We start from the raw sequence: 243,793 nt of genomic DNA, 5'->3' as shown, positions 1-243,793 counted from the left end.
CACTAACAATGCTTCCTGTGTAAACAATGCTTCCTGTGTAAACAATGCTTCCTGTGTAAACAATGCTCCAATGTTACCTGGGGCCAAAGTCATAAGCATTCTCAGAGTTTTCTTGAGAATACTCTTAACTTGCTAAGAAAATTCTAAGCTAAGAGTAACACTTAGGAGTGTAGTAGAATAGCTCTGACAGTAAATAGTTAAAACGTCTTTCTTTGCTTGAAAATGTCTGAGGTGAGAGACTGCGTTGCCGAGCGGAAGCCATTTTGTAGAGTTAACAAATTCTGAAGTAGACTTAGTAGAGTCTTCTTTGCGGACTCCTAACTCTTGCTCACTCTAAGAGTCATCTTAAGTATAAAGAGGCTTTATAACTAGGTCTTTAATTTCAATTACAATATCTGTATATCAACCTCCAGGGACAACTGAAATCATATATGAGTGTATGATAGATGGTGAAATCATGTCATGAAGTTTGAAGGCCACATACTGATGTACAAAAGGTAATTTATAGCATGTGTGTCTGTCAACTGCTTACTTCAGACATACACAGACCAAGGAATTGCAATGCTAATTATGTAATGATTGAAGCCTCTACTCTAGTGGCAGTATACTCTGACAGTTGTTGATACTATTCTGCTGTTGAACATTCATAGTCACATATACACACATGCTCCAACATCCACTTACCTAGTCTTTGAATGGCACTCAGATGTGATACTTCATAGTCACATATACACGCATGCTCAAACATCCACTCACCTAGTCTTTGAATGACACTCAGATGTGATACACACAAGAGAGAGAATCTATGGATGTCAACTTCTTCATTATGACGACACAATGTTATATACTTACCCCTTCATGAGTAAGCATATACTCTGAAACATTGCGTTTCTCATAATAATGAAGTTAGCATATACTCTGAAACATTGCGTTTCTCATAATAATGAAGTTAGCATATACTCTGAAACATTGCGTTTCTCATAATAATGAAGTTAGCATATACTCTGAAACATTGTGTTTCTCAAAATAATGAAGTTAGCATATACTCCAAAACTTTGTTTCTCATAATAATGAAATTAGCATGTACTCCAAATCTTTGTGTTTCTCATAATAATGAAGGTAGGATATACTCCGAAATATTGTGTTTCTCATAATAATGAAGTTAGCATATTCTCCAAAACTTTGTGTTTCTCATAATAATGAAGGTAGGATATACTCCAAAACATTGTTTTTTCTCATAATGATGAAGTTAGCATATACTCCAAAACATTGTTTCTCATAATAATGAAGTTAGCATATATTCCAAAACTTTGTGTTTCTCATAAAAACATTCTCAAATACTCTCTCCCTTATCCTCTTACCTGTTGGTGTCAATCTACAAATAATAACAACACACATTCTATAAACAACTAGAGACATGCCGTACTTGTTTTATTCACACAACACATAGTTTTGGTCATTAATACTGGCTGTACAGTGTGTGCCCTAACCATACACCTGGGGTATCACAGGCTGTACAGTGTGTGCCCTAACCATACACCTGGGGTATCACTGGCTGTACAGTGTCTGCCCTAACCATACACCTGGGGTATCACAGACTGTACAGTATGTGCCCTAACCATACACCTGGGGTATCACAGGCTGTACAGTGTGTGCCCTAACCATACACCTGGGGTATCACAGACTGTACAGTGTGTGCACTAACCATACACCTGGGGTATCACTGGCTGTACAGTGTGTGCCCTAACCATACACCTGGGGTATCACTAGCTGTACAGTGTGTGCCCTAACCATACACCTGGGGTATCACTAGCTGTACAGTGTGTGCCCTAACCATACACCTGGGGTATCACAGGCTATACAGTGTGTGCCCTAACCATACACCTGGGGTATCACTAGCTGTACAGTGTGTGCCCTAACCATACACCTGGGGTATCACTAGCTATACAGTGTGTGCCCTAACCATACACCTGGGGTATCACTAGCTGTACAGTGTGTGCCCTAACCATACACCTGGGGTATCACAGGCTATACAGTGTGTGCCCTAACCATACACCTGGGGTATCACTGGCTATACAGTGTGTGCCCTAACCATACACCTGGGGTATCACAGGCTGTACAGTGTGTGCCCTAACCATACACCTGGGGTATCACTAGCTGTACAGTGTGTGCCCTAACCATACACCTGGGGTATCACTAGCTGTACAGTGTGTGCCCTAACCATACACCTGGGGTATCACTAGCTGTACAGTGTGTGCCCTAACCATACACCTGGGGTATCACTAGCTATACAGTGTGTGCCCTAACCATACACCTGGGGTATCACTAGCTGTACAGTGTGTGCCCTAACCATACACCTGGGGTATCACAGGCTATACAGTGTGTGCCCTAACCATACACCTGGGGTATCACTGGCTATACAGTGTGTGCCCTAACCATACACCTGGGGTATCACAGGCTGTACAGTGTGTGCCCTAACCATACACCTGGGGTATCACTAGCTGTACAGTGTGTGCCCTAACCATACACCTGGGGTATCACTGGCTGTACAGTGTGTGCCCTAACCATACACCTGGGGTATCACTGGCTGTACAGTGTGTGCCCTAACCATACACCTGGGGTATCACTAGCTATACAGTGTGTGCCCTAACCATACACCTGGGGTATCACAGGCTGTACAGTGTGTGCCCTAACCATACACCTGGGGTATCACTAGCTGTACAGTGTGTGCCCTAACCATACACCTGGGGTATCACTGGCTATACAGTGTGTGCCCTAACCATACACCTGGGGTATCACTAGCTATACAGTGTGGAATAATGATGTCTTAACAGAAACTATAGGCAAAGTTTCTGACAGAAAATGAATTCTGTTAAACATCAAATGGCTACACACACATCAATGCTTAAATATCCACAGTTATGGATGACATACATCAGTGAAAAATGAAAAGATAATCCTGAATTCATCCACTATTTAAGTAAAATGTTTCATATACAACAAGAATATTGTGTCCATATTGTACAGACATGACCCTTTCATATGTACATATCATCAGCTGTGTCATGGAGAATGCCAGTGTACCAAATATATTAAATATATTTTGGTGACATGGATTTTTGAGCTGCATACTAAAATGTATAAAAAGTGATCTACTAATTACAATGCTATTCAACTGTAACAACTTATATGAAATCATGAACAGTCTATATTAACAACAATAAATTACGTATAGCTGTCAATTTCATGCTAATATGTACAGGTATGCATGATAAAAGCAGTTAACATCTTGATAAAATGGAAAGTAACAAAACTGGATTTGATTCATTTTGGGTATAAAATCAGAAAGATAAAATGCTGCTGCAATTAAAGGGAACCAATAAATATAAATGCTGAGTTCTAAGCTTTCATGTAAAATGTATATAAAATAATATTTACAATTCTCAGAATTAATACAATGCAAACCTCTCAAGCAATGGAGGGATACAAGTGTAGCTTTGGGAATATGTCTGCCCCTTATATCATCGCCACTTGAAATAGAATAATGCCATGTAGCAATTATTAATGAAGGTTGGCAATCAGGTGACTGACTGGAGTTACAACTAGCAGTGTGTGCATCTTGAACTATGTCAGTGCTTTAATACAATATCTGCTATTTTTTGCTAAAGGTAGCCGCTTGCAGTCTGTCTGTCTGTTTGTTTGCTTGTTGTTTAACGCCACACTCAGCAATATTCCAGCTATATGACGGCGATCTGTAAATAATCGAGTGTGGACCAGACAATCCAGTGATTGACATCATGAGCATCGATCCATGCAACTGGGATCGATGACATGCATCAACCAAGTCAGCGAGCCTGACCACCTGATCCTGTTAGTTGCCTATATTTCTTGAAAAGTGCACTTTGCAATTTTTGCTATCACTTGAATATGAACTGTCAATGCAAGCCTAGTTTTTCTGCTGAAACAGATTCCCCTTGGTGTAAAGGGCAAAATAGTCATGGAAAGTATATGAATGGGCCACTGAAAAACAGTGATGACACCAGGTGTTCGCGAAAAAGGGAAAGCATGTCCTGCCCTACCGGTATCACCACCATTCACACAATTTGCATAAAAACGCCAGTATTTATTGCCTGATGCCACACTGCAGTACTCCTGCCATGGGACGTCAGCCTGTAAACAAACCCCCAAACCAGACAATCAAGTGATCAATGAACCAGAAAATCCCGTGACACGAGACTACCATTACTGATGTTGTTGAAACAAATAAAAACTATAGGTTAATTTTTAATTACGCCAGGTGTTCAGAGATTTTGCTGCTAATAAGTAAAGAAAAACGTTAAGAAATATATTCATCTTGCAATGAAGTGGGGCACAGTTTTAAAGTCTCGTCCCAAACATGTCTTTTGTAGTTGAGTCAGCATAGATACATGTTACTGATGATGAAACTCCGGGACTTCAGTCCACCGGCAGAAACATCGCCCCAGTTCAAGTAAATATAAACTGCAATATTCCTTATCAGAGGAATGGCTTGTTTGCACTTTTTAAGTACATGCACTTATGCAGTTTTCTTTGTAAATTAAAAATTGCGATATTTTTTGTGATTCTATTTCAAATGGCGAGGACTATAGAATCCTAAATCCCGGCATGGCAATGTCAGCAGTATTCCAGGCCTGGTATGAGATGTACATGTAGAGCCCTGCTTGTACAGCAGTCATCACTTGGACTCCAGGTACTTGTGACAGTCCCGGGAGTTGGTGCCCCGCCTCTTCTGTGTCTGTGGGTTGCCCTTCTCTGGGTGCTTCAAGGCATGGAATCTCCATGCTTGGGCAAAACTGTCAACCTGCAACATCAACGCCAACACATTCAAATTCCGCGCACTTATTTTGAGGTAATTCGGCTACTCCTAAGCTTCCAGTTCTCCCTGCTTTTGTTGTATCATAGCCTACTCAACTGTCATAAGTCATAAAGTTCTAGGAAATAAGGTAATACTTCTGTTTCACTCAAGTTGTCATAAGGTTCAAAATGTGTAAAGTCAAAGGAATTTTCGAATCCTATTCACATGAGAACGACCCGCGAAGATTTGGGGTGGAATAGGTATTCACCAAACCATGCTTGCCGTTAAGGCGTAAGAGGCAACTGTTTGTCATAAGAGTCAACTAACGGGATCGGGTGGTCAGGCTCACTGACTTGGTTGATGCATGTCATCATATCCCATTTGAGTAGATCGATGCTCATGATGTTAATCACTGGATGGTCTGGTCCAGACTTGATTATTTACAGGCCGAGGTCATATAGCTGGAATATTGCTGAGTGCGGCGTTATACAACAAACAAAACAAACATTTGAGCAAACAATCAGATGAGCCTGCACAACCATGACATACCACCTGCTGAGTATGGGCCTCAAACGAGGCTGCTGTAAAACTACATGTACATGTGATGGAAAGTAGCTCGTACCCACCTCTTTATAAAATAGTGGAAAGTGTAAGTAAGGTAGCAGTGTTGCAATTGTCAGTATTATTCACTGGGGTCTATTGTTGAGATCCTAATTGATTTGGGCAGGTGCTACTGAGGAGGCCGAGATTTTACGACTCTTCTGTCACATGTCAACATGTCAGCACCATCCTCATCACAGACTGCTGCTACAAGGGACACAACTCTGAGGTTAGACTATTGATACAGCTGATAGTTGTCTTGGTTTGTTTCCTGAGTTACAGTTGGCACCATGGAGTCATGTCCCATATAAGGTGTGTCTTCGAGTGGAGTGAGTGAGTGAGTTAGGTTAAGGCCACTTTGAACAGTATTTTAGTCCTATCACAGTGTCAGCTTCATGTGTCAGAACACCCAAAGTTATTAGACATTTGCCACTTTGATGAAACCCCGGAGCACAGATATGATGCTGACAAACCTAGAAACAAAATCTGAGCGAACCTGGCTCTGAACCCACATTCCTAGGAGTCTTGCATTCCTATTTATATAAGGGACGCAAGTCTGCTTTAGTCATTTAGCCACCAAGTATGTCTCAGGAGTTTATGCGACATCATGATTTCATTGAACTAAAAATTATGAAAGAATATTTTCACCTATGTTTAGTGGGAATAGTGCATTGTTAATAGGAATGAATAAACAAAGGGATGAACTATGACATCAAAATTAGGTTATCTCAGAGAATCAAAGATCTTTGAAGAACAATGGGTGTTATAAAACATCACTCAATTACAACCATAGTATAAAGGGTCATGTTTGGTTGTTTTAACGCCGCAGTCAAAAATAATCCAAGTATAAGATGACAGCCTTTAAATAATGACAACCAGATAATCCAATCAACATTACTGTGAGAAACACGCCGTGCCACTGGGGTACGATAACACGTCATCACCCTCACCCAACTGATGCCCACTGGATGAGAGCCTGTAGCTATACTCTAGTGCCAAGCTGAGTGTTTAGATTATGCTGTGTGTGTCCTACTCACCGGGATGAATCCATCCTTCTTGTTCTCTGTCTCCAAGGTAGAGAGTTCCTCAGGAGACAGTAGAGGTAGTCGGATATACTTCACAGCGGCACCGCCGATATCAGCTACTGTTTTCCCCATTACAACCTGAGACAGACACACAGAAATGTGTTGATGATGCAGGAATGTATGGATTGATGGTTAAAACAAGATCGTTGTAATCTCTCAACTATATCTTAGAAAGCACATCATAGTAAGATATTTCGAAATTTTAAGAATTGGAAATTGCATTATAGAAGTGGATTCATTATTGAATTTTATAGTTTTAATAATATATATTATATATTCTGAGATTTGTTTATAACAAAGTAGCTTCAGAAAAGCAACAGAGTACCAGTAGATTTGCTTATCAGATTTTTGGTTTGTAGACACCTGGTAGATATTTCACAGGTGTTATCTGGGGATTGAACTGTGAATTTATTCCAATCATACATATCAGAAATATGATTATCTGTAAAGCTGTAAATGTTTTCTGACATGTGTCTTAAAAAAAGTCATACCATGTTCCAATGACAAAAGAAAACACTTCGGTTAGTGATATATTTTGATATTTTTCTATTTAACAGTTTCAATGCTCAAATTAATCACTGGCAGAAAGAAACTTACCGAGTTGACCGTTGCCCACTCCTTGACCGCTCTGTACAAGTCCATCTCGTCCATCTGGAGCTGGCTGCTGCACAACACGGCCGACATCGCCTCCTCCCCCATCTCTTGGAACCCCTTCGACTTGAACACATTCTGAAACATACAGACATTTCCTTAAACATCACAAGTTCATGAAGAACAAGCATGAAATACTCGGATCCCCTGCCAATATGACCGGTTGTGAGCAAGGCAAGAAAGGTTGTATGGTTTTCAAGATCTGCTATGGAAACGAGCACTACCACCATTTTTAGTCTATCACAGTTGTTGCCATGGAAACTAGAAATTTTTTTTTAAAAAAAACCCCAACTTTCAAAAGGCACCAGTTCACCACTAGACCTATCTATGTACCAAGTTTGGCTAAGATATCTCTCAAGAATTTTTAGTTCTGCTCCAGAAACGAAACGTGATGGACAGACAGCACCCATTCCTATATCCCCTTTCCACTGAGTGGCAGGGGATAGTTTAACTCCAATCTCTAGTGTTTATTTTACACACGTTAGCTTGCAGTAGCTGACACTGCATGTGAACCAAGTTCAAACCACAAAACACAGAGAAGATGTAACAATAAACATGCCCCCGCCAACTCCTGTGTTTTGTGATTCTGATACAGCCATGTTGGCCCAGTCTGGTCAAGGTCCACAGTAAGTGATGACTGAACGGCTGAGGAGAGTTTCCCCAACACATGTACAGTTAGTTTTACTACCTAGAATTGCCACCTGTCAACAGTTACTCTCTTTAATGACAAGATCACCCTAGGCTTATGGTCATTTTCCAGAAAAATACCAAGAAAAGTAAAACTGCCTTTGTCACACAATTAGATCCAAATCTGATCTTTATTTAAATGTGGCCTTCACCATTAAGTCCCTGGACTGGGTACTCATGCACTCAGTAATGATGAATGTGTTGCCAACACCGTGTGTATGAATGTCATGTGATTACTTCTGCTTACACCTGTATTCTGCTCTATGAACTCTACAGTCTTGTTCTTGAGGTCATCTTGACCGTAGGTGACCGCAGCCTGCAACACGTCACACGCATTGCCCACGGTCAGGTTTTCTATCAAATACTGGGAGCACAGCTGAAACACAAACACACACAAATATATATGCCAGCATTGAAGACATGCCATTGTAGACATACCATTAAATATATATCATTGTAGATGTCATTAAGTATATATCATTGTAGATATACCACTGTACAAGAATGAAGATATGCCATTGAAGACATGCTATTTCACCTTTATATAAACATTTATGAATATCTTTAAATCAGAAAAGCATACAACTTTTTGGATAACAACTTCTGGTTTATTGCATATAGCAATGCTTTGATGTAGATTTTTACACCGTTATCAAGTTGGAGAGACAACCAAGTGATGAGAGGTATATATGCATGACATGTTGTGATAAGCAGCAGTGAGTGAGTGAGTGAGTTGGGTTTAACACCGCTTTTAACAGTATTCCAGTTATATCATGGCGTGTCAGCTTAATGTGGGAGGAATGTCCGAAGTGATGCAGGTCTCAGACACTCACCACTTCGGTGAAACCCACGAGCACGGGTATGGTGCTGACAAACCTAGAAACATAATCGGGGCGAACCGGGATTCGAACCCACAATCATAGGTTTCTGGCGTGCCCAAGGGACGCAACTCTGCACAGCAAATCTCGGCGCCTTAGACGACTGGGCCACCCGTGCTCCCCAATAAGCAGCAGATTAACATTGACAACAACAGGTGATAAATAACAAGTAGCATACAGATGTACTGTAAGAGTAACAATTAGCACACAGGTAATGAAGCACACAGGTAATGAAGCACACAGGTAATGAAGCACACGGGTAATGAAGCACACGGGTAATGAAGCACACGGGTAATGAAGCACACGGGTAATGAAGCGCACTGATCTTTCAGTCAGTGTGTAGCACCACTTTTAGCAATACTCCAGCCACATCACAGTGGAGGAACCAACAAGGTCCTTCAAACACTGGGGAATCAACGCAGGTCACTGGTGTGATCCAAACCTTTAACCACTCGGCCACCCCTCTTATGGAAGGTCTTATGGAAGGTCAGAAACTAAATCCGTCTTTGGTTACACACAGACAAAGAAAGTGCTACTACCAAACTAATTTACCTTCTTGAGATCATCAAGGCCATATTCCAGAGCAGTGGCCAGGACATCTATTGCCTGAAGAAAATAACCTTGATTAGAGACTGGTACAGCAGATTACACTGACATGGCGCTACAGGTGTTTGTCCTCCCTGCAAACTCATGACTGTGACAGATGCTTAGGGACGAGGATGAGGACTGAATTCCGAAGTAGAATCTTGAAATATACTACTCAAAAGAAGTTAAAGAACACCTGATTTTTCCATATGGCTATAATTAATCTGTCATGGCCATTGGGTGTTCTTTAACTTCTTTTGAGTAGTATATATTTCCATGACAGTTTTTGTGGTTAGCAATGTACGTGTTAGTTTGAGGTACCATGATGTTTTGAATTACAAACATAATGCAAACTAGAATGAAAGCAATACATGTTACAACCACAGCTGGACATCAGACGTACTTAAGACAGAGTGTTTGGTGACTCACATTTTTGGATGATAGGTGGACACAGTTGGTGTAAACGAATTCCAGCAATGTCAGGAATATGTCTGGAGACATGTCTGACAGCACAAACGGAACATCTTTGTCAGCACCAGAGTTCTTTGTATTTTGGTTCTGTTCAGCAAACATGGCCTTGAACACAGCACAGCGGGAGGACAAAATACATCGATGTGCATACACTGTCTTTCTGTTCGGCCCCAGTAGAAACTTTAAATCACTGCAATAGAATAGACAAGAAAATTCTCATTTGTCAGAGGACAGTTGTTTTCTCATGGCAATATTCCGCCCATTGCACAGTAAGTACACAAGAACGGTCTAGTTCTCATCACCAAAACATGGACATCTTAAAAATATATCGAGATAATTTCAATGTGATGTCTTTAGAAATGCTAGCTATATATGATTAGGATATAGATTAGGCAAAGATGACAATCATGTTCTTACATCTGGGATGAGTAACTCGGGTCGGGTGGGTACTGAGTAGCATCAGGATACCCACTGGACTACCTGAACCCGTGGTTAGTCACGTGATTTATTACTTGCCTGTGAAGAGATCACCGGTTTAATATACATACATCTGTATTACACAATAATACCAAAATGTGTGCTTATGTACTCTCGGATCTAAGCTCTGAACATCCTTTGGCTTATTCAATGACATTGTGTCAGGAGATGGTAGATCACTGAGAGGAGCTTATGCACACTTGATGACCCCAGCAACCTTGTTGCTAGGCTGACGTCAAATGGCATTGTTTTGCAGATGGATCTTGCAACAAAATTCTACAAATTATGTCATCGGGTACTGTGATGTGATTGTGAACCTTGTGGTGCAAGGCCCCGTTCCACAGGGCGATCGTACTGCAGAGCAACGACAGTCATTGGTCTAAATTAAAGTATGTGAGTTGCGATAACCTTAACGCTACGATAATTTTGTGGAAAGGACGCCTGAATTCTAAAGGTGGACCGTTGTATGGTATTAACTTCATACGTTTCAACTTGTTTGAAGTATTATTCAGTTAAACTTAATTGGATTATGTCATGGGTCGTGTAGGTGTCAGCCTATTCACACTCAACAGTATAATTCTAAAAACTTTATAAGTTGCAAGTAATAAATAAAATGCTAAACTCGCTCCTGTGTAAAACCAATTTTAAAAAAACTTGTGAATAGTTGTGGCATCTGATAGGGCTGCCGGGTACCCGCTGTAGGTCTCAAGAGATAGGTTCATAATGTCCGATTGGAAATAGTTTGACTGTAGCCCTGGACAAAATGTATTTAGACAGACGTATAAAACGATCTAGTCATGCATACACTGAAGTTGACTGAAGTTTTATCTGTATTCAAACATATAAAAGTCTGGGTTCCTAGTCAGAAAGAAATGCGAACATTAGTGACTTGTAATATATCCATATAGTTTAAGATTATTTTTGTCATCAAACAATATATCACATGACCAACCGCGGGTCCGGGTAGTTCTGTGGGTACCCGAGTCCTTCTCAGTACCCACCCAACCCGAGTACCCGAGTTACCCGTCCCAGTCCTAGTATCTGACTCACTTTCGCTCGTCAGATACCAGAACTATTCACTCATTTCATAAAATTGGTATTGCACAGGAGCTTGTTTAGTAATCTATATATAATATTTAGTGACAAAAATCCACTGTACCTCCACGTTCACCCTAAAGGTCACATTTCTTCCTGACTATCCACGCAGCCAGGGTAGTAAATTTGGACTTGTCCCAGCCCATTTACTGCTAGTCCCAGGACACAAATAGTTACAGGCCTGCTGGACCCGTGGATACCCATACAGATATCTTGATCCCAGGGGTTGGGGTGTGTGAAGGGGAGTGCCCCCACCCCCACTCCCGTGCCTTTTTAGTGTAATGTACAGTATACATATGTATTGATATCTTAAGTGATATTCATATCTGTCATTCTATTGATTAACAAACTGTACAAGCAATAATCTTATGAGTTTTCATTATTGCTTTCATGATTGCAATATATGAATCTGTGATATGTTTAATTTATATGAAGACAAGATTCAATATACTATATAAGGGAAGTTATAGAAGGCAGAGGGAAGTTATAGAAGGCAGAGGGAAGTTATAGAAGGCAAAGGGAAGTTATAGAAGGCAAAGGGAAGTTATAGAAGGCAGAGGGAAGTTATAGAATGCAGAGGGAAAAAAATAATCCGAAAACCTGCAGTTGCCTCGAAATCAACAAGCAGACGCACTAAGCGTTACGGTCCAGTATTTATAATTTATTACTCAAAATATCCATTAATCAATGTATGGGTCAATAAATCAATAAAGGGCCACTCTAGAATAGAGTATAACATTATGGTAGTTGCATAATTAAGTTGTAAGAATACACGGCATAACGTTATGTACATGTATGACGTTGCAGCTATTTGGTAAACATCGTGTTGACAAGCTCACCTGTGTTCTTTAGAATTGATCAACTTTTTCATCTGCACCGCAAACTCTGTCACATCTCCTTTCATACATCTCTCGCTGGATGCCATTGTTCCTCGACTCAAACTATGTTTTTAAATGACCTGTTGTCGGTTCAAAATCAGCGGACTGGCTTAGTTTATGTTGTTGTCAAGCACGCACTTCTACTTATTAGTACTTTTCACCAGACGATAATAAGATAAGATACTAACCGTTAAACGAACACAAAGACGGTCAGTCGAATTATGATTTTTCACCATAACCTTACGTTTTCAGCATGGTTAGGCCTTGTGATGAAAAACATATGAGCTGCATTGGTCCCAGACAATTTGGAGAAAATGGCCGCATTTATAGTGAAAATGGACACTATTTTGAAGAAAATTGCCCCATGTTTGAGAGAAAATGATGCCGAAAATGGCCCCAGACAAAGTTTAGTTATTATTAGTTTACTTATTTAGTTATTTGAAACAATTGTTACATTAGACACTTGTGTCATACTTGACATAATTTATGATTATTTTGTTTGTTTTTCAAGTATCATCATCATCATCATCATCATCATCATCATCATCATCAGTAGTAGTAGAAGCCAGAGAGGTCGGAGAAGTGAGGTTTAGTGATGGCATCAAATTGCAACGAGCCTGACCACAGCTAAAATCAAACTGACTGTTTCTTACAACATGTGTCAGAAGACAGGGAAATCGGCCTCCTTGATCCCTTGTCTCGTGTCAGAACGGATTCGCAGAGTATGCGGAGACCCGGAGTTACCGTCACTCAGTACGCGGAGTTCACACAGCAGGGAGGGGGCTTTCCATGCTACTGACTGGGTGCAGTGCCATCCATGGACCACGACGTTGGGAAGAGTTGGAGACGGACTTGGAAACCACGTGACATTGTGACATTCCAGAATATCCTATCAATAAGTAAACTAAATGTCTAAACAATAAATAAGCTAAGGGTCTGACCATTAGATATTCTGGATGGGGGTGGAGTGGTGGGGTGGAGGGGGCTGCGGGGGCTGCGGGGCTGGGGGTTGGGGAACTGGGGGCTGGGGGCTGGGCGTTTGGGGCTAATCGAAAAACATAAATTGTCTACAAAAATACTCGAAAAAATAATTATGCCCCAGGCTGTCGAATAAAATGCTGGTATCTTGTGTCCAGATTAGATATCTTACAGCTACAAAACCAGACAGTATTTATTGAAAAATAAGAGCCTGAAAAACACTTTGCAACAATTTAATTATTGTGGCAGGCATTTTTTTCTCAACAATGTGAAATGTAAGTATTTTTTTCGAGCAGGTTTGGGGACAATTTACCTTTTTCGATATTGATTTTAGTGGAATATTATGACTTGCCAGATGATATTATTGACTTATTATGTTCTTAATGTTTACTTGCCTGCTGTCACTGCCGGGTAGAGGCTGTTTTGCTATATATTATAAAAAAAATTCGGATGAAGGAGAAAATGGCCCCAGACAATTTGGGGGAAATGCCCCAAGTTTAACTGAAAATGGTCCCAAATTTTGGAGTAAATGGATCGACATTTTGGAGAAAATGGACCCAAATAATGGGTAAACCATCCCAACGCAAATCTACAAATCTGTAGTGACTTAGGGAATAAAATCTTTTTGAGCAGCTGTACTAGCTACTTGATATCATATTGATACTCATGTTGCGTTTTATATATAAAAAGTATGATTATAATCTTGTTTTATTAGTCAACTGACTCAAGCTTTTATATAGCTATTCATCCTTAAAATTATCACTGTGTGTATACCGTTTTAATACAAAATCATTAAACTGTCGGACACTGTCTTGGGCGAAGACAATGTAATATTTTACGAATGCTTCTATAAATAAGTGCCTATGTTGTTCGAATAACGTTTGTGACACATATACATATGTATGTTAAAAAAAGTACAATTGAAGGGCAGCTAACTCTAATTTATTGTGAATGATTGTAAACAGTGTGATGAAAGCTAAACGTTGTTGACAATCTCAATTCGCATGGTGTTATTACCCATTACAGAAAACACCAGGCCACTTGAATAGGGAATAAGGAAGGATTAGCAAAATATGCGACAACTGTCATAGCGCTATGAAACCCAGCACACCTTTCACAAGAAGCGAAAGTTACAGTTAGACTAATATGAATTCATGATTTATGAATAAACGGAATTATTTTACCAATATTGGAATTTTCATATGGTTGAATGTCTTAGGTTTTCGATTGATTAACTTAACAAGATATGGATGCAGTTTCTGATGATATGCCCTTTTAGTGTGCACACCAGAGATAAAGTGAGCTAGGTAGTACAAGAAATGTCTGAACGTGCAGAAGACGATAGTGGTCATGAGCTTGACCTGCCCTTGTCAGCCAACATACATGATGTCAGGGTGTCTCACTTTCTCCTCCATCTCAAGTGTGATCTTGAATCTAGAAGGTTGACAGGTGACATCACTCTATTTTATCACCATGAGAACAGTAAACTAGACTGTGAGACTGTATCACAAACTGATACCAAACCAAACCCTGTGGAAACAACCTGTAAAAGCCATTCCAAAGTCCACCAAGCAAACACTGATCCAAGTACATCCACTGTACACGATCCTGCACTGAATGATTTGTGTGAGCATGAACGTAGAGAGAGTGAAGATTTCTCAAAGACAGGGAACATGAATATATATAATGATGATTCTGTCATTGTTCCAGCTACATCAAGCATACAAAGTGGAAATGCATTAGCTCGATGCTCCGATCAAGAGGTACTTCAATCCTTTTCTATTCCAGATAAAACAGAAACTCAAAATTCACTACATATTCCCAATCCTTGCCAGGATGCAGTCAGGATGATATTAGATGCTTATGACCTTGATGTGAGCTGTGCTGAGGAGCTGATACTGTCACCTGATCTGGAAAGAAAGCTGTCCTTTGCCAAACGAGGAGATGTAGAAAGTGCATCCGGTGTTTATATGCAGTGTTACATGCACTGTCAAACCAACCCCCTCCAGGTCTCTGTCTGTAAACACAGCATCAGACTCGGGGGAGGAGGGGGGAAGGGTGAGGATGTTCAGTCTCCGACTGGGTCTGGTGAGAGCAGGCTCCACCAGGTTCATGGTGAGGTTTTTGAAGGTGATGATGATAAAAGTGAATCACAGACTATAGCCGGAGATGCTGACATGAAGTCGGGGTCACTAGATTCTGGTGGAGAGGGTGTGGCCCCTGGGGGTGTGAGTTGTAGAAAGACTTGCAGTGAATACAGAGATAAACAGGATGCTGCACGTCACACGTGTGTCCAGGGTGAAGGTGAGATACACACAGACACACAACGTAGCAGGGAAGGTGTGACGAGAGCTGTAAGGATACAGTACAGCACAGTGGGAGGGCCGTCACTCAAGTGGACTCTGGATCAAGATGGAAAGTAGGCAGTGCAGTCTGGGTAACTGGGTGTCAGTAGGCTTGCCTTTAGCCATGGGTGTAAAATGTTTGCATATATTAACCACATTATGTTATTCTTATATCCTTCAACTTGCTGCCTTGTGTTCAAGGCTGTCTTTGAGTTGTCATGACTCAAATCAAATCGTTCCCATATGGTCCTAGGGGTGACTGAAAAGTTCTGATCCTATGACTGTGTTATGGAGTTGGTTGGAACAGTACACCTTTAGTGAGTTTTCCATGATGTTTATCCTTAATATTGGCCATTAATGGTCTGACCTTTGGGGAGGTAGTCCACCAGTAGGATGTCCAGATTACCAAAGCCAATACATCCTTCGAAGTTAGGCCCAGAGTGTTACAGTCACCCCTCGTATCCTGGAGTTGGGGGACCTGAGAATACGGGACTACAGAACCATGACAGCTGCTGTAAACACATCAACTGTTTTATTTTATTGACAAGATATTTGGTTAAGAAACACATGATGTGTTTGACGCAAACTTTCTTTCCTTTCTCTTTCACACATGTTCAATGATATTCAGACACTAATGTTTATCAACATTGTTCAAGGGAGCCCCAAAACAAACAGTCTGAATCTGTTATAAAGAAACCCATTTCTCAACTTTTTCTTTTGGCCTGGGTGAATATCTGATCCAAATGATAGAAAATGATTCCTTAAACTATATTTCTCAATCTTTTTTCTATTTCTTTAATATGATCAAGTTTGAATATATGCATCTTACACGCAGTCAAAATAGAACAGATTTCTATGGGTCCTGTTTAACATAGCAAGCTAAAGTACAGTTACATGTCCTGACTGTTTCCAGGGAGTGTGTGTTCACTGTTGGTCACTGGCTCAACAACCGCTCCTGGTTCCCCAGTCAGGATGCTCCGGTCGCCATGGCCACCTGGCAGGCTTGGGTCACTGTTCAGGAGAGGCTGACGGTACTGATGACTGGAGACAAGTCCTGTACACCGTCAGTGTCCCAGGGTGAGTCCTGTACCCCTCAGTGTCCCAGGGTGAGTCCTGTACCAAATCAGTGTCCCAGGGCGAGTCCTGTCCCCAATCAGTGTCCCAGGGCGAGTCCTGTACCCCATCAGTGTCCAAGAGTAAGTCCTGTACCCCCTCAGTGTCCCAGGGTGAGTCCTGTCCCCAATCAGTGTCCCAGGGTGAGTCCTGTCCCCAATCAGTGTCCCAGGGCGAGTCCTGTACCCCATCAGTGTCCAAGAGTGAGTCCTGCACCCCACCAGTTTCCCAGGGTAAGTCCTGTATCCCATCAGTGTCAAAGGGTGAGTCCTGTACCCCTCAGTGTCCCAGGGTAAGTCCTGTATCCCATCAGTGTTCAAGGGAGAGTCCTGTACCCAATCAGGGTGAGTCCTGTACAGCATCAGTGTCCCAGGGTAGGTCCTATACATCATCAGTGTCCTAGGGTAAGTCCTATACACCATCAGTGTCCCATGGAAAGTTCTGTACCCCATCAGTGTACCAGGGTGAGTCCTGTACACCATCAGGGTAAGTCCTGTACACCATCAGGGTAAGTCCCGTACACCATCAGTGTCCAAGGGTGAGTCCTGTACACCATCAGTGTCCCAGGTTGAGTCCTGTACACCATCAGTGTCCCAGGGGGAGTTCCATACACAATCAGGGTGAGTCCTGTACACCATCATTGTCCCAGAGTGAGTACTGTACACCATCAGTGTCCCAGGGTGAGTACTGTACACATCAGTGTCCCAGGGTGAGTCCTTTCCCCCATCAGTGTCCCAGGGAGAGTCCCATACACCATCAGTGTCCCAGGGTGAGTCCTTTCCCCCATCAGTGTCCCAGGGTGAGTCCTGTACACCATCAGTGTCCCAGGGTGAGTCCCGTACACCATCAGTGTCCCAGGGTGAGTCCTGAACACCATCAATGTCCCAGGGTGAGTCCTGTACAGCATCAGTGTCCCAGGGTGAGTCCTGTACCAAATCAGTGTCCCAGGGCGAGTCCTGTCCCCAATCAGTGTCCCAGGGCGAGTCCTGTACCCCATCAGTGTCCAAGAGTAAGTCCTGTACCCCATCAGTGTCCCAGGGTGAGTCCTGTACAGCATCAGTGTCCCAGGGTAAGTACTGTACACCATCAGTATCCCAGGGTGAGTTTTGTACATATCAGTGTCCCAGGGTGAGTCCTGTACACCGTCAGTTACATGGTGAGTTCAATATACTATCAGTGTGGTGAGTTCCCAGTTGTAAACATGCTTATAACTTGCCATTTGTGTGCTACTGTCATGTATTTTGTCACCATGTTGACTCTAGTTACAAAGCAACAATTTCTCATTCTCTAATGTTACATTGTAATGCATGGTAACATTCCACCTTAGCATGCTTTCTGCACACATTTTCCAAGAATACATTTGTGTATTGGCAACTGGGACTACTTTCTGGAACGTTGAGTTGAATGTGACCAGTATATGAACTGTCAAGTTTGTTGAATATCACATGTCAATATGCAAAAGAGAGTAAAGATAAGATCATTGATGTGGTTGTCATGGTGATGTTTTAGGATGGAAGACCTACTATTACTACAGTACAATGCCAATGCCCACCTCCACACTAGCTATAGCAGTCGGGACGTGGACACAGGTGGATGTCGTGCTGGAGCCAGATACTCCCAAGTCAAAGTACTGACACTTTAACCTGGCAGGAGAGTTCGCTCTTGTCTTCTGTGTCTTCCCTGCCTTGAGAGCTCCCTGTTGTCTCCTGTGTCTTCCCTGCCCTGAAAGACTCCTTTTGTCTCCTATGTCTTCCCTGCCCTGAGAGCCTCCTGTTGTCTTCTGTGTCTTCCCTGCCCTGAGAGACTCCTCTTGTCTCCTATGTCTTCCCTGCCCTGAGTGTTCCCTGTTGTCTCCTGTGTCTTCCCTGCCCTGAGAGCCTCCTGTTGTCTTCTGTGTCTTCCCTGCCCTGAGAGACTCCTTTTGTCTCCTATGTCTTCCCTGCCCTGAGTGTTCCCTGTTGTCTCCTGTGTCTTCCCTGCCCTGAGAGCCTCCTGTTGTCTTCTGTTGTCTTCCCTGCCCTTAGAGCCTCCTGTTGTCTTCTGTGTCTTCCCTGCCCTGAGAGACTCCTTTTGTCTCCTATGTCTTCCCTGCCCTGAGAGCCTCCTGTTGTCTTCTGTGTCTTCCCTGCCCTGAGAGACTCCTCTTGTCTCCTATGTCTTCCCTGCCCTGAGTGTTCCCTGTTGTCTCGTGTGTCTTCCCTGCCCCAAGAGCCCCCTGCTGTCTTCTGTGTCTTCCCTGCCCTGAGTGTTCCCTGTTGTCTTCTGTGTCTTCCCTTCCCCAAGAGCTCCCTGCTGTCTTCTGTGTCTTCCCTGCCCTGAGTGTTCTCTGTTGTCTCCTGTGTCTTCCCTGCCCTGACTGTTTCCTGTTGTCTTCTGTGTCTTCCCTGCCCTGAGAGACTCCTTTTGTCTCCTATGTCTTCCCTGCCCTGAGAGCTCCCTGCTGTCTTCTGTGTCTTTCCTGCCCTGAGAGCTCCCTGTTGTCTTCTGTGTCTTCCCTGCCCTGAGAGCCACCTGCTGTCTTCTGTTGTCTTCCCTGCCCTGAGAGCTCCCTGTTGTCTACTGTTGTCTTCCCTGCCCTGAGAGCCACCTGCTGTCTTCTGTGTCTTCCCTGCCCTGAGAGCTCCCTTTTGTCTTCTGTTGTCTTCCCTGCCCTGAGAGCTCCCTGTTGTCTTCTGTGTCTTCCCTGCCCTGAGAGCCACCTTCTGTCTTCTGTGTCTTCCCTGCCATGAGAGCTCCCTTTTGTCTTCTGTTGTCTTCCCTGCCCTGAGAGCTCCCTGTTGTCTTCTGTGTCTGCCCTGCCCTGAGAGCCACCTGCTGTCTTCTGTGTCTTCCCTGCCCTGAGAGCTCCCTGTTGTCTTCTGTGTCTTCCCTGCCCTTAGAGCCTCCTGTTGTCTTCTGTGTCTTCCCTGCCTTGAGAGCCTCCTGTTGTCTTCTGTGTCTTCCCTGCCCTGAGAGACTCCTTTTGTCTCTTATGTCTTCCCTGCCCGGAGTGTTCCCTGTTGTTTTCTGTGTCTTCCCTGCCCTGAGAGCTCCCTGTTGTCTTCTGTGTCTTCCCAGCCCTGAGCGACTTCTGTTGTCTTCCCTGCCCTGAGAGCTCCCTGTTGTCTTCTGTGTCTTCCCAGCCCTGAGCGACTTCTGTTGTCTTCCCTGCCCTGAGAGCTCCCTGTTGTCTTCTGTGTATTCCCAGCCCTGAGAGACTTCTGTTGTCTTCCCTGCCCTGAGAGCTCCCTGTTGTCTTCTGTGTCTTCCCTGTCCTGAGAGACTTCTGTTGTCTTCCCTGCCCTGAGAGCTCCCTGTTGTCTTCTGTGTCTTCCCTGCCCTGAGAGACTTCTGTTGTCTTCCCTGCCCTGAGAGCTCCCTGTTGTCTTCTATGTCTTTCCAGCCCTGAGAGACTTCTGTTGTCTTCCCTGCCCTGAGAGCCTCCTGTTGTCTTCTGTGTCTTCCCTGCCTGCCCTGAGAGGTCCCTTTTGTCTTCTGTGTCTTCCCTGCCCAGAATGTTCCCTGTTGTCTCCTATGTCTTCCCTGCCCTGAGAGACTCCTTTTGTCTCCTATGTCTTCCCTGCCTGGAGTGTTCCCTGTTGTCTTCTGTGTTTTCCCTGCCCTGAGAGCTCCCTGTTGTCTTCTGTGTATTCCCTGCCCTGAGAGCTCCCTGTTGTCTTCTGTGTCTTCCCTGCCCTGAGAGCACCCTGTTGTCTTCTGTGTCTTCCCTGCCCTGAGAGCTCCCTGTTGTCTTCTGTGTCTTCCCTGCCCTGAGAGACTCCTTTTGTCTCCTATGTCTTCCCTGCCCTGAGAGACTCCTTTTGTCTCCTATGTCTTCCCAGCTCAGAGAGGCTCCTTTTGTCTCCTATGTCTTCCCAGCCCGGAGAGACTCCTTTTGTCTCCTATGTCTTCCCAGCCCGGAGAGACTCCTTTTGTCTCCTATGTCTTCCCAGCCCGGAGAGACTTCTTTTGTCTCCTATGTCTTCCCAGCCCGGAGAGACTCCTTTTGTCTCCTATGTCTTCCCAGCCCGGAGAGTTCCCTGTTGTCTTCATGGTCTTCTATGGCTGTGGTGTTTAAGACTTTTTTTAATTCATCATATTCTACATTTGTAATTTTCTTAATATTATAATGTAATTCAAATTTCTTGTCCTGTTTATCTGTCACAAACAATGAAGTTTTAACCAGCACAGGATTTTAATTGTTTTGGAAAAGAAAACAACTGCCATCAGTTTGGTATTTGAATGTTATAATTTACTTGTTTCAGGTGATTGTAAAACTGTCAAGGAAAAAATGTTGACAGAAAAATGACAATGTATGAGAAACAACGCCTGTGTAGACCTTTTGGCCCAACTATCATTGTTGCAGTCATCATATAAATATCATTACAGAAATAATTAGAAAGCATCCATTTACATCACAAAAATTTACATAAAATTATATCCTTCTAGCAATGTGTTCTGCTCTTCTCCAGCCAGCTACCATGTTCCAGTCATGGCTCAGCATGTATCGTGAACTACGCCCCGGGGCCGGCTGTACCGTGCCGTGTGTTTGTCTCTGAGTGCCTGGCCCCCCTTGTTCAGCGGGAGCTGGCGGTGTACCTCCCTCAGTGCCTGGGAGAAGTGTACTCCATTCTCGGCCCCCACCCCTTCCAGAGGCTCGACATCCTCATTGTCCCCTGTTGTTTTGACAGTCTTGGCATGGCCAGGTAGGTTTCATCTTTCATGTTATAGTAGGTAGAATTAGTCTTCAACAACCAATGCTTGTGTTAACAGGCAAATAATGGGATTTAGTGGTCAGACTCGCTGACTTGGTTGATGCATATCATCGCATCCCAATTGCGATGCTTATGATGTCAATCACTGGATTGCCTGGTCCAGACAGCCATCATATAGCTGGAATATTGCTGAGTGTGGCGCTAAACAACAAACAAATAAACAAACGGTAAAGAGTTGGATATAGGTTCTTAGAGAAATCCTTCATACAATAGGGGAATCTGTAATCATTGAAAGTCTGGTATCGAAACTATGACAACAGATAACTTCAGATTTAAATATAATCATCATATATACTCTACATTGTAAAACAAACAAACAAACAAACAAACAAACAAACAAAGTACAGGAACCAGTGGTCTGAGACACAGAAACCACCAGGATGTGCTGATCCTGGGTTTGAATCCCAAATATACATGACTGTGATCTGTCAATACCATTCCTGTGTGTATGGGTTTCACCAAAGTGGTAACTTGCATCATTTTTGAGTTTCATTTAGCTGTGATAAAGACCGTGACTCTCTCTCTCTCGAAGCGTTGTCGGAAACCACATTGCCTAGGCAGCTGAAATTGTGGTACAATGTGTTTTGGTGCAATAGGACTCAGACATGTTTATTCCAGTAATTTAAAAAAAAAATTTCAAGAAAAAGTATTTATTTGAATCTTGAAAGTCTTTAAGAATCGGTTTCTCAGAAACCACAAAATTGAGGAAGTCAAAACATTTTTTGAAACTTTTGAAAGTTACGTTTTATATAAAATTGGAAAGAAAAAACAAAATAAAAAGTTAATCACAGTTATTGATCTGAAACATCAAATAGTATGGGCCATATTGGTTATAAGAAGTTCTGTTTTTTTCACTCTTCACGTCTACTTCACTCATGGCCACGGACGTAAATAGGGAACATCTCTGTACTTGCTCACCCACATATTGTGGTACTTTTTATGAATGCTGCTACTGTAAGAATGTTTTTGAGGAGAACATCAAACAGACAACATTACACAGCTAATTGAAAAATAAATCCTTTTGACCCTTATAACCTCCACCCTCTCTTTCACTGATGCTGGGGATTTCTCTGAAGGTAACACAGAGCTGATTGGAAGTAGGCCTGTAACATAGAGCTGATTGGAAGTAGGCCTGTAACATAGAGCTGACTGGAAGTAGGCCTGTAACATAGAGCTGATTGGAAGTAGGCCTGTAACATAGAGCTGATTGGAAGTAGGCCTGGTTGGCCTGTAACATAGAGCTGATTGGAAGTAGGCCTGTAACATAGAGCTGACTGGAAGTAGGCCTGTAACATAGAGCTGATTGGAAGTAGGCCTGTAACATAGAGCTGATTGGAAGTAGGCCTGTAACATAGAGCTGATTGGAAGTAGGCCTGTAACATAGAGCTGATTGGAAGTAGACCTTTAACACAGAGCTGATTGGAAGTAGGCCTGTAACATAGAGCTTATTGGAAGTAGGCCTGGTGGGCCTGTAACATATAGCTTATTGGAAGTAGGCCTGGTAGGCCTGTAACATAGAGCTGATTGGAAGTAGGCCTGGTAGGCCTGTAACATACAACTGAATGGAAGTAGGCCTGGTGGGCCTGTAACATATAGCTTATCGGAAGTAGGCCTGGTAGACCTGTAACATAGAGCTGATTGGAAGTAGGCCTGGTAGACCTGTAACATAGAGCTGAATGGAAGTAGGCCTGGTAGGCCAGTAACATAGAGCTGATTCGAAGTAGACCTGTAACATAGAGCTGATTGGAAGTAGGCCTGTAACATAGAGCTGATTGGAAGTAGGCCTGTAACATAGAGCTGATTCGAAGTAGGCCTGGTAGGTGACTGTGTCCTGTGCTTCAGAAACCATGTTGTGCCTGTTTGGGATATTTACTTTCATTATCAATATGCAGATGAATCCATAGAGAATCATGTGGTAAGAGGGATGACTAACAGGATCGGAAGGTCAGGCTCACTGACGTGGTTGATGCATGTCTTTGTATCCCAATTGCATGGATCGATGCTCATGATGTCAATCACTTGATTGACTTGTGCAGACTTCACATTATTTACTAACTGCCTTCATGTAGCTGGAATATTGTTGTGTGCGGCGTTAAACAACAAGCAAACAAACATACATAATTTCAACCGAGTGTCTTTTTATATAATTTATGTCAACACCTATAGGTCAATGTTTAAAATACCTTGGCTTCCTGCAGAGTTTTGTACAACATTCAGTGTTGATATATTTGTTATCAAAGAAGTAAGGTGGGGTACTATATATCAATAGTCTGCCATGCATCGTGATGCAATGACATTGTGGGGATATCTCCAAGGAGATATCACTTCATCTCACACAAGCAATTTCTCCTGGAGAAGCCAGTTTGGGATGATAAATTTGATTACATTCTTTCTAACATCCCTTCAAAATTATAGTCTTGATTCAAGATAAGTGCCATGCCGCTGATTCTTTTGTTTTAAAGTGTTTGGAGTTGTTTTTATAATCTAACTAATACGTAACTTTCGATGTGATATATTATTCCCCACCGCGAAGTGGAAGGGGGATATAGGAATGGAGGCTGTCTGTCTGTCCTTTTGTCTGCCCATCACGTTTCGTTTCCGGAGCAGAACTAAAAAAAACATGTGACATATTTAATCAAACTAGGCACATAGACAGGTCTAGTGGTGAACTGGTGCCTTTTGATAGTTTGGGATTTTCCCAAAAAACTATTTTTCGAGTTTCCATGGCAACGACTTTGACTAAGACTGATGATATTGGTATTGGCGGAGGATATGAGTATTTCATTCTTGTCAATGTTGGTTTCCAGTCCCAGCCTGTTGGCGCTGTCCCAGTCCGCACTGGTGGGAGACAACTCCATGTGTGTCCGCGTGGCCCACGAGATCTGCCACTCCTGGTTCGGCCTACTGATTGGTCCACAAGACTGGACGGAGGAGTGGCTGACAGAGGGCTTCTGTACATATCTGGAGGACATCGTCCATGCCAGGGTCTGCCAGGTACCCGACTCTTTGTCAGATACCTCATTTGTCAGATACCCCATTTGTCAGATACCCCATTTGTCAGATACCCCATTTGTTAGATACCCTAATTGTTAGATACCCCATTTGTCAGATACCCCATTTGTCAGATACCCCATTTGTCAGATACCCTAATTGTTAGATACCCCATTTGTCAGATACCCTAATTGTTAGATACCCCATTTGTTAGATGCCCTAATTGTTAGATACCCCATTTGTCAGATACCACAGTTGTCAGATACCCCATTTGTCAGATACCCCATTTGTCAGATACCCCATTTGTCAGATACCCTAATTGTTAGATACCCCATTTGTTAGATACCCTAATTGTTAGATACCCCATTTGTCAGATACCCTAATTGTTAGATACCCCATTTGTTAGATGCCCTAATTGTTAGATACCCCATTTGTCAGATACCACAGTTGTCAGATACCCCATTTGTCAGATACCACATTTGTTAGATACCCCATTTGTTAGATATCCTAATTGTTAGATACCCTAATTGTTAGATATCCTAATTGTTAGATACCCCATTTGTTAGATATCCTAATTGTTAGATACCCTAATTGTTAGATATCCTAATTGTTAGATACCCCATTTGTTAGATATCCTAATTGTTAGATACCCTAATTGTTAGATACCCTAATTGTTAGATACCCCATTTGTTAGATACCCTAATTGTTAGATACCCCATTTGTTAGATGCCCTAATTGTTAGATACCCCATTTGTCAGATACCACAGTTGTCAGATACCTCATTTGTCAGATACCCTAATTGTTAGATACCCCATTTGTCAGATACCCCATTTGTCAGATACCCCATTTGTCAGATACCCCATTTGTCAGATACCCTAATTGTTAGATACCCTAATTGTCAGATACCTCATTTGTCAGATACCCCATTTGTCAGATACCCCATTTGTCAGATACCCTAATTGTTAGATACCCTAATTGTCAGATACCTCATTTGTCAGATACCCCATTTGTCAGATACCCCATTTGTCAGATACCCTAATTGTTAGATACCCCATTTGTCAGATACCCCATTTGTCAGATACCCCATTTGTTAGATACCCCATTTGTCAGATACCCCATTTGTCAGATACCCTAATTGTCAGATACCTCATTTGTCAGATACCCCATTTGTCAGATACCCCATTTGTCAGATACCCCATTTGTCAGATACCCTAATTGTCAGATACCTCATTTGTCAGATACCCCATTTGTCAGATACCTCATTTGTCAGATACCTCATTTGTCAGATACCCCATTTGTCAGATACCCCATTTGTCAGATACCCCATTTGTCAGATACCCTAATTGTTAGATACCCTAATTGTCAGATACCTCATTTGTCAGATACCCCATTTGTCAGATACCCCATTTGTCAGATACCCTAATTGTTAGATACCCCATTTGTCAGATACCCCATTTGTTAGATACCCCATTTGTCAGATACCCCATTTGTTAGATACCCTAATTGTTAGATACCCCATTTGTTAGATACCCTAATTGTTAGATACCCTAATTGTTAGATACCCCATTTGTCAGATACCCCATTTGTCAGATACCCCATTTGTCAGATACCCTAATTGTTAGATACCCCAGTTGTCAGATACCCCATTTGTCAGATACCCCATTTGTTAGATACCCCAGTTGTCAGATACCCTAATTGTCAGATACCTCATTTGTCAGATACCCCATTTGTCAGATACCTCATTTGTCAGATACCCCATTTGTCAGATACCCCATTTGTCAGATACCCCATTTGTCAGATACCCTAATTGTTAGATACCCTAATTGTCAGATACCTCATTTGTCAGATACCCCAGTTGTCAGATACCCCAGTTGTCAGATACCCCAGCTGTCAGGTACCCGGTTGTCAGATACCCCATTTGTTAGATACCCCAGTTGTCAGATACCCCAGTTGTCAGATACCCCAGTTGTCAGATACCCCAGTTGTCAGATACCCCAGTTGTCAGACACTCCAGTTGTCAGATACCCCAGCTGTCAGGTACCCGGTTGTCAGATACCCCATTTGTTAGATACCCCAGTTGTCAGATACCCCAGTTGTCAGATACCCCAGTTGTCAGATACCCCAGTTGTCAGATACCCCAGTTGTCAGACACTCCAGTTGTCAGATACCCCAGCTGTCAGGTACCCGGTTGTCAGATACCCCATTTGTTAGATACCCTAATTGTTAGATACCCCATTTGTCAGATACCCAATTTGTCAGATACCTTATTTGTCAGAAACCTTATTTCTCAGATACCCCATTTGTTAGATACCCTAATTGTTAGATACCCCAGTTGTCAGATACCCAATTTGTCAGATACCTTATTTGTCAGAAACCTTATTTCTCAGATACCCCATTTGTTAGATACCCTAATTGTCAGATACCCCAGTTGTCAGATACCCAATTTGTCAGATACCCCATTTGTCTCATTTGAAGGTAGAAGGTAAGGGTAAAATAATTGATCTACTTGGATACAATAGGTTTATATATTGTTTCATTTTATACCTGTATATATTCAACAGATGAATCATTTGATCATGGAAACAAGGTAAATTTGTAAATTCTCAATTCAGCTGCAAGAATATTGAGTTTTCTCAGTTTACATGTGTACATATTGTCAGAGATATCTGAATTTGTCACAAACATATCAGGTTTGCAGATAGTTGACTTTGTCACATTGCAGAGAGATGGACACTTTCAACATCACCTCTACAGCAGGAATAAGATTGGTTGATTCTACCCATCATCACAAATTGAGTTTATGAATTAATTTGTTTTGCCATAATTATTATTACCTATGTTAATTAACATTTATAAAAATATACCCAGAAGCAAAGTTTGCACGATATCAATGTATGAAAAATGTGATGAAAACAAGAAATCAACTTCAAATGTCATTACCACAAAAATCTTAATTAAGCATTAATGTCAGAATTAGTTCTACTGTAAGTGTCAGTCTGGTTGTTTAAAGTTTGCTGATTTAGAGATTGATTATACATGTATACTCAAAACCAAAGGGTACACCAAAGTGAATACTTCACAAATTAAATAATATATATATTTCTAAAGTGTTTTGTCTTATATAAAGTAAAAACATGTTTAAAGTAAAATGAACTTTGAACAATCAACATCCAAAATAAGAAGCAGAATCAACAAGCAGAAAACGTGTTTTCATGATTTGATATATCCTACTGATAGTGTTGAAACATACTGAACCGCAACAGAAACATGACCATGGATAGATATATGAGAAACCTTATTTGTCCAAACACTGTAAACATACTTTGAGACATATTAAAAATATGAAACTTGGCAAAACTGATCATCAAGGTTGAAATTAAAGTGTCAAATGTTCTTAAAGTGAAACACAACACTAGTCTCTGAGAAAATGGCATCACAAATCAGTATCTCGTGTGCTCGCCATGTGCATTGATAACTGCCATGCAAAATGGAATGGATGAGGCGGTTGATGAAGGCCATAGGCACTTGAGCCCACACTCTGAGGAATGCCTGACGCAGTTCAGCTGCAGTTGTTGGCCTTGGTCGGACGTCATTCAGCCGTCTTGGAATCTCGTCCCACAGGTGCTCAGTGGGATTTAAATCGGGACTGAAGGCAGGCCACTGCATGGTTCTGATGCCATTCTACTGGAGGAAGTCTCTTGTTGCACTCGCAGTGTGGGCATGGGCGTTATCATGCTGATACTCGTGGTTGCGTTGACGTGCCAAATGAGGTATGACGTGTGGTCTCAAGACTTGATCAATGTACCGAGCTGCTGTGACACCTTTGCCTCTCCCTGGACCGATGTTCTGGAAGACCACAGGGCTGACCCTCTAAGCAAGACCAGTTCCACCCCACACCATGATGCTCGGACCACCCCACCAGTCTCTCTCAACAACACAAGCATCCGAATTATGTTCCCCTTGGCGTCGCCAGACTCTCTCTCTGCCATCTGCTGTTGAGATACAGTAACGGCTCTCATCTGAGAAGAGGACTCTTCTCCACTGCTGGTGCTGTGTTGTCCACTGAAGACGTTCCCTGCGATGACATGGTGTCAGAATGGGTCCTCAGTGTGGCCTGTGACAGTGGAGATGTCTGCTCGTCAATCGTAGACGCATGGTGACCGCATTCACGTGTCACTGGTGTGTCCCCATGGTCTGTCGAGCAGTTTCCGCAGCAGTAACAAAGTGATCTTGAAGATGCTGTCGCACAATCTGACGATCCTGATGTCGGATGGTGACCCTTGGTCTACTACTACGTGGTCGGTCATCTGTAGTGCTGGTCGTCTGGTACCATTGCTTGAGCGTGTATATGGTCCTTACGTGGACTTGAAATGCATTGGCTACTTCCCGGGCTGTTTGTCCAGCTTGCAATCGTCCAAGTGCTTCGTGTCGCTGAATTCTTGTCAATCTTGGCATGCGGTAGCAATTCAATAACAAAATGAATGTTATCCGATCTGGGTGGATTTTTATAGGGCAAGAAATGGGGAAACGCATTTGCATTTCAATTTGCGCGGAACTCACGTGCATCAGGTTACCATGGCCGTTGCCGTGATGCGTTTGGGCAATCGGTTTTATTGTCATCTGCTTTGTTTTTTTATCCTCAAATTTCATTTTTTCCAGACAAGGTAATGTTCAATTTTAGAAACTTTGACAAAATTACCCAGATATTTAAATGACAACTTTTCATGCAATGTTACTTGGGGTGCAGTTCAGTATAGAAGTGAAATTTGTTTTCACAAAAACAAGATAATAGCATTTTTACTCAGTGACAGTTTGTCATTTTCTGTAGAATGACCCGATTATGAGATTATGTGTTCACAGAAATTAGGTCGACTCAAGTAATCGGTTCCAAAGTGCTCAATGATGTACCTGGGTGTAGTAATATGTAGTAACATGATGAAAATCTTTCCTATTATGTTGTAAGTCTTGTATGCTCATGAGGTGTCTGACAAATGGGGTATGATCGGGACTAGTCCATTTTACAACAAACTTTCTGATCAAATAATGTGGCCTTGTAACAAATGTGTCAGTAATTAGTACTGATTTAATTCATCTCACTCTGATAGACAGGAATGCCGGTCAGTCATAAGCTCAGCTGATGATGTAGCTGATGATGTAGCTGCTGATGTACTGATGATGTAGCTGATGATGTAGCTGATGATGTAGCTGCTGATGTAGCTGCTGATGTAGCTGCTGATGTACTGATGATGTAGCTGCTGATGTAGCTGCTGATGTAGCTGCTGATGTAGCTGCTGATGTAGCTGCTGATGTACTGATGATGTAGCTGCTGATGTAGCTGCTGATGTTGGTGTGTCTTCTTCCTACAGTGGGATGAAGGTGAGATGGGGGATCGACTGGAACTACGAGCGTTGCTGAAACAGAAGACCCTGCTGGCAGAGGTTGAGAACACAGAGCAGGACCTCCAGATGCTCCGGTAAGAGTCCCCTGAGATTGGTTGGAGTGAGTGAGAGCATGTGATGGAGGGAGGGAGAGGATACTAAAATTGGTCTTCACACATTGTTACCATGTGGGGAATAGCAGCTTGAGGAGCCACCAGGTACCCAGCATCCCCCTGGTTAATGTGTTCATTTGGCCCTGTCTTCTCAGCTGCTGCATCTTACTGAGTTATGTCTTTTTATTCGATGTGCCTGAATTATAAAATCTTCAGTTTAAATCTCAGATGCATATGTTTTTTTATTTTTTATAAAACTGCTGGGTTACTATGTATTAAAGTTATGTCTATGTCTAACACCTCTGTAACTGAACCACCCAAAACCAAGCTGACACACTCTGATATAACTGAAATACCCCACACCAAGCCTGACACACTGTGATATAACTGAAATACCCCACACCAAGCTGACACGCTGTGATATAACTGAAATACCCCACACCAAGCTGACACACTCTGATATAACTGAAATACTCCTACACCAAGCTGACACACTATGATATAACTGAAATACCCCACACCAAGCTGACACACTCTGATATAACTGAAATACTCCTACACCAAGCTGACACACTATGATATAACTGAAATACCCCACACCAAGCTGACACACTCTGATATAACTGAAATACTCCTACACCAAGCTGACACACTATGATATAACTGAAATACCCCTCACCAAGCTGACACTCTATGATATAACTGAAATACCCCACACCAAGCTGACACGCTGTGATATAACTGAAATACTCCACACCAAGCTGACACGCTGTGATATAACTGAAATACTCCACACCAAGCTGACACACTATGATATAACTGAAATACCCCACACCAAGCTGACACGCTGTGATATAACTGAAATACTCCACACCAAGCTGACACACTATGATATAACTGAAATACTCCCACACCAAGCTGACACGCTGTGATATAACTGAAATACTCCACACCAAGCTGACACACTATGATATAACTGAAATACCCCACACCAAGCTGACACACTGTGATATAACTGAAATACCCCACACCAAGCTGACACACTATTATATAACTGAAATACTCCCACACCAAGCTGACACACTGTGATATAACTGAAGTACTCCTACACCACGCTGACACACTATGATATAACTGAAATACCCCACACCAAGCTGACACACTATTATATAACTGAAATACTCCCACACCAAGCTGACACACTATGATATAACTGAAATACCCCACACCAAGCTGACACACTATTATATAACTGAAATACTCCCACACCAAGCTGACACACTGTGATATAACTGAAATACCCCACACCACGCTGACACACTATTATATAACTGAAATACTCCCACACCAAGCTGACACACTGTGATATAACTGAAGTACTCCTACACCACGCTGACACACTGTGATATAACTGAAGTACTCCCACACCAAGCTGACACACTGTGATATAACTGAAGTACTCCTACACCAAGCTGACACACTGTGATATAACTGAAGTACTCCCACACCACGCTGACACACTGTGATATAACTGAAGTACTCCTACACCACGCTGACACACTGTGATATAACTGAAATACTCCCACACCAAGCTGACACACTGTGATATAACTGAAGTACTCCTACACCACGCTGACACACTGTGATATAACTGAAGTACTCCTACACCACGCTGACACGCTATGATATAACTGAAGTACTCCCAAATACCAATTAGATGACAAAGTAGTAAAATCCTTCATTAATCCATTTGTATTTGTATTCCACATTTATCTGCCTAAGTCCCACTTACAGTACACTATGCATACATAACGCATGCTGTATTGTCTTTGCATAAAAATTTGAATCTGAAATAATCTGAAAAAAATCCAGTAATCAATAACTTTTCTGTTCAGCCCATAACTGGCGCTAATCGTGAAGATAAAAAAACTGTTGTTTCAAGGCAAATGTTTGATAAATTGGTGCAGGCAGCTGCCTTCTTTTTGTTTTTTCGCCAATAGAGCAATGCACAAAAAGAAGAAAAAATTGGTCTGTCTTAAAGCAGAACTGAAGTGCTTTTGTGTGTTTATTTTAGTGCTTGTGACCCGAGAGTGAGTCTTAGTTTTAGAATATGCTCAGACACGACTGTGATAGAATATATTGTATATATCCAGCCTTTTCTGTGATAGAATATGTTGAATATACATAGACTTTTCTGTGAGAATATATTGAATATAATCCCAACTCTTCATGCAGAGAAGTGAGATATTTGAGATCTGATTTTAATGAGATTCATCATTGCATTCATGGCAGACCAAACAAAGGGGAACAACTCCTCCCAGCCAGTGAGGGGGTTCAGTATGTGAAGAATGGGATGAACCCAGAAAAGGCCTTCACGCAGGTGCATTACCTCAAGGTGAGTGGGCATTTTATGATGCTTTAGACAATAAAGTTTAGGATTCAGTATGAAGCTAGTGTTCAGGATTCAGTATAGAGCTTGTCTTTAAGATTCAGTGTGGACCTAGTGTTTGGGATTTGGTATAGAGCTTGTCTTTAGGATTCAGTGTGGAGCTAGTGTTTGGGATTTGGTATAGAGCTTGTCTTTAGGATTCAGTATGAAGCTAGTGTTCAGGATTCAGTGAGGAGCTAGTGTTCATGATTCAGTATAGAGCTTGTCTTTAAGATTCAGTGTGGAGCTAGTGTTCATGATTCAGTATAGAGCTTGTCTTTAAGATTCAGTGTGGACCTAGTGTTTGGGATTCAGTATAGAGCTTGTCTTTAAGATTCAGTGTGGACCTAGTGTTCAGGATTCAGTATAGAGCTTGTCTTTAAGATTCAGTGTGGACCTAGTGTTTGGGATTCAGTATAGAGCTTGTCTTTAAGATTCAGTGTGGACCTAGTGTTCAGGATTCAGTATAGAGCTTGTCTTTAAGATTCAGTGTGGACCTAGTGTTTGGGATTCAGTATAGAGCTTGTCTTTAAGATTCAGTGTGGACCTAGTGTTTGGGATTCAGTATAGAGTATATGGAGTTAGTGTTTGGGATTTGGTATATAGCTGGTGTGTAGGAATAATGATTGAGTTAATTGTTAAGATTCCGTACAAACTTAGTGTAGCATTTTGAGGAAGAACTGGAGTCGTGTGAGAAAGCACAGGGGTGTATGGACTATTCATTCAATACTTAGAGGCCTGTGGTGTATTCACTGCATCACAGAGTGTGGATGTTGAAGTGATAGTTACATATATACAAATACACAGAAGAACTGCTAAGTGTTTAACAACCCTAAGGAAGAGTGTTAAGTTTCATAGCATGGTACCATATTTTCTTGAGTATAGTGCGCACCCATGTATAATGCGCACCCCCCTCTAGCGGTTTCAGTATTTTGAAAAAAAATAAATTGAATATCAAGCGCAGAAAAAAATTACACTGTAGATCTACCCCTTCAGCGAATTCCGGTAAACAAACGGGTGATAAGAAACTTGGTCAGTACAAATTCGAAATTTGAGATAAAAAATCACCAGACATGTTAATTTACCGTCTAAATTGTATTTTTTGTTCTGCTAGGTATTGTTTTACATCCAGGGATTAAGATTACCTTGTGTATTTTCTCGTAAACTAAGCCAGAAACAGCAATCAGCTGTACACACGTTTTCTTGGAATCTACCGGTAATTCGGTCAAGACACACCCAATGATATAACTTTACAGGATTTTAATGATCGGCAATAATTATATCTGAAACTATTTTTTTATCAGGAATAATATATTCCAATATCTTGTTAATTTAGTTGCAGCTTTTACTAAACATATTTAAAATAATTATAACCCTAAGCAAAGCAGCTGATCGCTATTGCCGGTTATTATTTTTCACATGGAACCAGTCTGACCAGTCAACACCAGGGCTCCCGCGCAAGTGATCGCGAGAACAATGTGTTAACAAAGAATCCTCAAACTACAACAAATATGACCTTTAACGAATCAAAGTATGGCATTTATGATATATGTATCCATTCTCTGTCAACTAAAGTTTGTTTCAAGGCGTCAATAGTGGTAATCTGACTGTGGTTGCTGTTAATAACAGTGAGTTGTGCGATCTCCTGATCGCTTCACACACGATTTCTCCGAAATTAATTAAAACAATATTAAAAGGAATTTTGAATAAAATTTAATGAAATAAGTTACAAACATAAGTCCAGATATACAAAGAACACTTTTAATAGCCAGACAGTGTAATTACATGATTAATTTGCGTACTTCAGTATGGATTTGTTGACATGATATTTCCGGTGTTACATGCTCGCGGTAATGTCTTTCCATGGGGGAAAAAACATCAAAACTCATTATTTTGTGTATAATGCGCACCCCCTTCTACATAGCTATGTTTTTTGCAAAAAAAGTGTGCACTATACATAGGAAAATACGGTAAACATACATAGACATAGTATTTTCCGAAGTTGACATACATTTTAACATTTACTGATCAATGATGATTGTAGAACGGTCACACAAGTAAGAGGTGAAATTCATCTTCACCTTCATTTAGATGACACAGTTGACAGATTCTACTCTTTTGGGATTCCATTGGCATGATCCGATTATTTTAACTGATGGGAACAGCATCTAAGTTTGTAAAGCGCAATACAGAATGATCAATTTTTTAACTTATCCTGCATTACTCCGTAGTGCATTTACTGCTGCCTTTGACAGAGAGACGAACTGGGTGAGATCCAGCTGCTGAAGAAAGTTGTCCCAACCAGCTCAGGAGGCAGCGCCCTCTCACAGTCGGCACGTGACCCGGAAGTCATGACGTCACACCAAAACACATAACTGCTTTGTCAGCCACACGGAACGGACGTATCTGTATCTGTATTAAAAGCTTTATATGATCCTTACTTTGTGTTGTTTACTACGACAAAAGTCTGCTGTTTTGTTTATCGTATATGGTTTGTTACCTTTGGTTTCATCCTATTGATAATTGGTAACGTTTCTCGCTCGTTTGTGGCTCTCGTCACGGTATTCTACGAGTGTATTGTTGTTTCCCACCATTTTGGTTTTTCCCGCCCTTTTGTGATTCACCACGTGTCCACGTATTTTCGGGTTTTGCGTTCTGAATTCGCTCTTTGGTTGGGGTTTTACACTAAATTAAAATGTTTGTATTTAGTGTGTTAACAGTGTTATTGTTTGCTCTTCTAAACTTTTTGTGACTGAAAAAGTTGTTTTGAGTTACATTATGCTTCATGTTGTGTGTTTGCACATCATTATGCTTTTGCTTAAATTCCAGTATGCCTCGCTGCTCTAACTGCCGCATGAATAAATCTGGACGGGGCCCCCACCCCTCCTGCCTGGACTGTACAACCCCATGTACCCTCACAGAGCAGTGCAGATATTGCAGTCCCCTGTCTCCAGCTTCCTTCACCGCCTATCTACGAGTGTCCCGAAAACGCTCAACGTAGAGTCTACCTCCCACGGCATGACAAACGACCATTCACAGTCTCCTCCACTACCCTTACCGTCACCTGCATCGACCTCATTGTCTTCGGCGTCACCCATAACGGGTTCACCATCACCTCCGCTACCTACGGTGACAACCTTGACTACCCCGATGCCTCTGGCGCCTCCGACCACCCTGACCTACTTATGGACATGTACTCCCCTCTTTGTTTATGGATCCAACTTGGATGCAAGCCTGGATGTAGTCCTTGTTTACGCAAGCAGACGGTGCCTCCTGCGACGCTGGTGCCACTGACAGCCACGACTACAGACACTCCGATTCCTGCGGCCCCGTCTACTTTGGGTGCTCATCGGTCTCGATTGTCGTATACCTCATTGTCTCCGACTACCTCTCGACACTCTTCCAAGTCCTCTTGATCCTGTCGTCGTTCTCGAAGTCGCACACCCATACATAGACGTCAGCGTCGTTCATCATGCTCGGCTTCATTGGAGGGATCATTTCGACCCGATTATGATCCTCCATCACCCGAGATTGACACACACTTGGGCCCATCACAGGGAGCTGATTGGCTAGCGGACTGTTTGGCCTCCATAGCTCCCTCCCCAAGCCCCGATGTCAACAAAAACTCTACGATTTGGTCTAACCCGACTTTGCTACCACCCGACCCAATGCTGACAGACCTTGTTTTGGCGTTGGACGAGGACTTCACAAGGTTGTTCCTCACGCTGTCGTTCAAGGCTCCTTGCTATTGGCATGATGATTTCCCTGTCCATTCCCTTGATGTGGCTAACGATGCGCACATCCTAGACGAGGACCTACATCAAAGTCCGCCACCATCCGTATGCCGGACTCCCGACTCACCTTTGTGGAAACTGCAGCATTCGTTAAAACCACCGTCTACACTTGCCTCCTCTGCCAGAGCCACTGAGCAAGATCTCTCGGAATCCAATCCTGATAGGATCGACCACCTACGGACTGTTATGAACTTTCAACTTCGCCAGGTCAACCATTTGTGAAATCTTCAGAGAGCAGCTCTGACAGAAATCTGTGCTACGCGATGTTTAGGTTATTTGACACTCACGGAATGGGATTTCGAGTTAGAGCGTTCCTTATTACGCCAACCTTGGTCGGGTCCTACCCTTTTAATGGTACCACATGCACACTACACACGCTCGGGTCTCCAGCTTTGTGAGGGACGAAATGGCTCTAAGAGCCGTGGAGCATGTCACGCACACGTCAGCGGCCATGTCCTCCAAAGGCAACTACAAACCTTGCCACTCCTCTCTCAAGGATGCCTCCAAACATACCTCGCCCTTTCATGGTCAGAAAGGGCGTGGTCGTGGTAAATCCCGTGGCACCTACCAGCCCCGACGTGATCGTCGCCCCGGCAAGGGTGTCGATTCCAACTCCAAGCGTTGACCAGCGGGACCTCTACGACTGGGACCTCCCACCCCCAGCCATTCCGGTCACCAACACACCTGTGTGGCCGGTTTTGGACAAACTGGTCTATACTCGAGGACCCGTTCGTCATAAACATCCTCCACTCCGACGGCAGCTGCGTATTTCGTGGTGTGGTGCCTGAGGAATCAGTGTACTCTCCACACCACTTGGCACCTGACACTGATTTTGGTCGCGCCTTGGTGGCCGGCCAGAAGTTGGTTTGTCGACCTCCGAAACATCACCAGAGACAACCCCCTGGAACTTCCGGCGTGGCCCAACCTTCTGCTCGGTTTTGTCTGTATGCCTGACAAGCATCAGGATCCAATGACAGCGTGACTGCAGTTCCTGGCTGAGTTTCTTCTGTACTTGTGCAGCACACGTCAAGGCTCTACCATCCCACATACTTGATCACCATCAACTCCATTCTTGCCATCCTGGACGACCGGAGAAGGACAAAAATTCCCAAACTTCAGGCCTTGCTGTGCTCATTTCGTCTCGAAGACCACAAAGCCAAGTTCAGACCACCTGCATGGATCTGAATGTGGTCTTAAAGGCTCTATCGGGAGGATCCCTTCGAACCACTCCACTCGTCTTCCTTTTACGACCTAACGAGGAAGACAGTGTTGTTCTACTGGCCCTGGCTACTGCCGCCCGGGTTAGTGAGCTCCACGTCCTGGATGTCTCTCGTGTCTGGTTCGAACACGGGAAGCATGGCGCAGTTCATCTTGGGCTGTGCTGGGACTTCATCGTAAAGAATCAACTCCCAGGACAGCCTGATAGATCATTCACCATCCCTTCCCTTTCATCGATTGTGGGTGTTGACGATGAGGAGGAACTTTTATTATGCCCAGTTAGGGCACTGAAGGTTTTCCTACGACGATCTAAAGCCTGACACAAGTCCCCTGGTGGTAGCCAAACAGGTCACCAAACCCCAACACCACTGATTCTCTGTTACCCGGAGCAGGGCCCGTCGACCTCTCTGGTGTTCATCACCCCAGATTTGAGGGCTCTACTGCGTTCCGCATTCGCTCTTAGGTCAGTTCTAGTTTTTGGCTTCCCCGCCTCATTCTATTTCTGTCACATATTTCTGGTTCCTTCCTTTGCATCGACTCTCGTTTCCTTTGACAGGAATGGTCGGTGATGTACCGGTCATCTCTTGTATGCGGTGCAGGTTCATAAGACCTTGACAAGGGTTTCTTATGGCTCACATCTGAAGGTATGCCCACCGGCCGTGCCGTCTGATAAAGATGCAATACGGAGTAATGCAGGATAAGTTAAAAAATTTAGTGAAATCTAAATATTTTTTACATTTGTATACTTATCCAGCATTACAAAGTCTAAGTTCCCCCCTCCGCTGCCTCCCCACGATGTTTCAGATGTTATGTTTAAAGCAGTTATGTGTTTTGACGTGACGTCATGACTTCCGGGTCATGTGCCAACTGTGTGGATGAGCTGCTTCCTGGACAGATGGAAACAACTTTCTTCAGCAGCTGGATCTCACACAGTTCGTCTCTCTGTCAAAGACAGCAGTAAATGAGTAATGCAGGATAAGTATACAAATGTAAAAAGTATTTAGATTTGACTAAATATTGATTTCAGACGGATAGGTTTCAAGATGTTTGTTCTGATGTTAAGGAGAATCACATTTCCTATTAAAGATATGAACGTGAACATTCATAAGAACAGAGTGGTAACGATTTGCAGTATAGAAAAATATACCTTCATCAATGGATGCATTAATGTGTCTTTGTGTTATTAATGAAAACATCGTAATATTTATACTGGGAGAACTGTTTGCATGGGGATTTATCAGTCTGTTTGTAGAATATTGTGAGAAACTGAAGAAATCAGCAGCCCAATCTCCTGACTTCAGGGCTTCTGTGTGTTGTTATTGTAAGGTTTGTTCCAGTTTGTCCTCGTCCATGAAGTCTCCCTGAGTGGTTTATTCTCCCTGCAGTCTTTTATTGTACGATAAACAACAACAACCACGTGTCGTTTATTTCTTATATGAGATATAAACATTATGTACACTTCATCTTTATGGATGATGATAAAATGTGCAAGCTTTAACAAATATTTACCCGTATTTAAATAATGACGACGCCCTGATAGAATCCGACCTCGGCATTGTCAGACAAGTCCATTTTATGCACAGGTGATATTTCCTGCATGTTCTCACAATCCTCATGTCGATTACTGGCGCCTTTTCTCCCAATACCGATTGTCATATCACTCATGCTTTTGGATGTGATCATTTGGCTTTTGCATTTATCTGCGTTGCCCAGCTCTGTCTATGACGAACAACTCACTAGACACTCCCCTCTCAAAAATAATGTCGTCCAATATATGATGTCATAAAGTTGCGAGCACATGTTCGAAACTCTGGAAATGATGCCTTGATAGAACGATGTTTTGTCATGGTATAAACCACTTCATTCTGAATTGTTCCTTGCAATTTATTGCACAGCTTTCTTAAATTATTGTTCATGAAAGTGGCCTTTTTCATGTCTTTAGAGATAACCTACTGTATGAATGAAGGCAATTTTTGTTTCCTTTTGTGTGTTATTTGATGATTAAAATGCCCCTCTTACACATCCAAGGATTATTGTCACTCAGCAACATTTTCTGTGTTGTCGGATTTCCTCATATTGTAAAATCAAAAACATCGGAGCATATGGATTCGACATAGTTTTACTTCCATGGTGTTATTGACCAATGGAGTTTGAGAAGCAAACATTGGCTGCGACTGGTAATATGTGCGGAGATCACTGCCACCACCAGCATAATGCTGGGACTGTCTGCCGGTCCAGGATTCGTCAGCTTCTCATCACGAGTCTTGTTTGTCTGCAAAGTGTTTCAATCTTTGTCGAATGAGATCTTTAACTTGTAAAATAAAACTGATTGAATTAATCTCTCAGCATCCAGTCAGAAAATGCTGAAGGCAAAATACATGAAAATACATAAAAATACATAAAATAAAATTAAAATGAAATTAATGCCTCCTGCATCGTATTGCTACATTTCCTTAAAACACCAAACATACTCCATCAGCCAACAGTAGGATGATCTGTAAGCTGAACACTGGTGACCCAGACAGAAGGACTGACATGTCCTGGAGGGACTCATCCCATTTGTACTATAGCATTCCTATTGCAAGTGTGGTTCAAATTATTAATTGTTATTTTAGATAATGCCTCTATGTGCTTCAAATGACTAAAGTTTCAATGTTTAATAGTGGTCATGTAAAAATGATCTGATAGATCATCATTTGATTAATTGGAATTATAATGTTTAATCTTTTTCTCAATTTCATTTATCATGAATGATAGAATGACATACTTTGTATGAATGAGTTATGTCTTCAGTACCATTATGTGCACTTATATTGATCATCGTGTATTATTAGCCGAAATTGTCAATGAATAATTTATTAGAGCAGTGTGAAAGAAAGAACACAATTTGAGCTCACAAACGTAATTATTATCACTATTGTCACACAGGTAATAGGTCATTAAAATTACTATTGCCACACTTTTAAGAGGTCATAAAAAGTACTATTGACACACTTGTAATATGTCATTAAAATTACTATTGTCACACAGGTAATGCGTCATTAAAATTACTATTGCCACACAGGTAATATGTTATTAGAATTACTATTGCCACACAGGTAATAGGTCATTAAAATTACTATTGCCACCCAGGTAATAGGAAATTAATGTTACTATTGTTACACAGGTAGGTCATTATATTTACTATTGCAACAGAGATAATAGGAAATTAATGTTACTATTGCCACACTTGTAAAAGGTCATTAAAATTACTATTGCCACACAGGTAATAGGTCATTAAAATTACTACTGTCACACAGGTAATAGGAAATTAATGTTTCTATTGCCACACTTGTAATAGGTCATTAAAATTAATATTGTCACACAGGTAATAGGTAATTAAAATTACAATATCCACACAGGTAATAGGTCATTAAAATTACAATATCCACACAGTTAATAGGAAATGAATGTTACTATTGCCACACTTGTCATAGGTCATTAAAATTACTGTTGTCATACTTGTAATAGGTCATTAAAATTACTATTGTCACAGAGGTAATAGGTCATTGAAATTACTATTGTCACACAGGTAATAGGTCATTAAAATTACTATTGTCACAGAGGTAATAGGTCATTAAAATTACTATTGCCACACAGGTAATAGGTCATTAAAATTACTATTGCCACACAGGTAATAGGTCATTAAAATTACTATTGCCACACAGGTAATAGGAAATTAAAGTTACTATTGCCTCACTTGTAAAAGGTCATTAACATTACTACTTTCGCACAAGTAATAGGTCATAAAATTTCCTATTGCCACACAGGTAATAGGTCACTAATGTCACTATTATCACACAGGTAATAGGTCATTAAAATTACAATTGCCACACTTGTAATATGTCATTAAAATTACTATTGTCACACAGGTAATGCGTAATTAAAATTACTATTGCCACACAGGTAATATGTTATTAGAATTACTATTGCCACACAGGTAATAGGTCATTAAAATTACTATTGCCACACAGGTAATAGGATATTAATGTTACTATTGCCACACTTGTAAAAGGTCATTAAAATTACTATTGTCACACTTGTAATAGGTAATTAATGTTACTATTCTCACACACGTAATAGGCCATTAATATCATATTTGTCCAATATAATAATAATAGATCCTTAGTTTTTCTATTGTCATGTTTGTAATAGGTCATTAATGTTACAATTGTCACACTTGTAAGAGAACATTAATAATTAGGAGATAAACATACTGTGTTTTCAATGTAGAGCTAGGTTACCTGTAGATTTAACCCCGCTAAATTGAATTTGGAACCGAACGCGCAGCTTGAGGTTTCAAATGTTAAATTTAGTGCGGCCTTTAGTCGCCTTTTACTACAAGCATAGTCGCCATTTGCAGCAAGCATAGTTGCCTGTTACGGCAAGCATGGGTTGCTGAAGGCCTATTCCACCCCGCATCTTCACGTGTCCTCTTGCTAAGAAGCATTTGCCTTCTTATAGATTGGGATGAGACTGGAGCAAATCAACTGTCACCCAAAGTGTATTTTAGACCGGAATAGAAATGTAACAAATGTTATATTTGGGATAACACTTTCGTAGTAAATACAAATTCTGGTACTTTTTGGGGTTGAGTCCCATACAGGATTCGAACCCACTTTCAGAGTATTAGTCACCTAATTGCCAACACACAAAGTCAGCGATCTAACCCACTCAGCCACTGAAGCTTCCACAATAATGAAAGTCTGACAACTGGTCATCCAGATTATGTACTTTGTGTATGGATGGGACTCGACCCAAAAAAGTACTAGTATAATGTTTTAGAAAACTCTGAATGGAGAAACTGAGTATTCATGATGTTTATTTTACAGAATTTCTAATATAGAGAAACTCACAGTTGTCCAATTCCCTGAAATCCGTAAAACATCTTGACGGAATGCGGATAAACAAAGGCCTTTCTCACTGGAAAGCATGGTACTCGCTCCATACCCCAAGGGAGCTAAACAACACTCACCACTAATGAGAAGAAACAATAAAGCGCTATTAAAATATCTTATTACCATATCTGACTGACAACCGTTACAACTAGAATTGGTACTAAACTAAAAAAGTGTTATCCCAAATAGAACATTTGTTACATTTGACCATTTTCTAAATGGCTCTGTGAGTTCATAGATGGATGTCAGAATGTGAGGCTGTGGCATGCAATCTACTATTTGATTAGTTTTAAAATGATTCCAACTCCAGTTTGTGTAATCACTATCAGTATTTAGCATTGCTATCAGTGCAAAGAGAAATAGCCCTGAGGGTGGACCGTTCACATGAGACTGCTTTCATCCCAGATATCAGGGCATTTAAACCAAGTTCTTGTTATTCTTTGACAGTAGATGCAACATGATATTAGATCGTTCAAAACAGATATCACAAAGTTTTGAGAAATTAAAATATTTAAAAAAAAATATAATAATTTGGTATTATGTCTTTTATACAAAATAACTAGTTTGGCAAATCCTCACCATAAAAATGTTATATGTGTCGGATAAAGCACATCTAAGTTTTTTTGATGATATTTAAAACATTCGCAGTATAAAACTGATTGGCGTCAGCCCTGAGGTTAATCCCAAGGTTAAGGGTTTTAAATATCATAAAAACCCTAGGGGACGTGTTTTATCTAACTTATAAACCAGAAAAAACAACTTAAAACAACATTTTACAACATATTTTTATGTTTCAAACATACTTTCCATGAACCTTAGGAAACATGTGTAAAATATCTGTTGCTGGCGTATGGTACTTGAAAAAGACATTCTTAAAAGCATCATGATTTATCAGCACCCCTGTAGCCTACTGGTACACTCACGGGGCTACAGATACGAAGGTTCCCTGTTCGCCCAGGAATATAAAGAAAACTTTTGTCGTTTGATTTTACTTTTCATTACATTGTGTTCAAATGCAAACTATATTTCTGGCAAGAAACATTCATATGGTTCAATCTAAACGGAACTTGTATTAATAAAATCCCTGGGATATTATATGAAATAATGGCGATGTTATATGAAATCCCAGTGATATTATATGAAATAATGGGAATGTTATATGAAATCCCCGGGATATTATATGAAATAATGGGGATTTTAAATGAAATACCCGGGATATTATATGAAATAATGGGGATGTTATATGAAATTCCCTGGATATTATATGAAATAATGGGGATGTTATATGAAATCCCTGGGATATTATATGAAATAATGGGGATGTTATATGAAATACCCGGGATATTATATGAAATAAAAATGGGGATTTTAAATGAAATACCCGGGATATTATATGAAATAATGGGGATGTTATATGAAATCCCCGGGTTAGTACAACATGCCAGTTTGTGAGATTTAACCCTACAGGACAACAATAGAAAGACATCACTGGAGGTTTAGGAGACAGAACAGAGGTGCCGTCAGTGCTGGTTGTATTCTGGCTTACATGTTCTTGACTTTCAACTCAATAAGTATAGGCTGCTGGTTATTAAGTAATTAGAGCTAAAAGCTTAAACTCTGGTTGATTGACTTCCACCAAAGGTCAGCTCACCAGGAACCCATTAAGACTGGCTATTATTATCAATAAGATTTATGATAGGAATCAAATTTTAAATAATTCAGCTCCACGATATAAGACCATCTATGTGCATTTCGTCTATCATCAATTATTAAAAAAGATTGGGTTGATCTACGAACAAATGGAACTTTGATATTTTGGAATGATTAATGTCTGCCATTGCTGTGTTTCAGTGGAGATGAGGGAATAACTCGCCCTTCTTATAAAGTCATTTCTTCACTCAAATTTAATTTTCATTCTTTTATTAGTATTCATTAAAGATCAAAGGTATTGAATTGAAGCTAGCAGATCCACAGTAGTGAATTGACATGAGTTCACCTGTACACAAGATAGGCAGCAATGTTTTTAAGGATGCGCTGAATCACAGTTTCATGAAGGTTGTTTGAAAACCACTTTCTTGATCTACTAAACTGGGCGGCAAAAGAAAGTATAGGTCGTGTTCCATGAATAAGAAGAAGAGGTTTTGTTGTGAATTATAATATAATCTAGGGAGGGGTAACAAGTGATTGATCAACCACAGTTTGAATGAAATGCAATCACAGGTTATGTAAGCTCAAGGTAAACAAGACCGCCTCCATGGTCTAGTGGTAGAGCGTCTGCCCGGAGAGCGGAAGGTCCAGGGTTCAATCCCCGGCCGCGTCATACCAAAAGACGTTAAAAGATGGTACTTGTTGTTACCCTGTCTGGTACTCGGCATTAAGGGGCTAAAACAAGGACTGGTCGGCTCGGAGTCAGTATACTGTGTCTGAGTGGAGTATTCATGTTAAACTGCGGCATGGTATCTCAGTGGGCTAGCACTATAAATCGGCGTCAGTCCAGACTAGTACAAGCAGCCACACACACACGTGCATGTGGCTATATAAGTGCAATAATCTCAGACGCAACGTTAAACCCATTTTCACCTCACATCACCTCAAGGTAAACAATGGTGGGGTAAGAAATTTCATTTTCAAAAGTTGTCTGAAATGTCAGCAGAATATTGTCAGATACACTACAAGTCCATTGTCGACACAGTTGCCTTCAATAGCGTGTATGACCTCCAGCTGCCTCAATGCATGCAGTGATATGGCGCCTCATCGATGACGTCAGTCTTCTGATGACGTGGACTGGAATCCATTGCCACTCGTCTCTCAGGGCCTGCTGCAATTTTTGTCTGTTGATGGGAGGCGGATGGCGTGCTCTAATCTGTCTGTCAAGATGGTCCCACAGATGTTCAATAGGATTCATATCGGGTGAGTGGGCAGGCCAGGGCAAAACGTCAACGTTCTGCTGGTTTAGAAAGTTCCGACTAACTCTTGCAGTATGGGGCCTGTCATTGTCGTGTTGAAAGGATGTCCCCTGCTGTTGGTTTTGTATGAATGGAAGCACAACTGGCTGCAACATTTGGTCTCTGTACTGCACAGCGTTCAGGTTTCCCTGTATAATCACCAAATCAGTCTTCTGATCTCCACAAATACCGCCCCACACCATGACACCTCCCCTGCCGAATGGATGGACCTCTCAAATACACGCCGGAGCCAAACTTTCCCCTCTGCGTCAATAAACTAATTCTCATTTCGAAACAAGTTTAACCGACTTTCATCAGTAAACAGCACTCAACGCCAATTTCTCACTTGCCAGCGTCAAACCTGCCTTGCCCATCGCAGTCTCAGGCGTCGATGTTGAGCAGTCAGTACCATTGCTCAGAAAGGACGATACACTCGGATTCCAGCAGCAAGAAGTTGTCGTAGTACTGTTGCTGCCATCGCCATTGTCGTCGATGTTATGAATCTGTTTCACAGGTGAATGAGCTGTATCTCACCGTCTTCCAGTGGTGCTGTCACTCGGGGTCGTCTGTTCTAGGCCTGTCCTATGTCCTACCTGCCTGCCTGTACCGTTGAATCAGCCTGGCTACTGTCAATGGTGTGCAACCAAACCTTCTGGCAATTTGGACCTGTGTTGCCCCCATTTCGGCCATACCGATGGCTCTCTCTCTCTGCTTCTGTGACAGTCATGGCATTTCTTTTGTGTGCTTTCATAACGTGTGGTTATACCCTGCAGACGAACACATTTATACAACTAACATGCATGTGCAGTTTATGCCATAGGCGGGAAATCTGTTTCACCATGTTTTTTTCACCGCACGAGCGCTGTTAAATGTGGCACGTTCGGGTGAGGTGTTTTTTGGTACCTGTTCCTGGGCAGTCATATTCCCAATACCCACTTTCCACTAGTTATCACTGTTTTTAGGAAAATTATAAATTGCCTACCTACACTTTTTTTTGCCCCTTAATTTATATCAAATGTTAGGATGTGTATTAATCTTCCATCTAGTGAATTTCCCTTCTTTCATATACCATATGTTGGTGGGCTGTTCTCATCTGATGTGTCTACCCACTGATATGTATCTGTCCGTAAAGCTGGGTCTGTGTGTCCTCCTGAATCATGTGTGTTCTCCTGAATCATGTGTGTCCTCCTGAATCATGTGTGTCCTCCAGAATCATGTGTGTCTTCCTGAATCATCCGTGTCCTCCTGTATCATGTGTGTCCTCCTGAATCATCCATGTCCTCCTGAATCATCCGTGTCCTCCTGAATCATGTGTGTCCTCCTGAATCATCCATGTCCTCCTGAATCATCTGTGTCCTCCTGAATCATCTGTCCTCCTGAATCATGTGTGTCCTCATGAATCATGCGTGTCCTCCTGAATCATCCGTGTCCTCCTGAATCATCCGTGTCCTCCTGAATCAATCATCCGTGTCCTCCTGAATCATGTGTGTCCTCCTGAATCATCTGTGTCTTCCTGAATCATCTGTGTCCTCCTGAATCACCCGTGTCCTCCTGAATCATTTGTGTCTTCCTGAGTCATCCGTGTCCTCCTGAATCATCTGTGTCCTCCTGAATCATCTGTGTCCTCCTGAATCATCTGTGTCTTCCTGAATCATCTGTGTCCTCCTGAATCATCCATGTCCTCCTGAATCATGTGTGTTCTCCTGAATCATGTGTGTCTTCCTGAATCATCTGTGTCCTCCTGTATCATGTGTGTCCTCCTGAATCATCTGTGTCCTCCTGAATCATCTGTGTCTTTCTGAATCATCTGTGTCCTCCTGCATCATCCATGTCCTCCTGAATCATCTGTGTCCTCCTGAATCATCTGTGTCCTCCTGAATCATATGTGTCCTCATGAATCATGCGTGTCCTCCTGAATCATCCGTGTCCTCCTGAATCATCCGTGTCCTCCTGAATCATGTGTGTCCTCCTGAATCATCTGTGTCTTCCTGAATCATCTGTGTCCTCCTGAATCACCCGTGTCCTCCTGAATCATTTGTGTCTTCCTGAGTCATCCGTGTCCTCCTGAATCATCTGTGTCCTCCTGAATCATCTGTGTCCTCCTGAATCATCTGTGTCTTCCTGAATCATCTGTGTCCTCCTGAATCATCCATGTCCTCCTGAATCATGTGTGTTCTCCTGAATCATGTGTGTCTTCCTGAATCATCTGTGTCCTCCTGTATCATGTGTGTCCTCCTGAATCATCTGTGTCCTCCTGAATCATCTGTGTCTTTCTGAATCATCTGTGTCCTCCTGCATCATCCATGTCCTCCTGAATCATCTGTGTCCTCCTGAATCATGTGTGTTCTCCTGAATCATGTGTGTCCTCCCGAATCATGTGTGTTCTCCTGAATCATCCGTGTCCTCCTGAAACGTGTGGCCTCCTGAATCATGTGTGTCCTCCTGAATCATCTGTGACCATGCTTTCTTGTCAGCTCAGTGGCGGTGGCTGCTCTTTATAAACCTACTGCCACTTTTGTCTGTTGTATCTTAGGTATCTTCCTATCTCGTAATAACCTTTTAGGAGGTTTCACTGTTTCCCAGTAAGAACTAATCATTGGTATATGGCTTTACTTTCTCATGGTAAGACCTGGTATGAGTTATAATTTTTCCAAATAAGACCTGATGGTTTGAGTCGTAGATGAAAATTGTACTTCAAACGTTCCAATGTTTTAAAATCAAGGATAATTAATGAAAGTTTTCATAATGGATGATGGGAATCGAACCTGCAACCTCACATATCCTGTTTAGTTTTGTAGCCCACTGTTTTCCCACTGAGCCACCGGGGCAGGTGATGAAAAGATGTTCACTTTTTACATGTCATGAATCCTGTCGGTCCATGCTGCACATGTTTTTTCTCTCACACGCTTTGATTGAATTCCTTTTATACCGCGACACACTGTATTGTTTCACTATAAGGTGTCTTGATGTTTTCTTTTTTTTATGGTATTTCTTGCATTTCGACGGTTCATAAGTGAGCTCACTCCTCGATCTTATATTGCGGATACCTATATGATTGCCAAGGTCTTACTACCTCGACCAGGAGGAGTGCTTTATCCTTCACATATGTCCCTCACTCTTTGTTCCAGGGATTCTTCCTGTTGCGGCACCTGCAGAACAAAGTTGGCCTCACAGAGTTCCTGCTCTTTCTCCGCCATTACGTGGATCGGTTCCACGCCCAGCTTGTCACATCACAGGTCAGCTAAAACACACCTCCCCTCAAGACAACACACACATTGCCTCTAGTCTACACACACCTCCCCTCCAGACATCACACGCCTCCCCTCTAGTCAACACCCACATTGCTTCTAGTCTACACACACATTGCCTCTGGTCAACACACACATTGCCTCTAGTCTACACACACCTCCCCTCCAGACATCACACGCCTCCCCTCTAGTCAACACCCACATTGCTTCTAGTCTACACACACATTGCCTCTGGTCAACAAACACATTGCCTCTAGTCTACACACACATTGCCTGTAGATAACACACACATTGCCTCTAGATAACACACACATTGTCTCTAGATAACACACACATTGCCTTTAGATAACACACACATTGCCTCTAGATAACACACACATTGCCTCTAGATAACACACACATTGCCTTTAGATAACACACACATTGCCTTTAGATAACACACACATTGCCTCCAACCTACATACGCATAGCCTCTAGCCAACACACTTCGGCTCTAGACACATATGTATGCACACACACACACACACACACACACACACACACACACACACACACACACACACACACACACACACACACACACACACACACACACACACACACACACACACACACACAGAGCTATGATATTTCTCATTGGCTGTTGGTAGTATTGTCAGGCTATATTTGCACCATCTTCATCGCTCCAGGAAGAGGCCAGTGATGGACTGAATCATCTGGAGATGCTTGTGCATTGCCATCTCGTACATGACCTCCTTTTTTTGACCGTCACTTGATTAACTTTCCCTCTAGAAGGGACCTTTTTTTTTTGACCACTTGTGTGTTTTCACATCAACACCTATCACAAGTAAAGATGAAATGTTGACAGATTATGTTCAAACAAGCTTTATCAATCATGTTCTAGATCATATGCTTTGTCATAATATCTTTATTTTGACTGTTTGCATATTGCATTTCAAAACTTTTTATTTTCTATATTGAAAAAATTATCAAGATTGAAATGCAGAATTAATCTTCTAAACAAACAGATGTCCAGAATTGATGACAAACCTAACCCCTTGGGGTCTCCATATCTGGTCATATTTGGCTTCTGTCTGGAAGGTCAAGGACCATCAACCATGATGAGGTCCTTGGTGTCCATCTCTGTTCACTGGAGACAAATTTCAATCAGCGATGATGAATTATGTATACCTAGCTCTATCAATATCTGTACCATTTCACTCCTACCAAAGGCCAAAGTCACTGTCATTCACTCACAAAATGCTAACAATGTAGATCATAAGGTATTGGCCCTATGAGGATTTTGTCCCAGCAGACGATGCTTTATGACAAGACTTTATGGATCGTTTAGTCCAGCTTGGTGACTTGTATGATAGATCGTGGTAAACAATGTTTTGCTTGTTTATGTTTCTATAAAGTCCTCCAAAATTAGGCAACGTCTACTTACAGACTACTGTTTCCTGATTGGCTGATAACAGAATGGGCAGGTCTTGCATTGCGTTATTGTACTTTTTAATGTCACTGATTTACAAATGTACATGTGTGAACAAATTTTGGAGTGTGAATGATTAATAAGCAGTCTATGCAGATTTACAAAAGATTTTACGTTAATACCTTCATATTACACAAAAAGTATTGAAGTCAGTTCTTAAATATGTGTCAGTTATTGTTGCCCGAAATAGTGAAAGACGCTTGGGGGAGGTTCTCGTTCACTTTTACATGTCACTACTGAGAAAAATAACTGAAACAGACATAAAATGTTAAAAAAGTTCCTTACAATATAAATAGTTTCCTAGTGTTTCTTCCATCACAGAACCTGATGTCAGAATTGTAATGTCAGTCACTTGACAACCAGGAGTTCCCTTCCCAGGAGAATGATTACACACCCACACATGTTAGTAGAAAGAAGTGTAGACAGTACATCTTTGGTTAAGACAAAGAAACAGCGTTGTGATGCACATGCATACTTTGAACAGTTCTAAAGTGAGTGAGTAGTGTTTAATGCCACTGTCAGCACATTAACAACCCTGGTGTCATGTAACACATCAGCATGACATTTGCCTCATGGATTATAACGCTCAGTCCTGTTATTCAGGTTAAGTCAGGTGTTGTATTAACCTTGAGCTGTGTTGCAGTCTCAGTATTACAGAGCCACCCACTTGGGAATTGCCAGCTTGATGGGCAAACGCTTGACCCTGTGAGCCACCCACTTGGGAATTGCCAGCTTGATGGGCAAACGCTTGACCCTGTGAGCCACCTACTTGGGAATCACCAGCTTGATGGGCAAATGCTTGACCCTGTGAGCCACCCACTTGGGAATCACCAGCTTGATAGACAAACCCTAGACCCTGTGAGTCACCCATTTGAGAAATCATCAGCTTGATGAGCAAACGCTTGACCCTGTGAGCCACCCACTTGGGAATTACCAGCTTGATGAGCAAACGCTTGACCCTGTGAGCCACCCACTTGGGAATTGCCAGCTTGTTGAGCAAACACTTGACCCTGTGAGCCACCCACTTGGGAAATGCCAGCTTGATTAGCAAACGCTTTAAAACAGGTGAGCCACCCACTTGGAAATCTCCAGCTTGATGAGCAAACGCTTGACCCTGTGAGCCACCCACTTGGGAATCACCAGCTTGATGAGCAAACGCTTGACCCTGTGAGCCACCCACTTTGGAATCACCTACTTGATGGGCAAACGCTTGACCCTGTGAGCCACCCACTTGGGAATTGCCAGCTTGATGAGCAAACGCTTGACCCTGTGAGCCACCCACTAGGGAATCACCAGCTTGATGGACAAACACTTGACCCTGTGAGCCACCCACTTGGGAATCACCAGCTTGATGGACAAACACTTGACCCTGTGAGTCACCCACTTGGGAATCACCAGCTTGATGGACAAACACTTGACCCTGTGAGTCACCCACTTGGGAATCACCAGCTTGATGGACAAACACTTGACCCTGTGAGTCACCCACTTGGGAATCACCAGCTTGATGGACAAACACTTGACCCTGTGAGTCACCCACTTGGGAATCACCAGCTTGATGGACAAACACTTGACCCTGTGAGCCACCCACTTGGGAATAACCAGCTTGATGGACAAACACTTGACCCTGTGAGCCACCCACTTGGGAATAACCAGCTTGATGGACAAACACTTGACCCTGTGAGCCACCCACTTGGGAATCAGCAGCTTGATGGACAAACGCTTGACCCTGTGAGCCACCCAGTTGGGAATCACCAGCTTGATGAGCAAACGCTTGACCCTGTGAGCCACCCAGTTGGGAATCACCAGCTTGATGAGCAAACGCTTGACCCTGTGAGCCACCCACTTGGGAATAAAGGAGACATTGCTGCAGTTTCAGCTTCAACAGATTTATCAGCTTCATTTTATCAATTTTTTTCAGTTACAAATTTGGTTTATGTGGGCAATAAATACAGACATCGTCAGAGCAGCATTTCTTTCGGTGTTGTTTTTGTTCATCCTCCAAGCCATCGTTTCATCCTTCTGGCTGCAATTTACAAAATAAATTTGATTAATCTTTCTTCCAACCCTGACACATATTCATCAACCCTGAAAAACCTCAGCCAAGACATACGCCTGTCACCCATTTGAAATAAAGCCATTAGCTGCTGTGCCCTGTGATCTGTGTGAGTAAAATTTGCAAATCTCTGTAGGTAGGTTTTTTTAAACCTTTTTTTTCTATGGATAAAATGAAACAATTAAAAAAATGCTGTTTTGACATTGCTTTATCACTGGGTGTGAGAACTTCCAGCTATAACTGGTTTGCATAGAGGTCATCTGTCCCCGTGAGTATCCTTCAATTACAGCTTCAGTCACCTTCAAATTACGAACATATTGTCTCGACTGGCATGTTTGGTTTTGGAATCTTTAGAGAAAGAAGTATGAGGGGCATACAATAAGTTTTGCAACTTCAAAATAAGACCAAGTCACAGAATATCTTTTGCACTTTTATTTTTCAATATAATTTTCATTCACCTCAAAACACTTATTCCATTTGTCCTTCAAGCTTTTAATACCACTTTTATGGAAATCCGCAGATTGGTCCTCTAACCACGCCTCTGTGGCAGCCTTTATGTCCTCGTCATCCTGGAAGCGTCTTCCATGAAGGGCAGATTTCATTGGCCGGAACAGGAAATAGTCACTGGGAGCTAAGTCGGGGCTGTACAGTTAAATCACTACCCTACAGCCCAGACCTTTTCTCCCAATATGAATTGTCATATCTCCCCAGCTTTTGGATGCGATCTTTCGGCCATTTCATTTATCTGTGTTGTCCAGCTACATCTATGGAGAACGACTCACTAGACACTCCCTTCTCAATATACCAATATACAATGTCATCAGGTTGCATGAAAATGTTCAAATCTCCAGAAATGACATCATGATAGAACAATGTTTTATTGTGAAATAAACCACACTTCTTTCTTTATTATTGTTCTTTGAGATTTATTCTGTTGCTATCGTATATTTGAAAATAAACTTTTGTCTCCAGGTGTGTCAATTGTAAAAGCTCACCACTACCAGACATGCTAGACTTTCATTCCAAGAAAATAACCAACAAATGTCCTGATCACTGTGAAGTCATTGGTCACTAAATCTATTGTTGGATGAAACTGTCTGTGATGTCATGAACCATGGTCGATGTCACATGACTATTGGCCACTCTGCAAACAACGAAAAGAACAATTGGTGTGAACCAGCAAACTGTCTCTGTCAGAAATACTGAAAATAACTTCACACACAGTGCCTCAGTGGGGTGTTAGCATGTCCATTCTCTGGATTATACCAAATATAGACTGGTACATTCTGTTGGCTGTTGGCCCTTGTGTCCACTGAAAATGTGGTGTACCGTTTGACCTGAATGCATAATTTGACCCTGTATACTGTACATCATGAAAGTAATACAAAAAATGCAGTGTTCCGTGCTCATACAGTAAACTACAGTTATAACTAACTCAAAGGGACTACTAATTTTAGTTCGTTATAACCGTAATTCGTTATAAGCATATGTGCAGCATACCGGTAATAACAGCATATAGTCGGGACTAAAAAGTTAGTTCGTTATATCCGTTAGTTCGTTATAAGCGTAGTTTACTGTATTAATAAAGTGACTTATTTTGATATGGACGATTTTGATTTTATTGTCACTTCAGGTTTACTGCAGGTTGGCGTCAATGACATACAGAACAAAGCTCCTGATACACATCTTATGCTTTTTACCAAGTTCAGTGTCAAGTGTGGTCAGTTTGTTAACACTGGTTGATCAAGCAATTATGAAGGTGGCCTTTGACAGTGTCTTTGTTTTCGATAACCTTGTAATGTAACAGAAGTCATGATGAATACATAACACTGCTCATATATGTTCAAGGGATTGCAAAAACTCTGATACCCGTGAGATCCGGGCTAGATAAGTTTTCAGCAAGCCACGTCATGCATGTACTATTAGGTGACTAACGGGATGGCGGCTCAGGCTCACTGACTTGGTTAATGCATGTCATCGTATTCTTAATGCATCAATCATGAAGTCAATCACTGGATGGTCTTTTCCAAACTTGATTATATAACAGACCGCCTAACAAACAAATCCAACACTTGTGAAAGTGTTTTAAAAAAAATTTCAACATAATCTCCCTGCTTTTCAATACACTTCTCATCTCGATAGTATAGTGAAGCTTTTCAATTCCAGTCAGGAAGAAGTTTTCTGAAGCCACCCTGAAAAAAACCATTTGTGGCAGCTTTGAGGTCATTGTTGTCATCTTAGCGTTTTCCATAAAGGTGTTCTTTCAGTTTAGGAAACAGGTGGAAATCACTTGGTGCCAGATCTGGCGAGTATGGAGGGTGGGGAAGCTATTCGAACCCTCATTGTCGCACAGCAGCCTTTGCAAGTCGAGAGGTGTGAGAAGAGGCATTGTCATGAAGTGATAGAACTCCAGCAGTCAGCAATCCTTGCAGCTTTTCTTTGATAGGCGATGAAGCAAATCAGCATAGTAGTCACCGGTAATCGTCTTGACTTTCCAAGTCATCAACAAGGATCACACCCTTTGCATCCCAGAATACAGTGGCCATAACCTTCTTCACTGATCTTGAAGACTTTAGTTTCTTTGGTGCTGGAGCAGTGGAATGGTGCCATTCCATGGATTGGCGTTTTGATCATAGTGGTAGACCCATGTTTCATCACTCTTACTGATGTCTTTTTGAATTTGACGAAATCCTCCTGATTGGGTCTAACTTTTCTCTGGCAATGTCAGTTCTTTTTACTTAAGATCAGAATTGGCACCCAATGAGCAGATATCTTATTCATCTGTAAATATTCATGAATAATAGTTTCAATGGATCGATGGCTTAGACCTGTGTCTTCCTCAAGTTCACCAATGGTAATTCATCTGACAGTATAAGTTTTTTCCATCTCCTTGATTGAATCTTCATTGATGGAAGTTGAGGGTAACATCCAGACCTAGGGTCATCATCAAGGCTTGGTCTCCAGGCTTTAAACATAGCTGCCAAAGGTTTAATAGTGGAATAACTAGGGCATTTATCCCCATACACTTGTGACATGTGGACATGAATTTCTTGGGGAGTTACTTTTCTCTAAAGTCAAAAGCTTGAAGACTGCTCGGGAATTGTTCTTTTCCATTTCTGTGTCCATTTGGACCCCTATCACATTCAACTGGCTGTAACTAATATACAAACGTCCTCAAAAGACCAAATACACTTGCAATGAACTACTGACAATGTTTAACATTGACTAGTTCACTGTGTTATGGCCCATAGTTGAAAGTTAGTCAGGCTTAGAACTTATTGACCAGCCCTCAAAGCTGGAATATTGCTGAGTGCGGCATTAAACAACCAAAAAGTAAAACGTTACCTCATGTAACAGTTGGAATCTGTACAGTCTTCATCAGTGACCTGACCCATCTCATTTGAATATGTTTTGTTTGTTTAGCAGGAGAAGGTAAGTTGGTGAAGAAAACAAATAAAGCTGCAGTCATAAAACCTGAAGGGTCGACGTGAATTTGGTGACGCATTAATTTCACTGTGCTTACAAATCAACATATTACTTTAATGTTTCTTATTGACTTATGAACAGCAAACTCTCTACACTTGATATAATACAAAATTAACAAATCGTTTTTAGTTTCAACAAAATCAGTAAATGTGCTATCGTGTAACTGGATTTCTGGTCCATCACTTGATTGTCTGGTTTGTCTAAAGGCTGCTGTCACATGGCAGGAGTACTGCTGTGCAGCATCAGAAAAAAACACTACTTGTTTGTGCAAATTGTGTGAGTGGCGGGTGCTACCGGTAGAGAAGGTCATGCTTACCATATTCGCAATAACCTGGCGTTATCACTGATTTTCAGTTATTCATTCATATGTTTTTGTCTTTTATGTCCAGTGGAATATGTTTCGACGGATAATAGAAACTGGTTATTCTTGGGCATTGATATTCTACTTTGACATTTTATTCTTAAAGCAAGCCTAATGTTGTAATTGGATCACAAAAAATAAACACTGATGGATTATGAAAGTGAAATATTATCCAATTCTTTCAATGTTTTTCAATAAAATAAAAACAGTATGATATTTGAGTAGTAGTAATGTGGTAATATCTGGTATTTTCTTGTGGAGACTTTATCTGAGACCAGGTGATTTCAAACCCACCACGGTCATTGGTCAAATATAGAGGACATTATATGAGTGTTCATGTCGTATCAGGGGCGGTCGGGTAGCCTAGTGGTTAAAAGCGTTCGCTCGTCACGCCGAAGACCCGGGTTCGATTCCCGACATGGGTACAATGTGTGAAGCCCATTTCTGGTGTCCCCCGCCGTGATATTGCTGGAATATTGCTAAAAGCAGTCAGTCAGTCAAGTCGTATCATGTTCACGCCACGAGTGTCTAAATACCAGAATTTAGGCCCAAGTTTCGTAAACATGGTATGACATGAACACAAATATAATGTTCTATTTATTACCAGAGAAGATGTCTACGAACAGAGATAAATTTTAGTGTTGATAAGGAAAGCAAGTCGCAACAGCAGCGGAACCACAATTTGTCGAATGGCGTCAACAATCTTCAGCTATGACGTTGTTTCTAGTGTGACGTCATTCTGACCTCACGTCACAATCAGATTCAAATGACGTCAACAATGCCATCCGGATGACGGATACAATACACTGTCGTCTCGTGACGTGATATGACCCTAATGCACATACGATTTTTAGGAACCCCGATATGTTTGCCCTCGTAGGTAATAAATAGACATATCTAGCAGAACCCATTAGTGTCGTCGAGCTTGTGTTGGCAATGAAACAACTTGATGGGCAAGGTGCAAAAGAAATCTGGCCAATCATATTACATGTTTATCAACTGAAACAGTATTATCACTTGCCTTATGAAATGAAAGCGTATTGCTTCCCTCCTAGTTGTCTAACAAGCCCTAATGATGCGTGTACAATGAATCACATCATTCTCCTTTGATGTCCTGACCTGCGAGCCTGGAATAATACAGTTGAAGAGATAAGGAAAGGTAACATTAAATGATGCACATCATATAGCTCATCATCATTGAGATTTTGGATTTCATGAATCAATTTGGTTTCAGGCCAAATCAGAAATTATTCTACATTATAATCATCAGTTTCTAATTCCCAGTGGATGGTGGCATCCGATTAATCAAAGCAACTGATGAATGGATCATGTAAAAGCTGTAAATGTAGCTGATACCCATGGGAATTTAAAGACAATTACAATTTAATACTGTTCTGTGTATCAGGTCGTAATGGCTATTTGAACTGGGGTGTAGCCTCACTGTTCCTTCAAACTAGAGTGAGGCCTCACTGTGCCTTCTAACTAGAGCATATCTTTGCAGTGCCTTCTAACTAGAGCGTAACCTCAATGTGCCTTCTAACCAGAGCGTAACCTCACTGTGCCTTCTAACTAGAGTGTAGCCTCACTGTGCCTTCTAACTAGAGTGTAGCCTCACTGTGCCTTCTAACTAGAGTGTAGCCTCACTGTGCCTTCTAACTAGAGTGTAGCCTCCCTGTGCCTTCTAACTAGAGTGTAGCCTCACTGTGCCTTCTAACTAGAGTGTAGCCTCACTGTGTGTGCCTTCTAACCAGAGCGTAGCCTCATTGTGCCTTCAAACTAGAGTGTAGCCTCACTGTGCCTTCTAACTAGAGTGTAGCCGTATACTTACAAATGTCCACTGCATTTATGTCAAAGGTCAAGGTCAAATTTGAGGTAATTCTCAGGAGAAAGTGTATAGCTATTTCTCTTGAATATAGCGCACAGATTATTGAAATTTAAGAATATCCTTCAAAGGACCTATTCCACATGGCTCCGGGAAATTCTTTTGGCACATGTCATGAAAAGGCCAAAGGTCAAAATCGCAAGAAAGAAAACTCACAAGAGGGATTAATGAATATACACTGATGGAATAAAATAAAAGATCACATAGATGGTGTAGATATAAGATTTTAATACAACACTCGATCAAATGAAAGCTACATGGTAAATAATGACTTATTGTCAGTTCTTCAGTTTGACGTGTGACCACCACGAGCTCTCACAACAGCCTGACAACGTCTTGGCATACTCCGAATTAATGCCCGGATTGTAGCCCTTGGAACATTATGCCACTCTTGTCTTAAACAGTCAAACATCTCGTCCAGATTATGAGGTTGATTAATGCGATCTCGCACCTGATGACCAAGAAAGTCCCATAAATGTTCTAGCAGGTTAACCTCTGGACTTTTAGCTGGCCATGGAAGCTAGGCAACCTGGTTCTGCCTAAAAAAATGCCACGAGCAGTATGTGGCCTGGCATTGTCCTGCTGAAACTCGAACAACCGCCCAACTCTGTTAGCGAACGGAAGCACCACTGGGCGTAACACTTCGTCACGGTAACGAACACCAGTTATACGACCATCCACACAAGTCAAATCTGTTCGGTTGTCGTAGGTGATTCCACACCAGACAATCACTGATCCACCTCCGTATCTGTCATGCTGTTTGACAGTGCATGCTTGGTATCTTTCATTACGTCGTCTCCAAACACGTCTCTGACGATCTTGACGAGCTGTAGTTTTCTTTGGTCGCCCACGCCCATGTCTCATGACAACATCGCCGGTCTGCCTGTAGAGGTTCCACAGTCGTGAGAGGACACTGATGGACTTCTGAAAGTGTCTTGCAACTTCTCGCAGTGACTGGCCTGACCTCACCATCCCGATTGCCTGCCATTTCTCCTTCAAACACATGTACTGTCTTGGCATGTTTCACGCAGTTGATGTAAATGAGATCGGTCGTACAGTAGAAGACTTTATACCCCATTGTGCCATGAAAAACTACTGAAACACGTGCACTGCATGTCTTCCTACAGGTGATAGCCTGCGTTTTGGACATGTTGACTATGTACTTCCGAAAAACGGCCACAAAAAAATAACAACATTCAGACTCACTGACCAAACACACTATGCGATCCCTTATTTATTTCCATCAGTATATCATTTAACTTGGTATATACATTCCATAAGATTAAGTCCCACTTTTAAATAGGTCAAAGGTCAAGGTCAGTATTCATTTTTTTTGTAAGACATGGTTACAATATTATCACTTTTTGGGGGTAACTTCCTGTTTGTATCTAATGTTGGTGCTATGTCTTTCTAAAGTCAAGGCCATCTTTGAGGTTATTTTGAAACATGTATTGGCTCTGCTTTCATTTTTGCAGGAATCTGCAAACGCCTCCAGTTAGTTATCATTTAAGATGATTCATATATCTTTTTGTAGTGATAAACAAAACATTGAACACACCCAAGACTGTGATAAACTGTCGGTAACCAGAGACCATGTTATAGATAATAATAATCTATTATATGGTCTCTGTGGTAACCAAACACGAATTAACTTTAGGTGTTTATTTTCTTAGTTTGGTTGACAATGTAACACATAGTTTTAATATTTTTGTACAAAATTATCTCAAGCGTCATTGAGTCTAGATATTAAATGTCACATGGATGAATTTGAGAATCAGATCCTTGTTTTTGAGGTAAGTGGTCCACATACAGTAACTGCTCTGTGACGAGCTCTTGAATTAAGAGTTAGATTTCAGTTCCATAAGGTGTAATGGGTAGTTCTTGAATTGGGGTTTGATTTCAATGTTTAATTGTTAACCCTTTTGGTATTACTGGGAAGCTGTACTCATGTTGGTATGAGTTACGTATGGACACCGGACTCCACTACACATTCCCCTCAGCTCGGAAATAGTTAGCTGGTAGCTCCACACATGATTGTGTATGGTCAACTTCAACTCCTAAACATTTCAGTGACAGAGGAACAAGTATGGCATCACAAAAATGCTGACTACTGAAGAAAAAACACCACAATGTTTTCTTATTTTGTTGCTTGATTAAGTAGAAAAATATGAATAATTGTAAAAAAATATTGAACAATTTCAATCATGAATGTTCTGAGTTCGGGTTGTGGCAATTTTTCATCTTACATCAATCCATTAAATATCACATTATGGACATCTGTCATCAAAGTATTATGGTATTTTATAAAAATGTCCCCAAGGAATTCTTATCTGAATGTACAAGGATTCCTGATCTGTAGATAGCTATGAATGTAGCACTGTCATTCAGCTTGCGCCTGGTTTATTCATGTGATGGAGATATGAGTACGAGTCCCCCAGGGCTTGGATGTTTTGTTTTAACATGGCTGCCACTGCTGTCATGTAGAACTGTCATATTGTCTCTTAAAGCAATATTACCCTGTGTCAATGTGAAGCAACCATGTGATGCATTCAGAATTTCATATCATATCAAGTGACTTGCTTGATCACGGTGTTAGAACCTACATCGAAACGTCACTCCTAACTGTAATAAAGAAGTTGTTCATCCATATATCTTATCCTTACTTAGTTCTGTAAGGGTAAACTCTGCAATGGTATTTTCTCACGGAGCAATGATTAATTGAAGAGAAGATTAATTAGGGTTAATCGTGGTGCGTTGAAGTGTCACACTATTCCATGTGATGATTTGTTTGGAGTAATGATACTTGTTAGGCAGGATGGTGAGAGTGTTCTGGTGTAGTGTTAACCACATCAATTGCTCGTGTTGCAGGTGCTTGGTTTTACTTGTGTAGGAGACTCTCGTGCATGGTCGGAGGTGTCTTCATAACTTACAGCACGATGGTGATTTGGAAACACATGATGATGGACTCCTTGTGATGAATGGCGTAGATGGAAGGGGAGTAACTCTGGGAGTGTGGGTCGAAGTCACCTTTTAGCCTCTATGATAGATGAACTGACAACAAAACTCAGGATAGAATTCCGAAGTGTGCACCATCCCATACCACCACACAGTTCCAGTTATATGGGCGGGGAAAGCGAAGTGGATGTTACGTCATAATCATACAGTTATAGAACATGTGATTCCCGCCCCGCTAGCCGTAGATTAGACGACCGGAATTACTCTACAATGATAACTATTGTTAGATATTTGGAGAGGGTCATGAAAAAATATGTACAATGACGGGGGAGGGTCATCCAAAAATGTGACAAGCATGAGGGGAGAGTCATTATGTTATGGACATTAGTGCATCAATCCCTCTGACCTACCCACCCCTGTAATAAGTGACTGGTCCCTATAAGCTAAGCTATGTTTAAATGACCTGGTTTTAAAAAAAGATATTCAAAAACTGTATGCTGGACTGTGAGAACACTTCAAGAGTCAATCCTGCGTGATGCACATGAACTGTTTTCCCTGATCCTTGAACCTGCAAGGGGTGTAACTGACTCTAAAAAATCCAGTTTCCATTATTGCCGAACTAGGCTTGAATTTTATCTCCAATGATTGCCACTAGTGACTAGAACAAGTTATGTCACCTCTATGACCAATCAAATTCCACCTCTCTTATCACTTGCATTTACTTCAAACAAAATGGTGCACCCAGTCAAAATGAACTGATCGATAATCATGATATTTATTGTAATAAAACAGGTCTTACCTTGCCAAATGCATCAAATCAGTTGAGCACTTCATTAAAAACATGAAAAGATTTGGAGAATATCTGTTGACGCCCAGTTGACAGAACACATGCTCTGCAAATTCAGTGATCGTCCAAAATCTGCTCTAAAGTTTAAACACCAGATGTCGATTTTGTTACGAGCTTTTCATTGGACTATACACAGACTTGTTTTTCCAGCCAAAATGTAACTCCATAAAAACAGCCTTGTATAGCAAGGGTGGAAAATGGACTTTTATAGTCAGTTAACTCCCTTGCCTTACTAAGATGCGTTATCAAATGCATGTCCCGGGGCTAGTATACAAAAGAAGTAGGCCCAACTCAAGCATATCTATCTATCAAGTTATATGACTTGCTCATGTTGATGTCCTATGATGAGCCCTGATCTAGAAAAGTGTTATTGTGTATCTGTTTCTTTGTATGAACAAAAAAGCTACCAATTCACACACATATTCAATGCAGAGAATGACATACTGAATAAAACCCAAATATTCTCATTAATTTATGAACAAGTGTCAGGCTTGATGTTAGCCAATTTTGGATTGGGATTCCACAGTCACTATTACATAAGAACTGCAATGCTCTTCATGACTGTGTAGCCCCGTGAAGATCCTGGGTAGAATAGGTCTTCAACAACCAATGCATGCTGTAAAAGGCGACCATGCTTGTCGTAAGAGGTGACTAACGGGATCTGGTGGTCAGGCTTGCTGACTTGGTTGATGCATGTCATCGTGTCCCAATTGCTTGGATCAATGCTCATGATGTCAATCACTGGATTGTCTGGTCCAGACTCGATTATTTACAGACCGCCATCATATCTCTGGAATATTGCTGAGTTCGACGTTAAACAACAAACATGATTGAGTACATAATAAAATGCCAGAGAATATCAAGTCTCAGTTATCCATCGAAATAGATTTTTAACTTTGCCATGAACAAATTTCCCCTTTTGTGTTGGTCAGTAATATGTTAACTAGATAATGATGTGTTTTTTCTTTGTTAAATTTTACTTTATCCTAAATTTGTCTGTTTATGAAAAGTTCTTAGAAGGAGTTTTTACTGTTTTTGTTACAAAGAAGAGACAAGAATTACAGATATCAACATGCTATTGTTCTCCTGGAATAGACGAGGAAGCTAAACCTGACCAGGATTGTGTAAGGGGAGAGAGTAAGGGGGGATCAGTCTCAAGTATTGAAATTATTGCTTCCATTTATGTTTGCTGTTTTTATGAAAATGACATTTAGTTTGAATGTTTGAATGCTTGTCGCTAAAAGAAACAGCTGGGATTATAGTATGTGAGCTACATCCACATAATCATTTACAGGCCAACAGAAGTTTGATTTCTTTTAGTATCCAGTCTTTTTCCTGTCTTAGGTATTGATATCTGTTTGTTTAGTTATGTAGATTGTAAAGATTGTCCAGCTGACATTATAAAGACATGTTATTGTGGGGCTTGTGTGCAACTAGACAGCAGCACTATCTCTAATTCAAGTCAGACAACTGATTACAAGTCCTTGTAACTTTGGTTATCCACATTGATCAAAAAGGTGTTTGTGTTCTGTAACCCGATGGTGAGACTTGTTCAGTAACCTGATGGTGAGACTTGTTCTGTAACCTGATGGTGAAACTTGTTCAGTAACCCGATGGTGAGACTTGTTCTGTAACCTGATGGTGAGACTTGTTCAGTAACCTGATGGTGAGATGTATTCAAAAACCCGATGGTGAGATGTATTCAATAACCCGATGGTGAGACTTGTTCAGTATCCTGATGGTGAGAATTGTTCTGTGACCTGATGGTGAGACTTGTTCAGTAACCTGATGGTGAGACTTGTTCAGTAACCCGATGGTGAGATGTATTCAATAACCAGATGGTGAGATGTATTCAATAACCCAATGGTGAGATGTATTCAGTAACCCGATGGTGAGATGTATTCAGTAACCCGATGGTGAGACGTGTTCAGTAACCCGATGGTGAGACGTGTTCAGTAACCTGATGGTGAGACATGTTCAATAACCCGATAGTGAGACGTGTTCAGTAACCCGATGATGACTCGTGTTCAGGAACCCTTTGGTGAGACATGTTCAGTAACCTGATGGTGAGACTTGTCCCATAACAGGTGAAGCCAGTAGTATAAACAAATGAATTATGACTTATTGGAGACTTTGATGAGTTGATAGTACGCAGGGGGAATGTAATAGCCTTGATCATGGTTGATTGATTGATGGAGTCTTTTGATGCTGAAGGCTTCTCATAATTTTCTGATTTCAAAGTCTTGTAAGTTGAATGTAACATGATGTACCATGGCTCAGTATGAGACTCCAATCCATGAAGAACTGAACAAACTCAAATATCAAGTCAGACGACTGGTCAGAATGTTCTGGTGTCAAAAGTTAACGACAGTGTATCAGATTTGATCAACTTTGGATGAAGACCTTAATCAGTGTGGTGAGGTTTAATGAGTGAGGCCCCATTCACTGAGTTGCCCCGAGACATGCTGCATGGAACATGAGACAGGAACTGTGGAGTTAATCATTTTCACTCCTTATGTGATGATTTATGTGATTGTTTACATGAGACTCTGGGTCTCTTCAAAGTTTGGGGAAATAAAGCAAAGTCAAGCCTAAGAATTCAGGGAAACTCAAGGTCAGGGAAATCAGTGAGGCTCACCAATGTTCCAGCTATTTGACAGGAGCTTGTGAAAGATCCAGTGTAGACCAGATAATCCAGTGATTGATATTATGAGCAGCGGTCCATACTGTAGGGATATGATGACATGCTATATACATGTACATCGTTTAAGACTCTTTTAAAGTCAACTTTGAATTTCAATAGTGGCACACAATAAAATGTTGGTTTTTTTTGCAATTACCCCGGTGCATTTCAAAATTACCATCACAATGTAAAATATTACCTTTTCCAACACCGCTACCACGGCCACGACATCATGAATTCCTAGACACCGTAGGCACGTCAAAATCTATCACTTTGCACAATGTCTGAAAATCTGTATTTATATTATACGTTTGAATATTTGCTACTACCACCAAGATGTGCACCCAGGGATGCTCCACTTCGGCTCGGGCCCCAAGCTTCTACACTCACTTCCTTGGTGCATGGAAGGTAACACTGTTCCAACTTTGAAAGTATTGAAATATGGATCTGGGCCCCGTTCCTCTAAGCGATCTTAGCACTGATCGTAAGGTGATTGTAAGTCCCATACTTCAGCATAGGCTTACGATCATCGTAGCACTAAGGTGATCGTAAGTCCAATACTTTTGCACAGGCTTACGATCATCGTAGCACTAAGGTGATCGTAAGTCCCATACTTTAACATAGGCTTACGATCATAGTAGCGCTAAGATCGTTTTGTGGAGCAGGCCCCTGATCTTTCTTCCCGGAATCAAAATTTGCTTATTATGAAGTATAATCTCGACTGGTCTTACGTGTGTTCAGCTACTCTCCCTGATTGTGTAAAGCGACACCAATCGGAGGATTGAAGAATCAGAAGGATAACATAAAGAATATACAATTTGAAACGCAGCCAAACTGACGTGTGTTTTTGTTGTTGATTAATGCATGTGTTACTTGAAAGGGTGAAGCTATCTGTCAACATCCTGTTATGCACCTGTAGACACTACATCGTATCACTTCACAGAATTCAGGGAAGTGAACAGGTGATCACAAACTTGCTCAATAAAACTCTGAAATTTGAGATAAATTATCACTAGATTTACCATTTAAATTGTATTTTCTGTTCTGCTAGGTACTGTTTCATGTGCAGAAATATAGCTTATGTTATTGTGTGTATGTTCTTGTAAACTAAGCAGGAAATAGCAATCAGCTGTACACACATTTTCTTGCAATCTACCGGCAAGCTGGTTAAAAAATACCCAATAATAAAACTTCAAATTTTTTTGATGCAGTGAATGTATCTGAAACTATTATTTTTTATCAGAAATAATATTCCGTTGCAGTTTTTACTATATATATTTAAAATAATAATAACCATAAGTAAAACGCTTTGGAGCAACTGATTGCTATTGATGGATATTTTAGAATCATATATATAACATAACAATGAGCAATCAATGAACGTTTTACCGGCTAATCCTTTGTACAAAGTATGTAGTTTTTACATTGGCACTTCATGCCCAGATATGGGTGCATTCTGTCTGCTTTAGTTAGCCTACATATCTAAATACTTACTTTTGACATATCCGCTGTGCAAGATTTCAGTGATAAATAAGTGAAACTATTACTGGTTAATCCTTTGATCGATGTTTTTTGCAACTCTACTGATCATTTCTATCTTGCTGCGGGGGTGGTCGGGTAGCCTAGTGGTTAAAGCGTTTGCTTGTCACGCTGAAGAACCGGGTTCAAATCCCGACATGGGTACAATGTGTGAAGCCCATTTCTGGTGTCACCCGCTGTGATACTGCTGGAATATTGCTAAAAGCGTTGTAAAACCATACTCACTCACTCACTCTCTTGCTGCGCTGTCACACCCATATTACATAACATGTAATACATTCACCACATCAGACCGGGATATATAACCCTGTCTTAGATTAAATAATGACCCCAGACACAAGAATTGACAAATGGGAACCACTGATTGCTATGCATGTATATCCTTGACACTCTGAGGCAGGGGTGAACGTTATTGAGTTATTTTGCATAGTCTTTGTTAGGTAATCTGAGTGGTGCTACCACTAATTATAATATACCTGTAATAAAGTCATTAATGAGCATCCAGTGAATGACGACAAATACACAGGTGGAGGTTTTACCATGAAACATGGATGACAAGAAAGGAGTAGTAATTATTGAATTACATGCAATTTACTTGAAAAATAAGGGTTGTGGCCGTTTTCAGTATATGAACTGAATTTCATTCTTGCAAAAGTATTACGTACAATATTTGCTGCATACTAAACTACATTATTGTACATACACATTTACACATGTAGACAAATTGGCAAGGTGAAAGGTTATAGTTAGCGTCATCCCATCAAATGGGAGGTTTCAAGGGGATTCCCCCCTGCTGTCAACGAGGTCCTCCAAATGCCCCCTTGGTTGTCCAAAGCCCAGTTTGTTGGGCTGCTGATGCTAATTGGGATCTGGTGACTATGCAGGCTTAATGACTGAGAGTTAGAGTTTTGACTTTCCCTTTCATGTGGAAGTTATGAATGTGTTTGCATTCATTTTGTATTTAAAACAAACTTTATTAAATTGTAAATTGATTATTTAAATAATGTGATGAGCTTAACTTTCATATTTATAAACAGTATGGTAGGACTTTTTAAATAGTGTTTTGAAATTATAAGACAAGGTTTATGACAATGAAATATCATGAAGAGTTGTATAAAGTTGAAAAGTTGTCCATATGTAAGATTAACATACCCGTCTGTCACTGTAAAATGAAACCTGCTTAATTTATGTAGATGGGCCTGTGATTTTCATACAGAATAAAGATACATATTTATTTATATATTTATGTGTCATCATATGCAAATATCCCATATGCTCATGATGTCAATCACTGGATTGTCTAGTCCAGACTCAAATATTTAAAGACCACTATAGCTGGAATATTGCTGATTGTGGTGTTAAAGAAACATCTCTGAAATTACTAGGAGCATCACATCTGTTTGGCCTTGGCAAAGAAATTCAAAATGGCTGTCAATTCAACTTCCCTTTTGTGAATGAGAAGCCTTCATGTCGGACACTTCTCTACATAATGTAGAGGTATTCTGGGACCCTATACCCAGTGAAGTAAGATTTTCATTTTGAAAACTCTCAAAATAGTTTCATGTGCCAGCAGATGAAAATAGTGAACAGATATTCAATTAGGCAATTATTTTTATGGTTATCTATATATTATCTGGTTTGGTGTATATAAATTTAAGGCATTAATTCTTGTTGGAACAATCTAGTATCAGTGCTGTATCACCCAAAGAAGGTGAGCTTCTGTACCTGTCATACTCTCCTTGCGTTTCATTCAAAACAATATTACATCTGCAGCATCCAGTACACACACATGTAGAGAGTTGACACAGAAAACTATATACTAGGTCCCAAGGGACACACAAATATACTGATTGTACCTACAGTGCATCAAGAGCAGTTGTGGGTGTCTGTCATTTCATCCATCGATCATGACCACTGTCCATGTTTCATTCAGCGCTCTCAAGTAATTATCTAAATGTACAGTACACTACACCATATATTCCATTACTTTACAGGACCCTCATATTGCCTGCAAGGACCCTTAAAATTGATAAGTGGGGTCCTCTCGACCCCTATTTTTGTAAGTCTTATCTTCTGGCGTGACCAGTAGGGCAGGACATGCTTTCTCTCTCTTTGAACACCTGGTGTCATCACTGATTTTCAACGATTCATTTATATAATTTTAACTGCTAGTTTGCCTCTTATGCCCAATGAAATCAATCTCGTTGGATAATTGAGACTGGATATTTTTTGGTGTTGATGTTTCATATTCAACCTGTGACTTTCAACTATTTATATTTTCTCAATACAATAATGTCTTTTTTTCAGGACTTCTTGCAGTTCTTCCTCGAGGAATTCCCCCATCTCAGGTAAGTGTTCCTGGTTTTGGGGTTGGAATAGAGGGCCTGTGAGGGTTGGTGGTGCTGCTCCTTACTCCTGCATGGAAGCAGTACCTGGACAATTAAACAATACCACAATGTCATCATTCTGTACTGGGAACACCAGAGGTACACGCAGCTCTCAACAAGCTGCAGCCACAAGGAACTTGCATGTAGTTACGGTGGTTGTTGTGCAGTCATTTAGAATTCATTCAACATTTTTTACAAAGATTAGGATAGTGTTATAAAAAAACTTGCATTCAAAGGCTTGTGAATCTATGTCAGTATCATTAACAGAAATCCCTTGTAGCAGTTGGGTACTGTGTATGTACATTCACTGTTTGTGTTTATAAACAACATTTATGCATATTAAAGGGGCACTGATCTAAAGCAATCACTTCAAACCTGGATTTAGATTGAATAAGTACCCCAGACACAAGAAATGTCAAATGGGAACCTTTATCAGGTAATCCGATTGGTGCTACCACTAATTATACCTGTAATAAATTCATTAACTGAGCATCAAGTGAATGAGGACAAATACACAAGTGTAGGGTTATACCAGAAAACATGGATGACAACAAGGGAGTAGTAATCGTATTGTCCACGCAGGGATACGTTTTGTTTATTATTAAAGTATAACCATCAGGGGTATTTAGAAAAAACGACACCCTATGAGCTTCCGCTGTACTTTTTATCTGTTTTTTTTTTAGGCTGAAGAAATTAATTAACATGCGCCCTTTGTTGAAATCTTCGTAGATCATGGGTAACCAAACAGTGTTCAAAAATGCGTAAAACAAATATTACCTCCAAGTTTTTTTAGCTGTCCTTGCAGACGGTAGCCCAGTCTCTTGTCATGCTCATTTGTGTTGGCGAGCAAATCAACTCACGGAAGCTAGTGAACCCCAGCGGCCAGTGTCAGACAGCTGAGAAGAAGCCGGAGATTAGTGCCCATTTAAAAATAGGAGAACTCTCTTTGATAATAACAGTTGGAAGATGATGTGATATTGCTTGTTGTAATTGACTCTGTATATTATGTACACTGGGAAACATGGAACATGAGGACCATTATATTATTGCCCTTATTTCATGGATTTTGAAATTAAAATATCTACCTAAGTTTTATTAGAATAACTCTTGGGATAACACTTTCTGAGTAAACTACAGATTTTAGTACTTTTGGGGGGGCTTGAGTCTCATCCGGGATTTGTACTCACACTGCCAGGCACCTAATCGAGTGAGGCACCTAATCGAGTGAGGCACCTAATCGCCAGCACACAAAGTCAGCGATCTAACCCACTCAGCCACCAAGGCTTCTACAAAAATGAAAGTACTGGTAGTCTAGATCACATACTTTGTGTACCCCTCTGACAAGTGTGAAATTGGTATGGCTCAAATGGCCCAAAGCAATGAATACACAATGCCATTTAGAAAGTGGTCAAATGTAACAAATGTTATATTTAGGATAACACTTTCTAAGTAAAATACAGATTCAAGTACTTTTGTGGGGTTGAGTCCCATCCTGGATTCGAACCCACACTGCCAGAGTGTACAAAAAGATTCTGTTTTTCACTAAGTGATATCCCAATTATATAATTGTTACTGCCGAGGATGTACATGGTCCGATGTCCGATAGCGACTAAAGATACACTGCAATACAGTGAGGGACCAACAGCATTGTGCGTTTGAGATGAAGAGTGGATAGATTCACCTCCTCCCTCCTAGGATGTAGATGGGCAACAGGGACGTCTATTCACACGGGGATATTTAGAATAAGAGCCTCCTTTAAGCAGTTTTGGAAATGTCAGACTTTGAAATATTGTTCTGTTAATTATCGTACACGTTCATGTCAACAACTGGTCTTTTGTCATATTTTTACACATGTCAGTTTTTGACATACGAAAAAGATTACAAAAATATGGCTTGTATGTGAATGAAATATTTTGATTAATAATGGCATGTGTTATGAAAATGATGGAGTGAGAGCAATAACAATGGATATCATGTTATCTTTAATAAACTCCATTAGTTGATTGATTCTGTAGGTCAGGTACAGTAGGCTGCTGACCTACAGCTCAGGTTCTTGGATTCCACTTGTGAAGGAGAATTCTCATTTATATTTTTCACTTATGATATTGCAAGTATATTGTAAGTGTGACATTTTCCAAATACTTAACATTTATATGAACATGTCTTCTCCATAGGTGTCAGCGGCACGGGTGGCCCAGTCATCTAAGGCGCCGCGATTCGCTGTGCAGAGTTGGTCCCTTAGGCACGCCAGAAACCTATGATTGTGGGTTCGAATCCTGGTTCGCCCCGATTATGTTTCTAGGTTTGTCAGCACCATACCCGTGCTCGTGGGTTTCACTGAAGTGGTAAACATCTAAGACATGCATCACTTCGGGCTTTCCTCCCACATTAAGCTGACACGAAGTGATATAACTGGAATGCTGTTAAAAGCGGCGTTAAACCAGACTCACTCACTCACTCCATAGGTGTCCGACTGGCCGACTTCTCCATGGCTGTCTATGGCCGACTTCTCCATAGGTTTCTATGGCCAACTTCTCCATGGCTGTCCATGGTCGTCTTCTCCATGGCTGTCTGTGGCCGACTTCTCCATAGGTGTCAATAGAGGTGAAATAGGGTTTAACCTTGCATTCAAGATTATTGCACTTATGTTAGTCTGGACTAATGCCAGATTGATTGTGCTAGCCAACTGAGATACCACACCTTAGTTTTAAATGGATACTCTACTCAGACACAGTATAATGATTCCAAGTCCTTGTTTTATCCCCAAGCAGGGTAACAACAAGTACCATCCTTTAATGTCTTTTGGTATGGCATGATGGGGGGGATTGACCACCGGCCTTCTATCTCAAGCAGACACTCTATTCAGTAGACCCTATTTCAGAGGGTCTTTTTATTCCTTATTTTGACTTGTACCATATGTTCCCATGTATTTTCAGGTGGACAATTGACTTGCCTCTGCATGTGTTTGTGATGGGTGCCAGGTTAGGCAGTTTGAAAACACCTGGTGTCATCACTATTTGATAGTGATTCATAATGTTCATGATTCATGCCACAGTTGTAATGGTACAATTGACTCTGCAGAGATTTCTATTGGAAATGGTTTTGTCCCGTTATTTGTACACGCTTTAACAAGTCAGTGCCAGTAATTGCTCCACAGTGACTACACACTGGGTTACAAAGGCTTCATTCAGAGCAGATGGAAGCCCTTGTCCAGAGACATCAAATGTCGATCATCATAACGGTTGACCTTAATTATTTCTACCAACAAATTTGGTTATTTCTATTCTTTGCCGTGCATTTTGGTCATTTTATGAATGGAAGCCATGAATGAAACCACGATTTAAATCAGTACATGCTATTTTTTGCTGCATTTTGAAACATTTGTCAATTACCATATTTTCTTGAGTGTAGTGCGCACCCAAGTATAATGAGCACCCCCCTCTAGCGGATTCAGTATTTTGGAAAAAAAAGAATTCCAAATATCTTGCGCAGAAGAAATTACGCTCTACCCCTTCAGCTTATTCGGGTAAACAAACATGTGATAAGAAACTTGGTCAGTACAAATTTGAAATTTGAGATAGAAAATCACCAGATATGGTAATGTCTTTGTGTTGGGGTAAAAACCAATCAAAACTCATTATGGCGTGTATAATGCATACCCCCTTCTACACAGCTGTGTTTTTTAAAAAAAAAGTGAGCACTATACTCAGGAAAATATGGTATCCTGATGAGGTATTTGACAGCTTTGATGGACGTATGACCTCCTGTCCTGTCCAATAATGGGAAGTTCACCAGGGTTGTGTAGAGACAGCAACCTGGTACAAGCTGTTGTGCTTGTGTAGAGACAGCAACCTGGTACAAACTGTTGTGCTTTTGTAGAGACAGCAACCTGGTACAAACTGTTGTGCTTTTGTAGAGACAGCAACCTGGTACAAACTGTTGTGCTTGTGTAGAGACAGCAACCTGGTACAAGCTGTTGTGCTTGTGTAGAGACAGCAACCTGGTACAAGCTGTTGTGCTTGTGTAGAGACAGCAACCTGGTACAAACTGTTGTGCTTGTGTAGAGACAGCAACCTGGTACAAACTGTTGTGCTTGTGTAGAGACAGCAACCTGGTACAAGCTGTTGTGAATGTGTAGAGACAGCAACCTGGTACAAACTGTTGTGCTTGTGTAGAGACAGCAACCTGGTACAAGCTGTTGTGCTTGTGTAGAGACAGCAACATGGTACAAGCTGTTGTGAATGTGTAGAGACAGCAACCTGGTACAAACTGTTGTGCTTGTGTAGAGACAGCAATCTGGTACAAACTGTTGTGCTTGTGTAGAGACAGCAACCTGGTACAAACTGTTGTGCTTGTGTAGAGACAGCAACCTGGTACAAAGTGTTGTGCTTGTGTAGAGACAGCAACCTGGTACAAACTGTTGTGCTTGTGTAGAGACAGCATCCTGGTACAAACTGTTGTGAATGTGTAGAGACAGCAACCTGGTACAAACTGTTGTGCTTGTGTAGAGACAGCAACCTGGTACAAGCTGTTGTGCTTGTGTAGAGACAGCAACCTGGTACAAACTGTTGTGAATGTGTAGAGACAGCAACCTGGTACAAACTGTTGTGCTTGTGTAGAGACAGCAACCTGGTACAAACTGTTGTGCTTGTGTAGAGACAGCAACCTGGTACAAACTGTTGTGCTTGTGTAGAGACAGCAACCTGGTACAAGCTGTTGTGTTTGTGTAGAGACAGCAACCTGGTACAAACTGTTGTGCTTGTGTAGAGACAGCAACCTGGTACAAACTGTTGTGCTTGTGTAGAGACAGCAACCTGGTACAAACTGTTGTGCTCTTGTCACAACATACCAGCATGTATTTCTTAGAATGTCATGTTTTAAACAATTACCCAATTTTTCAAGATCTATATAATGAACATTTAGACTGCACTTTTAACTTTTCTGAAGTTCATGGATTTTGTGAACAGTACTTTAACAGTGACTTAATATGTTACAGATTTGCTTCTTTAAGTTACACTCTTTCTAATGAGTCTATGATTAGTTTTGTTTTGACAAAGTTAAAAATGTGCTGTGATTGAAATCCTGCTTGTGTGATTGTCCAGCAATAGGCCAATAATAGTCCAGCAATTATCCAACATTAGTCCAGCAATTGTCCAGCAATAGTCCAGCAATATGCAGCAATAGTACAGCAATAGTCTAGCAATATGATAGTCCAGAAAAGGTCCAGCTATAGTCCATCAATAGTCCAGTAGTATGCCAGCAACATGCAGCAATAGTCCATCAATAGTCCACTATTAGTCCACCAATAGTCCAGTAACAGTTCAGCATTTGTCCAGCAATTTGATAGTCCAGAAATAGTCCACCTATAGTCCAGCAAAAGTCCAACAATAATCCATTAATATGCCAGCAATATGCAATAGTCCAGCAAAAGTCCAGCAATAGTCAATCACTAGTCTAGCAATATTTCATTCCAGCAACACTAGTCCAGCTATAGTCCCGCAATAGTCCAGCAATAGTCCAGCAATAGTCCAGCAATAGTCCAGCTATAGTCCAGCAATAGTCCAGCTATAGTCCAGCAATAGTCCAGCTATAGTCCAGCTATAGTCCAGCGATATCCCAGCACTAGTCCAGCTATAGTCCAGCTATAGTCCCGCAATAGTCCAGCTATAGTCCAGCTATAGTCCAGCAATAGTCCAGCAATAGTCCAGCACTAATCCAGCTATAGTCCAGCTATAGTCCAGCAATAGTCCAGCAATACCCCAACACTAGTCCAGCTATAGTCCAGCTATAGTCCAGCACTAGTCCAGCAATACCCCAGCACTAGTCCAATAGTCCAGCAATAGTCCAGCAAAATGATGATCCCTCAATAGTCCAGCAATATCCCAGCAATAGTCCAGCAATATCCCAGCAATATCCCAGCACTAGTCCAGCTATAGTCCAGCAATAGTCCAGCAATAGTCCAGCAATAGTCCAGCAAAATGATGATCCAGCAATAGTCCAGCAATAGTCCAGCAAAATGATGATCCAGCAATAGTCCAGCAATAGTCCAGCACTAGTCCAATTATAGTCCAGCACTAGTCCAGCTATAGTCCAGCAATAGTCCAGCACTAGTCCAGCAATAGTCCAGCAATAGTCCAGCAATTGTCCAGCAATAGTCCAGCAATATGCAGCAATAGTACAGCAATAGTCTAGCAATATGATAGTCCAGAAAAGGTCCAGCTATAGTCCATCAATAGTCCAGTAGTATGCCAGCAACATGCAGCAATAGTCCATCAATAGTCCACTATTAGTCCACCAATAGTCCAGTAACAGTTCAGCATTTGTCCAGCAATTTGATAGTCCAGAAATAGTCCACCTATAGTCCAGCAAAAGTCCAACAATAATCCATTAATATGCCAGCAATATGCAATAGTCCAGCAAAAGTCCAGCAATAGTCAATCACTAGTCTAGCAATATTTCATTCCAGCAACACTAGTCCAGCTATAGTCCCGCAATAGTCCAGCAATAGTCCAGCAATAGTCCAGCAATAGTCCAGCTATAGTCCAGCAATAGTCCAGCTATAGTCCAGCAATAGTCCAGCTATAGTCCAGCTATAGTCCAGCGATATCCCAGCACTAGTCCAGCTATAGTCCAGCTATAGTCCCGCAATAGTCCAGCTATAGTCCAGCTATAGTCCAGCAATAGTCCAGCAATAGTCCAGCACTAATCCAGCTATAGTCCAGCTATAGTCCAGCAATAGTCCAGCAATACCCCAACACTAGTCCAGCTATAGTCCAGCTATAGTCCAGCACTAGTCCAGCAATACCCCAGCACTAGTCCAATAGTCCAGCAATAGTCCAGCAAAATGATGATCCCTCAATAGTCCAGCAATATCCCAGCAATAGTCCAGCAATATCCCAGCAATATCCCAGCACTAGTCCAGCTATAGTCCAGCAATAGTCCAGCAATAGTCCAGCAAAATGATGATCCAGCAATAGTCCAGCAATAGTCCAGCAAAATGATGATCCAGCAATAGTCCAGCAATAGTCCAGCACTAGTCCAGCTATAGTCCAGCACTAGTCCAGCTATAGTCCAGCAATAGTCCAGCACTAGTCCAGCAATAGTCCAGCAATAGTCCAGCAACAGTCCAGCAATAGTCCAGCAATATTGCAATGAGGGAAACCAGAATTGGGATTCACACATTTTATTGTACCTTTGTGGGGTATTTATGGCAGACAGTCCTACAGTGTGATGATGAGTGCTTTTACCATTAGACTATTCCTCTTCATCAAGATAAGAATATGGTTTTAGAATTGAATGAATCATGGGGTAGGCTAAATATTAAAAACAACCTCCCCTTGATTGATAAGTAATGAATTATCTGTTGGTAATAATGAAGAGTGGAAAAAAATTACCAATTTTCAAATGTATAACACCGCTGTGAATGAGAGCTTGAGATGTGAACTGATTGTTTGGAATTGAAATCCCTCATCTCACGATGAGAGCCAGGATGTCTGGATGTTTTGGCGTCTACAAGTCAGCCCTTCCTGGTGACGTACAGCAGCTTCCAATATCAAACCATGGAGCTCGAAATGATGTTACAGAGATTCAAAATAGTTTGTTTTTCAATTTGCTCACATTTCAAAGGTTAAAAACCGATGAGACATGCAATGACGGTATGTTTGAGAAGAGGTCTTATTACATATAGATAACTTGATTCTGGAACTTTTAGATATATTCTTAATAATCATTTCTCTGTTGCTTTGTATGGTGTTTATCATCCCTGTTACTTCGGCAGTCTGAAACGTCATGTACACAGTCCTTTAAAACAGATCAGATTCCGTTAAACTATGTTAAATTTTGAAACTATGTTTATAAAAGAATTTCATATTGTTATGAGGTGATTTGCAAATTGAAATGCTGTAGTTAACCCAGAAATTGGTTTGTATATATCTCAATCGTGAAATCAGCAAATGACCAAACAAGATCAATGAATAATCAATAAATTATCTTGAAAGACAAGATTTGGGATTACAATATAAAAAAGCTAATGCATTGGATCAAATATGTGGCGATAAATAACAGGCCTGATAATTAATGAGAGTGGACTCACAAATGTTCAGAATATTGTCCAAGTACAGCCAGAGGTCTAGAAACTTTCCTTTCCCAAATGTCTCGAATGATCAAGTCTGCAATGTTTGTAAACAACAACAAGGGGCAGATAACTCCAACTTCAACTCCCTGCTGCTGGCAGCACTCAACATTTTACTGGCACTTCAATCATTTGCTGCCACTGAGTGAGTGAGTATGGTTTTTTTGCCGCTTTTAGCAATATTCCAGCAATATCACAGCGGGGGACACCGGAAATGAGCTTCACACATTGTATGCTGCCACTGATAATTACTACAAACAAATTTTCAATGCTCTACTGCCACATAACAGAATATTGTGTCATTTGTCATGTACCCCTGTATATAACACACAACCCCTTTAGGAGTTCTGTTTAGAAACTATTTGAGTTCAGTGTACAGTAGAAAGTATCATTGTTTCACTAAGGAGAATCCTTGGCTGGAGATTCTACACTTAGGCAAAAAGTCAGCAGTAAATATTGACGGGCCGCCCGGCATGGTTATATACAACTCTGTATTTGAAATTTTATTGGAATTGTTTTAGACAACCTGAAATAACAATAAATGTATAAAGATCATCAACTATTAATTAGGAAGAAATACCTCATATCATTGCTCCAGTGATCTTGAACGTGATTAGAAAAAAACAAAATATGGAAGTATTATGGTACTGGAAATAAGATATGCTGACATTTCTATATTAGTTTCTACTTTACAAATATGTTTTAAATATTAATGATAGCGCAGTGCTCTGGGACGTCATCAGTTAGTTTCTGTTGATGAATCATTGTAAAAAATCACATTTCTGAGATCGACCAATCGGCTGTTATGACGAGAAAACACTCTAAAGTCACCCTAGTTGACGTCAGCTGATGCAAACAAAATACTGACTTCAAATCGTCAATAACATGAAATTAGAGACCCAAACATGGAGGATATCTGTGTTTGTACAATGCAATATGCTTTTTCAAATTAATCTGCTTATTTAGAGATGTGATGTGGATGGTTGATTGTCTGAGCTATGTAATGTTCAAACATTGTAATATGGAATAGCCTCAATGAGACTGACAAATGGCCTTGGTTGTCAGAAGCCTTGATGTGGTAACTCTACATACCTTTAGCTGTTTTACTGAAGTTTTTGAGATAATGCTTTTGCAAGTTACTGTATTTGGCAGTGAGGTTCACACCCAGGCTGCTCTTGGCCTAGATTCAAGTGAAATATTGTCATAGTGTGATAGCAAGTGATTAGCGGTATAGCCCTCTGGGACATTTGCAGCAGAATGAAATATTATGGAGATTGTAAAGAAATTATATTTTTTCTTTAGTGAAGTAGCTGATGTTTTGCAGAAAAATTGCTTTTCTTTGCAGGCCATCAAACTACTGAGAGATGTGTGTGTGTGTGTTTTTCTGTCCGTTTCTGTGTCTGTGAGTGTGAGTGTGTGTGAGTGTGAGTGTGTGTGTGTGAGAGAGAGAGAGTGTGTGTGTGTGTGTGAGTGTGTGTGTGTGTGTGTGTGTGTGTGTGTGTGTGTGTGTGTGTGTGTGTGTGTGTGTGTGTGTGTGTGTGTGTGTGTGTGTGTGTGTGTGTGTGTGTGTGAGAGAGTGTGTGAGTGTGTGTTTGTGTCTGTGTCTGTGTCTGTGAGTGTGAGTGTGTGTGTGTGTGTGTGTGTGTGTGTGTGTCAGGTGTCCGGGGAAGAATATCTTCACAGTAACCCATTCTTGTGTTCTAGGAGAATTCTAGAGCAAAGAAATTCCCAGTACCTCATGCTTGTCTCCCAGTGGGAATTCCACGACGTCATCTAGTTGCGAGCACATGAATGAGAATCTCCAGAAATGACGTCATGCTTCGTTCTTCATTGTTCTTTGCCATTTGTTGTGTATCTATATTATTTTATTCTATACACTTCCAGCATGCAGCATTTATCAACCGATCGGACAGACCTCAGTGGACAATTGGTTCCTGTTTCCGAGAACAAAGGCATCCCATGTTATCTCCCAGTGTATCAGTGTTTATTAGTACTCAACAACTCATGAGAGGACCTGATGATGTTTCCTGAGGGGGAAAATAGGTCCATCAATATTTAATGACTGTACTGTTATAACCTGATTGCCTGAATAGCACAAATGAGTGCATCTGTCCTTACAATGACAGTGCACCATATTCCCTTCTCTGCATACACTGATGTCAAGTGCGGGTTACAAACTTCCCTGAAACTACTAGGAGTATCACATCTGTTCTTACAATGACAGTGCACCATATTCCCTTCTCTGAATACACTGATGTCAAGTGCGGGGTACAAACTTCCCTGAAACTACTAGGAGTATCACATCTGTCCTTACAATGACAGTGCACCATATTCCCTTCACTGCATACACTGATGTCAAGTGCGGGTTACAAACTTCCCTGAAACTACTAGGAGTATCACATCTGTTCTTACAATGACAGTGCACCATATTCCCTTCTCTGAATACACTGATGTCAAGTGCTGGGTACAAACTTCCCTGAAACTACTAGGAGTATCACATCTGTCCTTACAATGACAGTGCACCATATTCCCTTCTCTGCATACACTGATGTCAAGTGCAGGGTACAAACTTCCCTGAAACTACTAGGAGTATCACATCTGTCCTTACAATGACAGTGCACCATATTCCCTTCTCTGAATACACTGATGTCAAGTGCGGGGTACAAACTTCCCTGAAACTACTAGGAGTATCACATCTATGTGTCCTTGGCAAAAAATTTGAAACAGCTGTCAATTCAACTTTTGTGAATGATAAGGCTTCATGTCAGACAGACCGCCTCCGTGGTCCAGTGGTAGAGCATCCGCCTGGAGAGCGGAAGGTCAGAGGTTCGATCCCCGGCTGCGTTATACCAAGAAAAGTTAAAGGATGGTACTTGCAGTTACCCTGTCTGGTGCTCGGTATTAAGGGGCTAAAACAAGGACTGGTCAGCCTGGAGTATACTATTTTTGAGTGGAGTATTCATGTTAAACTGAGGCATGATATCTCAGTGGGCTAGCGCTATAAATCCGCATCAGTCCAGACTAGTACAAGCAGCCACACACACACACATGCATGCATGTTGCTATATAAGTGCAATTAGCATGGATGTGATGTTAAACCCCATTTCACCTCACCTCCACCCCCACCTGGCTACTTCTTGTTTCTAGGTTTAAAGAATATTCAAATAATTCAAATAACAATGTAATTCAGCACTTGTGTTGTGTATGCTGTTTTTCCATGAGATAATGACATGTGTATGCCGAGATGATGTGATGGGTATTATGTTGGGAGTCTCAACCATGGTGACCAAATTGTGTCGAATATGAGAATCAATCCTCTCGAGGCCGCTCATCTTGCCGCTCAGCTTGTTTGTTCCTGCCTGTGACACTGTTTCTTCATTAGATGATTGCACATTCCAGTGCAAAAATGGCACTGACCTTTATCAGGATTATGAAATATGATGTTGATGGATGTGTTATAAAATGAGCAAATATAGGTTTGAGGGATATTTGATATTAATATCCAGTACAAAAAAGTGTGTAGTACCTGGTGATAACTTCACTGTGGACATGGCATTAGATCAAAGACAATGGAGAAATCGTCCTGTTTCATGTAAAACAGTATGTCCAAGTCCTCATGGAGCACTGCTGGAGTAAAAGTGGTGTTGAGTATTTGTTTTATTCAATGTTTTTGCAGCAAGTAAATGTTCTATCCTTTCAAGTTTATGTAGCTTAGGATTAAATAATTTATCATCCAAAACTGGTTTTCATTGGAAATCTCCTTCGGAGATATCACTAAAATGCAACTGCAATTTCAATGCTTTGAGGACCATTGTGACGTCATCACTAATCTCTCTGCCACTGAAGCTGGTTTGCTGCCCCTCGACACTCACTGGTCATTATTGTTACCAACTGAAGAAAGTGGCAGAATGATGTTGGATGATACATAGAATCTCTCTCTCAGGCCTTTGATAACAAATGTGTCAACACAAAAGTTTAAGATTACATGGCAGGCCTTAGAGTTAATCAACTGTGTTGATTGTAAGATGTTCCATGTACCCCTCCCATGTAGATCCTGTCTTCATGCTTGTTGTAAAACATGAACAGAATGGGTATTGGATGTCTGTTATGGCTGGTGTGGAAGGTTCGTACTTTCAAAGTTAACCAACTGTGTTGATATATATATACGATGTTCTATGTACCCTTCCTATGAACATTCTGTCTTTATGCTTTTGTAAAACATGAACAGAATGGGTATTGGCATTTTTCCGAGGCAAGGGAGTTACGTGACTTTTAAAGTCCTGTTGCCGAACTAGGCTGGAATTTCCAGGCTCGATTGTAGCGCCACCAGTGGTTATTACAAGTATTGTCCCTTCTAAGACTCTCCTATGGACCAATTCCACCTCTTGTATCACTTGCATTTGCTTCAAACAAAATGGTGGCGTCCAGTCAATACGATCTGATCAATAATCAAGATCTCTATTGTGATAAAACGAGTCTTACTTCGCAAAGTGCAAATCACATGAGCACCTTGATTAAAAACATGGCAAGATTTAGAAAATATCTGTTGACAACGAGTTGGCGTTGCACATGCTTTGCAAATCCTGCAATTGACCGAAATATGCATGACAGTTCAGAGCCGGATTTTGATTTCATTGCATGAATTTGATTGGACTGTGCATAGTCCAGCCAAATGTAACTCCATAATACCAACCTAGTTCGCAAGCGTGAAAACTGGACTTTTAAAGTCTGTTAACACTCTTGCCTGGGGAAGATGGGGTATTGAATGTCTGTAATGGTTGCAGTGTAAGGTCAGTACTTGTGTAGCGGCCATAATAGTCCTGTGATGGGATTCGAACCACGGACCTTCTGATCAGAGGTCGGAGACCTTGTCTACATGACCAAAGAAGTTAACCCCGTCAGCAAGCTGAAAAGGTAAGAATGTCATCTGTAGGATGACTGCACGCCCTGCTACATACTCCCCCAACAGAAGCCACGTCCCGGGCCGCATAGAAGGGTACTGCGACTTATTTCGCTCGAATCTAATATAAACGTGCTCAGCCTCACGTTGGGCATCAATGTAGCAGCCCTAAAATTTCTGAGTCCCGTGATGGGATTCGAACCAGGGACCTTCTGACCAGAGGTCGGACACCTTGTCTACATGACCAAAGAGGTTAACCCCGTCAGCAAGCTGACAAGGTAAGGATGTCATCTGTGGGATGACTGCATGCCCTGCTACACTTGGACAGTGACCGCTGCTCAAGACAATCTCTCTGATTGAGTGTTGTTATGCATCTGGGGCAACAATGTCTGTGACACCTCCTGTTTCATTTCTCACAATATTCATCTTGGGTTTGTCTGGTCCAGACTGGAATGCACCCTGGCTCCCGACATGTACCTAAGCTACCACAGCTCAAAGACCCGATCTCAGTAAAATCAGATCTTAGTGCTTGATGAACAAAAATCTGAAGACATCTTATTACTGATTACGTCAGAACGACCTTGAAAAGGTCAACATGGTGTATTCTGAGTTACGATTACGTTACGATTCTGTCAAAATCATTGTCTGTGTCTCAAATCAATGGTTCAAACATAGTCAATGCAAGAGACTTTCTGTAGCCCATGGGAAGTACTGTCATATAATTTGAGCCATCTGTTAGAATTCCAGAATTATTTTGTTCAGTTTTCATATTTTGAATCAAGAACTTTGTCAAAATTATTTCACAGCGTAGTCTGGAATGGAAGTAGCCAGCATGAAACTTGTGCCGTAAAGCTCGAGAAAGCTGCTTTCTGATTGGCTAATGTTGATTTCTTGTTCCTTCATGTGCCAGAGAATCTGTGAGTCATGGGTTTAAATCCCAGATTCTCTCCAAATATGACCAGTGTGGTAGCATGTTGTTGGTGTCAATGTAGGGTTAAATGTCTACAATGTAGTAAGAGGTTAACTTCACGAATAAAGAATGCCTTGTTAAAGAGGCATTAAGCCTCACTCACTCTCTCACTTTAAGAATTTAAATGATATGCATGTTCTATTAATCATCAATGTTTTTTCTTTCTTCAAAGCAGTTGTATTTGTTGTTGCGTGCTGTACTGAAAGTCATCATAAAACATACTGTCAACGCAAATTTAGAGTTTGGAGATGAGAAATGGATTTCAGATCACATGTTAAAACAGGATTGACAGACTTGAAGGCCAACCTTTCCCTCCTTGACTAAGAGGGATAAGACAGGCTATATCTGTTGTAGATGCTGTAAAAGACCCCCGAAAAATAATTCAAATTGAGTTGAGAGTTGCCAGGCTGAACCGGCTTGGGCTGATGAAGTTCTTGTTGTGGTTAGTGCACAGGTACAGTGGATGCATTGCCCTCTTTCTGGAGTGATGGGATCATGATTGTATTACTACACCATCACTCTGCTTTCTGCCTGATTACTCCCAGTCACAGTGATGTTGTTACGCCAGGTATTTCAGTACCGCCTCCAGCAGGAATTACTAGGGCAAGAACAGTTTTACTCAACAAACTAGTTTGCATATGTCCTTATTTTCCAGAATGGCAACATGGGGTGTTATAAATCTCAATAATGCCCTACGCTGTGAGTATGTATATTGCTTAATGTCGACCATCACCGCGTGGCAATCTTCTGTCTGTTTTGTTGCAGGGATGTGAAATGATAGGTCATTGCGGCTTACTCTGATGTTACACGTCCGACTCCATCTTTATTATCATTATCATCCATTTTTGTCATGAAAAGTTATGGTGAGGGGAAGTGAAATTGGGTTGAACTTCAAGTCCAAGCTTATTGCACTTATATAGCGACGTGCCTGTGTGTGTGTGTGTGTGTGTGTGTGTGTGTGTGTGTGTGTGTGTGTGTGTGTGTGTGTGTGTGTGTTTGTGTTTGTGTGTGTGTATGGGTTTTTTGTTTTGTGTGTGTGTTTGTGTGTGTGTGTGCCGATGAGCTCACTGAGATACCATGCCGCAGTTTAACATGAATACCCCATTCAGGCACAGTATACTGACTCCGAGACGACCAGTCCTTGTTTTAGTCCCTTATTATTGCCGAGCGCCAGAAAGGGTAATAACAAGTACCATCTTTTAAAGTCTTTTGGTATGATGAGGCGGGGATGGAACCCCAGACTTTCCGCTCTCCGGGGGGACGCTCTACCACTAGACCATAGAGAGGGTCCATGAATAGTTAAAGGGTGTCAGATTAAAGTCATATGCAGAGGCAGGATGACTGGAAAAATATTGGGTTTAATGTCAGGGTCCAAGATTATTGCACTTATATAGCATTAGTCACACCAGGGAATTCCCTTTCTGCACATGAAATTTCTGTGCTAACTGGCAATTCTTCTTGATGAAGTAAGTATATTGTACCAATCTGAAGATGTAATTTCTATTAGAGCCAATTGCATATGAGAAAAACAATGATACCAAGAGGTCATTTATATCTCAAATCATTCCAGCAATAGTTGTTGCCACTTGGGTAAAAATATAATAGATGTTGCCACTTGGGTAATAATATAATAGATGTTGCCACTTGGGTAATTATATAATAGATGTTGCCACATGGGTAATAATGTAATAGCTGTTGCCACTTGGGTAAAAATGTAATAGTTGTTGCCACTTGGGTAATAATCTAATAGATGTTGCCACTTGGGTAATTATATAATAGATGTTGCCACATGGGTAATAATGTAATAGTTTTTTCCACTTGGGTAATAATATAATAGCTGTTGCCCCTGGGTAATAATATAATAGATGTTGCCTCTTGGGTAATAATGTATAGTTGTTGCCACTTGGGTAATAAAATAATAGATGTTGCCACTTGGGTAATAATGTAATAGCTGTTGCCACATGGGTAATAATATAATAGATGTTGCCACTTGGGTAATTATATAATAGCTGTTGCCACTTGGGTAATAATGTAATAGCTGTTGCCACTTGGGTAATAATGTAATAGTTGTTGCCACTTGGGTAATAATATAATAGATGTTGCCACTTGGGTAATTATATAATAGATGTTGCCACATGGGTAATAATGTGATAGCTGTTGCCACTTAGGTAATAATGTAATAGTTGTTGCCACTTGGGTAATATTATAATAGATGTTGCCACTTGGGTAATTATATAATAGATGTTGCCACATGGGTAATAATGTAATAGTTGTTGCCACTTGGGTAATAATATAATAGCTGTTGCCCCTAGGTAATAATATAATAGATGTTGCCTCTTGGGTAATAATGTATAGTTGTTGCCACTTTGGTAATAATATAATAGATGTTGCCACTTGGGTAATAATGTAATAGCTGTTGCCACTTGGGTAATAATATAATAGATGTTGCTACTTGGGTAATTATGTAATAGATGTTGCCACTTGGGTAATAATGTAATAGTTGTTGCCACTTGGGTAATAATGTAATAGCTGTTGCCCCTGGGTAATAATATAATAGATGTTGCCTCTTGGGTAATAATGTATAGTTGTTGCCACTTTGGTAATAATATAATAGATGTTGCCACTTGGGTAATAATGTAATAGCTGTTGCCACATGGGTAATAATATAATAGATGTTGCCACTTGGGTAATTATATAATAGATGTTGCCACATGGGTAATAATGTAATAGCTGTTGCCACATGGGTAATAATGTAATAGTTGTTGCCACTTGGGTAATAATATAATAGCTGTTGCCCCGGGTAATAATGTAATAGCTGTTGCCACTTGGGTAATAATGTAATAGTTGTTGCCACTTGGGTAATAATGTAATAGTTGTTGCCACTTGGGTAATAATATAATAGCTGTTGCCACTTGGGTAATAATATGATAGTTGTTGCCACTTGGGTAATAATATAATAGTTGTTGCCCCTTGGGTAATAATATAACAGATGTTGCCACATGGGTAATAATGTAATAGCTGTTGCCACTTGGGTAATAATGTAATAGTTGTTGCCACTTGGGTAATAATGTATAGTTACAGATTATATTTAGATTTTTCTCTGACAAGACATCAGTATTACTACTACTTCTATTACTACTGATGCTGTTTCTACCACTACTCATAGCTATGTCCTCTGAAGAATCCAAGTTGGAATAGGTCTACAGCAACCCATGCTTGTCATAAGAACGACTAACAGGATTGGGTGGTCAGGCTTGCTGGCTTGGTTGATACATGTCATAGCTATCATCCCACTTGAATAGATCAATGTTCATGATTTACTACTACATTTACTACTACTACTACTACATCTCATACTACATCTACTACTACTACTACATCTCATACTACATCTACTACTACTACTACTACTACATCTCATACTACATCTACTACTACTACTACTACTACTACTACTACATCTACTACTACTACTACTACTACTACATCTACTACTACTACTACTACTTCTACATCTACTACTACTACTACATCTACTACTACTACTACTACATCTACAACTACTACTACATCTACTACTACTACATCTACTACTACATCTACTACTACTACATCTACTACTACTACTACATCTACTACTACTACTACTACTACTACTACTACTACATCTACTACTACTACATCTACTACTACTACTACATCTACTACTACTACTACTACTACTACATCTACTACTACTACATCTAATAAATCTACTACGACTACTACTACTACATCCCCTACTACATATACTACTACTACATCTACTACTACTACTACTACTACTACTACTACTACTACTACATCTACTACTACTACTACTACTACATCTACTACTACATCTCCTACTACTACTACTACTACTACTACTACTACTACTACTGCCACTAATATCACTATTACTACCACTACTACGACCATCACTCCTACTGCAACTATTACTATCCATTCTGTGCACGGCCAGCCTTAGAGTCGGTGGCACAGAATGCTAACACAAGGAATCAAATACCCTTTCAATCCAACAGCTGTGACTCGGCATTATTTTGATTGAAAATACGGCGTTGCTATTACTATCTCAGGAGAATACTAATGCCCCTAGAACTAATGTAGATTTGTTTCATTGACAAAAAGCTTGGCTAATTTTAGCACATGCAATGTTAGGATAAATATTTTGAAAATAATAGTGTTAATGTGATGAGTGTGCATTGTATCTCATTACTTAACTGTAATACCTACTAAAACGATAATATCCGCCAACCTTACATGGAAAAACTTTCACCAGATAATCGTCCATTGATTATTTGTCACTCTGGTGTAGGCAATAGACACGAAAGCCTTGGATACATTTGCTCTTTAATAAAAATATCCATCACTTCTATAGTGGAATCATGACTGTGCGTAAATCAGCATAGGAGCTGACTAATCTAAATAATCTGAATGCTGCTTTGGGCTTAATGTGTGTGGTGACCCCCACATCACACCAGCATACTCTCTGGATGTATTGCTTCCCTCCAGTCTCGGACCAGACTTGTCTCCACATATTGGAACAACAGGCAAGGATGAAAGGATATAATTTTCTTTTGCTATTTGTATGGCTACTGTATGGAGTTTGGTATCAATATGGAAAGCAATGTGATTGTGAATCTATGGTTGAGATGAGTTGAGTCTATGATTGTTTGAATATATTTGTGATGAACTTCAGATGGATCCTTTGTGGCGGCTGGTATGCCATCTGCGTTACTTTTGCTTGTCCTTTTAACGTTTTGTTCTTGTCAATTATCTGTTCCTGATTATGAGAGTGAATGTTGTTTAATGCCATAGTCAGCTGCAGTAACGTCGGTGTCATTGGTTCAATCCCCAGCTCGATGGCATACCTAAAGACATTAAAATGGTGGTCCTTGCTGTGTCCCTGCCTAATTTTAGGTTCCTTCAGCAAAATGTGGAGATGCCGGCGAACAGTTTCCATGTTAGAACTACAGTCCCAGTATGCTAGCACTATAAGGGGTGGTCGGGGAGCCTAGTGGTTAAAGCGTTCGCTTGTCACGCCGAAGACCCGGGTTCGATTCCCTACATGGGTTAACAATGTGTGAAGCCCATTTCTGGTGTGCCCCGTCATGATTTTGCGGGACCATTGCTAAAAGCGGCGTAAAACCATTTTCACTCACTCACTCGCTCGCTAGCACTATAAAAAGGAATTAGTCAGGACCAGTACCAGCAGTCATACACACAATGTACCTGCAACCAGGGTTTGTGGGTGCCCCCATTAGGGTCTATTCCTCACATCACGTTGGGCTTTCCTCCCACATCATCATTCAAGGGATGAAATCAATGACGTACTGACTGTTTAAAACAGCATTGAACCAAGCTCATTTTGGTCAGTTTTTTTACACGCTTGGTTGTCGGGGGAACTATTTATCACTGGAATCACCACAAGCTTCCTGAATCTTTATTTCAAACTTATGATTGTCATGCAATTGAAATATTTGCGATTAAATCAATATGCTTCTTCAAGTAAATGAGTGAATAGGGTTTGAATAGTACTGTATTCAACATAATAAGCGTCCCCCTCTAATAAGTGCCCACGGTGATATTTGGTAATATACTGGCTAGTGAACAATCCCAATTAGCACCCCTTCCGATTTATCAATATACACAAGATTTATTTATTCGCGTATAATATGCATTTATGTGTTATATGCACCCTTAATTATGGGCAATTAAATTCTGGAAAAAATATATCTGTCGTATATAAACATTTCAGGCTGTCATCATAAACCAGGAAATTTATCTTTCAACTCTGTTTTTTCACCAAAATAATATTCTAATAAGAGCCCTATATTACTAATTTTGAGAGCACCCTGGGCACTTATTACGTCGAATACGGTATTTCAGTAACTCCAAAGATGGAAACCTTTGGAGAAAACCACGAACCCTGATATGCTGCTGACAAACTAACAATCATAATAAGGGAAATCTGCATTTAGATCCCATCGCCATAGGATTCTGGCATGCTCAGACAAATACATCATTTAAGAAATGATGATACAAAAAAGTGCATTCATTCAGTGTATATTAGCCAACTTCAAACCAATAGTGATGGAAAACTAGTCTATATATAAGCAGCCTGTGTTATACATGCAGTGTACAGTTTCTGCTGTATGGGAAAATATTATGTTCCTTTGAAGCTGGCCAATTATGCAGTCATCCTAAAAAAACTTGCAAACAACATGAACACATTGCAAACAACATGAAGACATTGCAAACAACATGAAGACATTGCAAACAACATGAACACATTGCAAACAACATGAACACATTGCAAACAACATGATCACATTGCAAACAACGTGAACGCATTGCAAACATCATGAACACATTGCAAACAACATGAACACATTGCAAACAACATGATCACATTGCAAACAACATGAACACATTGCAAACAACATGAACACATTGCAAACAACATGATCACATTGCAAACAACATGAACACATTGCAAACAACATGAACTCATTGCAAACAACATGAACACATTGCAAACAACATGAACACATTGCAAACAACATGATCACATTGCATTAAAATGAACACATTGAAACCATTTTGCAGAAACTCCTTCCTAAATTAAAATGAACACATTGAAACCATTTTGCAGAAACTCCTTCCTAAATTACATAATTATAAATAAAAAAGGTAACTTACTGAAAATATAAGTTTACTGGAAGTCATAGGCGTAGGAGATGAGACATGTATAATTCTTCATTTGCAGTACAAATCAAGGAAAAAATACTAACATCTGTCATTTCCAACTTTCAGATGGCACATAGTGTCCAGTTGGAAAATCTTGACACCATAGTTTAAATCTGAACACTGAATCTTTCTCACTTAAGGACAAAACTATAATTTCTCCCTGAAGGTGAGCTCCTGTACCTAGGAACTTTGGTTATGATACTTGCAACATTGTCCCAACACTGTCAAGACAACACTAATATTTAAAAGTGTGTGCATTAGTTTAATCAGCTTTTATGACAGGTTGGATTCTATTTTAATTTGACTTCCATCAATATTATTTCTACTTGATTAGTGAACTTTTATAGATACTTAAGTAAACAATGACTGTCACCTTGTTATGGGTTTTTTATGCTTGCTGGACATCAAAGCGTTGCAAATCGTGTGAAAGCACACCCACATGTGTTGATAAAACAGGCAGATAATCATAACAGTAATTAAGCAAATCTAATAAAAATGGCTTTGTCAATTAGGTTTTTCACTTAAGCTTAACATTATTCTATTGCATGAGCTTCTGTTTGGAGAATGGAGATTGTGACACACAAAAAAGAATGTCAAGCCCATACCATTACTGACTCATTTTAACTCATTTCAGATTATTGGCAGAGTGTTTCCTATGAAGCTGGTTCCAAATTTCCCATGCATGCTTCTCTCCTTGTGTTGTTGTTGTTGTTGCGGGTGGTGTTGGTGTTGGTGTTGTTGTTGCGGATGGTGTTGGTGTTGGTGTTGTTGTGGGTGGTGTTGTTTGTGTTGGTGTTGGTGTTGGTGTTGGTGTTGGTGTTGTGGGTGATGTTGGTGTTGGTGGTGGTGTTGTTGTTGGTGGTGTTGGTGTTGGTGTTGTTGGTGGTGTTGGTGTTGGTGTTGTGGGTGGTGTTGTGGGTGGGGTTGGTGTTGGTGTTGGTGGTGTTGGTGGTGTTGGTGTTGGTGTTGTGGGTGGTGTTGGTGTTGGTGGTGTTGGTGGTGTTGGTGTTGGTGTTGGTGGTGTTGGTGTTGTGGGTGGTGTTGGTGTTGGTGTTGTGGGTGGTGGTGTGGGTGGTGTTGGTGTTGGTGTTGGTGTTGTTGGTGGTGTTGGTGTTGGTGTTGTGGGTGGTGTTGTGGGTGGGGTTGGTGTTGGTGTTGGTGGTGTTGGTGGTGTTGGTGTTGGTGTTGTGGGTGGTGTTGGTGTTGGTGGTGTTGGTGGTGTTGGTGTTGGTGTTGGTGGTGTTGGTGTTGTGGGTGGTGTTGGTGTTGGTGGTGTTGGTGTTGGTGTTGGTGGTGTTGGTGTTGGTGGTGGTGTTGTTGTTGGTGGTGGTGTTGTTGTTGGTGTTGGTGTTGGTGGTGGTGTTGTTGTTGGTGGTGGTGTTGTTGTTGGTGTTGGTGTTGGTGTTGGTGTTGGTGTTGATGGTGTTGGTGTTGGTGGTGTTGGTGTTGTGGGTGGTGTTGGTGTTGGTGGTGTTGGTGTTGGTGTTGGTGTTGGTGTTGGTGTTGGTGTTGGTGTTGTGGGTGGTGTTGGTGTTGGTGGTGTTGGTGTTGGTGGTGGTGTTGTTGTTGGTGGTGGTGTTGTTGTTGTGGGTGGTGTTGGTGTTGGTGTTGGTGTTGATGGTGTTGGTGTTGGTGGTGTTGGTGTTGGTGGTGTTGGTGTTGGTGTTGGTGTTGGTGGTGGTGTTGTTGTTGTGGGTGGTGTTGGTGTTGGTGTTGTTGTTGTTGTTGGTGTTGGTGCTGTTGTGGGTGGTGTTGGTGTTGGTGTTGGTGTTGGTGTTGGTGAAAATACACTGGTCCCCAGGTGCTAAGTCTGGAACTTGATTGTGTCCTGGTGGTGGAGGTATAGATTAAAACATGTCCAGCTCAGTGATTTGTTTAGTGATTTCTGGTCAGAATATATCAGGGTGAAATAGTCACTGGATAATTCTGGTGTCTAACAAATCCATCCAAATGCTTGTCTCCTGGCTGTGCTAGGTTCAGAGTGAAATAGCTTTTCTGTGATGGTCTACGTCTCCAGTTCCCCATGCTTGTCTCTTGATGGCAGAGGCGTAGGATGAAACATCCTGTATGACAGTCCCTGGTTAGGGGACAAGTGACATGCCTAGTGTCATGTCAAGTGTCAGGCCTAGTGTCATGTTTAGTGTGATAACTAGTATCTAGACACTAGGTATGACACTAGACATGATACAACTACACTAGACATGGCACTAGGTATGACATTAGGTATGATACTAGGCATGACACTAGGTATAATACTAGGTATGATAATAGGCATGATACTAGGTATGATACTAGGTATGATAATAGGCATGATATTAGGTATGATACTAGGCATGACACTAGGTATGACATAAGACATGATACAAGACACTACACAAGACATGGCACTAGGTATGACATTAGGTATGATACTAGGTATGATAATAGGCATGATACTAGGTATAATACTAGGCATGACACTAGGCATGATATTAGGTATGATACTAGGCATGACACTAGGTATGACATAAGACATGATACAAGACACTACACAAGACATGGCACTAGGCATGACACTAGGTATGACACTAGACATGACACACATGACACAAGACATGACACTAGACATGACATACATGACACAAGACATGGCACTAGGCATGACACTAGACATGGCACTAGACATGGCACTAGGTATGATACTAGGCATGACACAAGACATGACACTAGAAATGACACTAGGTATGACACTAGACATGACTCTAGGTAATGCACTAGGCATGACACTAGGTATGACACTTAACATGACATACATGACCCTAGACATGGCACTAGGTATGACACTAGGCATGACACTAGGTATAACACTAGACATGACATACATGACACTAGACACAGCACTAGGTATGACACTAGGCATGGCACTAGGTATGACATAAGACATGATACAAGACACTACACTAGACATGGCACTAGGCATGACACTAGGTATGACACTAGACATGACATACATGATGCAAAACATGACACTAGGCACGACACTAGATATGACACTAGGCATGGCACTAGATATGATACAAGGCATGACACAAGACATGACACTAGGTAATGCACTAGGCATGACACTAGGTATGACACTTGACATAATGTACATGACCCTAGACATGGCACGAGGTATGACAATAGGCACTGCCTAGTATCAGACCCAGTGTTATGTCTAGTGCCATACCTAGTGTCATGTATGTCATCTCTAGTGTCATACCTATTGTCATGCTTAGTGTCGTACCTAGTGTCATGTCTTGTGTCATACCCAGTGTCATGTCTTGTGTCATGTCTAGTGTCACGACTAGTATCATACCTAGTGTCATGTCTTGTGTCATACCTAGTGTCATGCCTAGTATCATACCTAGTGTCATCTCTAGTGTCATACCTAGTGTCATGCCTAGTATCATACCTAGTGTCATGTCTTGTGTCATACCCAGTGTCATGTCTTGTGTCATGTCTAGTGTCACGACTAGTATCATACCTAGTGTCATGTCTTGTGTCATACCTAGTGTCATGCCTAGTATCATACCTAGTGTCATGTCTTGTGTCATACCTAGTATCATACCTAGTGTCATGTCTTGTGTCATGTCTTGTGTCATACCTAGTGTGATGTCTAGTGTCATGTCTTGTGTCATGCCTAGTATCATACCTAGTGTCATGCCTAGTATCATACCTAGTGTCATGTCTTGTGTCATACCTAGTATCATACCTAGTGTCATGTCTTGTGTCATGTCTTGTGTCATGTCTAGTGTCATGCCTAGTATCATACCTAGTGTCATGTCTTGTGTCATACCTAGTGTCATGTCTTGTGTCATACCTAGTGTCATGTCTAGTGTCATACCAAGTGTTATATCTTGTAATTCTCCTTTGTGATATCAAGCTGACTCGGGTTCAGTTCAAAATATTAATGTCACATATGAATCAGAGGATGGGGTTTTATAGGCCTGCTATTTTGTGTAGTTGTTTTTCTCAGTGTAGATAATAAATACAAGCCCTAACGACCATGTGTAATCAGAAAATGAACAACATCTCCATTGTAGGTCAATGAACTTAGTGGCAAAGCAGCTTGATATGCAGTTTAAGTCAAATCTCTGTCACACCACAAGCTACATGTATAAATCACTGCATAACTAGGATTCGATGGCAAAAGCCATTAAGAGTCACCAGTAATACTTCCGGTCTTGTAGCCACATTAAGTTAATTACCAGATTTCATTTAATGATTTCAAGAAAGGTGGGAGGCATCTAGGTACATCAACTGATGAGGGATGTGATTCACATTAAGATATTTGGTAGGATGATGTATGTCATCAAATTGGAAGGGATTATCTTTGCTTCTAGGACTTCAGGACAATAAAATGATGGGACCCAGGAACTTGCTATTTAGGTTGACGAGATTAGAATCTAATAATTAATTTGTTATTGCTTTAAAAATGTAAATACTGACAAATTATTCACATTTTGTGTTTTAAGGGGGGTGCATGTCCTAATACCTCATGGATGTTCACTGATGTTGAATGAAGAAAGACAGCTCCCTCTTCATGTACTGATTTGTTCCAGTCGTTCAATGTCACTCACTCACTAAATACTCACTTACGACCTATGAAGACCCGGGGTAGAATAGGTCTTTGCAACCTGTGCTTGCCCAAAGAGCAAACTATGCTTGTCATAAGAGCGAGTAACGGGATTGGGTGGTCAGGTTCGTTGACTTGGTTGATACATGTCATCGTATGCCAATTTTGTGAATCGATGCTTATGATGTCAATCACTGGATTGTCTGGTCCAGACTTGATTATTTACACAGTGCCGTCATATAGCTGGAATATTGATGAGTGCGATGTTTAACAACAAACAAACACTTGCCCTGTAGAATTATGTCTTTTCCTGGCTGTATGGAAGTAATTTCTACCTTGCACCGCCCCACTGTGCAGTCTAACAGTATATTAAGTAACCCTCTACTTATTGTGACAATTCCCGAATCAAAACTCTAGTTTTCATCTCCACTGTCTTGCTGTCACCGGTGCCTGACAACCTGAGGGACACCTTGTGTAGGTGGTTGGCTCTCGGTGTATGCTTGTTTCTTCCATTATCACTGCAGCACTTGCCTGTCAGACACCTGCAGACATGTCAAGGTGTTTACTATTGGTGTGTCAGACACCTGCAGACATGTCAAGGTGTTTACTATTGGTGTGTCAGACACCTGCAGACATGTCAAGGTGTTTACTATTGGTGTGTCAGACACCTGCAGACATGTCAAGGTGTTTACTATTGGTGTGTCAGACACCTGCAGACATGTCAAGGTGTTTACTATTGGTGTGTCAGACACCTCATGTCAAGGTGTTTACTATTGGTGTGTCAGACACCTGCAGACATGTCAAGGTGTTTACTATTGGTGTGTCAGACACCTGCAGACATGTCAAGGTGTTTACTGTTGGTGTGTCAGACACCTGCAGACATGTCAAGGTGTTTACTATTGGTGTGTCAGACGCCTGCAGACATGTCAAGGTGTTTACTATTGGTGTGTCAGACACCTGCAGACATGTCAAGGTGTTTACTATTGGTGTGTCAGACACCTGCAGACATGTCAAGGTGTTTACTATTGGTGTGTCAGACACCTGCAGACATGTCAAGGTGTTTACTATTGGTGTGTCAGACGCCTGCAGACATGTCAAGGTGTTTACTATTGGTGTGTCAGACACCTCATGTCAAGGTGTTTACTATTGGTGTGTCAGACACCTGCAGACATGTCAAGGTGTTTACTATTGGTGTGTCAGACACCTCATGTCAAGGTGTTTACTATTGGTGTGTCAGACACCTGCAGACATGTCAAGGTGTTTACTATTGGTGTGTCAGACACCTGCAGACATGTCAAGGTGTTTACTATTGGTGTGTCAGACGCCTGCAGACATGTCAAGGTGTTTACTATTGGTGTGTCAGACGCCTGCAGACATGTCAAGGTGTTTACTATTGGTGTGTCAGACACCTCATGTCAAGGTGTTTACTATTGGTGTGTCAGACACCTGCAGACATGTCAAGGTGTTTACTATTGGTGTGTCAGACACCTCATGTCAAGGTGTTTACTATTGGTGTGTCAGACGCCTGCAGACATGTCAAGGTGTTTACTATTGGTGTGTCAGACACCTGCAGACATGTCAAGGTGTTTACTATTGGTGTGTCAGACACCTCATGTCAAGGTGTTTACTATTGGTGTGTCAGACACCTGCAGACATGTCAAGGTGTTTACTATTGGTGTGTCAGACGCCTGCAAACATGTCAAGGTGTTTACTATTGGTGTGTCAGACGCCTGCAGACATGTCAAGGTGTTTACTATTGGTGTGTCAGACACCTGCAGACATGTCAAGGTGTTTACTATTGGTGTGTCAGACACCTGCAGACATGTCAAGGTGTTTACTATTGGTGTGTCAGACGCCTGCAGACATGTCAAGGTGTTTACTATTGGTGTGTCAGACACCTGCAGACATGTCAAGGTGTTTACTATTGGTGTGTCAGACGCCTGCAGACATGTCAAGGTGTTTACTATTGGTGTGTCAGACACCTACAGACATGTCAAGGTGTTTACTATTGGTGTGTCAGACACCTGCAGACATGTCAAGGTGTTTACTATTGGTGTGTCAGACACCTGCAGACATGTCAAGGTGTTTACTATTGGTGTGTCAGACACCTGCAGACATGTCAAGGTGTTTACTATTGGTGTGTCAGACGCCTGCAGACATGTCAAGGTGTTTACTATTGGTGTGTCAGACGCCTGCAGACATGTCAAGGTGTTTACTATTGGTGTGTCAGACGCCTGCAGACATGTCAAGGTGTTTACTATTGGTGTGTCAGACGCCTGCAGACATGTCAAGGTGTTTACTATTGGTGTGTCAGACACCTGCAGACATGTCAAGGTGTTTACTATTGGTGTGTCAGACACCTGCAGACATGTCAAGGTGTTTACTATTGGTGTGTCAGACACCTGCAGACATGTCAAGGTGTTTACTATTGGTATTGGGATTCTAGGGTCAGAAACATGCACAAAGAATCTGTACTTGTAGAAATTGACCAACATAGATCAACATTGCCTTGACTCCTAGCTTATCTTCCCATCAGTCAGTTCCTTGACTCCTAGCTCATCTTCCCATCAGTCAGTTCCTTGACTCCTAGGTCATCTTCCCATCAGTCAGTTCCTTGACTCCTAGCTCATCTTCCCATCAGTCCGTTCCTTGACTCCTAGCTCATCTTCCCATCAGTCAGTTCCTTGACTCCTAGCTCATCTTCCCATCAGTCAGTTCCTTGACTCCTAGCTTATCTTCCCATCAGTCAGTTCCCTGACTCCTAGCTCATCTTCCCATCAGTCAGTTCCTTGACTCCTAGCTCATCTTCCCATCAGTCAGTTCCTTGACTCCTAGCTTATCTTCCCATCAGTCAGTTCCTTGACTCCTAGCTCATCTTCCCATCAGTCAGTTCCCTGACTCCTAGCTTATCTTCCCTTTAGTCATTGCCTTGAAGCCTTAGCTCATCCTGACTTCTTTTGAGTAATAATGTTGTATATTTAGGTGATCTGCCACCTTTAGTCTTCCAGCCTTTGGATGTGTGTTGATTGCTTCCACTAATCGGGCTGGAGTATTGCTGACTGCAGTATTAACCAACAGCAAATAAACAAGAAACTGATTAATAAGGAGGTGTTTACCTAAACTCCGGGTGTTAGATTGTGATGGCAATACTCCAATTTGTCCTTACATTCTTTGTTAGATTTCCTGTTTACAGAGAGTGGAAAATGTCCTCAGTGTCATTTATATCGTAATTCTGAGCATCTATTTGTTCATTTTAGCTTCGACTTACGACCATAAGAGACATCTCATCAGTATGGTCTGCCTTGGAATCGTGGCTTGTGTTAATCTTGTGGCGAATTTTGTTATCTAAAAATAGTACAAGTGTAATCAAAGATTTGTATGTTTATGTATAGACGCATGCGACCGGCTGAGTGTGAGGAATTTAGTCTCATTGATGAACAGCACTTTTCATTAACCTGAGCGGCTGATTGGACAGTAAAGTTCTTCAGTAATCCCTGGGTCTAAATTATATTACTCTTTCCTCCTTCAAGCCTGGAATGGGAGGATTCAGAGAAATATTGTGTAATTTAACATATCAAGGCTTGGGTCCCTGTGCTGGAGCCGACATGGAATGTGTCACATGATGCTGGCTTATGGCCGGCTCCCACGGGACAGTGGGGACCGGAATGAAGCTTTTCACAAAAATGAAATATGAATGAAAATAGATGCCGTAGCAGGTCTTTCATATCAGAATCAATAGTGATTAAGGAGTTGTTTCACAAGCCTGTCTGAGGAATTAGGGGTGAATGCTGAGGAATGTGGAAGTGTTTTCTCCAAGAGTTGGGAACCCATTTGAAACGATCGGGCTTAGACTGGCTGTTCCATGTCCGTTAACAGCACATTACCCGGTAACTGCTTCTCCACAGAACAGCAGATTCACTGTCTGTTAACAGCAGATTAATTTGTCTTTTAACATCAGGTTAGCTGCTGGTCTGTTAACACCTGGTTAACTTTTTAACTTTAGTCTGCTGTTAACAGACTAATAGGTTACAGTCTGCAGTTAGTGGACATGTAGCTAGTCTGCTGTTAGTGGACCAGTAGTAAGTCTGCTGTCAGTAGACCAGTAGTTAGTCTGCTGTTGTGGACCAGTAATTAGTCTGCTGTTGTGGACCAGTAGTTAGTGTGCTGTCAGTGGACCAGTAGTCTGCTGTCAGTGGACTAGTAGTTAGTCTGCTGTCAGTGGACCAGTACCATAATTTCTTGAGTATAGTGCGCACCCCTCTCTAGCAGATTCAGTAAATAAAAAAAAAAATAATTCGAATATTATTTGCAGAAAAAAATTATGCCGTACCCCTTCAGCGAATTCCGGTAAATGAATGGGTGATAAGAAACTTGGTCAGTACAAATTTAAAATGCGAGCTAAAAAATCACCAGACATGTTGATTTACCGTTTAAATTGTATTTTTTGTTCTGCTCGGCATTGTTTAACATCCAGGGATTAAGATTACCTTGTGTATTTTCTCGTAAACTAAGCCGGACACAGCAATGAGCTGTACACACTTTTTCTTGGAATCTACCGGTGATTCAGTCAAAACTTACCCAATGATATAACTTTAAAGGATTTTGATGCAAGGATCGTGAAAAATTGTATCTGAAACTATTTTTTTGTCCGGAATAATATATTCCAATATTATGTTATTTTAGTTGCAGTTTTTACTAAATATATTTAAAATGATAATAACCCTAAGCGTAGCACTTCATTGCAGGTGATCGCTATTCCCGGTTATTTTTTTTCACGTGGAACAATTTGACCAGTCACTGTTGAGACTCCCTCACACGTGATTGCGAGGAGTACATGTTGACGTAGAATCGTCAAACTACAATAAATATGACGTTTAACGAGTCAAAGTACAGCATTTATGACATATGTATACATTCTCTGTCAACTAAAGTTCGTTTCAAGACGTCAATAGCGGTAATCTGACTGTGGTTGCTATTAATAACGGTGAGTTATACGATATTCCGATTGCTTCACACATGATTTCGACGAAATTAATTAAAACAATATTAAAAGGAATTTTAGATAAAATTAATGAACTAAGTTACAAACATAAGTCCAGATAAGTCCAGAGATACAAAGAACACTTTTTATAGCCAGATGGTGTCATTACATGATTAACTTGCATATTTCAGTACGGATTTGTTGACATGGCATTTCAGTTTTTATGTGCTCATGGTAAGGTCTTTGCGTTGGGGAAAAAACATCAAGATTCATTATGGCGTGTATAATGTGCACCCCCTTCTACACAGTTGTGTTTTGGAAAAAAAGTGGACACTATACTCAAGAAAATATGGTAGTTAGTCTGCTGCTTGTGGACCAGTAGTTAGTCTGCGGTATTATCAAACATGCTTAATAACTAGTTGGTATTGTGCAGTTGACAGATATTTGTTATGATTATAGAAAGGCTTTTTTAACTTTTATTTGCAGTTCATGGCATGCCGAGAATATCTTTAGTATAACGACAAGATTATACTATACAACAAGGATGTAATCTGGACTAGAACTGTAATATGTAGGGTTATATGATTTGGTCTGATATATGTCATAAGAACAATCCCAGTTATAGCATTATATGCTTCTGTTCCAGGACTGAGGGTCTGAGTGAATTGCAGCTGACAGCAGAGTGGCTGGACTGTCCACACCTCCCCCAGGTAGGTGTCCCCAGTACCCACCCTCCCTCCCAGGTAGGTGCCACCAGTACCCACCCTCCCTCCCAGGTAGGTGCCCCCAGTACCCACCCTCCCTCCCAGGTAAGTGTCACCAGTACCCACCCTCCCTCCCTGGTAGGTGCCACCAGTACCCACCCTCCCTCCCAGGTAGGTGCCACCAGTACCCACCCTCCCTCCCTGGTAAGTGCCACCAGTACCCACCCTCCCTCCCTGGTAAGTGTCACCAGTACCCACCCTCCCTCCCAGGTAAGTGTCACCAGTACCCACCCTCCCTCCCTGGTAGGTGCCACCAGTACCCACCCTCCCTCCCAGGTAGGTGCCCCAAGTACCAACCCTCCCTCCCAGGTAGGTGCCCCCAGTACCAACCCTCCCTCCCAGGTAAGTGTCACCAGTACCCACCCTCCCTCCCAGGTAAGTGTCACCAGTACCCACCCTCCCTCCCAGGTAGGTGCCACCAGTACCCACCCTCCCTCCCAGGTAGGTGCCCCCAGTACCCACCCTCCCTCCCAGGTAGGTGTCACCAGTACCAACCCTCCCTCCCAGGTAGGTGCCACCAGTACCCACCCTCCCTCCCAGGTAGGTGCCCCCAGTACCAACCCTCCCTCCCAGGTAGGTGCCACCAGTACCCACCCTCCCTCCCAGGTAGGTGCCCCCAGTACCAACCCTCCCTCCCAGGTAAGTGCCACCAGTACCCACCCTCCCTCCCAGGTAGGTGCCACCAGTTTCCACTCTCCACCTCCAGGTAGGTGCCCTCAGTACCCTACCACCACCCCAAGGTAGGTGCCCCCAGTACCCACCCACAACCTCCAGGTAGGTGCCCCCAGTACCCACCTATCGCCTCCAGGTAGGTGCCCCAAGTACCCCCCCACCCCCCACCCCCAGGTAGGAGCCCCCAGTACGCACCCACCACCCCCAGGTAGGTGCCCCAAGTACCCATCCATCACCCCCAGGAAGGTGCCCCCAGTACCCACCCTCCACCCCCAGGTAGGTGCCCCCAGTACGCACCCACCACCCCCAGGTAGGTGCCCCCAGTACCCACCCATCACCCCCAGGTAGGTGCCCCCAGTACCCACCCATCACCCCCAGGTAGCTGCCCCCAGTACCCACCCATCACCCCCAGGTAGCTGCCCCCAGTACCCACCCATCGCCTCCAGGAAGGTGCCCCCAGTACCCAACCATCACCCCCAGGTAGCTGCCCCCAGTACCCACCCATCACCCCCAGGTAGGTGCCCCAGTACCACACATCACCCCCAGGTAGGTGCCCCCAGTACCCACCCATCGCCTCCAGGAAGGTGCCCCCAGTACCCACCCATCGCCTCCAGGAAGGTGCCCCCAGTACCCACCCATCACCCCCAGGTAGGTGCCCCTACTACCCATGTGTACCTTCACATAGTTACTCCCAGGCACACATATCCCCCACGTATCCCTCACATATCCCTCATATACCCCTCACATTCCCCTGACATTCCCCCCACATACCCCTCACATACCCCACCCCACCCCCCACCCCCTCACATATATCCCCCACATACCCCCCCACATACCCCTCACATTCCCCCCACATTCCCCCACCCCACCCTTCACATATATCCCTCACATATCCCTCACATACCCCCCACATACCCCCCACATACCCCTCACATATCCCTCACATACCCCTCACATTCCCCCCAAGAACCCCTCACATACCCCCCTCCCCCTAACATAACCCCCCCATATCCCTCACATATCCCTCACATACCCCTCACATACCCCTCACATATCCCTCACATACCCCACACATACCCCACACATACCCCTCACATACCCCCCACATACCCTTCACATATCCCTCACATACCCCTCACCTACCCCTCACATACCCCCCACATACCCCCCACCTACCCCCCACATATCCCTCACATACATTTAGAGTCTGTAACTCCCTTGCCTCAGGAAGATGATTGCTGTGTGTGTACTGTCACTGATTTGCCTGCTCCTGACTCAAGTATCAGTGGAAAGTAATTTGCTGGAAAGTTGTTGACTGGCATTAAACAACACTCTGTCATATAAATTCATATAAAATTGAGATCTTATACCAACAAATAGTCTCATATTCCCAATCTAATCATGTTGTTTGTGCAATTATGTATATGTTAAATATTCACTCAGTTTAAGGTTGTAGCTGAGTGTTGCCTGGAGGTGATTGGTTGGATTCTGCCATGATGTAGGATAAATCTGAGTGTAATAGCGCAAGGTGATCCTCTGCACAGTCCCCCTCCAGCAGGATCGGGGAACACTGTACACTGGAGCACGATAATCATGTACAATAGACTACTCAAAACAAGTTAAACAACACCCCATTCTTACCATGCCAGGAAAACTATAGTAACATGAAAGCATTGTGTGCTCTTTAACCTATTTTGAGCAGTATATATGTATTCACTTGTCGTTGTCCATTCCTTTATTGTCAAACACAGCAGATGAAGTAGGTTTTCTATTCAGCAAAAATGTCTAGTTTACATCATGAAAGTTATTCTCTCACTGAAGAGGAGCATTAATGCATTGTTTGACTTGTTCAATTAGTTTTACAAAGGATTTTCATTTTGAAAAAAACATTTTATTCCTACTTGATGATATATCCAACTTTCTGGTGTAATTTGCATTTTGAAGTTTCCAGATGGCTCTGGTTAATGCTCGTAGACTCCGACAGACATGTGACATTGAGATATTCAGGGGAGAATATAAGTTGTCCGTACTTCATAACCTCCATAACAATAGAAAATAGAGCTTGCATTTACTGACTAAAAGTGTCCATGAGCACTGAATGTCTTCACAACTGACCATCTCAATATGATTTTTTCAGAATTTGTTCTATGAATTTCCTGACTGCAACTAAGTAGAGCTTGTTTTGAAAATGTTATAGTGTCCTCCACAACAACCCAACTCTTTCCACTTTTCCACAACTGGTAGTTGTTTTTATATTTGTCTGTTTGTTTGCACTCACCAATATACCCGCCGTATGACGGCGGTCTGTAAATAATCGAGTCAGGACCAGACAGTCCAGTGATTGACATCATGAGCATCGATCCACGCAATTGGGACCGATGACATGCATTAACCAAGTCAGCGAGCCTGACCACTCCCGTTAGTCGTCTCTTACGACAAGCATACTCGCCTTTTACGGCAAGCATGGGTTGCTGAAGACCTATTCTATCCCGGATCTTCACGGGTAGTTGTGTATGGGGTTGTTCTCATCAGTCAAGTAAGGTTAACATTTTGAAAAATGGCTGTTGTTCAGGTTTCTATGTTGTAAAAGATCAATGTGATAAATATTTTCTGACATGGGTTTACTACACATTTAAGAGATTTCATATTTGAAACTGTTTGTCCGTTCTTCAGTCTGTCCATATTTCATTTCCAGGGCATAACTTGAAACCTGAAAGATTTTTTACCCAAACTTGGTACGTGTGTTAACCAGAGGCTGAAGTGGGGCATTTAGCTATTGTCGGGGCCAGAGGTGAATGATGATGTGCTGGCTATGTCAATAGTGGAACTGAAAGTTCTTTTGTATCTTGGAGTGGTTTGGGGTAATATCTTTGACATCAAGGTAACTTCCTCTCTTTCATTTTGGTGGTCGGGTAGCCTAGTGGTTAAAGCGTTCGCTCATCACGCCGAAGACCCAGTTTCGATTCCTGACATGGATGCAATATGTGAAGCCTATTTCTGGAGTACACCGATTGCTGGAATATTGCTAAAAGCAGCGTAAAACTAACTAACTCTCTCACTCTTTCATCTGAGGTATGGGCTTTTTTGGTGCCTCTAGACTGAGACCCTGTGATTCCTCAGCTTCCTGGCCTTATTTATCATGAGCATCATCCAAACACTGCAGTGGTGTTCCTCCTACGTTCCACTGACCAGCTCCCTGCCCTATAGCTAGTGGATAGTGTGTCTGCCTGAAAAGTGGGAGGTCAGTGGTTCCATCAATAACCGACCATGTCCTACTAGGAGACATTAAAAGATTGTAATTCTTGTTTACCTGCCTGGTGCTCGGCGTTAAGGGGCTAAAACAAGGACTGGTCAACTCAGAGTCAGTATACTGTGTCTGAGTGGATGTCCATGTTAAACTGTGGCATGGTGTCTCAGTGGGCTATCACTACAAAACTGGCATTAGTCCGGACTAGTACAAGCAGACAGACACACGTGTGCATGCATATCACAGTATAAGTGCAATAATCTTGAATGCGATGTTAGACCTCTTTTCACCTCACTTCACTACATATGTCCTACTGTTTTAAAAGAGTATGATCTGCAATATACAGTAAGTGATTTAGTTTTCTCTCAGAAAGTGAGTGAGTGAGTGAGTGAGTATGGTTTTACGCCGCTTTTGGCAATATTCCAGCAATATCATGGTGGGGGACACCAGAAATGGGCTTCACACATTGTACCCGTTTCAGGAATTAAACCTGGGTCTTCGGCGTGACCAGCGAATGCTTTAACCACTAGGCTACCCGACCGCACCCTCTCAGGACGAGGTGTATGATCTCTGCTGATGCTACTAAAGCAACTGTACCTGATGGTGGAAACAAATTAATCAAAATGATCCCCAGTAGCTTATCCCATGTGTTATTGAACTATTTAATTTTTCTATTCGAAATGCAATATTTCCTAACATGTGGAAAGAAGCAAATGTGACACCAGTTTACAAAAAAGCGATATTGATAGTTGTCCCAACTGCAGACCAGTTGCTTTAACTTAAGGCGAAGACATTCGAGAAGTGTGTCTTCAAGTATGTCTTTATTTTTCTTGGAGATAATGATATTTTGTCAAAATTACTGTCAGGTTTTCTACCTTGAGATTCCACCAATCTCAACTCACGTACTTCTACAGTGTGATAGTTCCTGCTCTCAGTAATGATAAGGAAGTAGGGGCAGTGTTCTGTGACATAAGCAAGGCATTTAATAAGGTATGGCGCAAGGGATTGTTATCTAAATCAAAAGCAGTCAGCATGAATGGAAACTTATTGAAATAAATCGAAAACTATTTATCCAAAAGACTACACAGAGTAGTAGTTAATGGACAGGCATCAAGTGTACCTCAGCAATCTGTCATGGGCCCTCTGCTCTTTCGTATTTATATAAATGACATTGTTGGTAGCATGCAATCCTATATACGACTGTCTGCTGAGGATACTCCACTTGATGTAGTGGTCAAAGATCTCGATTACAAGCAGGAGACTTAATGGCAAAGATCTCGACTACAAGCAGGAGACTTAATGGCAAAGATCTCGATTACAAGCAGGAGACTTAATGGCAAACATCTCGACTACAAGCAGGAGACGTAATGGCAAAGATCTCAACTACAAGCAGGAGACTTAATGGCAAAGATCTCGACTACAAGCAGGAGACTTAATGGCCAAGATCTCGACTACAAGCAGAAGACTTAATGGCAAAGATCTCGACTACAAGCAGAAGACTTAATGGCAATCTCCACCGAATCGCAGAACGGGTGATAAATGGCAAGTTTAGTTTAATCCAGAGAAGAGTGAAACTATTCAGTTTTCATGCAAGCGTCCACCTGGTCACAGAGAACCTTTGCCCATGAAAGGAAAGATTATTAATCAGGTAGTATCAGATAAGCATTTAGGAGTTGTATTACAAGAAGACGCTCAATGGCATGAACATATTAGTTGTGTTGTTAAGAAAGCTAGTCCTATGATTGATTGCTTGAGGAAATATAAATACCACTTGACCCAGAAAGCGCTATTTATATTTAATTTTACCTGTCCTCGACGACAACTCTAATATATGGGATAACTGTACGTCACAACAGGAGTTACTCTCAGAGAAGCTTCACATGGTGCAACATATTGCCGTGATATTGCTGGAATATTGCTAAAAGCAGTGTAAAACCATACTCACTCACTCACTCACTCACTCACTCACTCACTCACTCACTCACTCACTCACTCACTCACTCACTCACTCACTCGGGCAATTACTTGGGCAACTCATGTTCAATATTTACTAGACATTTATGGATTTGGTTATGTGTGGTACGAACAGAATATTGGTGATGTTAAGTGTTTCTTGCTGCTGTTTAGACAACGTTTGTTGAATTGTAACAAACAGAGTATACAGATGAATATTTATGAGTCTTGTAAATTAAGGTATTATTCAAGATATTATTGGATATGGAATATTATGTTACATCTTTCAGAAAATGAGACCATAGACATATGCTGTGCCTATTGAGATAAAGTGAATTGCTTATACAGAGTAATCTGGGCAGAAGAGAGGATATTGTTTATTCACAACGATGTTGTCGGCTATGAAACAATGGTTGTATTGAGGACGAAGTCCACTTTTTGTTTGTCTGCCCGTATTACGCATAGTTAAGACAAAAGTATATTCCTGTAAGATTCTATAACAATCCATGTATTAATACTTTTAGCAATCTCTTAAATAACCAAAATGACTGTATACTCAGAAATGTAGCTAAGTATGTGAAGGAAGCTCAGTTATTATGTACAAAGACCTAATATTGTACCCTTAGCATTCTTTTCAATGTAAATTGCCTCAGTTGTGTGTTACTATATATAACTGAAATGTACATGGGCCTATCGCCTCCCATACTTGAATAAACATGAATATATATATATATATGCATACTTTCAAATCATTTAAAGCTCTTTCTTCGATTCCAACTTTTACTATAAGCCCATCCTAACAAAATAATCTTGAATCTCTAAAAATATACTCGTTTTAAGTCTATGTTGATTTGTTCTGTGTGATTACTTTAGATGAGAAGTACCCTGGTTTTAGAGTACACTTATGTTACACAATGACCCGGGTGTCTTTAACACATCTCAGATGAGAGACTTTATGTCAACAGCAGTGCCAAGAATAATGTCTGCTCCAAACATTTTCAAATAACAACATTTCATGGCATGACAATGTGCCCGACCAAAACGAGCAGCAGGGCATATATATATAACTTCTAGCATTATAGATTTCACTTGTGTTGACTAACATAGGTACTGGTGCGCTACAAAAAGGCATACCCAACATCTTCAAATGTGATGAAAACGTTCTCGTAGAATAAATCTTTAATACTATTGTTTCCTGAGGTACTTGCGTTTATATCCGTCTGCTCCACCCTCTCCTCCAGCATCTCAAGTGGCCGGTCTCTCATCCCGTGATGGCCTGTTTGATGTATATTTGTCTTACTTTCAGGGTGTATCTCTGTTTAAAGCCAGCTCAGAAAACCATCTATACAGTGCAGTGACGACACAGGTTGGTCAATAATTGTTCTAATTTTGCTACAAAATGGCTTGTGTAATGTGCTCTTGTTTGTTAAAGTAGAGCGATAAACATGGAAGACAAATGAAAGTTATTGTTCAAAACTTCAGTGGATGCCGAAGATGTTTGAAAGGATGGTTGTTTCACTGTGTATTTTTTCAGCGCCATGAGTTGTTGCATGAAGATGGGAAGACAGGCAAAGGGTCTCAGCAGCAAGCAGCTAATTCTTAATGGGAATACTTGTGTAGTTTTCATTAGCATTGTTTTGCCAATTAATCATGGCTCAGCATGGTCAGAAAACACCAGCTGAAATGATCAGTTTAATCATTTTGTTGTGCCAAGCTTTTTTTCCAGTTAATGAGTTAGTTTTAATGCCACTTTGAACAGTACTCAAGTGATAGCATGGCTTGCAGCTTAGTGGGAGGAAAGCCTAGCTGCCCTGGTGGACCAGGTCAAAGATGTTTAGCATCGGATTTGTAGAATGTCAACCTGTTTACAAAAAGTATTTGCACAAAGTACCAGTGCAGTGACCTTTGATGATTAATCCACTTAACTGTTGTTTAAACAGAACTAAACTAAGGGTTCATCTAATGAGCGATGTGTTAAGTAATGTTACTCATATTCATAAGTGACGAATTGGCACTATGCTCTTGATCCAAATACGTGCGTGAGTTCCCCAGCTTGAGTGATGTTTGTGGTTCAGTCTAGTGCAGCATTTGTGGCTGGTTCAGTCTTGTGCAGCATTTGTGGCTGGTTCAGTCTTGTGCAGCATTTGTGGCTGGTTCATTCTAGTGCAGCATTTATGGCTGGTTCAGTCTTGTGCAGCATTTGTGGCTGGTTCAGTCCTGTGCAGCATTTGTGACTGGTTCAGTCTTGTGCAGCATTTGTCCCTGGTTCAGCCTTGTGCAGCATTTGTCCCTGGTTCAGTCTTGTGCAGCATTTGTGGCTGGTTCAGTCATGTGCAGCATTTGTGGCTGGTTCAGTCTTGTGCAGCATTTGTCCCTGGATCAGCCTTGTGCAGCATTTGTGGCTGGTTCAGTCATTTGCAGCATTTGTGGCTGGTTCAGTCTTGTGCAGCATTTGTCCCTGGTTCAGTCTTGTGCAGCATTTGTGGCTGGTTCAGTCATTTGCAGCATTTGTGGCTGGTTCAGTCTTGTGCAGCATTTGTGGCTGGTTCAGTCTAGTGCAGTATTTATGGCTGGTTCAGTCTTGTGCAGCATTTGTGGCTGGTTCAGTCATTTGCAGCATTTGTGGCTGGTTCAGTCTTGTGCAGCATTTGTGACTGGTTCAGTCTTGTGCAGCATTTGTGGCTGGTTCAGTCTAGTGCAGCATTTGTGGCTGGTTCAGTCTTGTGCAGCATTTGTGACTGGTTCAGTCTTGTGCAGCATTTGTGGCTGGTTCAGTCTAGTGCAGCATTTGTGGCTGGTTCAGTCCTGTGCAGCATTTGTCCCTGGTTCAGTCTTGTGCAACACTTGTGGCTGGTTCAGTCATGTGCAGCACTTGACCCTGGAATTATGCAATGCAGACCTATTCTAACCCAGATCTTCAATGGTCGATGGTATTTCTGCTTATTTCCTGCTTGTTTCTGGGAAATATGAAACAAGTAGCTTGTCTACAATTTCAATCTTAGTAGTACAGATAGTTGCTATACACATTCTTTCATCCTATATATATTGTCTCTTACAAAATTCTTTTATCTCTCTAATTGACTTAAAATATCCCTTAACTTCATATAAGCTCTTTAAATGGTTTGTGTGTGTGTGTGTGTTGATCAGAAAGCTGCTTGGAAATAACACCGCAATCTTAAATTCATACCATCTCATGTTTCACACTACATATCATATGAGATATCAGATGTTCAAAGGAGGATAAGGTTGTAAGTATTGGCAGCCTTAATGTCTTCTTACGTAGATTGAATCTGTTATGAAAAAATCAAAGCAATATTACTGCGTAGATTGTGAGAAATCTATTTAAGTTTTTGTCATTTAGAGTCTGATGAAAGCTTTTGTTTTGACTCTGATTGTTGGTGTTTCAGGTGGCTCTGGTGCAGTCTCACTGTCTCAAGATAGGTCGCCGCCACAGGAACAACAAGAAGCAGAAAGTGGCCAACATGGAACTTACACTGCAGGAGGTTGGTGTGCATTATGGAAAGGGTTTGGTAAAGATAACAGACAGACAGATAGACAAACAGACATGCACAGACATACATGTGCACACTTACATAAGTACAGACAGACATGCACAGACAGACTACAGACATTCATATTCACAGACGGGGAGACATATGCACAGACATACAAACATATGCACAGACAGATACAGACATACATATGCACAGACATACATATGCATACACAGACAGACAGATAAGCACAGACAGACATACATATGCACAGAGAGACAGACAGACATACATACATATGCATACACAGACGGACACAGACAGACAGACAAACTTGTGGTCTTTGGTACACTGAATCAGTGTTCTTGTTTGTAGAGATGATCTTTCATTGTCCTGCATTCCTAGTCATGTAGGGGGCACGGGTGGCCTAGTCGTCTAAGGCGCCGCGATTCGCTGTGCAGAGTTGCGTCCCTTGGGCACGCCAGAAACCTATGATTGTGGGTTCGAATCCCGATTCGCCCCGATTATGTTTCTAGGTTTGTCAGCACCATACCCATGCTCGTGGGTTTCACCGAAGTGGTAAACGTCTTAGACCTGCATCACTTCGGGCTTTCCCCCCACATTAAGCTGACATGCCGTGATATGACTGGAATACTGTTAAAAGCGGCGTTAAACCCAACTCACTCACTCACTCACTCCTAGTCATGTGCCTACTCCCAGTTTCAAACATTTCATCAATTCCCCATTTCTATGATTGTCAGCGTTGGAAGGGCAAGGGGTGGACTTGTCTTGTCTTGTCTTTCACTGAATGTGTCTGGGGAGGTATCATGCAGCAGCAGAGTCCACTCAGGACCACACTTGGCTCTCTTGACTCCCACGTGCTATTAGAGTGAGTGAGTTGGGTTTAACAATCTTTGAACAGTATTTCAGTTATATCACGGCATGTCAGCTTAATGTGGGAGGAAATCCCGAGAAGATGCAGGTCTTAAGACATTTTTCATCTTGGTAAAAACCCACGAGCATGGGTATGGTGCTGACAAACCTAGAAACATAATCGGGGCGAACCGGAATTCGAACCCACAATCATAGGTTTCTGGGGTGCCCGAGCGATGCAACTGTGCACAGCAAATTGCAGCGACTTAGACGACTGGGCCACCCGTGCCCCCAAGTAAAATAAGAGTTACTTGCCATGTTCTTCATCTTCGTTTTACTGCGGTAGTAGTATTGATTGGGTTGATATTGAAATATTTGTTTTGACGTTTTCTTATTGTCACCATGTTGTCGCTATTGATCAAAATATTGAGGCTGAAATTTGAAGCTGTTGAAATGAATGCAGTGTTATATAACTAGGTGAGTTGCAGGGCTTTGTATTTGCCTCAGTTATCCCTGTGGGGATGGATGTTACTTAGTTCCCTGTCACACATGCAGCTCGAGCAACAGAAACATCTGTATTTGGCTTGGTGTTGGAAATAGTTTCAGTTGGCACTATATTTTCATCATGTGATGTCGCTTTAATGTTGTGTTCTAAATGTGTGTTTCAAGCATGCCACAGTGGATAGAGATTATTTAAAAGCAAAACAAATTTACTGTATTATTTACATTGAGAGTATGAATAAATCAACAACAGTTATGTTTTATGTGTAATATGATGAATTCTGCCATGGACCCACAGGTGCTGAGGATGGCCTGAATCCTGCCCCACTCACAGACTACTGTGTATGTAGCCTATGTTAGGACACTGTCCACTCACAGACTACAGTGTTGGAAGCCTATGTTAGGACACTGTCCACTCACAGACTACAGTGTATGTAGCCTATGTTAGGGCACTGTCCACTCACAGACCACAGTGTTGGAAGCCTATGTTAGGACACTGTCCACTCACAGACTACAGTGTTGGAAGCCTATGTTAGGACACTGTCCACTCACAGACTACAGTGTATGTAGCCTATGTTAGGGCACTGTCCACTCACAGACCACAGTGTTGGAAGCCTATGTTAGGACACTGTCCACTCACAGACTACAGTGTTGGAAGCCTATGTTAGGACACTGTCCACTCACAGACCACAGTGTTGGAAGCCTATGTTAGGACACTGTCCACTCACAGACTACAGTGTTGGAAGCCTATGTTAGGACACTGTCCACTCACAGACCACAGTGTTGGAAGCCTATGTTAGGACACTGTCCACTCACAGACTACAGTGTTGGAAGCCTATGTTAGGACACTGTCCACTCACAGACTACAGTGTATGTAGCCTATGTTAGGGCACTGTCCACTCACAGACCACAGTGTTGGAAGCCTATGTTAGGACACTGTCCACTCACAGACTACAGTGTTGGAAGCCTATGTTAGGACACTGTCCACTCACAGACTACAGTGTTGGGGTATTGTTAGGACACTGTCCACTCACAGACTACAGTGTTGGAAGCCTATGTTAGGACACTGTCCACTCACAGACTACAGTGTTGGAAGCCTATGTTAGGGTACTGTCCACTCACAGACCACAGTGTTGGAAGCCTATGTTAGGACACTGTCCACTCACAGACTACAGTGTTGGAAGCCTATGTTAGGACACTGTCCACTCACAGACTACAGTGTTGGAAGCCTATGTTAGGACACTGTCCACTCACAGACTACAGTGTTGGAAGCCTATGTTAGGACACTGTCCACTCACAGACCACAGTGTTGGAAGCCTATGTTAGGGCACTGTCCACTCACAGACTACAGTGTTGGAAGCCTATGTTAGGACACTGTCCACTCACAGACCACAGTGTTGGAAGCCTATGTTAGGACACTGTCCACTCACAGACCACAGTGTTGGAAGCCTATGTTAGGGCACTGTCCACTCACAGACTACAGTGTTGGAAGCCTATGTTAGGACACTGTCCACTCACAGACCACAGTGTTGGAAGCCTATGTTAGGACACTGTCCACTCACAGACCACAGTGTTGGAAGCCTATGTTAGGACACTGTCCACTCACAGACTACAGTGTTGGAAGCCTATGTTAGGGCACTGTTGCACTGTCTGCCAATAAACCATCATTACTTTGAACTCATACAAAGGCTCTGGTAGTTGATTCTACCTGATGACAGCCTGTGATGTCGTGTTTCATTCTGTAAGTGTAAACAGTTCTCGGGGGACAAAGTGAATTACGCTACCAGTTAATCACCATTGTATAGAGTTTTACAGCCCCCTTGACAGCACATATAGTAGTTATAGTCGCACGTCACCTGATATTAGTGTGCTTTTTTATTGGTTCATTAAGGCTCTGGAGCAATAGACACGACAGTGATGCTCAACATTCAGGTATAGAACCGATGGGGATGATGATTGTGTTGTTCATACACAAGTTATGACTAATAATAATCCAATAAAGTCATGCTTCAAGAATTTGTAGAATTTCATGTGGGTTAATGTTCCGGCATGGAATAAGCTGAAGTGTTCTTACATTGTCCACCGAGGGTGTTCAATTTGTAGTTAACATGTGAGGATTGATGTCTGCATGTTCATTAAGTTGCCATGGCAGAATAAGTGAAAAGGTAGGAGGGACAGGTACTGGATATACTTGGGACCACAAGGACTCTTTTTAGAGAAAATTATTTTTCCAGTCCTTGCTTCAAAACAAATGTATCACTGTAACCTGGAGCCAAATAATGTTTATTTATAAAACAATTTTAGTTACAAAAGAATTTGTCAAGCAAATGGTTTTATTCTTTTTGTAATATCTGAGGTCAAAATTCTTTCGTTTCCAGTATTTTCTGAAACAAATTATTTTTTCAATAAGATGCTAGAACCCACGATGATATAAAACAGAATTAGTCTATTAGATGGTTAATCTCCTCAACTGTGATAAAGTCAGTTTAATGAACATTTGGATATGGCAGACCGTAACAACAGCCCTATCTTGAATCATCCTTACTGCGATCATAATACACTTTGTCAGGATTGTGATGGATGTCTTTAAGTCGTTGTACTTTGCTCAACATTTAGATGTAACCATTGTCCTTTTAAGGAGTTATATTCCATCTTCAAAGGTAATTCCTGGAGACCCAAAATGTGCCGTAAAATTGAGCTGTAGTCCTATTTGTTAATCCCCATTTTTGTGTACATCGGCTGTCTGCCATCCTGAACGAGATGTGCAAGTATGCCACTGATGAATTACTGTTTATGTTTATATTTATAACTTACTAAATGTCAGGTGACCTTGGCTATATAAGCCTTGGTCCAGAGAGATTGAAAGGAGGGAGAGAAAGAAAGGTCTTACCCTTAGCCTAGCTAGGGTTAGGCTGGGTGCACTGGGGCACCTAGACAACAACCACTACCACCATGTGCTGACACATAGTGTCTTTTGTATGTATATATATCTACATGTATAAAGTAAAACTGTATATACTGCAAGCCATCGTCTCCAAGTTGTCACTTCCTACAGGAACCATACGTCGGCCCCTTGCGTATACGAGTATGCAAATTATAAATTAATCAACGTTGGACCGACACGCGTTGTTAGAATAATGACATCAGTTAGAGTATGACTCCAAATAGCAGATTGTGTGCCATCGAGCTTCTTCCTGTAAAAGTCCAGTTTCCACCCTTGCCGACCGAGGCTTGAAGTTCTGGTATCGATCGTAGTGCCACCAGATACTGTTACAAGTTATGTCCCTTCTATGTCCTACCTATTGACCAATCAGGTTCCATCTCTAAAATTACTTGCATTTGCTTCAAACATAATGGTGACACCCAGTCAAGACGATCTGATTGATAATCAAAATCTACATTGTAATAAAACGGGTCTTACTTCGCAAAGTGTATGAAATAATGAGCACCTTGGTTAAAAACATGAAAAGATTGGGAAAATATCTGTTGACTTCGAGTTGCTTGTACACATGTTTTGCAAATCCTGCAACTGACAGAAATCTGCACAGCAGTTTACAAACTGGATGTTGATTTCATTATTTGATTTTGATTGGAATATGCATAATAACAACAACAACAATAATATTAATAATAATAATAATGATAAATGCATTTACATAGCACAACATTCCCTGTGCATTAGTGCTCTGTGTTCTGCAAATGAAACTTAGAGTCAGTGAGAACAAGTGGGTCTTGATGGTTTTCTTGAAGCAGGAGAGTGATGAGGAAGTCTTTATGGAGAGAGGGAGTTCATTCCACTTGAAGCTTGCTGTGTAAGCAAAGGATCACATGCCAAATAGTGATGTCTTCACGGGTGGCACTGATAGAAGGAGCTGGTTTTGGGACTGCAGAAAGCGCACATTTTTGTAAGGTGGAATCAGTTCTGTCAAGTAGGCTAGCTGGGGCTAGATGGTTGACACATTTGTTGGCAAAGAGAAGAAGTTTGTAGTCAAGTTGTGCAGGTATCGGCAACCAGTGTAGGCTCTCTAGAATCGGGGTTATGTGTTCAAATTTGCGGGTTCTTGTGACGATTCTTGCAGTGGCATTCTGTAATAGTTGAAGTCGGTTTATTTGTTGTTGACTGATTTTAGAGAGAAGGCTATTGCTTTTGTCAATCTGGGACATAACAAGGGACAGGGCCAGAGTTGATGCAGCAGATTGACTAAGATAGTTTCGTAATTTACCAATGTTGCTGAGATAACGGTTAGCTGTCCTGATTATGTTTGGTCTGTCATCTGGAGATGTCTGTCAAACCATTTTCCAAGGTTCTTCACTTTCTGGCTTGGTGTTACCTTTGCATCTCCAAATGTTATGTCACAATCTAGAGCTTGAAGTTGAGCATAGACTTGTTAGTCCTGCCAAAATATAATTCCATCATTTGGCAAGGGTGGAAGGACTTTGACAGTCAGTGAACTCCTTTGCCTGGTCAAGATGGCCATCGAGGGGCACTACACAACTCTTCCAGTGGGTGAAGACCTTATGAAGGAGGACACCTACATCAGATTGTATAATGACAATATTGTCCACTGAATTGTAACAATGATAAGTTCAAAACTTGTAGAAACAAGTGGCATGAATGCAAAATAATACAAAAAATGTGACCTGTTTTGGTCAATTTTAAGCCTGCTTCTCTGATGTATTTGTCAAATTTGCTATTTTCAAACATTAATACTGTTCATCTGTGCAAGGTCATACCTTCATCTTTGGACCTTTAGGATGAAAATGAATTTGATTTTAGATGAAATTGTAATTGTAAAGTAATTTTGGTTACTGACAATAGTTTTTGTTTAGCATTTTTTATATTTTGCCACCTTATGAAAAGATTTTGGCAGCAAACTATTGCTACATTCAACAAGATTATGTTCTGGCATTGATTAGCTCAGATTTGGAGTGAAATGTCGTCAGTCTGAGTACATTGTTTACCCAAGAGGTTAACATAGTGACTAGCCAGATATAACAAATCAAGATTCTTAAAGTTTGTGGTATATGGAGATATTTCTTCCCGTATATTATCTGCAGCTAGGAAATATCAATAGAGACCAATAATTTGATTTTAGGCCAGACTTCTGATTGTATTACACACCTTTGTGACTTTAAGTCTGATGGTTACTGGCTAGTGACCACGTATTGCCGAGGATCAATTATTGGCAACTCTCCGTTATAGCTTGCACGTGATCACATCTCATTTTACCTTTGATCGATTTCATTAGAAGTGGGAAATATTTATCCAAAAATGATGAACAAAACAGACTCTTTTCTGGGAATATTTAAAAAAAAATAACCCCATAATTACTTTGCTCTAATACAACTTAAGAAAATGCAGGCGGGCAGTGTCACGTGACTGATTCACACGAAAATATAAATCAAACACCACGATGATGAGTTCTGTCATTGCTTTCTATCTGTCTGTCACTTCTTGCCCAAAATACAATTGTGAAACCTATTTGAGCTATGTATCCAAAAATGCATAACCTGTATATATCGCAAAATCCATAGTACATAGTGTTAGGGATAAGCATGTGTAAATCGAATTTGGTGAATATTGGTTTATGTCTTTGCTGACGACATATTGATAATAGCATTTCTTATTCATTTTGATGAATGAGTGAGATACCCGAGATACTACTTTTTTTATTTGTATAACTAAAGCGGTACACGTGATCACATGTCACCTGCTGTATAGATGATGGAGATAACTGGTACAGTAAGTCCACAGGAAAGTATTTCCACTGTTTTGATTTCCTATCATGGCATTATAACCAAAATCAACTGAATCTTATTCCAAGGACAGAAATCTGCGCATTTGCTCATAGTTTCACAAAAATTAAAGTTATTGGTTCAGTCAGCTTTGTACACGGAATATGCATAAGCACCAGGTGTCATCGCTTTTGCCTTTTACCCGCAATGGAATCTCTGTTTGGGCAGATAATCAAGACTTTTCTCTGGTGTTGATATTTTATACCATATATGACCGCGGAAAAGCCGACCCAGTAGATAAGCCGAGGTGTTAATTTGACCATTGAAATACGAAAGACAATGATATGACCCGCAGATAAGCTGAATCAGGAATTGAAAGACAAAAAACACTGCGAAGTCGGACTGCAAGACATGTGCCGGTACTCGCATATATGATGAAAAACGTTGTAATTATATTGAAAAAGTCATTATTATTTCTAATAAAGATTTAACAAACCAGTCATCCACTTTCATAATGTGGGAAGCTGTTTCTCGTGGTTTTTTTTAATCTCATAATGATCGTTATATGTTGCCATCAACAACCAAGCGCCATTTTGTAATCTATCGGACCGTCATTTAGGCGATGTTTCAGACAGATCACGATCTGAAAAATACTATCATGAAAGTGTATCCCGTGGATAAGCCAACCCCTTTCTGCAGAATCTTTTTTCTGGTCCTCAAAATTCGGCTTATACACGGTCATATATGGTATTTCAAAGAATGGTTTATATGTAGTTAACATCTTTGATACTTCATCTTCAGAAAAGGTATTTCTGGAAACAACACAATTAAATATCATCAATAGAAGGTAAAGAGCTCTAAATCATTTCTATATCTCTTTTAAATGAAATAGTGGCCATTACCAATGTCAATATACGAATGTCAGTTTGATGTGTAGCAGGTCATTTGATGCCAGAAACCCACGAATGGCAATATATGAATGTCAGTTTGATGTGCAGGAGGTCATTTGATGCCAGATAGCCATGAATGTCAATATATGAATGTCAGTATGATCTGTAAAAGGTCATTTGATGCCAGATACCCATGAATGTCAATATATGAATGTCAGTATGATGTGCAAAAGGTCATTTGATGCCAGATACCCATGAATGTCAATATATGAATGTCAGTATGATGTGTAAAAGGTCATTTGATGCCAGATACCCATGAATGTCACGAAAAGAATCCATTAATGAAGGAGGACAAAATAATGGCTCATGCTGAGTTAAGATATATGTTTGTGTGATGTATTCTGTTGAATGTTCAAGGAGAAAGGCTTTTATTCTCATTTGAATTGTCCTAGGGTAAGGGTAATATGTTGTGTTGAATGTTCATGGAGCTATGGTGACATGTTCTGTTGAATGTTCATAGAACTATGATGACATGTTGTGTTGAATGTTCATAGAGCTATGGTGACATGTTCTGTTGAATGTTCATAGAACTATGGTGACATGTTCTGTTGAATGTTCATAGAGCTATGGTGACATGTTTTTTTGAATGTTCAAAGAGCAAGGGTGACATATTCTATTGAATGTTCAGAGGGTAAGGGTAATATGTTCCTTTGAAATGAAGGGTTGTGAATGAATTATGTGAGGTATTAACTACAGTTGGAATGAAGGTTTATATGTAGACAAGAACAAAGAACACAAGAAAAAAACGATTATCAAGATATTCCCTATGGAATCAACCTTTGATTTTTCAATGTGAGAGTTTTTGTTTCAGCTTGACCCTGACCAGCTGGTGCTGTTCCTAGAGGACCTGCTGCAGCTGCGCCTCATACAAGGAAGTGTCCTTGACCTTGTGCATAAGACATACCAGCTGCCATCAGCTAATCCAGATGTAGGTACAGATGACTAACATGTTTGTCCACACTAAATTCTATAGAGATTACTAGACTTGCCGTAAAAGCCGACTATGCTTGTCGTAAGAGGCAACTAAGGGGATTGGGTGGTCAGGCTCGCTGACTTAGTTGATTCACGCCATCGATCCCAATTGCATGCTCATGATATTGATCACTGGATTGTCTGGTCCAGACTCGATTATTTACAGACCGCTGTAATATAGCTGGAATAAACCAAACCAAAAACTAGACAAGTGTCTGTCTGGTACCATTTGTCTTAAGAGTTGTTTCAAAACTGATGAGCGAAACCTTTCATTTTTTGTGTAAATGTTTTGATAAATGGTTTTTGACAAACTAAATATGAATTATAGCCCACACAGGGCCTATCTGGTAGAACATGTACCCCTTGGTTGTTGTGAGAGTGGACAGAAACATTGTCCACAGTGCTCCAGCATGTTTACCATCCTAAAACACACGCCCATGATAGGCACTGTATGTTTTACAGTACACTGATAACTGAACAGTAGTAGTGTTGCCTGTACAGGCAGTTAGGATTGAACTTGGATATTACTAGGTGGGAAAACGGCCACTCTAGGACTACCATTGGTACACTGATAACTGAATAGTACTAGTGTTGCCTGTACAGGCAGTTAGGATTGAACTTGGATATTACTAGGTGAGAAAACGGCCACTCTAGGACTACCATTGGTACACTGATAACTGAACAGTAACTAGTGTTGCCTGTACAGGCAGTTAGGATTGAACTTGGATATTACTAGGTGGGAAAACGGCCACTCTAGGACTACCATTGGTACACTGATAACTGAACAGTACTAGTGTTGCCTGTACAGGCAGTTAGGATTGAACTTGGATATTACTAGGTGAGAAAACGGCCACTCTAGGACTACCATTGGTACACTGATAACTGAACAGTACTAGTGTTGCCTGTACAGGCAGTTAGGATTGAACTTGGATATTACTAGGTGGGAAAACGGCCACTCTAGGACTACCATTGGTACACTGATAACTGAATAGTACTAGTGTTGCCTGTACAGGCAGTTAGGATTGAACTTGGATATTACTAGGTGAGAAAACGGCCACTCTAGGACTACCATTGGTACACTGATAACTGAACAGTACTAGTGTTGCCTGTATAGGCAGTTAGGATTGAACTTGGATATTACTAGGTGGGAAAACGGCCACTCTAGGACTACCATTGGTACACTGATAACTGAACAGTACTAGTGTTGCCTGTACAGGCAGTTAGGATTGAACTTGGATATTACTAGGTGGGAAAACGGCCACTCTAGGACTACCATTGGTACACTGATAACTGAATAGTACTAGTGTTGCCTGTACAGGCAGTTAGGATTGAACTTGGATATTACTAGGTGGGAAAACGGCCACTCTAGGACTACCATTGGTACACTGATAACTGAACAGTACTAGTGTTGCCTGTACAGGCAGTTAGGTTTGAACTTGGATATTACTAGGGGAGAAAACGGCCTCTCTAGGACTACCATTGGTCCACTGATAGAAAACAACAATAGGGGAAAAGAAAACAAGATGGCTGTGCTGTTTTCGATGCAGATTCCTGATATCACGTAAACTAGATACAGTGAAATGATGTTTTGCACTATGTTGCTGATCAGCTCGGTCATCTTCAAAAGGATAAAGTTGTCATGTCAACAATTTTTAAACACTCCCATTTAATATCGACCCTTTATTTCTGCCCAGTGTATTAGGTTACCCTGATCTGGTGACACAATGATCACTGGAAGAACGATCCACATGCTGGTATCTTGAGAGTCGGAGATATTGTTGATATGGAGAATATGATATGATGTCTTGCACTAGAGAGCTATTTCCCTTGAAGGAGATTGTTTTTTATTTTCTCATTGCAGTGGTTATGTTGATGGAGTTTAACATAAAACAACCATCCTTGAATGCTAAAACACTCATGATGAAGCATCAAGCTGATTCATCGGGGAGTAGTTATATTATTGCAGAGAATGGATGTTTTCGCATTGTTGAGTTATTCATTCTGTTGCTCGCAAGGGAAATGTAATATACAATGATTTTGATTTCTCTTTGGTTGCTAGATTCTGCAAATAAAAAACGAAGTTGAACCTTTGTTGGTTACTCCTTTTGTATCAGTTGTTACGCATTTTCCGGCAACACAAAATTTGTGACATGACAGCTCTCTCAAGAGTATTCTGATCCATTCATCCCTTATAACCACTGCAAACTGAAAATGATTAATGTGAGTACCGGTATACAACTGTTGAGGTGGGTGGAAGGGTCAGATGGAGATGTTGCCTCACCAAAGGCCTGGGTTCTTGTCTCCAAGTGATTACAATTTGTGAAGCCAAATCCAATGATACTGTGCAATATTAGCGTGTCATGTCCCTCTGCAGGTGCGTCACCGATGGTGTGAGCTGGTCATTAAACACAGACACAAATCTGGATATGGCGATGTCAAAACATTCCTGCTGAATGATCAGGTATTCTCAAAATTCATCTCAGCTTCATGAGGACCGCCTCTGTGGTCAAGAGGTAGTGCGTCAACCCGGAGAGTGGAAGGTCTTGGGTTCGATCCCCGATTGCATCATACCAAAAGACTTTTAAAGATGGTACTTGTTGTTACCCTGCCTGCATTAAAGGGCTAAAACAAGGACTGGTCGGCTCGGAGTCTGTATACTGTGTATGAGTGAGGTATTCATGTTAAACTGCAGCAATGCATGTCAGTGTGCTAGCACTAAAATTGGCACCAGTCCAGACTAGTACAAGCAGACACACACGTACATGCACGTCGCCATATAAGTGCAATAATCTTGGAAGCAATGTTTAACCCCATTTCACCTCACCACCAGCTTGATAAAAAGTTAAGATCAGGAAGATCTGTAAAATGCTGTGGAGAAAGAGGAATAATCTGTTACTGGTCATTTTCTTGCTCTTTTTAATCAAAGATGATTCTGTAGATGAGATAAGTGTTACCCATCATTTGATTTGATTTGGGGGCACCAGTCATCTGAGGCACAGCTATTCATTGCGCAGAGTTGCATTCCTTGGGCACGCTGGAAATCTTTGATTGTGGGTTCGAATCCCGCCTTGCCCCAATTATATTTCGAGGTTTTTTGGCATAATGCCCATGCTCGTCGGTTTCACCGAAGCGGTGACTATCTGAAACCTGCATCACTTGGGGCTTTCCTCCCACATTAAGCTGACACGCCATGATAAAACTAGAATGATATTCAAAATCATGACAAACCAGACTCACTCACTCATATAATTTGATTTATTCTGCTGATATTTCTAGAATTATAGAATCTGTTTCAGCATATTATCAGGACTGATTATTGTCTGGCGTTGATGTTATGACTTGATTTGCGAGCTGTTGAAAGAAATTAAACTAGTTGTCCCCCTAGGACAAAACCCCTTATTTGACAACTGGGTCAAAAGTCCCTACATGAGCTAACAGCTATTATTTTGGCATTTATATAAGTAAATGTCTTACTAACAACATTTAATAATTGTTGTAAAAAAAACACCCTAAGGTTTAACTGACTTATAAAATCAGCCATTGGAGAAGGAAGCCTCAGAGTATTAATTAAGAAAACATCTTTACATCAGATGGGAGTGAAGCCATAGGAAGGCCCTAGGTATTCTCAGAACAACACTGAGTGTGACTTACATCTTCTGTTTCTTTACTAATGAAGCTTACAGGGGCTTTTGTCCTAGCGGGTTGAGGGCTATGTCCCAGACGTCTCTTGTCCAAGGGGGTTTTGTCCATGAGGGCTTCTGTCCATACACCTCTTTAACAGGCTGTGTTTTGTTTTACTTCCAGGCCATGGGTGTATATTTGTATGGGGAAATGATGCTGTCGACATGCAAGAAGCTAAAGGAACTGGCTTGCCATTGTTTTAACCTGGTGGGACAAGACATGCCTGAAGGTGCAAACAAGACTGTCCATGCCATGCTGTATGGTACCTGAATAGATACATGCAGACTACATTCCGTGTTCGTTCTGATTACTGTACATCATGTAATTAATGCATCATGACAATAATATGAGCATGATTACCAAAACAAACATGTGTTACTTAGTTAATGCGAGACATCCTACTTCCGATTTTAATTCTAACAGGATAACACTACTATAAGCATAATAAAGTACATAAAAAACGCGACGCTACTAGGGGGAACACTTCCGTCATCTGACATCTCACAAGCTGATGTTTTCCATGAATCAGCACACTATACTCCAGAGCTTCACATGGACTTTTAAGTAAGTACTTATGCAGACAGAGACAGGATCAACTCATTTGTGTCGGCGCATTTGTTCTGTTGCATGTCAATAGAGCCATGGTGACATGTTCTGTTGCATGTTAATAGAGCCATGGTGACATGTTCTGTTGCATGTCAATAGAGCCATGGTGACATGTTCCGTTGCATGTCAATAGAGCCATGGTGACATGTTCCGTTGCATGTCAATAGAGCCGTGGTGACATGTTCATAGAGCTAATTATTCCAGCTTCATGATGGCAGTCTGTAAATATTCGAGTCTGGACCAGACAATCCAGTGATTGACATCATGAGCATCGATCAATGCAATTGGGACATGATGACGGGCATCAACCAAATCAGCGAGCCTGACCACCCAATCCTGTTAGTCGCCTCTTATGACATGCATAATCGATTTTTACGGCACGCATGGGTTGCTGAAGACCAATGTCTCGGGCCTGTAGGAGAATAGGACTTACTGTAAAAAACATTTGCTCATCAGGATATTGTTTATGTTTGCTACTATACAATGGTAATTTATATGGAACGCTTTCAAACAGGGGGCACGGGTGGCCCAGTTTGTCTAAGGCGCCGCGATTCGCTGTGCAGAGTTGCATCCCTTGGGCGCGCCAAAAACCTATTATTGTAGGTTCGAATCCTGGTTCGCCCCGATTATGTTTCTAGGTTTGTCAGCACCATACCCGTGCTCGTGGGTTTCACCGAAGTGGTAAATGTCTGAGACCTGCATCACTTCGGGCTTTCCTCCCACATTAAGCTCACACGCCGTAATATAACTGGGATACTGTTAAAAGCTGCGTTAAACCCAACTCACTCACTCACTCACTCACTTTCAAACATCAGTCCATCTGAATCACAGGAATCAGTCAGCTATGGATCCATAAATCAAGCAATACATTGTTGTCACCATTCAGTGCTGCATATCCCGTGGGAGTGTGGACAGAGTGAGGACATGAAGCATGTTTGTTGTTCAACTGTCGATCAACTAAAATGAGGATGGAGTGATGACACCACATGGTCTGGCTGATGGTCAGTCATCGTACCGCGACCAACCCAGTCCTGAGTTTTTACAGGCAGACGCTGGACCATTCCTGACTGCAGCGAAAAAACATACCCTCACCCTTACAACATCACGATTGCGCTTTGCAGACAAAGACAACAGAGTGATCCACATAACACAGCTGTGCCCATTGGTCCCCATTGTGATACCGAACGTCGCAGGTTTTCGACTGCTCCTTTAATGGAGTTAGCACTGTTCAGGATCAAGACTTTTTGACTATGTGGACGAAGGTAGCTGTTCAGGATCAAGACTTTTTGACTATGTGGACGAAGGTAGCTGTTCAAGATCAAGACTGTGACTATGTGGACGAAGGTAGCTGTTCAAGGTCAAGACTTTGCAACTATGTGGACGAAGATAGCTGTTCAAGATCAAGATTTTGCGACTATGTGGACGTAGATAGCTGTTTGGGATCAAGACTTTGTAACTATGTGGATGAAGATAGCTGTTCAAGATCAAGACTGTGACTATGTGGACGAAGGTAGCTGTTCAAGATCAAGACTGTGACTATGTGGACGAAGGTAGCTGTTCAAGATCAAGACTGTGACTATGTGGACGAAGGTAGCTGTTCAAGATCAAGACTGTGACTATGTGGACGAAGGTAGCTGTTCAAGATCAAGACTTTGCAACTATGTGGACGAAGATAGCTGTTCAAGATCAAGATTTTGCGACTATGTGGACGTAGATAGCTGTTTAAGATCAAGACTGTGACTATGTGGACGAAGGTAGCTGTTTAAGATCAAGACTGTGACTATGTGGACAAAGGTAGCTGTTCAAGATCAAGACTTTGTAACTATGTGGATGAAGATAGCTGTTCAAGATCAAGACTGTGACTATGTGGACGAAGGTAGCTGTTTAAGATCAAGACTGAGACTATGTGGACGAAGGTAGCTGTTCAAGATCAAGACTTTGTAACTATGTGGATGAAGGTAGCTGTTCAAGATCAAGACTGTGACTATGTGGACGAAGGTAGCTGTTCAAGATCAAGACTTTGCCACCTTATGGAGAAGGTAGATGTTCAAGATCAAGACTTTGTGACCTTATGGAAGAAGGTAGCTGTACTCTTAACTCTACCGAAATGTACTACAACATATAAATTCACAAGTAATTCCTGTCATTACTGATACAACAGCTTCTGAGTGCAGACAAATTATATTTAACATAAAGATACATAAAGAATAATATCTAACACATCCAGATAAAAATACTGCTCAAAAGCGCTAAGGCTAATGCTCCTTTGAAGGGGATGGTGTTTCCAGCCATGTGAGTTCATGTCTTCAGGGACCCCTGCGTCCTTGATTCCAGCTCCTTCCCTAGGTCCATAACCTAGGCTCGACTGACCAGCGCTTCCGGTGGATTAGCCACTTTCCTGTCCGGGGTCCGGGTCTCGTCAATCAAGAAACCCGGTAGGACCATCTCGCCACTGCTGTCCCCAGCGTCCCACAGCCAGTGCGTCCAAACTGACAAGTGTATCGTGCAGCAAGCCATCGCGAACCACCACCCAGAACTCATTTCCGACCCATCGATAGCATGCCGCGGTTCTGATAACGACTACGGTTCGTCTTTGCCATGGAATCTATCTTCTATAGACTATCTGCTATATGCTGAACTGGAGCAGATCATGTTCATTATTTCAACCGACACGTCGGACACCCATACGCGCTCTATTTAATTACTCGTCAGTATCTTCCATCATCTGCATTCTGCGTATGTCAGTCATGTTCCAAATTGACGCATGATATCTGTGCAATTACGGAAATAATGTATTGCTGGTTGAGCATCAGAATCTTTGAGTTATCGTATACGTAGGGAGGTGTTAAAATGACTGATTATCATTGAAACAGGACACTTAAGGGGCACTGATCTAACGCGATTCCCCGGGACTGGTTGTTGCCGTTGTTATTGTTTTTTCCCATTGAGTACCCGGATGTATAGCAGAAATCTAGACTAATTCGCGACCTCTGCTGCTCCATTCGTAAGCGCATTAGTCACTTTTATGGGTAGTAATAAGGGCGTATGGTCACATTGATCATACAAAATGAAATACAGTTTTCGAGATAAGAAGGAAATGTAGGTATCTTTGTGGGTAGCATCGGTAATGGTGACGAAGTTTTGATAAGTCACTTGCTTGGTAATTTTGCGATTTTCGTTTACACTATTTTGACTTGCAATACAAAGTAAATATTTCACCTGAGCATTGCTTTTTTTTATGGTGTGTATATTTTTGTACTGTCAAATGTGTAACAAATTTATTAAACGTCTAAATATTCAGTTATTTTACAAAGTGACTGAAAAACATTTCCATTTGTATTATTATGATAACGAATTCCAAACATTTTGATACCAAGAGACTGAAAATGTTACGTTCAAAAGTACATTTATATGTTGTTTGGCTTCTAATCTTACATAATAATCTGTTGTGATGTTTGTAGGCCCTTTTGATCGTCTTAATCAATCTGGACAGATTTTTTAGTCAAAATGACTGAAATATTTACACATTTTATAAATTGTCTGAGAGAATCACATTTTACAAATTGACGGTAATATATACACGCTTACAAAGGAAAAGACCTGTGAAAACAACGTCTATCAAGAACAAGAATGAATCGGTTCAAATGAAGGAAAACAAAATGCAAATATCATAATTACAACCTACTCAATTGATATGTATAAATTTTAGGCAGCTTCCTTGTTCGAGGAATGTATCTGTGAATATCTACACAAAGGAACAATATCCCACTCGTCTGCAGCTGTACAAAGAAACTTATTAGATGTCACGTGTCTCTGTAACAATCAAATATTTTAAAAGATATATATCATTTCGGGATATTATCACCCGTGTTCCTTTTCTCAACTGATCACTTGGATTGTTTCAGGTGTTTCACATAGGTGTCAAGTCTCAATGGTCGGCTTAGAAAGCCCACGTGACAACTATTTTCATAACGTCCACGGTTCCTAAAAAATCCATTGAGTGATAGATAACAATGATCAATCAATCAACGTATTATCAGTTAACACTTTGAACAAAGTATGTTGTTTTTACACCGGCACTTCACGCCATGATATGAGTGTATTCCCTTTGGTTTAGTAAACCTAGACATGTAAACACTCACTCTTGACATATCCACTGTGCAAGATAACAGTGATTAATCAATCAACGTATTTTCTGTTAATCCTTTGATGACTAGGAACGACCCGTTGATTTACAAAAAAAGTAAATCAACTGATCATTCATCTCTTGCTGGGCTGCCACGTGCATATTACATAACACACATTTCACCTCACTTCAAACCTGGATTTAGATTGAATAATTACCCTAGACACAATAAATGCCAAAAGGGAACCTTTGTCAGGTAATCTAAGTGGTGCTACCACTAATTGTACCTGTAATAAATTCATTAACTGAGCATCAAGTGAATGACGACAACTACACAAGTGTAGGGTTATACGAGAAAACGTGGATGACAACAAGGGAGTAGTAATCGTAATATCGACGCAAGCCGAAATCCGAAAATGCTTTCACTGCATGGATACTTTTTTTAGTATTAAACTATAACCATCTGGGGTATTTCCAAATGACGACATCCGATGAGCTCCGCTGTTCTTTTTGTCTGTTTGTTTAGGCTGAAGAAATTAATTAACATGCGCCCTTTGTCGAAATCTTTAAAGATCACAGTTAACCAATCAGTTTTTATGCAAAAATGCGTAAAACAAATATTGCCTCCAGCCTCCAAGTTTATTTAGCTGTCCTTGCAGACGGTAGCCCAGTCTCTGGTCACGCTCATTTGCGTTGCGTATCATCCGGGTACTCACGGGAAAAAAAACAATAACAAAGGCAACAACCAGTCTGGGGAATTGCGTTAGATCAGTGCCCCTTTTTAATGCACGCGGGCCACCATGTACACTAACACTTAGTCTCTGAAACTCTGTCATTTTGATAGAAAGAAATTACTCCTTTAATTTGAAAAGGAGCTAGACTTGATTCATTAAGGGCTTTTGCACTACAGAAAGGGTTGAGTGGAAGGGAAAGTAATATGGTCTAGGGACTGTGAGACAGTCTAGCCACCAGGTTGTTCGGTCAGTTCAGAACTATCCCCAATGAGGGAGCTGCATTTCCTTCTGCACAGCTTCACCTGCATATTTTCAAGGTTATTTAGTCCGATTATCTTGTCTCGTCTCCATATGTGTGGGCGGTCAAATTCAAAGATTTACATTGAACACTTCGGCATGCATTAATCGTATAGACAGCGGAACAAGCCGATCAAACTCGGAATGTTTGTACAAATCGCAGCGCCACCTGGCGTTCTTTATTGTCAACGTCGCACTTCAGCAGTTAAGTGTCCTTTGTTCCTTCTTTATGGGGCCGTCACACCATGACGTTCTGGTCAGCGTTCTATGACGTTTGAGGAAACGTTGGTAGTCGCCCATGGTCGCTGGGATGGCGCCAGAAGAGTGTTGTGTGAACGCTAGTGAACGTCGGTGATCGCCGGGAATCGGCGGAGAACGCTGGTCCGGAAAAAAAGTTTTGAACATGCACAAAAGTTCTCACTGAGACCAGCTTTCTTCAACGTTTAATTTTAAACGCTGAAGAACGTTTAAGAACGTTCGTGGAACGTTTTACTAACGTTCACCGAGCGTTGCACGCGTTCGGCTAACGTTAGTCAGTCGTTACTCTAGTGTTACTTGGTTGTTACTAATCGTTTGCTTTGCATTGAACGACTCACTGGCGACCTGTCAACGACCGTTGAACGGTCCCCTAGCGCACTGTAAAAATAACACGCAAACAAGACGCTATTCTGTCGTTATTCACACGTTAGTCACACGCTCATCACGCTCGTCTAACGTTGACAAATCGTTCGTCGCGCGCCAATGGTTTTCAGGGGTATCTTACTTGGTCGCTGTGACACGCTTCTCGTGCGTTAGACACACGCTAGTCATGCGTTAGGCACACGTTAATCACACGCCAGATGTGTCATCCTCATTCTAGAACGCTCAAAAATTGAACGATTGAAATGTTCAGAGAACGTTGACCAGAACGTCACGGCCCCTTTACATATGACGTCTTTCGTTTGCGAGTTCTTCATTGATATCGTTTTGTATTTTGAATTCATTATTTGTTTGTAAAAAATGACCTTCATTCGTAACATTTGACTATTATTGCGAAGTTTTGTCCTGTATTTCCACTTTTTAATTTTTGACCGGATGGCGGCTTATACATATACACTTTTTTTCTTTCTGTCAACATGCAAGACTCAGGCATCAGTTACTATTGGGTCGTCTTCGGGTTATCAATTGATCTAACATAAATCCACGCTACACTCCCCGTACCCAACAGGGGACTATATCAAATATTTCCACGCAATTTACACAGAGAAGAAAGTGTCTAGATGTTCCTTTGTTTACTTTGTTTATTTGTTTGTTTAACACTGCACTCAACACAATCCCAGCTATAAGATTGCGGTCTGTAAATAATCGAGTCTGGACCAGACAATCCAGTGATTGACATCATGAGCATTGATCCACGCAATTGGAATACGATGACATGCATCAACCAAGTCAGCGAGCCTGACCACTCGATCCCGTTTGTCGCCTCTTACCACAAGCATAGTCGCCTTATATGGCAAAAATGGGTTGCTTAAGCCCTATTCTATCCCAGATCTTCACGGGTCGAGAAATGTTTAGATGAAGTCTAGCGTGGTATCATGGGTGAGTGTGACACTTCGCTAGATAATGGTTGTATCACTTAGACCTGAGCGGAGTTAACTGGTCGAATCCTAGCAAATGAGTGGACGATAGCATAAGCATCCATCCATTGTGGATACGATAACATGCAATGAGCCATATTGTCCATCCGGATCCCATTTCACTCAGCTCTTCTCATAAGCATAGGGCGGTCGGGTAGCCTAGTGGTTAAAGCGTTCGCTCGTCACGCCGAAGACCCGGGTTCGATTCCCGACATGGGTACAATGTGTGAAGCCCATTTCTGGTGTCCCCCACCGTGATATTGCTGGAATATTGCTAAAAGCGGCATGAAATCAAACTCGCTCACTCACTCACTCTCATAAGCATACTTTCAAAGTTCCCCTGCTGTACTGGAATCTACAACGGAGGCACTCATAGTAAAAGTTTGAATTGTATGACGTTAATTCAATTTTTTGTCAGCTGACACTTGCAGTACATTTCCTGTCATACCAAACTCAGTGTGTCCACCGGACGTTGAAGGATCCAGGACATTAAACAGTCACGTCTCCTTCGGGCATAAGATTGAAACATCATCAGCCGTCATTCATATTTCATTCAGTCTGTCTATAAAGTATCCTCTGAGAAGTGCACCTATCGACGCAGGTATCAAGTGTCGTGAAACACGATCCGGTGTGTCTTTGGTATACACAAGCAAATAAGTCGGTCTGCCTCGTAAGTGAGACACGTCTAGTTTACTAAATGTCACGGAAATGTCTCCTCGGTAGAGTGATGTTATGAAGGAACAGGCCAATGCTTCTGAGAGGGAACGACAAAATAAAACCAAGATTTCCATAGTCCTAATAATATCAATGAAAGCGACCAAACCCTTCCTGTAGTCACTTCCTGTAGACAATCCAGTGATTAATATCATGAGCATCGATCCACGCAATTAGGATCGATGACATGCATCAACCAAGTCAGCGAGCCTGACCACCCGATCCCGTTGGTCGCCTATTACGACAAGCATAGTCGCCTTTTACGGCAAGCATGGGTTGCTAAAGGCCTATTCTACCCCGGATCTTCACGGGCTCCTCCAAATGTCCACCATAACACATTTTGAAAGCTTTACTAAGGCCTTGATGTAACAAAGTCAATAACTTTTAAGTCGTATGCTACTCTTTGAAAACCAGCCCCAAAAAGATGGAAACTACAGCTAAACCACATTTAAACTCTCACTAGCGGGTATGGCATGCATCCGCTGTTGATCTGTATCAAAGCGGTAGAAACTAATGTTTGTAGTCCACTAGTCCTTATGATGATAACATATAGCAAAGCCCTTACAAATGGCACATTTCTACTAGTCCTTATTATACTTTAACTATTTGGCAGTTTGACAAGTACTACCGGACAAGTGCCAATTTCTAACACTATCATGGTAGCCAAGTGGTGTTGCTTTGTCATCTGAATGTTCATATACTGGACGCTATGATACTGTAAAAGTAGAATGATTAATTGTGTTAATATGGTGAGCAGTACGTCACTACCATCAGGCAGTTATGTAAATACTCGGGCGTGGTCTTGCAAACTAGCAGTTGTTAGTAGGAATAACTATTTACGCCGTGGGGATGCGATGAGATCCAACCACACCCTTAGTTAGCTCTTGCAAATTGTTGACCGTAAATCTCCAAGTCTGACTCTGTAAATATATAATCAGGGAATATATGTTTGAGTTTTAGCATACAATATGACAGTTTTCAACGCTCACGCACATCCTTGACCTACCCCAGCCAAATCATGGCTCAACTATTTCCTAGTTCTGAAATTGAAAGATCTTTCAAAATATGACGAACCATCGAAGCACCCCACCACCCCTCCCACGCAGGCCATACATGTCAGCCCAATGGTGCTTCGTTGACGTCAACCTCTGCATCACACGACATCTTTCCGAACATGAAAGTAACGTAGACCATTAAAACAACCTTTTCTTTTCACTTCTGTTCCAGCGCAGATGAATTTCTCTGTACACTGTACTATTTATATGTATGTGTCAATACAGTATAATCATTATTGACATAGTTCTTCTTTTAAATTGCGATTCCTAATCTTTCAACATTGTTTTCATCTAACCAATGCAATGTGATCAGTGTATCTACTAAAATATCCAATTCCCCTTGAATGATGTTAACGAGGACAAAACAGGGCAATTGAAACATAAACGATTACTGATTCGTCTTTGAAACATTATGGAAAGACATAGCTGAAAGGATTGAAGAGTGCTTTGAGTGAAATGTTTCTGGAAATAGTTTATCAATAGGTTTATAGGTATAAGTGTCACATCACTTGATCACAACCAACAGTAATGATCCAGCTGCCCCCAGTGTGGCCTCCAACAGAGGTGAGGTCACGTGAGTTTCTCATATGATCTTCACTGTGGACGTCTTGTATCACCAAAATAAGGATTCTGTGCTAGGGTTGGGACGGGTAACTAGGGTACCCGGGTCAGGTGGGTACTGAGTAGGACCCGGGTACCCACAGGACTACCCGGACCCGTGGTTAGTCATGTGATATATAGTTTAATGGCAAAAACTATCTAGAACTCTATGGTTACACTACAAGTCACTAATGTTCGCATTTCTCTCTGACTATGCACCAATTCCTTCTGACTTTTCATATGGTTGAATAAAGATATAACTTAAGTCAACGTCAGTGTATGATGCATGTATCTAAATACGTTTTGCAAGTGCTGTGGTAAAAAAAATCCCAATCGGACATTTTGTATCTCTTGAGACATACAGTGAGTACCCGGGTAGGGTCGGGTAATATGGGAGTGGGTACCCGGGTAGTAAATTTGGACTCGTGCCAGCCCTATTCTGTGCACACCACACTGCAGTGCGTGAAGCTAATAGCGAACAGTATTTCTCGAAACGGTGTAACCTTTCCAGATTGACAAACAGATAGACCCTCATAACGATCATCTTTACAAGAATACGAAGATCTGATGTGATATCATATTGTTACTTAATATTTCCTACTTAAAAACGTCGGCTGTTCAATTAAATTTCAATCTTCTATGTTCTCTCATCCCATTATATCTTATTGAACACACATGAACTCAAACCGTCTCGTATTGGAAATGTTCCACTCTTTGCCAGTGAATACCAAAACGGAATATGAACATATTACAAAGTGTAACACTATATTCTACTATGACACTGAAGAATGCTTGATCCTGATTGGACAAGATAAGAATACAAACAACAAACTTTTTCACACTGAACCAATCAATATGAACTTATCAATCTATCGATAGTCTGTATATCGATGCACATTACAATGGCTGCTGATAACCCATTAGAACTGTATACGGTCGATATCGAAAAAAACAGCTTATCAAACATGATGAAATCTATTTCAGAACACACACCCATAAGTAAACAATACTCTGGGCCCCGAATCAGAGCTACACCGTCCTCGGTCACGACTAGAGCAGGCTCCCTGATACCCTGTCATGCATGGCGTCTGCAGGGATTCCGAATGACGAAAAGTTCCCCACATTTATGCCTTTGTGTCTACATTTCACAGCTGTTGAGATACAACTGAGCATGCTCTTTCTACCAAGATATCAAAGAGCGTCACACGACTCTTGCTCAAAAGTTGTTTGACCAGCTTACACGCAGGGCCTCAGTATAGCTTTCACAAAGATTTTAATGGTAGACATGTGGAGGCCATTTCCAAATCCGATGCATCAGTGACGAAATTATGTTCAATGCGATTCCCTATTTGGACTTGTACCATTATGTTCCCGTGTTTTGAAAGGTAAACACTTGACTTGTCTTTGCATGTGTTTGTGAGAAATTTCAATGGTAGGGCAGGGTAAGTTCCCCTTTTCGCGAACACTTGGGCCCCGTTCCACAAAGCGATTATAGCGTTAAGATGATCGTAACTCCCATACTTTAACATAGGCTTACGACAATCATAGCACTAGGATCGCTTTGTGGAACTGGCCCCTGGTATCATCACAAAATGATACTGATTAATCTACACATGCATTTTATTCAGCCGAAATCGTTCAATAGACTGCTAGAGATGGACAAGGTTTTGTCGCTTTGATTAACGTGTTTTAGAAACTATGATGGTTGAATTTATTATTTCCGAAACTATTACTCTGCGTATTACATGTATTTTTTATAGACAGATAAAAAGCAACTCATACTGGAATCTCATTGACAAATCTATAGGTAATGCCATAGACCTTAATACTGATACAATTATAACAGGAGATTTTAACATTGATTTTCTTGTAGTTAATAAACAAAAAATTGAATATCTTCAATCGGCATATGGTCTAAAACAGATAATCTCTGAGCCAACTAGAATTACCTACCATTTTAGTACGCTACTTGATTTGATCTTTGTATCACGTTATAGTATTGTAACGACCTTCGGTGTGCTTGACCCTGTTTGTAGTGATCATTGCCCAGTGTACGTAGGAATTAATATACCTAAACAAAAATGTTTTGTTTATACCAGAAAAATATTTAATCATAATCTCTTCGATGTTGATGCTTATTAGTAGATCTCTATGGTAATGACTGGAAAGAGTTAATAAATAGCAATTACGTAGATGATGCAGTTGCAGTATTCACTTCAATACTTTGTAAAAACTACGACGTTTACGTCCCCGATAAAATCATAACGGTAAGAAGTAAGGCCAATCCGTGGATGAACAATGAGATCCGTGGTTTAATGCGTTTACGCAACCGTAAACATATAACTGAAAAAAGAGAGAAACTATCCCTCAGGTTGGAAAACCTTTAGACAATCACGAAATCTAGTTGCAAAACAAAATTACTGAAAAAAAATAGATGAAAAAAGTAATAAATCCCGAGGTTCTAAAACATGGTGGAGTTTGGTGAAGCGCTTTCTAAAAAACAAAAATCCAAATACTCTCTTTCCAGCTGTTATATATAAAGATAAGGTTCATGACGATGATGTCTGTAAAGATAATATTTTAAACTACTTCCCTGAACAATCGACAGTCGAATTCCCGTCAACAACATTGCCAGCTGTAAGTACTGAGTGTTCTCACACATTGGGCCATATTGTCCTCACTCCTGGGGAAATTCAAGATGTTTTACTTTCTGTTGATACCACCAAGGCATCTGGACCTGACGGTATAAATAACAAACTTATCAAAGTTTCTGCTAAAAGTATATCCTTCCCATCATCATTAATCTTTAAGATGTCACTTAAATATTCTGTTTTTCCATCAAAATGGAAACTGGCATCTGTATTGCCAATTCACAAAAAAGGAAATGTAAATGAATGCAGTAAATATAGACCAATCGTACTTACAAGTTGTTTGGCAAAAGTATTTGAAAAATGTATCCATAAACATGTGTTTAAGTTCCTCAAAGACAACAGTATTTTGAGCAATCTCCAGTCAGGCTTTATACCAGGCGATTCCACGAGCTACCAATCATTAGATCTGTATGATTTTATTTCAAAGGCTCTGGACAATGGAAAAGAAGTAAAGGCAGTGTTTTGTGATATAGGCAAGGCCTTTGATAAAGTCTGGCAGGATTACTTTATAAATTATCTTCATGTGGAATTCGAGGAAAGTTGTTGAAATGGTTTGACAGTTATCTATCAAATAGAAATCAAGAAGTGGTTTTTAATGGTAAAGAATCACAGCTAAAATCTATCACAGCAGGTATGCCACAGGGATCGGTCCTAGGTCCATTATTATTTTTGATCTTTATAAACGATCTGGTTGATGATATAGACAGTAATATACGTCTCTTTGCAGACGATACGTCACTTTATATTATTGCCGATGATCCTAACACAGCAGCGATTAATTTAAATGCTGATCTAGAAAGGATACCCGTATGGGCAAATAAATGGCAAGTAACGTGAAACCATAATGTTTACAAGAAAAATTAACCCAAGTCAAAAACCTGTTCTTAAAATGAAAGGTACTTTAATAACAGGGGTTTCATCGCACAAACACCTAGGGCTAATTTTACAGCAAGATGGCTACTGATCAAATCATATAGATAAGATAATAAAGTAGATAAAGTAAGCCCAATGATTAACTGCTTTAGAACTTTCAAATACCGCCTGTTCAGAAAAACGTTACAAAATATATATTTATAATTTATTTTACCAATATTCGACTATTGTGACGAGGTATGGGATAACTGTTCTCAAGAACAATCGTTGGTATTGGAAAGGTTAAATTTAGACTCACTGGGAACAATATATGGAGCTACTCGTTGTACCAGCCACGAGTCTCTATACTCTGAAACTAACCTTACACCCTTATCCAAAAGACGGCAATCTCATAAATTAAAAACATTTTACAAAATGGTTACCAAGGTGGCCCCTGAATATCTATGTAATCTTGTTCCTCCTAATGTCTCAGCGGGCTCACGTTACAATTAAGAACTTCTTCACAGCTACAGACTGTAAATGCTAGAAGAGTTAACTACCACAAATCATTTTTACCCGACACAATGCGAATGTTGAATGAATTATCGGAAAATGTTCTGTCAAAATATATTGTAAATGACTTGACTAAATGTATCACCACGACAGACAATCCTAAAAATATTTAGCTTTAACTTAGACTATGGTACCCGTTTCTGTCAAATTATCCATTGCCGCTTCAGATTAGGATTCAGTTATTTAAATGCACACACATATCATATACATATTCATGATTCTACTACCTGCTCCTATGGATATCATCATGAGAATCCTACACATTACTTCTTTTTATGGCGCAACTACTGCAATCTTCGGAACAATATGTACTACTATATAAAGGGATATGACTTGGATTCAGTATTATATGGAAATGCTACAACATCTACTGATACTAACCTTTCTATTGTACAATCTGTCCATTTGTTCATTGCAAATATAAGAAAAGATTTAAAATCTAAATATGTCTTCATAACGATTACATCGGTCAAATAGTTGTTTGTATGTGTGATATGCTGGTATGCTGTTTGTTTATGAACCGATATATGCATGCGTGTATTTGTGTATTTGTGTGTGACTTGTATATCATCATAATATTTGCAACAACAGGCACAATTAATCTAAATTTATATTTTATGTACAGTTTACTCTTATTAATTGTTAAATGTTGTTTGTAGGATAGGTGTTTAAATAGGTTGAACCTGTTCACCAATCCCATTCCTTTTTCTTGGAAATAAATATTGTTTAAATCACATATTTGAGAAACTGCAATGGTCGAAGCTCATGTTTCAGGAACAATTACTATGTGTGCTATTTGCGAACACCTGGTGTCATCAACGGGGATACATTCATATAATGTTCACCACTATTCTGCCTTGTTTGTTTGTAGTACCTGTATGAGTGACTATCGTCTTTGTTTCATTGCTTGCATCACCAGTATGACTGACTATCGTCTTTGTTTCATTGTTTGCATCACCAGTATAGTTACTATCGTCTTGTTTCATTGTTTGTAGTACCAGTATGAGTTACTATCGTCTTGTTTCATTGTTTGTAGTACCTGTATGAGTTACTATCGTCTTGTTTCATTGTTTAAATTACCAGTATTAGTGACTATCGTCTTTGTTCCATTGTTTGTAGTACCAGTATGAGTTACTATCGTCTTGTTTCATTGTTTGTAGTACCTGTATCAGTGACTTTCTTCTTTGTTCTATTGTTTGAAGCACCTGTATGAGTGACTATTGTCTTTGTTTCATTGTTTGAAGCACCAGTATGAGTGATTGCCACGACTTTTCCCATTGTATGCAGTGTAACGCGTGTGATTACTTGGAACTCTCTCAAACAATTCAAAGTTAGTTCTAAGCTAATGGTTTACATTATGCTCCATGACTCGGTAACAGACCATTCAGCTTGATAGTTTCCATGATTTATATCATGTTATGTCTTTATGGTTATTAATGTCACCGGGCTAAGTATCTGATCATCTTCGCTGGGTATTAGATCGTCAATAAACACACATTAAGCTTCTATAGTCTTCGTAGTGTAAGTTATATATGTGAGTGCTGCAGTAAGCGAAATCATGAATCAAGGATTGGAGTTGGACCTTGATAAACTCGTGGTTGATGGTAAGAACAGTGATCCTCGCCTGGATATGACGTGACACATTCAGACAGGCCGACCACTCGTTGCTCACTTCAGTTGGCTCTGCAACAAACATCAGAAAATGGGGACCTAGACTGTGCCGGAATTAACTCTTTTTTTCGATTTTTTTAAACATCTGTATAACGGCCATCACGAACGATCATCAGTGACTTATGTGGTCTTTGCTGCTGTTCATTACTTGACAGTATGAGCAGTGATCCTGGGCATAATGTCACAAAGTCAGACAGGTAAATCACCGGTTCCTTGCTGTTGTCGGTCCATCACTTGCCTGCTGACCCATCACTTGATTGTCTGGTCCAGGCGAGATTGTTCAAAAGCCGCAGTGATATAGGAGGGGTACTGCTGTGCGGTGTCAGACAGACACTTTTTATGCAAAGTGTGTGAATGGCGGGACATGTTTACCCTTTTCGCGTACACCTGGTGTCATCATTGATTTTCAGTCATCCAATTATACAATTTTCACCCCTATTCAACCTTCTAAGCCTAACGAAATCTAATCGAAATTATTATATTGAGTTGAAGATTTATACTGTGTAATTAAGAATGTGTAAATGTCCGAAAGGCACTTTAACATTTGGTTTGAATTTTGTGTAATTGAAAGGCAATAGATTACACATAGACAAATAATTAGTTAGTTTAATATGTTGACAATTATATGACCATGTGAAGAAAAGTAGTTGGAGAAAGTTCAAGAACGTACTTGGCCATGTGATAGAATCCCATCCATTACGAGATGCTGTGAGGACTTTCCAGAATGGTATAATGAGTGAGTTGGTTTAAACGCCGCTTTTAACAGTATTCCAGTTATATCACGGCGTGTCAGTTTAATGTGGGAGGAAAGCCCGAAGTGATGCAGGTCTCATACGTTTACCACTTCGGTGAAACCTACAAGCACGGGTATGGTGCTGACAAACCTAGAACCATAATCGGGGCGAGCCAGGATTCGAACCCATAATCATAGGATTCTGGCGCGCCCAAGGGACGCAACTCTGCACAGCGAATCGCAGCGCCTTAGATGACTGGGCCCCCTTGCCCCACAGAAGGGTATATGGAGTACTTATAAGCAGTTGGATTTAAACATACAAGGGGGAGTTTACATTTATCGTTGGAACATTACCTGATTACTAGGCATTCGGAAAAAACAAAGTCACAAAGTAGTAACAGTTGTTCAAGTTCCTTACCAGAGCGGGGCAGTCGGGTAGCCTAGTGGTTAAAGCGTTCGCTCGTCACGCCGAAGAGCCGGGTTCGATTTCCCACATGGATACATTGTGTGAAGCCCATTTCTGGTATCCCCCGCCGTGAATTGCTTGAATACTGATAAAAGCGGCGTAAAACCATACTCACTCACTCACCCCTCCACTGCTCAAGTTCCTTGAAGTCGGGGTTGTACGTTGTGGTCTAACGCCATGTTTGACACTCAGTATTTTAGTGATGTCACGGGAAGAGCGAGGGAAGATCACAAATGATGGACCCGTTTTGAACGAGATTGGTGCTATCAAATCACGGATCACGGTGTGAAGTTTGGAATCCAACCCACGTCAAGGTCCTTGAATTACACGTGCTTAGATCACCCTTGCCTCTGGGGTCTTTGGAATATCTGGACGTGTACATTGAAATACACAGAACCCATTCACTGAGAGTTTTTTCATTAACCACGAAAAGTCCAACGACAGTGTTTTTTATTTACCACGAAGAGTCCAATGATATTGTGTTTTTCATTAACCACAAAAAGTCTAACGATAGTGTTTTTCATTAACCACGAAAAGTCCAACAATTTAATAGTTAAAATAAACACACTAACTCTATATGTTTACTTTCAACTCACTTGAAAAACCCTTCTGTTCAGGGTGAATTCACATTTAATCGATTCTGAAAATATAACTATTTTTGAATTCACCATATGTTTCGAATGACTTAGATTTATTTTAATCCGCCCTCAAAACACACCATCCTAAAACACGTTTTCTCATTTCTATTTCCATCGAGCACGAAGAAGCATTATAATTGGCGCCTGGTTTTTACTGCCTCTTCAACGGGAGTTTTTGGACAGTTAAGCTGTGCTCGGTTGATCAAGTTTCACTTTTTAAATTTGATGAACCAAAAGAAAACCCATACAAGTATCAATTTCCAGTTTGTCTTAATTTATTTTGACACTTGTACTATAGGGAGTGTTTGAGAGAGATTAGATTTAGTGGTGACTGCCGGTATAGGCAGAAGGCGTGATCCGTCATGTTGGCTGGAATCAATATGAGGTACACTGACTCGCGCGCCCGTCTTGGCAGCCGAAAGCCGTTTTGAAATACACACGTCCCTTTCTGCTATTGTAAACGAGGAAATTAAATTCCTTCTTTAAGATCTTAATGGTCTATGCTTCTGTGTTAATGTGCATAAGTTTAATCTGACGACTGCGATGCATAGATGACTTAGTTTTGATAGCCCTGTGCACTGCGTCCGACTGTTCCCCAATCACACTGTAGTTGTCTAGCTTCCTTCAATCTTCTGTCTGTTTAACCAACCCAGAATAAAGTGGAAATGTTCGTGCAACGTTTTCGTGTCACAATCTCCGTTAACTGAAGCTTCTCGTAGCGTTAGCAAATTTTCAGTTTAGTTTGAAAAGATCCATTATGATATCGGAGGGTGTATAAAGCGTTAGTTCAGCTTTTCACCATTCTGGAAATAAATACGGCTATGCTGCTTTTAGCAATATTCCGCTAATATCACGGCGGGCGGTGTTCGGTGTAACGAGCGAACGTTTTGACCAGCATTACCTAGAAGACCTAGAAGATTACCTAGAAGACCAAGTTTTATGTGATTGACCACCAGCGCTATCCCCCCAACCCACCTTCTCTCACACACACACACAGACACACGCACGTACGCACGCAGACACGCACGCACGCACGCAGACACGCACGCACGCACGCACGCACGCACACACACACACACACATTTTTTGGTCTGACGCCACACGCATCGTTACTTCTGCCAAACAACGGCGGCCTGTACCAGTGATCAGTATCATGAGCAAAAGTCAACACATTGTCGACCAAGTCACCAAGCATGATCACCCGAAGTAAGAGATACCATGCTGCAGTTTAACATGAATACCCCACTCAGACACAGTATACTGACTCCGAGCCGACCAGTCCTTGTCCCTTAATGCCGAGCGCCAAATATGGTAACAAGTACCATCTTATAACGTCCTCTGGTTTTAACGCGGCCGGGTATCGAACCACGGACCTTCCGCTCTCCGGGCGGACGCTCTACCACTAGACCACGGAGGCGGTCCACTTTGTAAAGCACAAAGTATGGGATGGCATAGCGCATAGTGTTGACAATCAAAGTGTCTTGTTCAGTAAATTCCTCTGGATGTCTACCATACCATTTCCGGAATGACGTAACCAAGACTTTTATGGCGAAACCTTCATGAAAGCTACCGCGTAATAAGTACAGTGTGTTTTTCCATGAAATCTGAATAATACGAACGCGCCCGCAGCTTGGAGCATCTGAATATTTCTGAGTAAAGTTGACCATTTAAACTTGTGAACAACTTAAATTTCCTCCCTTCTTTCTTGTAAACATAAGCCTTGTTGATTTGAGAATGTGATTTTTCTCTTTCAGTTTCTTTTGATGGATATTTATTTAAAGGGTGACAGAATTTAAAAAGATTTTACACGTGTGTAAACCTGGTCTAACAATATGTGAACTAACGATGTTTTACACTGTGTAAATCCGGGCTAACAATGTGTGAACTAACGATGTTTTATACTGTGTAAACCCGGTCTAACAATATGTGTACTAACGATGTTTTACACTGTGTAAACCCGGGCTAACAATATGTGTACTAACGATGTTTTACACTATGTAAACCCGGGCTAACAAAATGTGAACTAGTGATGTTTTACACTGTGTAAACCCGGGCTAACAATATGTGTACTAACGATGTTTTATACTGTGTAAACCCGGTCTAACAATATGTGTACTAACGATGTTTTACACTGTGTAAACCCGGGCTAACAATATGTGTACTAACGATGTTTTACACTATGTAAACCCGGGCTAACAAAATGTGAACTAGTGATGTTTTACACTGTGTAAACCCGGGCTAACAATATGTGTACTAACGATGTTTTACACTGTGTAAACCCGGGCTAACAAAATGTGAACTAACGATGTTTTACACTATGTAAACCCGGGCTAACAATATGTGAACTAACGATGTTTTATACTGTGTAAACCCGGGCTAACAATATGTGTACTAACGATGTTTTACACTGTGTAAACCCGGGCTAACAATATGTGTACTAACGATGTTTTACACTGTGTAAACCCGGGCTAACAATATGTGAACTAACGATGTTTTATACTGTGTAAACCCTGTCTAATAATATGTAAACTAACGATGTTTTACACTGTGTAAACCCGGGCTAACAATATGTGAACTAACGATGTTTTATACTGTGTAAACCCGGGCTAACAATATGTGAACTAACGATGTTTTACACTGTGTAAACCCTGGCTATCAATATGTGTACTAACGATGTTTTACACTATGTAAACCCGGGCTAACAAAATGTGAACTAACGATGTTTTACACTGTGTAAACCCGGGCTAACAATATGTGAACTAACGATGTTTTACACTGTGTAAACCCGGGCTAACAATATGTGTACTAACGATATTTTACACTGTGTAAACCCGAGCTAACAATATGTGTACTAACGATGCTTGGATCAACACTATTTGATAGTGATTCATAAAAACATGCTCATGATATAGAGGGAATCATCCAATGGACTTTGCTTTTAGCCGAGATTTCAGATGAATATGAAATGTTTTTCTTGTCGTTTTAATTTACACGTGTATAATCCCGGGCTAACAATCTGTGAACTAGCGATGTTTTACACGTGTATAAGCCCACCTGTCCATCTGTAAACGAGCAATGCGTTACACATTAAAAAAATGTGTTTTGACCATAGGTGAACTAGCGATGTTTTACACGTGTATAAGCCCACCTGTCCATCTGTGAACGAGCAATGCGTTACACATTAAGAAATGTGTTTTGACCATATGTGAACTAGCGATGTTTTACACGTGTATAAACCCGTCTGGCAATCTGTGAACTAGCGATGTTTTACACATTAAGAAATCTGTTCTGACAATATGTGAACTAGCGATGTTTTACACGTGTATAAGCCCGCCCGTCCATCTGTGAACGAGCAATGCGTTACACATTAAGAAATGTGTTTTGACCATATGTGAACTAGTGATGTTTTACACGTGTATAAGCCCGCCTGTCCATCTGTGAACGAGCAATGCGTTACACATTAAGGAATATGTTTTGACCATATGTGAACTAGCGATGTTTTACACGTGTATAAGCCCACCTGTCCATCTGTGAACGAGCAATGCGTTACACATTAAGAAATGTGTTTTGACCATATGTGAACTAGCGATGTTTTACACGTGTATAATCCCACCTGTCCATCTGTGAACGAGCAATGCGTTACACATTAAGAAATGTGTTTTGAGCATATGTGAACTAGCGATGTTTTACACGTGTATAAAAAAAGGTCCAACAATATGTGAACTAGCGAAGCTTTACACGTGTATAAACCCGTCTGGCAATCTGTGAACTAGCGATGTTTTACACGTGTATAAACCTGGTCTAACAATCTGTGAACCAGTCAAGTTTTACACATGTATAAAAAAGGTCTAACAATATGCGAACTACCGAAGTTTTACACTTGTATAAACCACTGCCACTGAAAGAAGTGTATAAACCCGTCTAGCAATCTGGGACTGGCCCTAAAGACGTTTTGAATGACAAAACATTGAACATCAACCTGTTTACATGTTTGGATTGTTAGTCTAAGCATGGAATCCAATGATCTCATAATCTTTTAATGCTGTTTGAAATCCCGCAAGCTAAATGTCAGTGTTCTCAGTCGGAACGTATTATGGGTAATTTACATGAAACAGGTCTTTGTTCTAACGGTATTGAGATCAAACGCTTGGCCAAACTCAAGCCAATTACAGGCTTTGGAAAGATCAATTTATTATCCGCACAAACTTGGTTTCAGTAAAAAAGGAATGTCAATTGAATATAAAACACAACCAAGTATTTAAATCATAGAACTTCATTACTGTGTTTGAAACCTCATTTGACTATTTTACGTAAAATAAAACCAGCTTATTGGATTATCTGTCAAACTATCAACTGACTTTACTCAGTGTAATTTACAAAGTGAAATGATTGAAAAGAAATTAATTGGCAACCAATCAAATATCGAATTTCTGAGCAAGCTGTGGGGAGGGAGGGTGTAATTATTTCGTTTTTTTTTTGTTTTGTATAAAAATATTCAAGAGGCGTTGGAAGGGGCGAGGGTAAGGGTGAGGATGTGGGTAAGGGTGAAGGTAGGGGCGAGGGTGAGGGCGAGGGTGGGGTAAGGGTGGGGGTTAGGGTGAGGGTGGGGGATGTTTTAAAGATATAGATAAAGAATATAGATTTGGTTGGAAGAATAAAAACAAATATTGCGTTGCACAACGGAATTAACATGGTGTACTCTGTAATGTATATAATTAAATAAGAACAAAGTAACATATTTTGGAAATTACAGGGTGATGTGATTGTCTTTAATTGAAATCATTGTAACCTAAAACGTCATATACTATATTAATGTGGGAAGTGAAAGCATTGATGCACCCCAAGTAAATAAAGTCTTATATCGATTTGATGTTTGCTTCTTGAAAGTAACAAGAGCCAAGATGTAAGGTGAACGTAAAGGAAACCTGCTTCTCCCATCTCTGTGCTCTTCTGGCATAGTTTCCTTTGCATATAACCAACCTTACAGTTGTTCAATTATTTCGAATTTGTCCACAAGAGCAGAAGGAACTAACATATTACCTTAATCAGCCATGTACACAGAATAGTTAATACTCTCGCTTCTCTCAGTGGTAAAGGCAAAACCAATTTTCTTAATTATTATCTCGTGTCCTTTAGAAATTACATCCTTATCAAAATTAATAATTTTTGAAAAAAATAAAAATAAAATGAACTTCAGTGATCATTTAATGACAGTCGTGCATTATGTAGTGTCTCAATAAGTGTTACCAGTGTGATTACATTAAGGATGAAAATGTAAAATATTATCTCTTTGAATACTTCAAACAGAGGTTTTTAAGTTTAATCAATTCCTTCACACGAGGATCTTATACCCTGTGGCATCGTTATAGCTGTAACCGCGAACACATATGGACCTTCCTGTGACTGTACGACCGACTGAAGTCAATCGCAGATTAGGCATGTGAAGAAACAACGCGAACAGCCAGTGTTCAAGACGAATTGCCTTTATTGAAGATTGCCGGAAATAGCAGTGTCTCTGCTGTAGTTGTGCATTGCTAGCAACAGGGCCCTCCTCCTCTCAGACACTCAGTCCTTTTAACGACACGCGTCTCCTCCTCGTCCCTCGGCCGCCTGGTCCACGTGCTGTGCCGCACCGTTCTCTAAGGCGTCTGGCATGACAGCCAACAAAACACTCCCCTAAGAAGAGATAAGCCCTTTAAAATCACATGGATGTTAGCAGACGACCCAGTCCGTGAAACATCTCGACCTAGCTGCTCATATGCTTGGTTGAATTTGTCAGTAGATCCTGCTCCCGGGCAAGGGGCCGACTTGTATATAGTTGAGTGGAAGCTGTTGTGATAAGCGGGCTGCCGAGCGAATCACGTTCTGGTTCCGCCGTGAATGTCTCTATCGTGCAGTTAAGGGGTCAAAACTGACTTTCTGATTTGTCTCTTAAGTAGTAATCCTCCTGAGATGTCAGATTGTAGTATTCAAAATATAGTCCTCTATCAATGAGATGCGCAGCCGCCGGGAATATATCGCTCTGTAGGACAGTCGTAAATATATAGACTATTCTGGGGTAAAATACGATTTGTAGTATATGTGAAATAGAATAAACTACATAAAATACATCGGCTTGAGCCTTAAAGATTACAAAATGCAATTTACACATTGAAAAGAATACTACATCAGTTTCCTAAGAAATGTGATCTGTCAAAGATCAACAGCAAGATAAACTCAGCTATACGGAACCTGATGGTTCCCCAAATTTGCAACATAACAGAATATATTCTCTATTGTTCATCGTCGAAAGAAACACAAGAAGAGCGCAATGAAACAATGTAATCAGAAGCTATAATGAAACGAATGATGACTACAAGGTGATGGACAGACAGCACATGGATTCTGTACACAACGGCTGGGAGTGCTAGCGTCAAGGACTACACACGACCAGATAGACGACGATAACGAAATGTCAGTGAAAGAAGCAGGATGACAATGATCAGTACGTTCCGGGTCTGAATCTTGTTGTAAGGCGGATGCAGACCGTTTCTTGGCCGTCCCAGGGCCGCTCTGGAGCCTGTTACGCTCCCGTCTCTTTGCTTGTCTTGGTCCAGCACTCGACAGCGCACACTCGGTGATCCATTTTACACATGCTGAAGCCGCGCTGTGTCCGCGATCGCTTGGCACAGATGATGAAGTCGGGTACACAAGTCTCTACGTAACAACCTGAAACAGACAGAATAGAGTGTTCACAGGGTGAAGTATGGTCTCTATATAGCAGCCTAAAATTTCAAGGGTAGTGTTCAGAGGATGAAGTAGCTCTCTTCATGGCAACCTGAAATTTCAAGGGTAATGTTCACAGAGTGAAGGATGTCTCTACGCAACACCCTAACATTTCAAGGGTAGTGTTCAGAAGGTGAAGTTGGTCTCTATATGGCAACCTAAAATTTCAAGGGTAGTGTTCACAGGCTGAAGTATGTCTCCACATGGCAACCTGAAATTTCAAGGGTAATGTTCACAGGCTGAAGTATGTCTTCACATGGCAACCTGAAATTTCAAGGGTAGTGTTCAGAAGGTGAAGTTGGTCTCTACATGGCAACCTGAAATTTCACGGGTAGTGTTCACAAGGTGAAGTTTGTCTCTACATGGCAACCTGAAATGTCAAGGGTAGTGTTCACAGGGTGAAGTATGGAAGGGTTATTGTTCAGAGGATGACATAGTACCGTACACAGATCTCTACGTTACAACCTGAAACAACATCTGAATTGGTCAGACGAAATACGGTATGACATTAAGCGACAAAACCCTTTCCATATCCAATAGAAATATCTGCATAAAACAGAGTCGATTGTACGATTCCGAGTATGTCATAAGCGTGTGTTTATGAATCACTATAAAATAGTGATGATACCAGGTGTTCGCGAAAACGTGAGTGTATCCTGCCCAACCGGTGGCACCCGTCACAAACACACGCAAAGGTCAAAACACGGGAACGTATGGAACAAGTCAAAATAGGAAATTGCATCGGACATATTTTTTGTCAGTGATGTGTCAAATTAGGAAAGTCACATTTCTTTATGAAAATATCGCAACACGGATTACATGCCGTCACCAATTTGTCCATCACCACAATTCCTGAGGAGACGGTATTATATATGAGAAGTACCACAACCTACAATACCTGATGCAAACACACACACATACATGTTAGTATCCATGTAACAAAACTACACAGACATATAATAAATATCCCTCTTTGTCTCCTTATCTCAAATAGACCGACAAGCCAAACAAGTTCTCAGATTGGAATATATAAAGCCACCACGTTCAATTATCATTAGTTGAAGGACTATATTTGCATCGGTTTCGGAAGATAAATCTGACCTTTTTCAATACATACATTGCAACAGGTCCCCTGAATACAATCAACTTAACCCCTTCAAGGCTACCAGTTGTCACGGTCATAACATATTCAATATTTGTTCACCATAAAAGCCAGTTCGATTTTTTTTCTGTTTCAGTTATGATAACATGCGTGTTAACTTATTGAGTAAGTAAAGTGGCGTAGATCGTAGACGTTTACCAATATGGTGAGTGAGTGAGTGATTTGATTTTTTCGCCGCTTTGAATAGAGGTTATGGTTTGTTGTTTAATGCCCCACTCACATATTCCAGCTATGTGGTTGCAGACTGTCTTAACCAGACACTCCAATGAGTGACATCATGAGCATCGATCAATACAATTGGGATACAATGACCTCTATCAACCATGCCCGTGAGCCTTGACCATCTGATCCCGGCTTGTGTATGAGGAAACCCAACGTGAAGGTCAAAGACGTTCACGTTTAGTCAAGTCCACGAGCACGGGCATGGAAAGCGTCTTGTGTAATCAGAAAAAAAGTCTTTTTCGATGTGACGTAGGCGAAAATGACATTTGAAGCCACGTCCTTGATATGTTTATCCATGGCCAAATTGGAGTCCCGGTACATGCTCCCAGGTCCTACGCTCGGAGAGTGGGATCCCAATTTGGCAACGAAGGGACTGGTCTGTTTTTGCCCGCTGGTCCTATACGGTTTTCTCATCGTTAAGTTTGGTCATCCAATCTTTGATTTGTGAGATGCAGTTCTTTAAGGTATTTATTACACCCCCTTGATGCTGCGCATCCACAGGCAGGGTATTGTCATCCTGTATGTCATCCGTGTAGCCGTGGTGGTTAATGTCAAACTAATGTCAAGGTGGTGGCGCGTGGTCCTGTGCATAGCGCACAGGTCACAAACCAGGTGAAGTCAAGCAATGTCACGGAGAAACCTTGGATGGATGACCACGTTAAGCAGTTTGACTCCAGAGAGTTTCTAGGGCTTCAGTCCTGCCCCACACTGAAGCACATGTACTACAGATAATGTCTCCTGAGGGAAGTGACTTTGTTCGAAATGTGCCTCTGTTCACCTAGCAGTGAAAGGGTACCTGTAAGGATGAGATGGCAATGTAGTTGTTCCGGACCCTAACATGCAGCTTGGGTGGTATACTCCCCAGGGAGCTGAGACTGATTCTTGAGTGCAAGCTGATCCAGTGACCGGGGTGATAATAGCACTTTCAGCATGTCCCTGTGTGGTGTGGAAATATGCGCAACATAAATGGCCTATCAATAACATTATTGTTATTATTACTTGGCAAATCAAATCATTCAGTTTTGTTTAGCGTAGAGTGTAAATAATACATGCCAAGGGGCAGAGCCTTGATTGACATCATGATATATGGGTATGTATAACATAAAGTCTCCGATTTACTTCGACCGATGTCGGCCATGCAGGTAAGCGTGGACTCCCAATTCTCGTCCATATATTCCATAATCCTTATGGCGTTTATCGTGGAGCTGGAACTGGACGGTGTCGGACGCTTCCGAAAGGTCAAATGTGATACAGACATTATGTATAAGATGCACAAATCAACCAAGAGAAATTTAAAAAACCGATAATTTATCCACCAACTCCTGACTTAAGGCAAAAATAGAAGACATATTGCGACTGACATGGCCATACCATTCATTTGCAGCTTTGAACAAAGGTCATGATTATAGCTACGTGCTATACTCAAACTGTGAGATGAAACAGACCATATTTGCTTATAACCCGAGTTACTGGTTACAGCAGTTATATACAGAAAACACAACATTACCACTGACTCGTGCTACTCTATGTTATCGTGATCAAATCAGTCTAAACACGATTCAACGAAGTGCTTTAGTATTGCATACCTGAAATAGACATGATCAATGGCGCCATTACCGTTACCATTTCTTAATAACGTGATTCGTCCGGCGTTATCAACTGGCTGCATGTGTTCAGTCACTCTCTTCTACGTACTATCGTAGCATAAAGAAACCCTGCTATTCCGGACAACGCTAATCCGGGAAAGCTCCTTCCAGACTATTACCGATAACAAATATACAGTAAAGTACTAGTACTTTTTTGGGTTGAGTCCCATCCGGGATTCAAACCCACACTGTCAGTGCGAGGCACCTAACCGCCAGCAAACAAAGTCAGCGATCTCACCCATTCAGGCACCGAGGCTTTCACAAAAATGAAAGTCCGACAACTGGTAGTCCAGATCACGTACTTTGTGTGCCCCTCTGACAAGTGTAAATTGGCACGGCTCCAATGGCCGAAAGCTATGAATACACAATGCCATTTAGAAAGTGGTCAGATGTACCACGTTTTATTTGGGATAACACTTTCTGAGTAAAGTACAGATTCTAGTACTTTCGGGGGTTGTGCAGAATGTACGTGATCTAGACTTCCAGGACTCAACCCCAAAAAGTACTGGAGTGAGTACTAGAAAGTGTTATCCCAAACAAAACATGTGTTACATTTGACCACTTTCTAAATGTCATTGATTGTGTGTTCATAGCTTTCGGCCATGGGAGCCGTGCCAATTTACACTTGTCAGAGGGGTGTTCATATCTGTGTTCATATTACTGGTGTGTGTGTGTGTGTGTATGTGTGTGTGTCTCTGTGTGTCTGTGTCTGTGTCTGTGTGCGTCTGTGTCTGTGTGTGTGTGTCTGTGTCTCTGAGTGTGTGTGTGTGTGTGTGTGTCTGTGTCTGTGTGTGTCTGTGCATTACAATACTTGGAGGGGTTGGTGTGACGATGTTTATACGTCAGTTTGCATTATTGCAGAGGCAAAAACTCTGAACAGCAATCATACATCGTTTAGTTCCACTTGTGAGTCGTTAGTTAATGTAACTCTTCTGGACTACTGCACGGCCCAGACCACATAATCCCACACCGTAGTTGACTGGAGTCTTTGAGATTCAACTCGGTATTTATTGAAAGGTTTCTTTTTCTGTGATCTTAGGATCCAAGATGTGATTCATGGTTATCACAGACGTTGTAGGAAGTGATTAATGAACACAACGAAACTACGACGAGTTCGGAGACACGCTGCAGACTTGATTCACCGTGTTAACAAGCAATATGTCGTAATCTGCAAGGCCGACGTCTTCAGCGGCGTGTTCACCGACATGCGGCAGGCCATACACAGAATTTGTATAAACCTGTTTTTGGAAATGAGTATTTCGTTGTTAAATCGCTTTGAATGTAAATATAATTGATTTCCCCACGAAATTTTGGTGAAAAGGATATCAAACATAATCAATGAGTGAATGAGTGAGTATGGTTTTACGCCGCTTTTAGCAAAATTCCGGCAATTTCCCGACGGGGGACACCAGAAATGGGCTTCACAAATTTTACCCATGTGAAGAATCGAACCCGGGTCTTCGGTGTGACGAGCGAACGCTTTAACCACTAGGCTTCCCAACCGCCCCTACACGAAACAGAAAAAACCCGAAAGAATTCTTGGACTTTTCCTGTATTCAATTCCTCCTGCCTTCATCCACTAATGCCTAGAGTTATCTTGGACCTAGCACAAGGATCTCCTTTCTTACAGTACCAGTGACCACCCAGGATTAATCTATCATAGCGAGTGGGGGAGCTGAGTGTGAGTGGAAAGCGGAAGTGATGAACTTGATTAGGGTGCCTTTAACAACATGGCGTCCTACAGCCAATGAGGGAAACTGGTCTGGCGGCCATTCTGTCCTTGTGATGTTGATCTTGGGAATTCTCAGGTGAATTATTACACGGTCCAAGGTTTCCGATTCATGGATGCCTGTAATTTGGCTGGCTTCTCAGACAGATTAATTGTGACGAAACCATTTCAAAAACAGGAAGCAATATTGCAAGGTACTTGGCTCACAGGGGTCGGAATGTAGGTATGAAAATATCCCTGGAACATATAATACGCTAGTCTATCCTAGTTATCTATGAGTGAGTTGAGTTTTATGCCGTTTATAGCATTATTGCAAGATTCCATCAACATCACAACGAGAGACACCAAGAATGGCCCCACAAATTGTACCCTTGTGGGACATCGATCTTCGAGGTTACAACACCAGCCCCATTATCTCAAATACCCAAAGAATATGTACAAGTACAATTTGATCTTTTCAATCCGACAAATTCAGTATATTTTCACTCTTCTAACATTTATATATGTAAGGTCAGGTCATATCGACGTCGACCAATGCATCCAACGGATTTAATAGGCTTACCATGCTTGTCACCCATATGATGTAAACGTAATTTATACAAAGACGTTTTGTTCAGGTAGACATAAATTTTTACGCCAGAGTAGCTTTAACAAACTGGCATCATGGATGCAGTGATGATACGTCTATTTAGCAAGTCTAAAGTTCTCTGTGGCAATTTGGACTAGAAGCCCCCTGTCCATTGTACCGACCTTAATGACAATGAATGTATTTAAATGGATGAATTCAAAACAAAGATATATTAGCCTAATGTCCATCTACCGCAATTGTCATTAACTGGAATCATGTTCGTCCTCATCTGTCTCGCGACTTATTGCCTTCATCAAAACTTGTTCAAAGCGAGGCCGACACGACACGCTCGGGACAGAAAAGATCACGTGACCGCCTCCAGCGCTGTATCTGTTGCCATTAACGGGTTCATCGATATTTCTAATGATGACGACTACATTTCTCTGACCTCCTCCTAATCCGTCAAGTGTCTGTCTGGTCTGGGCAATTGTAATTTAGTTCTAAATATTTCACCCCATCACTCTCATTCAAACTACTTTCTGACTGCACTCCAGCTACAGTGACTGCAACACGGTGACATGGTGACATGGTGACCTCCGAGACTGTCACATGGGCGCACGGTATTAGATGTTCCATGCATTTTCATCACTATTTTTCTCTTTACGTTCATTTGATTCTGTTTCGGCAACAAACGAGCCTGATTGTTCTCTGGGGTTGACGTTTAATATTTACTAGCCCAGACCAGAAAAAGAAAACGCCGGAATGTGACAAATGGATAATACAATCGTCCCTTACTCCCCGACTTCTTATCACAATGACCAATACCATGTCTACCGACATCACTTGGTTCATCAAAGGGTCCACTGTACCCACCAACATACGATGGACCCAACACAACTACATAGCTGTATGTTCCCAGTACAACCACATTAACGATGGACCCAACACAACTACATAACTGTCTATGCCCACTACAACCACACTAACGATGGACCCAACACAACTACATAACTGTATGTGCCTACTACAACCACATTAACGATGGACCCAACACAACTACATAACTGTCTATGCCCACTACAACCACACTAACGATGGACCCAACACAACTACATAACTGTATGTGCCCACTACAACCACACTAACAATGGACCCAACACAACTACATAACTGTATGTGCCTACTACAACCACATTAACGATGGACCCAACACAACTACATAACTGTATATGCCCACTACAACCACACTAACGATGGACCCAACAAAACTACTTAACTGTCTATGCCCACTACAACCACGCTAACGATGGACCCAACACAACTACATAACTGTATGTGCCCACTACAACCACGCTAACGATGGACCCAACACAACTACATAACTGTATGTGCCCACTACAACCACACTAACGATGGACCCAACACAACTACATAACTGTCTATGCCTACTACAACCACACTAACGATGGACCCAACACAATTACATAACTGTCTATGCCTACTACAACCACATTAACGATTGACCCAACACAACTACATAACTGTATGTGCCTACTACAACCACATTAACGATGGACCCAACACAACTACATAACTGTCTATGCCTACTACAACCACACTAACGATGGACCGAACACAACTACATAACTGTCTATGCCTACTACAACCACATTAACGATGGACCCAACACAACTACATAACTGTCTATGCCTACTACAACCACATTAACGATTGACCCAACACAACCCCATAACTGTATGTGCCTCCTACAACCACATTAACGATGGACCAAACACAACTACATAACTGTCTATGCCTACTACAACCACACTAACGATGGACCAATCACAACTACATAACTGTATGTGCCTACTACAACCACATTAACGATGGACCCAACACAACTACATAACTGTCTATGCCTACTACAACCACATTAACGATGGACCCAACACAACTACATAACTGTATATGCCTACTACAACCACATTAACGATGGACCCAACACAACTACATAACTGTATATGCTTACTACAACCACACTAACGATGGACCAATCACAACTACATAACTGTATATGCCCAGTACAACCACACCCATATTGCCAACCAGTTTCCAATGTTCCTAAAGGATCTAAATGGTAACCGTTTTGTCCAACAAGCACCTGTACCCCATAACTGACTGTTATGGAAACGGATGCCAGACGTCGATAGCCCCCGGAATACCCTATGATGATGAGCGTGTCTACCACCAAGACATAGGTGTCCCTCGTTGCCATGGCTCAGGGCTACCACCGTAGCGTTGGACAATCTGTACCTCGCTTTAAACTTAATGTCATACGTTATAATAACTGCTCTGGATATAACCACACAGCACAGTAGACATGTGTACCACCATCTATGGTTTCGTCCGATAATCAGGACTAGCCATACGCTGGCGTCGACGTTTCATATTTAAAATTATTGCCGCGGATATGTATCTGCACCAGAGAGACATTTAGATAGAGATCAGAGGAAACTAGATTTACGTAGGCCATGAGTTACAAAGTGCAACAACAGTGACATTTCTCAGGGAAGTAATACGAATTTAACAAGGATTAAATTTGAAACACTTCATCAAATACTCAGCCTTTCCAACATACTCTCCAGGTAAAACATGCTTCTAGACAATTACATGACACACAAAACTTTCAAATAGGAGTGAGCGAGTGAGTGAGTTTGGTTTTGCGCTGCCTCGGACAGTAGTTCAGTATATATAGATACATATCTATCTTCAGAGGTTTAGGTAAAACATGAAAGCAAATGCCATTTGAAGTTTACTAAGTAAACAAAATGTGAAATGCTGGACTTCCTCATTGATAACATTTATGTAAAATTTGAGTGTAAGGCATTCAGGCAAGAAGTAGGCATCCCCATTAACATCAATTGCATCCCTTCTTGCTGATCTGTTTCTTTATGCATATGAATCAGAATTTCTGCTCGGATTGGTCAAGTCAAAACAAGGTAATTTGGCCAAGAAGTTTAACTTTAGCTTCAGGTATACCGATGATCTCAGATCGTTCAATAACCATCAAATAGCCAATTCGCTTCCACTGATTTACCCTCTGAACTAGAAATGAAGGAGACCAGTGAGGCGGCCTTATCTGTTTCATGTTTAGATCTATGCATAAAGATTCAGAGTGACAAAACACTCTCCACAAGACTGTATGACAAGGGGAATGTTTTCAACCTTCCAATAGACAACTTTTCCTTTATGTCGAGTAATATCCCTGCAGCTCTATACCTTGGTGTCTATATTTCACAGCTTTTGATGTACAATCGAGCATGCTCGTCTTACAAAGATTTCAAAGAGCGTCATACAACTCTTGCTCAGAAACTGTTTGACCAAGGGCCTCAGTAAAGCTTTCAAAAGTTTTATGGGAATGTCAAAATGTGAGGCATCAGTGAAAGGTTGTCTCCGATTCAGTTCCCTGTTTTCACTTGTACCATGTGTTCCCGGGTTTTTTTTGTGAACAGTTGACTTGCCTTTGCATGTTTTTGTGACTGGTGCGAACACCTGGTATCATCACCGATACGCTCACGTTTTCGCGAACACCTGGTATCATTACTATTTGATAGTGATTCATAAACATGCTCATGAAATACTCGGAATTGTACAATCGACTCTGCTTTATGCAATGATTTCTATTGTATTTGAAAAGTCTTTGGTCGCTTTATTTGATTAATTATTTTTTATGATATGGAAAGGTTTTTGTCGCTTTTATTAACATCAAGGCGCTTGGTGAGAAAGGAAAGCCCAAAGTGACGCAGGATTTAGACGTTTAGACTTTTGTGAAACACTGAAAGATGAATTATGTGTACACTTGTTCAAAAAGGTCAGCATTATCAACGTTATCTCTCGGGGAGGGAAGCAAGATACTTTGTACAAGAGTCTCCTAAAACAAGTGATGTCAAACATGTGCAAACACGTATTATTGTCAACATGGTGTTGATACACTTAGGTACATATGATGTTCTTTTCAAATAATTTTTTCCTCAAACATAGGAAGAATAATTCGATAAAGTTTCCAATTGAGGCGTATTTCTTTGTAATGAGGGACGAGTTGAGCCCTGCGGGGTTAACTGGGGTATCCGACCTGCCTTGCTTCTATACCACTCCAGGGACAGTAATGATATTTCCATTCGTGACATGGAATTAATGTCTCTCTATAGAGGGCAGTCTGGTACTTCAGTGCCATCTAGTGAGCCAGGGAGACAGGATATATGTCGACATCAATATGAACCTAGCAAGACCTGAACAAACAATTTGGAAAGTAAACGAGCTCAATTAATTATGATATGAGATGTTGTGCCATTGTCTAGGTGATACGTTGCATATGTGATTGAGCCAGAGGCATATGCTAAATGATAAATCTCCGCTAAAGTCCTACAATACCCGTTGTTACTACAATCTAGCAGTAAAGGACACACACACACACACACACACACACACACACACACACACACACACACACACACACACACTAGAAATATTTAGCTCTGAACAAGCTTAGTACAATGTTTAAAAATTAAACGGTCCAAAGGCGTTACGTGTGTTTTATTCTTATACCATCAAAAGAGGTGAAAGGGCTAGGGCCTGACGCACCTACTCCACCCCCCAAAATGCCCAATTTGAGGGGTAAAATGCATTTTAAATCTAAACGTGTTTAAAACTGGTTAACGAAAAGATGAGGAGCTCTTCTTGCTCTTGTAGTCTGGTTAGAAATGGTTCGAAAGCTTTTATGTTTCAATGGACAGAAAATGCAACGTCATCAAATTGTCACTCCATGCCGTCAGTAAACAGTTTTGCATCGCTCCTGACTTTTAGCCAACATTCCGTAATTCAATATTTTCATGTTAGATAGCCATACTAACCAAACACATAAACACAACGAAATTATCACATTCTATAGAATGTGAGTCATCGGATGATTGTGTATCTGCTGAGAGCCCAAACATATAGAAATATTCACGACTCTTAATTTTCCTGCGCGATAGAACTGTATTGGCGTGACTGCCGAGCATGCCAATACAACGACATCCCCATCAGGTCCCTTGCAGTGTTGAATGCAATCTCAAACCACCAAATAAAACAATTATATTTGACAAACAATTAATAGAATTAAGGCTTTTAAATGTCACTATAAGTCTGCAATTTAAGAACTGGCAATTGGAGACGTCAATTTGATTGAAGGCGGACATGACTCTGATGAATTAATTTTCGCTCTCGTTGATACTTCTTTTGTAATTATTATGCGACACAATTTATATTTTAATTCTCCTGAAAATTCTTAATAATTTGTACATGCGTGTTTAGTTCATGTTAGCATAAGATACGGCTTGGTTTAAGTTTGAGTTTAAGTATGAATATTGCCGAAGAGGCAACATTGCGACTGAGTAAAACATAAGTAGCAATCATGTAATCGTGCACAAACACGAATTGTCGCTGAACTCTCACTGGCTTTCCTGCCCGTTCCCAGCTCAAACACATTGGCAGCACCTAAGAATGTGTCAGATGTATTGATGATTTGGTTGCGAACCCTATACACAACCTATGGCTAAGGTATGCCATAGAAACTGGAGTTTAAGCACGCACTGTCTATGCTTACAGTAAAGAAAGAACTGTGCGTAAGCAGAAAGCACTGCATGCATCTACTATACTATCTACTATTGTAAATACCTAGTATAAAGAAAGAAGCATTGTGTTTACCTGCCATTTGTACTACCTTTAATTATGAAAGAAGCATTTTTTGTATAAAGAAAGAAACAATGTATACCCCCATTATGAAGATATAAGCAGTGTATGTACCTTCCATAAAGATAAAAATAATTTAGGTACCTATTATCAAGAAAGAACTAATGTATGTGCTTACTTTGAAGAAAGAAGCAAGTTATACCCACTTTAAAGAAAGAAGCACTGTACCCCCTACCATAAAGAAGGAAGCACAATATTACCTACTATAAAGAAAGAAGCCCTGTATTACCTACTGTAAAGAAAGAAGCACTGTATTACCTACTATGAAGAAAGAAGCACTGTATTACCTACTGTAGAGACAGAAACAGTGTATTACCTACTATAAAGACAGAAACACTGTTTTACTTACTCTAAAGAAAGAAGTACTGAATTACTTACTCTAAAGAAAGAAGTACTGTATTACTCACTATGAAGAAAGAAGTACAGTATCACCTACTATGAAGAAAGAAGCACTGTTTTTCTTACTATAAAGAAAGAAGCACTGTGTTACCTACTATATATAGAGAAGCACTGTTTTACTTACTATAAAGGAAGATGTTCTGTATTACCCACTTTAAAGAAAGAAGAACTGTATCACCTACTATAAAGAAAAAGACACACTGTTTCACTTACTATAAAGAAAGATTCACTGTTTTACTTATCATAAAGCAAGAAGTACTGAATTACTTACTCTGAAGAAAGAAGCACTGTGTTACCTAATATTTAGAACAAACACTTTTACTTACTATAAAGAAAGATTCACTGTTTTACTTACTTCAAAGAAATAAGTACTGTATCACCTACTCTAAAGAAAGAAGCACTGTATTACCTACTCTAAAGAAAGAAGCACTGTGTTACTTACTATGAAGAAAGAAGCACTATATGTACTTACTATAAAGTTGTCTGGAATGGTCTCCTTCTGTCTGCTGTGATATGGCGCTGGCTGCTGTAATGGAAGAGATCCTGGTGTCACATCGTGCATCAAACTTCATGATAAGACTCTTACATGTTAATTATACACAATACTAATCTGAATAGTGTCTGTCAACATGCTTATAACATTCCTAGACGCAATACTGGTATGCCTGGGAGTTTCTATACATCACAATATGCCATCTGCTGACAGGTGGGTTGGTTTCGGATGACGGGACAAAAAAACGGTCATGGATGTCTTCATGTAGGATGTCTCAAAACTAACTACGTCTTAAACAAAGTTTGGGATCTGATATCAATGAAACATAATACTTGTCAGTGTGTTTTCAATTGAGAGTCACTATTCCGATGCTTTGTATCCGGTAGGTGAAGTGAAATTATCAATTGTACATTCCTATTTGGTTACATGATACTTACCATTAGATAGAGGGCCGAATTCATCTAGCGACTTTTTACTGAACCAAGCTGAAAACAGAAAACACATTTATATACAACGTTTGAACGTTAATACACAAATAGAACATGTGTGTGTTGTTTAACGCCGCACTAACCATTATTCCAGGTATATGACGGCGGCCTGTAAATAATCGAGTCTAGATCAGACAATCCAGTGACAAACATCATGAGCATCTCATGATGACATGCAATGAACCAAGCCTGACAATCCGATCAATTTAGTCGCCTTCTTACAACAAAAATAGGTTGCTTGAGACCAGGAATCCACATGGGTTTATTAATAATACAAAAACGAGGATTAATAACAATGAGAGTGGCTGGATAATGAGATGATGAGAGTGGTGGGATAGAAAAAGTGTTGGAAAAGAAACATATAGTTGGAAACATAGATAATTTCCAAATAATTTGTGTATCTTTTTATAAATAATGTAATAAAAGTATAATTTTAATGAGAATTACAAAATCAAAGTTTTATTTGAAACTATTTATGTTTCTATTCAAAAATACTTAATTTCAACTACTTGCCTCGTCCATTTTAATTAATACCAATGTACATTCAATCATTAGTTGCTGGGTTAATTTCCTCCTTTCATGAACTACATTTAAGAGGGTCTAAATATTGCATGTTTCACTATGACAACACATGGAGCAGGGTAGGTCCAGAGGTCACGGCACATATGGCAAGGGCGTCGTAATTCCTGCATTAGTTAGGTACAGACGTTTAGCGTGACAGAGACGGCAAGTGTTTTGTTGGCCTACTGTGGGCGGAAAGTGATGTAGATGAGAGACGTTCACTACCATGGTGAAACCTGCGAGCAATGGTATGGTTCTGACAACGTAAGAATCATAATCAGGGCGAGTGTAGACTTTGAACCAATGATAATGAGATTCTGACAAACATTTGGGGCAAAGTTCGGCAAAGCGAAATACCAAGCGTGAGACGGTTGGACATGAGTTCATGTTGAGTATCTTTCCAACACCCCAAAGACGCCAGCGTAGCGATGGTCATAAGAAAGGACGAAACCCTAATGATAAGTCTGATTTCGAAAAAAATGTTTACCCCAAGACCAATTGACAATACGCTGTCTTGTTGAAAGAGAACAAACGACTCTTGCAACTTTGCTGATGGATTGGTCTACAAACAATAAGAGACCAGAGTATCGACTAGAGTGTATAGTTCCTGATATTTCTTTCAAACAATTGGCCAGACCAGAAACAGTCTCCACTAAATAAGAAAAAGACCGCATGTTCGTGAATGTGAAATTTGCAAACAAGGGAACTGATGACGTAAACAGTTTCCTGTTCGAACATAATCGTATACAAGTTGTTAAATTAAAGGAATATGTCGCAGATCGTGGACACGACAGCTCATCGTGTAAATACCGCTACTTTTGATGGTCAAGACTCACCATACAGCTACCAACCTGTTGTTCATATAATCAAAGACGACTTCTCTGCTGTTGACTATAACAACCTTCGTCCGTTATTCAAATATTGCCCAAAAGTATCATGTTCAGCCTGCTACCAATTTGGATCACAACTTTACAATCATTATGGATGCTGTCGGAGCATGACATAACATGACATAAAATTGACCAAAAGAGAAGAACCTCTGGAGTGAGTGAGTGAGTTGGGTTTAACGCCGCTTTTAACAGTATTCCAGTTATATCATGGCGTATCAGCTTAATGTGGGAAGAAAGCCCGAAGTGATGCAGGTCTCAAACGTTTACCACTTCGGTGAAACCCACGAGCACGGGTATGGTGCTGACAAACTTAAAAACATAATCGTGGTGAACCGGGATTCGAATCCACAATCATAGGTTTCTGGCGTGTCCAAGGGACGTAACTCTGCACAGCGAATCGCGGCGCCTTAGAAGACTGGGCCACCTGTGGCCCCTGAACCTCTTGAATGACTTTCAGAGTGGGTTAAGTCAGTGCGTGATGACGTCATTGCAGTATGACAAAAACACTGAAAAAGAGGAAACAGAATTGGAATAAACCCATTCCGTCCCAGCCAGCGGTCATCCAAAGTCTGGCTAACCTACCCGTTTGTTCCCACTGACAAGGTCTAAAAAGCATAACCACTATATGCAAGCATCACTACGTGACATGTCAAATCTTGTCACATATATGGCCAGCATGTTAGAAACCTGCCATAAACCACGCTTAAGTACCATCAACGTTTGGCTGGACCTTTAAACCTGAAGATATGTTCATTCCTCTTTTGAAGTGGATTCCAAAATTCCACAACGATCCGTACCCAGAGAGTTATATTGCTGGGTCCAGCAAATGTACCACCACATCCCTGTCTCCAAGATTAACCATCCTCCTCAAATACAATCACGAAAGGACTTTCTTTATATTCACAGAAAGTGTTTGAGACAGTTGGAACTAATATCATGTGGGTTCCCAAAAACTTTTTTGCAAGTCAATGGAGCATTTGTTTACCAAATGACGTGCACCTGGATGTCGTCGTATCTCTGTTCAGGACAATTTGTCACCAAATGACGTGCCCATGGATGTAGTTGTATCTCTGTTCAGGACAATTTGACAAATATGAAAGCAAATGTCATCTGAAGTTTACTGAGAAATAATATGTGAAAAGCTGGACTTCTCTATAGATAATATCTCCTTGACATGAGAAAAGGACATTAATACAAGAAGTAGAAATTTCCATGGGCCCCCATTGTCCCCCTGTCCTTGCTGAACTGTTTCCTTATGCAAACGAGTCGGATTTGATATCCTTCACAATTGCCCAACAGCCAGTTTCCTTCCACTCATTTACCCACGTGAAAAAAACCCTCGAAAAAATGGACCGGTGAAACCGACTCCTCTGTTTCCTACTTAGGTATATGCATAAAGAATCAGAGGGAAAAAAACCAAATTATTCACAAGACTGTTTAACAAGAGGGGTGACTTCAACTTTCCTTTGATGTCGTGCAATATTTCCATCAGATCCTGCCTTTGGTGTCGACATTTCGCAACTTTTGAGGTACAATCAAGCATGCTCTCTCTACGAAAGCTAAGAGCTCAGCTTAGTCGTTGTTTGATCAGGGTTACAGGCCTTAGTAAATATAAATTGTCAATGCAAGATGATAACCAGTCTAGATTATCCAAAGCAACAGATTAACATTTGGTGCAAAGGGCACAATAGCTGTGAAATAATTGGACCACGGAAAATCAGTGATGAAAAGCTTTTCAAAGGTTTTATGATGGACATTTGGAAATCTGACGCATCAGAGACAAAAATGATGTCTCATGCAATTACCATTTTTTATTTTTTCCATGTGTTCAGGTGTTCGATTGACTTGCCTCTGCATGTGTTTGTGACGGGAGCTCGCCGTTTCGCGAACACCTGGTGTCATCACTAATTGATGGTGAGTCAGAAACACATGCTCATGATATACTCGGAGACGTACAATGGACTCTCCCTTTAGATGATATTTTTAATGATATAGAAAGATTTTTGTAACTTTCATGTGTACATACATGTAGCTCCATTTGACCACGTTATCAATCCCATTCCAACATATACCATGTATATAATTTAAGAGTGTTTTGGTATGAGAGGAAAACTAGACAAATTCTCATGCAGTAATGGCCGTGTGATAATAGATTAAAGACAATAGCAACTGTCATGAAATTTAGACTGGAAATATATTTTTTATGTTATAAATCACGTTATGTAAGACATGGTTTTTTTAAGGTTCGCCTTTTCCAAATTCTTAAAATAAAAAGAATGTGAATATGCATGACTCATTGTTTCAGTGGACCTTTCTGAGATTTTCCCCACTGGTTTTCAGTTCGACTTAGCCTTTTATTCCCCATGGAATCAGCCTCAGCTCATATTCTCCAGCGTTGACTTTTTGAATTCATTTGCGAGTTTGACTTATATATTTAAAGGAAACAGTATAGAGTCCACCTAGATGGCTTCAGTGTGCTTAAAGCCGAGAAGGCATAAGGATATAAGGATATGCACTGGGGCTGTCTGATTGAATATGTCATTTCGCCTGCAAATATTAGAGAAAATAATAAAGGGTGTAAATACAAACGGAAAGGCAATCGTTGACATTTTGAGCCGTTTCTACTGAACGCACTGAAGGGCGTGTGAAATAAACCCTTTATTTTCTGCTTCTTTGCCACGACCTTTTCTTGCAAATTAATTAGCCAAGAATCTTCCATGTCATGCTGTTCACAAGAGAGTTCTTACAAGGATACTATAATAATTAGTTGTTTGGTCGCATGTACCACCTGTGTACACTCCTTCACTGGAGGAAGTGGATTGGGATACTATTGGGCTTACAACTGTTTTTATGGCCTACAAGGACACCCACACTCACACGGCGCCAGAGAGCTGTCATACTGGATTAAAGCTAGTATTTGTATATGTAGGGAAAACTAGTTTAATCTGCTATTGAGAGAATGTGAGGATCATGAGTACGTCCACCAATGAGGACACTATTAATATGTACAGAACATACCTTGGTAGGTGTTCATGCGAATCCACAATGCCCAGCTGTAAGTCCATTGATTAATAACTGTTGTATGGTCATATTAATCACTGCATTGGGTATCATGGAAAATCGTGTGATATTAACGTATTATAAAAGACGTTAGGTAAACAGTACGGGCATCTTGGCGCTGTGGGCGAAAGGCAACTGAAGTCTAGGTGATACTCATGTTATTGGTGAAGGTCTATTTTAACTGATGAAGTTTGAATGTTTTACCATATAGATGTTTTATAAGGCAGCTTAGAAAACTGTCATGTTGATGAGCTTACTTTGTGTTACGCTGAAGCTAAATGCCAAAAGCATTACCCTGGAGAACGTATATTAGTGGTTTATGACATCCCAAGCGTGTTGTGGTTATTTTGTCACTGCCTGGAACTATTACTTAAAACAAATTTAATAATTTAAATAAGTACAATTTATTTTAAAAAATGGAGAAAACGTCTTTTAATGTTAACTTCAATGTGATTAGTTTCAGCCTAGTGGACTGTTTTTCATGTTTCTACTTTTTAATACTCAGAACCAGAAAACATACAATTGTCATGTTTGAATGTCAAATACTTACAGTTGCGTTTGTCGACATTATCTACCCAGTAAGTATCATCTAGGGAGAGAGACCTGGCGAAGGAAAGACCTGAAACACAATGCACATACAGTCAATATACGAAATACACATGTTCTGTAGCTCACTTGGAAAGGTTTTATTTTGCATATCATTCTCACCAATGTTTGAATGTTGAGAAATCTGATAAAATTGATAAATCAACAAATATTTAGTTGTGATTATTAAAACATGATAGATGACATTTACTACTTTATATAAGGATGTTACTTTAGATCCAACTATCTAAATTAAAGAAATAATAAATGCTACAGTCATTTTGCTACATATACTGGAAAATGCGAACACAACACCAGTATAAAATTCGAGGTCACATGTTACAGCCACACAGAGGCTGTTTGTAAGTCGAGGTGAGCGGAACACCCATGGTATGTCCCACCTATGTATTCAGAGGAACACTGTTCTTAGTCATTTCTAAAACCGTCCTGTTGCAATGGTCCACAATTGTCCTTCATGGCATTTTCAGGATAAATTAGTCAGACGACGAGCACATATTTATGTTAATGATTATATCGAAAAGTTTTGTATATTGATAACAACACCCTTTGTTACTCCTGAGCCAAGTGTATAGGTTGATTTCACAGTCTTTGGGATAAGGACATTCAACTATATTTATTCGAAAGAATCTCTGTCGACTCTGGTAGAATAACATGGTCATGATAGGAAGACGTAACTCTCCACAGAAAAAGAAATAAGCGACAGGTGTTCAACGAATCATTGACCCTTCAATGAAACCTTCATGAATGAAACTTGTAAATCTGCATTTCACTTAAGTATCGATTGACAATGTAAACATGAAGTGGAGAGCTTCGTTGTAGCGTCAAACTTACATTTCACGCCAAAGTGCAGTAAATGTTTTTTCCCGGAAGTTATTGGCATTTTAACAATGAATCCCTACAATATGAGGAAATTAAGAGTGATGTAAAGACCATAATGCAACTAGTAGGGTCGGAATTCAGTTTGAAGCAAGAACGGCATTTCTAGTGCTACCTGGTGTTACCAGTGGTGCTGGTATTGATTTACAAGGAGAATGTATGCGTCCTGTTACGAGATGCTTCTGTAGAAGGATCTCAGTTCCTCACTCGGTAACCTGCACATATCTTCATCGGTCACTCCGCTACGTCGGCAATGCTGAAGGCATTATGATTGATCAGCTATGAATGAGTGCTTCTCTTGGTTGTGTGGTGACAAGTAGCATGGTAGTGGATACAGCAAAATTTACACGTAAACAGCAAGCTAAAGGAATTCCGGAATTTGTTAAAGAATTAGATATACATAGTCAGTGAAGGGTGTCGAGATAGCATAGTGCAACACACCGGGTGTCTGTTTATAGATATGTACGTCACATTGTGTCACATTGTATCTGATTTTCGATGGAGACACGTCTAAACAAAGAATCAGTTACAGCCCATATGTCATAAAAAGTGTAAAAGATTAACAGAATTGATAAATAAAAGCGATAAAACACATTCCATATTCATAAAAAATCTATGTCTTCTGATATACAAAATCCACCATCTTTACCAGTACATACATCAACGAAAATGTTTGATGAAAAGATTTCACCAATTTTAACCTACGGTTCAGAACTGTGATGATTTCAGAAAGCATACAAAGGATACAGAACTAAATACTTTGAACGTATACTTCAACTGCCAGACAACTGAAGGAACGACGCCGTAGGTGAATGTGGAAGACATATGCAGTACATCGTCAAGTGACTAAAACTCTTGCTATGAACTCTAATCGATTACCTACACAAACGTATATAATGCTGTACGGACTAGGTGTACGAGTAGTTGGTCGCATATCCTGGGCTACTTACATCAAGAACATTATTTCAAATACGGATTTGGGTATGGATCATACAAGATGATGGAAATTCAACACTGTTACCATTTACACTGATACAAAGGAATCTGAAGTGTGACTTACAAGAATGGCATAGCAATGCATTTCTTACATCTAAACTCCAAGCCTATTCAGAATTACGAACTCGCTATTTTGATGCGCATAACTTCACAAATCCATCTGTAAGAACCTTTGTAAATCTTACGTCGTACGATTAATCATCTGTCTAAATATTTCCATCTTAACTTAAACTTGGTAGATACATGTCATCGATCCCAATTGCGTGGATCGATGCTCATGATATTGATCACTGACCGCTGATTATTTACAGACCGCTGTCATAAAGCTGGAATATTGCTGAGTGCGGCGTTAAACAACAACAAACAAACTAAACTTTCGCTTCTCATGTAATGTTCAGTACGTTATATGTATATTTTCATTAATACGTCAAACACCATGTCTTTGGGTTGTATGGGCATGTGGCCTTAGAACTTATGAATGAACTCTTTATTATTAAGAAATCTATATTGAACAATTTCGGCGAAATTATAGCATGCGTTAGTGTATCGCTATCAAATAGTGATAGCTAAACATGTGTTCGCAAAATGGTGAATTGTATTGTCGGAATCCTACAATGGACTCTGATTGTGGAAAGGCTTTTGTCACTTCTATTTGCAGATGTGCACAATGTTCAAATCACCATATCTGCCGATACTTGGTCTGTGTCGTGTACACGTGTGTCATCATAACACGAGTATGCATGGCCACAATGTAATGGTCTGGGACAGAGATTAGAACAAGACAAGTGCATTTCACAGCTTTACACGTTCACAGCAATAAGCTAGTAGAGGACAGATGCATCCTTGTAAGTAAACAACTTACAAGATGTTTGCATCTGATTTGCAACCTTGATCTAGGCATTGTCGTGGAGTGCAGAGAGACATACAAAGACGAAGCCCAGTTTGTGTCGCCAGTCTGCCCGGCGCGCCTACATGTTGATGGTTATGTATGATGATGTGGGCAGCCCTGCTATTTAACTCGCCTTTGTTTCTGTGTGTCTTACACAGATATAGGAACAGATTATCTAGGGGCATTCTGCCCCCTTCCAGTAGGCGGGAGAAGTTAAGTGTATGATGATCACACGCTGTCGCCTAGGGCAAGCACGTCGGTCATAGCTAATGGTCCCAGATTGCCAGAATGTTGCCATCGGTGTGGATGAAGTTCGGCTGTTAGTTTACTATAGCACTGCAGCCTCATGTGTATGATGCCAGTTAACTATCTCACGATGACATCAGTGTGGTCGCTTGGGGCGCCCACCAGGGGCACCTGCTCATCATTGTCAACAACGTTACACATTTAGATACATACAATTCCCTGTATCGCTTGTTTTGTAGCAGACACAATAATATGTTCTACAGGGCAAACGCTGAAACACGACTGAGCAGGAGTAACGCGATAAGTCCTCTTGTGCTGTATAATAGGGTTGAGATGGAGCTTGCTTTAAGCAGAAGGAGGGTTGTTATAGTATTGTATTCGTTACATTCCTTGTTTTGAATAGCCGTAGTCTACTGTTTGATGTATATTGGAAGCATCACGCGGCACCAAGATGTCTTTGTGACTAGAGGTTACGTACATTTTCAATTTAGATCCAATACCTCCGCGCTTGATTCGATTAACACATATGAAGAAATGAACGTCCAATTTTTCAAGGTGATGTGGTTAATCTATCCACAGAGCGTGTTGTCACATAATCAAGAGAGAGAGAGAGAGAGAGAGAGAGAGAGAGAGAGAGAGAGAGAGAGAGAGAGAGAGAGAGAGAGATGGTGTCCATTAAGTGGAATCGTAAAATATCACAGATTCATTTTATTGTCATGGGTACTATTTCAGAAAAGAACAAACACTAGTCATTTTCTTATTATTATACCATGGCTAGTTAGTTAAGATATGAGAACTGCGTGTGCGTGTGCGTGTGCGTGGGTGTCTACATGTGTTTTTTGTGTGCAACGTCGCAATCAACAATATTACAGCTATGTGACGGCGAGCTGTAAATACTCGAGTCTGGACCAGACAATCCAGTGATTCATGTTATGAGCAACGACCCACGTAGTCGGGGTACTTTGACATGCCAGGACACCGCGACTGACACCCGATCCATTACGACACCTGTTACGACTAGCACAGGTTCTTTGGGACCAATTCTAACCCGGAATCACCCTTTAAATGAATATGTATTTTTGTTGTTTAGCTCAAAATGAATAAAAAATAGTTGATATGTTAAACATGGATGCACTTTACTCCCAAAGAGATTATTTGCAGCATGGCCCGCCCCCATCCACAGGTTTCTGTATCATTAGGATGACACCAGGTGTTCGCAGAATGTGTGCGCTTGTTCTTCACACCGTCAACCACGTCATAAACAAACATTCTTCAGCAAAAGAAAAAGCATGAAAGAGGGACTCTCGGCGGAGCATACATGATGTAACGACGGCTCGTTTTCTCTTTCTTTACCATGCTAGGATCATGCGTGGTATTTAAGCTTGTTGAACACACGATCTGAAAGAACCTCACAGATTCAGTTTGTTCCTACTTTCTACTTGACGATGCTACAATGAGTAAGGTTAGTTGTTAGGCATGAGAGCAGCCTTGGCTGGAGGCCTAACTTTGCTGTCAAGATAACTGTGTTTTATAAATTCAATTATCAAAAGCAAAGTGAGTTATTACGTATCTGAACTAACCGTCAAGCCAGAACGCATTTCTGGAAGTAAGAGGATTACCACAAGCATTCGGAACAGTTTTTCAACATTGTGTTATTTGTACCATGGTGTAAAAACACTTGAACATGTGTCGACGGGAGATAAATTAACACCGTCTCTCGTTGTGACAATCTTCCTTCCAAATAAACAATGAAAAAAAAGTACACATTTTTGCCACAGGCTTTGCGTTGGTGCGAGTTTAAATCTCATTATTCCAATATTGGTAGGTCTGGTTTGTTGTCCGTTACCGGGGATATGCCATGCCGTTAATTGACTTCAGATATTGATATTTACAGTTTCAGGCGGTTTTCACTGATGCATAAATTGTATTATGTTTCGTTCAATGGTATTCAACTATTTGCTACATGACGCAACACAAACCTATCTCACTGATAACGTACAAAATACAAACCTGTAAGATTGACACCCATAGAGGTTATCACGCTTGTGTGTTTGGGGATGGTAAATATCCTGAATTACGAATATACATTATATTTAGCGAGCCTGGGCGAGCTCAGTACATAGTGTTTATTTCTAATTCAGGAAATGTACCATACCAAAACACAAAATCGTGATAACCTCTTTATCATGTAAAGTCATTCTTAAATTCTGTCGTCTAAAAACCTGTTCTCATCAGCTAAACATTGCAAGTTTCCCTGGAATGGGCGCATGAATATATATTGCGTCAGAAGATCAGTGATGTATCACTCTGTGAGTAACGATAGTAACGTAACGATAGTCAATATAGTTCAAACTTAACCTGTTTCATAGACAGCGGCGTAATTACATATAGGCATAAGTACAATTGCCAACACATATTGTTTCTACGCGGCAATCCACCGGTCCACCCGCTAGAGTAACTGCCCTTTATCAAAGGGAAGCTACTCGAACCCTAGTCTATGATACGCCATGTTTGTTTACAGAATGTCCTGTCATAACGTTGGGAAGTGCAGCTTCAGATGTACACACAGCGACAAAATGAAACAAGGTAACAATTCCAACATACATTCGGTTGAATGGAACTGTCTTATTTGGGGGGAAAGCCCCCAAGCTGCACAGGTCTACCTACAAATACTTTGATTTGAAAATAGCAAAGAAGTTTTGAGTAGATCGGAAGCTTCGGGGTCCATGAAATATGTAAGCGTTGTTCCATAATAGCAGCGATAGGCCAACACAAGATCTTAAGGTTACGCTTCGTGTCACCTTAGCGGTATGTATATGGCACAGGAACTGTTGTTCGGTAAATGGTTTTACAGCGTGCAACCAAACCAAGGAACTCATTGGGGAATCGGGGATTCCGACATAAAACAGAACTACTCCGATTTTAGTAGGTGAGGTGAAATGGAGTTTTACCACGCGTCCAAGATTATTGCACTTATATAGCGACGTGCATGCACGTGTATGTATGTGTGTGTGGCTGCTTGTACTAGTCCGGACTGATGCCGATTTATAGTGCTAGCTTATTGAGATACCATGCCGCAGTTTAACATGAATACCCAACTCAGACACAGTATACTGACTCCGAGCCGACCAGTCCTTGTTTTAGCCCCTTAATGCCGAGCGCCAGACAGGGTAACAACAAGTACCATCTTTTCACGTCTTTTGGTATGACGCGGTCGGGGATCGAACCCCGGACCTTCTGCTCTCCGGGCGGACGCGCTATCACTAGACAACGGAGGCGGTCCCGAGTTTAGTACATTTTGTTTGTTTGTTATAAAGGGATATATTCTGAGTGACAAAAAAGTACAACTTTATGGATAACAACTTCTGGTTTATTCCATATAGCGAAGTTTCAGTGAAGAGTCTTCCACCATTATGAAGCTGCACTCTCATCACTTGGTTGTTGTCACTCCAGCTTGATAACGGTGTACGAATCTACATCGAAACGTCGCTGTATGCAATAAACCAGAACTTCCAGAATGCCAATCAAATGATAAAGGCTGAGTGTAAATCAGTTAAAATAGTTTCTGTTGCAACTTGTGGTGGGTTTGTATCTATATTTGGCCATACGGACTGGACTGAAAAGGCATATGTGAAGTAGAACCCAGTTTGGCATTATGTAGATCACTGGTTTAAAGTTTGTTGTTTTGAATTGTGTTTGTTACTCGGTACAATGTTTGTTTCTGCGATGACGTGTGCTGATTGGCATAGTGTATGATGCTTGACATATAGTATGCTGCTTGTCATAGTGTATATTGCTTGACATATGATATGCTGCTTGGCACAGCTGTGATGCTTGACATATGGTATGCTGTCTGATATACTGTATACTGCTTGGCACAGTGTATGTTGCTGGACATATGATATGTTGTTAGGCACATTGTATATTGCTTGACATATGGTATGATTCTTGACATTGGTATGCTGCTTGACGAGTATGATGCTTGACATTATATGTTGCTTGGTATAGTTGTTGCTGCTTGACATATAATATTTTGGCTAAGTGTATGATGCTTGACATATGATATGCTTATTGTGTATGCTGCTAAATATATGATATTCCACATGTCGTTTCTTGATAATGGTAATGGCCTACGGTATGATATTTGGTGTCGGGTATACTGTTTGGAATGCGCTATATTGCTTGGTAGGATTATTTTAATACTCAAAATGCTATTGACATACACATGCAATACAACAAACAACTTTATGCAACTTGTTAAAGAGAACGTGTATAAGATTGTTGCAGTCAAACAGCAATCTATTTAACAAACCCTAGCCAGCCACATGGGTTCTGGCAATCAATAGAGCGCCATATCAACGTCGTGTGTGCTCGCTTGTAGCATTCTTCCGCTGTGGCGAGATACAAGCAACACGCTACCTGTGGTCATTGTAGTCAATGGATAATTCCACGAAGCGGAAGCCATTTCTAATCAGTCTTAATCCAGGAGGGCAAATCAATCCTGACAGAAGCATTCACACAAAATACTTAATTACAGTCTTCCTCTGACCTGTGTAGATTGCCCCCTGGTTGCTTACAGTGTTGTTCCACCTTTTGTCTAAACAATGCATTTGACTCGATCTTATGAAAATTTATAAAAAATGCAAGCATATAAGAATTCAACAGAGAGCATTAATTAGGAGTCAATTGGTACCAGTGTGTTTTGGATCTAGTGGACGCTGTAGTGGCTATAAGCATATTGAATCATGTCATCTGGAGGATGGAGGTCTGTACTTTTGTGGTCAAGAATACTTTTGAATTTGCGAGAATATATGAGCAGGAAATGTTTGATTAAACCTTTTTTCTTTGCTCTCCATTGCTTCAATAGTTTAAAAGACGGAAATTGTTCATTTTGATTGAATTACATACTGAATTATTTGAAGGCTTGATCGTTTATGGGTTCATTATTACCATTGCATGTATAAAAAAAAGCTTGATAAAAAATATACGAGTATTATATTCGCTTGGTTGAGTACGAGTCGCCAACGTATTCAGAAACAACGACATGCAATCCATACAAGCATACGATATGCAATTGTCGTTTTTAACCCAGCGAGGAGTTCGAATGCGCAAAATCTACTCATATATCTGCTAGTCGATAGACAAATAGCATGCACATTTCTGTTTGTGAACACACATTAGCTTAAACAATACCGTATGCGATCATTTTGTTTTAATAGCCGCATTTATGAAAAATATCAATAAAACATGTGTCAGGCGTAATTCAATTATGAATCATTGAATCATTGGTATTCCTTGTAGTATTCATTTCTGGATGGTAAGGAGTTTCACCACAAGTTTCTACTACACGTGTTTGAGGTTGTTGGAATATGTTAAAATGGTTTCGTTTAGAAAGTTTCGTTAACGAGATACACAACTGTTTGTCTCGAAAATCACAAGATTCGATGTAATGTAGTTCAACACTAAGTAACAGGAATAAACATCCGTTTGAACGGGACTCTGTCAAAAGCAGGAATGGATCTTTCGAATAACGCACATATTCTGTCGCGCGTTAAAATTCACAGTAGACTGTACAACATTGAATTTTTCAATATATATTAAGTAACGAATGTCACTATACATATAACAGTTACCAGAAGTTGACAATAATCTGAGTAACATAACTACGCACGGTGGACAACTTCATGAACAATGCACATAGACTTCATACGATGCGTCATCATCAATCAGAAACTACCAACGAAGTTTCCGGGAAGGTTCCGGGATAATACCCCTAAGAGTTATTAATTGTTTCAGGAGTAGCGTAGCGACCTACCTGTGTGTGACAACAATACAACGAGGGGCAGCAGAGCGCTGAGGGCGGCACCAGACTGTTTCATGCTGCTTCTGAAAGTAGAGGAGATGTGAGGTAAGACGCAGTCTCTCCAGGTCATAGGTAAGGCATTGTCGGTGGACTTCACTTGGACGTTCTGACAAACACGACTGCAGGAGTAGGCTTTGAATGTATCAACACTGACGTAAAGGGCAGAGTGGGTGGGGGAGGGAAGAATGAGGGGGCGGGAATGCGGGAGGAGGGGTGGAGCAAAGGACAGTGGGGGAGGGAGATTGGCTCTCTAATGAATCCAGCCGTGGGTGGCGGGCGGGCGGTTTCCTCACAGTATTTTGATTGGCTCAGCCGAGTCTGTAAAGACAGGTGTGGAACTATCACGTTCTAGCCGGTCGATCGTGCCATTTTCACTTAATTCGCTGAGTGTTGTCCCTGCACAATTAACGTGGGCCCACGTGCCAATATTATTCTCACTCTACAAACATATCTCATTTTATACTTTACCATTTTGGGAATGAACCACGGACAACTATATTTTGACATTCTCAAAGGGCGTATTATAGCTATTTGTAGACATATGTTTTTCACGAATTGTTCATTTTATGCGTGGCTTTGAAAGGTCCGATGACTGACTGTGACGCAAGCCTTCACCAGTATTGCTATATTCCACGTCATCGTATGACATTCAGTATCATGGTATGGCAAGACTGGGGCTGCAAACTCCAGATCAGTTAACAACGAACATTTACAAACAGTTGGTAAAGTTTTCCAAATTTCGGTTCCCCGTAAATTATTACCTTTCATACCAAAGTTTTGACAATTATGAATAAACCCAATTCATCCTCTTTTCAACTTTTCCAGCTGCCCGTTATCTTCAATCAAGCTCTCTGCACACCATCATCCGGGTTCGAGACATGTTCAGTCAAGAATGGTTTTTGTAGATGGCCACTGGAACCCGGAAGTAAGTTCAGCGCCATTAGCACGTGCTGAAGGAGAGTAAATGGATTCCTTTCTTTCGATCTCCGTAGGAAGGGAGGAAAGTGTGAGTGTTTTTCTTCCTTTCCAACTCTGATCGGTGACATCCGAAGGTCGGCTTTTAATACCATCCGTCATCATCACAGTTGGAGATAGAGGGAGGACAGTTAGGCTACACTTGCCAGTAGTGTTGCTTTGAGTAGATGATCCATTAACATTTGTCCGAGAGTTTGAGTCAACAAATACTCGTGCTACTCATTGTCTGGACTTATGCACCGGTATTTAAGGTCATTATGGAAGAGTGATATTGTTAAAGCTTGACTGTGTGTTTGTGACGGGTGCCCCCGGTGGGGCAGGATACGCTCACCTTTTCGCGAACACCTGGTATCATCACTATTTGATAGTGATTCAGAAACGCATGCTAATAATATAGTCGGAATCATACAATGCTTTTATTTATTTGAATGATGCTTTGTAGCTTCACAAATATAAGTTAATACAAGCGACAAAACATTAGCATAATCATCAGAAATCTCAAGTCAAAGAAGAATCCATTGAATGATTCCTACTATATGTTATAATCATGTGATAGTGATGATTCCAGGTGTTTGCGATAGGTAGAGCGTATTTTGCCCAAACGATGGCACCAGTCAAAAACACAAACAAGAGTCAAGACCTGTGTTTTATGTTTTATAATAACAAGGGTTTACATTCTTTTCTGAAAACGCCAAGAACAATCATGATGTGTACTGGTGATCTCCATAAAATACCCCAGTTAGTTCAATACCACAGAAAAACAAATTTGATTTATTTCTAAATAATCGTTAGAGAGCACTTAATCATCATCTCAAAATTCTGTAGGGTAATCCCATTCCAAGCAAAAGCGTGTTAATGACATTTGTGATTGGCGCATGGACAAACTATGAACACCCTTTCTCTGAAGCTGTGGTTGGGGACTGGGAATGTTTGCAGTGCGTGACCACGTTATTGTCTGTGCTGTTATTATAGAAGCCAAGGGGGTAGAATTACTGTTATCTAGTCACACGTAGTATTGGAACTAACAACAGTGACCTTCACTCAATTTTAAAGTTAATGTGTGAAACAGTCATGGCACGTTAATGCGCCATCTGTTTGAAGGGAATGGCACGTTCCTCAACAACTGGTATGAGTTATAAGTATACTTTCGATAATAGTTGAATGCTGTGTAAAATATTTTGACAAGATGGTTTGTTTCCTGCACATACATACGTGACATGTGTTGTGGTATTTCGTAATGTATCCCTTTTTCTAATAGCTTAAGTCAACAACAAGGCCTCTTTGAAACGTTTCCAGATAGAAAGTAATCATAATATGAGGCCATTTTCCCTGGTTTTGTGGATGAGCCACGCGAAGATCACTTGACTATAGAACGTCAACGCCACGGAGTAACCAGTCCCGATTATCCACCGAAACAGATTCTATTCGGCGAAAAAGACAAAATAGCGGATAAAATTGTATGAATGGATCACTGAAAATCAGTGATGACACCAGGTGCTCGCGAAAAGACTAAACATGTCCTGCCCCACCGGTAGCACACGTCACTCACAAAAAAAAATGACTGCTATATTAGAAATATTATGTAAAACAACTTCTTCTACGGTGAATAGTGGTGTTTTGAAGTAAATCTAAAAACATCTGGGATGAGCGTCAAGCAAGTGGGAATATAATTTGTTTTCACTCAGCAATATTTACCAGCTACGTGCCAGTGGCCTGTAACTTAATGACTCTGAACCAGACAATCCAGTGATTGATATTATTAGTAACGACCCACGCCGTCTGGGTCTAGGACGCTATCAACCAAGTCCCCGGGACATTTGCTAGTAATGATATCCTGTGCACGTAGCTTGCTACAACGGTTGTGTTATAAGTATTAATCCATATCACATTTATTTTACATCCTTCATGTTAGCATTGTGGATTGTAATATCAACAAGAAAAAACCCTGATCATGCTTAATTCTGAATATTAGATCCCATTGATCGACCAAACGAAGACCTGTCATTGATAGAAACGTCACATTATAACATTTTTTCATACCTCCATGTCAGAATGATGCGATCTGATTGGTTCACGTGATCTTGATAACATACTGTGTAGCCCGCCTTGGGGGGGTAATAAGTTTCACAGCGCGGGAATAAATCTTTTATACCCCGCCACGAGAAATACAGGCTGCATGTGGATTTCCGAGAGACAGAATATATCCCTCATACCCTGCTTCAAAGAAAAACGCCAAACGCTTTTTCCGAGTCAATGGAAGTCACGTGATGTAGCACAAGTTAACAGCTGTTTTCTATCAATTTTAAATTTTTGTTAATTGTTATCAATGTCTCATTAAATCGCGTCGGTAAGATAAATTCGTTGTAGCAGGATCACTCGGGGTACATGGGGTTTTATGTGTCCCTCTTTAGGTTTTATACCATGAGGGCTCGGCTCGGGGTATGAAACCTAACGTGGGACGCGTAAAACCCCATGTACCCCGAGTGATCCTGCTACAAGTCATAACGTTTCTTTGCAGTTCAACGCCGCGTTCCAGGTATATGACAAGTCTTGAAACAGACATTCCAGTAGTTGACATCATGAGCCACGCAATCAAGATACGATGATATGCGACCCGTGAAGATCCGGGGTAGAATAGGTCTTCAGCAACCCATGCTTGCCGTAAAAGGCGACTATGCTTGTGGTAGGAGGCGACTAACGGGATCGGAAGTTCTGTTCCAGACGTTGTAAAATAAACAAACGTAGACCCACGTAGACCCACACGCACACGCACACGCACACGCACACGCAAACGCACGCGCAAGTGCAGAAGAGTTCTCATATCTCTTATCTTAACTAACTCCAGCCAGGATATAATAAGAAAATGACTAGTGTTCGTCCCTTCCTGTAATAGTGCCCAGGGCAATAAGATCTGTGATATTTAACGATTCCACTTAATCACATAATGGATGCCATCTCTGTCTGCATTTCCATATTTTATGAATACAAAAATTACAACATTGTAAAGAAATCACCGTCCAAATTTCGGTGCCCATTTGTAATGGTATTTTGACAGTGTACTTTTATTATATTAATCTGCACTGCGCATATTTTCTTGATAACGTATAACTCCTACTTTTATCCTGCTCGTGTTATGTTCACCCTTATTTCATTTATATATCGATTGCTAGAGACAACCATTCACTCTAAAACAAGAAGGCACAAAAGAGAGCGTGAGCTCAACTGCTTCTCAAATACCACTAGAGACCAAACTACTCATCGCGCACTTACTGTTCCCGTGTCCCTGCTGTGATTTCTCAGATCGAAGTTGATGACAGTAGGTAGTCAAGGTCATCCTAAAGTGGGTCTCCACTAACTTATAGATAGCTTCGTCTTGTAGTGCTGTAGACGGATCTGTTTCGTTATGTGAATGGACGGTTCCATGAGTTCATCATAAAGAATATTTACCATGGTGCAAAGAAATAACATGGATTGAGGGATTAATGTAAAATCTCACGAGTTGTTCATACATGGACCCCAGAGGAAACACATATATCAAATTTCAATAAATGCCATAGTATTTCGATCTCTTCATCTTAATTAAAAAGTAATGTAATATCCATATTAAAACTGAACCCAGAACCGTTTAAACTATGATATTTCCAGCGGTAAGAAGTTTCATAGTGATGATCATATTGGTCGACACGTTCAAAATATAATATAGTAAAGAAGGTACAAGCCTGGCATAGAATGGTCAAGTAAGACGTGACAAATATGAAATCTAGGATAATGATAGAAATTGGACGGTGGAGGCTTACGTGTTAAATATTTTTTTTAGCATAAAGGTGGCATTGGATGGTCAAGGCTGACGTGTTAAATAAAAAAATCTAGGATAATGGTGGCATAGAAAGGTCAAGGCTGGTGTGTTAAATATTAGGATAATGGTGGCATTGGAAGGAAAGTCTGACGTGTTAGATATGATATCTAGGATAATAGTGGCATTGGAAGGACAAGGCTGACGTGTAAAATATAAAATGTAGGATAATGGTTGCTTAGAAAGGTCAAGGCTGACGTGTTAAATATGAAATCTAGCATAATGTTGGCATTGGAAGGTCAAGTCTGACGTGTTAAATATGAAGTCTAGGATAATGGTGGCATTGGAAGGGCAAGTCTGACGTGTTAAATATGAAACTAGGATCATGGTGGCATAGAAAGGTCAAGTCTGACGTGTTAAATATGATATCTAGGATAATATTGGCATTGGAAGGACAAGGCTGACGTGTAAAATATAAAATCTAGGATAATGAGTGCATAGAAAGGTCAAGGCTGACGTGTTAAATATGAAATCTAGCATAATGTTGGCATTGGAAGGTCAAATCTGACGTGTTAAATATGAAATCTAGGATAATGGTGGCATTGGAAGAACAAGGCTGACATATCAGATATGAAATATGATAGTGGCATAGAAAGGTCAGTGCTGAGTGATGTTATCTATGTAAATGCTGAATAATAAGGTCTTTATTGAATCTGTGAAGATGAATTCTATGACACTGTAAGGTCAGTGTGACATGCCCTGCCTGAACTGCGATCATACAGTTTTTTAAGCTACAATGTAACCAATGACAAACCGTATCGAAGCAATACGTTGAGGGGAATAACGTATTAGGCGGCATAACACAACTACCAGATGGGTGGCATGGCGTGTTGTTTTGTAGCTAGATGATGGGTGGTATAACATTCAATGAAGAGAATTTATGCATGTGAACCTCCTTATTATGAGGAAGGTGTAAGTTTATAGTCCGAAACGTTGTGTTCCTCATAATAAAGAAGTTGACATCCATAAATTCTCTTCCTAATTTGAATCACTTCTAAATGTATTCAAAGACTTGGTATAAACATTTGCTTTGTAACTACTAGATGGGTGGCATATTGTATTGTTTTTAAGCTTGAAGGTGGTTAGTATTTCTTTTGTAACTATTGAGTGGAGGGTATAACTTACTGTTGGAGAACTTGTTTTTATTCCCTGGCTATAATATAACTATAGACTGTGATTCCATCAGTTTATACATGGCTGTACAAAATATTATCAAATAAACACTTACATACAGGTAACATACACCATTGACATGAATTCCAACTTCTTCACTCTGCCAATACCACGTTTGGATACAGATGCTATCCCATTAATCACACACTTAATGCCACGTTTAGATTCAGATGCTGGCACATTGATCACGCACTTAATGCCACGTTTAGATTCAGATGCTGGCACATTAATCACACACTTATTGCCACGTTTAGATTCAGATCCTGGCACATTGATCACACACTTATTGCCACGTTTAGATTCAGATCATGGCACATTGATCACACACTTATTGCCACGTTTAGATTCAGATGCTGGCACATTAATCACACACTTATTGCCACGTTTAGATTCAGATCATGGCACATTGATCACACACTTATTGCCACGTTTAGATTCAGATGCTGGCACATTAATCACACACTTATTGCCACGTTTAGATTCAGATGCTGGCACATTGATCACGCACTTATTGCCACGTTTAGATTCAGATCCTGGCACATTGATCACACACTTATTGCCACGTTTAGATTCAGATCCTGGCACATTAATCACACACTTATTGCCACGTTTAGATTCAGATGCTGGCACATTGATCACGCACTTATTGCCACGTTTAGATTCAGATGCTGGTACATTGATCACACACTTATTGCCACGTTTAGGTTCAGATGCTAGTACATTGATCACGCACTTAATGCCACATACAGGTTCAGATGCTAGTACATTGATCACGCACTTAATGCCACGTTTCGATACAGATGCTAGTCCATTAATCACGTACTTATTGCCAAGTTTCGGTACAAATGCTAGTTCATTAATCACGTACATATTGCCACGTTTTCGTACAAATGCTAGTACACTGATCACGCACTTAATGCCACGTTTCGATACAGATGCTAGTACATTGATCACGCACTTAAATCCTCGTTTAGGTTCAGATGCTAGTCCATTAATCACGTACTTATTGCCACGTTTAGGTTCAGATGCTGTTTAATTGATCACGCACTTAATGCCATTGATCACGCACTTAATGCCATTGATCACGCACTAAATGGTACTCTTTAGTACAGATGCTAGTACATTGATCACGCACTTAATGCAACGTGTAGGTTCAGATGCTAATACATTGATCACGCACTTACTGCCACGTTTCGGTACAGATGCTAGGACATTGATCGCATACTTAATGCCACGTTTCAATACAGATGCTAGTAAATTTATGAAGAGTATTTTCTTAAATAAACTATTGCTTCATATTCAGATGTTTCATAAATCTGTCAAACGTAACATAACGCCAAAGAAAAAATTAGTTGTACATGCTATGATTTAAATTTTGACACCAAACGTGAGGATTTACTGTCTGTGATGCTATAGTCGTGAGGGGGTAATTGTTGTTGTACAAGGTGGTTTTAATGTTAACACACTCTTTGAAGTTATAATGAATCTTAGAAAACTAAACCTTTGATTTAAAGAGAAAGAAGAAATTGATGATTTACTCTTAAAATGTGGATATGTTTTTTTTAACTTAGCATTTCGTCATTTAACGAACATGAACAATACATTATTTGTATGCTGAAGTATATATCTGACATTTAATGTTCTATTTTGTCCACTCTGAAACTCGATGTATTATTTCACGTAACTGCATGAAGTACCAACTGTTACGTTTTGTTTTGTTTGTTTGTTTGTTTGTTGTTTAACGCCGCACTCAGCAATATTTCAGCTTTATGACGGCGGTCTGTAAATAATATAGTCTGGACCGGACAATCCAGTGATTGACATGATGAGCATCGATGCAATTGGGATACGATGACATGCATCAACCAAGTCAGCAGACCTGACCACCGATCCCGTTAGCCGCCTCTAACGACAAGCATAGTCGCCTTTTACGGCAAGATTCAATTATGTATAGGTAAGACCACGAGGATCCAATCGTTGAAATGGTCGAGGCGCGAAGCATGGCCAACATTCATTGCACCTAAAATGTTAAGGGTGTTGTGAAATGGGGTTTAGCGAGCCTGACCACTCGATCCCCTGAGCTGCCTCTTACGACATGCATAGTCGCCTTTTACGGCAAGCATGGGTTGCTGAAGACCTATTCTACCCCGGATCTTCACGGGTTCCAGATGTTACGTGTGTGCATTGCCACGGGGGCACGTAAAACAAAAAGAGGTTTAATATATTTGGGGCGTGACCAACAAAATTTAAAGGTAATATTTCACGTATTTCAATATGTTGTCGCAAATGTTTCGTCTATTTGGAGGCCGCTCGCTGACAGCAAAGCCAGTGTGGGTGAAGCGGAGCTGACTAGGCTACTTTATTGTCTAATAATACAATATTGATAACGCAGGATGTCCCCGTGGAACTTACTGCTGTCAGTAAACACTTATGTCGGAGTGACTTTTAAAACACTTTGTCATTGATCATTCTTAGTCTATATCCCTTTTCCACAGCAGTCAGGTGGATTACAGATGCGGCGAAGTAACGATCTCGATTAAGTGAGATTTATTGACTGAAGCTAGGAAGATTGTCCCTGCAGTTTACACAGGCCAGCTGTGTGTGTGTACAGTGACTAGTTGAAGTGATGGGTCTACTCATGATAACACTGTTTGATCTTGGGCCACATCAGGATGTTCTCTGTTAAATCACTCGCGTCCGCGTTTTGTGTAAGACATGAAGCTATACACCGATGGATATGCGTCTGTAACGACGTCTCATAGTGATAAGAATCCCGTGGTCACCCCGGGCAGAAAAGCTGCAGCTGATGTGGTTTTGTTTGTTTCTTTGTTGTTTAACGCTGCACTCAGCAATATTCCAGCTATATGACGGCGGTCTGTGAATAATCGAGTCTGGACCAGACAATCCAGTGATTGATATCCTGAGCATCTATCCACGCAACTGGAATACGATGACATGCATCAACCAAGTCAGCGAGCCTGACCACTGATCCCGTTAATCGCCTTTTACGACAAGCATAGTCTCCTTTTACGGCACGCATGGGCTGCTGAAGACCTATCGTACCCTGGATCTTCACGGTCTGCAGCTGATATGGATCGGAGGGTGAGGCTTGGCGATCTGGTTGGCTGCTTATCATCATGACCTGACTACGTGTGGCGGTGTAGATTGACATCAGCCAATGGTGTGTCGGGACCAGATTCAATTATGTGTAGGCAAGACCGCGAGGATCCAACCGTTGTAATGGTCAATTAAACACCGAGGCGCGAAGCATGGCCAACATTCATTGCACGTAAAATGTTTGAGGAGTGGTGAAATGGGTCTGGGCGTCCCGTCGTGTGACTGCTTGTACTAGTCCTTACTAGACGTGTGCCGATATATAGTGCTAGCACACTGAAATACCATGCCGCAGTTTGACATGAATACCCCACTTAGACACAGTATACTGACTCCGATGCGACTTGTCCTTATTCTAGCCTATTAATGCCGACCGCCAGACAGGGTAACAACAAGTACCATCTTTCAACATCTTTTGGTAAAAGGCGGCAGGGGTCGAACCCCGAAACTTCCGCTCTGCGGGCGGACACTCTACCACTAGACCACGGAGACGGTCTCTAAAATGATTGAGAAACATTGTTTTGTTGATGGGTTTGTGGAAGATATTTAGGAACTCTCTGCCCAGCTGTGAGGACACTTGTGCGTGATGCACGTGAAAATGTTCCGCAAGCCTTCCGCACGTACATCTCGCACTTTGCCGACTCGGGTTGCGAAATGCATGGCCCGGGGCAAGTATAGCATTCATTTTGGACCAACTCTAGCACATTTATCAATCACTTAGATATTACCTGCCCATGTAGTTAACAAACATAGCCCTGATCAAGATAATAGTGATTTCTTTTTTATCTGTTCGTTTCGTAAAATGAAAAGTTACCAAATCACACGTAGGTATAATGCATACAGTAACATATAACCTACTGCATAAAACATATTTCGCAGTTCAAAAACGGATAAACTATAAGTCGCCGAGGCAGAAGACAACATTCGTCAGGCTTCGGTGCCTACTTCGCGGGTTCGAATCCCGCCGGCGACACGCATTTTTCATGAAATTGTTCCATCATCAAGGTAAATGCCAGGGCGAAAAGAAGGTCTGTCATTTCCATAATTCAGTTAGCTGGTGCACGGTCAAAGACAAAAAGGACCCATTATTTACAATTTTCCGGAATATTACGACTCTAGCGTAACAAACAATCAATGGTAACTGATTCACAGCCGCGTGCAGACGTGAGTCTGGTTGGCCGGGGCTTATTACTATAAACGCAATATTTAAAACGTTTCTGAAGCTTGTGTGCGTGTGCGAATATACGCTAACCAAATACCTCTGCACTTTACAAGCCACATCTCTGGAACCATGAGGCGGTGATAGGAACACATTCCAGGATTATAGTGTATGAGCTGTCTTAATGTTCTAACCCCTGTATCATCATGTGTTAATCTAGATTGATGTATATTCTGTTAATTGTGATGCCCAAGAGTGTCTGCTACTTATGTGCCCTAGTGTATATCCCACTTATGTGCCCTAATGTATATCCCACGTATGTGCCCTAGTGTATATACCACTTATGTGCCCTAGTGTATATCCCACTTATGTGCCCTAATGTATATCCCACTTATGTGCCCTAGTGTATATACCACTTATGTGCCCTAATGTATATACCACGTATGTGCCCTAGTGTATATCCCACGTATGTGCCCTAGTGTATATCCCACGTATGTGCCCTAATGTATATCCCACTTATGTGCCCTAATATATATCCCACTTATGTGCCCTAGTGTATATCTCACTTATGTGCCCTAGTGTATATTTCACTTATGTGCCCTAATATATATCTCACTTATGTGCCCTAGTGTATATCCCCCAGGGTAGAATAGGTCTTCAGCAACCCATGCTTGTCATAAAAGGCGACTATGCTGTAACGGGATCGTGTGGTCAGGCTCGCTGACTTGGTTGATGCATGTCTTCGATCCCAATTGCGTTAATCGATGTTCATAATATCAATCACTTGATTGTCTGGTCGAGACTCGATTATTTACAGACCGACGTCATATAGCTGGAATATTGCTGAGTGCGGCGTTAAACAAACAAACAAACAAATATTGCATATCCCACTTATGTGCCCTTCGTGTTCTACTGATGGCAAAAAGCACATACTAAATTAAATATAACTACACTTCAGCATGTCCACGCTAGATCTACGTAAATCCATTCTCTTCTGTTCAATTTCGCATGTTGAAATGCCGTGTTTATTTGCGCTCTATAAGGCCGTATCGAACCACAAACAGACGCCACCGACAAATCACGACCAAAACAAAGTGACTGGCGTTTAATGCACCTAACACCGGGTATTTACCCATGTGTATTTGTAGGGCGTGCATCGTTAACATTGGTAGCGCGTCAGTATTGATCACAGTCATTAAACAAGCAACTATTAGCATAGAACGTGTACAAACACGAGGCTAGGGGCACGAATAATGACATACTGTCCCACGTGCACAACATACTGTCCCACGAGTTCTAACATCGGCAGTCTGTCATGTGCCACCGCGCATGGAGTTGAGCAAGATTCCGATCATTATTTATTCACGACGGTGGGGAAAAAGGGGCTGTATATCAACTTATCGACACGGAACAGTTAATACAGATTTCCTGTTGCTGCTGATCCGACTATACACCTACGTACGGCTGATATAAGTTGTGTGGGAAAGAAGCACTGGGCTGTCTCAAGTACCTGCGTCGAGAACAACATTGAATACTTAATGCTCCCCGGGGGTGGGTGAAAGTCGTATGATAATATTCTAGTACCTATTAATGGGTTTATGATTACATATTAAATATTTAGAAAGAATAGCAATTTGAATCGTTCAAGGCAGAGTGGCGCATTAACGAGCACCCATTGTAAACAAAGCGTGTACCAGTGAATAGCGAACGTGTGGTCGGGCTTAAGAGGTATTTCGTCGAATAAACAGCACTCTTATATTTGTAGACATTAATTTTTACGTCTACACTCTCTGTCGAGATTAATTGTTACGCCAGCTCAGTCTGTAGATATTAATTGTTACGCCAGCTCAATCTGTAGACATTAATTCTTACGTCAGCTCAATCTGTAGACATTAATTGTTACGCCAGCTCAACCTGTAGATATAAATTGTTACGCCAGCTCAATCTGCAGATATTCATTGTTACGTCAGCTCAATCTGTAGCCATTAATTGTTACGTCAGCTCAACCTGTAGATACTAATTGTTACGCCAGCTCAATCTGTAGTAGATATTCATTGTTACGTGTACACTCTCTGTAGATATTAATTCCTACGCCAGCTCAATCTGTAGACATTAATTGTGACGCCATTTCAATCTGTCGAGACTAATTGTTCCGCAGCCCAATCTGTCGAGATTAATTGTTACGTCAGCTTAATCTGTAGATATTAATTGTGACGCCAGCTCAATCTGCAGATATTAATTGTTACGCCAGCTCAATCTGTAGACATCAATTGTTACGTCTACACTCTCTTTCGAGATTAATTTTTACGCCAGCTCAATCTGCAGATATTAATTGTTACGCCAGCTCAATCAGTAGATATTAATTGTTACGTCAGCTCAATCTGTCGAGATTAATTGTTACGTCAGCTCAATCTGTAGATATTAATTGTTACGCCAGCTCAGTCTGCAGATATTAATTGTTACGCCAGCTCAATCTGCAGATATTAATTGTTACGCCAGCTCAATCTGCAGATATTAATTGTTACGTCAGCTCAATCTGTAGATATTAATTGTTACGTCTACACTCTCTGTAGATATTAATTGTTACGCAGCCCAATCTGTAGATGTTAATTGTTACGTCTGTTCTATCTGTAGATGTTAATTGTTACATCAGCTCTGACCATACTATAGCATCATTGAATTTCAATTATGTATCATATTGCATTCCGCCTATTATCTCAATCAGATTTAGCCCCTTTACTGCCATTGCTAAAATCTAAATGCTCTCTTAACAGAGACCAAGCCATTTATAATTATTTACTATTTCTAGCATTTCCGTTACAAATGTAAAAACATACTTCGTCTTTCTAAAATGTTCAATTATTTATTTTCCAGTGTAAATATAAAGCCAAGAAGGCGGTGGGGTAGCCTAGAGGTTTAAGCGTTCGCTCGTCACGCCGAAGACCGGGGTCCGATTCACTACATTACAATGTGTGAAGCCCATTTCTGGTGTCCCCTGCCGTGACATTGCTGGAATATTCACTCACTCACTCACTCACTCACTCAATCACTCAATCACTCAATCACTCACTCACTCACTCACTCACTCACTCACTCACTACAAAGTATGTAATACGTTTCCAGGAAGTTTTATGTTTTATGATATCATTTTGAAATACCTATGATAGATATGCATTCTTCTGGGTCCAAATAGATACGGGTGGTTAAAACACGACATCCATTACCCCGTGATCGGTGTGATGCGGCGCTTGATAGACTATGAGGACCACCAGCAACTGGCGGCCGGTATCGACTGTGGGGAGGTCGTAAATAACATCGACACTCCGTGTACTGTCGTCTCACTTGACTTGTTATGTTCAGATCGTTGTGTTATATCATTAGTTTCAATACGCATGTGATATTACATTATAGATGGCGGGAATGCTCATATGGTGTTAAACACTGGACAAGGACAACGCATTAATACATGGGGCGCGTAAGCACTGAAGAGATTACCGCTAATGCATCGTTTTGTGTGATGCAGATTGTGTGCATGGCGGGTGCTACCGGCCATCCTTTGCGCGAACACCTGGTGTCATCACTGATTTTCAGGTATCGATTCGTATAATTGTCACAACTATTTTTACCTTTTGCGCACAGTGGAGTCTGTTTCGATAGATAATCGAGACTGCTTATCCTCTGGCGTTGAGTTTTATATTTACTAGGGTTGGTACTGGATGTTGAACGTGTATCACAATATTTTACAATGCCCAAGGCCGTATTCGATACGTATCATAAGATATTGCATTATTCAAAATTTTGAATTCAGAAGCAATTTGAAACATCAATGCAGGAATTTAAGATCATAAATGGAACAAAACAAGATGCTGGAACAGCATAATGTTTACTCATTCAATAAATACGCACGGATGCACGCGCCGGGACTGTGTTGACTTGGTGTTACACATCTTGCCACAGAACTCATCGCAGAAGAACTCCATTTTGAAATTACGGAAACATTTCGAAGATACATTTATTTGGCAAGTGTATAACATAAACAAATGATAAAAATCGCTATTTGAAATCAACCGATATACCGAGCATTAAAACATGATATTGTGATGAATATCGTGGAAAGAATGAACCTCAGCTTATCGATATATCGGTGATACCGTGCACCCTTAACATATACAGGTACATGTTGTATGCTGGCGTTGATACGGACACGTGTGCACCGCCGCCGTGCGCATTAGATGAAACAGCGAATCAAGACAGTCCCCATGACGTCACTGTCACAGACGGGAAAGTAGGTTTCCGTAAATCGTGTCTACTCTCCGTGTTATCGGAGTTAAGGAACCAATGACTACAGGATAAATTAGGCCACGTCAAGTGCTTCTTTGAAGCTTTTAGCTCTGTCTGGTTCAGACGGGAACAACAAGAGTACACACGAAGAAATATAGAGAGAAATACGCTAACATGCATATATGGAAAACAATACAACAATACTTTTGCTTCACTGAAATATCTATGAACGTTGGAAAATGTATTATTGGAAATATTCAAAATTAGTTCATGTTTTGGTTATAATACATGTTCAGAAATGTAATGATTGGACCGATTGGGAAACAGTAAGTTCCAATGATTAAAACTCCAACCTGCATGAAGGAGTGGGTGGCATACCTGTTCCATGAACTCACAGTTGTGTTGTAAAAGCAGAAGAAGTCACGTGGAACTATGTCAACCAAGCACAATAACACTCATACGAATATTAAAATCCCAGAACAATACTGACGTTGTAGTTTGTAGAAAGCGTGTTTCTAGCTTTTAAGCGTCAGCTTGTAGGTATCACACAAACCAACGTATGGTTATATAGTCCCCCTATATATATATATATATATAACACCTATATATGGTTATACAGTCCCTGCATATGGATATATATTCATCGTATGTTTTGGTTATATACCTCCTCTATATGGTTATACAGACCCTTGCATATCGTTATATATCCTCTTGTATACGGTTATATAGTCCGCCTGCATAAAGTTATATATCTCCTATACATGGTTATATAGTCCCTAAATATTGGTATAGAGCCCATACATATGATTATATATTCCCCTACATACATTATATAGTTTCCTATGGATCGTTATATTGTCCCCCTAATACAAGGTTATAAAACCCCCTACGTATGGTTGTAAAGTCCCCTTCATATGGTTATAAAGTCCCTCTACATATGGTTATAAAGTCCCTCTACAAATGGTTATAAAGTCCCCTACATATGATTATAAAGACCCCTATATATGGTTATAAAAAACCCTACATATGGTTATACAGTCCCTACATATGGTTTTAAAATCTCTCTCCATGTGGTTTTTAGTCCCTTGACATACAGGTCGAGGCGTGATGTACGCCAGAGCTGGCGGCGGATCGTGAAGCCATGGTGTGCCAAGCGGGTTTTATAGACAACCTTTTTCACAATGACCCACAATTCACATGCAACCCAGAAGGGTTTCGGTGGAGATACTATTATATTTATGCATATGTAATTAAATATCTTTCACACTGTTAACTGGAAATAACAAACGGTCATATATAATTCCATAGATGTTTTCTCTTGATGAGATACACTGTTAAAAGTCAATACTCATACGGTGATGCTACGGGTATATGAAGCGGGTAGGTGAGCTTGTTGCCCGTGAAGATCCGGGGTATAATAGGTCTTCAGCAACTCATGCTTGCTGTAAAAGGCGACTATGCTTGTCTTAAGAGGCGACTAACGGGATCGGGTGGTCAGGCTCGCTGACTTGGTTGATGAACTTGAACTTGAACTTGATGCATGTCATCGTATCCTAAATGCGTGGATAGATGCTCATGATGTCAATCACTGGATTGTCTGGTCCAGACTCGATTATTTATAGACCGCTGTCATATAGCTGTAATATTGCTGAGTGCGGCGTTAAACAACAGTCAATCAATCAATGTCGCCGCGTGTGTCCAGACACATGACGGTGGAGGAAACCAGGATTAGTCACGAGCTCCACACATTGTGGGGAATCAAAACCGGACTTCACCATGACTTCACCATGACTTCACAATAACTTCACCACGGCTTCACCTGAACCACAAGGGTATTAAATATAAAGAAACTTTATGAAATAATCCATGAAACCAAAATGACACCGTGTTCATTATAGTGAACGTTGACAAGGCGATCAATATACGTCTCTGTGTGTTATTCTTCGATGGAATTAACATGCTTATACAAAATGAAGCCTGGTAAATAATTTTCGGTCTCAAACTATCAATTACATTAAGTAAAAATCAATTCTACAGTACTTAACATTTGCATGTACAATATCATTACATGTGCGGAGAAGCGATAATGTTCTTTTAACGAGGTACTGTAATTATGAACGCGGTTATTAAAATGGGTGGCTTAAGAAATACACTGCTTCGAAATCAGCAATAAAAGCTTCGCTTCATTTACGGTTAGACAGAACACAGACTGCCAGAAAAGGTGATAATGATCAAAGATGCTGAACAGATTTAGCATCCTTAAACTCATCTTCATCTCTCGGTTACGTTAGAAGTCATATCAATATTTACTTGTCCAGTTATGTGCGTGGGTGTTTTATGAATGAAATGACTTGCTCAGTGGCAAAGCCCAAAGCGGTTCTTCCAAACAATATACACTGTTACCGCTGATCGTTCAGCAAATACGCCTATAAAAGCCTTAAAGGGCACTGCCAGTATGGACACTCCAATGGATCAATGCATTACTTGCAGCATTAAGCACGCTTTTGTACAAATATAATAGTCTCGAAAAGAACTCAGTGGCAGTACATGTTCCAATCTGAAAGTCCTCATGCGAAAATGTTTCTGTTAAGTATGTACTGTTACACTGCTTGTACACGGCTTAATATTAAATGTGAACAGGTTTAAACCTTTTTACGTAATTAACATTTTACAATGAGGGAAATACTAAAGCTTATGACACCTCGTATCATCACTATTTGCCTTTCCTAGATTTACACATGTTGAATAGGAGATAGTCGGAATAGTACAATGGACTCGGCATTTCGCCGATACTTCTTATGCTATGATATGAGTTTCGCCGCATTCATTTGCACATAATTATTCCCCCTTTATTGAAACATACAAAAGGATCAGAAAATGTAGCTCCAGTCGGCCTCCTAATCACTCACATTCAAACACACAACGGTGACTTGTATTGTCGACACATTGATGGAACTAATCAATTGGACGCAAAAAGAATGAAATAATTCCGGCTGCCTAGTTAATACCACGACAATCTTTAATTTGCGTAAAAGAAACACAATATCCACTCCCCTACTGGGAGCCAGTATAGGCATTCCCCCATTGGCCGCACAAAGCACTCTATCAGAGGGTGGCAGCAAAGCACGTTGGGGTTAGGACGAAGTAGCGAAATCATAAAACATAATTTCAAACAGAGGAAGATTGTCAAACAGCGAATATGATACAATAACATCACCAATGCATAAATATAGTTTTGAAAGGTAAATTTTAATAATGAACCCAGGTAATCAAGGGGTTTCGTCAAGACGCCTCAACCACAAGAGTTTTAGATAGACCGTGTGAATTTATGTGTAAATAAAAGCAACAAAACCCTTTCCATATTCAAAAGATGCTAAATGAAGAGTCGGTAGTACGATTTCGACTTTATCATGTGGGAATGTTTAGGAATCACCATCAAATAGGTGTTCACGAAAAGGTTAGCGTATCCTGCCCCTAATGTGACACCCGTCACAAACACATGCAAAGGCAAGTCAGTTAATCTGAAAAAACCCACGAGGACAAAAGGTACAAGTCAAAATAGGGAATTGCATCGGACATTGTTATTGTCGAAATTCACGAAATAATTTTTAAATATTGTCAAAGAAGAGTATATCTCAGAGGTTTCCCGACTTTTGTCCGTTACATTAACTTTCTGAAATTAATGTGATGTTCACATGACATAATGTTTCCATCATCAAAACAAGGCATGAGAAAACGGTAATATCTACTGAATGTTGAAGCAATAATATCAAGTAAGAGCCGAAAGAGTTTGCTGACGTGCGGGCAACTGTGATATAGGAACACACACAGACCTCTACATGACGTCAGATGAAATTGGGGAACACACAACCACCCACAGACCTCTGCAGGATGTAAGCTAGAATGCAGTGTCTGCTGAAGTGCAGGCAGCTGAAATTGGGGAACACACAACCACCCACAGACCTCTGCAGGATGTAAGCTAGAATGCAGTGTCTGCTGAAGCGCAGGCAGCTGAAATTGGGGAACACACAACCACACACAGACCTCTACAGGATGTAAGCTAGAATGCAGTGTCTGCTGAAGTGCAGGCAGCTGTAACATGTAACACACAACCATACACATACCTCTGCAGGATGTAAGCTAGAATGCAGTGTCTGCTGAAGCGCAGGCAGCTGTAACATGTAACACACAACCATACACAGACCTCTGCAGGATGTAAGCTAGAATGGAGTGTCTGCTGAAGCGCAGGCAGCTGAAATTGGGGAACACACAACCACCCACAGACCTCTGCAGGATGTAAGCTAGAATGGAGTGTCTGCTGAAGCGCAGGCAGCTGAAATTTGGGAACACACGACCACCCACAGACCTCTGCAGGATGTAAGCTAGAATGCAGTGTCTGCTGAAGCGCAGGCAGCTGAAATTGGGGAACACACAACCACCCAGAGACCTCTGCAGCGTGTAAGCTAGAATACAATGAAGCGCTGGCAACTGCTATGTGTGTAGGTATGAAGATGTAACCTCTCATTTCATGACCTATGGTAAGGCAAGGCGTTTGGTAGATCAGTACCCAGTTAAGGTCGTAGACCTCCCATGGCGACGTTGGCTGAATATCACAGTTAATGAACATGTCACGGTCATGTTTGTCTTGTCCAAATATGTGCTATCACTATCCATTAAGGGATGACGTGTTCGGAGGATATCAAAGACGTATCCGGATGTCTTAAGTACGGTCTGTATTATATGAAAAGGATAGTTGTTTTACGATTGTATAAGTTTTACAAAGAATGAAAGCCAGGCGAGTTATGTGCTCTGGTGGTACCCATCAACCAATGCTACTTAAGCAGGGAGGGACATTTATTTGAAATTGTAGTGTATCGTCACCATAAATAAACTTAAGAGACCCTTAGAGAGTTCAATGTTTGATCGTTTTAACGATGCAATGATTATATAAACCGAAGGCTTAATTTGGAGATAAGTACCGGCAAAGGAAAATCCAAGAAATATGTCACCGACTCTTTGAAGTTAGGAACTTATTTGTAATTGAATTTAGACTTGTGTCTAAAGCCCTTAAGTCTCCAAAACACTTCACAATGCGCATCTAAAAGTCCTATTTAATGTCCTTGATTTTCTTGCAGCTTTGTAGCCATGCTTTGATAAAAAGGTCCACTTTGTTAACAGGATGAAGTGGAATCGCCCACATGCTAACTGTCAGGCTAGTCAAGAAGCGCCCTCTAGGGATACAGGGAGACTTGCATGTACACATCCGCATTCGATGATCTTCGTAAGCAGAGAACCCGTGAGTCACTGACACCCGTGTCAATCAACGGCTTCTTGTATAAGGAACCGTTCGTCTTATTGGCCAGCACTCTTCAAGATGCAGATCTTCACAGGGTTGCCTTAGAGCTTCAGACCTGTCACAGGTGATATGTATATGACATCACTATGGGTCGTGTTGGGAAGGGTTTCTTTGTTGCTACAAGGAGGACTGACGTGTCAGTTTATATTGCTGAAGACCGCTATTAGTTATACCTTCAAATACCAGATACACAATAACATTAAGATATAGTCTCACTACGAAAATAGTAAAGAGCTTTACTGGGGAATAAAGTTTAAAAAATGTCTGCCACTTTTGTCAATGGATAAGTAATTATGTCTTACGCCGATTTCAGTGACATTCCAGCAATACCAGTTATGGGAACGGCGATGAGTTTCACTCTTTGCGCATGTATTGGGAATCGAACCGTGATATGTGGCACTTTAACCAAACGGTTACCATATCAACCCGACTGAATAGTCAGAGCAGTCCATAAAATACATTTAGTAGGGTCCGGCTTTCTTAAACCTGGACGTCAGGTAAGAATACGTATCATGCTAATATGGCTTGAATTTCCGTTCAAAGAGAATCTACCTCCCTTGGTAAAGCCTCACTCTAAGAAAGCGCTGTTTTGCGCAGTTATGTCAAACAATTAATAAAAAAACCCAACCCAAAGACCTTAATAAATAAATAAACGATGACTACTTCGGCTACACATGTTGACTACTTCGGCTACACATGTTGACTACTTCGGCCACACATGTTGACTACTTCGGCTACACATGTTGAATACAAAATGATAAAACGTCATCAGCACCAAGATATCCGACAATTCACCGTTACTCGGAATCCCCGATAGTATTGTGGACTCTTGATTGACAGACGGAGGTTGCTCCACGAAAGAAACAAAGTGCTCGCAACATCATGGCCTGTCTATAACATCCATTTTAAGCGAAGGCCGTTTTCATTCGGATATTCAAATTCGTTAAAAACAGTTCCCCGTATCATTAGGAAGGGACTCCTGGCGTCGTGATGGCATCTTAAGTTCGTTTGTTCAGCATACATTACAGTGAAATCCAGATGTATAAAAAGGTGAGATACGACTGTTCGATTTGTATGGCAATAATCACTCTCGCTTAGGAGCCGACTTCGAGGGGTTCTTGGATTTCATAGAAAAGAGAAATTATCCCAGAAAACTCTTGAAAATATAATTATGCTTCAGATTGTTGAAAAAAAGAAAGATATTTTCTGCCACTAAAAATAAATTTTCCGAACTGCTTTATCAAAAATATATTCAGGCACATGGTTTTACTTTTAATAAAATATCAGGTGTTAGTGATGTAGCCGAAAAATATCTTGTCTCCATACAGAATCCAAGGGTATTAATTGGTCGGTCCCGCACAACATATACACGCATTGGTGTGCAAATGACAAACATACTACTTGATATATGTTGCTGCGATGTTCATCTGTTGCACACTGCATCGGGGGCCTACTGCACAAAGAACGAAGCGTACGGTAGTAATGCTGCCAGAGGTCCTCTATAAGCTTTTTGAGTTAACGAAATTTTAATCTAGGAAGTATTAGTGAGTTGAGAGTCTTGCTGTAAGAAGAGGAATACATGACCGGGGCACTGAATAACTGTTCCACGATATAATATCAGTTTGTCGTTTATTTTCTGTAGCCACTGTTTTAAACGATAACGCTACTCTGTCTCGTCCACTGCAGTACACCATATGCATGGCGAGGTCGAGGTTTTGTGTATACGCAGTGAAAAGACTCTTCTACTGATGCGTAGGAAACTAAAAGTGAGTGAGTGAGTAGGTGGGTGCATGAGTGAGTGAGTGATCGGTGGAAACTCAGAAACTGGTTGATTTGAAACAAATTTAAACTAAACTTTGGGGCAAATGAAACTATACCGAGTTTTATTTTTTGAGTAATTGAAAATTTTCAGAACTGTTGTTTATTTGCTTATGTGTATTAACCATTACATATTCCTGGACCAGTTTGTAAAATTTGGTTTGTGGTAATTTTGTGTAAAAATATATTGGTTCAATGAAGACTGGGGTAAGAAATGAATTTATGCAACCACACGCCCCTACCATGTTTAAAAAAAGCAAAGAGATTGATACCATCAGCTGTGCATATGCGATATTATTATATTTATGTTATATTTAATAGTATAGTAAAATAAAACCATGTAGAAGTATTCTTTCAGCTATATTATCGCTAACTTGAACATGAAACATATGATAAACCTACTAAGAGGTACAATTGCCGTTGCTCCTCGGTTTACGTGTATTATGGAAACTTCTCATCATACATATTACATCCAGTACTCACTTAGATAACTTCTAGGCTTAGTCATCTAGAGAATGTTCTAAATGTGGCAGATATGCCTTTGACATTTACATTTACACTGTGAATATTTTATTACTGATCGAAATGAACTGTTCTCAACCCTTGGATGTTAAAAGTTACGTTTTTCAAATTGAACTTCTGGAAGAGAATGATATGCTTGTACTATCCCAGTGCTCGGTTCAAATGCAATCTGGAATTATGAACCAGCGCATTTGGGAAAGCATAGCATCATTTTTCTGTGATAATATGTTAAATTTGAAAGCTATGTTAGATTATCCACACTTTACATCTGTTGCATAGCTATAGCTCCGTAGCTGATGTTGAATATATATGTATATACCTTGTGTTAATAATGCACCTATGAATGTAAATATTATCACCATGCCTTTGATCTGAGAATATCAGAGATATTGTAAATTTTCCGTTGTAAATTCTGGAGAAAATGGCTTCATTCATTCATTCATTCATTCATTCATTCATCCATCCACCCATTCATTCATTCATTATCAGGGGGCACGGGTGGCCCAGTCGTCACTGTGTACGTCTACGCGGTTCAGGGGCGGTCGGGTAGCCTAGTGGTTAAAGCGTTCGTTCGCCACGCCGAAGACCTGGGTTCGATTCCCGATATGGGGAGCCTATTTCTGGTGTCCTCCGCTGTGATATTGCTAAGAGAGGTGTAAAACAATACTCACTCACTCACTCACTTCACGGTTCTATTACCGACATTAATACAAGTCTCTCGTGATTTTGCTGGATGATATTGCTGTTAGAACATTACCAAGATATAACCCCATTCCACAGTTTGTTAATTCAAAATTTTAAAGTGTCCATAACGTTAAAAACACCGATTCTTGAAAAAAATGACTAAATTAGAATTATTGGATGATTCAACATTTAAGGACCAGTTGAATGAATTTTTTACATGTTTGTATTTCAACAATCCGTTGCCATAAATACCATATGGAAATTATTTTGCACTTAGCCAATTCCAGGGGCGGTCGGGTAGCCTAGTGGTTAAAGCGTTCGCTCGTCACGCCGAAGACCCGGCTATATGACAGCGATCTGATAATGATCGAGTCTGGACCAGACAACCCCATGTTGGACACCACGACCATCGCGCAAATGGGATATAATGACATGCAATAAACCGAGTCACCGAGCCTGACCATCCGATCCGTTTATTCGCGGATCCGTTTATATGCTCTTACGACAAGCATAGCCTGCTATGGACCTATATTTGTACCCCCACACTCAGTGTAAAAGTGCCCAGCAAGTCAGAGACGTCCGGGGTATTTCGATAACCCGTTATGTAGGAACAATTCACAGGATAGTATTGACATAACGAGAACTATTTACACATTCTGGTTATCTAATAATATGTATCTAAACAGCAGACCATTTTACACTGATGTAAGTGCAGTGACTGTCTGTGACGGGCGTGACCATATCATTAAATCAGTTGTAACTGCCCAGGGCAGTAGGGCAAGGTAAATGCTATGACATTTGTAGACTTATGCACGTGTTATAAGATTCAAGTTGGTTGAAGGAATCTACTATCATTTAATTTATAACACAGTGATATTTTCCTAGACTACAAAGGACGGTCGTTAATATTCAGAAAGCAATTGAACGCATTCCACTTAAATGATTAAGTGACATTTGTATTAAAGCGAGTTAGCTATAAAACAGCAGATTGCATTTTGGCTTGCCTTTGATGCTGTTAGTAAAGTGATTACCTTACTCTACACGGGTCATTACACGAATCACAACCTTTGGGACGACTTGAAATACGGCGCAATAGCTAATTACCTACAGTTTTAAGTTGCCAAGCCTCCAAGGGTTGTTCATTCATCACCAGCTCCCGCGGAGGGACTAATATTTCCTAACGTTCTCATACCCAGATTGCGTCGTCGCTAGAAGCACCAGCCAGTGCGTGGTATTGGAGACATTACAACACGAGGCGGTCTACATTTACTTTATTAACTGGAAGTATCAAAATATACTCGCGTATAATGCGCCATCTGCGGAGTCTGACGACATATAAAATACTATACCACACTTCTCTTCAAACGGCAAGGAAAGTCATCATCGCAACATTATCGATTTTAATACTTTAGGGCATACATAGTCACAAATGCTTGACCAAAATTAAATTTGATAATCGCGAATAGCGTAAAAAAGATGATAAGAAACGCCTTAGTTACAACACTGAGAGACATTTGGGAGTTGGAGTAGCTTATATAGTAATTAAGGATAAGATATATCGATGAACATCTTCTTCATTACAATTAGGAGTAGGTTCGGTGTAAGTTTTAACACCGTGGTCTAACACAATTGCTTGATGACGGTGTTAGAACCTACACCGAAACGTCGCTTCTAACTGTAATAAAGAAGTTGTTCATCCATATATCTTACCCTTACTTAACACTGAAGATGCCATCAGGGGATTAATCCCAATGTATTTATTGAGTGGAATAGGGCCAAGGGCAGCTGGTGTTACGGATTGTTGATTGTTTTTTTAATTGTAAAGTCAAGATCAAATATCGTTTCACACATTCAACAGTGAATGCAATGTTTTTACTTTTGTAAGATTAACAGGAACAGCAGAAACAGTATATGTGTAAAGTCTGAGAATCACAGCCAATGAAAACAGTTGTCACTGCGGCGCCGGTAGCTTTAGGCCACGCCCCCTATAGGTTTTTTTGGAAGCTGACCACGGAGCGCGTGATTTCAGTACTTTCAATTGGACATATAAATACTTTCTAAGAATATTATGAATTTTCTCTCTTCTCTCTGAAATTGACTAAATGTATTTTAGGAAAATTGATATCCGCAAAGAAAATCGGAATAATTATTTTCCCTTCTTGCCCTTTAATATTATATGATGTGTTTGCCGTTGGTTGATGTCGAATGTTCTAACCACCTTGCTTCTACAACTCTCCAGGTGTTTAAGCGCGGATTAAAGACCTCTTCAAGCTGGCCTTCGGGGCGCTAACTGGATTCATTCTTTCAATGTTTCACCAAATCACCCTCCGAAATAGACTACTACGTACCAACCCTAGATGTGTCATTTGTCGAAGCATCCCTGGGAAGACAGTGTTCAGGATAATACAGTCTTGGACGCTCATCTGTTCGTTGACTAATGTGTTTCTTTACTTCTAATCGACTGTTTCCACGAAGAAGATCACCGAACATGTCCCCAAACGCTTTATAAAATTCATTTGTGTGCAAAAACGACATACCTTAATTCGTTAAATGTTAACATCTCACCATCAAACCAGGGATAAGGTTTGGGACATGAAATACATCGCTTAAACATCCAATAATATTCCGACATCAAACTAAACGACGGCAGTGATTGTTATCGATGTATTCATACACGCGGGTTTTGTGTGAAGAGGCTTGTTCATTGAGAAGTGAGAGTGAGAGTCTTTGACTTCTCAGCACATTTGGAAATATATATAAAAATACAAAGCGTCACAGAAAATGAATAGAGGGTTTTAAATACTAGTATTAGTTTTAAAAGTTACATGTTTATGTAAAGTGTAGAATCTTTACGGTGTGAATGAACCGTTGTTCACTTTTATTTACAAGAGCCAGCTAGTCGATATTCTAGCAGCTTATTAATTCTATAAAATCATCAAGAGATTAACAGCAACATGAGAAATTAAGCATAAAAGTTGCCTGTATAGCTCTCGTGTCATCTGACTCTCCTTCAGTTCATGAGTAAGGCATTTTGGTGATTGCACTTTAGAGAGTAATAACAAAGTCCTAAACTGCGAATGAATTCATCCAAGACGCAGAAAGTGAGATAATGCACTTTTGAAACTCATCAAATATTTCCTCTGATGCACCATTTCAAGTGGAATCTAAATTCATATCCGAAGCAGATATTACTATTGGGTCTATGACCCTGACGTGCGCTCAGGCACATCCAGACAAAGAGTGCCGGTTGACACCGACCACGTAAACTGAATTAGGCGTTATCCAGTTGGTACACACCAGCTCTACATTTCATCTTAAACCTAATAACTCTTATTAACTTCAAATCTGTCCACACCCAAAGGAACACGTTTTTCCCACAATGGCAAATCGTGTAGATCTAGATGTTCTGGGGATTACATTAAGACATCATAAAACCACATTAGCAGACCTTCGGAGAGTCTTCAACAGCAACTTAATGGGAGGAGATGACTTTAGGGATGGATGGCGTTACTTGACGTTCATGTGACAGTAATTACGGACACCTCAGGGATGATTCTGTTGAGAAGCAGTACCATATGCTATCTTCCATGTCGCATCGTCTCTTCGTCATAATTAATTGAAAGATCTCTCCAAGCGGAATGTTGATGTGTTGGTCACTACGGTCGTCACGAGTATATGCCCTGGCGTCCTCCCTGTGCAATGTCACTGACCTTCTACCACTGCCGTGAGTGTCCGGTTAGTGATATTGTCAACAATATCTAGCTGAGTAGACACAATTTATGGATAACAACTTCTTTAATACATAGTACTGTAAAGGCGACGTTTCGGTATAGATCCTTATACCGTTGTCAAGTAAGGACTGTATACCGAAACGTCGCCTTTACAGTAAATAAAGAAGTTGTTATCCATAAATTGTGTCCACTTTGTCAACCGTCAATTTCTAAGTAATGCCTTTCAAACAATTCAAATATCTAGCTTGTAAAACAATGAGAATCTATAAAGTCTGCTATGAAGGACAACAGGGGCTAACTTAATAACTGCTCAGAGAGTGCTTCGTCGTGCTTCGTCGTGTATAGTCGTGCTTCGTCGTGTATAGTCGTACCAGGACCGGGTGACCTAGCCTTGAGGTCAAAGAAGAACCTTGGTTCGTGAACACCATGCAATGTTTGTGGGTTACATCGTTAAGCTGGTACGCCCTGGTGTAAACGAAGTAGTGTTCAAAGCGGCGCTACAACAGACCAATTAACTTTGTTCAAATGCATAGATACTTGTATAATTATTTATTTTGTTTCCTGTCGCGACTCACTGTGTATGTGTTTCTTCAGATACTCGTAGTGTTCACCGAGTAATCGTTTCCGCTGGAACCACACATAATAATGGGAAATGCGCAAAGATATCCTTTACAAAAACCTGCTAAACTCTTAATAATACATTATAATGTCGCACCACGTCGATTCCAGAAATGAAAACCTGGTTTGTTTCAACTAGACAGTGTTCACATAGCACCTCTACTTAAAAAAAACAGACTATTCTTAATGGATTTACATCCATCATTTTACAAGGGTTCAAATGCGTATATTTCTGTCAAAGGAGCACAGTGTTCACGCGGTGGTCTCTCTCGCCAACGTATCTGTACCAGTAGCAGATGAGGTTCGTAATTTTACACCTGTAGACACAACCAAAGATGTATTCTTTCATAGTGCAATAGAGTTTCCACTAGAAAATATAGTTAGCGCCAGGCACGATTACCCGACAAACAGATCATTCCATTTGGCGTAAAAGACAAATGAGTGGTGAAAAATTAATGAATGGATCACTAAAAATCAGTGATGACATCAGGTCTTCGAGAAAAGTTTAAGTTTGTCCTGTCCTACTGGCAACACTCGCCATGCACACAATTTGCATAAAAAAGTATGTGTTTGCAATAAAATGAAAGCAAGATTAAAAAAAATATGTTCTGACGTCTCAAATGAAATATGTCACAATAATTATACCATTCATCGCAAGTGACACCACGTGTTAACATTTATTATTTGCACTGGCTTTTAAAGATACATTTATGCCTTCGTTCTGAATTTATCCATCTCCCTGTTACGGCACTAACATTTAACATTTAGCTTAAGCCTTTACTAAAACCAATATTTCAAATTAAAAGCATGGCTTGAAAGCCCTCTCGCCCGCTGTACCTCAACGTCCGCGTAACAAGATAGCGTACTTATCCTATTCCACCTCCGCGCAGGGCTCCTGGAGACCCAGTGCAATTGTGCGGGATTCTCTTTAAGATCAAAGCCTTTTACGGTCACAGAACAATGGTAGATGGTGTAACGGGTGAACGACACTACAATGGCGCGGTGATCAAAGCGGCTGCACAGCATCGTAGAGTCTGTTTTTGTAAGGCTTAACGATGGTGTTGGATACAGTTCTGTAAACCACGCTTGTCGATCCCGGATTTCCTGCTACTTTATCATCGCTAAGTCGTTGTTATAGGTTTACTGCCTTTCAACAGCTTGGTGTACCAGACGCGCGATTAGCTGGAACTTGCTGGACAGGACACAGGACTCAGTCAGAAGGAAGCTCGCTAAGACAGTTACAACAGTGGCTAGATCAGTTGCAGGTGGTATCTAGTTAGCATACGCTACAGTAGTCCTTAAAGCGGTTGATGTTTAATGTTTGATACACATACATAATTGAATTTTGTGTTATGATAAAAACATGTTATATTAAAGTCGGTTCATTTCAGTGTTAATTTATTACTTTCATAAATCTCACTATTTTCACATTCTTCTATAGAATTTCTTCGTGGATCGAATTGGCAATTATAAAACACCGAAACGGCGTCAGAACAATTAGTGAGGTTACTGACGTTAAGGTACCGGGGTTCGTTCCACGCATTAATTTATCGATTCTCATTTATCGATCACCTTATAAAAAAATAATATTTCGATTATAAGAAAATGAACACCAAGAAATGATGCCTTTGTATTACTGAAATACAGTTAAATTCATCAGTTACCATACTTTGCCCCACTCTCCATCTTCATATACTGTACACTGACGTTAAAAGTTGAAAATGTGCCCCCCGACACTGAAGTTTAGGAATTAAAATTGCCTTAATAAATAATGACTCCGCCCCTGCTTACGAATTCGTAGCCCTGAAACCATTGTGTGGATCCTAGGTTATTCTGTTCAATATGTTTGTGTACAGATTCTAGTGTATATCTATAAGAATTGTCATGGCATTGATTTTATGTTGACATGCCCCATGACAAAGTGACTTCACAAAAGCGATATGACTGATACTGCCTGAATGGCGTTTAACTTTAACTCGCTTACTACAGCGCATTTGCCAGAAAAAGGGAGTCATTATAAAAAGTGGTTGTCCATCTAGCCGCTGTTCGTTAAGTGAACGGGAAATGTAATTACCCCGACAGATGCTTTCCCCCCTAGGCCTCCGTTAGTATATTTCGATTTAGATGTCGTCAACCCATACGCGACGCTAAAAGATCACAAATTAATGAATGATTAATGGTATAACTGGACGATGACCACAGCACAACATACCTGAACGTCACATCTGCCCTATTAAAAAGATTTATTGCTGAAACTAAATCGAACCATTTCAGCTGATCCACTTTCGATCTTTTTACATGATGCTCCACGAGACTAAAAGGGTGTTTCCGTACAGTATGAATGTAGTGAGGGGGATCAACATCCCCCCTACACCCCTTCTGAAAGATAATGTCACACCTCTGGCCTCCAGTGAATATGCCCAATAGATAGGTTTCTTATAATGTCAGTTTTAACAAGATATAGTGAAGTCGTACTCTATACATCTATCGATCTACTGTATGTAATACCTTGTTGAAAAGAGAAACTAAAAACTAGTAGCACGCCAGCAGACAATCATGACGCACATATTTGTGAAAAACATTCCTCTGGACCACGTGGTACCACGAAGGAGTGAAAGCAAGGCCACTGTCTAAAAGCTCTTTATGCACCTTTTATGACTTGCAACATGTTTAATAGAAATTAACACGCCCGAATCAATGCAGGAACTAAAGGCTTTTAGTGGCTTAATAATTTCAGTCGGAAGATGGGAAGCCATGTGAAAGTGATCTTTACATCTACATCGAAACGTCACCTCTGGGGTTCCCCCTGCCAGCCAAATGTGACGGACGGGTTACATGACAAAGTATGCGTCAACCCGAGCCCCAGGAACACTGAAGACCACCACATCTCACTTGCTTATATCTAACATCGATAGTCTACGTAATGTTATGGGGAAGAAAATTTAGTTTAGATGATTGTTAGTGGCAGCTAATTGAAGCGCTAGTAAAATGTCATTGAGCTGTTGTCATTGACGATGTGCGACAGCCAGAGTGCTTGTGAGTAATCCGCGTTTGTGTATCGACGCTGGGATAGACTACACTGACTGAGAAGTTTCTAGAAGGCTGACTGTATCTATATCAGCGAGACGAGGGCGAGTGGACGCCCTTCACAATCTAACTTGCGACTTGTTTGCTTGCCCAGAGCGGAGCTGGTACCTGTCTGAAAGCGCCGATCTTTCTGTCTGCTTCGAACACCCATTCCTGGATTTAAGAACGGAGCACGTGCTTCATTCAAGACATTTGATTGTGACAAGTTCTGGACATTCTTGAGTTCACAGACAGATGAACTACGGCCTTTCACATATTAATGCTGCCCCATATTTGTGGCAATTATTCATTGTTCTTGTGTCTTTTTTTACTGATTCATAATTTTGCTCTTTACGTACCGCTTTCTGAATTAACTTTAGCATTTCAATCAAGAACAACAGCCACTTTGACTGTGGAAGCGACTAGCACTGTAAGACTCTGTGATATCGTAAGAACAACAAGTTGAATGTTCTGGATCAAGTCAACATCTGCGGTTCTGAAGGTGTAGAGTACCTTCATTGTCTGTTCCTAGACAGGCACCAGGTGTTGGCTCGTTGTTGAAGGCTACAATGTGCTGCACTTACACCATAGGAAACCTATCGAAAATATGCTAGAGTAGAAATATAGTTGGGCATTATTCTCAACATTTTGCAATATTGTTATTTCAAAGTTAACCGCTGACACACCAAACCTCGATGTCATTTCCTCCCTTTCTTAGGGCTGGTAAACCTTGAGAGTTCATTGATAGTCCACAACTATCTTATCCATTTGTAGAGGTCCAATGCACATTCGTTCGACGTGCACTATTGTCTGGTGTAAGGTATCACTGTATACTGGACAGTTAATGCTATTTATCGAGTCATTGGCTCTTCTCCAACCAACTAATTACTAGCGGTATTCGCCATTGTCTGGTATCGGCCGTGACAGTAAGTGGCGACTCCGTCTCAAGCCGTTGTACAGCAGCAGGTGAGCTCTCACCTCCCCCCTCGGCGTCCCCCCAGCACCTCGGCACGCCACTCACTTGATGGGCTTCACCCCAGCTGATGGCTGGTCCTGCTGCAGGGGCAGACATGACAGGTCTGATTTCACCGATGGCTGCACTCTCACTTTCACTCTCACACTCTATCTCTCTCTCAACCTCACTCTCTGACTCTTGCTCTCTCCCACTTTCACTCTTACACTCTCACTCTCAACCCCACTCTCTCTCTCACTCTCTCTCATTCTCACTCTCGCTCTCTCACACTCTCTTACGCTGACTCTCCCTCTCTCTCATTCTCTCTCCCACTTTCACTCTCACACTCTCTCTCACTTTCTCTCTCACTCTCTCTCACTTTCACTTTCACATTCTCTCTCACTCTCTCTCTCTCTCTCACTCTTATTTCTGTCACTCACTCTCACTCTCACCACCTGCCGCAAATCGAGGAATTCACAAGGCGGAGATACAGACGCCTGTTAAACCTGTGCCATATCCTATATGACATGTTTGTATGATCGGATTTTGAAGATAACACAACAGGAACTATGCAGAAAGTTAAGTAATCATTGTATATATTCTAACCCAGGTTTAATGTAGTGGACCGAAACGTTCATATGCACACCAATGCTATCATACCGGTATTTATCCAAATGTAATATGGTTAAATGTAAACATGTAGATTTTGAAGTAAGATGTCTCTTGACTATCCTTTCAATACAAGTGAGGTTGTCGACAGACAGGTAAGACAAACAAGTATATAGCAGCACGATGATTCCCTTCTTTTAGGTATGGACTGCTTCTCGTTTCAGCACAGGGTAACTTGAAAATCATGAATTCTTCCTGAGTGATATAATGAGTGTGTGAGTTAGTTTTTAACACCGCTTTGAACAGCATTCCAGTAACATCCGTGTCAGCTAACGGTGGGAAGAAAGCCGGGGATACGGGTCTCAGACGTTTACCATTTTGATGAAAGTCACGAGCACAAGCACTGACAAACCTAGAAACATAATCGGGGCGAGCCGGGATTCGAACAAAAAATCATAGGTTTTTGGCGTACCGAGGGGCAACAACTGTGCACAGCAGATTGCGGCGCCTTAGACGACTGGCGACCCATGCCCCCCAACTCTTCCTGTCCTGGCGACGTCCTGGGCTGGGCTGGGCTGGGCTGGGCTGGGTTGGGTTGGGTTGGGTTGGGTTGGGTTAGGTTAAGGATAGATCTAAGTTGTTGACCACTTTGGAGACACCATCGAGAAAAGGCATACTGCTGACAAATTAAGTGTAACAAGATCGAACCCAGGCTTCGAATTCACTATTAGGAGATTATGACATGGCGGAGGAAAGCACGGCGTCTTGCAATGACTTTGATACCTATATGTTACCTTCATTCAAAGCACCACTCAACGCAACTCATCCACTCACGTGTCCGTGGACGAGGGAGGCGAATTGTTAGTACTCTACTGCAAATACTTTGCGGTAAAATAATGCCTAGCCAAAATATTGTTCTTTTTGTGAATGTGAAATGGAACAACTGGCAATCTGATCTAGAAACTCCAGCCCCGTCCGCCGACTTATTCATCTTCTAACTGCGTAACTATCACCAAGGGAAAAGAATTTGTTCCGCCAGTAATTGACTCCAATCTGAGAGCAGGGCTGCAACGACTTTCTCCTTGGTGACATAACGCCTGTAAGTTGATAACAGCGAGTAAGTGAGAACTGAAGGTAACAATCCTACCACGGGGAAGGATAAACAAATGGCCTGCATCAGAGACCGGGGATTGAACGGAGTCCAATCTGTCCTACCCATATTGGCGCGTAACACCGCGCTAATAGCTACAACCAGTCTCAGGTCACACGGCCTAACACCAAGGGTCGCCATGTTTCATCTTGTGTTTGTTTGTTGTATAACGCCGCACTCAGCAATATCCCAGCTATATGACGTCGGTCTGTAAATAATCGTGTAAGGACCAGCCAGTGATTGACATCATGAGCATCGATCCACGCAATTGGGATACGATGACATCAACAACCAAGTCAGCGAGCCTGACCCCCCGATCCAGTAAGTCCCCTCTTACAGCAAGCATGGGTTGCTGAGGATCTTTTCTACCCAGGATCTTAACGGGTCTCCTCTCGTGCATCAGAAGAACACATCTGGTAAAAGATCCTAGTAATCTCAATGGCCAGAAAAGTGTTTCCAAATTATAAGAACAAATCATGTACTCAACGCCAAGACGTGATATTGTTGATTGATACATATAAGCTACAACATAATTAACTCGTACGTAGCCCAAACTGTAATTCACGTTGACGAAATGTAATCATGTAAATGTGTTATATATATATTCATTTGTAATGTTATATGTAATGTATACTCAGATATCCACACATTCCACGTAACAACACTTTCTGTTGATAGTTTATAGGTTACAAGATATGACAAAATATTAAATCTAAATCTAATGGAGCACATACATTTCTTACCTGGATGTCTCAATGTAACGGATACGTACAGGTAATGTGCAGGTATCCTACTTCACAATGACGCCTACAGGTGTCAACAACTTCCTCTAAGAATGTCGTTACTATGTTACCAACGACGTCGTCTTGTGACCTTTGATAAAACAAGCTCCCAATACAGGTTACATAATGCGAACACTGTTAAACATGTCGACATACGATGAACACAACGTCGAGGTGGAAAAGGGTTGTTTTATTTCAAGAAAAATAAACAACGTGAAATTCATTTCAGTTGAGAATTATATACTATTATTTTATATGGTATCCGAAATAAACAATTCAATTTCATGGAATTCCACAGGGGTTCATGGCTGACATGATTTTTTCCCAGCCATGCTTGATAAACAGATTGATCAGTGTCCATCCACCCTTCACGGGCAAATGACTTGAGACTGTTGGCAACGATTATTATTAACAGCTTTGAAACAATACATCTGCTTTCGTCATACTGACTATGTGTGTGACACGTTGACGACCTATAGCTCCCGAAAACTATATGTGTGACATGATGTCGACCTATAGCTCCCCCTGACTATATGTGTGACACGATGTCGACCTATAGCTCCCTCTAACTTTATGTGTGACACGATGTCGACCTATAGCTTCCTCTGACTATATGTGTGACACGATGTCGACCTATAGCTTCCTCTGACTATATGTGTGACACGATGTCGACCTATAGCTCCCTCTGACTCTGTGTGTGACACGATGTCGACCAATAGCTTCCCCGACTACATTTGTGACAAGATGTCGACCTATAGCTCCCCCAGACTATATGTGTGACACGATGTCGACCTAAAGCTCCCTCTGACTATATGTGTGACACGATGTCGACCTATACCTTCCCCGACTACATTTGTGACAAGATGTCGACCTATAGCTCCCCCTGACTATATGTGTGACACGATGTCGACCTAAAGCTCCCTCTGACTATATGTGTGACACGATGTCGACCTATACGTCCCCTATGACTATATGTGTCACAACATGTCGATCTATAGCTCACCCTGACTATATGTATGACACGATGTCAACCTATGCGTCACTGCTGTCTATAAATGTGACACGATGTCGATCTATAGCTCCCTCTGACTATATATGTGTGACACGATGTCGTTTATAAATTTCAGAGGCGAGTCAATGGTTATCGGGACGATCGTCTTCTAATACAGTATATATAGTGTGAAAAGCACATGGTATCCCAACCACCTGAAATCGGTTTGTATAAAGTGGTTTTATTGCCGTAGCCCTTCACGCTGCCTGGAATCTTAGTGGCCCCACAGCTATTCAATCATAGCAACAGTCCGCGTGGAAAATTCTCCAACATGGATCAAACAGCTGTGTAGAAACTGATCTGATCGTCTATTAGCAGGCTATTTGAGCGACAAGCAACACAATAAAGTCATTAGATAATTTACCCTTTGCGATCCAACATTGACAAATCGCGGTGATCTTGACGAGCATCGGCGCTGGCGTTATGCGGCTGAGAACAAAGACATTATGCCGTGCCGATACACATGCGTGTTTGAGTCCGTTTTTCTACACTGTGCATATGTGACGAGAACGCAGTGAAAAACAAATTAGACGAGGAGAAGGGTGCTTGATTGGCTGAGATGTGTTTGGGAGGATTACAAAGGACGAGCCACCGTTGCCCGAGAGGCCAGTGAATCTCTATCTTGTTACTGAATCACAGATGCCGGTAATCTGGGCCTGCTCAAGTCGCTCTTCGAGTGCTGACTCTTGTCATTATTTTACTCCATGAAAATAATGTACGCGAAGGTGCACAGTAATATGGCTAATTAGTGTGTCTTAAGCATTTAGGTACTGGCGGTGAATATACCTGAAGGGATTTCGTTTTTTTGTTTGATTAACTTCATTTAAAGTAACAGGTATCATAATTATTATCTTTATTTCAACCTATTTGGTAAAGTAACAACCTTTATAATCTGTACTTTTGGAATATTGAATATGGACTATTGTTTGTTTGTTGTTTAACGCCGCACTCAGCAATATTCCAGCTATATGACGGCGGTCTGTAAATAATCGAGTCTGGACTAGACAATCCACTGAGTGACATCATGAGCATCGATCCACGCAATTGGGATACGACAAACATCGTCACCTTTTACGGCAAGACCTATTCCACCCCGGATCTTCACATGTCACGTATTCATGTATCTTATGTGGTTGTTCTAACTGATATTGTATAATATATTGGCAAGTGACATTAAGGCCGCTCTTTGCAAAACTCAATCAATCACCGAAAATGGGTGTTGACATTTATTCCCACTTTGTACCCACGTGGGGATCGGGTGGTCAGGCTCGCTGACTTAGTTGGTGCATGTCGTATCCCAACTGCGTGGATCGATACTCGGGATGTCAATCACTGGATTGTCTGGTCCAGACTCGATTATTTACAGACCGCCGTCATATAGCTGGAATATTGCTGAGTGCGGCGTTAAACAACAAACAAACAGACATGAATACGTTCGCTGGAGAATTATTTCGGATTATTCTAACTAGGTTGTATTAAAGCTTCTACGACCACGTTGAAGAATCCATATTTTAATTAATAGATTTCAGAAATTATCAAATGTCAAATATTGTGTCTATTGACATTATTATGGACAGAAGAAGGCAGTTTAAAAAACGTGGTACCCCACAGCACACAAAGTACGAATTAAGCAGGAATCAACACAAACTAAACTGGTAAACCTATTTCATGATGGTGGCTAGAGTACCTGCCTCATCAACTTATAAACAATAATATTTATGATATGAAAAGCTTTTCATACAACTCTCATTTCGAGATTTTCGTTGGACTGTCTGAGTCTCCAATAGGCATTTCTTAAAACCATCATTTCCTCATCGCAAGGGATGACTGAAGCTTTATTTGTTTTGATCAGAATGTACTCATGGGTCTACTTCTTAATCATGTCGACGAATCAACACAGAAATGTCGAGTTGTAAGACCAGAGAGATTGAATAGAGTAAGTCACTTACAGGTACTTAGTCTTACCATCAAGAGGTCTCCAGAGTGTTCCCAACATACTTGTCATCAAGAGGTTTCCAGAGCGTTCCAAACACATTTGTCATCAAAGAGGTCTCCAGAGTGTTCCCAACACACTTGTCATCAAAGAAGTCCCCAGAGTATCCCTAACACACTTGTCATCAAGAGATCCGCAGACTGTTCCCAACATACTTGTCATCAAAAAGGTCTCCAGACTGTTCCCAACATACTTGTCATCAAGAGGTCTCCAGAGTGTTCCCAACATACTTGTCATCAAGAGGTTTCCAGAGTGTTCCAAACACATTTGTCATCAAGAGATCACCAGAGTGTTTCCAACACACTTGTCACCAAGAGATCCCCAGAGTGTTTCCAACACACTTGTCATCAAGAGATCACCAGAGTGTTTCCAACATACTTGTCACCAAGAGATGCCCAGAGTGTTCCCAACACACTTGTCATCAAGAGATCCCCAGAGTGTTCCCAACACACTTGTCATCAAGAGATCCTCAGAGTGTTCCCAACACACTTGTCATCAAGAGATCCCCAGAGTGTTTCCAACACACTTGTCACCAAGAGATCCCCAGAGTGTTCCCAACATACTTGTCACCAAGAGATCCCCAGACTGTTCCCAACACACTTGTCATCAAGAGATCCCCAGACTGTTCCCAACACACTTGTCATCAAGAGATCACCAGAGTGTGTCCAACACGCTTGTCATCAAGAGATGCCCAGAGTGTTTCCAACACACTTGTCATCAAGAGATCCCCAGAGTGTTCCCAACATACTTGTCATCAAGAGATCCCCAGAGTGTTTCCAACACACTTGTCATCAAGAGATCCCCAGAGTGTTCCCAACACACTTGTCACCAAGAGATCCCCAGACTGTTCCCAACACACTTGTCATCAAGAGATCACCAGAGTGTGTCCAACACGCTTGTCATCAAGAGATGCCCAGAGTGTTTCCAACACACTTGTCATCAAGAGATCCCCAGAGTGTTCCCAACATACTTGTCATCAAGAGATCCTCAGAGTGTTTCCAACACACTTGTCATCAAGAGATCCCCAGAGTGTTCCCCCCTTCTTGTCATCAAGAGATCCCCCGAGTGTTTCCAACACACTTGTCATCAAGAGATCACCAGAGTGTTCCCAACATACTTGTCATCAAGAGATCCCCAGAGTGTTTCCAACACAATTGTTATCAAGAGATCCCCAGAGTGTTCCTAACACACTTGTCATCAAGAGATCCCCCGAGTGTTTCCAACACACTTGTCATCAAGAGATCACCAGAGTGTTCCCAACATACTTGTCATCAAGAGATCCCCAGAGTGTTTCCAACACACTTGTCATCAAGAGATCCCCAGAGTGTTCCCAAAACACTTGTCATCAAGAGATCCCCAGAGTGTTTCCAACACACTTGTCATCAAGAGATACCCCGAGTGTTCCCAACATACTTGTCATCAAGAGATCCCCAGAGTGTTTCCAACACACTTGTCATCAAGAGATCCCCCGAGTGTTCCCAACACACTTGTCATCAAGAGATCCCCAGAGTGTTCCCAACATACTTGTCATCAAGAGATCCCCCGAGTGTTCCTAACACACTTGTCATCAAGAGATCCCCAGAGTGTTCCCAACACACTTGTCATCACATGACACGCGCACCATGTAATTCAATTAATGAGCGTTGAACAATTGGTCGAAAGTTCTTGTTTAAGAAGTTCAGATTTGAAAAGTATGAAAGAGCAATTTATGATTGCACGAGCTCATGTTTTCAAATGAAATTGTTTTTCAGCTGTAAATATGAATTCCCCCGATATGTGTTAGGGCATCTGTCTCTGCAGGGCAGAAATAATGACACGGATCTCTCGTCACTGTATGAAACTTCAGAAACAAAAGTCGTAACATTCTGCATTGTTTACAAAATGCTGCTAGTATATATGTGTATAACTGTATGTGCTGACACGCACTTTGTGTATATCTTACATATGTTGGTATTGGTATCACTACGGCACGGTATCTCAGTGGTCTAGCACTATAAAATCGTCATCAGTCCGGACTAGTACAAGCACGCACACACGCACGCACGCACACACACACACGCACGCGCACGCACGCACGCACGAACACACACTATGTAAGTGCAATGATCTTGGAAGCGACGTTAAACCCCCATTTCACCTAACCTCATCTCGAACGGACGCACGGCTATGATAAGACATCGCGACATGGACCAGTAGTGTCTGCTATAGAAGTCACACTGTTACACTGGTTCGTGTGTCCCTTACATGTCCCTGGTGTAATGTTGATATAGAAACAGTTGCCCGAAATGCCATAGATGCAAGGCCATATTATCAAACCATTCTATTGTACCAATGGTGATAGAGGGCCTTGGCCCCATCGTTGTGACTAATGTTAATTGTAGCCAATAGCAAAGACTATCCTCTGCTTAAATTAGACACTTGTATGTCGCGGCTAGCTATCTTTATCTCAAGTCTAATGTATAAAACCTGCGTAGATGCGCACCCGTAGTGTCGACGAGGGGGTTGATCATTAGCTGCACGGTGTTGGGAATGTCGTTACTGCTGAAGCGATGCACGGGGGTTGGCGGGCTGGAGCCGGGAGCCGGGAGCCTTGTCATATTCCACTCCAATTTGAAACTGCTGCAGCTTCATTTTGGTGTCAGTCCGTCGCCATTCATTAGGACAGGACACATGGAGGTAATTTAGGATAGATTGACCGAATAACTATGTGATACGTAGGCGGGAGGTATCAGGTCTAACACTGCAGATGTGAAGGAAGCGATCCTTTTTGAGTCTGAATGCTTGTCAAATATGTTTTGGAACTTTTAGGAGTACAAAAAAACTCCGTATGACCAGTGTTGCTAGAATGTACAGTTCCGACCATACCATGAGCTTGCGTCCATGAATCATCATCAAATTGTGATGATACCAGGTGTTCGCAAATAGATGAGCTCATCCTGCCCCAAACACATGCAAAGGCTAGTTAGTTGTTCAACTGAAAACACATGGGATCATTTGGTATAAGTCAAAATAGGGTTTTGCAGCGTTTACCTTTTTGTCCCTGATGCGTCAAATCTGGAAATGTTATTAACATGTCAATGAGGATTTGAATGTTGTAACCTTGATCAAACAACTTTGGGACAAGAGTCCTATCACACTCTCTGAAATCTCCGAAAAAAGAGCAAACAACATTTGTGTCTATGTTCCCCGATCATTTCGGCGATATCAACACGCCACAATGATAATCGCAATCGTCTCTCTTCCCGAGATTTAACCTTTATTCAGTAACAAATGTAAAGTATCAACGTTCACTAATAACCCCAGCATCACACCTTGTAAAGTACTTGAGAGTACACAGAGGACAATCAAACCAGCAGAAACGGAGGCGTCAGTAATGAGAGCTGGAGACATTTCTCCTTGAGGCTCGGAGAGGTCGAAGCGTCGACTTGATGATCACGTGGTTTCTGGCCTCAGACCCTAGTGTCAAGGGCCGGTGTCAGATGGGCACGGCAGGTGTGAAGGTCTCTCATATGTTACAAAAGGCAGGTGGATGGTCCAGGTCAAAGGTTCACACGACTGCTAAGTTTCTAAACTTCTAATATGCGTTATCACCTTTGAAATATACTTACACGGTGGGGCGGTCGGGTAGCCTAGTGGTTAAAGCGTTCGCTCGTCACGCCGAAGACCCGGGTTCGATTCCCGACATGGGTACAATGTGTGAAGCCCATTTCTGTTGTCCTCCGACGTGATATTGCTGGAATATTGCTGGAATATTGCTAAAAGTGGCGTAAAAGCAAAGTCACCCATACGCACTTACACGGAAATCCCTAACGATTACAAATCATGTGTTATGCATACTACAATCGGTTAAATATATGTCATATTACTTTTCAATCAAAGGCGACCATAGACACTGTACCTTTGAAGGCAACAGTCAATAGTCTGTCACAGAATGTCTGTTTTAGTCATTATGTAAATTATCAACACGGATTTGCTCTTAAAAATATGTTACTCATCCACAAAACCAGAGCAAGCCATTAACGAAATTGTTTTACAGGACGAGAAATCTTTTTGCAAACGTGACTGTTGTATGCCTGGTTCAATGTGCATTTTGGATACAATGTAGCAGTACAGTGACGCAGACGTTAAACCCAATATACTTCAACATGCTATATGACACTTTCGTTATGCCGACGGGGTTATTTCCAAGACATCTAAGATGACATGGTGTCGACCAGAATATTACAAACCCACGTGTTATTCATATCGTTAATGATTGATTACACGAAAAGGGTATTGAAACTCCATGGCTGCCACTCAAATCTGACATTCAACACATCAAGAGAAGTATCGGGTAACTCAAGATACAGTCCACAGTATACTTTTATACGATACAGAACCCATACACTGCGTCACATACCTAGAATACACGTACAGCTATGCATCATGTGTATGAAGTTCGTACAAAATATCCAGATTTTCTAACATATAATGCCAAAACAGATTAGTTTGCGCAGTGTTATAACATTCAAGGCCTTAGTAAACCTTCCACAATGGGGGGTACGGGTGGCCCAGTCGTCTGAGGCTCTGCGATTCACTGTGCAGAGTTGCGTCCCTTGGGCACGCCAGAAACCTATGATTGTGGGTTCGAATCCCTGTTCGCCCCGGTTGTGTTTCTAGGTTTGTCAGCACCATACCCTTGCTCGTGTGTTTCACCGAAGTGGTAGACGTCTGAGACCTGCATCACTTCGAGCTTTCCTCCAACATTAAGGTGGCACGCCGTGATATAACTGGAATACTGTTAAAAGCGGCGTTAAACCCAACTCACTCACTTTCAATGTTTTATGGTAGACATGTGGAGGATAATTCAAATTTTGACCTGGTATCATCACTATTTGAAAGGGATGCATTCACACACGCTTTATGATATAGTGTGAATGGTACAATGGACAATGCTTTTGGTAGTGATTTCTTATAATTATGGAAATGTTTTTTGTCGCATCTACTTAGCCGTTATATCCACCCACGCTCAGACTACTATTACCACAGCGTATAGTGTTGCTGGGTTTTCCGGTGCCAACATCTACTACAATTCCTCTTACGTGTGTGACAAACTTCTATGGGATTTTTTTAGAAAATCATTAAAACGGGCACTACTGGCACGTGCAGATCACCTAAAGCTTGGCTTGGGGTGCCCGAAATACCACGTATATCTGATCACATCATAATTAAATTCTATGAGCCTCGCGGATTGTCCATTCAGATGGGCCACACGATGTTGTCGCGTCGTTTCCATCCCACCAAACAACACTGATCGTGATTGCGGTTAAAAGATCTCAAGATTCCCTGATTGTTAGGGGGCTTCAATAATGTAACTGAACTGACGTTTTTCCTATAACCCAATTTGCCCCTCTACAAATGGAACAAATCATGCGGTACTGATCTAATATAAGACAAATCCTTTGAACAGACATGGCTGTAGTTCCCAACCATCGTCACCGTAAGAGAATCACATCCTCACAAGTAAGTCTCAGGCTGGAGGTGATAGTCGTACACCACTTAGCCAAAGCCGTCTGTTACCATAAAGTAATTCGACAATCGTAGACATATATTTCTTTCGTGGAGTCTTTTCATTTTCGTGAAATGGGAGAAACCCACGAGCACGGTGCAGCCATAGGTCATAATCGAGACGAATATTGAATTCGTACCAAGAACCTGCGGATCCTAGGAACTAAAGGACTTATATTTCTGTATTAAATGGATATACTTTACGGGCATAGTCAAATGTAATCCGACGGTTTCTGTTGTAAATAGAACAACACACTCTGTTATCTATTAGGAGCTGTCGTTTTCAAGGCTCCAGACTTCATCGGCAAAGCGTGCCTTCTACCTTCTACCTTTTTACTGTATCAACACGGTCCTTTTTGTAAAGGCAAGTCTTGTCTGGTAGGGACCCCTGCTCTGAATTCAGTATGTCAACTCTCCCCCAAGGAATGGAACAACATAGTGAATCGGCATTGCCAGGACCTTACTCGCATCCTGCTTTTATAACTGTGTCTTTCTGATGAACATGTCGTCAAAATGAATGTTCCTCTACATCCAATTCTGTCAAACTATCTGAAGTAGGTTTTTTGGTTTGGTCTTTTGTAACAAAAATTTCTGTTTGACCACATTGTCAATGAATTGGTCTGTCCTCAGGGAAAATGTGGTCCTTAATTCCCCAGACACGGTGACCTCGTTGGACTTGTGGAAAAAACAACCTCATTTAGGTGGAAGAGTAGAGGTTGCGATAGCTCATAGTCCGGTAAAATGCCCGGTTTATGACTATTTGATCAACTGGTACTAGTTAATAGCAGCCACACACGGACTCACGCAAGTCCACGTGCATGTATGTGGCTGTATTCCGAAGGCGAATTCGTACTGACAACAAGTATAATAGTGACCCGTGAAGTTCTGATACCAAAAACATGCTTGACAGCATCCCAAGGACATTCTGAAACCTAAAACATGCTTGACAGCGTCCCCAGGACATTCTGATACCAACGTTGCCCTCTTTGTTTGACAGCGTAACCAATATACATTGATACCATTAATGCGTTTGTTTAACAGCGTACTCAAGACATACTGATACCAATAATGCGTACTCAATATAAACAGATATTCATTATGCGTTTGTTTGTTTGACAGCATACCCAAGATATATTGATGCTAATGATGCGTTTATTGTTTAACCACGTGCCCAATATATACAGATATCAATAAAGCGTTTGCTTGTTTCACAGAGTACCCAAGACATGCTGATACCAATGATGCGTTTGTTAGTTTGACAGCGTACCCAATATATACATATATCAATTATGCTTTTGTTTGTTTGTTTGTTTCAAAGCGTACCCAATATACACAAATTTCAATAATGCTTTTGTTTGTTTGTTTGTTTGACAGCGTACCCAATATATACAGATATCAATAATGCTTTTGTTTGTTTGTTTGTTTGACAGCGTACCCAATATATAAAGATATCAATAATGCTGTTGTTTTTTGTTTGTTTGTTTGACAGCGTACCCACTACCTGTTGATACCAATAACGTGTTTGCTTGTGTTTGACGGCAAAAAGTCTAAGGTTTGTCTTATGTTTTATGCATCATGTGTTTATAATTTCACACCGCATCGAAATAAGTTACATATATGTGGAGAAACTTTCAACAAAACACAACAACCCAGAATTGACGTACATGTGTGATAATGTAATTGAAATACAAAATGCTAATACTTGCAGGCTGTTTTAACCACCCACACCCCTGTACTCACGACAACACTACAGTGGTATAATCAGGGTTACAACATGCAAGGCCTCAGTGAAGCCTTCAAAACGTTTTATGGTAGACATATGGAGGACACGTTCACATCTACGCAGCAATGACAAAAATAATGTCGAATGCAGTTCCCTATTTTGACTTGCACTAAAGGTTCCCATGGTTTTTTTTCAGGTGAAAATTGACGTTCCCTTGCATGTGTTTGTGACGGATGCTTCTGATATAGCACCTTTTCACAAACACCTTGTATCATCACTTTTTGATAATGATTCATAGATATATGCTTATGATATATTTTCGGAATTGTACAATTGACTCTACTTTTATTAATGGATTATATGATATCTTTTTTATTTGCAAACGCACACAATAACAATACAAAATATACTGAACAGATGTGTAAGTGACTCTTTAACCTATTTCAATCTATTAAGACAGAAATGGTGATACTTCAAAAGGATCCAAATGTTTTTGCTTCGAAAACACGTGTCATGAATCCCTTATCGATGTCTTCTATTTATGATTGTTGTTCAGTATTTAATATGATATATTTGTTTAACGGGTGATACTGAGTAAAGTCGCAGCAGTCGATATTTGGGATTAAATATCCCCACGCAGAACCTTGTGATAAAGACACAAAGCTTTGTATCAGGTTGATTAGTGGGAGAACTCAGTATTCCCGTGTCATCTTCGGTAATGATGCATTGTCTTGTATTGACATTCCCCGTACAGTACATACGACTGAAGGTTTTTGTCTGTGCATGAATGCATTGAAAAACGAATACCATAGCAACAAATTAAAACAAAATATTACGAAAGACTCCCTTCCTGTAAAATTGTCTGATGTAATGATAATATGAAAATTATGTAATTTTGCTTTTCGATACATATCGTGTCTCAAAATAGATTATTATATTATTGAAAATAAGGACCATGTTTGATCTACGTGAAACAGGGGCCTGTCAATTGTATGCCAAGCTGACTATTCTCCGAGGCAGTTAAAGTTATTGTCTTTTGAAATCAATATCGTGAAAGTTGTTACTCATACACTCGCTATTACCCTGAGTGAGTGGGTGAGTGAGTAAGTTTAACGCCGTTTTTAACATTACTCCAGTTATATCGCGGCGTGCCAGCTTAATGTGGGAGGAAAGCGCGAAGTGATGCTGGTTTCTGGCGTGCACAAGGGACGCAACTCTGTACAGCGAATCGCGGCGCCTTAGTGAGTGAGTGAGTGAGTTGGGTTTAACGCCGCTTTAAACAGTATTTCAGTTATATTGCGGCGTGTCAGCTTAATGTGGGAGGAAAGCCCGAAGTGATGCAGGTCTCGGACGTTTACTACTTCGGTGAAACCCACGAGCACGGGTATGGTGCTGACAAACCTAGAAACATAATTTGGGCGAACCGGGATTCATGTGTCATGTGTGACAACAGTGCTTGTGTTGTTCACAAACTAAATGTTGTGCAGCGTGTTATGGCGTCCACTCCTGGAGATTACTCTCCCTCTGACATGGTGTTGGTGCACTGAGTATGTACGAAGGTAGGTAGGATAACATAGGATATTCTTCGAAGATTTCAGAGAACGTCATACGGCCTCAGCTCAAGGGTTGCTCAGGGTTTCAACCTTCAAGGCCTCAGTAAAGCCTTCACAAATATTTCTATATTTGAGGCATCAGTGATAAAAAAATGTCTAATGCAATTCCCTATTTTGACTAAAATATGTTGTGTTTTTTCAGGTTTACTTTTAATTTGCCTTTGCATGTGTTTGTGACAGGTGCCACCGTTGGGGGAGTAGGACATGCGGATCTTTTCGCGAACAGCTCCAGCAGCAGCATTTGATAGAGATTCCAAGAACATGCTTATGAATGGTAGGAATTGTACAATGGACAATGCTTTTCTTGCTGCGTATTGAGGTGCAAACAATCTACAATTACAATCAAGTGAATGGCAAACCTATATGGAAAGTTTTAAGACTACAGACATTGAAGAGGAATCAAACCATTGCAAGGGGCACCACTGGCACGTATAGCTTGAGCCAAAAATAACAGTCTGACTATCTGACATGCTGACAATAAAGTCGGAATCGTACGGTGGAGTCTACTTTTAGCATTCAGCTGGGGTCATGTAGCAAATGGTGTATCTGGGACAACATTTTCTCAGTGAAGTACAAATTCTAGTTCTTTCTGGGGATTGAGTCCCTTCCGAGATTCGAACCCAACACCCAAAAGTACTCGAATCTGACCTTTACTAAGAAAGTGTTATCCTAAATATAACATGTGTTGCATTTGACCACTTTCTTAATGGCCTTGTGTGTTAACAGCTGGGTCATCATTGATTTTCAGTGACATATTATTTTAAATTTTAGGGGCGGTCGGGTAGCCTAGTAGTTAAAGCGTTCGCTCGTCACGCCGAAGACCCGGGTTCGATTCTCGACATGTGTACAATGTGTGAAGCCCATTTCTGGTGTCCCCCGCCGTGATATTGCTAGAATATTGCTAAAAGCGGCGTAAAACCATACTCACTCACTCACTCACTATAAATTTCACTTTTGTGGGCGCATGGGGTCTGTTTCGGCGGATAATCGAGGCTGATATTTTTCTGGCGTGGACGTTATATTTTATGATCATGGACATGGTTTTGTCACTTTTATGTTTTTTATGTGATTTGGGTGATGAGTTTTAATTAATGGGATTACTTTGTAACAGTGGGAAGATCTTTCGCACATCCCGTTATATCAAAATGACCGGTATAATAAAACTAAAAGACTTCTCCACCCCAAAACCTGGAAAATTGAGTACACTTTTGCAAACTCAAAAAGAAAACCTTTTCACGATGATTTGTGCTTATGTCAAAATATGTGTATATAGTATATACATGTTTTGTATGGTGCTTTGTAATGTATATTTCCTGTAAACAACTCATGGTGCGGACTGTGGCCAAAGGAATGTACAGTTCAGTTCAGATAGTGTACGTTGATACGAATACCCTCCAGTATTGTCAGTGAACGACAACAGGAACGAAAAGCGTCAAAGGCAATGCAATCCGGTACAAAAACAACTGCGTCAATATCGGATGCTGCGATTAGTCCTCCGGTAATTCGTTTATTGTTTGTCAATTCTCCGTACAACTAGGTCAGCCTCCGATAAGGGGTTGTGAGAGGACACGAGGTGTGAGAGAGACAGCCAGGTCAACCACTAACAAAGGGTTGCATTAGGGCATAAGGGCCTGAGTGAGACAGCCAGGTCCCCTACTAACAAGGGGTTGTGAGAGGGCATAAGGGCCTGAGTGAGACAGCCAGGTCCCCTACTAACAAGGGGTTGTGAGAGGCGCTTTAATGGCGCTTTGAACAACTAGTATTTCACTCATATAATGGCATGTTCACTTAATGTGGGAGAAACCCCCATTGTGATGGACTTCGTAGAGTTGTACACTATAGTGATATCCTTATAGTGATAAGCACGGGCATGGTGCTAAGACATCAAGGATAATAATGGTAACTAAGAACGCCTTTATCCACAACCTGCTTAAACTCACATGTACAGATCATTGCTACTATTTCGAAACGGGCAATGTTTGTCCGAGTATTCAATGGAAAGCCTCAAGCATGAGACGAGTGGGGAAATGCTATGCGCCAAGCCGACGAAAAGTCCACGGGATACGTGCGTATGTAATAACCCTGTGAACAATGATGCATTACACTGACATCTTTCATCTCCATCAGTACCAGTATTCCTGCTGATGTTGCGTTGATCACACTGTCAAACAACATGCTCGGAGGAAAGTCCAACTGAAAAGAGCCTCAGATACCAGCAGAAGATTAGCACTACCTTTCTGCACGTGATGGATGAGTTTTAAACTACCACACAATAGCTGCTGAATAGAACTGACATATTCTTGCGGTGTATGTAGTACCTGGGAGCGTCCCCACCAGACACATGGCTTCATCCAAGGTTACATTACACTTGGATAGAGACTTACTTAATACAGTGCTTTGACAATACGACGCGCCGCCCTGACGTTGAAATACATTGCGATGCCTCAGCATTACTGCAGCAATGCATGTAGCGCAGTAATGCCTTACAAATGTCATTATCACGTAGTACAGCAATGCCCTGAGTCACTTCACCTACGGCACCACTGCTTTGTGCTCTCGTCTTGTTCTACAGCAATTCCTTGTGTAACTTCATGTATGACATCAATGCACTGAGTCACTTTACGTATGACATCAATGCCTTGTGTCACTTCACGTATGACATCAATGCCTTGTGTCACTTCACGTACGACATCAGTGCTTTGTGTCACTTCACGTACGACATCAATGCTTTGTGTCACTTCACGTACGACATCAATGCCTTGTGTCACTTCACGTATGACATCAATGCCTTGTGTCACTTCACGTACGACATCAATGCCTTGTGTCACTTCACGTATGACATCAATGCCTTGTGTCACTTCACGTACGACATCAATGCTTTGTGTTACTTCACGTACGACATCAATGCTTTGTGTCACTTCACGTACGGCATCAATGCCTTGTGTTACTTCACGTACGACATCAATGCCTTGTGTGACTTCACGTACGACATCAATGACTTGTGCTCTCGTCATGTTCTACAGCAATGCCTTGTGTCACTTCACGTACGACATCAATGCCTTGTGTTACTTCACGTACGACATCAATGCCTTGTGTTACTTCACGTACGACATCAATGACTTGTGCTCTCGTCATGTTCTACAGCAATGCCTTGTGTCATCGTCACGCTCTACAGCAATCCACCAAAAACGTTGGATACTTGACACTAATAACAATCCAAAATAAATTTGATTAAGCTGTTGTACTATTTCTAGTGAAAATAATTGATATAAATCTGTATGTTTAATGGTTGATATAATTTTCTGAAAATTCCAATGTGGTTTGTCAGTATTGACAGTAAGCGTCAATTGGTTATGAGCACGATTGTCAAGTTGTGACTGCAAACCAACAACAGTTTTACCCAGTAGGACCATGCCATCAGCAAAGAGTAATACAAATAACACACGATCACTTATGTCTATTCCAGATTGTACAGTTTCTTACAAACCTAACTCTAAAGATTCGATAACGAAGGAAAATAAAAGTTGCGGCATGCTTTCTCCCTGTACTGTAACTAAATATTTCGCTAGACATATTTTGATATTTAATACATCACTTAACATCATTATACATTGATTGAAAGATGTTTTTAAATTTACCACATCCCTTTTTAAAAACATACCGGGGATCAGATATTCAATGAAACAATTTTTAAATATATTATAATCTGCAATTTACAATTTTTCTTATATTGCTCAGACGAGTAATCCACCTATAGTTGATGGGGTCTTCTTGGGAATTCTTCTTATGTATAGGTACAATAGCACCAACTGACCATATGGATGGAAAACGCCCCATATCAAATAAATAATTAAATAATGTGACAATATCATTCCCCGTAGCCGTAGTTACATGTATTTCCTCTAATGTTATTGGAAAATGTAAAAACAACATTTTTTAAAAAATAATTCTTCCTCTAGAGTCTCACGATAAAGTTCATATCTGATAAGATAGCCTTGATATGTTCATAAAACAATCTGAGATCACAATCATCTCATATTCATTCATGTCTAAATCACTATCACACCATCAGGCTCCGACGCCTGGCGATACGATACCGCCAAGGTTCAGAACACAAGACTGGGACAGTGTACTGTTCACAGATGAGTCCAGGTTCCCCCAGACAGCTCTAGTGGTCTTGCAAGGGTCTACAACCATCCAGGAACTCGATTAGCGGCGCTTGCTTTACTCAACACCGTTAGCTTGGGGGTGGAAGTGTGATGTATGATTAATTGAATGGCGAACGGCATCCCTCAGCTATGTTCTTTATTCTTAAATGATCTTGGACAAAATGCTGAACAATGAATGTAAAGCTGTGTACCTTGAACAACGCATCCTTAAACTGATACTAACTGAACTGCATTTTTATATATATTCTTTTAGACTAGTTTGGCAGAAAACTATACAGGAATAGTCGATTTATGAAAAGCTCCGTCTGAAAATGTAGCTAAAGAGTTCAGTATTCATGAAGTCCTGTAATGTGACTTTACCATAAGGTTGCCTCTTATCTGTATTTGATGAAACTGCCGACCCTATACTATCACATGGTGTCGAGATGGGAGCACATGAGAATCTTAAATGTCTTAAATTAGCTACTGGACGGAAACAACACACACCAAACTTTATGTATGGTGAATTGGGTAGGGAACCCCAAGTATTATAGTTTATAAACGTGTTATTTCCCTTTGGCGAGAGCTTGGATTTACAGAATACTTTACAAATACTTTACAAATACACGTATACTACCCATTAAGGAATTGACAATACGCCATGGTTACAATGTGTCAAGAATGAGATGACTGTGGTTTATTATAAGTATTTCCAAACCCATCAGTATGCTTCACGCCTCAATGGTTTAACATATAGAGAGATTTCAATTCCTGGAAATCCTCTGCTGAATCAAGATCCAAAGGGTCGAAGTACAAATATCTAAAGAATCAACCTTCATTTGAGAAAAAGCTATTACTCTCAAAATCAATATTTGTTTCTGTATTAACATTTAGAGCTGCTAATCATGGATTACCCGGTAAAACTGGTCGATGGCTAAACATGCCCAGGGAGGACCACCAGTGTCCACTTAATTGCTGTGGGAGATGAGTTTCATTATTTATTTAGATGTGAGGCTTTTCTCCTGCAGTCATATGAACGCTTGAAGAAATAATATCAAATAGTTTCAAAATCTATTCCAATTTAAGAAACTAATGACAACTGATAGTGTAAGGTCTCTCTAACTTCCTTCATCATGTGTATAATCAAATTAGTAAAATTTATTAGTATAATATATGTCCTATTTCAATTACTCTTGTTAAATGCCGTCGTCTTTGACATATTGAAACTTGTATATAATTGTATTCTATCGTGTGTGTTTTTTCGAGAAAAAATAAGTTGAGTTGAGACGACATCGTTCGACATCGTTCGAGATCATGTTCTGCACACACACACACACACACACACACACACACACACACACACACACACACACACACACACACACTCTCTCTCTCTCTCTCTCTCACACACACACACACACTCACACTGGACGTGTTGTAAACATATTTTTGGAAGCAATGTAACATTGCCCCATAGGACATGTCTGGGATGAGAGGGGTAGACACCTACGACAGGACTAGAACCACCCGCTAACGCTAGTTCAGTTGGTTGACGATTTTTGTACAACATTTGGAACAACACTCCCAAGGCTGTTTTCAATCATTTCTGACTCCAATGCGCCGTCGTTGCCTCGCCCGTGTCAACACAAATGCCTGTTACACACGAACTTGACATTGTTAATGGAGTTGTTACACCACGCCTCTGTTAGAACGTCTCGCTCTGTCTCCTGTTACTAGGTATAGTCTTTGCCAATGCAATTGTTATAAAAAACATTGATCAGAAGAATGACCAATTATTATGATGTTCAATGACATTACATTTACACCACTTTATATGAGTGATTGAGTGTGTGAGTGAGTATAGTTTTACGCCGCTTTTAGCAATATTCCAGCAATATCACGGCGGGGGACACCAGAAATGGGCTTCACACATTGTACCCATGTCGAGAATCGAACCCGGGTCTTCGGCGTGACGAGCAAACGCTTTAACCACTAGGCTTCCGACCCCCCCCCTCCCCCCCCCCCCCACACACACACACACACTTTATATGAATCAGAGTTACTTTTTCCCCTGGTAAAGTCTCTTGCACTGTAGCACCGATATCAGTAATATGATTAGTAAATAGTGTCAGCGTGTGGTCAATAATGTCTTGGTCACGTTGTTCAAATTAGACCAACTTTTATTCAAGTTTTTTCTTCTTGTATCACATCTTTTTCTAACTGCATTCTCTTCTCCGAATCCGATCTAATACATGTCAACGTTTTATGGTTTCATAACTCATTACATGTTGAAGTCCATTTGTTTTAAATCCTACGTATACAGTACAGTGGTCTGAAAATCCATTAACATCGCCAATTGTCAGCTGTTTCAATGTATTAAAATGTTCTTGCTTTGATAAACCATCAAGCAGACTGGATCCCAACTTTTGGTGACAAGTATATTCGCCTATCTCTGCAGTATCATTTACACCTTCCATTCACACCGCGAAGACCTGTGGACTTGAACATATTGAAATATGCTGATATGTTTTAACACTCACTGTGCACCTATATCTGTCGTGTATGTGTGGTGTCCTAATGACATAATGGAAGTGCATATTTTGCACTTCTGAAGCTGTGAAACCGAGTGTCAAGATATGCCGTTATTGATGAAGAAAAAGGAAATTAATTCCGTGTTACGACATGTCGCTTTATCCTATGATGGCTTTGAATTGTAACCTCGTTGCGGGACGTCATTGCAATGCATGACGTCATCAATGGCATGTCTCTACACGTTGAGTGAAATACGGAATGTGCACGTTTTTTATCGTTTTGCGAAAAAAATACACTCTAATTTTACAAGGTAATTACTTTTAAATAATACAGAAACTGTAATCTGTGAATGGTTTCTCTATATGCCTCTGTAGTAAAGTGTGAATATCGCGCGGTTTATTTATGTGTTTCCATTGAGAAGTTGGATGAAATAACACAGATTACCCAAGAAAACGGTCAAATACTTTTAAGACAGACTAGCGGGTGTATTTAACTAATGCAGTACTCATTATTTCCATATACGACTTGCGTTACGTTGTGATTGGTTCGCTAAAGCTTCAAATGAAACTTATCACATATTGTTCGGTCAATCTATTTTCCAGAATGTCCGGCAATGACGTCGTGACTATAGTTTAACAAATGTTATACTTGGGATAACACTTTCTTAGTGAAGTACAGATTCTCGTACTTTTTGGGGGTTGAGTCTCGTCCGGGATTCGAACACACACTTGCCAGAGTGAGGCACCTAATCGCCAGCACACAAAGTCAGCGATCTAACCCACTCAGCCACCGAGGCTTCCACAAATAATGAAAGTCCGACAACTGGTAGTCTAGATCACGTACTTTGAGTACCCCTCTGACAAGTGTAAATTGGTACTGCTCCCATGGCCGAAAGCTATGAATACATAATGCCATTTAGAAAGTGGTCAAATGTAACAAATACAACATTGTCTAAATGGCATTGTGGTATTCATGACTATAGTCCTTGGAAAGATGAAGGTCATGTCTCGAGGTAACATGCTCATGGCAAATGTTCAATATGTGGTTTCCTTGCCAGGTCCTCTTGAACCCTCTGCCTGGGTACAAACAATCCATCAGCAACAATCCTTACCAAATTTATGTGACTCATCCCGAAAAGTGTTGAATGACCTTCGAATGTGTTTGTGGTTTACCTTATAGCCTTAGGATCTAGATCATATATGTTCACAATAATATTATGAAGGACGACAACGCGGTTCACTAGCACCACCGTATTACCTATTCAACGCCATATTATCTTTCAAAATAAGAAAAACACCTCGCGGGAGCTCTAACAGCAACAGACAAAAGTTTTTGCCCTGAAACCATTCATACGTTCGTTTTAGATAAGAAGGCCACGATTTGTTTGATGGACTCATTATGTGAATATTGACCACTATGGCAAAACACAATAGGCAACATATTAGTGTTGGCGTACAATGAATTATTCCTACACAGATCACTTAGCACTTCCTCGGCCAAGAATTAGTTCTTATGCACATTGGCTTCGCCATAAAACGCCACTAAACGTTAACTCATTAAGATTATTTTTCTTTCAATAAATTGTTTATGCGTATTTTAGCATGCTGTTTTAACTGGGGAATTTCGAAAACATGGGAGTGCGAGCAATCGATGCATTCCTGGCAGAGTTTCGGGATTCAAATGAGTAATGACTTGTTAGATTGAGTGAGTGAGTTAGGATTTATAGTCACATCGGCAATATTTCAGCCATATTGTGGACTTGTTAGAAATATACTGCGATATGCAGAGATGTTCGTAACAACCGCATATATGCATCGATATAACACTTGATAACCAACCATGCGGGGCGGTCGGGTAGCCTAGTGGTTAAAGCGTTTGCTCATCACGCCGAAGACCCGGGTTCGAATCCCGACATGGGTACAATGCGTGAAGCCCATTTCTGGTGTCCCCCGCAGTGATATTGCTGGAATATTGCTAAAAGCGGCGTAAAACCATACTCACTCACTCACTCACACCAACCATGCATATACATCGATATGCCACATTTTAACCAGCCAGACATGATTATCGATGTGCCACATTTTAACTAACCAGACATGTTTATCGATATGCCACTTACTAACCAATAGTGAATGTTTATCGATATGCCACTTACTAACCAACAGTGAATGTTTATCGATATACCACTTCCTAACCAACCATACATGTTTATCAATATGCCGTTTACTAACCAGCCAGACATGTTTATCGATATGCCACTTACTAACCAATAGTGAATGTTAATTGATGTGCCACTAACTAACCAGCCAGACATGTTTATCGATATGCCACTTACTAACTGACAGTGAATGTTTATCGATATGCCACTTACTAACCAATAGTGAATGTTAATTGATGTGCCACTAACTAACCAGCCAGACATGTTTATCGATATGCCACTTACTAACTGACAGTGAATGTTTATCGATATGCCACTTTCTAAACAACCAAACATGTTTATCGATTTGCCATTTACTAACCAGACAGACATGTTTATCGATATGCCACTTACTAACCAATAGTGAATGTTAATTGATGTGCCACTAACTAACCAGCCATACATGTTTATCGATATGTCACTTACTAACCAGACAGACATGTTTATCGATTATCCACTTACTAACCAAACATACATGTTTATCGATATGCCACTAACTAACCAACCAAACATGTTTATCGATATGCCACTTACTAACCAGACAGACATGTTTATCGATTATCCACTTACTAACCAAACATACATGTTTATCGATATGCCACTAACTAACCAACCAAACATGTTTATCGATATGCCACTTACTAACCAAACATACATGTTTATCGATATGCCACTTACCATCCAGCCATACATGTTTATCGATATGCCGAAAGGTACGGATTAGCCATATGTAAGCACCGTATACACGAAGGGGATAACCAGAGGTCAGAATTAATTCGACATTTATCAACATGGCACATTCAGTTTCATGTGTTGACAAGTTAAAGCTCTGGCACAACCGGCTTCAAGTATTGTATGTGCATCTCCTAGTGGACCCTCTGGACCTATTTAATACATATTGCCACATTGAATAGTCGGAGAAGAACTTAATAGTGAACATAGATGAAGGCGGTTCATACAAGCTCATCTCAAAGTGGGCATAAGGGCACAGGATCCCTACCGAAGAATCAAATCAGACTCGTCTGAGAATGTGCAATTAATACATGTCACAATACCTCATCCCCAGCTTAATACAAGGCATTGAAGACCTTACCAAATATATCATTCAGCAATATCAGATCTATGCTCACCTATTCAAATACTGAATAGAATAGGTATCCGTGATACTAATGTAGATATAGAGACAGTAATTCTGTATTGTCTTATTAACATATTCTTCACACGGCATTCCAACTGAGAGACAGCTTCTTTCTAAACTTTACCCGGCAGGAAAATATGATATATACTATTTCCGTCAACCACTGATACACAGCTTTTGCATCGAAACCTTGCGCGAAATAACCACGAAACTATCGCTACCAGCCAGTCCCAGTTTGAACCTACGTATGACGGGGCTCCCCATTACAGATATGTATTAACAGAAAAGGCGTCTGGTTTTGCTTCATAACTTTATCATAAAGAAAACAAACTTGAATAGATATAGTTGTACCTGTACGTATGGCAGGATTGTATGAATACCCGGATGTGATGCAGCGACACCCAATAACATCGGATAGCTTTGTGCATCATTAAGAGAAGACATTTGCCGTTACAAATACGTTCAAGAACAATGTATGAGCGAAACAAATAGTTTAAAACATTTTATTGATCATAACTCAAAATGAAAAGAGGGAAGAAGGTCCACAGGGTTCGTAAATTCAGATTTAGTTTCCAAGTTTATCTTACAGTAGTGAGTGAGTTGGGTTTAACGCCGTCTTTTAACATTATTCCAGTTATATCACGGCGGGTCAGCTTAATGTGGGAGGAAAGCCTCAAGTGATGCAGGTCTCAGACGTTTACCACTTCGGTGAAACCCACGAGCACGGGTATGGTGCTGACAAACCTAGAAACATAATTTGGGCGAACGGGGATTCGAACCCACAATCATAGGTTTCTGGCGTGCCCAAGGGACGCAACTCTGCACAGCGAATCGCGGCGCCTTAGACGTGCCGCCTTATCTTACAGTACGAATGCGCATAAATTATTCGTGATGTATTATAATATTTCCTGCCAATAGGCTGATTTCATTCTTCTCCATGTATACATTATGTTCAAATAAACATATTACATATGACAAATTCAAATACGATATTTTATCAAATGACATTGGGAAGTAGCCCATAAAGAAATATAATTAATATTACCTTTTGTTATAATTTCGATTTAATGTTTCAAATGTTCTGTCTGTTTAATGAGTTTTGGGGCTTAACATTTTTTATTCATCTTATTCATTGCTTAAAACAAAATCAAACAGTTTACCTTTTGTTTCTTGTGGGTCCTGTAAAGTGTTCCGGTAAGTCACTCCTTGTTAAGAAAGTTGTTAATTTCAAACTCAATCCCAAATGGTAGGAGTCGGTAAAACTTTATACACTCCGCTATATAAGAGAATCTACTAAAGTCCAAACAGAAAGAAATTATCCTTAATAATTCCGTGTCGTTAACAGCCCTAGTCCAACTTTTACTCCCGGCTTTAGCGTGGTGTCTCGCTCGTCCCCGTATACGCAGTGACAGAGAGTATCTGTCGCGCGCGTTAAACACTACACTTCCGGAAACGCGCGCTAGTTCTACAGTGTCACCCGCCCGCCCCGGCAAAGCATTATGACTGGTTGGTATTCGGTCAATATCGCATTCCAGTAGTCTGACAAGCTGTGATGCCAGCAACACACACTGATTCACACGTGTTCCCACGCTATCTCAATCACTATTGGTCCAGCTCCTTCAGTATTATAGCTAAGGTCCGTCCCACTAGGTTCTGCGAGAGCTCGACTCGGTGACAGCAGGACAATACTGTCAACGCTAGTAGTGGCTCTCCTAACAAAATCAATGCAACACTAGCCATTTGATTTTCCTGACTTAGGAATGAAACGTGGCTATCTTGGCCTTGGCGATGTAAGCGAGACTTTGGTCTTCAATAAACCTGATCCTGCCTTTTCGAATATCTGTGTTTAAAACATTCATACATCAAATATACACATGACTGGAATTCTTCGTTGGCTAATCTTAATATAAGCGCTGAATAAAGCTATTTACGCTCAAGTGAAAATATCTACTTTTTGAAACATTTGATAAATGAATCCGAATTTTCATACTTTTTACTCGTGTAATGTACCCGTGAAGATTCATTTTCAGCAACCCATGTTTGTTGTAAGAGGCGACTGACGGAACAGATTGTCACGCTCGCTGATTGGTAGGATGCATGTCATCGTATCCCAATTGCGTAGATCGATGCTCATGATGTCAAGCACTGGTTTGCCTGGTCCAGACTCGATGTTTTATAGACCGCTATCATATAGCTGGGATATTGCTGAGTGCGGAGTTAAACAACAAACAAACTAACAAAACACGTGTTATGCGAAGGCGTTCGACGTAAACACTGGTCTCTAACTGTCAATATGAAACATTAATGCCAGAGAATAACCAGTCGCGATTATCCGCCGAAACAAATTGTTATTAACCCGTGTTTTACCTATTATATATAAAAACATGTCTGGGAAGAGCATTGCGGGTGTAATAATTATCTACCCGATGTATCAATCACGTGTCAGACTTTCACCACACATTTCAATGACGAACATGGCTTAAAAGCCCGACAATTTACAATCAATGCAAAGCCGTCAACAGTCGCGAATGTGTCGAACATTTCAAGTTCCAGTCGTTGACTCACAGTGGCGAAGACCCACTGCAACGCAGCTCAAACATGCTTCGCTTTTACGATGACGGATGTAAATCTCATGGGAGCTTTTTACACACAGAAAAATGTTCAGCCTACGCAGAAGTTGTAGAGAGCCGTGTTTGCTGTTATCACTGAGACGCGGCTCTAAAAAAAAGTCTCGTTTTTTCAGGTTCACTCTCTTTGTCTTAACAAATGTTGACAAGTTAGACGAAGCCAACTTTATTTGCTATCCATTAATTTCAGATGTACGAAATTAACAGTGGAGCTACAACAAATGTTTCTCCAGAAATACACAAATGGGATATTTGGCGGCGATGCAGTATAAAGTGCCCGGCAATATTGAGACGGTTAGAGCAAGCCGGACATTCATCGGCACGTCATATCGATTGACTACCATCTGATAAATAGGACAGATTGACAAACTAATCAACCCGCGAAACATATCAACGCTGTAAAAGAATGTACAAAGAGTTATAAATCAACAGGAAAATCCCTATTTTCTCTTTCTGATAACAGGGTGTACATTGTAAGTTCGATACGTAAACACGTAAGTGACGAATGGAAATAAACGTTCCGAGATTCTTGATTCTTCACTGATTCAAAAGTGTCGGTAATATATCATTGAACAAATGAATATAATCTAGGTGGAAATTACAAGCGAATGTTTAAACAGATCCACCATTGAAGAAACCCCATAGGCAGAATATAGAGACGGTGTAGAGGCTGATTGAAAGATGATGACATAGTGTTGTTCTTTTAGAACAAAACACTTCCTGCATTAGCAGTGTATCGACATGTTGCAAGAAACTGAACATGTCATCATCTCTCTCTTGGCAAATGCTAACCTATTTTCCTGATGCCATCCCAGCCTTATAGAACACTAATATGACATTTCAGCAGAAAGACATCCAATCACGCAACACGTTTGAGGAAGCACGTTGGAGTTGTTGGAGTGGTTGTATTAAGGGCGACGCCGGTATTCGTCGCTGGTGAGTCCTCGTCATTGACCTCCCTGTGTTTGCCTACACTCCATGGCGTTACTTGAGAAGCCGTACAACACCGTAGTGATCACCGGATGTAATCAGAATCTGTTTGAATCTGATCAATGGCGTGACCTTGTTAGGCTAACTTAACATCTTATACAACTGATGCAAGTCAATATTTTGACTCGCGCCATGTTTCCGTATTTTTTAGGGGAACATTTGACTTGCCTTTGCATGTGTTTGTGACGGGTGCCTTCGATGGGCAGGATGCGCTGACCCTTTAGCGAACACATGGTATCATCACTGTTTGATAGTGCTTCATAAACATGCTCATGATACAGTCGGAATCGTAAATCGACTCTGCTTTTAGGAAAGATTTCTGATCGAGAGGGTTTTGTCGCTTTACTATATTGTTAGGCTATGATCGTGTCACGCTTGGCTAACTCACCGTCACACATGTCTTGTCAGGATAGTAACGTCACATACTAGCCGATGATATGTAACGTTAACTCATTGCGCCATAGCTCTTATTTGGTTAGCCTAAACATACAGATATGTTGTCAGACTTACCCAATATGAACATTTTCTTATGCTAATCTATAGAATCAAACATATCGTGTCGTGTTTGACTAACAACTGAATACATACGACTTTAACAGCGAAAACCCGACGTCCTGGTGTTTGTATCATCACAGATACATTTGGTACACTAGCTATTTGATCCTTAATGTGAATACTTTGCGAATAATCTACCAAACATCTTCAGGATCAACCAAAGAGACATAAATGCCTGCATCATCTACTATAACCCATTTTAGTAACGGCATTATACAAACGTACTCAACTAATCCACAACAAATCAATATTTTCACCACAGAAATAGGTAAATTACTCTTCTATCACTAAGAGCGTCTGCGCCCTCACACTTCCCCAGGTTTCAACATTCAGACAGACATGTCCAGGTGGACAACGTTGACCACACACTTCACCGGTTACCATGGGGATTTGAAAGAACCAGGATAACGGTGTGCTTCCTTGACCATCACACTGTCCCAACCGTATAGAGCAAGGGGAGAACCATGTTGACAGACGTGTTGGGTAACGTCAGCCTTTGCCGCAAACATTTTAAACAACTACAATCAGCCTTACAACAGGCATGTCCCGTGAAGATTCCGGGTTAGAACTGGTCTTCAGCAACCAATGTCGTAAGAGGCGACTATGGGAATCGGATGGTCAGGCTCGCTGATTTGGTTTTTGCATGTCATCGCATCCCATTTGCATAGATCCGATGCTAATAATATTAATCACGTGATTGTCTAGTCCAGACTCGATTATTTACAGACCGTCGTCATACCGCCGGAATATTGCTGAGTGCGGCGTTAAACAACAAACAAACAAACACAACAGGCATACTCACGCGTACGACAAACTTAAATTGAGAGACGCCTACATAACCCGAAGTGGGAGAACACTCACCCGAGCAAATGTGCCCATATTAGCTAGAGTCTGGACATGTGGAGGCCATATCAAACAAAGACGACGCTGTGACCTTGACCTCATAAGGGAGGTAACTCGCTATCTATGACCAGCATTGTCCGGTGCAATTCCCTATTTTGACTTGTACCATATATTCCCGTGTTTTTTTCTTCAGGTGAACAATTGACTTGTCTTTGCATGTGTTTGTGACGTGTGTTACCGGATGGGCAGGATACGCTCACCTTTCGCGAACACCTGGTATCTTCACTAGTTGATAGTAATTCATAAACACATGCCCATGATATAGTTGGAATTCGAGATTTATGTCGAATATGGAAAGAGTTTTGTTGCTTTTATTTTTATATTCCAGTGTAAAACTCGTGCATAATACTCTCTGAAACAGATGTGCTGCTGCTTTGGGGTAGTATGTGGTGAAACCCATACAGGATTGAGATCGTCACAGATGTTGCTCCTGGTGTGTAGGCTGACAAACGAGTATGGAGCCAAACATATATGTGCCCGTTGATAACCGGGTACACAACATACCTCGTGATGTATTTATATGCTTTCAAATAATCTTTACAGATATCCGATACGCATGGTCACAACTGTAGCACCAAACAAGGTGAGGATCACCGACGATAACTGATGATGGCAATTTGACGTAAAACACAGAACACCAAGCGTCTCCTTGTAAGATTATACAACACAAAGGTCCCGTCATGAAACGAAGAATAAGGTTAAATATAAATCACATGGTTTATCGTTTATGCATGGCGCCGTAGCCCTCAGTCAAGTGAGTGAGAAAAGGAATGGCGTCATTGAGAAATATCAAATACCCAATTTCACCTTTCCAATTCTTGATATATGCATAGGATATTTCTTATTAATCGCTAAGTCATCCCAAAACGGAGAGGTATTCTACATATGTAAGGTAATCGTGTTCTACATATGTAAGGTTATCGTGCCAGCCATGAGATGGTTGAAATCCCCGGTATTCATACTTTAGTAGTGTACATAAGTCAGCACAGTCATCAGCCGCATCAGCCTTGTAGAAGTCGAAGCAGGATTAATGACGTTCGGCAGCGTGCGATGATCCATAATTAATCCTGTCAGACCATGGTGGCCATCTGATACCCGCTGTAGCCGACTCAATGACAATCAGGGAATACTTGGCTCCGATCTAGCCTGCCCTGCTGAGCTCTAACTGCTCGGTATTTCCTTATGGCTTCCTTAGGTACCTGCACTCCACGTCTGTACCTTGTCAACAGTAAGAACAAAGACGAACATTTGTATATTTCCCACCGAATTTCAATTTGTCGTATTTTCTTTTCGCATATCTAAAAACACAGTTTCAGTTAATAACAAATTATCTGACAAAGAAAAGCAAATTTCATTCCATTATTGTGATCATTAAAGAACTAAGGCGACGGCGCCACAGTTATGAAGAAGGGGAAAAGAGTAGTTTGTAAATCCAATGTCATCGATCAGATTACTGTTCTTGAGAACAAGATAAGACGCAATAAGGTGGAAAAAGTCCAAGATGCTCGCTATATTAGGTTCAAGCGGGGTGTAAACGTGCATTCCTATAATGTGGCAACTTGTTCCAGTACGTGTTGTGACGGGTTACCTTTTGCAATGCTTGCTCCTACAGTCCGAGGGATGGTCTGGTGTTTCCTTCTCAGAAACACCAGTATTTTGAAGCTTGCTTTGTCATCAGTTTACACGTGTTCGAGTGACCACCAGAGTTTTTTCAGATGAACAATTGACTTGTCTTTGCATGTGTTTGTGTCGGGTGCCACCGTTGGGGCAGGATACGCTCATTTTTCGCGAACACCTGGTATCATTACTATTTGATACTGATTCATAAACACATGCTCGTGATTTAGTCAGAATTGTAAAATCGACCCTGCTTTATGCACAGATATCTATTGGATATAGAAAGGGTTTTGCGGCTTACTTTACAGTAGTGCTAAACGTGTACATGGAATTGTAAAAATCATCTTTCAGATTAAAGAGCTCTGTTTCTTTGGAATTTCTATGATGGAATTTCTGTTAATGGAATATTTTAAACAAGAATTTATTTCAAGAAATAAATTGTTACCATAGAAGAGATAATCATTCGACGGAAACCGACATTACTTGTTATCTGAAAAGCCGGTTCTCCTTGGCGCTGTGCGGTTCCAGCCCGGAGGATCACTACAGCCAGATAACGTGTCATTGGCAGAAACACGGCTCACGGATGGCATAGAGTAGCAGTGCCGTTTAATTCATAATTTAAGAGACTTCTTCCTTCAATATGATAGTTCCAAATAACGAGTATTTATATTAATACTGTATTTAGGAGAAGAAATCTTCAGATGTGGACGAATGGTATTTTATGACAACATTTTTATGACCATAATATTTGAAAAGCTGATTTTGAATTTTTAAATGATGATATGAGGTAGAGGATACGTTCTCGTGCTGGTTGTGATAAGCTAGAGTGAGTGAGTTTCACGCTTTTTCAATATGTTCGGACGTGTAATAACGTTAGAGTGCGGAAAGGAGTAAATATTTTGACCAGTAGGGTATTCATGTCTTGTTCTCTGATAGGACACAGAAGGTATGTGTGTCACAGGCATAGAGATTTCGGGTTGTGCAGACTGGAGGATCTGACGGGATCAGCTTGTTTCGATGTCATAGTCGCGCCGATTACGATCCCTGGTCACAGAACTTCTGGTCTGTATTAAACTGATAAACTTTATTATCATGTGTCACTTTGGGTTAACATCCCACAGGAAGCCTTCACTCTGTGTCATTCCACACACACACACACACACACTCACTCACTCACTCACTCACTCACTCACTCACACTCACAAACACACTCACACACACACACAAACAAACACACACACACACTCACAAACACACTCACACACACACACACAAACAAACACACACACACACACACACACTCACTCATTCACTCACTCACACTCACAAACACACTCACACACACACACAAACAAACACACAAACACTCACTCACTCTCTCACACACACACACACACTCACAAACACACACACACTCACACAAACACTCACTCACACACACAGACTCACACTCACACATACGTACGTCGCTACATCAGTGCAAAATACTTACACACGACGTGTGTACAACTATTAAAGCGACAAAACCCTTTCCATAAACGGGGGAGCGGATGGCCCAGTCATCTAAGGCGCCGCGATTCGCTGTGCAGAGTTGCGTCCTTTGGGCACGCCAGAAACCTATGATTGTGGATTCGAATCCCGGTTTGCCCCGATTATGTTTCTAGGTTTGTCAGCACCATACCCGTGCTCGTGGGTTTCACCGAAGTGGTAAACGTCCGAGACCTGCATCACTACGGGCTTTCCTCCCACATTAAGCTGACACGTCGTGCTATAACTGTAATACTGTTCAAAGCGGCGTTAAACCCAACTCACTCACACCTTTCTATAATCAAAAGAAATCGCTGAAAACCATTCGAGTCCAGTGTCCAGTGTCCAGTGTTCAAGTCCGGCTATACACCGGCGGCACCTATAACAAATATTTATAGACAGGTAAAACCAAATTTTACGATCAACTAAATTATAAATGTCCAAAATCAAAACAGTTAATAGAAAACATGAGAGAGCAACTTTACAGACACTGACAGGAACTGTTGAGTAAATTCACTCACTTAAACACCAGTACACTGGAAACTAACGTTCTTCCTTTTGCAGTTCCAAAGCCTCATGTAGCGGATTCGTTTTGCCTTGAGTAACTGTAGCTGCGAACAGTGAAAACAACTATTATGTCGCGAGCGCGGAAAGGTGATTGTTATTCTATTATGTACTGTGTAATTACATCTTTCAGCGGTGCTTCATAACGGCGCAGTCCACGTGTCCCTCAAAGACGATGCATCACTACTGGCTGCTGCTGAAACCGGATGCCATCCACAGAACTGAGAAGCGACGGTATAAACGACGGTTAGGTAGTATTTACACCAAGACAAAGGAGCAGTGAGCGTTGGTTCTACTTTGTGGTAGATATTTTGCGGGACATAGATCACATCATCTGTAGACAGGAAAGTATAAGTTGACCTGTAGATGGCGGATCTCGTCACGATCACCAGATAAATTTTAGGGCTATAACGTTGTTCTAATGTTACATGAATTGCGATTTCGCAAGATCCCACAACACAAATATATTGAATCACGACTGACACGCAATTTGTCCACTGCTCTGTCTTATTAATTGCTGTAACTGATCCAATAAAGGAAAGACCCGTGATGACCATGACACATTAAGAATATGTGTCTGAAAGACGACAGATGTAGGGTCTCACGGGGCTTTGGGGGCGTTTCACGCACGAATTTCTTCTTGTTGCAGACTACACACTCTGCGCTCATAACATGAAGAGTGCCTGTCTTTCTCCTGAAGATCCGGGGTAGAATAGGTCTTCAGCCAGCGATGATTGCGGTAAAAGGCGACTAACGGGATCGGGTGGTCAGGCTCGTTGATTTGGTTGATGTATGTCATCGTATCCCAATTGCGTGGATCGATACTCATCATATCAATCACTGGATTGTCAGGTCTAGACCCGATTACTTAAGGACCCTCGTCATATAGCTGGAATATTGCTGACAAAAAACAAACAAATACAACAGGCAGACTCACGCGTAGAACAAACTTGAGAGACGACATTGCCTACATAACCCGAAGTGGGAGAACACTCATCCCAGCAAATGTGCCCATATTAGGTACGAGTGCGACGTTAAACAACGCTCAAACAAAACCTTACTCATAATACTTAATCAATCCACTGTCATCTCTTAATTTGCCCTAATATCAACATGTTCCCTACGTGTTGGTACGCCCCTATCCAATACGACAAACTTATTATAAAACGTAGTCACCATAGATGTAGTTACAGGGGGCACGGGCGGCCCAGTCGTCTAAGGCGCCGCGATTTGCTGTGCAGAGTTGCGTCCCTTCGGCACGCCAGAAACCTATGATTGTGGGTTCGAATCCCGGTTCGCCCCGATTATGTTTCTAGGTTTGTCAGCACCATACCCGTGCTCGTTTGTTTCACCGAAGTGGTAAACGTCTGAGACCTGAATCACTTTGGGCTTTCCTCCGACATTAAGGTGACACGCCGTGATATAACTGGACTAATGTTAAAAGCGGCTTTAAAACCAAATTACTCACTCACTATAATTACATCTCTTTCTTCAAAGGACAGTTTGTCAAAAATGAAAGCAAATGTCATCTGAGAAAACAATTAGTGTTATGCTGGACTTTGGGGCAAAAAATTGGAGACAGGACATTTTGGCAAGAAGTAGGCATCCCCAGTTTTACAGTAGACATGTCTATATTTGACGCATCAGTTACAATATGATATCCGATTTAATTCCCTATTTTACTTGTACCATATGTTCCCGTGAGTAGTTTTTTTCAGGTGAACAATCGTCGTGACAACTCTTTCGTGAACACCTGGTGTCATCACTATTTGATTGTGATTCATAAAAAAAACATGCCCACGACATGAAAATAAATATTAAATAAAGTAAATATTTCCTATAATTATGGGCACGTTATTGTCGCTTTTTTATATATTATCATTCAGCGGTTCTACGCAGGATTATAGAATCTTGTGTTACGATAAGTAAACTTGATGCTAGTGTATCATGTATGTTGATAGTACAAGTCATGTGTTGTTCTCACGCTGGGCCCGGCATGTAGATACTGGGTGTGGCTTGCACGAAAAAAGACTCCTAAAACTGTTCCAGCGCTGCTTGAGCGATATAATCTACGTTTAATGACGTAGGGTATATATACTGAACCGCAAAAGAAACGTCACCATGAATAGATATATGAGAAACCTCACTTGTCCAAACACTGCCAACATACTTTGAGACATATTAAAAATATGAAACTTGGCAAAACTGATCATCAAGGTTGAAATTAAAGTGTCAAATGTTCTTAAAGTAAAACACAACACTAGTCTCTGAGAAAATAGCATCACAATTCAGTATCCACCATGTGCATTGATGTCATGGTGTGGATGAGGCGGATGATGAAGGCTTTTGAGCGCAAACTCTAAGGAACGCCTTTGATTCTCGTCCCACAGGTGCTCAATGGGATTTAAATCGGACTGGTTCTGATGCAATGCTGCTGGAGGAAGTCTCTTGTTGTTCTCACAGTGTGGGCACGGGCGTTATCGTGCTGAAACTCGTGGTTGTGGCGACGTGCCAAATGAGGTATGGTGTGTGGTCTCAAGACTTGATCAATGTACCGAGTTGTTGTGGCACCATTGCCTCTCCCTGGACCGATGTTCTGGAAGACCACAGGGCTGACCCTCTAAGCAAGACCAGTTCCACCCCACACCATGATGCTCGGACCACCCCACGAGTCTCTTTCAACAACACAAATATTAGAATAAAGTTCCCCACGGCGTCGCCATCTGCTGTTTAGATACAGTAATGACTCTCGTCTGAGAAGAGGACTCTTCTCCACTGCTGGTGGTGCCAATGCTGGTGCTGTGTTGCCCACTGAAGATGACATGGTGTCAGAATGGGTCCTCGGTGTGGCCTGTGACTGTGGAGGTGTCTGCTCGTCAATCATTGACGCACGGTGTCGGCACTAATGTATCGCTGGTGTGTTCCCATGGTCTGTCGAGCAGTTTCCGCAGCAGTAACAAAGCGATCTTGAAGATGCTGTCGCACAATCTGACGATCCTGACGTCGGGTGGTGACCCCAGGTCTTCCACTATCTGGTCCCGTTGCTGGAGCCTGTATATGGTCGTTACTTGGACTTGAGATAAATTGGCTACTTGCCGGGCTGTTTCTCCAGCTTGCAATCGCCCAAGGGCTTCGTGTCTCTGATTTCTTGCAAATCTTGGCATGTGATAGCAATTCAATAAGGAATGAATGTTATCCGATCTGGGTGGATGTTTATAGGGCAAGAAACGGTGGAACGCATGAGCATTTCAATTTGCACGGAACTCACGTGCATCGGGTTACCATGGCAGTTGCCGTGATGCGTTTGGGCGATTGGTTTTATTGTCATCTGCTGTATTTTTTTAAATCATCAAATTTCATTTTTCCGGAAACGGTAATGTTAAATTTTGGAATCTTTGACAAAAATTACCCAGACATTTAACTGACAACTTTTCATGCAATGTTACTTGGGGTGACGTTTATTTTGCGGTTCAGTATACTTACAATTTCAATCTGGTATTGGGATTTATTAGCATCCAGCAGGAGAATCAATATTGTCTTCAATACAAAATGCTATTCGTCTCTGCTGATATTGTTAACTTTATTCATATTATGTACAAACCTGGCTGTGTGTATCGTAAATAAATAGCTTCTGCAATTTGTACTACAAAGCGAGCGTGTTTCACAATTGGGCTATAGCAGTTTTAGTCAATACATCTAAACGACTTGTTTTTTTCCGGATAGTCAAAAATTAAGCTAATTCACTGTCAGGCTCTAGTAGGATATGTGCACGACATCGATTTCTAGCCCATTAAGGCCTCGGTGGAAACTTGATTGTACATCTGAGAAGGATAGAGTTCCAAATGATTATCTACAACTACATAAAGACTCTGGAATATGGCTCAAATGGCTCACAGCTTTTGTGTCGGTGCGACTGATAAGGCTTACACAAACTAATTCAGTAGGGCTGCAGTTGCCTTTTGTCATTTCCCATTATAATCACCAACGTGCCAATAGATTCCATTGAAGAACTGTAGAAGGTGGAGCGTTGAGCTGCCAAGTGCAGGTTATTTTCGTTCTGTGAGGAGAACTGGTATATTTCTTGTTGTTTTAGTTTGTTTATCAGTCAGATAGAAGAGAAATAGAATTGAATTGTCGCGCAACACAATTTAAAGAATTCAGTGATCGTTAGTTATTGCCAAAGTGAACAAAGGCATTTGGTGTAAGAAAGGTGTCCAAGAAAATGCTATCGAAATACAAAATAAGGACGCAATTGAAAACGGAAACTCATCACGATGATGAAATTCTTTGATTAAATCCTTGGAACAAAGATGAATACTTCAGACATTGTGTCAGTAAAAGTACTATTGCAGGAGGTAAAAACAATATGAATAAAGTTTGAATCACTCCATCATAAACACAACCATATAATATAATGTTTGTCCAGAAAGTATTGTCCTTTGTCTAGATTACTAAGTATATGAAAAGCTATCTAGACAGTATGATAAGCTGTCTATGCTCTCTAGTCAGGATAACCCGTTGACTAGACAATATAAGCTGACTAGACAGTATGCAAAACTATCTAGACAGTATGAAAAGCTATCTAGACAATATGATAAGCTATCTAGACAATATGATAAGGTATCTAGACAATATGATAAGCTATCTAGACCACATTAAGTAGCGGACAGACCCTCAAACTGCCGACATGCCAATGGTAGAACAAAGCAAACTTCGATATTATTTATGTGTTTGTATCCAACAGACTAGAAAAGGATGGTTGTGGTCAAATTGTTTGGTGGCAGATACTGTTTTGGGGTCAAAATGCACATTTCTGTTGCAAAAATAGAGAAAATCAAATAAAGCCCCCTAAAAGGTACTGTTTGCACTGAGTCCTTATTTGTATCATTTGTGGGATAGTTAACACACAGTAGACGTGAATAATTACTATTAATTTAATTATAGCCTCTCACAAATTGACTTATTGGTAGAAAAAGCCAAGCTATGGTAAATTTCGCTCTATTTTCATTTTCCAATTATTGGAAAATGAACCGCTATGAATTATTAGTGTCATCAACCAAACGATTTCATATCTCAAAATGAGCCGACACGACTTATGATGAAATGGAAGTGTTCATATTCCACATAACTTTCATGATTTTTGAAAAAAATGGTAATGTGTTATCCCACCACCCATTTCGTCAAAATGTTCATTTTTTTTATTCCCATTGTTAATTTAATTAATAATAGCTTTAGACAACACAAACATATCACCGTTTGCAAATACTTTTGTTATATAGGATATTATTAAAGGTTTGCCTAAAAGCAATGATATTTTGAACCACGGAAGAGGTAAATTTGAAGGTCAATGTTACTTTGAAGGTCAAGTTCTAAAGTAATATATCAACAGTATCAAAACTGCTACAAATTCACATACAACTACCATTACTGGTTCTGAGTATGTTATAGAGAATATACGAAGAAACAAAGAAAAAATTGGCAAGACAAAATCAAAATAACTGCTCTCCCTAATGGATGTCAACTTCTTTACATTGAGAAACGTTTCGAAGTATATACTTACTCCTTCATCAGGTGAATTAGTGCTATGAACCAGAGAACATATATATGTTCCTGTAAGAACAACAAAAGTAAAAAGATAGCAAAGGTGGAAACGTAACAAGGTACCCAACAGTTAATTGGTGCTGACAGGTGATTAGCAATTGACAAATGGAATAGTTAACTGTCTTGGAGCCAAAGGCAGAGACACCCCAAGAATGCATATACCATATCCCCTGCAACTGTAGCCAGCAAACTCTCAGACCCCAGACTCAAAGACCATCAGACCTCTGTCAACAAACTAGACCTGAAATCCGCTATTTCCCAACACATCATCCAGAACCAAGACCGTAACATCATGTGGGAAGCCACCAAAGTCCTGTCTACCAACAACAATGTGTTGGCTTCTATTGTCCATTGCTAATCACCTATCAGCGCCAATTAACTGTTGGCTCTCCATGTTAAATCTCCACCTTTGCTATTTAATTACTTTTGTTTTTCTTACAGGTTCACATGTATGTGTTCTCTGCTTCATAGCAGCTGATGAAGGAGTAGGTATATACTCTGAATCATTGTGTTCCTCATAAGAAAGAAGTTGGCATCTTTTCCTTATGTGTATCACTTCTAAATGGACCCGTGAAGATCCGGGGTAGAATAGGCCTTCAGCAGCCAAAACTTGCCGTGAAAAGCGACTATGCTTGTCGTAAGAGACGATTAACGGGATCGGGTGGTCAGGCTCGCTGACTTGGTTGATGCATGTCATCGTTGATTGATGCCAATGATGTCAATCACTGGATTGTCTGGTCCAGACTCGATTATTTTCAGACCGCCGTCATATAGCCGGAATATTGCTGGGTGCGGCGTTAAACAACAAACAAACAACCGAACACTTCACAATGTCATACAAAGTTTACATGAAGGTACATTAACCTCAGAATCTGACATATACGTCAGAATATTTATGAATCATTATTGCTCTCGATACCCAAGTAGTGCACTATTATGTTTATATTTATAATTTACATACATGATTCTTCATACAAAAATCATTTAAACCACAAAATGCGTACAGTTCGGTGTGACTAGACTGTCAAAAAATGGTCAAAAATAACAACAAATGAGTATGATCGAGATATATAACCGAGACATAGCTATACTCATGGCATAAAAACAATATGTGGCTATGTATCCATGCTGCTTTCCAAACACAATTCTGCACTTCCACATGGAAGACGTAATCCAAAAATTTACATATGGGTTTTCAGTTTCCACAAAAACAGTAAATGTGGTATAGTGTCACTGGATTTTCTGTCTGATCCATTACTTGATTCTCTGGTTTGTTTAAGACAAGCGTCGCATGGAAGGCAACATACAAACACTTGAGTGAGTGTCAGGTGTTACCAGTAGGAAAGGACATGCTTACCTTTTTTCACTGATCTTCAGTGGTCTATTCATATAATTGTCATCGTTATTTGGCTGTTAAGCCCAATGGAATCTGAAATGGCGTAAAATTGGAGACAGGTTGTTCGCTGGTGTTGACGGTTTATTTAACTTTTTATAAAATATTGTGTTCGGTTATCTGCTGCAATGCTGCAATACTGAAAGGGCTGTAACTATATGATGTTACCACATTCATAGACTGTAAAAATGCGTTATGTTATAAAACAGGTTTTAAACCTACTTAGCTCTAAACGTGCTTTGGATTTAAAGTATTTAAGAGTCAA

The 243,793-nt window shown here is 40.9% G+C and overlaps 3 protein-coding genes across 4 annotated transcripts; 1 reads left to right on the top strand and 2 right to left on the bottom strand.

Annotated features, from left to right (window-relative positions):
- Positions 1-4,305: 4,305 nt before the first annotated feature.
- LOC139480126 (BTB/POZ domain-containing protein 19-like) lies at positions 4,306-12,368 on the bottom strand. Its single transcript, XM_071263155.1, has 7 exons — positions 12,203-12,368; positions 9,750-9,981; positions 9,288-9,341; positions 8,105-8,233; positions 7,117-7,248; positions 6,472-6,597; positions 4,306-4,840 (listed from the first exon to the last, which is right to left on the bottom strand). Exons 1-7 carry the CDS (start codon positions 12,286-12,288, stop codon positions 4,715-4,717), a joined length of 885 nt encoding a protein of 294 aa, XP_071119256.1. The 5' UTR covers positions 12,289-12,368; the 3' UTR covers positions 4,306-4,714.
- A 2,170-nt stretch (positions 12,369-14,538) lies between these two features.
- Positions 14,539-121,652, top strand: LOC139479887 (aminopeptidase O-like). Its single transcript, XM_071262806.1, has 15 exons — positions 14,539-15,638; positions 16,478-16,641; positions 18,187-18,304; positions 21,129-21,362; positions 24,239-24,425; positions 29,789-29,895; positions 32,206-32,308; positions 48,364-48,471; positions 68,089-68,129; positions 99,186-99,249; positions 106,482-106,541; positions 108,583-108,678; positions 117,541-117,657; positions 120,076-120,162; positions 121,506-121,652. Exons 1-15 carry the CDS (start codon positions 14,539-14,541, stop codon positions 121,650-121,652), a joined length of 2,733 nt encoding a protein of 910 aa, XP_071118907.1.
- A 22,317-nt stretch (positions 121,653-143,969) lies between these two features.
- LOC139478984 (uncharacterized) lies at positions 143,970-229,230 on the bottom strand. Of its 2 annotated transcripts, XM_071261708.1 has the most exons (6): positions 228,912-229,230; positions 171,919-171,989; positions 163,041-163,109; positions 157,929-157,976; positions 157,471-157,524; positions 143,972-145,422 (listed from the first exon to the last, which is right to left on the bottom strand). In XM_071261708.1, exons 2-6 carry the CDS (start codon positions 171,980-171,982, stop codon positions 145,277-145,279), a joined length of 381 nt encoding a protein of 126 aa, XP_071117809.1. In that variant the 5' UTR covers positions 171,983-171,989; positions 228,912-229,230; the 3' UTR covers positions 143,972-145,276. The 2 variants fall into 2 exon arrangements, with proteins under 2 accessions (XP_071117808.1, XP_071117809.1); XM_071261707.1 differs by lacking the exon at positions 228,912-229,230 and having other exon boundaries at positions 143,970-145,422; positions 171,919-172,099.
- Positions 229,231-243,793: the final 14,563 nt, after the last annotated feature.

This window comes from Haliotis cracherodii, unplaced genomic scaffold (genome assembly GCF_022045235.1).
Source record: "Haliotis cracherodii isolate W230 unplaced genomic scaffold, xgHalCrac1.p SCAF_4, whole genome shotgun sequence".
NCBI classification, from domain to species: domain Eukaryota; kingdom Metazoa; phylum Mollusca; class Gastropoda; order Lepetellida; family Haliotidae; genus Haliotis; species Haliotis cracherodii.
Note: the sequence above shows the minus strand (reverse complement) of the source record. Positions and strands in the feature narration are given on the sequence as shown.

What these genes read in the sequence shown, in the direction of transcription:
- LOC139480126 (XM_071263155.1), bottom strand. Translation starts at nt 12,288, where the DNA reads ATGGCATCCAGCGAGAGATGTATGAAAGGAGATGTGACAGAGTTTGCG. An exon ending in GCCTTGATGATCTCAAGAAG is followed by an intron (nt 8,234 to 9,287) that starts GTAAATTAGTTT and finishes TTTGTGTTTCAG; the next exon opens with CTGTGCTCCCAGTATTTGAT. An exon ending in AGTGGGCAACGGTCAACTCG is followed by an intron (nt 6,598 to 7,116) that starts GTAAGTTTCTTT and finishes TGTCTGTCTCAG; the next exon opens with GTTGTAATGGGGAAAACAGT.
- LOC139479887 (XM_071262806.1), top strand. Translation starts at nt 14,539, where the DNA reads ATGTCTGAACGTGCAGAAGACGATAGTGGTCATGAGCTTGACCTGCCC. An exon ending in CCCAGCTTGTCACATCACAG is followed by an intron (nt 48,472 to 68,088) that starts GTCAGCTAAAAC and finishes TCTTTTTTTCAG; the next exon opens with GACTTCTTGCAGTTCTTCCT. An exon ending in TGCCATCAGCTAATCCAGAT is followed by an intron (nt 117,658 to 120,075) that starts GTAGGTACAGAT and finishes GTCCCTCTGCAG; the next exon opens with GTGCGTCACCGATGGTGTGA.
- LOC139478984 (XM_071261707.1), bottom strand. Translation starts at nt 172,036, where the DNA reads ATGACCTGGAGAGACTGCGTCTTACCTCACATCTCCTCTACTTTCAGA. An exon ending in ATTCGGCCCTCTATCTAATG is followed by an intron (nt 157,525 to 157,928) that starts GTAAGTATCATG and finishes CTTCCATTACAG; the next exon opens with CAGCCAGCGCCATATCACAG. An exon ending in CCATTCCAGACAACTTTATA is followed by an intron (nt 145,423 to 157,470) that starts GTAAGTACATAT and finishes TGTCTGTTTCAG; the next exon opens with GTTGTTACGTAGAGACTTGT.